At 37.2% G+C, this 288,358-nt stretch overlaps 2 protein-coding genes and 2 pseudogenes across 8 annotated transcripts; all 4 read left to right on the top strand.

The window, feature by feature from the left end:
- Positions 1-59,257: 59,257 nt before the first annotated feature.
- Positions 59,258-61,072, top strand: LOC122220769 (annotated as a pseudogene).
- A 17,413-nt stretch (positions 61,073-78,485) lies between these two features.
- AHI1 (Abelson helper integration site 1) lies at positions 78,486-282,141 on the top strand. Of its 7 annotated transcripts, none has more exons than XM_042939896.1 (27): positions 78,486-78,657; positions 83,026-83,093; positions 84,838-84,962; positions 91,652-92,292; positions 92,762-92,809; positions 95,033-95,214; positions 104,406-104,625; positions 105,784-105,976; positions 107,763-107,858; positions 112,466-112,651; positions 114,023-114,175; positions 118,910-119,042; positions 122,739-122,862; positions 129,507-129,736; positions 131,823-131,929; positions 134,821-134,939; positions 137,699-137,829; positions 139,721-139,861; positions 153,351-153,547; positions 157,248-157,274; positions 171,673-171,790; positions 199,611-199,666; positions 236,252-236,414; positions 240,062-240,162; positions 261,401-261,459; positions 277,226-277,328; positions 281,903-282,141. In XM_042939896.1, the coding sequence occupies exons 2-27, from the start codon at positions 83,084-83,086 to the stop codon at positions 281,936-281,938; spliced, it is 3,699 nt and encodes a 1,232-aa protein (XP_042795830.1). In that variant the 5' UTR covers positions 78,486-78,657; positions 83,026-83,083; the 3' UTR covers positions 281,939-282,141. The 7 variants fall into 7 exon arrangements, 6 of the variants coding, with proteins under 6 accessions (XP_042795830.1, XP_042795836.1, XP_042795832.1 ...); XM_042939898.1 differs by having other exon boundaries at positions 78,487-78,657; positions 281,933-282,141; XM_042939899.1 differs by having other exon boundaries at positions 78,487-78,657; positions 281,928-282,141.
- LOC122219266 (40S ribosomal protein S12-like) lies at positions 133,835-134,389 on the top strand (the record flags this gene model as incomplete). Its single annotated transcript, XM_042937453.1, has 1 exon — positions 133,835-134,389. A coding segment is annotated over one exon (477 nt), but the record flags the coding sequence as incomplete, so codon positions are not given.
- LOC122220408 lies at positions 227,630-230,592 on the top strand (annotated as a pseudogene).
- Positions 282,142-288,358: the final 6,217 nt, after the last annotated feature.

Raw genomic sequence — 288,358 nt, 5'->3', positions numbered from 1 at the left:
TTTGCTGCTGCCTGTATCCATTTCTTCCACCATGTGACTTTGCAATCCCTCCTATTGCCCAACTGGGCTTGCACTTTTATACTTTTAGCATCGCCACAAGAAAGACATGCTGAACTAGCCAACTGATAACAAAAAAATGGATGAGAAATACGTGGAACTCTAGCAGATATGAAAGACACATGGAGCAAAACTGCCCTAGGTAAACAATCCTAGGCAAGCCTCAGCTACACACAGGCACCAGCTGCATATAGAAACAAAAGCAAGCCTAGGAAAGATCATTCCAAGGCAGGCAATTTACAGCCAACCAAAAGATGTGTGAGTTTTGATACCAAATCATTGTTTTCTTAGCCATTGAATTGGGAATGTTGTTACACAAAAATGGCTAAATGATACAAAATGTCCTTTAATTTCATCTAATTTGGTTAACTTTTGTGTTTGGTGTTCCTTTATGTTTCTTCCTTTATGGTTTCTCTGCTCTTTGGTTAGGGTAGTTGCCTTTTCATTATTGATTTCTGTAAATGGTATATCTCATCTATTATATATGCCATAATATCTTCTTAGTTTATTATTCATCTTTTATATTCATATGCTGATTTTAGTGTATAAAAATTAAAAGTTCATGTACTTAAATCTATCTATATTTTCCTTAATTAATTTACCTTTGGTGACCTACTTGGAAAGATCTCTCCTCCTACATCAAGATTTAAAAATATTTACCTGTATTTTCTTTTGATACTTATATTGCTTCTATTTTTATAGTTAAATATTTATTGTGGTATAAAGCTATGAAATAGGGAATCTAACATCAATTTTTTAACAGACAGTTGTTCCAATACTATTTGCTGAATAATTTATTTTTATTCCTTCAATTTGAAATAACATGTGCATCATATACTATATTTTCCCAAAATGCTAGGGTTTCTTCTTAGTTGTTTTACTTCACTGATTTATTGATACATTTCTATTCAAGTGCCTAAGTGATTTGCTTTTTATCAGCTTTATACAATTTTAAATCTTGGTGACGAAATGCACATCTACTACTCTTCTTACCACACACAAAAAATTGTGTAGACCATTTTAGAAATGTATTATTCCAAGTCAATCTCAGAATCATTTACTGGAGTTTTCAAAAAAGTTTCATTTGGATCTAATTAATTCACAGAAAATGGCTATTGTATGATACTTAGTCTTCTCATTAAAATATAACATGTATTTTAAATTATTCAAGTATTATTAGATCTGTATCAACATTTTGGAGTTTATCATATTGGTCCTTTATATCTCCACTTAAATTTTTCCTTAGGTATTTTATATTTTTTGTTGCTGCTACAGAAGGATTCTTTTTCATTAGAATATGAATGGCCATTCCTTGTGTAAAAAAGATATTGATTTTGTAGCCAGTCATTTTATTAAACTGTTTCATTCAGTAAATTTCAATTGATTCTCTTGAGAAGACAACTACATAATCTTGGAGGTACTCCTCTAAAATGAACAACATTATAAATAGAAAGGATATATTTTTGTTTTAAAATACAGAATATTTCACACTGTATATACTCCTCAAAACTTCTTTGGAAATCAAAAGCAGAGATTAAATCAAGCATTTTCAGCATCTTCTTAGTTATAAATTTTCAAAGTTTTCTTCATGATTTTTTATCTATTCAAATTGACAAGATTTTCTACTTACAAAATATTTGAAACTTTGTTAACAAACTTTGCAAATCATTATAATTCTATTTTAGATATAAAACCTGCTGGTGTTGATCTTGAAGCCTTACAAATTCTGATCTCTTAGTCAAAAGCTTCTCTATATTCCAGTTAGGTCCTCCCTCTAGGTGCTAGTGGACAACTTTTGAAATTCAGATCTACTCAGCTGTCATCCCTAATATTAAAAAAAGGGACAGGTCCAGACTGCAGGAAGAATGTAAGTAAATGTGTAAAATATCTTCTAAGTAGTGTGTTTTATTTTATTCTAGTTGCTATTATAGCTTATAAATTAGGAAATACAATCGTGTGTGCACATATATATGTAAATAAATATTTATTTATTATTTATTTATGTTTGTATATATGTTTGTATAAAATTAATAAATTAAGTTTAAATTTAATATTAAAATTAATTAATTAATTAAAATTAATAAATTTAATATTAAAATATTAAATAAATATTTGTTATTTATTTATATGTGTATATATGTTTATATGTGTGTCTATAAATTTATTTATGTGTGTATATGTATATATATTACAAATAATATATGTATTATATGTATTATATTAATTAAATGTGTATATATTACAAATATATATGTATATATATTACAAATGTTATTTAATAAAATGCTAATAATTTCTGTCTGTAAAAGCTAAACTTTAAACCTTTATTAAACTGAATTTAAATAATGAAATAGAATAGAATGGAGGAGGCTGATTTCTACCATTTTTTGTAACATACAGACTTAGAAAGGTATTTCACCCTCACTATATATTGTCCATAATAGTAGCATTACAATTAAAAATAAGTGAGTGAGACATACAAATCTGAAATCCCTTTAGATAATCTGTGTGTTTCTGAAGAGTTCTATGGACAGAGAATTTCCAAAATTGAACAGCATGTTTCATTGATTCCAGAGCATAGTTTAAAACCTTTTTAGCCTATCTGAAATTAGAATGCATGTTGTAATAAGTGTTATATCATTGTTTAATCAGGAGCATTTCTTCTTATTATTATTATTTTAGTGACACATTACATACTTGTGTTATCTTACAATCAATGGTAATTAAGATTAGATGTACTATCACATTTGAACATTATAGAATAGCTCAGGAGTTTACATTACTATGTGACCATTTTATAAAGGATCTTTTCATAGAAAATAATCTGTCTCTAGTTCAGACTTTTTTAAGTCAGTGGATTAGAATGTTTTCAGGGTTATCAGCTCCTTTAAAAATTAATGGATAATTATGAGCAGCTACCCCTAAAATTATGCACATACCCAAAATCTCACCCAGTTTCATTAATTTAATACAATGACATAATGTAATGACCCCTAGAATAGTGGTTTTTTTACATCATCATTGGCTATAAACATTTAAAACTATTGAGATTCAGAAATTTCATCATTAATGATTTGCAGAAGATTCTAATACACAGTCAGGACTGACATTGCCTTCTAGCTCATCCAAACTCTAGATAATCTGTGGATTATCTGCATTAAAAAATTCCTGCATCCCACATTGTATACTATGAATCTGAATCTGTTCTAGGCATGGCCTCTGTATTAACAATTTTTAAAAGCTCTCTCTCCTTGCTATTCAAATTGTGGTCCACAGACTAGCAGCATCAACATCACCTGGGGGCTTATAAATGCAGAATCTCAGGCCTCATCCCAGAACTTCCTAATCAAAATCTGCATTTTAATAAGATCTCCAGATGATTCACATGCACGTAAGTTTTAAGAAGCAGGAGTCTATAAGAGTCCCATGTGCAACCAGGGTTAAGGATGACTACAATTAAGTAACACATCTTCCAGTTCTGTAATTTATTAACAGAAATTATTGTTTCTTAATAAGTTTTTTCTTTAAAAACAAGTCTTTTGCAGTTACAAAGAACAAAGATTCACTTTGCTCCCTAAAATAGAACTTACGATAAAAAAACAAAAGGAAGAAGAGGAAGTCCCAAAAAGGAGAACATCTTTCACTAAAATCTTAAATAAATATTAAAATATTAAAAGGAGATTTTGAGGTAGGAAACAACTTACTACATCCACTACGATACTCCGTTAATTAAATTTATCAGTAGAACTTTCTAAATATTCTTGAATTACCAGTATATTTATAGCTTGGATCACTTATCCTTGCTGAGTTATAACTGATGTGGTTTTTAGAGTGGTGGTGGCGGTCCAGAGCTGACAGACAAGAAAGAATTCTTGAGATATCTTTGGTGCAAAAAGATTGTATTAAAGCACAGGAACAGGACCTGTGGGCGGAAAGAGCTGCACTGGGGTTGTGAGGAGTAACTGAATATACACTATGGAGTTGGGGAAGGTAAAGGCAAAAGGGAGGTTTCCAAAAGGACTTTCAAACGCTAAAGACGACTCATAGGAGACTGGAGGCCTAGCTATGGTCAAGCTAAGGTTGTTTGCTCCTCTAGTAAGGCATTAAGGCATTAAGACAGTAGGGAGTTCCTGGAGAAATGTGATACTCTGCCTATCCCAAGTATTTGTCAAAGGGCTGCAGGTTATAAGGATATTTAATTTTATCTACCATTTCCTTCTTGCCTTTGTTCCCTACATCATTATGGAGGGGAGGGTGATGTTAGGGCCCCAGGAAACTGAGTCTATGGGTTTCTGGAGGGGGTGGGTGCAGGGTGTTAGCTTGTGCTTTGTCCTCAGGTTGCCTTTGGCTCCCTCATCACAATGACTCAATTAGCTTTCCCTTTTACCACCAGTTCCTATGAATTGAAGACCTATAGTGTAGGATCCTAGTGATCCTTTCTCCCATCAAAAATACCACAAAATGTTCTCAGCCTTTAGGAAAAAAGCACAGCTAAGAAATACTATAAAGAGGGGTGCCTGGGTGGCTCAGTCCGTTAAGCAGCCGACTTCGGCCCTGATCACGATCTCATGGTTTGTGAGTTTGAGCCCCACTTCGGAGTCTCTGCTAACAGCTCAGAGCCTGGAGCCTGCTTTGGATTCTGTGTCTCCTCTCTCTCTCTACCCCTCCCCTGCTCATGCTCTGTCTCTCTCTCTCAAAAATAAATAAACATTAAAAAAATTAAAAAAAGAAATACTATAAAGAGAGATAAGAGGAGCAGGCATAATCGAGAGACTATGTGTATGTATATGTTTTGTGTGTGTGTGTGTGTGTGTGTGTGTGTGTGTGTGTGTGTGTTGTTTGTTTTCTCCATTGGCTCAAGACTATTATTCTGTGCTAATGACCTCTGATTTTATTTTTAAGTTGTTTTGCTTACTTGTTCTTTGTTTAAATCATGGAAAGGCAAATTAAACTTACAAGATTACTTTGCTAAGACCAGAATTTTAGAGTTTTGCTTTGTTCTATATCTGGAAAGATAAACTGACCTATGACCTTTTGCACAATTTGTAACTCTCCAGAACCTGTAAGAAAACCACAGAAACAACCACACTTATGCACATCAGCACCAGAGTAAAAACCATGTGAGCAATAAGGTGGAAATAACAGGCTTGGGCCAGTGCTGTTGGAATGCAGTGTATTAAAAAACATCCAGAAGAGTGGCCCTCCAAATAAAGCCCCATGAACAACAAACAGCATTTAACTTGTGTGTTAGGTAGCATGTTTGCTCAGTAACATGTTCTAACAAGAAGCTGGGCTCTATGTCATCTTCATTGTATTCTTTCTCCTTCAGAGTTTTAATAGAAGGTTAACTACAAACTCGTAACTGATAATAGAATTACCCTATTAACTATCAAACTGGACACATTTATATTACTAAGCTTCTCCAGGTCACTCCTAGGCTAGTCTTTTGTTTGCTATGCAGGAATGCCAATTTTGTTATTTCTGCCGTCTTTGTGAATAGTTAATAAAAACCAGTGTTACCAAACAGTGTGTAGTTGATCCACTTATAAGGATGGAATTGGAACCTAACCAATAGTAGAGGGGATGCTAGGTAATCCCCTGGTTATGTTGCCTAGATAAAACAGTCTACTATTTGTACAATCTCCCTCTCGAATAGCCTACTTCTTAGTTCTTGACCGGCAGCTCTATCAGTTCCCCTGCCTGGGATGTTCTTTAACTGATTTTGCACCAGTGCTTCCTGCTGACCATTTGGGTCTTCCCTGACTGCTACCCCAAAGGAGCTCCAGGTCCCTCCCTATCAAAGAACTTTGCTTTATTTCCTTCAGAGGAAAAAATATATCACCATCTGATATATATAGCTTTAAATTTTAACTACTGTCTCATTTTCCCCATAAGAGTGTTTGCTCCAAAAGGGAAGGGACCTTTGATGATCTTGTGACCAAGTATATTGTTCCCAGAACCAAAAGAGAGCTTGACCTATTGAAGGCTTTCAATGAATATTCATTGAATAAAAGAATGAGCCATGATAGCCCTAGGAATCAACTACTATGAATATCTAATAATCTGATATGTCAAATATTAATATTAATCTACAATGAAAACACTGTGGCCAGGTAGAATAATTTATTTCAAAATCAAACCTGAGCATTTATAAAATCTATTATGTTAGATCTACTTAGAAAAGGTTTATTTATCTTGTATTATTCTTTTCCCTCTATTCCACACAGAAAGAAAGATATGCCTCAGCCCCAACTATTAAAACTTGACTTTGTGGTTTTTATTCCTCAGGCTGAGCCAAAGGGGAATACACAAATTAAAAATGCATAAGATATATTGTTGATGGCTTCCTTTGCTGTGAAAAACCTTTTTATTTTGATGTAGTCCCAATAGTTTATTTTTGCTTTTGTTTCCTTTGCTTGAGGAGACATATCTAGAAAGAAGTTGCTATGGCCAACGTCAAAGAAGTTACTACCTATATTCTCTCCTAGGAGTTTTATGGCTTCAGGTTTCACATTTAAGTCTTTAATCCATTTTGAGTTTATTTTTGTGTATGGTTTAAGAAAGTGGTCCAATTCCACTCTTTTGCATGTAGCTGTCCAGTTTTCCAGAACCATTTATTAAAAAGACTGTCTTTTCCCCAATGTATATTCTTCTTTACTTTGTCACAGAATAATTGATCATATAAATGTGGGTGTATCCCTGGAGTCGCTATTCTGCTCCATTGATCTACATATCTATACTGTTTTGATTACTATGGCTTTGAAGTATATCTTGAAATCTGGAATTGAAATACCTCCAGTTTTGTTCTTTCTCAAGATTGTTTTGGCTATTCAGGGTCTTCTGTGGTTCCATTCAAACTTTAGTATTCTTTGTTCTAGTTCTGTGAAAAATTCTGTTGGTATTTTGATAAGGATTGCTTTGTATCTGTAGATCTCTTTGGGTAGTATGGACATTTTAACAATTATCAGTTCTTATAATCTATAAGCATGGAATGTTTTCCATTTCTGTCATCTTCAATTTTTTTCATCAATGTTTTATATAGTTTTCAGAGTACAGATCTGTCACCTCTTTGGTTAAGTTTATTCCTAGATATTTTATTATTTTTGGTGCAATTGTAAATGGAATTGTTTTCTTAATTTGTCTTTCTTCTACTTAATTAGTAGGTATTAATGCTACTGATTTTCTGGATATTAATTTTGTATCCTGCAACTTTACTGAATTCATTTATGACTTCTAACTTTTTTTTTTGGTGGAATCCTTAGGGATTTTTTTTCTTTTATGTATAGTATCATGTCATCTGCAAATAGTGACAGTTTAACCTCTTTCTTACCAATATAGATGCCTCTTATTTATTTCTTTTTCCTGTCTGATTGTTATGGCTAAGGCTTCTAGTACTGCATTGAGCAAAACCGGTGAGAGTAGACATCTTTGTCTTCTCATCTTAGAGGAAAAGCTCTCAGTTTTTCACCATCGCATATGATGTTAGCTGTGAATAGACAGTTTTCCAAAGAAGACATACAGATGGCCAACAGGTACATGAAAAGGTGGTTAACATAACTACTTATCAGGGCAATGAAAATCAAAATCACCAAGTGATATCATCTTACACGTGTAAGGATGGCTATTATCAAAAAGGCAAGAGATAAGTGTGGGCAAGAATGTGAAGGAAAGGGAACCCTTATGCATTGTTGGTGGGAATGTAAATTGGCATAGCCACTACGGAAAAACAGTTTGGAGGTTCCTCAAAAATTAAAAGTAGGGGTGCCTGGGTGGCTCAGTCAGTTAAGAGTTTGACTTCATTCAGCTCAGGTCATGATCTCATGGTTTGTGAGTTCAAGCCCTGCGTTGGGCTCTGTGATGACAGCTCAGAGCTTACAGCCTGCTTCGGATTCTGTGCCTCCCTCTCTCTCTGCTCCTCCACCACTTGTACTCTGTCTGCCTCTCTCTCAAAAAGTAAATAAACATTAAAAAAATTAAAAGTAGAACTACCATATAACCCAACAATCCCACCTTCTGTACATAACCAAAGTAAATGAAATCACTGTCTCAAAAAGATATTTGCATCTGAATTTTTATTAATGCCCTAAACACAATAGCCAGGACACCAAAACAACCTAAGAACATGTCAATGGATAAAAGAATTAAAAATGGCATATATACACATATATATATATATATATATATATAGAGAGAGAGAGAGAGAGAGAGAGAGAGAGAGATGTGCCTATATATAATTCAGCTGTATATTTAAAAAAGGAGGAAATCTTGCCATTTGCAACAATATGAACTCTGAGGTCATTATGCTCAGCGAAAGAAACCAGACAAAGACAAATACTATATGACCTCACTTATATGTGGATCTAAAAAAAATTAAATATTAAAAATTGAACTCAGAAAAAAATGCAAGAGATGTTCCTACTTCTGCAAAATATTCATTGGTTTCCAAACAGACTTTCAAATGGAATTTTAAAAAGCATTCTCATATTTTGGGTGCTTACTTTATTGCCTTATAACCTTCTATAAATGTATCTATTTCCAAATTTAAGTGATATTTATTTGATTCCAAAAACAAATTTATTCACTGCACAACCTTTAAATCTAGATCTACACTTGTCAACTATTAAGAACCTCTGTGGAAGCATTTCATGCTGTGGAAGTGTGAAATGTAGTTTCCTCAGAGAGAAATGAACCTTGCTAAGATAGAATTCAATTAGCCTTCCTGCTCAGTCCAGGCATCCGAACCTGTCATTTAATACTTGGTGCTGTTCATATGACCCAGTTATCCACAAATATCAGTACCTGAAAATGTTCCATACCTTACTAATTTGCAAATAACAACAACAACAAAATCTATTACAAGATGCTGAATCTGCACTCTAACATTTTCTCTACTCAGCCATACTCCCAAAACTCTGAGGACTACGCTGTAGATTATGATGGGTTTCCAGTTGCTCTTCACAGAATATTTGATGATCACCTTTGGTGAGTTTGAAAAGACAGTCTACACAGTGATTAAGAATGCAGACTCTGGGGCGCCTGGGTGGCTCAGTTGGTTAAGCATCTGACTTAGTCTCAGGCCATGATCTCACAGTTTGTGAGTTCAAGCCCCGTGTTGGGCTCTGTGCTGACAGCTCAGAACCTGGAACCTGCTTCGGATTCTGTGTCTGCCCCTCTCTCTGCCCACTCATGCTCTGTCTCTCTCAAAACTAAATGCACACTAAAGATTAAAAAAAAAAAAGAATGCAGACTCTGGAGTCAGACATCTGGAGTCTGAATCCAGCCCTGCTAACAGTTTGCTGCAGGACTGTAAGTTTTCTGTGCTTCTGAACATCAGGTATCCAACAAATAAGGGAAATAACAGTACCTACCTCAAAGTGTTGTGAGAATCATACATACCAAGGCCTGTAAACTCTTCAGCACAATACCAGGCACATGCTCGAAAGAAAGAAATAATAACTGCTTTGTGGCCAATATTTTCCCAATTTGCAGCTTATCTTTTTAATCATACTGATTATATTGGTAATATACTGTAATCTTCATTTTGTGTCTTCCAAATCTGTACATATACTTCACAATTTCTCAGTCGTACTGGCCTCTAGATAACTATTAGTGCCAGCTGAGGGTTTAGTACTCATGTCATTTGGGTCCTTTCTGTGCATCCTACCCCTTGTTATTCTTGTCCCACTCTAATGCACTGTCTTGGGGTCTTTGTGCTCTTTCTCTCCATTTTAGTCTTTGAATGCTCACTTTCTGAATCATTAGATGGTGGGTCTGCATTAGCTGATTACAGGAGAAGGTTCTGAGTCCTGCCTATATGCTCTGCACCCAATAGCAGCACTAGCACTTCTCCATGATCAATCTGTCCTCTCACAGTGGACAGGCCCCTCTGCTTCATCCACTGCATGAACCTGGCTTTCCACATAACTGTGGAAATGGAAAGGGGGATTGGTAGAATGACACTTCTTTTGGTAGAAAGAGACATTTCCTGGTTGAAGTTAGAACTGACAATAGATTCTCCCTGCCCCCACTGCCCACAAAAGTGAATGTCATAACATTTCCTGCTCGACCTATTTAAGTATCTATCTGCCCACGATAACTTAGGATATTGCCATTGAACTGTCACTTGCTTAATGTCATGTGATTTATGTGATCACAGATTTGTTTACAAATAAGCATGGGCTCCTTCTACAACTACCGATGATATATATGGCCAAGAGGCAGGAATTCTGTTTCTCACTTTCAAGAGTTTGTAAAAAGACCAAGAATTCTCAGTTTCATAGTATGAAAGGGTATTATTTGCTGAGAATATGTCAACAAGACAAATTTAAGTGTTTTCATCAGTTATAATTTCTATTAGGATAAATTTAGTAATAACAATTATAGTGCAAGTTAATGCCATTCATGGATACAAAAGTAATACATATTTGTTGTAGAAAAATTTTACATATGTGAAGAAGTATATATAAGAAAATTTAAATAACCTGGGTTTCCTCTTTCCTCTTTCTTAGATCATGCTTCATCTGGACACTGTCAATACTTCTAATTATAAATTTGAATTGTCAAGCCACAAATTTGGGATTTTCTTCATTTTCTTAATTACTGAACTTATTTTCTGTCTTAAGCTTTTTCAGTGGTAGAAACATAATATTAGCCAAAACATGATACTCTTAGTTTATTCTAACTTTTTCCTTAGTGAAATTAGAATTTCCTTACCTATCTTCTTTTTTCTTTTTCAGGATTATAGTTTCATTCTAGAGGCCTATGTAAGAACAAGGCATCTGGAAGGATGTAGATGTGGTAGGTGTCTGTCACCTACCCAGTCACCATGCCCTGACAGATGCTGCATGCTTTTTACATGGCCATCACAGAAAACCACTACCAGCAATCAACCCTGAACTGCCCCCATCCAAAAGGAGAATAATTCTTAGAATATTTTTTCCCTAAAAAGAGTGTCTTAGTTTGAATTATTATGCCTGGAAAATAATAAAGGTACAGACTAAGATTAAGTGGAGTGAACCAGATTTCCATTTCAAGGGCTACAAGTGAAGAACCTGGAAGAATGAGACAAGGAAAGATAGAAAGCCAATACAGACTGGTGTTATCGAGATTAAGGCTGTGAACAGTGGCTCTTCAGAGAGAGAGAAACAGCCCCCAACAGACAGGATTGGCCTGGAACCATCAGCTAGACTTTGGTGAGACCTGACACTAACAGCTAGGTTCTCCTGTTGGGCAAGAATAATTTTACAGACCATCGACATCAGACAAGGCCAAGGCCACTCTGATTGCAATGGATTAGGACAAAAAAAATCACTTCATAATTATATCTAAAAACAGATAAAAGCATGAAATATTACCCTAACCATTAAAAATAACCAAGTATCTCCCTAACCTTGCTAATATGAGTGACTGCTATTTCTTTACCAGTTACAAATATAACCTCATTTTATTCCTTCCACTTATAGGTAAGATTTAAGATACCCAATCATAGAATTATCTTTGCTTCCAGATCACATCCAAACCTGAGCAAAACACCATTGTCTTCAACTCTCCCCCAAAATACCTAACACGGTTAACAATTTCTTAGTCCTTTCTAACTGCCTCTTACATAAATGTCCCACAGTTCCCTGTGTAGTACATTCTCTCTGTCTGCAACAAGCATTAACTCAACTTGTTCAACATCATATGTGTTCTTGGTGGTCTTTGGTTGTCGAGTATTGAGACACTCTATTATGCTAGTACCTCTTGATGAGTTTATAGAATGTATCATAAACTTGTCCAACAGAAGGAGAAAGGCAGAAGGAGCTGTGCATGAACTCAGACCAAGCAAGCTCCTGACAGCTTCCTTGGTGATGGGGGACCATTAAGCAGAAAGTGAAGTGAGCCAAATTTCAATCCCAGCTACCTCTCAAATCAAAAGTATGAGTCTCCTCCTCAATTCTCTTATCACTGCCTGCCATAGCATTCTGATCTTCCATAGGCACTTTAAGCAAAATCAGATTCCCTCCTACACAAGAATTGAGAGTTTGAGATGCTTGCACCGCAGTCTGGGTCAAATGGAGCTATTCTCTTGCTCAGATCTTACTCAAAACTACCAGCTTTTTAGGTCACACAGTTAATAAAATGGGCAGTACTCCAAAATGTGGAATAAATTGCCTCTAAAATTTAAACAGGCCCATTAAACATTGAAGAGTTCATTGTTGCAAAGATATCTATCTTTTCACACCCAAGACTCCTGGATTCAAAAAAACTTACTGAGATGTCAGACCCCTCTGTTGTCAGAAGTACATGTAATCTAAAGCACCTACCATACTGATATTATCATCAATGTAACGAATGTGTATGATGTCCTATGAAATGGCCAGAGCTCCCAGGAACTAATTGATTCAGTGGAAAACTAATACTTTTGGTATCTTCTATATTTTAACATAGAAAAAAGAAAACATTTATAAGATACCAATATGAAGACCATATATGGAGCAGTTGTTATAAATAGAGTAACTAGTTGATTAATCTGTCATCTTTCTCCAAGACAGCCATCTTTCATTCTGGCCAAACTACAGAATAAAATGGGAATGTGAGAAGAATCTCTATACTCAAAATCACTTATGATGGTACTAAGTCTCCGTGATTGTTTTTCACTTTCTATTTTGAGAAGAAGGGTAAACTTAACAAATTTTGTGTAAGATATGTATACTAAAAATTACAAACATCCTACAGAAAAATTAAATGATATTCATAAGTGGATAAGATATACATGTTTATAAATCCCAAAATTCAAATTGCCTAAATGTCAGCTCTACTCAAATTGATCTATAAATTCAAAGCAATCTCAATTGATATTCTAACAAGTGTTTTTGGTATAAACTTTAAAGCTGATTCTAAAGTTTATGTAGAAATGCAAAGGCTCTAGAATAGCCAGAAAAAAAAATTGAAGAACTTACACTAGCTGATCTCAAGACTTACTATAAAGCTATGGTAATCAAGAAAATGTGGTATAAAGAGAGGGGCACCTGGGTGGCTCAGTCGGTTGAGCGTCCAACTTTGGCTTAGGTCGTGATCCCGCAGCTTGCAGGTTCAAGCCCCATGTTGGGCTCTGTGCTGACAGCTTAGAGCCTGGACCCTGTTTCAGATTCTGTGTCTCCCTCTCTCTCTGCTCCTCCCCTGCTTGCACTCTGTCTCCCTCTCTCTCAAAAATAAATAAAGGTTAAAAAAATTTTTTTAAAAAGCAGACACATATAGATTAATGGAATAAAATAGCATCCACAAATAATATCCACATATCTATAGTTAATTGAGTTTCAACAATAGCGTCAAGATAATTCAATAGAGGGAAAAGATAATTTCAATAAATGATGCTAGAACAACTAGTATTTGTATGGAGAAACAAGGGGGTTTTAATCATCGCATCTTTTACAAAATTAACTCAAATAGATCACAGATGTTAACATAATGCTAAAACTACAAAATCCCTAATTATTAGGGAAACGTAAGTTAAAAACACAATGAGATATCACCCCATACGTATTAGAGTGGCTATTCCCAAAAGACAAGAAATAATAGGTGTCAGGGAGGATGTAAAGAAAACCCTCATACACTGTTGATGGGAAGGCAAGTCAGTGCACACTATGGGAAACAATGTAAGATTCCTCAGAAAATTAAGAATAGTTCTGCCATATAATCCAATTATTCCACTTCTGGGTATCTACCCAAAGGATAAGAAAGCACTAATTCGAAAATATACATGTACCCCTATGTTCCTTACAGCATTATTTACAATAGCCAAGATATTGAAACAACCTAAGTGCTCACCAACAGATAAATGGATAAAAAGGTTGTGGTGTATATATACATACATACATATATATATACGTATATATATATATATATATATATATATATATATATATACGTATATAGTACACACACACACACACACACATGCACACACAAATACTGGAGTACTACCCAGCCATAAGAAGAATGAAACCTTGCCATTTGTGACAACATAGATGGAGCTTCAGGATATTAGGCTAAGTGAATTAAGTCAGACAGAGAAAGACAAATACTATATGATTTCATTCACATGTGTAATCTAAATAAACAAAACAAATGGACAAGAAACACACAAAATCCCATAGATATAGAGGACAGTTTGATGCTTATCAGAGGGGAAGGGCAAAATGGGTGAAAGAGGTCAATTATATGGTCACAGATGGTAACTAGACTTTTGGTGGTGATTACTATGTAACACAAACAGGATACTGAATTATAATGCTGTATACTTGGAAGTTATATAATATTACATACTAATTTTATTCCAGTTTTAAAAAAAAAACTTCTTCAATGACTAAACTCTTTTTTAACTGGTAATATCAAGTGAATCTTTTTTATACTTAGGGTCGAACTGTAAAATGACAATCACTTTGGCAAATAGTTTGTAGTCTCCTAAAAAATAAATGTAATGAAATAGCAAACATGAGTCTGTTCTCTCTGAGAATAGTAAAATATAGTAAATTACTCACATTACATTCAAAGTAGCAAATTCATTTTTTTGCTCTTGAAATTGAGAAACAGAGAAAAAGAAGAGATTCAAACATATTTTCAAATATGAAAGTGATCACTACTAGAATTAGTGATAAAGCATACAGATGGCATCCAATTCAGGAGGCAATATAAAAAGCAAAGAAAATGTCCACTTAGCAACAGCAGCACACAGGCATGCACATAAACCAATATTCCCTAAAACTTAGAACACAAAAGTACTGGCATAAAAAAATAAAGCTTCATAAAACATAAAACAAAATGATGAAAGACTCAATACATTTGTTATAACAACAAATTAAAATTGCCTGAAAGTCAACTCAGAAAAAGGCGAACACTCCAGAATCATCTACAGAGCAGGATTCAAACTATTGTCCTTGGGAAAAATATGCCTAAATAAATCTATTAGAAATATTAGAAATGAAAAGATGAGAACAGCTAATTTTGCCAAGAATACAGTAAGTAAAAATGCAATATTGATTTCAGATAATATAAATTTTATGGTAAAATATATCAGATTAAAGGAAGAATGTCAACATTTATAAAGAGGTTTAATCAAAAACATAACAGTTATGAACCTTCTCACTGAAAAATTTAACATTTCTTGTTGTACAGGTCTACTGGTGACAAATTTTCTCAACTGTGTGTGTGTGTGTGTGTGTGTGTGTGTGTGTGTGAGACAGAGAGACAGAGAGACAGAGAGAGAAAAGATTTCATTTGCCTTCTTTTTGAAACAAACTGTCAATATTATAAAATTTGAAGTTTTTTCCTTTCAGAACATTAAGTTTACATTTTAGTTTGCATGGTTTCTGACAAAAAAATTGTGATAATTCTTCTCTTTGTCCCTGTACATTATTAGTCCTTTTTTCCTCTGATTTCCTTTTAAAATTTCTCTTTATATTCAAACTTGGAAACATAATTGGCCCTTTTTTGCTTAATATTTTTCTGTCCTCCCACTCACCTTCATCTAGCACTCCAATTACATGTATGTTAGACAGCTTGGTATCCCACAGGCAACTCTGTTCATTTGTTTCAGTCTTTTCTTCCTCTCTGTGCTCTTCATTTGGGACAGTTTCCGTGGCTGAGAGTTTGCTGATCTTTTCTACGCTAATCAGCCGATGACCCCATTCAACTGTATTTTCCATTTCCCTTATTGTACTTCTCAGCTCTAGAAGTTTCATTTGGGCTGTTTCTCTCTTCATCAGGTTCATGTTTTCCTCTACCTTCTGAACATATGGAGCACATTTATAATCATTGTTCTAACATCCTCATCTGCTAGTTTCATCATCTTTTAATTTCTGGGTCTATTTTCTAGGTCCATCTCTATTTTCATGTGATTATAATCACACTTTCTGCTTCTCTGCATGGCTGGTTAGTTTTGTGTTTGATGCCATTCACTGTGAGTTCTATGTTGTTCTTTGCTGGGTTTTGCTATATTCCTTTGAACAGCATGGGATTTTGTTCTGGCATGCAGTTAGGTTACTTGAAATGGGGTAAATCACTTTGAGGCTTAAAGCTGTTAAGTTTTATTAGGGTATGTTAAGAGCATCCATTAGCATAGAGCCGATTTATGCCCACAACTAAGCTGAAACTCTTTCGGCATCCTACCCAATGCCTTTTGTATAACAAATTATTTCCATTTGGATGGTGGAAACATGAACCAGCTAGTTTGAGCCCCAAAAATTGTTCAGCCTAGTCTCTTTGTACTGTGTTCCCCCTTCCCACATCAGATAGTTTCCTCTCCTGCATTATGGAGATCAGTATTCAACCAAAGACTTGTGGGAGGTCTCTCCATATCACCAGAGTTCTATCTCTGTGCTGCTCATTCCTCACTGGTACACTGTCCTACAAATTCTAGCTTAACTTGGCCTTTGTGGATTCAAACCTTTCTCTTCATCTTGGCAAGCCCCCCGGTCTCTGGTTGTACCCTCCACAAGCTAAGCAGTAAACTGATGCAATTGTAGACCTTACTTTGTTTCTTTTCTTTAGGAGACCACAGTCTTGTGTTCTCTTGTGTCCAATGTCTAAAATCCATTGTTTTATAAATACATTGCTTGGGTTTCTATTTGCTTTAAGCGACAAGTCCCTATTACTCCATCCTGGATGGAAGTAGAAGAAACACATAAAAAGCTTTAAAAATGTGTTCAAAAACATACTTGCGTTAATTTTATTTCAATGGTGAGATGCAGGAATGGTAACAGGTATAGTATTTGAAGGCCTGGGAAGAGAAATATATTGAGAAACAAAAGAATATATTATACTTGGTAAATCATCCCTTCAAACATCCCAGTGTCTAGCAAAAACATACAGGGTATGTTGAATCCAATTTAGTTTGAGAAAATGAGGATATTTCAAATTATTTTTTCCCTTTAGTCAAATGACATTTCCCCAAACTCTGAACACCTACTTATTAGAGAACTTTCTTTTTAAATCAAGAATAGCAACTAATTCAAAGAGACTTCAAATGAGCTATCCGACCTGATTAATTGTTCTCTTCCTAGAAGGAGAAAGACATTTTTAGGAAGTCACTTTTGTTCCATCTTCCTCATGGAATCAATGAACTGTTCCACCATGACAAAATGAAACTCGTTAACATAATATTGCTATGCCCTGTCCAGTTTCCAGTGTTCCTCTCATATTAAAATTGCTTTCTAAAAGCAATGCATAAGTTCTGACTTTTTAACTAGACTGCCAATTTCACACTTGTGAATTACCCAAATTTAGACCCCCAGAGACTTATAAGTGACTACATGTTCCCAAAGAGTCATTAAATTCACTAGCATTTTCTCATAGTAACTCATCTTTCTTGCCAAGCCCTTGATGAGTAATTCACTCTACTGCTCCATCTTTATATTTGTTCAAATATAAAAATTGCTTTGAGAGTGCTTAGCCCTATTGGTCTATTTGCCAAAATTGTGCCACAACTGAGGCCATAGCAGTAACCACTATGGGATGGCACTTACCCTCAAGGATGTATTGTTGCTTTTTAGTATGCTTTTAAATGTTCCATAGCATTTCACTTTTCCCACACAAGTCCCACATGTACAAGGTGGCCAATACAATTTGTTCCTCCAACTACAATCAATAGAAAAATATAAACAAAAGAAATCTTATCTCTCAAAAATAAAAGCTAGATGTGAATGTGAACAGAAAAACTGTATGAGTTACAAAAAAAGAAAACCCAGCAGAATGGAAATCTTAAATCATAGTTTTTTTCAAAACAAATTGAATACTGTAAATCTAATAGCATTGTGCAAGTAAATACCACTTGAGTGTGCTTCAATAAATGACTGAAGTTACTAACAAAGAAATAAACCATCAATAAAATAGCGTTTTAAAAAATGAGTTAAATGCAACCACCGTCACTCCTCCTTATAATTTTATGTAAGCTATTGCAATGATTATCACATTATTTCCTCAGAGTAAGTGCCCATGTTAACTTCAACTGAAGTGAAATATCCTAAATTATGAATTAGCAGTAATTTACTGGAAGAGTGTTAAAATCTTTGAAGATGTTGCTTTTTGAATATACAAGAAGGAAATTACATAAAAGGACAAGCTATTAATCCATCTTTCTAATTACAATAGAGAAATTAAGTTGGAGTTCAACGTCCAGACTTATCCTTGACAATTTGAATGGGCTTAAGTAGTTATGAAATAATTTATTTGCCCATGTTGTAAAAGCAGTAGTTCTCTGTCTCATTATAATGGTAAACCCAGTAGAGGCTCATTTGGCAAACATGCTTGCACTGTTGAGCCATTTTACTGACCTAAATTTTTGATTGTAAAGAAACTGGATTCTGAAGTGAGACTGTCTGCATCACTGACAAATTTACTTACTATGCTGAGAATGATGCTTAGTATGCAATTAGAGTCACTAAATATACATAAAATGAGTAAAGGAATGTACCGGGCAATTAACATACCATCTCTTTCCCATGTAATAGAGAGAATATTAACTAATTGTCAAAGTAAATGTGATAGATTATAAATATTACAAATAATTCTTGAAGAGAGTTTAATACAATGCCTGCCACTGTTAGTACTCACAAAATGGTTTCTAAAAACCCACTTATTATTGTTCAAATAACTAGTACCTACTAAATCCCATAGTCAACCTCTTTCTTTTCTCACTACTCTTTTTTACCAAATCCCCTTCACTCTAAGTAGACAGACTCGTTTCAAACTTCAAGTAGAAAATAGAGGCCATCATTAAATAGGAGGTAAGAGACCCAATATGGCCGGCTTGCCACCAAGTGGTTAGTTGGCTTCCTAAAATAATAATACTAGATCAGAAGCTCAGCATTGGTCTTCATTACTGACAAACTGGACATTCAGAGGCAGCAGTAAGTCCACAGGCCTTGGTAAATGGGAGACCTTCCTACTGGGTCCATGTATATCCCCCATCTCTTCCATCACGTTCCAGGGTGTTCATCTCCCTATCCTGTCAGTTCCAGGGTGACTGATCACAGAGACTATATAATATCAAATGGCCAAGTCATTTTGTCTACTTGGTTATTTAGTGCCTCTTCCATGGTATATGCTTTCTGGTAGACATTAACATCTGATAAAATGTCTTCCCTCCTTGTGAGGGACCACTTCCTTCAGCCTTTGTAGTCCTTCCTCTAAAGTCTGCCAATTCCATTCAACTCAAGTGATTGTTTTATCCAGGTTTCTAAGATCCACTCAAAAGTAAGTTGGTTCCATTGCCTCAGGTCCTTGCCAGGGTGTTAAATCCTACATCCCAGGAAAATACTTCCAGGTCAAAAAGGTTTTTTCAAACCAGTCTTACTACTGGGCCCTCTTGATTAAGTCTCATCAAAATCCAATTACAAGTGTATTCCTCTGGTTCCTGTCAGTACATGTTAAATAATTCTTGACACTCCTTTGGTGTGTTCTTTCTTTCCTCTCTTATCAGACTTAGCATAACCCCAGTGGGGATTTAGCTACCAGCTTCACAGCTAGGAGAGGGGGTGGGGAATTCCTGAAAGGGACACTTGTTGTCTCACAGGAGAGAGGCTTTTGCAGCATCTTCCAACAAGAAAAATAAATGGTCCTTGATAGGAAGAAGAGGACAATATCTATAAATTCTGAGAGTTTGGGGGACTTATAGAGCCAAAAATCTCTGGGAACATTCTCCCAGATGTTTCCATCCCATGCACTGGGGTCCCAGGACCTGCTTTGGCTGAGCATTTAAATGTCACTTAAGCAGCTCTGTAACTTTACAAATTCTTGTGTCTGTTCCTTGGCTGGGTATGTCCCTCCACTGAAGAAGATAAGGACTTATTAGTAATCTTCCAGAAAGTCCCTCTGGTGCTTAAAGTTAGCTCTTAACTATTTGTTAACCATCCCTCAGTTTTCTATTATCCCTTGTAGAACATCTATAGAACTTAGCAATTATCAGCCCTCTGGCTACTTGGTTCCCCAAATAATAAGTGAAATCTTAAATAATTAGGCCTCCAGCTATATCAGCACCCACATTCTTTTTAGGATGAGGTTCTCTTCACCATCTGGGCAAAGAGCAAGCCAGTCCCCAAATCCTATCTTAGTGCCTGTTTTCTCAGACCCCTCCCAGCTTCCCTGTGCCAATTTACGTCCTCCAAGAAGCAGGTGCCAAGATGAGATCAGACATGCAAGTATTAATTGGGGTTAATGTCTGTGGAGAATAAAGGGGGATGTAGCAGGATTAAGTAGGGATTAAGACTAGAATGCCAATCTGACACCTGTGAAAGAAGAGGGGGAAGGAAGGATTGTGTAAGAAATTCCCAGACCACAGCTCAGTTGTGAGAAAGTTTCAACCAGGCCAATAGGGTTGGGCAGTCCCAAGCAAAGGCTGCTGCTCATTTGTACTAGGACAGGAATAGGCCTGCCATGCTCAGTTATTGGCTGGGGGAAATCCAGGGGAAGCATGGCCTAAGCCTCCCACAGGACCAGCAACTGGAGGTGATCCCTATCCTCCCCATTGCTGACTCTCTCAAAGGATAGCTGACCAGTGCAGGTCTATGGCCACCACGGTATTTGAAGATAAGGACAGATGAGAGGATATCTGCATATTGAGCAAGGAGAAGGGATCTAGAGTTTGGTAATAAATTAATGATGAGTGTGCATAGACAACTAAACTTGACAAAAGGCAATTAGTAGAGAAAATGAAAAGTTGTACAAGAAAAGAAAGATCATAATTCACTATGGTTCAGTGGTGAGTGACACTTTAATGATCATAACAAGCATGTAATTTAACCAAGTAAAACGTACCAAAATGATTTAATCAAAAACTACATGGTAAGGTGGCAAGAGTGTGGACAGAGAAGTGGGGGGGGGGGGGGTAGTGTGTGTGGAAGAGACCAGAATTAATAACTTCTATATAGGAAGTCATGGGACAATTTTTAAAAGTAAAGACTCAAGAAATAACAGTGCAAGCAGTTTAATTAAAAATATTAAAGTAAATGATAGAAGTAACAACAAAAATGATTGAAAGTGGTGTCTCTAGGCAGCAGAAATCTGGTGGAAAGAGGTTTAGCAGAGGACTTCTGTTTTTCTTTTTAAGCCTATGGTATTGACTTTTTAAACTCTGTCAATGTTGAACTTTGATTAAAATATTAACATTAAATTTTAAAAGGCAAATAAAGACTGTCCAATAGTTAATTATAAATTCTAATGAATGATTTATGCAATTTTCAGATATTATGCTGTTGAAAAGTACATTAAAACTTCTACTTAGCTCATACTCACTAAAGGGACATACTTTTACTCTCATTTCATATTTCACTAGAAGTGTTTTAGTATGCAAAATTAAAAAGATCATCTACTGTGTCATTAGGAGATTTTAAAAGGAATGTTTTTAAGTCAGTCAGTGGGGAATTTTATGGGGTTTTTAGCTCGTTTTCTGATAATATACACTTGGCTTAAGATCCACATGTGTCAGCTGTTATCAGCTGCCTATGTGCGTCACTGAGTTCGCTTTGTGGTATTATCTGCAGCCAAAGGAAACACAGAGGAAATCATCACGGCAGCTCCACACATTTTAATCAGTTAAAGAAAAATCTGTTCCCCCACTGGTATTTTCACACATACCATCAGTAGCAAAGCCTACTATGTTATAGCAATAAAAAATGGAAAACAAAAAAATTGTATATGGATTCTGATAGCTGCTAATTCAGCCTCAAAAGCATAATTTATATAAAGTCAATAATTCTGAAAAACCCTCTAGTCCCAAAATTTGTATTGACATTTTCCACAACAGTGTCACTTGCATTTCTGCTTAGAGCTGTTTCCACAATCTTTCCTTCTTTCTCTCACACTTGATTCAGGGAAAGCCTCATCTTCCAGCAGGCAAAGTCAAATCCCCTCCCCCACACACAAAAAACAAGTCTTGTAAAAATCAATTTGGAATGGAAATTGTAAGCAATATCTATAATCATTTGTACCATGTATAAACTGCCCCATAACATGAGATGCTGGAATTGTTTATCTTCTATATCAAATTATTCCCAGATCTGAGCCCACACCCACCTAGGTAGGGAAGCAGCTAATCAAATATCAGTCATTAGTATTTACTTCCACACCCTTCAAGGGACTGTATGGAAGAAATGTGAAATTCTCAGGTTCTTACTTCATTGTGGTTGCCATTTTACTGTTTCTCCTTTGAGCACACATCCTACCATGGCACAATGATCCTTCCGCAACTTGGAGACCTGCTGATAGAATAGCCTACAGAGACTGACAAAGATATACCTTCTCAGTTCCTTCGGTGGGCATCACCTCAATCACAGGAACTCTGATGGCTGCCCACAAGCCTTCTAAGATTTTGCCTTAACAAATGCCTTCATGACAATCCTCCATGGGATCAGCAAGCTTCTATTTATTTTCCATTCTTTTTTCAATTAAGTCTTCTCTACCAGGGCAGAAAAGAAGCGGTGCATGGAGGAAGTTGCTCCACTAAATTATTAATACCTTGTCCTGCCACAGTTATTAAAATGTTTTCAGTTACTTGTCCAATTTTCCTTAAGGTAATGAAGAGTGAGTGTATAAATGCTTATTTTCATGCCTGAAATAATTATAGTAATTCCTTGCCAACCATGCTCTTGAAAAGCTCTGGATCTGGCAATAGTTTGTTGGCAATACTTTTTCATAGAAAATTAAAAGTTGGAAAGGGAAAAAAGAGCTCAAATAGCTATACTATATATACAGCTATATTATATATATTATATATTATATATGATACATAGAAGCAGAATAAATAAATATATATAATATATAAGAGTTCTGGAGAAAGAGGATAGTGATGGCTGCACAACAATGCAGATGTACTTAATGCCACTGAACTGTATAATTAAAAATGGTAAATTTTATTATGTGTATTTTACCACAATACCAAAAAGCACAGGGCCATGTATATAAAATTATATTGCATAAAATTATAGTAATCTCTTGCCAATATTATGATATTTAGGTATTTATGATATGATATATGATATTTATATATATGATATTTAGAAGCAGAATAAATAAAAGTCTGGAAGACCTCTTGTCAAAAAAAAAAATCACACTTATCATTAAAACCTGTTCTCAAAGAAAATCTTCCCTGAGCTCTTCTTTCAATTGTTCTACAACTATTGCTGTCTTGTGATCGATTTGTTGAAGGAGATGTACTCATAAGCCTGATTACCCAGTTAAAAGGATTGAAAACCATCACCTACTTGCTTGAAAATTAATGCCTTGCATTTGCATTCTTCCAATATATAAACCCAAAGGCCCTGCCCTACATAGGTATGAAGGCAATTGAAAGAAGAAATAGTTCATATACTATTGTGTATACACATACACATATGTGTATATATATCGTGTATACATATACACATGTGTATATATATGTGTATATACACATATACATATATATATGTATATATATATATGGCTTCACAACATTGGAGGTGCTGTAACTATAAAACTTATTTATTTTTCTGAATCAAATAATGCCTGACTATGACTTGCCACTTACCAAGGATGGCAATAATTTCTACATTACTTATCATTGGTGCTCCCCTATTCCTTTTTACAAAATGCATTTGCTCTTTAATAAGCTATCAAGATGATTAAGAAGTTTTATTTTCCTATACTAGTCTTCTATGCTTCTCTCCTTGTTGACGGGATAAATTTTAAAGGATAAATTTTCTCTCTGCACACGTGCATAAACCTACCAGGTCTGAAAGAGAAAAGAGAAATCTGAAGATTTAGTATTCTTTTGCTGCATAAGGACCATTGAAGCACTTGTTAAGATACTATTTTTTGGCTGCCATTCCTTGAGATTATGATCTAATGGGTCTGGGGCAGGGCCCAGAAATTTGTATTTCGTGCATTTATGAACTTTAATAAGTGATTTTGATAGAACCAGATTTGGGAACACATGTAAAGAACTGAACTAAACTGGGGTGCCTGGGTGGTTCAGTCAGTTAAGCATCCGACTCTCAATTTCCACTCAGGTCATGATCTCACAGAGCCAGAAGTGGGGCCACATCTGGCTCTGTGCTGACAGCATGGAGCCTACATGGGATTCCCTCTCTCCCATTCTCTCTGCCCCTCCCCCACTCATGCTGTCTCTCTCAAAATAAATAAATAAACTTAAAAAAAATATTTAAAAAAAAGAACTGAACTAAACTTACATATGTAAAAGATGTCAGACTTTTAAAATGTGTTATAAAATTTTAAATCACTATAAATTTTTTTTTTTTTTTTTTTTTTTTAATTTTTTTTTTTTTTTCAACGTTTATTTATTTTTGGGACAGAGAGAGACAGAGCATGAACGGGGGGAGGGACAGAGAGAGAGGGAGACACAGAATCGGAAACAGGCTCCAGGCTCTGAGCCATCAGCCCAGAGCCTGACGCGGGGCTCGAACTCACGGACCGTGAGATCGTGACCTGGCTGAAGTCGGACGCTTAACCGACTGCGCCACCCAGGCGCCCCTAAATCACTATAAATTAACCCTAGAGTTCCAAAAGCGGTGGTTGGCAAGAGATTACTATAATTTTATGCAATATAATTTTATATATATGGCCCTGTGCTTTTTGGTATTGTGGTAAAATACACATAACAAAATTTACCATTTTTAACTATACAGTTCGGTGGCATTAAGTACATCTGCACTGCTGTGCAGCCATCACCATCCTCTCTCTCCAGATCTCTTCATCTTCTCCAACTGCAACTCTGTACCTTAAACACTAACTCTCTGCCCCTACACACCCCTGCCCTTGGCAACTACCATTTTGCTTTCTGTATCTATGAATTTGACCACTCTCAGTACCTTATATAACTAGAATTATACAGTATTTTTCCTTTTGTGACTGGCGTATTGCACTCAGCATCATGTCCTTAAGCACATGTCTGACATGTGTTGTAGCACGTTAGAATTTCCTTCTTTTTTAAGGTAGGATAATATTCCATTGTATGTATATTGCACATTTTGTTTATCCATTCATCCATTGATAGACATTTGTGTTGCTTCCACCTTTTGGCTATTGTGAATAATACTGCTAATGAACATGAGTGTACAAATGTCTGCTCAGATCCTTGCTTTCAATTCTGTTAGATATATAGCCAAAAGTGGAGTTGCTGTAATTCTCGTGATACCTCTAATAAGACAGAGGAATGCCTGCATGTGTTTTAGCCTAAAATTTCTAAGATACCAATTTAATTGTGATTTTCTAAAGTGACAAATATAAGACTGGCCTCACATTTATTTCTGAATTTTATCTCTACTTGTTCTCTCCTTTCAGGTCTCCACATCTAAGTATGTTTTCATTGTTTTCCATCTTCAACATGCTCTTTCATGACAAGTTCACTATTCCCAGGACTTCAGTTATTTTCTCTTGCTCTTAGCTTCCAAGTTCACCATCAAGCACTGGACTATCTTCCCCAGTTCCTATTGCCTGCTGAGCTGTATCTTTGTGAATGAATAAGCTATCTACCAGGAGCCTGTTCCATTAGCCATTCTCTCTGTCTCCTGGTCCTCATCCTCTCTGGTTCTACCAGCTCTTTCCCCATAGGTTATAACCCTGCTTAAAGCAGAAAGTAAACTCCTTCAATCTCTAGAAACAAAAACACTCAAGCCCATGTCCCTGTTTGTGGTCCACCACACCTGTTTCAAATGCTGAACACAGGCATACGCATGCACCCCACACAGAGACTGGGTCTTTGCTCTAATTAATGCAAAGGATGGCATGTTCACCTTATACTTTGCCCCAGTTAGTAGACTCAGTAACCAGGGAAACAGTCCTAGTTTTCAACCAACACAGAAAATAAGAGGTCTTCCAGCTAAAGATTAAAAGCAAAAAGCAGGGCTATATTGTTTGGCCAATATTACTTAGACAACAAATGGGATTCCAAACCCCATTACTTCCCTTGCCACTGTGTACACACACATGCACACCCACTTACACGCACACATACACACACGTACACCCCTTTCATAGGTGGCAGCTGGTCGCAGACTTTCCTTCATGCCCACAGTACGGTAAGTCCCTGGCCAGGCTGCTCTGTCTTCCCCACTGTCAACTGCAGAAGCAGTTGAATCACTTGCTCTAATTGACCAATGGCCAAATGGCCTAAGGCTGTTTGAAGTCTTAGGCCTTCCAAGTACCAAAAATTATAAAAAGTGCTTCAAAAAAAAAAAAAAAAAACCTCCTGGAGTTTCCAAAGCCAGACTTTCAATTCAAAAGTTGCCTCCTTACCAGAGAGTGCTAAGAATCACTTGCCGGGTTTCCCATGCTGGAGAGCTGTGGCTGCCAGAGATCACAGGTAAGTTCAGATTAAGTGCACATGAAACCTAATCTTCCATTACCATGCACAAAACAGTGATTGTGGGGACAAAAGTAATACATTTTTTATTAAAGTGGCAGGTGATAGAGATTGTTTTTTCACTTCCAACAAACCCATAATAAAAAAATCAAACAGGCCAAACTTTAAAACCAAAATCCAAAAAGTCAGAGAAAAACTCTGGGTTTTTTAATAGAAATGTTTTCACACTCCACTCCACACCCAGTTAAAAAACTTTGACCTCACACTTGCCTTGCCTTTTACTGCTAAACACCACCAGGAAAGCCTTGGATCTCTTGCTCCATTGTCTCTAACCACAACTGAATTTCTACAACAGCACTGGACCTACTCTGCAAAGGCCATCAGTTTAAAACAAAACACAGAAAAGTACTATTAAATCCATGGAATTGGTTTCTTTATTTTGGTGGTGGTACAGTGAAACTGGCAAATTCAGACATTGTTAATTGCACTCTAAAAATGCATAATCATTTTTTTGAGCAATTTCGCTATATAAGTCAAGAACCACAGAAAATATTACACATTTTAACTTGGTTATTATGCTTCCTAAAAATATAATTAAAAACGGGTAAAAACCTGATTATTTATATATATATTTATAAATATACATTTATACTAGTGATATTTTAATAGAAAAATGGGGGACTATTCAACAAATGAGCACTATTTAAGCAAGTTACAGTACAAACAGACTGTTGCTATGTCTATCACAAATAATGTCAAAATATAGCGAACGTAAAAATGCACTTGATAGACTACTAAATACAGGTAAATATTGCTATGTAAAAATCTGCATAAGACAAAAGTCCATGAGGATGGATAGTAAAATTTACACAATGGTATGTTAAGGTAGTGGCCCTGTACTCTTCTTTATATCTCAATAGTTTGTAACATTTTGCATTATGTTTATAATAAAAATGTGCCTGGCATTTTGAAATGGTTAGCCTCATGTGGCCACAAAATGATTATTAAAAGTTTTACAATGATTATGAATACATGTCCTCTAATACTTAGTAATTTTAGTTTGTTTTTAATGCATATGGATTTTTTTTTCATTTGGAATTCATCTAAGATGATTCCAAACAACCTAAAAACCCAATGCATTTACTCCATTTAGTCTGCTATACCAGCTACCTTATATTGACCAAATGGATGTCTCAAACATGTGCAAATGTTAACAGATTTTCAAGCTCATTTGATTCCTATCCATATATCCTGACTGAGACCTGAAATTTATATCATTTTATCTCAGATACTAATGAAATTATTTTGACTGTGTAATTTTCAACAAGACCAAATGAGATCTTCACAAATTATATGGCTGTGATGCTTTTATCACTATATACATGCAAGAATAAGAACGAACCAGCAGTAGAAAACATGAAAAACAAAAGGAATCTAGAGCAGAGATGAAAGATTTGTTCCACTGATTATATTCTGGACAAAATAAATGCAAAATTCAAATTGGCTGAGAAGCACTTTTACTTATTTAAAGGTAAAAAGTTAGTACCATGTCAGAACAAATGCATGCAATGTGTCATTCCTGTTTGCAGATAATGCTAATGAAAGACGCATCCTGATCATAGTATTGTATAGGACCACATAAATAAAAATAAGAAAAAGTTATGTGTGGTGGCAATTTAGAAAGAAAGAGAAAAAGTTGCAACAGCAGTGAACTCCTCTTTATTGCCCACTCCTTCCCCATCTTTTGCCTGAACTAAAGAGTGAGGAACGTTCCTTGCAGACTGTCAGTGAGTTTCAGAGCTCTCCAGTTACCACATCTTTTGTAAATGAGTTGTCACTCTCAGAACAAAAAACAAGAAGAAAATGTTTGTGTTCAAAGCACAAACTCCACTACAGGTGGAGTTTTAGTAAGTTCCCATCTGTTTCCTCTTTGTCAGTGAAAAGCTTGGTTGAAACCAGTTTGCATGTCCCGGCCTCTATATGCCCTATCTGCCATTCCCACAATCACTGGATAACTAGACCACAGCCCAAAGGAGGACACGTCTTTTCCTTCCTCAGTGTCTTTTGAGCAGCAGTCAATTTAAATTATTTTATGAGTTTAATCAGCATGTTTTCAGATTTTATAATACTTAGTCTCATGGTTTGAATCTGAAATTTTTGTTGGTGGTGGATTCTAATATTTTTCCAAGAGCCAATTTAAATTTGTTGTCAAAAGCTTCCCATTACATTAAGTTGAAATTGATCAATGCACAGAATTGGAAGGAGCTTAACAGATATCAATTTGTAGGTAACAAACCTAAAATCCAAAGCAATCAAGCAACTGGCTTAAATTCTATAACCATAACACTACTTTATGTTACCTGTAATCCATATGTTCTGGACTGCAATCCTGAATTCTTTCATCTGTGCCACCTGCACCCTATTCTTACTCCACAGTGGTTTCTTTTTTTCCTTTTTTTTCTTTTCTTTTTTTTTTTTTTTTTTTTTTTTTTTTTTGAGAGAGAGAGGGAGACAGTGGGGGAGGGACAGAGGAAGAGAGAGAGAGAAAGAGAGAGAGACTCCTAAGCAGTCTCCGCGCTGAGTATGGAGCTCAATCCCACAACCCTGGGATATTGACCTGAGCTGAAATCAGAGTTGGACATTTAACCGATTGAGCCACCCAGGCACCCCCACAGTGGTTTCTTTTATAACTTACAATCATAGGATCTGAGAGTTTAAATTATATTTAGATTAATCAATTTGATCACATAAAATTGTTAGATTTCTGTGTAGCAAAGCTTAAAAAAATACAGACAAAATCAAAAGACAAAAGCAATTTAGAGAAATAACCCACAAAATGACAAAAGGTTAATCTCCTTAATTAATTAAGACTTCTTCAAGTCAATATGAAAAGACCAACAGAAAAATGAATAAAAGATTTAATTTAGCAACTTGTCATTATACTGGGAATTCCCTTTGCTGCTTTTCTATGATAAATCCCCTGTTCTCCAGATCCTCTTTCTTGATTTATTCCCTCATTTTCAAGTATCATATCCTCCAGTGGGTTTCTGAGAAAGGGTATAAATATTTTGAGAGGTAAATATTTTGAGACTGTGGAAGTCTGAAAATATGCTTATTCTATTACACATTTGATTGATGCATAAATTTCAGTGCTTGAAAAAATATACATACATAAATTGAAATAAATATTTTTATTTCACTCTTAATTACTATTAATGGGATGTGCTTGGTATTGGCAACTGCATACTTCTCAAACCTTAGAATCAGAGTGGACACTGTCACCCACAATTTCCTGTCTCACACTGATTTTCACAGAGTACTACATACTTTTAACTGCATCAACCCAGTTTTGCAAAAAAGATGTCATTACAAGGAATATAGCTCAGTCTAAAGTCAGACTTGTGAACTGCCTCAGTCTAGTACTTCATGATGTATCCAGGACATATCATTACCCCTGCGTCCACCTTAAAAATAAAACAGCCAGTTATATTACCAGCAAAATGGGTCTATTCACGCATAGCACAGGAATTGCAATTCATCACATACAAGGTATGACAAACCTGGAGAATAAAGAAGAATGTTACTTCACAGAAAAAAGGAGGAAATTCAGAGGGACTGCTTTGAATGAAAGTTCATTGGAGAAAAGTAAGAGTTCAGACAGTTTCTCATTGGCTGAGTTGTGGTATTTTCTTATTGGCTGACTTTGTTGCCAGAGAAGTAAACAAGGTAAATCTTTTTCTTTTGGGTCTGCAATTGATGGGGAGTGGTAGGGTGTGAGAGCTCCCCTTTCTGGCCTCCCAACTCCATTTTATATGAGTTTTCCTTTATTCGGTTCACAACTGCATTTTCCTTAAGAGTAAAAAAATTCCAGGGATACCCTGTGAGTTTGCTATAGTGTCCTAGAGAACTTTAGTGTATAGTTTGGGAACCTTGGGGCTAACCATTAGGGGAAAATAAAGTTAGATCCCTTTATTATATATTTACAGTATAAGTACACTTTTCTTTCTGTTTGTGTGTATATACACTAAATATACGTATTATGCCCTCACACACATACGTATATACACAAATGGGTACCATTTTTTCTGTGTATGTGTGTATATATGCTATATATAGCAACATATGTATGCTATATAAATTTAAATGCTTTAAAAATTATAAACTGATATACAACAAAATAATGATGATCTCTAAGTGGTGAAATTATAGGTGATTCTTACCTTCTTCTTTATGCTTCCTATGTTGTTTCATACTTCCTATGAGGTTCTATTTTATAACCAGAGAAAAGACTAAAGCTCCGTTCTGAACAAGAGAAATTAAACTAAAAACTAAAAACATAAATACAAGTTCTATCCAACTTCTTTTTCTTCTTTTCCTTTTCTTAAAGATTTAAAAAACAATTTCTTAAATTTATTTTGAGAGAGAGAGAGAAAGAGAGAGTGCAAGCGGGGAGCGGGTCAGAGAGATAGAGGGAGAGAGAGGATCCCAAGCAGGCTCCATGCCACCAATGCAGAGCCCAATGTGGGGCTTGATCCCACCAACTGTGAGATCATGACCTGAGCCAAAATCAAGAGTTGGACATTTAACCAACTGAGCCACCCAGGTGCCCCTATCCAGCTTGTTCTTTTAATGAAGAAAGTAAGTTTAGAACTCATTCAATGAAAGGATTTTCCTGTTGAGAATGCATGTAAACCATTGTAAATAATCAGAGAGATATTGGGGTGAAAGTAGTACCACTATTAATTGTTAATTGCTCAGGAGAAGAAACTTCCTCATTCATAAATCAGTCATAATACAAAAAAGGAGGAGAGACATGCATGGGGCTGAAGCAATAACACTCTAAAAAAGATAAGAAAGATATATGACCCCCCCAAAATAGACTTAAACCCACAACACACACCTCAGATATATTGCCACGAAGCTGGTGAAGACTTTGAATAGTCCTCCTGGGTATCAGTGAACTAAAAAGAAGACTATCACAAAAATGAACGACTATCACATTTGGAAGCAACAGAAAGGAGAATGGAGAAAACAAAATCCAGGTCATGAAGGGCAAGCTTGAGAACATGAGCAAAACCCAAAGAGTTTAAAAGGACTAGAGAGAAAATTAAAATGATAGACAACAAAGGAATTCAAATACATACTTATTTGGTGCCTCTGAAGAAGAAAACAGTAAGACACAAAAAAGTTTCAAAATATAATTCAAAAATCATTTTTTCAATACAGATTGGAATTCACCAATTCAAAGATGACATTATATTTCAGGAAATGAACATGCAACTAATCAAACTGGTGAAGTCTGTTTCCTGGTAAAGGTATTAAACTTCAAAAATAAAGAATCTATGAGGAGGTGTCTATGAGGAGTATAAATCCAGTAGGCTTCAATTTTCCCACGGCCACAATACAATGCTGAAAGATGATGGAGAAATGTGCTGTCATCAGGAAAAAGATCATGCACTCCAGAGATTTTTATAGTCAGAGTGTTTTGCAGGCACAAAGAGACCAACATCAGACATTGCAAACATGGATGAATTAGGAAATACAGTCCTATAAATACTTCTTAAAGAAACAAACTTTAGCCAATCAATGAAAGGAAGAAGAAGCTGTGGCAAAAGTTAACAGCCGTGAGCAATGAATGCATTTGAATGTAGAACTGAGATTGAACTACTGTGGCAATGGTGGTCACAGGTCAGCTCATGGACTTTACTGACCATGACAAGGTACAAAGGGGTATGGCCCATCCAGTAGGAAGGTTGGTGTGAGAGAGCATGAAGGCCCGGGGGGATGAACTGATAAACATTGCTTAACATACACGACTCATTTACAGTCTAAATAATACTCGGTGTATACTATTTTATTGTATAAAAGGACCCACTAATAATCAAAGAATGCACATCCTTTTAAAAAAATAAAAGGAAAGGTAAAAAAAGAATCAGACAGGATCTCATAATAAGACATGCTGTACTGAAAAGCAAAGTTTGAAACAAAGTGAGTAACTCAGTAAAGTTGAAAACAGAAGACTCAACAGACTTATCTGGCAAATATAAATGAAAAGAAAGCAGGGTCATGATAGCAGCATCAGACAATGTTGAATGCAAGTCAGAAGCACCACATGTAGCAAAGAAAGGCAGTACAATACACAATACAGACCTGACAGTCAGGAATATTTATGCACCAAGTAATAACACAATATTCTTAAAACAAGAACAAGAAACACAAATGACCTTATCAGTTAAGTTTCTTTGGCTACAAGCAACAAAAACCAATTGTAGCTAATACAAGATTAAAAAGAATATATTGAATCACATAGCTGAAGATTCCAGAGCTAGAATAGTTTCAGACAAACTTGATTAGGACCTCATCCTTAGGGACTTGCTTGATGGTTCCTCACATCCTCAGAGGCAGCAGAGGGGGTAGCCATCTTCCTCAAAAGCTCAAACTAAGGTCCAGATGTTTAATTCTGGGTTTTATGCTGAAATAGACACTGCAATCATGGGAATAGAATCATACACTGATAGTCTAGGTTAGGGTCAGCAAACTTTTTCTGTAGAGTCAGAGAGTAAATATTTTTGACTTTATAGGACACATTACCTCTGTCACAACCACTCACAACTATTCGGCCATTGTAGCACAAAAGTAGCCACATATAAATGAATGAGTATGGCAGCATTACCATAAAACTTTATTTATGAACACTGAATTTGAAATTTTGTATAATTTTCACATATCATGAAATATTATTCTTCTTTGGATTTCTTGCAACCATTTAATAACGTAAATACCATTCTTAGTGCACATTTTATAAAATGGGCAGCATGTAGGATTTGGCCCATGGGCAACAGTTTGCCAACCTCTGCTGTAGGGTATGCACAAGACTTGAGCACGTGGACTGAGAGTAAGGGAAAAGTCAGTCCCTCAAAGCAAATTAGGGTAGTGAGTGCTGAGCAACAAACACAATAAATGTCCACCCTGGTACCAGGATGCTTTATGATTTTAGACCCCAAGGGCTTAAAGGGGTGCTGCGCACTGAACTCAAATAACTCATCCTGATGCTAGAAGCATAACAAATTGCCCACCTCCAACTCCTAACCCCTTTCACCCACCACTAGAGTTGCCAGGAGGCAGTGCCCAAATGACTCTATTTCCTGTGGCATCAACAAGAAAAGCAAGTCACCAGTCAGGGTAGCTCTACACATTTGGAATATGGACCACACAGTCAGTGCCCGGTTCCCAGTGTTACTGACACCAACAAATCATATGGTTTGGGGGTAGCCCATATGTCCTTTCATTTATTCAACAAGGAGCTAGTTATTGTTCACCACCCATTCTTCTAGGCTCTTGGGAAAAAGAACAAAAAGAAGAGGAAAAAATGGGGAAAAAAAACTTGCTTTCCTAGATCTTATTAATTAATTAAAAATAAATAGAGAAAACAGAAAAATAAAACAGGGAAAAGAGGGAATGTTGGTGGTCGTTTTAAAAAATTTTTTAACGTTTTTTTTTCTTTTTTCATTTATTTTTGAGACAGGGAGAGACAGAGCATGAACAAGGGAGGGTCAGAGAAAGAGACACACAGAATCCAAAACAGGCTCCAGGCTCTGAGCTGTCAGCACAGAGCCTGACGTGGGGCTCGAACTCACAGACTGCAAGATTACAACCTGAGCAGAATTCAGTCGCTTAACCAACTGAGCCACCCAGGTGCCCCTGTTGGTGGCTGTTTTAAATAGGTGGTCAAGGAAAGTGTACCATAAAGATGACATTCTGGCAAAGATTTGAAAGAGAAAAGGGAGTGAGCTCTCCAAAAATCCAGGGAAATAGCATTTTAAGGAAAAACGCTACCAAGTTCAGGGGCAGGAGTGTGACTAGCCTTTAAGGAGATTAGGTTGCCTGGAGTTGTGTGAATGAGGAGGCAAGTAAGAGGAGATGAAGTCAGAAAATGGTAGGAGAGGGAACAGAAATCACAAAGGGCCTTGGAGGCCATGGTACCAACTTTGATTTTTACTCTGAGTAAAGGGTGCCATTGAGGGTTTTGAGTAGAGAAAACATGATTTGACTCACTCTGTTAAGTGATCATTTTGACTATTGTATTGAGAATAGAATCTTGAGGGGCAAAGGCAGAGGCAGAGAGACCAATGAAGAGGCTGCTGTCATAATCTAGGTGCCTCAGCCTCCACTCTCAAGCAAAGAACATTCCACCGGTTGGACTACAAAACTCTGGTCTTCAAGCAGGCAAGCCCAGCTTGTAACACAGTAAAGCATCACACAGCTTTGCAGAACAAAGGCAAGTACAGTTATAGCTCAGACACTCACTGCCCCAAGATGGCTCCTGTGTGAGTAGACATTATCGGGGGAGCCCTGGCTGACACCCCCTGGCATTGCACACAAAGAATTGAGAGAACAGTGCTGTCTGCGACCTATTGCATAATGTTACCTTCAACTTCTGCAAACCCACTTCTTTTATTCTAGAACATGTTCCTACTACACTTTGGTTCAAATGTCTACTGCTAGCCTTGTGTACATTCACTTAAGCTCCCCATTCAGATGCCTTTCTCACTGCTGGGACTGAGCAAGGTTATTCGCTTAAATCATATTTGTGTTAAGAGGTAGCAGAGATGCCACCAGTATACTCTCATCATGGATGAGTGTCCGCCTTCTTATCCAGTGTGCATACGCCTTCTTTGAGCTTAAATTCTCTGAACAAATACACGGACACCAACTTTAGGCTATTTTCTTTGACCTTGTAAGAGCTTTACACTCGGTGGAAAGAAAGGAAAAGACAGCACCACTGCCTCCAGCAGCATTTCCAAGGTGAAATATGACTAGCTCAGCAGCACCACCTTAATGGCTGCCCTGAAAAGTACATATCTGGGAGCCTGAAAGGGAAAGCTTTTACACCGCAAACACCCACATAATGCCAGAAAAGAGATCGGTTATCCTAGGGTTCCAAGATGTTCAAAGATGTTTGGTTACTCCTGAGGCTCACAAGATAATGGCAGAAAGTCAGCTTCAATTTCCCCTAAAGGGCAAAGGCTTGAATGATGCTTCACTTCCTTTGCAAACTTAGGGTCCCTGAAGTTCATGTATATTGCTGACCAGCTGCTCCTCTAACCCAAACTCACTCTGACCCTAAGCCTGTGGTTTTAAGATAAGCTACCTAATAGTATCAAGGGGGGAGAGGGCAAAAAATGCCAATACTTACGCTCCTTCCCCAGGCAGTTAACTCAGAATTTCAGTGAGTGAGGTTCAGACATCATTGGAGTGATTAAAATATGCAGACAGGATTGAGAACCTCACCTCTAGCCATCAAAACTAATGTTCCATTCCTTAAATTCGGGCCAAACTCATTCAGGAAAACCAAGGACAAAGCAACCTTTGTCCCTAAACCTAATTCAACGGAAAACTGGCCCCAAGCAAGGTCCATTCTCCCTGTGGGAAAAGGAGTTGTAAGCTACCAAAACTACGTTTGAAGTTCGGAGGTACTTACCTTTGCCTTTGCTCTGTAACACCGCAGCTAAGGCAAAGCTACAAATCCAGCAATCTCTGTCTGCTTCCCTGCCCCAGATAAAAACCTGGTTCCATTTCTCTATCTGCTTCTTGACAAGCTGCCTTGTTGCCTTGGAACACTCCCCTCTCTTCAGTGCACTTCACTCCATTCTCTTCTTTACCTGCCTAACTTTTGTTCAAGGCAATACACCTTCCTTGCTTATGAGAGAGATATGGTCTCCTGTTTGCTCCAAAGAATTCTCTGTTCCTTGCTATTATAGCACTTAGCACACTGTGTTATACTGCTTTTCATTAAGTCTAAGATACCATCAATTAGGAGATACATTATTTCACGGAACACTAAGGAACAAAACAAGCTGTCAATACAATTATAACAATGCTTTCTTATAACTTAGAATTTTCATTTCATACATATTGAAAGAATTCTTTTGGTGCAATTTTGAGATCTATCAAAGAGCCCAGGGTTTTGTGAGCACTTCTTATTTAACCTACTAATAGTCTCAATTTTTCCTCCATTGACTTGCCACAGAAAGTTAAGCAGTTGCTGTTCAAACCCAGCAAAAGTTTCCGATATTGGTTTTTGACACTTGAATGACAGCCCTGCATGATGAATGGATTGATCACATCAACTCCTTGTTTTAAAAAACTTCTTTCATCTTTTCAAAGGGATTTGGCGATTTCTCCTGCCTTCAGTTAAGTGCTTATCCTGTGATAGTGGTATTTCTCAGACTTTAATGTGCATATGAATCACCTGAAAATTTTCTTAAAATGCAGATTCTGACTTTGTAAATCTGGATCGGGCCTGAGATTCTAAATTTCTCACAAGTTCCCAGGTGATGCTGATGGTCTTTGTCTGGAGACCACACGTGTTATAGCAAAATGACAGACAATCAATCCTTTGCCTATATCTCAGTCACAACACCTTACACAATTTAAAAAACTTGTATTTTCCTTTCTTAGGATCCTTCAAGCATCTTATTAATTGGCAAGACAATAAGGAAGGGGGTCACCCCTCCAATGATAAATATTTTATTTTACTAATACCAAAAAGACACCCCACTGCACTGTTTCTAGCTTTTCTACCAAGGTTAGAACTTTTCAATCTAATGGTGAATTATAGTGTCATCTTTAAAAGCACTATAAAGGGTAATTAGCTCAACTCATGCTGTATCAACAATGTACATATCGGTGAAGGGAAGGCAATATGAACAGCTGTGATCCAGTTTGCACCCATACAAACCAAGACTACTTATGACTATCACCTTGCCAACAGCATTTGTAACATGCAACCTGATTTCAAAGATATAAAACTGTTAAAAAAACAATGCACGCCTTAGCATGGATGCAACTATATAGTGGTCCATATTCTTGTCCCTTTTTCTCAAATGTACTGTTACTTTTGTGTAAGAACTAGGAAAGCCTTTGTCCTAAGCACAGAATCCAATGTCAGGCATGAGGTAAAGTTCATGCAGTGCTGATGCAATCCTAATCCTCTCCTGACTGTGTCATTTCAGCTGGGCCAGGAGTTGGTGACTCACACTTATTTGTAACACACATATTTGAAATGTTCTCTAGCAGTGCCTACCTAGGGCTTACAGCTAGTAAATTGGGGACAACCAGTGCTAATCAGCTAACACTAGCCTAGGATGGAGAAATAGATAGCAGTGATACCAAAATGGCTTACTGTGTGATTCTTTGAGATTCTGATAACTATAATTTGCCTTTTCATATAGTAGGACTGGTTTACTCCTTCATTCCCACTCTCCTGACTAGCCTACATTTCATTTCTCCTTTTTTTGCTGAGTAATGACTCAAATCAAATAGAAATTCAGTGTCCTTATATTATTAGTCACTTGGGCCTTTTAGTTCATGAGCATCTCTGATACAAGAGTCTCCCACCTTCAAAAGAAAATGAACATGTTTAACATGTTAACATATTACAAAAGCATTTAATGAAACAGTATGTTCATTAACATGGAAGTTGAAAATATATATTAAATAAATATTGCTGAGGAAATCATGCAGAATCTCAGTAACTGTAGAAAATTAGATTTTCATGTTCTGATTTTTAGCTCCCAAACTATGAGGCATAAGATCACAATTCAAAAAAGAAAAGCCCTCCACCCAAAACATTCTCATTGGAGTAGAAATGGACATTTTATAGTCCAAAATGTGAGAATTTAAATAAAGTCCATACATTTTCAGACTTGAAAGGACCTTAGAAACCATCTTGTCTAAACCTCTTTATGTTGATAGGGTTGGGATCTTTACAGGTCTTTCCATCCTTACTATTCTAATATTCTTTGTAATTTTAATACTCTTTATTCATATGAAAGCATGAAAATGTTCAAACACTTGATTCATAACAATAAAACTTCTTTTTGTATATGTTTAAATCACAATATTTCAAGTTAAATATTCCCCATTTCAAGAAGAAAAGTGACAAAATAAGAGAAGGTTCTGTCTGTACCCTCTGCCCCTATGTAATAGAACTCATTAAAAAATGCAACTAGAGGGGCGCCTGGGTGGCTCAGTCAGTTAAGCGTCCGACTTCAGCTCAGGTCACGATCTTGCGGTCCGTGAGTTCGAGCCCCGCATCGGGCTCTGGGCTGATGGCTCAGAGCCTGGAGCCTGCTTCCGATTCTGTGTCTCCCTCTCTCTCTGCCCCTCCCCCGTTCATGCTCTGTCTCTCTCTGTCTCAAAAATAAATAAACGTTAAAAAAAAAATTAAAAAAAAAAATGCAACTAGTGACCCCAGCTAAGTAGACATACAGCCAATAATTTTACTGCACAAGGCTTCTAAAAGTAACACTATTTATTCTAAGATCTAGGGAGTGGAGAAATCAAATAACACTATTTTATGTTAAGGTAATATGTTTATAAGGGTTGGGGGAATGCTTCTAAGAGTGGGGGAAAATATCCTCAAATTTAAAACTAACTTTGGGGCGCCTGGTAGCTCAGTCGGTTAAGTGTCTGACTTGGCTCAGGTCATGATCTCGTGGTTTGTGGGTTTGAGCCCCATGTCAGGCTCTGTGCTGACAACTCAGCCTGGAGCATGCTTCGGATTCTGTGTCTCCCTCTCTCTCTGCCCCTCCCTGCTCATTCTCTCTCTCTCTCTCTCTCTCTCTCTCTCTCTCTCTCTCTCTCAAAAAATAAACATTTAAAAAAATTTTTAAAAACCTAACTTTTTCCTAATCCATAATTTCAAATTTCTTTTAATATTCATGTTTGCTATAGGGATGTCTGGGTGGCTCAGTCGGTTAAGCATCAGACTTTGGCTCAGGTCATGGTCTCACGGTTCATGGGTTCGAGCCCCGCGTCGGGCTCTGTGCTAACAGCTCAGAGCCTGGAGACAGCTTCAGATTCTGTGTCCCCGTCTCTCTCTGACCCTCCCCAACTCACACGTGCTAGTGCTCTCTCTCTCTCTTTCTCTCAAAAATAAATAAACAATAAAAAAATTAATATTCATGTTTGCTATAAAGAAAATTGAAGCTTTTCTTAAAGATTCTTCACAGAAATCTACTTACTTCTAAAAATCTTCCCAACAAGTAGTTAGATCTAGCAATTTTCCATCACTGAGAGTACTTCTAGTATTTCTTAATTCAATATTCCCCAAGCAGTTATTTATTGCAAGCAAGCCTCTTTTATTTTTTTTCTAATATTTATTTACTTTTTTTTTGAGAGAGTATGCACACACAATCAAGCAGATGAGGGGCAAAAAGAGAGAGACAGAGAGAATCCCAAGCAGGTTTCACACTCGGCACTGAGTCACATACAGGGTTTGATCTCAGGACTGTGAGATCATGACCTGAGCTGAAATCAAGAGTGGGACACTTGGGGCGCCTGGGTGGCTCAGTCGGTTAAGCGTCCGACTTCGGCTCAGGTCATGATCTCGTGGTCTGTGAGTTCAAGCCCCGCATTAGGCTCGGTGCTGACAGCTCAGAGCCTGGAGCCTGTTTCAGATTCTGTGTGTCTCTCTCTCCCTGACCCTCCCCTGTTCATGCTCTCTCTCTGTCTCAAAAATAAATAAATATTAAAAAAAATTTTTTTTTAAAAAAAGAGTGGGACACTTAATTGATGGAGCCACCCAGGCACCCTGTGCACAAGCCTCTTTTATATGATCTCTCTTCTATCATTCTGGTGTGTACAAGAATGTGGAATATAAACCAAAGGCCTAAAAGTGCTAATGTGTCTTTACGAGGGTCTAATTTATGGATAAAGGAGCTAAAGGAGCTTAGTTACTGAGGTTAGAAGGTGCCTGTGTTGTCTTTTCCTTTCTTCTCACATATAAATTATGTTAAGGAACCATTTTTCTAAAGTCCAAACTATGGATATCCTTATAATAGTTGGCCCATACAACAGATGGCTACAAATGTCCATAAATTGCTTTGGCCCTAACTAAGCCCTAATTCTGTTACTTACCTTCGTGTCTAGATGGAGTAGACTGACAGATCTGCCTACTGAGTAAGCAGAAAACCAGGGAACAAAATCTTTTTCAATTCTTTTGTGAGGCCAAAAAGTCATAAACTCATACTCCATAAAAAACTGGAGCTTTGGTGACCTCTTGTGGGGTAATTTATTAGTAGTTCATAATAAAGCAGTCCCAGAGTGGAATCTGAGACAAGTTTTCTTTGTAGGTCCTGTTGAGACCCAATAGGACCTGGAAATGCCCTGTTAATAACTGTATTCAGTTATATATTCAAGAGAGCTGATCTATATATAAATCACACACCAGGAGTGATTTAAATAAAGTATTAAGTATATTAAGACATCCTAGAATCTTCTACCCATTGGGTAGAAAGGAACCTTTCAACAGCCCATTCATTATTTGATGGTCCTCTACAAGGGATCTGATCACAAGGGAGTTTGAGAAGAGATTATGGATAATTAGAGCTAAACTACCAGGCATGAACTAATAGAAAAAATAAATTAAAGGAATCATCTTCATACTTAATAATTAACATTGATATGATTAGGCTTATTATAAGGTCACATAGCTGGCAACGAAGCATTGTAATTTTTAGCTCTACCCTACATCATTTATGTAGATTTGTATATTGCAATTTGGCGCCTAGTTAAAACTACAAAGAAATCCATAACATGTATTAACTGGTATGAATGAATGATTTTATAGAAAAAAATTTAACTGGATTTGCATTAAAAGAAATTTGTCTAGGGGTGCTTGGGTAGTTCAGTCGGTTAAGTGTCTGACTCTTGATTTCTGCTCATGTCATGGTCTCACAGTTCATGAGATCAAGTCCCATGTGGAGCTCTGCACTGACAGTGCAGACCATGCTTGGGATTCTCTCTGCCTCTCTCTCTCTCTCTGCCCCTTCTCTCTCTCTCTCAAAATAAATTTAAAAAAATAAATAAATTTTGTCAAAATTGGTCACCTTTGGGGGAATACATGTTCAGTAGGAAAAAATGCATCTTGATTGCTTGGGAATTTGTAGCAACATAAAGAGTGAACAGCAGAATAAGTAAGCTTGCTAAAAACATCAGAAAATAATGACTAAGAAAAACAGCCCCCTGTTTGGTTCTGTAGCATTAAAATAAAACATGCACATTTCATCAGTGCATCCCCTTATCACTTATATGATAAATCACTCCATTCATAGAGATCATTGTAACAAGGAGAAATAGGTTTCTGTGGCTCACTGCAATTAGAGATGCGTAATATTTACTAGTCACCTGGTCCAATGTCTACTAAAGTAAACCAGCATTCCTTCAACATCAAAGGTATGACAACTGGTGTTTGATGATTCCGGATACCTCATGAGTGACAACTGATGGAGAGGATAAACTCATTATCCCACACTTAGGAAAATATTAGAATATGACCCCCCAAAATATAATGCTGCACTTTGTTGTTGAATGAAAAGCAAAACAACTAAAAGTGAATTGAATTAAAACATCAAACAACCAGATCTAGGGTTGTGGTCATTGGAGCATAAGCACTTGGACTTTCAACACTGGCACTTCATCAGAATATATCTATTTTCCACATACTCTGGAATATCACTTTTCAGAATTCCCTCTTAAGAGTATTTCCTCAAGAATCAGATTTGTCTGTAAATTCTTGATTAAGAAATCTGAAATAAAGTTCCTTTTTAGTTTTTCCTTTTTAGTTTTTTTTTTAGTTTTTTCTCCTTGAAATCCAGTCAGATATCAGTCTTCAGACTCTGAATGTACTAAATGGAAATCTGAAATGTGAATATACTAGAAGATAGGTCAATAGAAATAAAGGTTGATGAACACACATTGAAAGACTAAGAACCAGGTTACCTAATATAGCTGTCTAGATGTTAACACGATTTCTTTTGTTTATAGTCAGTTCTAAAGCTGATTGTTTGAGGCGCTGGTGGCTCAGTCAGTTAAGCATCCAACTTCAGCTCAGGTCATGATCTCATAGTCTGTGAGCTTGAGCCCTGTATCTGGCTCTGTGCTGACAACTCAGAGCCTGAAGCCTGCTTCAGATTCTATGTCTCCCTCTCTCCCTGCCCCTCCCCTGCTCGTGCTCTCTCTCTCTCTCTCTTTCTCTCTCAAAAATAAATAAACATTTAAAAATTTACCAAAAATAAAGCAGATTGTTTGTTTGGGAGAGTGTGCCTTGATTACAAACCATTGGAAACTATACGTAAAATTAAATTTTCTATTTTACAAAAACTGTGTTTCAACCTTGCAAGTCCAGGTCTGTTAATAATTATAGCTAAGTTTTAGAATTAAAGTGTAAGAAAAATGACAACTGATACCACAGAAATTCAAAGAATCACAAGAGACTACTATAAACAACTATGAACAAACAAAATGGACAACTGAGAAGAAATGGAAAAATTCTTACAAACATACAATTTACCAAGACTGAATCAGGAATAAATAAAAAAAAAATCTGAATAGACCAATTACTAGTGAGAAGATTGAATCAGTAATCAAAATATCCCAACTAAGAAAAGCCCAGGACCAGATGGCTTCACTGGTGTATTTCACCAAATCATTTAGAGAAGAATTAATACCAATTCTTCTCAAACTCTTCCAAAAAGTAAAGAAGAGGGAATGCTCCCAAACTTATTTTACTAGGACAACATTATCCTGATACCAAAACCAGAAGAGGACACTAATAGAGAAAAAAACAAAACAAAACAAAACAACAAAAAAAACCACCCACAACTCTAAGCCAATATTCCTGATAAATGTAGAGACAAAAAAAATTCCCAATAAAATACTAGCAAACAGAATTCAGCAGCGCATTAAAAGAATCATTCACTATGATCAAGTGGAATTTATCCCTGAGATGCAAGGCTGGTTCAACATATGCAAATCAATGCGTTATATCATGTTAATAGAATGACAGAAAAGAATATGATCACCTCCGTAAATGCAGAAAAAGTATCTGTAAAATTCAACATCTACTCATGATAAAAACTCTTAACGGATTAGGCATAGAAGGAACACATCTCAACGTGAGGAAGTCCATATATGACAAGCCCACAGCTAACATCATATTCAATGGTGAAAGAATGAAAGTTTAGCCTCTAAGATCAGGAACAAGATAAGGGTGCCCACTATTGTTACTCCTATCTATCATAGTACTGGAAGTCTTAGCTAAGCAATTAAGCAAGCAAAAGAAAGAAAAGATACCAGAACTGGATAGGAGGAAGTAAAATTGTCTTTATTTGCAGATTATATGATTTTATGATATGATATAAAGAAAATCTTAAAGACTCAAACAAAAAACTGTTAGATCTAATCAATGATTTAGTAAAGTTGTAGAATACATAATATACAAAATCAGTACCATTTCTGTACACTACAACAAAATTTCTGAAGAAGAAATAAAGAAATTGATCCCATTTGTAATAGCATAAAAAATAATAAAATTTGAGGGAATAAATTTAACTAAGGAGGTGGAAGATCTGTACACTGCAAAGTACAAGACATTGGTGAAACAAACTGAGAAAGACACAAATGACAAGGTATTTTATATCTGTGGATTGGAAGAATTAATATTGTTAAAATGTCAACACTGCTAAAAGCTATCTATAGATTCAATTCAATCCTTATCAAGATTCCAATGGCATTTTTTACAAACGTAGAAAAAAAAACACTTCTAAAATTTATATGGAACCCCAAAAGATCCCCAAAATAGCCAAAGAAATAGTGAAAAAGAAGAACAAAGCAGGAGGTAAGAAACTTCCTAATTTCAAGCTATTGTCATCAAAGCAGTATGGTACTGGCATAAAAACAAACAGACCAGTAGACCAGAACTGAGAGCACAGAAATAAACCCAAGCATACATGGTCAATGAATATTTGACAAGGCCACCAAGAATGCTCAATGAAGACAAGACAGTCTCTTCAATAACTGGAGTTGGGATAATCGGATACTCACATGTAAAAGAATGAAACTGGACCCATATCTCACACTACTCACAAAAATTAATTCCAAAATGGACTAAATACAAATAGAAGACCTGAAACCATGAAACTCCCAGAAGAAAACATAAGAACAAAGCTCCTTGACATGGGTCTTCACCCCACCTCAAATACTCTGTTTTTTTTTTTTTTTTCAAATACTCTGTTTCTGTTCCCACGTTTTCTTCATAAGTCTCACTGTAGAGATGAATAATATTTTCTCATGTTAATGTAATCTCATTTGTTAATAATTTGTTTTATGGTTGTATGAGTTGTTTGTAATTTATTTGCTATTGAATGTAATGCTGTGATGCGCAATATAAAAGTTTTTGAAAGGCTTTATTTCCAACAGTTTGTGCTATATCTCTTTTGAAATAGTTCAGGAGCTCTCAGGAGCAAAAAAAAAAAAAAAAAAAAAAAAAAAAAAAAAGAAGATGGTACATTCCAAAGCGTTTTTACTCCAGTGAGTTTAATGAAAGGGCTGTTTACCAATACGTGGGCAGGATTAAATGTACCAAGAAGGGTAGGTTAAGTACATAGAGGCTGGCAAAAGTGAGACACCATTACCAAGGCTTTAAACCTGAAGTGCAAAGATAGAGAGACTGGTAAGAGGTGCAACTCTAGATACAGATTGACCAGTGATAAGCTGTGGTGGTAAAGGAACACAGCCACTGCTAGAACTATGATGAAATTGGGAAGGGTGGGATAAATACTCCTACCTTTCTCTCCTCTTGCTTTCTTATCTCCTGCCATGTGGCCAATTGGCTGAGCCCAGCTGGAAGCCAGGGAGGGGAAGTGGTGGTGGAGAGGGTCCCTAGTGAAACATTCTACAGGGGTCAGCCTCCTGGGGCGCAAGAAATATATCTCCATGGGGAGGTGGGATGGTAGACAGAAAATAGTGTAGAAGGCCTATATTTTATTAATTCAAAAATTGAAGAAATACAATATCCAAATATTTAAAATTCCAGTTGTTTCTAGCACTCTCTGCCCCCTTTCCTGCTTCATTCCACTCCATAGGACTTGTTACCCTTAAGCATATTTTGTAATGTAATACTTTATTTATTTTTCTCTCTCTCACATAAGAAATTAAGCTCCTTGAAGGCAATAGTTTTGCCTGTTTTCTCCACTGCTGTGACTTCATAATATATTTGTTGAATGAATGAATATATTAAAGGTACTTAGCAAACCAGAGAAGAAATCTTTATACAGGACTCTTTAAAAATATAAATAACTGGAGATAAGAGATTTACTCTGAATGTTTAATTTTGTAATGTGGTTTTTTTAAAGCAAAGAACTTATACTTAAACTATTTTCAAATATTCCATAATATCCATAATAAATAAAACAAAGGAACTTACATTTAATACAGCATATAAAAATATCTTTAATAATGCATACTTACTAACGTGCATTAGTAAAATAAATATAGTGCTTTCTTATTTAAAACTAATAACATTAGTATAATGCCATAAAGACTTAATGGCAAAAATAAATGCTTTATGCAAGTTAATTGCCCTTTAAAAAAATTTTTTTAATGTTTATTTATTCTCGGGAGAGAGACAGAGACAGAGTGTGAGTGGGGGAGGGTCAGAGAGAGAGAGGGAGACACAGAATCCGAAGCAGACTCCAGGCTCTGAGCTGTCAGCACAGAGCCTGACGCAGGGCTTGAACTCACTAACTGTGAGGTCATGACCTGAGCTGAAGTCGGACGCTTAACCGACTAAGCCACCCAGGCACCCCAAATTGTCCTTTAAAATGGCATATCTCTGAACTGAAAGTCAGAACACGTAAGCCATATATTTTTTTAATGTTTATTTTTGTTTTTGAAAGAGAAGAGTGAAAGTGAGCAGGGGGAGGGCAGAGAGAGAGGGAGACAGAGGATCAAAACTGGCTCTGCGCTGACAGCAGGGCTTGAACTCATGAACCATCAGATCATGACCTGACCGGAAGTCGGATGCCTAACTGACAGAGCCATCCACGTGCCCCCATGAGCCACATTTTTAATTGGTGCTCTTCTGTGTAAACTTAGAGCTGCTGTTTACTCATGTTCTTCATTAAGGTTAAAATTTTGAGGGACTAATAGTCCCAGCATGAAGCAGATGTGTAATGCATGTCCAGACCCGACTATGTGACAATCACTGTAGTAGAATAACTTATGGCAGATTGACATTAACTGATGTGTTTCTCACTTTACCCCCTATTCACACCCTATCCCAGAAACTAGAATTTAAGCTGTATAAGAATAAAGACCTTGTTTTTCTGGTTCACCACTGTATCTCCAGCTACTGCAAGAGAACTTGGCACAAAGTAGATGCTTAATAATAATTTTTGAATGAATGTTTGCACTCCTCAACAGCAAAGCTATATCAAGGAATTTATAAGACATTTTGTTTATAGCATAATAGCAACAGATAGTCTTTCCCTTCAATGGGCTTAACAAGGAAGATAAGACATCCTTGTGTAAAAGACACTTACAAAATGTTATTGGAGCAAAGGAAGTTTAGTCCGATTACCCAGCCCAGGATTCCCAACACCCACCTGGTAGCTATCTGTCCTTAGGCACAAACTTTTCTTTGCAATATCAGATTCAGTGACATTAAAATAAAGTATAATGGCACATACTTCATAGGACTCTTGGGAGAATTAAATGAAATAAAGTATATAATGAGCATAGCAAAAGTATCAACATATAGCAAGCACTCACTAAATGCTTATTGTTAGTGCTTACAGCTCCTACTAAAAAATTCTGTGATGTAATTAACTGTTATAAAGTTTGTTTTACATAAAGTTGAAAAAATATTTGCTGGTATCACCTCTGATAATTACAACCCATTCTCTTTCAACTAATTAGTTTTCTTGGACAAAGAGTAGCCTGCATCTGAACTTCATGGCACATGCCTCAACAAACAAGAAAATTATTCACAAATTAACATCACTAAATAAAAGTGATTATAGAGGAATGAGCAACTTTCTCAACTAACTTCTTATCCACAAAATCATGGGTAAAGCAGGGCATTTATTAAAAATGGAGAATTGTTAATGAAAGTAGGAACTGCTGCTAATCTGTGGCAGTTATCTTTAACCGTAAGAGTTTTAGTTCACTAATCTGTAAAAAGGTTTGTTGTGTAATACTATTTACCACTACTTGCTTCTGGCACTATTCAAGATATTTGCCTTCCTCCACAAGGTACCTATGTTTTGATCTGTAAAATATTATCTTTAACCACAAATGACGAGGTCAGAAAGTCTTACAGAGCAAAATACTGAAGAGAATATGTTGAAATAGTGAGAATTACATAAAACTTGGATCATTTATTAGTACTTGAGCAACAAGTACTAATTTTTCCTGGACAGTTAGTCCTGCAGGTTTTTAGGTTCACAGATGTATAAAATCAAAATAGTAATGATATTTCTAATTCAAACATGACACAGATATGCAAAATCATTAAAGAGACTTATCTGGAACATCCAACATTTCAATATGTTTTCTACTAATAAGTATTTCAAAACCAAAATCCCAAAGTCTTAATTGTTCAAGCATATAATTAAAATTCAACATTGGAAGCCTTCTGAAGGAAGTTTGTTAGTGACACAATTGGCCAAGCTTATATTTATACACACACAAAAATTCTGTCTCTGCATTTATCTCCTTAATAGTAAGGGTATTAGAAGATGTAAATATGTGTTACAGCTGCTAGAACTCTGGAACAGCATTGGAATCTGAAAAGTCAGTGCTGATTTATTCCACACAGCATTTGACAGAAATCGTACATTAAAAAGAAATAAAATATTATGAGATTTTTATTGCAAGTAAGGTTCACATATACTTTCATAGAAAAAGAGTGGGGAAAAGAGAGCATCTTTAAATGTCTTTAAGATTAATGCCAAGACACTCTGAATTGGCCATGTCACAGAATAGCAGAAGAATGTTTAAGTTAACTACCATCTTCACATACATGTGCTATAGTTTTTAGAGGAAGTTTTCACTTGGTCTATTTATTCAGACAGTATTATATGCCCAACAATAATCATGTTTATGTCTTCATCCTGTTTAAATCAGGTTTAAGCACACAGCTGCAATATGTTCAATTTTTAAGAAACAAAGTCAGTCCAGTTTCATGAGTTTGGGCTTTTTAGTCCATATTTGAATTTATTTTTCCTGGAAAGGAAAAATAGTTATAGCAGCACTTGGTGTGGTGCCATGAACATAGTGGAGGTTTAATAAATATTTATCACTGTTGAAGTTAAAAGGAACACCGATCTGCACTCTGCATGATATGTTGGAATAGGACCATACTGCTTGCAAAAGGCATAAACATTTGGTGCAGCATCTGAATCTTAGACAATTTTTGAAAATGATTCTTTTCCAGGTGGCCTAATCTACTACAGAAAGTATAAGATGTTACCTATAACTATGATTAAGAGTCATTAAAGTCTAAAGCACTTTAGAAAAGCAGACTCAACAGAATGCTGAAAAGTCCCACTCTTTGTGTTGTGATCTGATCGGTCTTGGCAGCAGATTCAGAAGAGAACCCCAGCTATAGACCTATAAGAGAGAGGGAGGTAAACCAAGTAGGGACAGGGCCAGCCTGATAATAGGACAATAAAATTCCCCCCAATTTCAGCTTCTAAGGGGACACACAAAACCTGAGTCCAGTCCAGCTTAATGTTGATAGTCATCATCTCAAATATGCCAGGTGAGAGCATGACACCAGAAATTGGTTAAATGGGAAGTGTTATTATCCAATAAATGACAGTTTTATGTTTGGAGTGGGAAGGGTTGTCTCGGTTATAAGAGGGCCTTAGTCAGTGGACTGCAGACAGCAGAACATTGGGATAGGATCCAGATCCCCCAGAGAGAGGGGGCTGGCAAGACCAGTCAGCTTTCCAAGCCCAGACAATTTGGCCAGGGTTCGGGGCTGGAATCCATTACCAGCAGAGAGTGAAGTCCAAACACAGAACAGAGGCAAGAGTCTACGTATACAGTAGGGTTAGAATTGGGACCAAGGAGCTTAACATTGGTGGCCACACAGTCGTTTATACAGGCTCACTCTACAGCAGGCTTGGGGCAATAGATAAGTTCCAGACACTGTTTATTGATAGGAATGAAACTCCTGACAGCCTGCCAAGCTTGAGTCTCATTTGAGTAACAATTTGATGGTGTTGTGTCTATAAGTTTATGTTAAGTCGTATCTGCTTCTTAGGCATGGGTATGCAAGAAATGTCAGTTTGAAGTAGTAGGTTTTTATTTTGGAATAAACTTAAATAAACCCAAACCTCTATTGACCATTCGCTTATATACTAGAATGTCAGTTCCACAAAAAGCATCATTGTTTCTCTGTTCACTGAAGCATGCCATATGCCTAGCTGGAACACAGCTAACATTCAATAGGTATTTGTCAAATTAAAGAATGAATTAGCCAAATATTAAACACCACACAAATGACCTGAAAGCTTCAACGTATGTCCTGAAGGAGACCCTTATCTCCTGTAGCAGCAGGGCTGAAATTGCTGAAAATCAAACACAGAACTTTAGACTGCAATTGACTGAATAACAATGCAAGTTGAACTCCCAGCTTCATGGAGTGTCTAGCATTAAAGCGAGGGTACTGGCTTGGGAAGGGATGGGATCCTGAAAGTTGGAATGTGGGAACACTTTGATGATGCTGGGGCTATTGAGCCCCTAAATTCTGATGAAACTTCTTTGCCGGTGGAAGCAGCCCCTCCACCCATAAAGAATGAGGCCTCTCTACCCCCAATAGAAGAGAACTCTTTACCCCTGAGGGGATTAATCCTGACTGAGAAAACTGTAATGGCCTCTGTTGAGGCAATTGTCATACAAGACAATGTTTAGTCTCCTCAGGACCAACCGCTACAATCTCTCTTTGCTTCTAGACCTATAACTTGACTCAAACCTCAGAAGGCCCCTAAAAGTAAGGTACAAGTACGACTCATAAGAGGTGTGCTACACTTCCCCCTCCCAAATATTTAAACTTTCTAATTTATACAAACAGAAATCTAGAGAACATGTATGGAAATGGACGTTGAGGGTGTGGGATAATAGAGAAAGGAACATAAAACTATATCAGGTTGAATTTATTAATTTCTCAGTAAGCAGAAATTCTGTATTGAATTATGCAGCTTGGGGAGTTAGAAAGGGCTTGAACAGTTTCTTTGGCTGGTTGGCTGAAACATGGACCAAATGGTGGCCCACAGTGAGCAAGTTGGAAATGCTGGACATGCCTAGTTTAATGTAGAAGAAGGGCCTCAAAGACTTATGGAGATTGGAATGGACTTGTCTTTTAAGACATACTCACTCACTCTGGGAGTGTCCAGAATATGTACCTTTCATCAAGACTGTAAGAAATAAATTTGTGAGGGAAGCCCCAGCATTCTTTTTTTTTAATTTTTAATGTTTATTTATTTTTGAGAGAGAGAGACAGAGTGTGAGTGGGGGAAGGGCAAAGACAGAGTAAGACACAAAATCCAAAGCAGGCTCCAGGCTCTGAGCTGTCAGCACAGAGCCTGACGCACAGCTCGAACTCACGAACCTTGAAATCATGACTTGAGCCAAAATCGGACGCTTAATCAACTGAGCCACCCAGGCACCCCCCAGCATCCTTGAAGAGCTTCGATCATTATTCTCTGGAGGCCAGACCTTACAGTGGGGACTGCAGTCCTTGAATTGGGAAACCTAAATGTAACGAGAGTAAATGGATCATGGTGTGGCAGGGGTGAAATGAGGGCATTCAACTACCAAAGGCAAGGTGGGCAGGGTTACCATAATAGCAGAGTGAAAGCAACAGTCACAACAGTCCGACTCATACAGACCTATGATACTGGCTAGCTGAACATGGTGTTCCTAGAAGTGAAATAAGCAGCACGTCTACTAAATTCTTACATGATCTGTATAAGCAAAAAAGTTCTAAGTTAAATGAAAAGTCTAACCTGAATCATAAAAACAGAGAGCCATGGCCTCTCCCAGACTTGAGCCAGTTTACGGACCCAGAACCCCTTGACTAAAGGGGAGGCCAAATCCCCTTGAGGAAGGGCCCCAGTACACTGCCAAAAATTTATACTATTAATCTTTCTCCCAGTCTTTCCCACAGGGACTTATGGCTCTTTACCAGAGGACCTGTACATTGGGGAAAAGAAAATAATCAGATCTCCCAGGGACTACTGGACACTGGCTCTGAACTGACACTAATTCCGAGAAATCCAAAATATCACTGTGGTCCCCAGCTAGAGTAAAGGCTTATAAAAGTCAATGGAGTTTGAGCCCAGGTCCACCTCACTGTAGGCCTATCAGTTCCATCAAACCCAGTGGGTCGACCAAAATGACCCATAGTTATTTTTCAGTTTTGGAACTCATAATTAGATTAGACAGACTTAACAGCTGGCAGAACTCCCACATTAGTTTTCTGACTTGCGGAGTTAGGGTTATTATGGTGAGAAAGCCAAGTGGAAGCCACTAGAACTGCCTTTACCTAGGAAAATAGTAAAACAAAAGCAATACACATTCCTAGAGGGATGGCAGAGATTAGTGCTACCATCAAAGATTTGAAAAATTGCAGAGATGATGGTTCCCACCACATCCCCATTCAACATGCCTATTTGGCTATACAAAAGACAGATGGATCTTAGAGAATAACAGTGGACTACTGTATGTTTAAGGATGTGGTGACTCCAGTTACAGCTACTATATCAGATGTGGTTTCATTGCTTGAGCAAATTAACACATCTCCTAGTACCTGATATCCAGCTATTGATCTTGCAAAAGCCTTTTTCTCCATCCCTGTCATTTAAAGCCCACTGGAAGCAGTTTGCTTTCAGTGGGCAAAGCCAGCAAGAGACCTTCACTGTTCTACCTCAGGAGTATATCAATTCTCTAGCCATGTCATAATTTAGTTCATAGAGATCTTGATCACCTTTCTCTCCACAAGATATCATACTGGTCTATTACACTGATGGCATTGAACTGATTGGATCTGGCAAGCAAGAAGTATCCTAACCTTGTTGGGAAGACATTTGTGTGTCAGTGGGTGAGAAATAAATAAAAAATTGTGAGGGGTCCAGTGGTGTGGGGCATGTCAAGATATCCCTTCCAACACGAAGGATAAGTTGCTGTATCCAGCACCCCCTCTCCAACCAGAAAAAAGGCACACCACTAAAAGGGCCTCTTTGTATTTTGGAGGTAACATATCCCTCATTTGGGTGTGCTACTCCAGACCATTTACCAAGTAACCTGTAAAGCTGCTAGTTTTGAGTGGGGCCCAGAATTTAAAGAGGCTTTGCAACATGTCCATGCAAGCTGCTCTGCTACTTGGGCCATATGATTTGGCAGGCAGATCCAAAGATGCTTGAAATATCAGTGGCAGACAGAAATCCTATTTAGAGCTTTTGGCGGACTCCTATAGGTAAATCACAGTGTAGGCTCTTGGATTTTGGGAAAAAGTCCTGCCATCTTCCACAGATAACTACTCTCCTTTTGAGACTTATACAGGGTCTTATTAGAAGCTGACTGCTTGGGGCGCCTGGGTGGCGCAGTCAGTTAAGCGTCCGACTTCAGCCAGGTCACGATCTCGCGGTCCGTGAGTTCGAGCCCCGAGTCAGGCTCTGGGCTGATGGCTCGGAGCCTGGAGCCTGTTTCCGATTCTGTGTCTCCCTCTCTCTGCCCCTCCCCCGTTCATGCTCTGTCTCTCTCTGTCCCAAAAATAAATTAAAAAAAACGTTGAAAAAAAAATTTAAAAAAAAAAAAAAAAGAAGCTGACTGCTTAATGGTTGGCCCACCAAGTTAGGAAGCAATCCCACTGCCCATCATGAGCTGGGTGCTATCTTACCCATCGAGCCATAGAGTTGGGCATACACAGCAGGACTCCATCATCAAATGGAACTGGTATATACATGGACTTCTAGAAGGTTGACCTGCCTATGGCCATTACTGAGTGTCCAACCTGTCAGCAGCAGAAACCAACACTGAGTCCCTAACATCACACTATTCCCTGAAGTAATCATCCATCTATCTGGTAGCAGGTTGATTCCACTGGATCCCTTCCATTATAGAAGGGACAGAGTTTTATTTTTAGTGGAATAGACACTCTGAATATTGATTTGCCTTCCTTTAATTCAATGTTTCTGCCAAAACTACCACTTAGACATATAGAATATCTTACGCACTGTCATGTATTCCATACAACATTGCTTCTGATAAAGGAATTCACTTCACAGCAAATGAGCTGTGGTCATGGGCGTGGGCTCACAGAATTTCCTGGTCTTACTGTGTTACGCATCATCCTTAAGCAACTGACTTGATAGACCAGTAGAATGGTCTTTTGAAGACTCAGCTATAGCACAAGCTAGATGCTAATACCTTGCAGGACTGGAACAAGGTTTTCCAGATGGCTGTGTATGATCTGAATCAATGTTCAATATATGGAATTATTTCTGCAATAACTGGAATTCATGGGTCCAGGAATCAAAGGATGGAAACAGGAGTAGCAGCACTCACTATTACTCTTAATGCCTCACTAGCAAAATTTTTGCTTCCTGTTCTTGCAACTTTCTGTCTGCTGGCTTAGAGGTCTTAGTTCCTAAGGAAGGAATGCTTTCACCCGGAGACACAACAATGATTCCATTGAACTAGAAGTTAAGCCTGCCACCTGACCACTTTGGACTCATTGTGTCTGAGTCAACAGGCAAAGAAGGGAGTTACTGTGCTGTCTTGGGTGACTGATTCTGACTGCTAATGGGAAATTGGACTGCTACTCTACAATGCAGAGCAGGAAGAGTATGTCTGAAATATATCTCTTAGTATTCCCATACTTTGTGATTAAGGTCACTAGAAGACTAAAAAAAAAAAAAAACAAAAAAAACAATCCAGGCAGAACTACTAATAGCCCAGACCCTTCAAGAATAAAGGTTTTGGTCACCTCATCAGGTAATCAACCATGACCAGCTAAGGTGCTTGATGAAGGCAGAGTGAATACAAAATGGGTAGTAAAAGAAGGTAGTGATAAATACTAGCTATGACCATGTAACCAGTTACAGAAATAAGCACTTAATTGTCATGAGTTTTTTCTTCTTATTTTTTTGTGAATATACTTACATGTATATTAGCTTATGTATATCTCTGTCTTATTTCCTCTCTTATTCCCCTGTTATGTAACATAAAATGTATTAACTTTGTATAATACTTAAGTATTGCTAATTTTACATCATAGTATTTAAGTTATAAGATATCAAGAAGAATAGCAAACATCACTCAAGGACTTTACCTCCTCTTCTAGAGAAGGGGCATTTTCAGTTGTATGCAAGATGGTTGTATGGTCCTAGATAAAATTATGACCTTGTTATTGTCTTCATTTGGAGAGTAATTATGGCTTAAAGAGATGCATATGGCTGACAAGTTGATAAGGGATCAATTGTAATGGTTAAGTTTAAGTGTCAACTTGACTGAGCCATGAGGTGCCCTGATATTTATTAAAAAAATTATTCTGGGTGTTTCTATGAAGTGTTTCTGGGTGTTTTTGGATGAGTTTAACATTTAAATAGAGAGACTGAGTAAAGTAGATTGCCCACTCTAATGTGGGTGGGTCTCATTCAACCCATCAAAGGCCTAAATAGAACTAAAAGGCTCAGTTGAGTAAGAGAGAATTCCTCCTGCCAGACTGCCATTGAGCTGGAACATCAGTGTTCTTCCATCAGACTCAAATTCAAACATCAACTCTTCTGGGTCTTGAGCTTGTCATGCTTCGGACTAGAACTACACCATTACCTCTTATGGTTCTTGGGCATTTAGACTCAAACTGGAACTGGAACTATACCATTAGCTCTCCTAGACCTCCAGCTTACTGACAGCAAATTTTTGAACTTGTTGGCCTCCATAATCACATGAGCTAATTCCTTATAAAAAATCAACAGAACATATATGTACTCAATTTATAATTTCATATATATCCCATCGATTCTGTTTCTCTGTAGCATCCTAATGCATGAAGTTTCAGGGTTGGTTAATTTAGTAGCACAGAAGTATTAAGGACCAGATTCTTGCCATCTTCTCATTCTGCCATCTTAATATCTTGCTTATCAGCTTATGCTGGTTCTTCTCATGGTGCATGTGACTGCAGCAGCTGTAGACCACTTCTTCATCCAGCTACATCCAGAGTCAGAATAATGTTAATGGTTTTTTAAAACATGTTTCTTTCTTAAAACAAGCCTTTCTGAGAAGTAACCAGCAGACATCCCCTCATCCAAAGATGAAATGAAAATTGGCCAGAAAGATGACATGCCTCTTCTTAATCCAGTCTCTGGAGAACAGAATCAAATTACAATGATTGGCTAAGAATAGTCAGATTTATCCTCTTGAAACAAAGGATCGGAGTCACTTTTCCCGAGCCAATGGCTACATAGCAGGTGAACAACTGGATAAGTTTTAACAGCAAGAAAGAAGAGGGAAATAAACTTGAAAGCAAACACCAGGATCTACTATAACTTTCCTACCCTAGGATAGCCCTCCATTTCCATGGAGATGGGAATCTGAATTTTCCTAATGGTTCTGAACCTCAAAATCAGATTTTCCCACTAAGTGACTACGAGCTGTAGGATAATAAGTGTTCACAGTGCAGATTTCTTCACTCACCTCCTCCCACCCCACCCCACGTGTAGGTGCCAAGAGCCCTCCTCAATAAACCTCTCATATACAAATCTCAGGGTCCGTTTTCTGGAGAATCCAGCCTTCTCAGGAGTAGACAACAGAGGGGACTGGGCTACAGTTGATGGGATATTCAGGTGTGCTCTACTAGTGGAGACTATGTTCTGATGTCTTCTCCAGAGCAGGAATTGTATCTGTGGTGAAATGCATTACAACTTCTGTAACTTCTGTTTGTCTTAATTCGTATATAAAAGTTCAAATTTAAGATCAAAATTTCTCCTAACCTAGCTACGGAGACAGATACATTTAAAAAAAAAAATAGTTGTCTAAAAAAGCACACAAGTAGATTTCTAAGGAAAAGCTTTAAGCAAAAGATTTGCAAATGTTATTCTTTTCTTCCTTTGTGCTGATATCTTTCATAAAAAGGCATGGCCACCTTTGCATAAATTGCTTTAAAAACAATGATCAAAGTATATTTGATTCATCTGTTCCCATCAGAAGGAAACATCATTACTAGGCAGTGTCTAGGATTTCATAACCCATTTGGAGATTTTTCAAAGGATCTCCCATAAACACCTATAAGATGCAAGGCACAGTCTTGGAGATACAGAAGGGAGTAGGATATATCGCCTTAAGGAGCTTATACCCTAGTGGAGTATAAAGAGAAGAGGAAAAATGTAATGTGATAAATGCATGAGGGGTGAGGGTATTATGAGATGACACATCATGTCATCTCATTCAGCCTACAGGATAGGAGAGGCTTATCAGAAGTAAGTCAGAAGTGCACCTAGCAGAAAATAGGCTTGTAAGGAGGAAGGGAATTCCTGGAAGAGAGGAAGATATGCATAGAACTACATGTAAGACCAAACAGGAATCATTCTAAAAATTGGAAGTATTACTACTATACTCCCAACACCCAGATCAGCGCCCAACAGATGCTGAATCCTCAATTAGTATTCGCTAAGTAGATGAGCGAATAAATGAAATAGTTGTACTCAGTTGATACATAAGAGTGTAAGGAAGGAAAGGGGTAAACATGATGTTGGAAGAGTACATGAAGAGTCTTCCTAATATGTCAACCTTATTCTGAAAGATATGGAAAACTTAAAAATTCAAGCATGGTGGCTATGAGCAGAGCCATTGACAGCCATGCACAGAATAGATTTAGAGGCACAACTGAGGTGGGGAGTTTAGTAAAGAGACCATCACAGAATCCAGGCAAGAAATAGTGGGGACTTAATAAAAAGCAACAGAAACAGAGAAATTGTAAAAATCTATGAATCGTGGGGATAGTTTCAAAGTAGTATGAACAAGTCTTGGGTAACATTTTGGATGTGGGTCTTTGGTGAGATACAAACACCATTTGCTTTGAAAAACCTTGGGAATTTTATTGGCCATTTAGAGTACACCACATAATGTGAGTTAGTCAGTTGTCCAAACTGAACCTATCTCTGAAAGAGAAACCTTCACAAAGTCATTATAATCCCCAATGGTACCATATCTTCTCTAGTTTTCTCTGTTCTAACCCCTTCCATTTCCATGGTAACCCATGTCATAAAGATAAAATAAAGAAATACTTCTGATATCTCTATTTTTCAGGGCTCTTGTTTTTCTTTGATGTTCAAAAAATTGTCCTTGACACCCAATTTTAATTACTCTGAAGAAATAACAAATCAACTAAACATTACCAAAGGGGGAAACATATATTTTGTACATTTCTCAATCTATATTCTTTTTCCAGGGTAGCTGCAGCTAAGCCCCAAACTAAGATATTTACAGAACTTAATCATGTTCGCAAGAATAATAAGCTGGAACATACAAAAGCAACAGGAAGGCCTTGCTGGCCACTCTGTATTGTGCCACCTTGAAGACATGATCACAGATAGTAAAAACAATGGGGGAGAGAAAAAATTAAAAGTTCTATTCTCCTCCAAGTTCACTCTAGCTGTTCTGTTTCAGTATTAGATCTTTTCATGATTAACACCAGCCTTCTAGAGTCAGTCTCCAAAATCTGCCAACTTAATTTTTTTATATTCCTACATGGTGTAATTCATCAATAAGCTTGAGATGCAGCAGGAGGGTACTAATTTCAAATATGGCATGACATGAGCTAGAATAAAGTATCATCATCATTATGTGAGTCACGTATCACCCACTTTTCTCACAGATAGGTTCACTGTAAGATGAAGAGTAAAGGAGGAAGAATAAAAATTTTTCAACCCTAGTCCCAAGGCTAATATCATATATGTTAACATTTTCATTCCATGTGTTAAAAATTTGTTAAGTGAAAAATTTAACAAGTGAAATTTATGTTAAATGAAATCTGGGGTATCAGGCACCAGGTGGCATTATCAAGCAAAAGTGTGTCACATCCATTCAAAGCAGTGAGATCTGCCCACAGAATAACGTTGAACCACATAGCATGTCTTTCTTGTGGCCTGCTTCCAGTTGCCTTGTCTGTCTTGCTGATTCCTATTATGTGGATCCCATTTGGGGTTTCTAGTGTCTTTTCTATTTGACCCTTGGCATCGCCCCTTCAATAACAGTAATTGTCTCTGAAATCTACCACATTGACACTTTCCCCTTACATTAAGCTTGAGGACACCAGCAGATCTCCAGGTTTGCCCCATGTCTGGTGTTGCTATAGCTTGTACAGTACATGCTTTTAGGACCCATCAGTGAGCCATGGAAAATATACACGTTAAGACTGGGCATTCAAAATTGGATTGTGATGAGGGTTACCCAATGTATAAATTTGCTAAAAATCATTAAACTGTACACTGGGAATAGGTGAATCTTCTGATCTGTAAATTACACCTCAGAAAAGCATAAAAGAAAAGGTTTGGTCAGATAATGAAAGTAGGTGGCACAAGTTTGGATCGACACTGAACCCAACAACAACAACAAGAGTAAATATAGACGGTGCTATCATCATGACAAGGACTGACCACACAGAAAATCAGCACATTGGGGCAAATCATAGGATCTGTTAGTTACATCAGTTCCCAGTTACGGGAAGATTGGAGAACTATTAAAAACCCTATTATTAAAAACCCTTGTTGTTGATGATGGTGATTCAGCAGAGTTAACATTGGGATCTCAATGCTTCCCAATTGCTGGGAAGGGCACTGCAGCAAGGAATTTGCGTTTGTCAATTGGGGCTTTAGTATGTAAACCAACACTGTTCAATGCAAGGACACAAAAAAATGATTTCTTACAAAGGTATGAGGTCATTTACAGAACCGAACAATAAAGCATTGGATAGAATATTGAAAGAAACAGGACAGGGCCAGCAGCCTCAGTTCAATGGTGAGACTGGGCCATGGTGCACATGTAAGGCCTCAGTTCCAGTACCTAAGGAAGTGCTCAGTGACCATGGGGCCCAACTCGTCCCAGGACTCAAAGGACATGAGTTTTGGTCGCTGGCGCCACCCTGCAGCACCACGTCCAGACCTTCATGTCCCCAGGCAGCAGTGGCCAGGGCAGAGCTGCCCGGAGCTGACCTCATAGCCCAGGCCCCAAGCCTGTGGTGATTTCCACCTGCGCTGCGTCCACCAGAAGCGCGCGTTCACGGACAGTGTTTCAGAGACGTGGGAAGCCGCCGCTGCAGCTGCAGCGCGCGTGCACGTCCGGGTTCCCGAACACAAACATCAAAATGGTGATCGCTGCCTGTCCAGCGAGAAGAGGGAGAGACAGGAGGCGCCGGGTTCCCCGTGAAACCCGAGCAGGCCCACATCTCGCCCCTGGCCATCGACATTCCAGACACCACGGCCCACTTCATCAGCCCCCTCGCCTCCGGCTGCGGGAACCACCAGTGCTGCAAACTGGCCCATCCAGCCCCTGGGGAGTACAAAACCTGCTGTGGAATCCCATCTGACTTCAATTTAATGGCCCACAACTCACAGACAGAAAACGAACAGGAAGCTTCTGGGTAGAGACAGCCTAAAGGCTGATACGAAGCCACCTTATTCCTGCACACAATCATACAAGTAATTACGATGTTTCCTGATAAACCACTCACCCTAAATGGAATGTATGTGCACATCACTAAAAAATTATCCATACTACAAGGGCAAGCAGAATTCAATACGCCACAATGTCTCTCTGAATTGTTATTGCATCAAAGTACCAGGTTCCCAGGAAGAACCAGGTAAAGGTTCCTTCTGGAGGATAGATCCTGCCTCCGAAAGCAAATTAGTTGAGTAGGTTTTTAGGAAAGGAGGTCTAGGGTCTTGCTTCAGAATCCCTCTGGGACTGCTCTCGGAAGTGCCCGGCCTCTCCCAACCCCGCTGGAGCCTGTCTGCTCACGTCAGTGGCGCTCAGACCACCCCCCACCCCCCAACCCCCCCCCACCCCCCACCTCCCAGGGGTCGAGAGAAGATTCAACAGCCCTGGAGCCCAAGCCTGGCGCCTCACAGCCCCTACGGGCCTTCGTCCAGGAGGGCACCAGGCTCGCCTCCGTCTAGTCCACCCATCTGAATGGCCCGTCACCTCCACCGTCGCAGCCCCGGTGACCACCTCCACCTCCCAGCAGCCTGCCACGCAGACGGTTCGCGCCATGCACTGGATCCCTGTGGTGCCAGTCACCAGCGAGGCCCGCCTGGCCCCAGCGAACGCGTACGCTGTCGCCAGGCAGGTGGCCAGTCACTCAGGTGGCCGTGCCGGCCCCTCCTAAGCAAGAGCCTCAAGACCTGTGTGAAGGCCACGAAGAAGGAAAAGTGAAAGTAGAACCTATTCCTGCGGTTAGCCGTGCCACACGAGGCGCCGCTAGCGGGATCATTCAGATGTGACAGGCCACCCCGGTTCAGACGGTCACCTCCAGGTCGGCACCAGCTACCAATAAAAACTGTAAAGCAAAACGGGACTCACGTGGTGCCAATCCGCGCCGCGGGGCACGGCCGGGCGTCGGAGGCAGTGGCGAGTGGTTGGAAGCGGCTGGCGACACACACGTCGGGGTCGGGGTCGGCGTCTCTGCCCACAGAGTGCGGGAACTGCGACCTGTCGGAATGGCTGCCGCAGAAGCGGGTCCCGACCGCAGGCGGCCAGAGCTTCGTCTCGCGGCGAGCATGGGAAAGCTGCAGGCCGCCATGCGGGAGGACGGCGTCCAAGTCTGGCCACTAGGAGAGCTTTTCTTACTTTACTGTCAACTCTGTGGTGCCAGAAGGGGACGCTGCCTCCCACCCACGTTGCCAGCGCATTCTCTCGGCAGGTAGAGGCCCCTGCGGTCTGACTTCTCCTCAGCGCTGGAAACAAAAATGCAGGCGGCCTTCAGTTAAAGACGGAAGTCACACCTGCACAAAGCCATACGCGGAAGGAAACCTCCTTCCGGCAGCGGGGTCCTTCCGAGAGGGCCCAAGGCTTGGGGCAAGCTGACCTGCCAGGGCGTCGCGGGGGCCACCTCGCCTCGCTCAGGGGACTTGTGGGCAGGGCACTGTGGGTAAGACAGTTTTTTGTTGTTCCCATGTGGAATTAGAATATTTCGACGTGTACTTTCTTTACCAAATGGGGGTGGGGAGGCGTTGACATTTCAAATCACTCCATTTCTACTCTGGAATCACACAGGACTTTTCGCGTGGATTTCGTTTGGGGAAAAGAAACTGCAGTTTTATTTCCAGCCTACGGATGATTTCCGTTTGTTTGTCCTGTTAAAGTTCAGATGGAACTGCTTGATAACATCTGCAAGTTTTCTGTGTTAGAGCAGGTGCCTCATGCATTTAATCCACCTCCATTTCAGTGTGTAAGGGTGGCCGTACAGACTGGACAGACAGATAACCTCTTGTTACATTGAGAAAAAAAAAAAACTGCTGGACTCACAGGAGCTGCACTTAACTGTTTTTCTTTCCTGCTCTTTTTTGTAGTTTCTTTGTGTTGATTTCTCCCCCGCCCCACCCTCCCCCCCCCCCCCGACTCCCCCAACACCGCCCAGGCATAATATTCCACTCTAAGTAGAACAAGTCTTCTAAGGAGTATGTAGGTTTCAAACAACAGAACTGTTACTACTTCGACTGGAAAAGAAAAGATTTGACATTTTACAACACACCCTTTTCGAAATGTCACAGATCTCTCCATGGCTTGTTCGCCATTCAGTGTCATCGGTTCCAGGCATCATCAAGTCCAACCACTTGTCTACCTCATGATGTTGCTGTTTGCCCTGCTCACAGGTAGCTGGAGCTCAGGTGGAACAGAAGCTGCGTGTTGACAGGAGGGTCTTGGAAAAAGTGCCCTGAAGTTAAGCGTTGAAAACATCTAAGTTGTTTTCTGATTTGTAATAGGAAATTCCCCACAGCCTTTCATAACTGATCCAGTCCTAGGACTGACTTCTCTCCTACAAAAATTAAAATCCAGAGCAAAGGAAACAAAGGTAAGAGAGTGAGCACTATGGCCCCCTCCCAGATTCAGTTCAGACTATCCCAGAAGAAAATCCACAGGCCTGCCCAGAGTGTTCCACAGGGTCAGGGCTGAGCAGCCCTGCAAATAGAAGGCTTTGGCCTTATTGTGAATTTCTAAATGCCATCATCATAACATTATTTATTTAAGTATAGTTATTTTGGTATTTAATTTTTTCTAAAGAGAGGGGAAAAAAACCTGTATTTTCCTGGTGGAATGAAAAGATTCAGAATGGTATGTAGTTAAGCAATTTAAAAAGATTTATGATTTACCTACAGACCAAATATGATAAATCTGTTCTATCTATGTATTGTGTGTCAAACAAAAGTATGGAACTGTCATAATGTTATTGCAGATAATGCATATTATAAACTACAAAATTACTGCAAAACAGATAATTCCAATAATCCAATAGTCAGGACTAATTTATAGTCTCTTTGGATTGCTGCCATCAGATTAATCATCAATAACTGTGTTACCCCATTCAAGATTTAATTTCCAGAGAGAGAGTTTATTGTCCTTACTTAGTTCAAGTGTCCCTGTGTCCATGTCTTGGCCTTAGATAAGGCAAAAGTAGGGCTTTTTCATTGACATCCCTTCCAAGACCACATATAATGGGAGAAGGATTATTTTCCACATGAAAATCTAAGTATTTTTACCAAAACAAGAAGGAAGAGGTGCTGGGTAGAAAACACACACATACACACACACACACACTCACTATATTAAGATATACTGTCAATAAAATTTGAAGTTCCTTTTCCAGATAGTCTGCCCTTTAAAAAAAGCAGCTGGGTTGAGATTAAGACAGTTTCAATACTTTCTCAGGAAAAGGACTAGAAAGAACATGGTAGAGCCTCAATTCTACAAAAGGACTGGAGTTACTATAAGAAAAACTAGAGACTGGGGATAAAGTAGGGTGATAAGGCTCACAGAAAGAAGAATCAAATGCAGGGAACCCAAGAGAAAATAAAGGAATAAGTATGACTCAGAGAGCAAGGCCGGAATGTGGCAATCACTCCTGGGCAGCAAGGGCACTCTGGGTATATTAGACCAGTGGTCAGCCCCGGTCAACCCCATTCACCCACTTCTGTCTTCCCTTGTTACTCTCTGCCTCCCAACTAAGCCCCACAGTGGGTTTAGGTCGGTTTGATCAGGTCTTTCTTTCATTAGGATTAGCTCAGTAATTAGAGATCAGTATCTATTGTAGAACCAAGTGTGTTTGTTCCAAGAAATTTTCAATTTCCCAAGAAATTTAATTTCTGAGAAGTATAGGTTAAAATAATCTAGTGGGAAAGGGGCTGTGAGTTTTTATGGCTTTGACATTTTCTAAGGAATCTCTACACCCATCATGGGGCTCAAACTCACAATCCCGAGATCAAGAGTTGCATGCTCCACGAACCGAATCAGTCAGGTGCCCCTGGCTTTGACATTTTCTGAGCGATGTTAAGAGAATGAAATTCAGTTAAAATATAGTTAGTATCTACTATGTGCAGAGCAGTATGATAAATACTGGACAAAAAAAGGTGGACAGCCATCATCATTGCTCTCAAGGTGCTTGCTATAGACTAGAATGCCTTTGTTCCCCCCAAATTCATGTGTTATATCCGATGTGATGGTATTTGGAGGGGGGGCTTTTGAAAGATGACTAGCTCATGAGGATGCAGCCCTCATGAATGGGGTTAGTGCCCTTATCAAAGAGGTTCCAGAGAGCTCTCTTGCCCTGTCTTCCATGTGTAGACACAGAGAGAAGATGTCAGTCTAAAAGGAAGAAGGCTTTCACCAGACACCAAATCTGCCAGCTTCTGAATCTTGGACTTCCCAACCTCTAGACCTGTGAGAAATGAATTTATGTTGTTTATAAATCACTCAGTCTCTGGTATTTTTGTATGGCAGTCAGAACAGACTAAGACAATACCTATCATACAGGAGGGGTATAGAAATACCAATGTTCATTGTATATATAAATGCAATCAATGTGTTTCAAAGGCATTGGAGCATGAATATCTACTCTACACTGGGGAATTGGGGGCCATGTGAAAGGAGAGGTGTCATTTGCAGGGAAATGGGACTTTGACAGATGGACAAAGTGGATGATAGTGTTCCAGCCAGAGAAAATAATATACAAAATTATGACTGATATGACATGTTTCTACTTTAAATATTGGAGAAACTGACATCTTCAAGAACTACATATAGTGTTTCTGGTCAGGGGATAGGAGAGTAATGGTGGGGCTGATATATGTGGCTCACTCTAGGCCATATATATCGAGTATTTGAGGCAAACCATTGAAAAATTCTGATCAGGGAAGTGAAATGCTAAAGAGCCTTGGAAAACTGTGAGGAGGATGGATTGAAGAAAGATGAGATGTTCTGCCCTAAGGGGCTTCTGTATCATCCAGGTAGAAGTAATGGGAGTAGATATGGAACGAATGGAATGGATCTTTAGTACATAAAATAAATAGCAATTGATATAATAAAGGTTAAGAGTTATAAAGCTCTATTTGTCAGGCACTAGCATTGTGTAATGACTAAAAATCCAGATTCTGGAACACAGTCTTCTAAATTCAAACATTGTATTTCCGTCTATTTAGTAGCCATCATGGGCAAAGTGCTCAGCTTTCCTGCACCTTAGTTTCCTTATCTGTAAACTACAACCTACTTAATGGAACTGCGACGATTAATTACTATATGAAAAATACTCCAGTGCCTGAAATACAGCAAGTATTCACAAATCTTAGGAATTATTATATCATTTTACATATGAGTAAACTGTAATATACTTAGATTAAGGTTAGATAACTAATGTAGGAAATGCGTTTCAAATTCATGTTTGTCTAGTTCTAGAGCATGAGCATATAACTTCTGGCATTACTTCAAGTTGTCTGACCATCAGACTATGCTCAGTGATAGAAGCTTGAAAAGGAAAAAAGGCTTCAGAAAACTAAATGATCTGTGTTTGATTTAAATGTTTTATTTAAACTTTGGATTTCCTATAGTTTCAGGTTTGGGAGTTGCATAATCTTTAGCTCCAACGGTTCACTAGAGATACTATCCTATTTTCTTTTAAGAGAAGGCTCTTTCTTCACTAATAGTCCTTGATGTTCCCAGTTACCATGATTTAAACTGGGGGTGGACAACAGACCTAGAGGCTGTGCTAAACCAATCAAATTCTCTTTCTTGAACATTTATACTGAGAAAATTGGTCCTGAATGATAACAAATCATGCATGCAACAGACAATTTAGGGGTATCTTGTTTCAGGTTAACGGGATTAAATCATAGGCAGAATATGGAAGAGTTTGAGTTACAGACTAAGAAATTCTGATTTTATCATACTAGCAGGGGAAAAATCACAAAAGATTTTGAGTAGGAGATTGCTTGTGAAAATAAATAAGAATATTGAATTTATAAGGTTATATAAAGTGAACTGAAAGTTAAAAAGGTCAAGTTTATTGGGAACATAGATTCTTAGTCTGCCTCAGACTAGTGACAGCTGTTATACAAAGTAATGGATAATGCAAAGGTTCTTCTGAGGAAGAATTTACAAGGCTTGGTAATGGATAAAATATAAAAGGTAAAGGAAAGAGAAGAATCAAAAGTTAAATAAAAGATTTTGAGATTAGAGTGTAAATTACCAAAAATACAGAATCTAAGAGGCAAAGATGTTTTTAAGGCATTGAATTAAAATTTTTAAAATGTTGAGTTTCAGGTAACGATAGACCATTTAAGTAAAAAATCTCTATATGGGTATTTGATATTAAAAGATTTCAGAGCTAGGAAGTATCTTAGAAATTATCACAGTCCAATTGTTTTATTGCTCAAGTGAGAAAACTGAGATCTATAAGGATAAATAATTTATCTAATATAACACAAGTAATTAATATAGAACTAGAACTCAAGCCTTTTGACCCCCAATCTTTTAATTGATTGGTTATAGCAGAAGATATATCAAAATGATAACATTGGAAGTCTACAGTGATACAATATGTTGAACTCATGAGATTTCTCAAAATTTATTTTGAGAAAAATAGAATGAGCAGGGCAGGGATAAAGAGAAAGGGAGAGAGAGAATCCCAAGCAGGTTCTGCACAATTAGCATGGAGCCAGACATAGGGCTCAAACTCACGAACCATGAGATCAGGACCTGAGTCAAACTCAAGAGTCAGATGCTTAACCAATTGAGTCACCCAGGTGCCTTGAAGTCATGAGATTCTTAAGGTAGAGAGATAGCAAACAATTTACAACATACATGCCAGCACCAATAAATTAGTAATAACTGCATGGATAAGTTGAAAGCAATTCTGGATCTGTGTCCAGGCTTATTGAGAAGGAATGATATGGCCATTAGTGATCCTGGCCAATAGCAAGATTGGAGAAGTGGGAAGCATATATGACACCTGCTGCCATTACTAGTCAGAAAGAATATTGCAGTCATAATCATGAGGAAGAACTGAAAATATTTGAAAAGGTAAAAGACCAGCAAAATTTCTTAATAGCTTTGCATCAAGTAATAACATCTCCTTTCTATTATTTGGTTCCTATCTTAAATACAGAGTGTTAGATAAACTGCTGAAGGCTTATTGGAAATATGAAATGTTTGAATATTTGGGAAGTCATGATGCAAGAAGTTGAAAAAGATTAAGAGGCAGAGAAAAAGAGGGAAACAGAGAGAGAAACAAACTATCAATTGAACTTTTTTAATAACTTGGTTTATTTGGTTTGTATATTCCCAGATTTAGCTTAATTTGTTTTATTCAGATACTACCTAGTAAAACTTCTTCTGAAATAAATTATATATGCTAAAGTCAAGATGTGAATTGACCACACACATATATCTCTTCCTCTTTTCAATAACCTAGAAAATGGTTATAAAGAAAACACACACCACCACACATACATATATATGTGTATACATACCTATAATATATGTGAGTATATACACAAACTCAATAAAGAGAACAGAAAGTAGACCATCAGCAGAAAAGAAATGCCATCAATTTCTTTTTTCTAATTTTTTATATGTTTATTCATTTTTGAGAGAGAGGGACACACAGAATATGAGTGGGGGAGGGACAGAGATAGAGGGAGACACAGAATCCAAAGCAGGCTCCAGGTTCCGAGCTGTCAGCACAGAGCCGGATGCGGGGCTTGAGCCCACAAACTGTGACATCATGACCTGAGCTGAAGTCAGACACTTAACCATCTGAGCCACCCAGGCGCCCCCCCTCCTTTTTTTATTGTGCTTTTTTTTTTTTTTTTGAACTGCTATCAATTCCTTAAAGTGAATAGCAGTTAGGAGAGTAGGATAGTGTTAGGAGAGTAGGATAGTGAGTTGAATGGTGGTCTCCCAAAATATATGTCCATGTCCTAATCCCCAGAACCTGTAAATGTTACTTATTTGGAAAAAGGATCTTTGCATGCAATTAAGGATCTTGTGATAAGGAGATAAGGAGATTCTTGATTTTCTAGCTAAGTCTTAAATCCAATGACAAAAGTCCTTATAAGAGGGAGATTACACAGACAGAAGAGAAAGCCCTGTGAAGATGGAAGCAGAGACTGGAATGATGTGGTTACAAGCCAAGGAGTGCCAACAGCCACCAGAAGCTGGACACCCCAAGCACAGATTCTCCCCAGAGCCTCTGGAGGGAGTGTGGCCCTGCCAACGCTTTAGTTTTGGAGTTCTGGCCTCCAGAGCTGTGAAATAAATTCTCGCTGTTTTAAGCTCCCTAGTGACTGTAAACTTGTTATAATAACTGCTGGAAATTAATGCAAGTGGCTTCTAAAGAAACTGGGAAATTTGGCCTTGCAGAAATAAAGAGAAGCTCAGAAAACACTAACTGGAAGCAAGGGATGGAATGTAGAGTTAAATGGGGGAATTAATTGAAAGTGAGTATAAATTGGGGCGCCTGGGTGGCTCAAACAGTTACCCGTCCAACTTCAGCTCAGGTCACGATTTTGCGTTTCGTGGGTTCGAGCCCCGTGTGGGGCTGTGTGCTGACAGCTCAGAGCCTGGAGCCTGCTTCAGATTCTGTGTCGTCCTCTCTTTCTGCCCCTCCCCACCTCTCCTTCAAAAATAAATATACATTAACAAAAAAAAGAAAAAAAAGAAAGTGAGTATAAGTTATAATTGTCCCTCATACTACTTCTCATCCCAATAAGCAGGATATGCAGAAGCCAGGTATTTACCACTCTAGCAGAAAAGGAAATAAAAGAAAAGGGAGGGATCCTTCTCAATAGAAACTGCACTGTCAAGAGAAGTGGGGCAGCTGACATGGCTGTTCCCCAACCAAACATCCTAAAGCAAGGTTAATCAGCTGGCAAGCCCAGCCTACAACCTTGGAGCTCTCAATCAGCTTTTCATTGTGTTATTTTTAATAAATAAAAAATAAGGAAGGAACCTCAAAATAAAGAAAGGCCAGAGATAAACAGGGAAATGGGGAGGAGAGAAGTATAGAAAAAGTTGAAATAATTCAAGGAACAGGAGAGAACCAGGAAAGGGAAGGCAGCCTATTTACTGAATAGACTCAGAGAAACATGCCAGTGAGTACTTTAGCGCCTCTCCGCTCCAATCTCATCCCTTTTTTCCATGGTAATACTGAAAGTGTGCTCTGCAGGTAACATTCAGCCTTGGCTCGCTGGCAGGATGCAGCCTCTGCCAATAGAGGGCACTGAGGAGCCACCACGAGGTCAGTGGAAGAGGAGGTATTGGCCCCCTTTCTTTTTCTTTCAGGGTCTAGCAGAGGTCCTGCCTTTGCTAACCTTAGCAGAAGGGTTGGGTGCTCCAGTGCTCCAACCACACCCACTGGTCAGTGTCTGAATCTCCCCCCTTCAGGGCCACTTCTTCGGAGATTCCAAGTTCCTTCCTTATTCTCTTTGCCCTCAACCTTGGGAGTAGTAGCTGTTCTCTGAAGTTACTACCTCTATATACCTTCGAGTTCCCTTTCACCCCTTTTGGTAAATACGTCTTTTACTTAGTTCACAGCTGTGGAATCGTATACAGTTTCTGGCCATGAGAGGCTCCATTTTCAAGTTCCATTTTTCCTTCCAACTGATGAACTTTCGAACTGAGCCATAGTGGTTGTTGTTATACAAGCTGTTGCTCATAAATCCAACAGAACAACTGCATTTGAGCCATAAAACCATTGATATGAACTTTCTGAGGACAGAAAAGTTAATTAATACTTATCAGGAATAGTTTTGTTTGATAGCACCAATAAAATAATTAATTAGATAGTAATCAAAAGCGGCTCAACTGGTCAGCACCAAATTAGCAGGTTGTGGGGTTTTTTTTTCCCCTCTTCTTTATCAAAATCATGTAATCATCCCTTCCTTCTCATAAAAACCCCTTACTTCCCCTGTATGAGCTGGACACTTTGGTTACTTCAGAATCTGTGCTCTGCGAACTGCAATTCTGAGACTCTCAAAAGGCCTGTGTTTTCACTTTTGCCTCCTTTTCTCAATGGACACAATGTACTTAGTTCACAGTTATTTGCTCTATTCAAAGTATCGGTGTGGTAATTTTTGTTCCCTGACCGGATCCTGACTAACACAATAGTCAAGACGAGTTTGAATCTTTAAAATCCTGTAAAACTAATGATTAGGTAAAACTCTCAGATTGCTAAAGTAAAATTTTCCGTAGATGCTTAGAGGATCAAATTGAGAAAATCTCCCAGAAAATAGAACTAGTTAAAAGATGGAAAATACTTGGAGGTGAGATGGAGGTGTGGAAAGGGGGGAGAGAGTAAAAGAAGGGTAAGGTTGCCAATATCTTTATCTTAAAAAGTAGAGTGACAAGAGATATGATATGTAGTTGACCAAAAATGAAGGGGTAAGTATATTACTTAAACTTAAAAAATAACCAGGGGAGAAATTAAATATAGTAATATCAACACTTGGTTAGTGCTTTAGGTGTATTTTGACCCATTTATCCTCATAATAATCCTCTGAGGAAGGACTATTATTATCCCCATTTTACAGATGAGGAAGAGGATTCAGAGGGACAGATTCACTTGCCTAAGTTCACACAGCTTGTAAGGGGCAGAAATGGGATTCCAGAGTGTGCTCTTCTCTACTGTAGTCTGCTGCCTCCTCACATGACTTTATTGGGAAAAGATGGGGAAGGAATATAGAAGGTGATACAAATGAGTTCATTCATCTCCTTTAGCAGTATATTAAGGCAATACTTAAAACTGATGAATTTAGCAATAATGTTAAGAGATACGGAGGTAAACATCAGAAGAAACAAAACCAGAAACTGTTTAAAGGGCTTTAAAAAAGATTTTTTTTTATGTTTTTATTTATTTTTGAGAGACAGGGCATGAGCGGGGGGGGGGGGGGGGGGGCAGAGAGAGAGGGAGACACAAAATCTGGAGCAGGCTCCAGGCTGTCAGTTCAGGGCCCAATGTGGAGCTGGAACTCACAAACTGTGAGATCGTGACCTGAGCTGAAGTCTGACAATCAACCAACTAAATCACCCAGGCGCCCCTGCTTAAGGGGATTTAGTAGTCCTCCTTTATCCAAGGAGAATACGTTCCAAGGCCCTCCTCCCACCCACACCCCCCCCCCCCCCGGGGATGCCTGAAGCTGCAGCTAGTACCAAACCCAGTATGTACTGTTTTTTCCTATACATACACACCTATGAAAAAGTTTAGGTTATAACTTAGGCACACTAAGAGATTAACAGCAGTAGTGAACAATAATATAGAACAATTATACTGTAATAAAAGCTATGTGACTGTGATCTCTCCAAATATTTATTGTACTGTACTCACCCTTTTTGTGATAATGTGAGATGATAAAATGCTTATGGGCAGAGATGACAGGAGGCAAATGACATTGTGACATAGAGCTAGGGTACTATTGACCTTCTGCTGATTCTCCTAAGGAGGATCATCTGCCTCCAAACCCTGGGTGCAGCGGGTAAATGAAACCCTGGATAGCAAAACTGCAGAGAAACGGGAATTGCGAATTACTGTACTCTTCGGACCAGCACTTGGAGAAGGAAGTGGTGAACCACTTCCTTGTCATTTTCCCCTTCTTTCTGTATTATTAATGTCTTCCGTTAATAATAATTTATTCTAAACATTTCAAAAGACATAAAATTATAAATTATCTCAGGTATGGAGAGAAAAAATGGGCTCACGAAGCTAAATTATACACCCAAATTACATATTTTTTAATTTGACATGCTGATTATACAAAGATAACCTTAAATGTGAAAACAAGTAAAGTCCCTTCTCACTCATGGTAGAAATATCTAACCTGAGTCCCTAGAGAAGAAGGCCTGGTAATTACTCATCATAAAGCTTGGGAAGCCTCTATTTTCACACTTTGTAAGAAACGTGAAGCTAGTTCTCAATCTAATAAACAGATATCATTTGAATGATAAGATGAAAATTTAAGCATTAATAGGCACAAGAGGCTTACAACACAGGAATAGGAATGAGTGTCTGACATGTACCTTTTGTCCAACCACAGGACCTCACATCATAGACAAAAGATGAGCTGTGTAGAGAGTGGTCTTGAGAGAGTGGATTCTTGGAAGTGTTGCTGGACAGACTTCTGATGGTACGGGCACCATTCTGTATACTATATTTATTAATCAAGAAACTACATTTTTCAGTCCAGGTGTCAAATATATCTTACTATTATAAATTCAAATTAGTAGATTAAACATCAGTAAATTAAATGGTTTGGATTACAAATGGATGCATAATAAGATGTAATAAGGCCAGGTCTTTAAACTGGGATCTTTCAGGCCCTGGTAATGACAAATGTTGATTTGCTGCCATCTAGTGTTCATTGCTTGAGAGACCTAAATTGAGCATTTGATGAATTTTTGTTGTTTTCCTTTATCTCTGCTGCAGTTCCTGTTATTCATGAGGCCTTATGAGACCTAAATCAAAACACTTTTCCTAACAAAACAATATTCATATATATAAAATAAATCTATAAATAGCTTTATACATTGTGGGAAGTTCCATGAATTCTGACCTAACCCACATCTACGGGCTCACCAAGTTTTATTAGCAAGTCTCTTCACAGAAAGTTTATAAAGAAAGCTCAATTATTTCAGTAATTAATCTAATCTAATTGCTGAATTTGAATGGCAATCACTATTACAAGGCAATCACTATTAACCCATACATACCCTGTAATATGTATTAAGAGTTGAGAGAGAAGGAATCCTTTTTTACCCAATATGTCAAAGAGATACTTGGCAGAAAAAAAAAAATTCTGAAAATCAGCTAGAAATGCCAACCAAATTGCCTCACTGAACTCTCTGAAAAGCAAAGGAAGTTTCTCAGAGGCCCAAAGAGAAAAAAAAGTGAAATAAAATGGTAAGCAGGAACTACTCACAGGTAATCCTACACTAGAGGTATTTGCTGATTCCCTAAATGTAGTCCCAGAGTGGATTGGCCTACCAAAACATAGAATATGAGCTCTTGTTCAGTGTGGGCATTAAGACCTTTGACTAAAACTGTGACCCTCAAGAGACTACACCAACAAAGGAAGACCAGGAGGCTGGTCTGGGCTAAAGTTTGAGTAGAAGAAAACTTTCCCTTCCAAATTATAAATATAGCCTCTCTTATGTGGGATTTGGGTTCAAATCAATATTAATCTGATTGGTTGTATATGGGGTATAATAAAATGAGAAAAGTCAAGAGTACTCCAAGGTGTTTGATGTTTAGCGTCAGTAACTAGAAAAAAAAAAATGGAGTTACCATTACACAAAATGGAGAAAGCCTCAAGGGAGGCATTGATATTCAAGTGGTGATTAGGAGTTTAGTAAGCGTGACATGTGCATTAGACATCTAAGTGGAGATATTCAGTATGCAGTTGGATGTATGAGTCTGAAGTTCAGGAGAGAGGAATGGGCTAGGGAGACATGTGTGGAAGTAGACTGTATGACCAGGGGACTATAGAGACTGGAAGAGATCACCAAGTGAGTACATGTGGATAGAGAAAAGGTTCAAGAGGTTAGTTCTGGGATATTCCAATACCAAGAGGTTAAGGAAATAAACAAAAACTAGCAAAAGAGACCTAGAAAAGAGGAAAAGTAGGAAAATGTGCAATCACCAGTTAGCAAATGAAGCGAGAGAAGTTAATGAATTCAAAATAATACCAAACATATATAAAATACTGAGGAATAAATTTAGTGATAATGTGAGACTCTTATATGAAAGCTCTTTTAATTCAAAAAAACCATTATATTTGGCATTCTTATTATAATTGATAAGGAAACACTGGAATAAAACTGATAGAGTATGAAGCCATTAAAATGAATGTATAGATGCATGTTACTGACATTTAAAAAAAGTCTTCTAGGATGGTGATACATGGTAAAGACTAAACAAGGCATCAGGACAAAGTTGATAGTATGAAGTTTTTTGTTTTTTTTTTTTTAAACTTAGTATATTTAGTATATACATGAAGGAAAGGAGTAAGGTATAAAAGACTATTACCAGTGATTATCATATGACAGGGTTTCAGTTTCTGCATTATAAATGTCTGGATGATTGTTTGAATTGTTACTATGAGTACACACAAACATTGTTAACAAGCTTAAAAATTTTAATGAAGTTTACATGGCATATACAATAGTATGGAAATGAAAGTATAACATAATGTTAATTCAAAAAACAGAAATAAGCATATTATATACAATATGACCAAAATTAAAATATGCATGGAAAGCAGACTGAAAACAAAATTGCCTTAAAAAGCTAACTGGGATTCTCTTTAAGAAGTAGTACAGAATATTTTTTCCTTTTTCTCTGTGGTTCTATGTCTTTCAAATTCTCTATGAGTTTTCCTACTTTTGTTTTGACTGCATATTACAAAAATTTCCAAACACACAAAGAAAAAGTATAATAAAATACCAGGTACCTACCAGCCAGCTTCAATGACCATCAAAATTTAGGTATATATGTGTTATCTTTCCCTTACCTGTTTTTTTTTTTCTGGAATATTTTAAAGCAAATTTTAGACATCTTGTCATTCTATTCTATTGACTTAAGAACAGCTTATTCTTACATAACTACACTGTCATTGTTTCCTTTATAAAGACATAAAAATTCCTTAATATCATCTCAAACTCAGCCCATACTGAAAAATCTCTGATTGCCTGAAACATCTTTATCTAGACAGTTTGTTCTGAATGAGAATCCAAACAGGTCCCATCTTTGCATTCCGTTGTACTTCCAGCACAATAACACCCGCAGTGTTGCAGGCTGAATTTTTGCCCCCAAAATGCATCCGTTGAAATCCTAAACCCTAGCACTTCAGAATGTCACTATATTTAGACATAGGATTTTTAAAGAAGTAATTACACTGAAATTAGGTCATTAGGGTGGGCCCTAATCCAATATAACTGATGTCCTTCTAAGAGAAGATTAGGACTCAGGTACAGAGGGAAGACTATGGGAAGACAAAAGGACGAGGTAGGAGAGAGTCCTCTGAAGAAACTAACCCTGCCAACATCTTGATCTTGGACTTCTAACCTCCAGAATTGTGAGGAAATAAATTTCTGTTGCTTAGGCCAACCAGTCTATGGTACTTTGTATGGTAGACCTAGCAATGCAGCACAGGCAGTAACGCCAACATCTCTTTTGATTGGTTAATGGATATTTTGTAGAGGGGATAAACATTTTGTCTATCAGCCATACTTAGGTCTTATTCAATAAATTTGCTATTTTATATTTATTTAAATGTTTTGAATACCCTAAATCTATTTCATGAATAGTTGGCCAATTTTATTATGAGCGCTACTACTCTTGATTGCTTGCCTCTCCTAGTACCAGTAGGTACTCAGTCTGGTACTCTGAGCTAAGGAGGGAAAGCAACATATCTGCTTTCTCCAGTTTGAATGGGGCTCATTTTTATATTTACTATATATTCAATTGCCTACTGGATATATCCCACTGAAACTATCTTTTCCTTTATACCTGCTCTTCCTGCCTTTCCACTGTTAATTAATTAGCCATTTTCCATCCAGTTACCTAAGCCAGAAATCTCAGTACCTTTACAACATTTTTTATTTTAAGATACTTTCAAACGTACAGAAAATATTGCAGGAATAGTACAAAGAACTTCTATCTTTGCCCAAATCTTCCAATTGTTGACATATTACATTTGCTTTATCCTTCTCTGTCTCTACACATACTCATATTTTACTTATATATACTTTTTTCTGAACCATTTGAGTAAGTTACAGATATGAAGCTTCATTCCTTTTAAATAATTCAGTGTGCATTTTCTAGAAACAAAGTATCTCCTATATTACCAGACTGTAGTCATCAAAATCAGGAAATTAACATTGTTAAAATACTATCTAGTCCACAGATCCCATTCAAATTTTGTCAATTGTCCCAATAATATCCTTACAGAAAAAGGATACAATACAGAATCTTATGTTCCACTTAGTTGTCATGCCTCTTCAGTCTCCTACAACCTGAAAAAGTTCTTTAGTTCTTTTGTCTTTCATGACCTTGACAAACTTTTGGATAGTAAAGACCTATGATTTTGTAAAATGTTCCTCAATTTGTGGTTGTCTGATCTTCCCTCACGATTAGATTCAGGTTGTACATTTTTGGCAGGAATATCACAAAAGTGTGTTCTAAGTGTCTTTACCAGGTGGCTTACAATGCTGATCTGTCCTATTACTGGGGATAGTAACGTTGGTCACCGGTGCCAGATTTCTGTACTGTCAAGTTCCTATTTTTCCCTTTGTAATTAGTATTTGGTCAGAAGATACTTTAAGACTATAATGTTCCTCTTAAAATTCTCACCCTCTGGTATTAGCATACATTGATGATTCTTGGCTGAATCAGTTTTTACTATAATAGTTGCCAAATGATGATATATCTACCTACATCATTCCTTCTACATTTATTAGTTGGCGATCAAAGATAAGAAAGGACGTTTCTTTATGCCCATTTAAAAATATTCATGTACTTATTTCAGTATAGACTCAAGTATTCCTATTTTATTCAGCAGATCATAATCTATTAATATTAAAGTGGTGCTCAGATTGCCCCAGATGTTGCTGATGGGGGGCTCCTTCAAGCTGGTTTCTGAGTCCCTTTCATATGTTCCATTATTCTGTAAAAACTCTTTAATTTCTGGTGTAAAAAAATTTTCCAGGCTCGTGTTATACTTCCCTTGCTCCTGTTCTGAATAAGCCATTTCCCCAAGAGGCTCTAGTTCCTTTAAATAGAGAATGGTGTTTAAAAACCAAGATCTAGGCACTATGTGCTCATTGCTTCTAAGGTATCATTGTTCCTTACGTCTCTTTAGCAGAGGGAGCTAGGGGAAAAAATAGCTAAGTGGATTCAAAGTATGGACAACATTTGGGGTGAGATGTGGGGGAGTAGGAGTTTACAAGAAGAGATTTTTCAGGGAGAGAAGACAATATGTGCAAGAATGGGGACATGAGAGTATGGATTGTTTTGCATGGTACACATGAATTCAATATTGCTGAAGCGTAACATTGAAAGAAGGCAATGAGAGAGGAAACTAGTCAGGCAAACAGAGTGTCTTATAGTTTAAGTTAAGCGACTACATTTTCTCCTCCAGATAGTCCTTGAAGAATTTTCAGGACAGTGGCATTATCACATTTATAATTTTAGTGAGATCATTCTGGTAGCAGTATGGAGGATGGCGATCTGGAATCAAAACTGGAGTCAGGGGACTGGTAAAGACGCCATCCCACAATAATCTCAGTGAGAAGTGATGAAGGCTGGCACAAAGCAGTGGGAGTCAGGATGGATAGGCTATACACTGGGAGTGTTAAAAAAGCAGAGAGGACATACTTTGGTGTAAGAGGCATTTAGGATGCTCTGCAGGTATTTGGAAAACTGGGAGGATAGTGGTGGTTGAAACCAAGATAGAAATCCAGAAAGGGTAATAGATTTTATTTACTTATTTATTTATTGGTGTTTATTTATTTTGAGAGAGACAGAGACGAATACGAGTGGGTGAGGGCAGAGAGAGAGGGAGACAGAATCTGAAGCAGGCTGCAGGCTCCAAGCTGTCAGCACAGAGCCTGATGTGGGCCTTGAACTCAAGAGCTGCGAGATCATGACCTGAGCCATAGTCGGAAGCTCAACCAACTGAGCCACCCAGGCGCCCCGAGGGTAATAGGTTTTCAATAGAAAGTTGAACAGTTCATTTTGAGATGCCTCAGATGGGAATTTTTTTCACTGCCTTCTCACAGCATTTGGGAGAAACAAATATGTGCTTTGTAGAGTGTGGTGGTTCTAATATAAATGGAAAAGCTGGCCTCCAAAGAAATATGCATAACACTCTCACTTTACAAACTAAGCAACAGGTTATAGCATAGAGCATGACTACAAACTGCAAAAAATTGAAGAGCCGGGGAGGGGCCTGACTAGTATTTTTCCATCCCTGGTGACCGGGAGCTAAAAATGGCGCCTCTGGCAGAAATTAGAAAGTGGGAGGGGGCACTTGGCGTGGAAAAAGAGGAGGGTTTTCTTTTTGTTCTGCTTTAAACACATGGCGACATAACACCGCGCCAGACGAATCATGGAAATTTGTTTCCTTAATATCTGGTCTGTAGCACAATTCTATTCTCCACGCTTAAAAGGATGTTTCATTTTGTGGGCGCGATCGCTAGGGCGGTGACGTGCCTGTTGCTTTCCTTCATTCACGCTTCTCGCCTTGGAGGGCTCCACGACTGCCTCCCTGTCTATCCCTGCCCCCTCTCGTTTTGCTCCAGCGATGGCTACGGTTTTGAGGGACAAAACGCTTTTTCAGGCGTGACGACCAAATGGGTTCAGACCCTTCCCTGGGCCCCTTAGGGCTTCTCCGCCGGGCATTTCTTTCTCTTCGGAGGGCCGCGGCCTCGCGCTTTCCGCACGGGCACGAGGAGTCCGGCGCGCGATCACCGGAGCGCGTGCCCGGCCGTAGTCTGAAGGCCCGCGGGCCGGCGCGCGCGCGCACCGCCTCCACAGGCGCCGCATTGCAGCAGCTCGGGGCCCCGGCGTAGGCGGCGCGGGGGCGGGGCCGCGGACCGGAGTCTAAGTTGGGCAGCGGTCCAGTCCCGGAGCTCGGGCCGCATCGGTTGTCGTGGGAACGGCGGCGTAGGCAGGCGCTGACGTCAGCAGGCGGCGCGCTGCCCGCACTGCGGCACCTAGTCGGCTCTCTAAGCCGGAGTGGCTGGCTGGTTGCTGGGTGGCTGCGGGGGCGTCCCGTGACTGCCCCGCCCCGCCCCGCCCGGCGCGGTAGGCAGCTTCGCACCGTCCCAGTGTCCGCCCGGGGGGAACGGGCCGTCGGCCGCTCTGAGCTCAGTTCTCTGTGAGTACGCTGCAGGCCTGCTGGTGGCGGGAGCCCGGGCCGGGCCCTGGGCCTGCCTCGGCCTTCTCCGGGGGCCGCGACTCGGGGGACTGCTTGAGTCCGAGAGCGCGGGGGCGGCACTGCGCCACCGCAGGCTGACCCGCCAAGTGCCGCGGAGCCTTGGGATGTAGTTTCTGATGAATACCTCTAAGTACTTTCCCGTTCCCTTCCCTGGGCTCCCATCCCGGGCCCGCCCAGTGTAGTGTCCTGATCCAGCGTGGAGGGAATACAATCTTTGGCTTTCCTACTCCGGATTCTGGCTTAAAAGCATTTAAGTCAGATGCGCACTAAGGATGTTTATTTCCTTTTAGGGTGTCTGTTTCCTTTTAGGGTGTCAGCTTGGTGCTGAGTCTCGAACCGGTGAAATGCCTTAATTACATCTGAGAAAAGGTGATCAGTGTGTTACGTTTATAAGAAAAGGGTCGTTTTGATATATATGTGAAAAGTACTCTCTTTAGAATCGCTACCAATGGTTGTGCTGCATTTCAGCATTACTGTGAGAACATCTACTCACTGGGGTATATGGCTTTCACGTTTTGAGAAAAGGATGCTAACAATTTTCTCACCTGTTGCTTTAACTATTGCTGTTACTGATTGGGCTTTCAGGAGGAAGATTGCTCGTTGTGAGAACTCTGGGAAGTTTTTAAAAAATATCTGAAAAATCCAAATACCAAACGTTTTTTAAAACCGTACTTGGTTTATTTGTTTATCTTGTTTATTTATGCAGGCTATCTTCATTTATTAGTTGAATTATGCATACAGGGTTTTTTTTTTTTTTGGATTCTTTTTTTTTTCCTGTGCTATGAAATTCAGTTAAAGGGTAAATTATTCAAGCCTCTGCTTCTTCTCCCCATGGTTTTTACACATGTATTGGCCAATAATCAAATGTTTAGAGAAAAGGAAATATGAGATGAAATGTACTGCATCTCATATATAAATAGCAAAATTTAGTATTTCTTAAAAGCTCCTATAAAGGGATTTGTGAGGGAGAAGCTTTAAAATAATGTTATATATGAGAGCCAGAGATACCATTTTAAATTTGTCCCTTAATTTTTGCCAGTGATGTTACTAATCAAATATTATTCATTCAAACACATTAATGTTTGGAGGTGATTATTTCTGTTATGTATATGCTATATTAAGTAATATTAGTGTCTATGCAACTATACATTGTACTACTGATAGTAAATAATGTGAACTTGTAATTCACTTGATGTATTTTATTTATGGCACAATTACTTTTAGTACTATAATAATAGACATAATTTTATTGAGCACCTACAGTGTGTCAGCCACTGTGCTGATCACTTTGCTTTTCACTATTTCCTTTTCTCCTTACAATAAAGTGGGTGCCATTTTAATTTCCTGGATCATAGAACGTTTTACCAAGGTGGAAATAAAGGGCTGAGGTAGAGAGGGAGGTATAAAGCTCAAAGCACTGTGGGATCACAGAGAAGTATTTAACTGCCCCTTTAGGTTAGAGAGCTCCCAGAAAAGACACCATTTGCATTTAGGGTTAAAGGATAGTTAGGAGTTTCCTAGACAAAAGAAGAAGGTCATTTCTTAGGAGAGAGAGGTGTACATGTAATGGTACAAAGGCAAGAAGGAGTTTGGCATGATTGAAGGCTTGTAAGTAGTTGCACACGGCTAGAGTTCAAAATGTGTATGGAAATGTGGCTGGAGAAAGAGAGGTTTAAAAAAAAAAAGGGGGGGGCAGGGAGTCATCTTATAAGTAGCCTTGAAACCCCGGTGGTAAGGACTTACTATTTTTTCCAGTGGGTGATTGGAATCTAGTGAAGAGATTTAAAAAAAAAATTTGTAATGTTTATTTTTTTTTAGAGAGAGACAGCACGAGTGGGGAAGGGGCAGAGAGAGAGGGAGACACAGAATCTGAAGCAGGCTCCAGGCTCTGAACTGTCAGCACAGATGCGGGGCCGAACTCACAAACCACGAGACCATGACCCGAGCTGAAGTTGGAGGCTCAACTGAGTGAGCCACCTAGGTGCCTCAGAATCTAGTGAAGATATTTAAACAGAAATGATGCCATCATATTTGTAGTTTAGAAAATTCCTCTGCTTGCGACGTGGAGGATGACTTATTTATTTATTTTTAAAAGGATAGGGTGATGGAAACATGGAAACAATCTTAAGGAAAAAAAGTAAAAACTTTCCACAGTCTTTTTGTCTCTCAAAGCTACTGCCTCATGTCACTGCCTTTGGGGGTGGGAGAAGACAGTTGGAAGCAGAATTATAGAAATAATTATCCACACGTTTCTATAGGTCTCACCTTCCATTCATCCCTCCACCTATGGCTGCCGGATTTCTGCCCATTCACAAACATTTTTGCAAACACGTGACTTCCAGACTGCAGATCCCGTGGACACTCTTCACAACCTGCTCAAATCTTCAGCCTGGCTCTCCTTGCTGGATTACTATATTCTGTTGCCTACCAAACAATCTGATTATACATACACAAACACAGATTTATATATACAGTGCTAATAGCTGTCATTTTCAAAGGGCTTGCCGTGTTCTAGGCATTGTGCTAAGTATTTTACATGCATATTCTTATTTCATTTTTACAAAAACCTTGTGAGTAATTTACAGTTATGATTCCCTTTCGAACGATTAGGAAGTTGAGGTCCAGAGATTAATTTACTGGCAGGTGGAACTGGGATTTGAATCTAGGGATCTGACAGTGGAGCCAGTGTTTGTAGCTGGTTAGTGCCCCAGCTCAACATGCCCCACCAAGCTCACCTGAGTGTTGTCCCGGTAGGAAATATCTGTTACAGTCATAACAGATGTTTATTAGTGCTTTTTTTTAAGGCATTGTTCTAAATCATCTAACCCTTACAACTACCTTTTGAATGTGCACCTTTAGATTGATTTTACAGATGAGGAAACAAACACCTAAGGTCACAATTAATTGTTTGTAAGACTAATCCCAAGACTTGGGTTTTAAAGTTCTCCGTTATGCTTGTACTGTATTCCAGTTAATAATACTACTAGCCTAATTATTCTACTTGCAGAAGCACGAGAATCATCCTTTACTCTTTGTTCTGCCTCTTCAGTCGTTTTTATTTTATCTTTCTGAAATGTCTAAAATACCATAAATTTTTTAAGGGAAAACAGATTAAGCTGAATATAAGTAAGCCTTTTCTTAATGACTCAAAGGCATATATATAGTTCAGCTGTTTTCCTACGTATTGAATGACCAGGGAATATATAAATATTAGGTTCTTATTTGGTTTATGTTTCAGTTACTGATGCACTTGCCTTTGCGTCTTCTCTTTTTTCTACCTTAGGGTAGATTGGAAAGTGGATGACCAAACTTATTAGATCTGTATCTACTAGAAAGAGTACATTCGGGCTCCCATCAGTAAAGTGTAAGAGTCTTTACTGTGTGGATTTAGTGACATCTATTTTGTCTGTGTACCAGATAGTTGTTATATTTAAACTGCATAATTAGGTGTATGTGTGTAGTCATTGTTTCCTTTTTAGCGTTTCTTCTCAGACTTTTCTGTCCAGAATACCCTTAATATTAGAGGAACACGAACATGGATCCCCAGGGATCTGGAGCCTCAACCAATAATTGCTGAGCCAATTCAAATTATATTTTTCTCTCTTTTTTTTTCCTTTAACAGTCTTCCACTTTATTCTTAAAAATGTGTGAATATTGTGCTGTAAGGTGGAAATTAATATGTTTTGGACACATACCTCCATCTTTGGAAATGCAGGAATATGTATACTGAGTTTATCCCTGGTTTTGATATGTAATAATACACACCCAGGTTTTTATTTGAGGAGAATGATATGAATGCTTGTGCTTAACCTTCTCTATTGTTGCAACATTTTCAGTGGCGGGTACAAAAAGGTTTAAATTCATTTTCTGTTAATATGGTACCCACAGTCATACTTTACCAATATAATAGTGTGTGCTCTTGGGAAAGTCCATTCTGGGGTGGAGTTTGGCTTCTTAAAAGTACATTGAAAAGCATATTTTTTACTTACAACACTTTTACTAAAAGTGCATTAATATACAAAGTATATATTTACTGCTTTCAAGATTCTTTTTAAATTTTTTGTTTCAAACATATAAATATTTTACCCAAATACGATCTAGTTTTCTTTACCTTTTTTCAGACCCTAAACTGATTTGAATGTATTTAAGTCATTTGCATAAGATTAAAGTAAGAGAAGAGAACTTAGCTTTATTGGTATAAATCTTATGAGATAGTAGATAAATCATGACATAATCTTGTATGAAGAATGTTTTGTAATTTTTATTTGCAAATTCCGTATTACAAGTAAATTCTCGTTGTTTTGACAGGATGCTTATCGAGTCAGGGCTTTCCGTTACAACCTGGTGCTCTCCATATAGCTGAGATATGCCCACTGGTAAGACTTTTACGAAATTTATATATGCAATACATGTTATTTATTTATTTATAAGTTGGGATTATTTAAAGCGATTCTTTAACCAATTAATGAATAAAGTCAATGTCATTAACCAATATTATATTTAGATATAGTTTGGTTTTCAATTTCTATCTAATGTTAATACGTTTTAAGGTTAGTATGTATTCAATGGATGGCATTTTGGGACTCCACTGGACAAGGTAGATAATCATTACAACATATGGTTGGTTTTTATTTATTGTCATTAAAATGGGCATTTTACTCTAGAGAGAGTATCAGCAAACTTTTTCCTAAAGGACAAGCTAGTAAATATTTTAGGTTTATTCTCTGCTATAGCTACTCACCTCTGCCACTGAAGCATGAAAGCATCCATAAGAATTCTTGACAGAGTGGCCAGCTGTGTTTCAATAAAACTTTATGTATAAAAATAGGGGACCTACCTGCAAGCCGTAATTTGCGAATACCTGCTCTGGGGTGATCATTCATTCATTCAGCATTTATTCAGCATTAAAACATATTTATTGATTACTCTGTGCTAGATCTCATGCTAGTACTAGGGACAGTAGTTAAAAACTACGTAGTTTAGGGGCCCCTGGGTGACTCAGTCGGTTAAGTATCCGACTCTTGATTTCAGCTCAGGTCATGATCTCACAGTTCATGAGATTGAACCCTGAGTTGGGACCAACATTGGGACCAGTGTCGGGCACAGCATTGGGCTCTGCTGACCATGCAGAGCCTGCTTGGGATTCTCTCTCTCCCTCTCTCTCTACCCCTCCTCAGCTCACATGTGCTCTCCCTCTCTTTCTCTCAAAATAAATAAGTATAAAAAAAGTTGCATATTATAGTAAGAAAGAGACAATACATTTACGTGTTTAGATATACAAATAATTATACAATTTCAAGCTGGATTAAGTGCTGTGAAGGAAAAGAACAGTCCGTTCTGTGAGGAACAGTGAAATTTAGATGAGGTCATCAGGAAATGTTCTTCTTTAGAGGGGACATTTAAACAGGCAGCTGCACCAGGTAGCTGAGAAGTTAGAGGAAGCTTGCACCAGGTGGAAGCAGCTTCACAAGGGAAGGCGCTTATTCTGGCGGAGGAATGAGAAGGGCAGTATGGTGAGAACATAGGGATCTAAGGGGCTGTTTCTCTTGATTTGAAGCTATCGAGGTTGACAAGCCAAGAAGTGAGAACCCTGGAGGGCACGCGAACTTACTGTGTCCTGCGTGAAGTGGGGAACTCGCACACAGAGTCCTAAAGCAAGGGAGTAACATGATCGGACTTACGTTTTAAAGGAAGAAACAACTTGCAACTTTTAGTGTTTGTCGAATTATTGACTAGGCAAGTGTTAACCATTTTCAGATAAATGATCTTTGACATAGGATTATTCTGATTTTACAGAAAATGAAGATGAAGTTTAGAGTTAAGTAACTTGGTTAAGACCACATAACTAACAGTGGTAGGTGTTACTGTGCATCATAAATAGAAAGTTAACCGAGTAAAGGAAACTTTTAGAGGGAGTAACAGGTGACAGGGATACAGGTGAGTGTGGTGACACCATAGCCAAAAGAAAAGTTTTTTAAGAAGAAAGGACTGGTCACTTCTTCTAAGGTAGCTAAAGAACTCAAGCAGTTGTCTAAAGACTGTGTTCTTTAACATAATAATAATGCAGATATGTGCTATAGTAATATTGTTCAGAAAATGATGAGTCTTTATCATTTGTAGTGGAGAGTGAAGCCAAACTGAAAACCAGAGTTCGCTTTGAGGAATTGCTTAAGACCCACCATGATGTTATACATGAACGAAAAAAACTGAAGAAAAAAACTGGCATATCTGGAGAAAAAATTGTAGTGAGTAATCAGTTATTTGGTAATGATGACTTATATTCTGCATGAAATTATGGCTCTCATAATAAAACTCTGAGAAACTTTGGAAATTAAAAACAGTAAAGCTATGTCATGGTCAATAACGTGTGGTAAAATAAAGTTTACAGTAAAATCCACATCACTCTTGGGGTACTGAGTTCAGTCTTGAGTGCTGTCCTATGAGAATAACGTAGACAGAGTGATGAGAGATTGGGCAAATCAGGTGCCCACACATATTACACATTTTTAAAGAAAATGAAGATTTTTAACCCAGCATTGTGAAGGACTTAGGGAGTAATTATCTTACTTCAGCTATTCAGTGGCTTATCTAGACTTACCCAGTCTAGATAATTTGATTCTACCCAGCAGAAGCAAGAGGAATCAGTGGAACCTTAAGACCGTAATTATCCTTTTGTACTTGAGGTGCACTTTCAAATGACAGAATTTTTTTGGCAGTACGTTTGAAGAGATTAAAAATGCAGAACTCAAATAGTACTAAACAAATCAACAAATGACTGCAACCTGATTCCAGGGTATTATAAAGTGTCTGTAATAGTATCCACAATTAATGTAATAGTCACTCTTTAAACCTGTCTAGCTACTTCACTCCCACCTTTTACTCCTTTGACCATAATCTGTTTTGTGCACGCGCACGTGCACACACACACACACACACACACACAAATAACTTCATGCATGTTCTGATAAATTGGTATATAGTGTTTCTTTGGCAGGAGTTTTAGAAGTTATATATATAACCTGTATTTTGTAGCAAATTTTGCCCTATTCTGAATTTTGTCATGTGCTCTCTTCATTCTAATATTCTCTTTGGCAGTTATCAGTGTAATAGTATATATTCTCAAGTGAAGCAAAAGTAAGTACTGACGTTGGCCAGAATCAGCTGCACACACATACGGGGTTCATAGTACACCTGCGTAGTACTGCACATCAGTTTAGAACTACTGACAGAATGGGGCAGGTTAGGTCTCCCGTAGTGGATGCTGCCCTTAGATAGAACGTGCTTCTTCTGGTGGTACCAGTATGTAGTTTGGTAGGGAACAGAGGCATGTGGAGGATGGAACATTGCTTATTGGGATATGCCCTTTCCTTGAGCAAGTTGGTATGTACTCAAAAAAAGCAGAAAGAACCCTGGAAACAACTGAGGATATTTTTATGGACTTAGTCAAAGTGAAACCTCATATTTTCTCTCACTATTAGAACTGGGCTTTGTGAGTATGAACCAAATGCTGTTTAGGCCTGGAATGCTCATTTAAGTGGACAGCCAGAAAATGGGCAGAAGGTACATCCATTTACCTATGGTCCAGTTTAGATATTGGGAACACACAAGGGTGAGGTGACTAAACATGACCTACCCAGCCTCTTTTAGTTCATAGGAGGCCATTTAAAATCTCTCTCTCTCTCTTTTTTTTTTTTTTCAGAGATGAGTATACTAGGAAAAAATACTCAGGAAGAGATTGTTCAGCTCAAAAGAAGGGGGGATATTCCTGGAGGACTTAGAGGGAAACAAAATGTTTTTGAAATGATTTATTTTAGGAGTAGAGGAAGAATATCTGCTTCTATTTACTAGATAGCAGTGCTTTTCTATCTTTCAAGCACTTCTAAACATTTTATGCATATCCACTCATTTTTAATACAAACAACAAAATTATGTGGTTTACCTCCATTTATAAATGAGGAAACTAGATCATAGAGGTTGAATAATTTGCCTAAATTTGCACAGTTAGTGGTAGAACCAGACAGAATTCACAGTCTTAACAGTCTGGCTGTGGAACCTCCTCTCCTAACCACAACCCAGTAGGATCTCTTTCACTAAGGTGCGAAGAGATGGGACCTCTTCACAACAAAAACAAGGAGTCTCATGTACAGAGCAGGATGACATGGGAAGGGAAGCTGGCTGAAATAAGAAAATGAAGCAAGGAAAACGCTGTAATAATTTGTAATAATGGCAGATTCACCTTATTTTTCAGCAGTCTATTAGGCCCTGTGATGAGAATTTTCCAAATGCTGTTTCTGATTCTCATGTTAATCATGGAACATAGGTATTGAGGCTCTTACTTTGCACGTGAGAGATTTTATAGACATGACAGATTTTATGGACATCTGAACAGAAAAACCACTCAACAAAGGTGTAAAGTGGTTTGCCAGGGCCATATAACCAAAAGTAGAATAAGTGAGATTTAAAACCACCACCTCCCATGTTCTTTCTTTAGTTGTTTTTTTTTTTTTAACTATATCTTAAGCCCAAAATAGTAGAATTGGTACCAATGAAAAATGTAGTTAGTGATGTGGAAGATAAATTTGAAGCATTCTTCCATGAGAAGAAGTGGCTAAAACACTTAAAATGAAAGAAATAAGTAGTGAGGACATATAGAACTATTGGTCCTACAAATAAACGTTCCTGGACATTTAATTTTTAAAATTTTTTATTCCAGAGAGAGAGGGAGAGCATGTGTGTGAGCGTGAACAGGAGAGAGAGGCAGAGGGTGAGAGAGAATCTTAAGCAGGCTCCATGCTGAGCATGGAGCCTGATGTGGGACTCAATCCCATGACCCTGGGATCATGACCTGAGCAGAAATCAAGAGCCAGATGCTCAACCAACTGAGCCACCTAGGCGACTCTAAACTTCCTATTTTTAAAAGTAGACTCTAAAATAGATGTTTTAAATGACAGGCATTTGACTTACAACATTGACAGATCAAAAACAATGACATAAAGTTTAAAAATAAAAATTTGCAGGGACGCCTGGGTGGCTCAGTCAGTTGAGTGTCTGACTGCATGGCCTCTAACCAGATCGATTAAGAAAAAGGGAAGACACAAGTTACCAATTAGGACTATAAGAGGGTATTCACTGTAGATGTTACAGACCTGAAAAGAATAACATAATATTTCAAATAATTTTATGACAATAAATTTAGCAGTTTAGATGAAATGCATAAATTACTTCAAGGACACAGACTACCAAAGCTGACTCAAAGAGGCATAGATAACTTGTATATTGAACACCTTTAAAAAATGAAATCTGTGGTTAAAAACCTGCCCATAAAGAAAACTACCTACTTTTCTCAGGTGTCCACATTGGTAAATTTTACCAAACATTTGAGGAGAAGTAATAATGATTCTGTACACACTGTTACAGACTATACAAAATGAGCAACTGTTTCTCTACTCTTTGGGCAGGCAATCATTAATTATCCTGATACACAAAGACATTACAAGAAAACTATACCAGTATCCCTTTTGAACATAGAGCAGACATACTCCATAAAATATTAGGAAACCAATCTTAAGTTATATGGAAAGGATAATACCCCATGACCAGATAAAGTTTGTCTCAAGAATACATCATTAACTCAGTATTGGAAAAATCAGTCAGTATAATTCATCACATTAAAAGATTAAATAAAAAACAATATGATTGTATAAATGCAGTAAAAGGATTTGACGGAATTCATCACCCGTTCTGTTAACTCTTAAACAAAAAGAATAGAGAATTTCCTTAACTTGATAAGGGGAATCTATAAAAACCTATAGCTGACATCATACTTAAAAGTAAAACATTGAAGGCTTTTACCCTGTTTGAGCTTATGTCACCATGAGTATTCATGATTGTTCTGGTGACCCTGACCAGTGCAATAATGCTATTTTAAAAGATGGCATAAAGATTGAAAAGGGAGTAAAAGTGTCTCTGTTTACAGGTGACAAAAACCTACAAAAAGTGCTACTAACTAGAACTATTAAGTGGGTTTATCAGAATATAAGGTCAAAGTTGGGGCACCTGAGTGGCTTGGTTAAGCATCTGACTTCAGCTCAGATCATGATCTGACAGTTCATGGGTTCGAGCCCCACGTCAGGCTCTGTGCTGACAGCCCAGAGCCTGGAGCCTGCTTCCAGTTCTGTGTCTCCCTCTCTCTCTGCCCCTCTCCTACTCACACTCTCTCTGTCTCTCAAAAATAAATACTAAAATAAATTTATCAAAAACTGTACAAGGCGTGTTATATCCTGATAACCCCCAAACTGCTAAAAACAAAGGTCAAATAGATACTCATGTTCATGCATCAGAAGAATCATTGTTGTCAAATAATAACTGACAGAATATTATTATCCACTCTCTGAAAGTTGATTTATTGATTCAATTCAATTTTATCAAAATGCGAGTAGGTGTTTTTTTTTTTTTTTAAGAATTGAAAAACTAATTTTAAAATTTACTTGTAAATTTAAGCAGTGGACTTAGAATAGCTAAAAACGATTTTTAAAAAGAAGAACAAAGTTGAAAGAATTTGACTGCCTGATTCAAAGCTCATTGTAAAGCTATAGTAACCAAGACAACCTGTTATTGTCATAAAGATAGACATATGATTCAGTGCAACAGTATAGAGTCTAGAAGTAGACCCATATGTGTATGGTTAATTGATTCTTGACAAAATTGCCAAGGTGTGCCAGAATTGCCAAGGAGTGAGAAAGATAACCTTTTCAAAAACTGGTGCTGGAACATATCTCCATATACAGTGTTATAAACTATGATCATATCATGTTCAGAAATTAAATAGAAGTGGAGCAAAGACCTAAGCATAAGAGCTAAAATTACATATGTTATAGAAGAAACAGGATAAAACCATTGTAACCTTGAGTTATGAATAGATTTTCTCAGCATACAAAAGCATGAACATAAAAGAAAAAAATATGAATCGGGTTTGTGAAAATTCAAGACATTGCTAAGAAAATGAAAACATATGCTATAGATGGAGAAAAGTATTTTCAACATACTGATAAATTATGTGTAGAACATTTCAAAACTCTTAGAACTCAATGATTTGAAAATAACCCAATGAAAATGGGCAAAAAAATTTTAACACTTAATCAAAGAAGAGATCACGTGTAAAGATTTTCAATACCATTGCTAATTAGGGAAATACAATTTAAAACAGTAATGATAGGGTACTCTGCTGACAGTGCAGGGCCTGCTTGGGATTCTCTCTTTCCCTCTCTCCTTGCCCCTCCCCTGCTTGCGCACTCTCTGTCAAAAAACAAACAAACAAACAAAAAACTTAAAATGTAAAACAATACTGAAATTCCATTACACACATATTTAAATAGCTAAAAAACAAAAATTGACAACGGTAAATGCTGATAAGGCCATTATGGAAATGGAACTCTTATGCATTTGAAACTGCAAAATGTTACAGCCACTTTGGGAAGCAGTTTGGCAAGTTATTTAATAAGTTAAACATCTAGGGGTGGCTGGGTGGCTCAGTTGGTTAAGCATCTGACTTTGGATCAGGTCATAATCTCACGGTTCATGAGATCAAGCCCCGAGTAGGGCTCTGTGCTTGTCAGAGCCTGGAGACTGCTTCGAATTCTGTGTCTCCCTTTCTCTCTGCCCCTCCCCCCTCAAAAATAAACATTAAAAAAAAAAAAAGTTAAACATCTACTTACTCTATATAGCACAGTAATTCTTGGGTGCTTATGCAAGAGAAACAAAAAACATGTAACAGTGCAAAACTGGAAATAACTCAAATGTTCATTAATTAGTATATAGAGAAACAAAATATAGTATAGATCCATGCAGTGAAATACTGCTGAGCAGTTAAAGGAATAAACTACTACAAATGCAACAACATGAATGAATTGCAAAGCTTTATGCTGAGTGAAGGAAACCAGTCACAAAAAGCTATATACTGTAAGATTCCATGTATGTATGGTGACAATTGTACCTACCTGAAGCATGCTGCATGTCCCTCTCTCTGTTCACCTGCTTGTCCTCTGGGTGAAAGTCACCATCTAACACAAATGGAGGTGGGGGACAGAGCTGTCCTTCCCAGCTCCTCAGTTGGTCATCCTCAGGTTTAATCCCCTCCTTCTGCTGATGTTACTTGATTCAGGGCTTATGTGGCTTCTCCAGAATCACCCTTCCACGGAGAAGTCTTTTCCTGCGGGTTGTGGTTTTTGTCTGCTAATTTCCTCAAAGATCTAATCCTTTCTATTTTTTATCCTTGGGAAATTTCTCAGAATATTTATTCTATTACTAGTAACATTTCTTTTTGATTTCTAGCCCTTTTCTAGTAAAAATATCTCTTATTTTAAGTAATTTTAATTAGAAAGATATATAGGCATGTATTTAGTCTGTCATTTGATTTAACTTGATAATATTTAATATTTAGCAGGATTTTCAGTGATGTATTTGAATCAGTTGTAGGGTGATTCTAGAGCTATAGACTTCTGACTTTAGAATGTAATTATGAAGCAAGATAAATGACCTGTGTTTTCTGTAGGGGGAATCTGAATTGCTTTAACTCTGTGCCTCTTTTAGCAATTTCTCAAATACTTTATAATTAAAGTATGCATCATTCTGCCAAAGAGAAAAAAAACATTTGAGGTTTGAGCAATTTATTCACTTCTGAAAAGTCATTAACTACTTTTTCTCCCTGTTAATTACCTCATTTATCTGAAGTTACTCTCAGAAATTACTAATTGAATGCTGAGAGAATAAACTAGGATAGTGCTAATGAGATGGTCTAGAATGGTATCAGTGTGTCCAAGTGAAAAATGAAATAACTTTCCCAAGATTACACATTGAACAACGATCATTGTGCTTTCTCTTTACATAACTGAACTGTGGTCGGCTGAAACTTTGTTATTGTGTCTTCTTTTCCCAGCTTGACGCTGTTAGAAGCAATCTTCAGAAAAGTAAAGAAACTAAAAGTGATGATGTAAGTGCCAGTAACACTAATAACCCAGAGAAGATCATGCCAGTCCCTAAAAACAAACTGCGGAATCTCCAGTCAGCCCCTGAAAATCCAGATGATGTCAGTGCAGAGGAAGACAAGCAAGGAAAGGCGAGTAAAAAGGTAAAAACAGCACTCCAGGTGACTGCACAAGGAATGGAACCGGCAACTCCCAGGAAGAAGGTGGATTCTGTGCATCGGAAAGCACAAACCAGGTCACAGCCAGGTGTTGCTCGTCAGAAAAGCGAGAAGGCAGGTGAAGAAAGAGAAAATAAGAATTTAGATGAGGAAGAAGAGCTGATGCAAGCATACCAACTTCAAGTAGCTGAAGAAATGGCAAAGGAGATTAAGAAGAAAATAAGAAAGAAACTCAAAGAGCAGCTGACTTACTTTCCTTCAGATACTTCACTGCATGATGGCAAATTGAACAGTGAGAAAAAAGATACTACATTACATGATGGCAAATTGAACAGTGAGAAAAAAGATACCTCATTGCATGATGGCAAATTGAACAGTGAAAAAAAAGTAAAGAAAAAGAAGAAAGTTCCAATCTCATCTAAAGCTGAGTCAAGGTACTTTGCATTGATAAATATGAAAGGTCCTCTTTAAAAAGCACTAGTGTTCTCAGCTTTTGAGTAATATCTGCAGTTATACTAAGGAAATTCTTAACCTTTCATGTGAACCCGTTGCCAGTACAATAATAACAGTTATGCTTTCCATAGCACCTTAGTATATGCTCAGTGCTTTATAAGAATTAACTCATTTATTCCTTGTGACAACCCTATGAGGAATAGTAATACTATCATTCTGTTTTCCAGATGAGGAAACTTGAAAGGGTGAAGTCACAGAACCAGTAGGAAGTTTAGCCAAAACCTTACCAGTCTTGTTCTGCAGTCTCTGACCCTTAACTACTTATCTATATCAGCTTATTTAATAACAGAAACCCAACTTCTCCCTCATTTTTGAGTTATGAATGCCTGTTCAGATATATGAATGTAGTGGTTTTTTCGTTATCATACAAGTAACATTTGCTTATTGTAGAGCATACCGACATAAAGAAGAAGCTAAAAGTAATCCAGCCATCCAGAGGTAATCATTATAAGAAATTTTGTATTCTAGTTTTTTTTCCTATATATGATACTTACACATATGTGTTTGCATGTACAGTGTGAGTTTCTGTGATCATACTTGTATTCTTATGTCTCTCTTTGGGGAAGACAAGATAAAAAATGTCTTTTAACTAATTACCTTCATTTTCTATAATCCACATTTACATAATCAACTTGAGGTGAGAACATTCTATATTTGATTATTCCCTGGCATTCAGGGACAGTTTGCCTTAGTGTCCTCACCTAAACATAATTCCCCTCTTACCAAAAGCTAGACAACCAGTGGTAACAAAGGGAAGGCAAATAGATTTGCTACATGAACACGTTACTATATGTATTGGTTATCTGTTGCTACATTAAAAAGCTACTCTAGGGGCTCCTGGGTGGCTCAGTCGGTTAAGCGTTCGACTTAGGCTCAGGTCATGATCTCATGGCTCATTAGTTTAAGCCCCGCTTTGGGCTCTGTGTTGACAGCTCAGAGCCTGGAGCCTGCTTTGGATTCTCTCTCTCTCTCTCTCTCTCTCTCTCTCTCTCTCTTTCTCTCTGCCCCTCCCCCGCTCATGCTTGTGTGTGCTCTCTCTCTCTCCCAAGGATAAACATTTAAAAAATTAAAAGAAAAAGCTACTCTAGAAGTTAGCAAAACAGCACTTACTGTCTCAAGTTTCTTTGGATCAAGAACCTGAGCCTGGCTTGACTGGGTGCCTCTGACTCAGGGTCTCTCATAGGCCACAATTAGGACGTCAGCTGGGGCTGCACTCATCTTAACGCTTGGCTGGGGGAACATGTGCCAGGTGACATCGTTGTTGGAAGGCTTGCGATATCCGTTTTTAAGTTTACTCGTGTGGTGCTTGGCAGGTCTCAGGTCCTGACTGACTTTTGGCCAGAGATATCAGTTCCTTGCCACATGGACCTCTCCATATGAGCTATTTGGAAAGGGAGATGGAGAGAAGTCATAGTCTTTGTGAAACCTGATTATGGTGTGGAAGTGACATCTATTACTTTTGTCCTATTTCGTCTATTAGAAGTGGGTCACTAGATTCAGCCCACAGTCAAGGGAAGGGGATTAGACAAAGATACTAATGGCAAGAGGTGAGGATCGAGAGCCAACTTAGAGCCTACCTGCCACAGTATACCACAAACCTTTCTTACAACTACCATGTCTGTTATGAACTGGTAAGCCATACTCACTATTAAATATTAGTTCATGAATTTTAAATAAAACCATGGGTTACATGACTGGCATGCAAAAGATAGCTCTCTTTAAATAAAAATACATGTATTTGGTGATGTGATAAAATGGCATGGCCTTCTGGAGTGATAGGCAGTTTTGAAATATTTTCCTAATCTTTTTATTTCTCAACGTGTTTTTTAAAAATATGACTATATATATTGCAGTCAGTTTTTTATTACTTAGATGCAGATTTTTTACTTGATAAATTACAAACTTTAATAGGCTGGTTTTTCTCCACAACTCAGTATGCTTTTAGGCTGCTACCCCTTACCATTTATTAGTTCATGTGATGCAGAACTTTAAAATTATTCATTTTAATAATAGCCTTCTGAAAATGTAGTGGCACACCAGCCACTGGAAAACACAAGCAATTAATCATTACCTAGAAGTCAAAAGTTGGGTATTTGAAGCCTCTTGAAAGCAGAACAAACTTAAAACATTTTTTTTTTGTTTTTAAATAATTTAAAAATTCCTTCATTAGTCGTTTACTTGGCAACAGGGTGAGGATCCTTTCAACAGTCAGTGGAAAAACAGAGCCCCTTGTCGGGCTCTGTGCTGACAGCTCGGAGCCTGGATCCTGCTTCGGATTCTGTGTCTCCCTCTCTCTCTGCCCCTCCACTACTCATACTTTGTCTCTCCTTCTCAAAAATAAACATTTTAAAAATTAAAAAAAAAAAGAAAGATCTATTGCTCATAAGCATACAAATTCATTTTTTTTCTGGGAGTTTACAGCTTAAGTTTAATTTGGCTCATGGGTATGTAACTCATTACCAAATATGAAATATTACCCATTGATACCTAATTTGACAGTTCACCATTTTAGTGCATAATAAAATACATGTATCCCCTTAGCAGGAAATAATACTGATTTTAGGATTATCCTTGACTCTGTTCATTGTTCACTTTGCTGCACCATTAAGAAGAAAGTGAAGAATGCATTTGTAACAGCTTGTACTTGGGTTGTATTTGCAGTACATTAACCATCTCTGATGACACAGTTGAAGGTGAACAAAAGAAGAAATCTCCAGTTAGAACAGTTACTTCAGATTCTCATCAAGATGGTAAAATAAGCTCAATGGAAGAAAATGGAGAAGACAGCATGCAAGAGAACACAAAATCCAAACCAAAAAAAAAGAAAAAGAAGGCCAGATCAGGTTTGTTATCCAAATTAAGTGAAAAAATGTGTGCCTTGATAAAAAGAATTTGATTCTAAAACTTTGAGTCCTTAAAACTAAAGAATATCTGGTTCCAAAGACTATAATTGAAAAAAATCCAATATAACATACAGTCGACCCTTGAACAACATGGGTTTGAACTGTGCAGGCTCATTTAAACAGATTTTTTTCGATAAGTACAGTACTGTAAATGTATTTTCTTTTCCTTGTGATTTCCTTGTAACATTTTCTTTTCTCTGTCTTTATTGTAATAAGAGTATATATATTCTTGCCAAATATGTGCAACATGTGAAATACGTGTTAATCGACTATTTATGTTATCATTAAGGCTTCTGGTCACCAATAGGGCATTAGTAAAGTTTTGGGGGGTCAGAGGTTAAACACAGGTTTGCAACTGCACAAGAGGTTGGCACCCCAACCCTGGCATTGTTCAAGAGGTAACTGTATTTGGCACTTGTTCTTGGGTTCATCTATATTAAAACATTGATTTATTTGTAACTGTGGGTCTCTGTGATGAGTTAATATTACTTGAGTCACCTCTAATTCTTAATTTAATTGAACCCTAGAATGACATTAACTTTGTAGTTCACTTTTGTGGCACAGAAGATTTCTTCTTTATACCATTGAGTTTTAGAACCCCTAAATAATTAAGACTCGTAGTTATTAAGAGCTATAAATGGTCACAGCCAATAAACATTTCAGATGTTAAGGCTGTATCCCTCCGTCAAACATTGTTGTCTTCCCATGTCCTCAGCCTAATTCAGCTTCTGTTCTTTCTTCCCACTTTTCCTTTCCCCCCACTTACTTTCTATTTTTCTCTTTACTCATTTCTTTCCTCTTATTTTTCTTTACTTGTTACTGCCTTTTTCCTACCTCTTATTTTTTTTTCCTTTTCAATTTCCATTTTATTGGCCAAAAAATGGGACCAAAATAGGCAATTTTTAAAAAATTTAATGTTTATTTTAGAGAGAGAGAGAGCAGGGGAACAGAGAGGGGACAGGGGATCTGAAGTGGGCTCTGCACTGACAGCAGGGAGCCCAACGTTGGGCTCCCTCTCAAGAACTGTGAGATCATGAAGATCTGAGCCCAAGTTGTATGCTCAACCTACTGAGCCACCCAAGTGCCCTCCAGAATAGGCAACTTTAGAATTTATGGTAGTTATTCATTGGATATGCAATTGATGATGCTTTGTGGTTCCCGTTACTACATTTTTAAAATGTTTGTTGCAGTGTGGTATACATATAGAAAAGTGTGCAGGTGTCGGGGACACTACTTAGTGAATTTTCACCAACTGAATGTGCCTATAAAATCACCATCCAAATCAAGAAACAACATCATTAGCACCCAGAAATCCCTTAAATGCCCCTCCCGTTCATTGCCCTTCAGGAGTACACATCATCTTGACATGTAACACAGTTTATTTTTGTCAATTTTTCTACTTTAAATAGAATCAGAAATACCGTGCTCTTTGTGTCTGGCTTCTTTCACTCAAAATTATTTTTGTGAGATTTATACTGTTGTTGCCCGTAGTGGAGCTTCTTCATTATCAGTTCTGCTTTTGCACCGTATATGTATCCACTGGGTGAATGTACCACAGTAATTTACCTGTTGTACTGATGGACATTTGAGTTGTTTCTAGTTTTAGGTGAGTACAGATAAAGCTATAATATTCTAGTCACATCTTCTGTCTGGGGAGCATAGATACACATTTTTCTTGGCCATCTTCTTAGGAGAGAGTCACTGTGTCATAGATTGTGTATATTTTTCACTTTAATAAATATTTGCCATTTTCCAGAGCTGGTTTAGTATTGATGATACTAGCAATATTTGAGAGCTCCCAGTGCTTCACATCTTCACTAACATAGTGTCAGTATTTTAAAATTGTAGGCATTCTTAATATATAGTGATATTTCGTTTTTACTTTAAACTTTTGTAACTAGTGAAGTTGAACAACTTCTTCATGTTTATTGTCTACTTGGATTTCTTTGTGAATTTGTTGAAGTCTTCTATGTGTGTTTTTTAAGAAATGGAATTGTCTGCCTTCTCTAATGTGAGAATATTTCATATAGCTAGATGACAGTCTTTTCTCAGATAGGAACACGTACGTACATACACACGTGCATAGTGCAGCTATCTTCCCACTCTGGCTTTTACTCTTCTATTACCGGTATTTTTTGAAAAGCAGAATTTGAAAATTTGATATAGCCCTATTTATCCACTTTGTTCCTTTGATGGCAAGTGCTTTCTGAGATTTGAGAAATATTTCCCAAGTCCTGAAGATGTTTTTGTATACATTATTTTCTGAAAGTTTTTTGTTTGCTTTTCGCATTTAGCTCTACAGTTCATCTGGAATTAATTTATTCTTGTGTGCGGTGAGAGGTGGTGGTTAAGACCCATTTTTTTCCCGTGTGAATGTATAATTGACCTAGTACCATTTATGGAAGAGAGCATTTTTTCCCCCTGTATTGCAGTGTCACCTTTATCATCAATAACATGACTATGTGAATGGATCAGTTTCCATTCTGTTACATTAGACTGTTTGTACCAATACAACTATGACTTAATTACCGTACCTTTATGATAGATCTTGCTGTTTAGTTGTGTAATTACTCCAGTAGTTTTTTCTTCTTCAGCATTACCTGGGCTATTCTTGGCCCTTTGAATCCGGATGAATTTTAGAAGCAGCTTCTCAATTCTCCCTCTTTTTTCCCCCACACCCACCATTATTTTGATCCAGAATTGAAAGATATTTATAGTTTAACAACTTTCTAGATCGATTTGACATCTTTACCAAGTATTAATTCTTGCCACTTATGAAATTGGTATGCCCCTCCATTTATTTACATCTCCAGTTTATCTTGGTAATATTGTAAGTTTCGGGAGAGTCTGTCTTTAGATTTATTCCTAGGTATTTGATGTTTCTTAATGCTGTCATAAATGACATTGTTTTTTAAATTTTTTCTGTTTGTTTGCTGCTGGTTGTGTGTGTGTGTGTGTGTGTGTGTGTGTGTGTGTGCGCGCGCGCATGTATACATGCTTCTAAATCTATGTAGATAGAAATAGAATTGATTTTTTAAAAATTAGCATTGTATCCAGTGTTTCTGCTAAATTAATTTAATTACTTCTACGACTGTATCCATAGCTTATTTTGAATTTTCTACATACACAGTCAATATCTTCTGTTAATAATGATTATTTCATTGCACTTTTTTTAGTCCTTGTATCTTACTCCTTTTTCTTGCCTTGATACGCTGGCTAGGACTTCCATTATAGTGTTAAATAGTAAGTGAAAATACCAGGTACCCTTTTCTTGTTTATCAGCCTTGGGGAAAAGCTTCCGTTAATTAATTCACCACTGAGTGTGGTGTTTGCTGTAGGTTTTTTTGTAAATACCCTGTATCAAGTTTATGAGTTATCTTCTATTCTAATTGGCTAATAGTTTTTTAAAATCATGAATAGATAGGGGCGCTTGGGTGGCTCAGTTGGTTAAGCGTCCAACTTCGGCTCAGGTCATGATCTCGCGGTCCGTGAGTTCGAGCCCCGCATTGGGCTCTGCTGACAGCTCAGAGCCTGGAGCCTGTTTTGGATTCTGTGTCTCCCTCTCTCTCTGACCCTCCCCGGTTCATGCTCTGTCTCTGTCTGTCTCAAAAATAAATAAACATTTAAAAAAAATTTAAATCATGAATAGATACTGAATTTTATCAGGTGCTTTTTCTGTATCTCTCAACTTGATCATATAGATTTTCACCATTTTTTTCTATTAATGTGATTAATTGTTATTTGAATATTAAGTCATCTATGTGTTCCTGGAAGAGGTCCTCTTTCTCTACTTTTTAATCTGTTACTGGATTTGAATAACTGATACTTTGTTTAGGATTTTTGTATCTGGGGTCCTGAGAGAGAATGGTTTGTACTTTTCCTTTCTTGAAATACTGAGAGTTTTTGATACCAAGGTTTTGGTGATCTCAAAAATAGTTGGGAAATGTTTCATCTTTTTCACTTCTCTAGAAATATTTGTATTAATTGGTGTTTTTTCCTTCCATAAATGTTTGGAGAATTTACTAATGAAGTCTTTTTGGTCAAGTTTTCTTTGTGGGAAGAATTTTACATCTGATGTAGTTTCTTTAATAAATATCACTCTTCATATTTTCTATTTCTTCTGTCAGGTTTGAGAGACTGTATTTCTTGAGAATTTTGTCTATTTAATCCAAATTTTCAAATTTTCTATGTCTACAGCGTCTGAAAGGGTGTCCCTTGATCTTGGTAATTCATTTTCTCGTGATATCTTAATAAGTCTCAGGATTTTCAAAGAATCACCCTTTAGCTTTGAATTTTATCTGTTGTACATTTGTGTACTATTTTGATTATTTTATTTATATTAGTTTTTTCATTCTGCTTTTATTTGCTATTTATTTCTAGCTTTGTAAGATAGATTTTAATAAGATTTTATGTGTATTTAAGACCTTAACTTTTCATCGAAGTATTACTTTAGTTGTATCCCACAAATTTTTGATGTATCTTCATTATCATTCAATAAAGACATTTTCTGATTTCCTTTTTAATTTCTCTTTCGATCGCCAGTTTTAGAAGTATATTGTCTAAGTCTCAGGCAGCAGGTTATCTTCTAGTTATCTTGTTTTCGTTTCTATCTGCCATTGTTTTCAGAGGACAAACTGTGAGTGATTTCAATCTTTTGAACTTATTGAGGCTTTCTTTATGACCAGCTTAGAGTCAATTTGATAGATATTCCATGTGCACTTGAGAAGAATGTGAATTCTGATGCCATGGGGCGCAGTGTTCTATGTATGTCAGTTAGATTGGGCTTATTGTGTCCAGCTCATTTTCCTGATTTTTTTTGTCCTGCTTATTCTATCATTTGTTAAGTGTTAAAATTCACACTGTAATTTTGGGTTTTTCTTTTTCTTTTTATTTCTGTTTTTTTCTTTATATTTTTTGAAATTATGTTATTGAATTTATGCATGTTTAGTGTCATTATATCTTCCTGTCAGATTGATACTTGCACGTTGTCTTAATCGTTGAGGCTGCTGTAACGAAATATCATAGACTGGATGGCTTAAACAATGAAGTTATTTGCACATTTCTGGAGGCTGGGAAGTTCAAGATGAAGGCGCCCACAAATTTGGTGTCTGGTGAGGACCCACTTCCTGGTTGTAGACTTTCATACATAGATGGCACTAATCCCATCCATGAGGGCTCCATGCTCATGACCTAATCACCTTCCAAACACTCCAACTCTTAGTACTGTCACATTGGAAGTTAGGATTTCAACATATGAATCTTGTGGGGACAGAACCATTCAGTCTATAAGAGCAATCATTATACAGTATCTTTTTTTATCTCTAATAATTTTTTTTTGCCTCAAAATCTACTTGTGTTTGAGTTTACATCATACAATTTTGCCCATCATCATTTCTCCATCATTACCCACAATACACTGCCAGGTGGTGCCAACTTGGTGAGGGAGGGGTAGCCTTCAGACCTATGCTTGGCCCATGGTCCCCAGGTCTAGATAGAGCTTGCCATTACTCTATTTCTCCTCCATGCCACCTCCTAGGTGTCCCACCTGTGCCTACTTTGCACCCCCCCTTTGCTTGGGCTATAGTGTCTCTTCATTTCCTTTTTGCCTTCACTTCTTTTCTTCCCCCACCCCAGAACATGTGGGGTCACAGCCCCCAGCCTGTGAGCATCTTGGGAACAGACCTTCAATAAAAGTGAAGGCAATTAAAAAAAAAACAAAAAGCCCCTTGTTTGCAATCTTTCTGTGTCTTTATATTTATTATCTCATTGTTTGCTTCTTGTATGATATACCTGTTTTATGTTCCTTTTCCTCCTTGTCTTCTTTTGAATTGTTCAAGTTATTTTAAAAATTTTCTTCTAGGGGCGCCTGGGTGGCTCAGTTGGTTAAGCGTCCAGTTTTGGCTCAGGTCATGATCTCATGGTTCGTGGATTCGAGCCCTGTGTCAGACTCTGTGCTGACAGCTTAGAGCCTGAAGCCTGCTTCAGATTCTGTGTCACCCTCTCTCTCTGCCCATCCCCTGCTCATGCTCTGTCTCTCTGTCAAAAACAAACATAAAAAAAAATTAGAAAAATTTTTCTTCTTATATTAACTTGTTAATTCTATATTCTTTTACAGTTTGTTACCCTCAAGAACATGAAGTTTATTCTTATTATAGTCTAATACAAATTAATTCCCTAACAAAATATGCTCCCCCAATACTGCTAGAACATTAGAATAATTTAATTCCATCCTAATTTTGCCAGGTGTTTTTTTTCTGCATCTCTCTCTCCTGCCTCATAGGTTTCTTATGCATTTTAGTTCTGCATGTATTTTAAACTTCACAGCTAATATATTGACCATTTTGTACTGCTGATCTTTATATTCACCCCCAAATTTACTTTTTCTTTAATCTCCATTTTTCCATTTTTCATCTGCTTGAGGAGTTCAGTTTAGTATTTCCCTTAGTACAGGCCTCCTAATCTCCTCAAATTTTATTGTGTTAAAATTCCTTTACTTTACCTTCATTTTTTTTTAAGTTTATTTATTTATTTTGAGTGAGTGAGAGAGAGAGAGCATGTGCAAGTAGATGAGGGGCAGAGAGAGAAGGAGAGACAATCTCAAGCAGGCTCTGTGCGATCAGCACAGAGCCCAGTGCAGGGCTTGAACTCACAAACCATGAGATCATGACCTGAGCCGAGGTGAAGAGTCCAATGCCTAACTGACTGAGCCACCCAGACACCCCACTTTACCTTCATCTTTGAAGCCTATTTGCTAGTATAGAATTTTAGGTTGCAGGTTTTTGGTTTTTTTTTAACACTTTAAAGAAATCATGCAGTTGTCTTCTGACTTCCATCATTTCTGTTTCCAGCAGCAGTCTTATTTACATCCCATTAGTGGGATTATTACTTTTTTTTCCCCTCTGACTCAGCTATAGATTTTCTTTTTCTATTTGATTTGAGTGTTTTATCACATTATACTTAAATATGGGTTTGTTGGAATTCACCCTGCTTAGAGTTTACTGGTAGATATTACTTAACAATTGTGGAAAATTCTTGGTCAGAATTTTTTAGAATATAGCTTCTTCACTATTCCCTCCTCTTTTTCTAGACTATAAGTTTATATATATAAATATAAGTGTATCTACATATTTATTATGTTTTTCCTCATATTCTTTTTAAATTTTTTCCATTATGCTCCAGTTTGAATATTGATATAGCTCTTTCTTCTGTTTCACTAATCATGTCTTTCTTTGTATCCAGTATGCTGTTAAACACATCTGTATATCCAGTTCTTAATTTCAGATGCTTTATTTTTCAGCACCAGAATGCCTGTTGGTTTTCTTAACGCATTCCAGTTCTCTGTAGAAAGTTTCTGTTTTTTAAAAATGTTTTTAATGCTTATTTATTTTTGAGAGAGGGAGAGAGAGACAGAGCATGAGAAGGAGAGGGGCAGAGAGAGAGGGAGACACAGAATCCAAAACAGGCTCTAGGCTCTGAGCTGTCAGCACAGAGCCTTACGTGGGGCTAGAACTCAGGAATCATGAGATTGTGACCTGAGCTGAAATAGGACACTTAACCAACTGAGCCACCCAGGTGCCCCAGGAAGTTTCCATTTTAACCCATCTTTCCCTTTATTTTCTTGAGCATATTAATCATAGTTATTTAAAGCTTTTGTGTGCTAACTCCAGTCTGGATCATCTGTGGGTCAGCTTCTGTTTTCTGTCTTTTCTCTTGGTTGTTGGTTATATAGTCTTGCCTCTTTTATGTCTAGTAACTTTTTATTATATGCTGGATATTGTGTGTGGAATACTAGAGGCTCCAGCTGATTTTATCTCCTATTAGAGTTTTCTCTTTACTCTCTTAGGCAGATAGGGTTGAAAACTGATTTTAATCCATCAGAAATTGAGCTAGGTCAACACTGGGTTTTAGTTTTGGTAGACTGTATTTTTGATTTGCCCCATTCCTCGGATGTGGCCTTCCAGGAGTTTTGAACTGAGAATCTGACAAATACTTATCTCCTCAGCCTGAAAGACTGTGGGAGGTTCAGTTTTGCCCTTCTGAGGTTTTCAGCCTAGTCCTTTAGCCTTCCACCCCATGCAGCTTCAAAATTTAGCAGATACCTTGAGGGGGAGACTGGCCATGTGAGGCCCCTCAAGTCTTCAGTTTTGTTACTCCGGCCCCACATGAATACCAGAATTTCTGCTGGCTTCTCTGTGCCCCCAGTCGGGGCCTTCTTCCAGGGGCCATGCCTGGATTCTCAACCTCTAGCTGCACCCAGAATTGGTAAGTGACCCCAAGTGAAAAGTGGCTATAGGTGGAAAATGACCATTCCCTCTAGGGCTTTATTTTGCCTGTTTTGTTTCAGGCCTCTTCCTCTGGTGGGTCATTGTTTCCTAGTACCACAAGACTGGGGAGATTTCGCTACCTCTTCAGTCTCTCAGTTCAGTTTTGCAGGGAAAAATTAGCCATGTGTTTGAGGCTCTTCAAATCTCCAGTATGATGGCTATAGCCCCATCAACCACTAAAAGTTTACTGCTACTCTTTTTCCCAGTGGTGACCTTTTGCGGGGCTAAACCCTGATCCTCAGCATACACCCTGAATCAACAAATGTCCCCAGAGACTAAAAGAGCTGTCAGTCCATCAGCTTATCACTGAATGATTCTCCTTCTCTGGAATTTTAGTCCATCTGCTATACATTGTCTCTGTACTGTTCTGATGCTTTTAAAAATAAGGTTTTTGTAATTCATTTGACTTTTTCAAGTTGCTGATGCCAGAAGCATTGACCTGCTTACCTCCTACCCAGAAGAAGAAATTACAGTTATAAATTAATTGAGTGATACATATTCTACTTAGAAAATACCTAAGTAAAATCACTTTTTTGCCTTTAGTTCTCATTATTTTCTTTTTGTGTTCTTGGTTCTTGTTAGGGAAAAAAAAAGAAAGATTCCTCACCCTATTTTAATGCATTCGTAAACATAATATTTTATCTTAGAGTGTAATCTGCTATTGTCTGGCTTTTTCTTTATTTTCCTTTGAAGTTACTTTGTTACAAAGACAAATAATCATGGATTGTAAAGATTAGGTTGCTATATTGTTGCTATATTGTTATGGGAACAATTAATTATAATGTAGATTTTCTTTCATGTATGTAGTTTCAGATGATAAAGAAGACACAGGTGGTGATGGTGTTCATGAAGTTACAAGCCGAGATAGTCCTGTCTATCCCAAATGTTTGCTTGATGATGATCTTGTCCTGGGAGTTTACATTCACCGAACTGATCGACTTAAATCTGATTTTATGATTTCTCACCCAGTGGTAAAAATTCATGTGATTGATGAGCATACTGGTCAATATGTCAAGAAAGATGATAGGTAATGTTTTTAATTGCACAGCCAACCCTTGAATTTGAAACTGTCTGCAGTAGAAGTCCTATTTTCTATCATTAGAGATAAAGATTTGCATTAGAGAAGAGTTTACTAGTTGTCGGTGTTCATCAACCATTGATACTGATCAGTATGTTTTATAGAAGAAATGGAGAACATATGTTAATTCAGTGATTATTTTTAAAAATTTTTTGTAACATTTATTTTTGGGAGACAGAGCGTGAGCTAGGGAGGGGCAGAGAGAGAGAGAGACACACACAGAATCCGAAGTGGGCTCCAGGCTCTGGGGTGTCAGCACAAGAGCCCATTGTGGGGCTCGAAATCACAAACTGCAAGATCATGACCTGAGTCAAAGTCAGATGCCCAACTGACTGAGCCAGCCAGGTGCCCCCAGGGATTGATTTTAAGTCGAGGGGAGTTGAGAGAGCTTCTCCCAAACTTCATGACTAATTTATGGCATGTAACTTGCAGTGTAAATCATTGCATGTTGCACTATAAGTGCTTTAATTGTCTAACTTCATGTTTTTCTTTTGAAGATAGTATGTTACCTGGGCCTCATGTGAGGGAAATGAATCTTGAATTTAATCTTTTTTCTAATATTACTTCTGTAGCTCATACCTGCTTGAAGCTTACAAATGAAAAGCACAGTAAAATAAATGATTATACTAGAATTCAAAAAAAGTCATTTGGTTCGAAAAATGACAGGGATGAGAAACATGAAGATTATCAAAAAAGTCACTTATTCACTTGTCTTAGGGCATACAAAAAAAATATGACATACCTCAAAAGGTTTGCAATCCTGTTGTACTCATTTTCTTATTTAAATGTAGTGTACTATTTTATCATAGACTCATTTAAGATTCTAAAGGAGTTACTTTATTGTAGCTCTGTATGCCGAACTCTTGCTTTATATTTCTGTAATAAAATGATTCACTGAAACCAATGAATAGCATATAAATACAAGATGATAGTAGGATACTACCACTTGTAAGTCTCATAAAATTTGTAATTTTCTCAGTGGACAACCAAAATAATTTTTCGTCATATATCACGACTATTTGTTATTTCTTTACCTCAAGCACTATATTTTTTTCTCTTCTCAAAATAATCTTAATTGTGTTATTGGACGTATCTGTTTTTGAACAGTGAATGGCCTGTTTCATCTTACTGTGAAAAAGAGAATGTGGATTACATTCTTCCTATTATGACCCAGCCATTTGATTTCAAACAGTTAAAATCAAGACTTCCAGAATGGGAAGAACAAATTATATTTCATGAAAACTTCCCCTATTTGCTTCGAGATTCTGATGAGAGCCCTAAAGTCATCTTGTTTTTTGAGGTATGATTGAATAGAGTGATTTAAACTATGTTTGGTTATTAATATTTTAATTGCATAAATATAAGCTGTTGTTTTTAGTAGTTTAATAATGCAACAAAGTAGTGTGAGGATTGAATCCCCAGGATTTAGTGTTTGTAATATGCTATGGAGATAACAAGTGAGAAATTCAAGTAATAGCAAGTTTCCTGAGCATTTCCTAGTGCAAGTAATTAGCCATTTGATTCACTCTATTATTTAATTCTTACAGCAACACCATGACTGTAAACTGAGGTGATGAATGTAATCTGTATCTATATAGTCCTCTTTCTTAATCCGTTTTATAAAATGTAAACTCATTTAACCATATCGGACTCTCTAAGAGTTTATACACTATCAAGGGCAATAAAGAGGAATAGAGATCGCTTAGCTAAGACAGTGTAATATATAACCAAGAGGAAGTAGAACTTCTTCGATGTGGAGGGTTAGTGCAGAGTCAGAGCAGTCAGGGAAAGTTTTATGGAATAGATGGCCTTTGAGTTGACTTGTTATTCTGATTTTTTTCCAGCAAAGAAATCAAGGTTCAGAGTGTAAAGGAAATATTTCCCCAAAGTTACTCCAATTTTAGGTGTAGGTAATTTGTTTTTGAAGGTGATTTAAACCTGAAATACACATTTCTCTTCTTCATGTCATCTCTCCATAAGCCCAGGGAAGTGGAGAAACCTCTCTTCCCATTTAAGCAAGATGCAGAATTTTAGCAGTGGAACAGCAAGATGTGACGAGCACCAATGACTGATTTTGTGGAATTACATGTTTTTCTGATCTTTAACTTTCATATGATCTATATATGTTTATTATATAAACACTATTTACATTCTGTGATTATGTTGTGTGATGTACACAAAGTTGTGATTTTTTTAAAAAGTGATGTAACTTGTATGTCAAGGAACTTTTTCTTTGTCATAGAAATTTGTCATTTGTTACAATGCTCACTCACATTTATTTTAGTAAGATTAGTAGATTTAAGAAAGATTGTTGGATTATGACATTTTTTGTTGCTTCTTAAGTTTTAACATAATGTTATTGTCAAAACTACTTTTTGACTTCAGCTTTTTAAGGGTTTATTGAGGACAATTTGGTATCTATTAGAAGTCTTTAAAATCATTTTTTAAGCAATCTGTAAAGACTTGTTATCTCAGCTGAGCTCTTGAAAAGTACCAGGTAGTTCTAAGTGATCATCTCTGACAAGTACCTAGAGCACGGATAGTGTCTGTGGCAGCTTGGGTCCACATCCATGAGTCTGAACATCCAGACAGAATGGAGATATGAAAGAAATCCTCTTGAGAGCCTGATGACAACATGTACCCAAAGAGAAAAATCCCCAACTTCAGGAAAGTGATCCAAGGAAGGACCCAGAGATCAGATCTCAGGTTTTTTAAACAATCTTTTGAAGTTGCTCTCAGACATTAATCAATCAATCAATCAATCAAAGCCTAAGAATTCTGTGCTTGGTGTATTTGTGCCTAGACTATATTTGAGATACTTAATATTTGGTCTTGGATGTGAAATAATTCTTAATAAATGATTTATTAATAAAAGATAAAAGTGGTCAAAAAAATGGACCCTCACTGACAGAATGAGTTAACTTAAAGGTGAATGAAATGAGATAAGAAATGCTTCTCTTCCATGTGAAGAAAACATCTGTGAAGTATACTAATTATTCTTTTAATTTCAATAATATTTTACTAGAAAATACTAAATTTCATGTAGGCTAGTATTCTCTGAAATAATTTTTTGTACCTATTTACAGATTCTTGATTTCTTAAGCATGGATGAAATTAAGAATAACTCTGAAATTCAAAGTCAAGAATGTGGCTTTCGGAAAATTGCCTGGGCATTTCTCAAGGTATGTTTTTCACCCATTTTAAATGCTTTAAAAATCATCTTCAAATCTGATTGGCTACATTTCCCCAAGTCACTTTGCTTTCATATAGGGAGTTGTGATGTGAGGCAAGATTGCAGTGGAGAAGAATTATTAATTCAAGCTTAGAGCATACTCATTCAGGTTCTTAAATATTCATTGAGCATGTAGTATGTGCCAGATACACTATTTGGTTCTGAGTATGTAGTATTGAAAAAGATACTGTCTGTGTGCCAGCAACTTTTCTAGTCAGTGAAAAAGAAGATAAACTCTTTGACCTTGTAGATTTCATTTTCTAGCAAGAAAAGGAGATATAAAATAATTGATTATACAATTTATCATTCCTTGCAATTTTTGTAAATACTGTGTGGAGGTCACAGAAAGGTTTCCTAAAGAAGAGAGGTTGAACCTGAGTATTAGCTAGATGGTGGCAGTGGGAGAGAGAGTTGTAGGTAGGTAGAAGGTACCATATATGCAGTGACCCTGATGTTGGGAGGAGCGGGATGTACTCAGATAACCAAAAGGCCGCTGATTTTGGAGGACAGAGACTGAGGGTGGAAATGGTGTCTGAAAAGATTGCTGACGTAGACAGAGTCTTGACTATGCAAGGTCTTTGAAGCCATTATAGGAACAGAAAGCCATTGTGGAATTCTAAAGAGCAATGGGAAGCCATTATAGGATTTTAAACAAAGGGGTAAAATAATTTGATTTATGTTTTCGAAAGATTACTTTGCTTGGTGGAGGATGATTTGAGAGGGTGCAGATATATGTACTGGAAGATTAAGGTTAAAAATTGTTAACAGTAATCTAGGTAGGAAATGATGGTGTCTTTTGAGTGTTTCAGCAGACATAAAAGACATGGATAGGTTGGTTTTTACAAAAGGGGAATTTTATAATTTTATATTTTATGTAATTTATATATATTATATATAAATTCATGTAAATTTATATATTATATATAAGTCATAATTTATATAATTTATAATTATAAGGTTAAAAATTCTTTTATTCCTGGTATCCTCTATTTCTGACTTCAAATATAAATGAGTTACAAAACATCTTGAAATTAACCTATTTTGTACACTTTATAAAACTTTTCCATTTTTGCATCCATCCATTCAATAAAGCTTTAAGTGTCTGTGAAATGCCAGGCACTCTGCTGAATACAGAGCATTCATAGATAAATTAGACATTGTCCTTACCCTCCAGTTCAGTTTCTGTATACACATATTACTTGGGCACCTGGGTGTCTCAGTTGGTTAAGTGTCCGCCTTCAGCTCAGGTCATGTCACGGTTTGTGGGTTTGAGCCCCACATGAGGCTCCGTGCTGACAGCTCAGAGCTGGAGCCTGCTTGAGATTCTGTGTCTCCCTGTCTCTCTGTCCCTCCCCTGCTTGTGCTCTGTCTCTTGGTCTCTCAGCAATAAATAAATGTTAAAAAAATTTTTTTAAAAACCATATTACTTATGTGATTATGTGCTATAGAGTGGATGGCGTGAAAACCCAGGTAAGGCACTTAATCCTCATTGGGGGTTATAGAGAGTCTTTAGAAGAGGTATAGTCTGACTGCCTGCTATAAGGCAGCCAGATTGGCTGTGGGAGGAAGTTATTCTAAAGTGGACTTAGGAATCAGTTGGTCCAATGCACCTTCTAAAATCACCCTTTTGTAACGTGTTAAAATTTTTTTATATCCCTCCCCCCCCCCCAAACTGATTTAGAGCGAAAAATAATGCAAAAGCCAAAACAAATAAAAAAAGGTTACTTTCACATAGTAAATACTGTCATTGTGTGGTCTTACTAGAAAGTACTTTCGTTCCTTTTATGCTAATTTTTGTGCAGAACTACAGTATTTACTACGAACTGCACTTGGGAAACAATAATGTCTCATAGCCTTTTCCCTTTAAATGTCACATAGGTTTTTATTTATCCATTTTATGCCATTGGCAGAAATGGCAAATCAGGAATTCTCTCCTCTCCACCCCCTATAAAGGGTAAAGTATTCTATGTATTTCCTGTATTATAACACTTATGTATTCCCTTCATTAGATTGTAAGTTTTTCAAAATCACCAGGAACTTCTTTTTGGCAAATTTGTTGAATATGCTTTAGTCCTTATTTTACCATATCTCTTTGCATTTGACATACTACTCTCTTGAAAATCTCTCTTGCATAATTACCACTAGCTCCCAGCCTATTAGTGGTACACAGAAAGTGTATGGTGAATGTCTATTGAGAAAATGAACAAATGTATGGAAACAGTGACTAGGAAAAATCCATCTTTGAAAGTAGCATGGATTAAGTTAAAATTTAAATGTGTTAATACCTATACCATTGGGTCCAGGAATGTCCTAGGATATTGTAAAGTTATACAGGGGTTCAAATAAACCCAAAGGACCCTTATCCAGATACAGATTCTCAGTTAAGGGTACTTTCAATTCATTTAGCACATATATATTACCATTCTTTTAAATTTAATAAAGCTTTATTTATCCAAGTTCTACTAATAGCAGGATGTTGGCTGGATTGTAGTCATTTACTCATGCTAATCATCATACTAGTGTAAACTAGATTGCCTGGTGGGTATTAAAACAACCTATAGGAAAGTTTGATTTAGAATCTGGGGAATAATATCTCCTTAAAATATTATTCCCTTATGATAAGCTTAAGACAGGAGTAGGATTTATGAAGGGAGTCTTGAGAGCTTACTATTTAATTACTGAACAACTCTATCACTCTATTGAAACTGTTGTTTACCCCTATATATCATAACATCAGCTCTCAGCTTAACGACCTCCATTGACTTTACATTCTTCCCTAGAAGGCTAGGGATGAGATAGGCTATATTTTTGTCAGCTCTGTTTCTTTATTGATGCTTCATTCCTGAACAGACTACAATCTGGATTTTGTTTCAGCTATGCAGACATCTCCAAATGAATCAGTGACTTCTATTTGCCACTTTATTGAGTGAACACTTTAGGTTTTTTTAATCACACCTATGTGTGTTTGATCCATCACTCTCTCGAACCTCTGTTTTCTTGGTTTCCTTCATTTTCCCTGTACTCATCCTTCAGTTTCTGGCATGGTCTTCCACTTACCTCTTTAATGTCACTCCTACTCATAGTTTCAGCTTTGATCTGCCTTTCTTAGACCCACTTTTCCTGCTTCTGCCTCACATTTCAGACATTTCAACTTGGATGACCCATAAATATCTAGACTCCTATAGTCTGAACATTCTACCTATATTCTTTACCCCTTCTGTATCTGCTACTTCAGTTGATAGTGTTGCCATCAGCCCAGTCTCCCACATTTACAGCCTTAGAGCTGCACTGTTCATTTTGGTAGCCACAAATCACGTGTGGCTATTAGAATTCAAATTAATTAACTAAAATTAAATATAATTAAAAATTGAGTTCCACAGTTGTGCTAGCCACACTTCAAGTGCTTGATAGCCATAGATGACTAGTGTATGTTGTATGGAGGACCACAAATGTAGAATAGTCCTATCATCACAGAAAGTTCTGTTGGACAGCACTACCTTTGAGTTTTTCTTGAATCTTCCCTTTTTCTCCTTTCCAAGTTGCAGCAGTCAGGAACAGCTACTCAGTATATTCCCTGCACCCAGTCCCTGTTCTCTTAGTTTGTCACCTTCATGTTCTGTCTGAACTGCTGCAAAAGCTCCAAACTGTTTCTACTCCTAATTTGTAGAGGACACAACGGCTAACAAAGACGTTTTCTGGGGCACCTGAGTGGCTCAATTGGTTCAGCGTCTGACTCTTGATTTTGGCTCAGGTCATGATCTCAGGGTTCATGAGATTGAGCCCTGTGTTGGGCTCTGCGCTGGCAGTGTGGAGCCTGCATGGGATTCTCTCCCCTGCTCAGGTTCTCTATCTCTGTCTCTCTCTCTCTCTCTCTCAAAACAAACAAACTTAAAAAAAAAAAAAAGAAAACAGACATCTTCAACTTAGAGTCATGGTCTGGTAAAAGAGGACCTATTTTGAGTTGGTAAGATTTTTATTTTTCTCATAAGCATCTCCATTTACTTAAGTATAAGTTGTTTTAATAAGTTTTTTTATTGAATAAACTTTTTTAAGAAGGTAGATTAAAATATTTTTTGATGTAATGAATGCCTTTATGTTAATTACTCTTTGAAAATGATTTTGACTTTTTGAAAATTAAAACATTAAAATGTTCCCATTAAAAAACTGATACAAACAAATGGAAAATTTGTTTCTGTGTTTAAATAATACACATTTTAATTTTATCATTGTTATTACAAACAAAGGTGTTTTGATCACCTCCTTTGTGCAAAGTAACATCTGGCACAGTAATGTAAGTGCTTTACCAACAGCCTGAATTTGTACATGCCAGATGGCTATCAAGAAAATATGTAAAAAGTTGTTTGGGTTACCTTTTGCTGAGATGATCTGGAATTGTGTTTAACCAATTCAGTATTCTTTGCTTTATATCTCTAAGGAATTTCATCATGCCATATTAATCTTTTTTTTTCTTCAATGAGTTTTTGACTTGTACTATTGCTTTACTGGATATATTTATTTTCAGTGAAAGTAATATTTTATATGAATTTTTATTTTAAGCTTCTCGGAGCCAATGGAAATGTAAACATCAATTCAAAACTTCGTTTGCAGCTGTATTACCCACCTACTAAGCCTCGATACCAATTAAATGTTGTTGAGGTTTTTGAATGGTGGTCAAAACACCCAAGAAATTGGTACCCATCAACATTGTACGTAACTGTAAGAGGACTGAAAGTTCCAGAATGTGTAAGTTAATAGCACATATAAATATATGTTCTCCATTGTTGAAATTAAATGGTAACATTTTCCATTTCTAGAAAGATAAGGTCTCTAAAATTATTTTAATTGATTTCTGGAATATAAAAGTACTTTCAACAGCTATGTATTAAGCCTATGCTAGCTTATATTTTAAAAGATACTTAAATGGCGGTGCCTGGGTGGCTCAGTCAGTTGAGCATGCAACACTTGATTTTGGCTGAAGTCATGATCTCAGGGTCATAGGATCAAACCCCACATTGGGCTCTGTGTTGGGTATGGAACCTGCTTAAGATCCTCTCTCTTCCTCTAGACCTCTCCCTCTTCCCCCTCCCCAGTTTGTGTGCCCTCTCTTGCTCTCTCTCTCTCTCAAAAAAAAAAAAAAAAAAAAAAAAAAAAAAAAAGACAAACGAATTTTTTAGTACTAAATAAAAGTTTCAGTGTTAGGAGAATTTTTAAAAATAATACTCGTTTTTAAAAATTAAACATAAAAAATGATATGAAGTAGGAGTTGACCAATATTTTCTGTAAAGGACCAAATAGTTAATATTTTAGACTTTGTAGGTCATATGGTTTTGGTGGAACTACTTTGTCTTTGTAGCGTAAAAGTAGGTACATAACACATATGTAGGCAATGCTAACAGATGGGTATGGATATGTTCCAGTAAAACTTTATTGACAAAAACAGCAAGCTAGATTTGGTCCAGGCATTTGCAGTACCATGATTTATAGGCACACTTTTCACGATATTATTCAAATAATCAGTAAATGTTTCTGCTGCTGTTTTCCATAGATTAAAACTATGAATGACTTTAGCAAAGAATTGGCTCTAAAACAAAATTTTTGTTTTTGTCTTATTTGCAATGAGACATTTCAGAACAGTTGGATATTTTGTAATTGATATTGTAAGTTGTGACCACAGGGTTGGTTTGCATTGATTTGAACGGAGTTAAGTCTCTTCTTAAGAAAAGCACAATTTAAAAACTTTAGGTCTTTAGGGTATCAGTTTTGCCATATTAAGGGGAGAGATACCATTGTATATCAGAGCTGTGAAATAACATCTGGTAGGTGTTGGTGAAGAGGCAAAAACAAAGGGATAGAATTATTAAAACCATTTCATGCAACCATCGGAATTGTTTTTTTCCTCCCAACTTCTAGGCTTTTTGGTTTTATAGAACTACAATTTCAAGTTCCCTTCATCTTATTTAGAATAATGTACATAAAAATAGAATGTTTTTCTGAATTACATTTTGAAAACATTTCCATATTGTTTGTTTCAATATTTAAAAAACCCTGTGTGCTAGAAAAGAGAAAAAGATTAAATCAATACTTAACATTTTCTCAACTTCTATACATATTTAGATAAAGCCGTCTTACCATTCTGTGGTGGCTCTTCAGGAGGAAAAAGGTAAACCAGTGCACTATGAACGACACCACGAGGCCAGTTCCTTAGATGCAGAACCTGGACTAGAAGATTCCAAGGAAGTGGTGAAGTGGAAACGACTACCTGGGCAGGTGAAGTGTTGAATTATTCTTGATTCATTTAGAGGTGTCCTTACTTACTTTTTTTTTTTTTTTTTAATTTTTTTTTTTTAACGTTTATTTATTTTTGAGACAGAGAGAGACAGAGCATGAACGGGGGAGGGTCAGAGAGAGAGGGAGACACAGAATCTGAAACAGGCTCCAGGCTCTGAGCAGTCAGCACAGAGCCCGACGCGGGGCTCAAACCCACAAGCTGTGAGATCATGACCTGAGCCGAAGTCGGACGCTCAACCGACTGAGCCACCCAGGCGCCCCGTCCTTACTTACTTTAAAAGCTCCAACAGTTCTGAGGGTAACTAGCTTGCTACTTAAAACTCTCAGATTATCCCTGTTTTTTTTTACCACAATCTTGTCTTTTCATTAATTCACTTGGCAACTAATAATAGAGAGTGCATATCATGTGCTTTATGAAAGCATTATCTTGGGGCTCCTGGGTGGCTTGGTTAAGCATCCAGCTTCAGCTCAGGTCATGATATTACTGTGAGTTCCAGCCCCAGGTCCGGCTCCTTGCTGTCAGCACAGAGCCCGCTTCAGATCTTCTGTTCCCCTTTCTCTCTGTCCTTCCCCCTGCTCCTGCTCATGCCCTCTCTCTCAAAAATAAATAAAAGCATTTTAAAAAAATAAAAATAAAAGCACTATCTTAGGTTCTTTGTTAGGGACCTGGGTTTTTTCTATCAGTTGGCTGGAGCTGTGATAAAGAAATACCACAGACTGCGGGGAGGGGGGGGGAGCTTAAACAACATAAGCTTACCTCCTCATAGTTCTGGAGGCTAAAGTCCCAGGGTTAAGGGTTGGTTTACTCTGAGGCCTTTCTCCTTGGCTGGCAAATGGCTGCCATCTTGCTGCCTTTTCATGGTCTTTTCTCTGTGTGTGTTCATCCATGGTGTCTTTTCTTCTTGTGAGGACAGTAGTCTTAGTAGTTTAGGACCCCACCCTAAGAAAAACAAACAAAACCTTATTTTAATGTAATCAACTCTTTAGAGATTTTTATCTCCAAATATTATTATTAGAATATAAATATTCTGAGTTACTAGAGTTAGGGTTTCAACTATGAATTTTGGGAGACACAGTTCAACCCATAACAGCAATAAAAGAACAGATTTCTGATGTTTATAAGAAGTAAATCTCATAATGGGTTTTCTTAGTAAAATGGATTTTATTAAAAAATGGATTTTTTAATGGGTTCATGAGATTTATTTTTTAATTCCCAGCTTCTTCTTGAATCACATTTTGATGGAGATATATATACATGCATATTTTTCTACCACAAGTTGAGTAATATTTAAGCTTTTATTAATGTTTTCCTTTCTGGTTAGCATATTTTACAGTAGCAAGAAACATTGTTGATACAGTTTTGCAGATCTCTTACTTATTTCCACAAAGAGTGGAGTGGTTCATTCTGTACATCTGAGACATTGCTAGGTGCAGTTTATCCAAAATCTTAATTTATCCAAACATTCAATATATATATAAGAATAATTACCTTCATAGACTTTTTTACTTTCTGTATTTTGCACCACATTTGACTTTCTTTTTGAGTCCCATTTCACAGATACATCTTAAAGTCATTTTAAAATACTTTGAATATGGAACGAGTGGGTGGTCAGTCAGTTGAGTATCTGTCTCTTGATTTTGGCTCAGGTCATGATCCCAGAGTCATGGGGTTGAGCCCCATATCAGGCTCCACACTGAATGTAGAGCCTGCTTGAGATTCTCATTCTCTCTCTCTCTCTCTCTCTCTCTCCCCCCCCTCTCTCTCCCTCTCTCTCTCTCCCTCTCTCCCTCTCTCTGTCTCCCTCTCCCTCTCCCTCTCCCTCTCTCCCTCCCTCCCTCCCTCCCTCCCTCCCTCTCCCCCTCCCTCCCTCCCTCCTTCTCCTCCTCCCTCTGCCCCTCTCCCTGGTTCACACTCTCTCTCTAAAGTAAAAAAAAAAATAAAATACTTTGAACATAATAATAATGATAGAGTAACATTAGACTGTGCTCTTGGAGACCTTCAACATTCGTTGGGGAAGCAGGAGACAGTTGCCGTGTTGTTCGCTGTCATGTGTACTGCAGACAAGTCTTGAGGAGAGGCAGTTCTGATGATAATTGCAGAGTGCGATTTGGGAACTGCTGGAAGTCCTGAGACCCTTTCAGGGCGTCTACAAAGTCACCTAATTTTCATAATAGAATTGTAATGATTCTGATTACTTCATAATGATTTAGTTTATCTTCTTCACTTTTGTTCTCCCTTAAGTATACACTGGAGTTTTCCAGAGACTAAGTGATACGTGATAGCACAAGAGAGTGACAGCAGAAGCAATTATGAACATTTGGCTGTCTTTTATTAAGCAAGGTATTAAAGAGTTTTTCAAAAGTGTGGAACAATTCATTTTATGTAGTTATTTTTCATAAAAGACTAACATCTTTATGTTGACATTTAATAGGTTAGCTATTTGTTATTTTTTTCAATGAATTAAGAAATGTTCTTTAAATTTCTCAATTGTAATTTCTAATATGATAAATATGGTTATATCCACATAGAAGTTTTTTGGGGTCTTCAAAATTCTTTAAAGACTCTGAAGCCATCCTGAAACTAAAACAATTTGAGAATTGCAGGTATGAAGAAGGTGAGCTGGAGTGGTGGAAGAAGGGTTCATTCCACAGGTTGGGGGAGCTTGAAATAGACTTTAAAGGCAGCCAAGTTAGGGGTGGGTGAAGAGGGACAGGGAAGGGTGTTTCAATATGGGGGCAAAGTTGTAAATAAATGGGAATGGACCTCTTGTATTCAGGCACTCAGAAATTTGGCAGGCTGGATTGGGCACCTGGGTTGCTCAGTTGGTTAAGCCTCTGACTCTTGATTTCTGCTCAGGTCATAATCTCGTAGTTCGTGGGTTTGAGCCCCACATCGGGCTCCGTGCTGACCAGAGCCTGCTTGGGCATCTTTCTCTCCCTATCTCTCTGCCCTTCCCCTGTGCTCTCTCTTCCTCTCTCTCTCAAAATAAGTAAATAAACATTTTTAAAAAAATGGCTGGCTGGAAACCAGAGTTTGCATAAGAGATAAAGTGGTATGATTGATTGGGCCCACGATGTAGAGTATCACTAATGGTAGCCCAATACTTGACTGTGTGGGATGTGAGAAGTAATGGAAAGTTTTTGGGTAGGAGACAAGCATAATAGTACTTCATAACCATATTTTAGAACAAATTAATTCTGGCATGGCATGTTGGAGATCTTGAGGTAGGATACATCAGAATGAGAGAGTTCCACTACAAGGCAGTTGTAGTCATTAATGTGTGAGGGGAAAAGGGTCTAACCTTGGGATAATGGTGACAAAAAGGAAAAATATGGGATGAATACAAGAGAAAGAACAAAAACCAGCATAATTTAATGACTGACAGGTAGGAAAGAAGGGAGAAGAGTCAAAGATGTGCAAGACCTTTATTATTAATTGTTCATTGAGTGCCTCTTCTAGTACAGTGCCAAACCCTGGTCATACAAAGAAGATTGTAGTAGCTTCAGTGATTTTACTTTGGTGGTGTGGCAGAGTTTTCCTCAGCCGCATCTACTGCCGGCAGCAAATGCTTATAAAACCTCCTGATTTTTCCTTCAATTTTTATCCTTTTTTATCACCCCTCCTTTTCTAAAATGTGCGGATGGAGAATGGAGGGCAAAGATGGGTAGCGTGGTGTCCACTACCTTGTTGACACCTAAGAAATGTCTGTTGAATATTCCACTTTCCTAGTCGCTGCTTGTAATGCTGCCTGCTAATAATGCTGCTGAATCTTGGTGCTACTTGTGACGTACCTGGTACCTGTCCAGAAGGCAGACTCTTGAGCTAATAGTCTTTGACTGGGCCCGGCAAGTTGCACTTGACCCTCTGAATAATCCTTATTAACTGTATGTAGAAATAATGGTTACTTACAGGTGCTGTGATGAACATATTAAAAGACATTTGTGAGGTAGTACCACGTTCGTAGCATATAGTAAGGGTCCGATATATGTTTAATTGAACTTTCAGAATAATAAGAACTAAGGCTCACGAAAGTTTGGAAGAAGTAGAACTAGGACAAATAAAAGTAGTATTTTCTACAGTAGATATTATACATGGAAAGTTTTGGGTTCGTCTGGTAATTCATAAAATTAACGAAGAAATTTTAATAAAATTAATGAAGAAGAAACCAACAAGAGGTGATTGATTACTTTGAAAGTACCTTTCGGAAGGCAGCCACAAATGATGATGATTTTAAGAGAGAAAAAGAGAGAAAATGAGCATTCATACATTCTGGGCTTAAGCTAGACCCTATAGGGCATTTATGGTCTCAGAATTAGTTGAGGTTCAGCAAATATCACTTATTAGGTGTCATGGAATAAAGATCTGATATGACATTTTTTTGTGCGTGGCTATATCTTTTGTGCAGTAGTGACAACTTTAGAGTACCAGATGATGGCATTATTGCTTCGTAGTTTAGGTGAATTAAGTGCTAGTACTCAATTTATTGAGTATAAATTGACTTTATTTTATGGAGAACTGATTCCCTCTTTAGGAAGTAAAATAATTTACTATAGTTTTCCATCATTCTGTTTACTTGCTTTTCTCTTTCTCTGCATCACAGTAGAGGGACTTAAAAAAAAAAAAAAAATAAAGCTCTACCACTTAGTAATTGAATCAACAACTAGCCTTCATATTTTAATGTTTCTTATTTTTCTTAATATGTGTTTTCTTAGGCTTGCCGTATTCCAAACAAGCACCTCTTCTCACTAAATGCAGGAGAACGAGGATGTTTTTGTCTTGCTTTCTCTCACAACGGAAGAATATTAGCAGCAGCCTGTGCTAGCAGGGACGGATATCCGATTATTTGTGAGTAATAATTCTGCCTGTTTAATCTGATTGAAGTCTATGTGGAAGACATTGTTTAGTTTTTAAAATTCATTGAAATCTTAATTTGAGTAATCCTCCAGTTTTTTAACAATAATTTTACAGCTTTCTATAAAATTTATGTTCAGGAGTAGAGAGAATGACCAAATGAAGGATGGTAAGTTTACTTTTAAAACATGCAGGAGGATTTTTGTAAGCATTTTCTATTTTAAAATAGAAACTTAGAAATGTGCAGGCATTAATAAATCTCATGAGGAATTCTAGTCCATTATGGTCAGTTGGTAACAGTGATAATTTAAATTATGAAAGCCTTTGAATTTCATATGCATTAGAAGGGTTACATCTGGCTCAGGAGTATCTAGAGAATGACTTCTCATTATGGTAGAGAAGTCAGCAGTGGCCCAAAACCCACTCTCAAATTGCTTCTAAAAAAAATATAGAAAACCTTGTTGGGGTGCCTGAATAGCTCCATCAGTCAAGCCTCCAACACTGGATTTTTGCTTAGGTCACGATCTTATGGTTCATGAGTTCAAGCCCTATGTTGGGCTCTGCGCTGACAGTGAAGAGCCTGCTTGGGATTCCCTCTTCCTTTTTTCTGGAGGTGCATGCTTGTGTTCATGCACTGTCTCTAACCCTCAAAAATAAACATTTAAAAAATATAGAAAAAAACATATTAAAATTTTCTGTAACAGTAGAGATCTTTTTTAAGTGAGCATCTCTTCTAGACTTAAAGGCATTAAGTACTTTCCCTTACTTTTTTTTCCTTTTTAAATATTTATTTATTTATTTTTGAGAGAGACAGAGCGAGTGAGGGAGGGGCAGAGAGGGAGATAGAGAATTCCAAGCAGGCTCCACATATCAGCAGAGACCCAGGTGGGGCTTGAACCCATGGACCACGAGATCATGACCTGAGCCAAAATCAAGAGTTGATGCTTAACCAACTGAGCCACTAGGTGCCCCTACTTTGCCTTATTTCTTGCATAATTATGAAAACCAGCTTCCTCAGCAGGAAGTAACCCACTCCCTATGGGCATCTGCCCAAAGCACTAGGTAGTGTTGAACTTCCCTCAGTCTCACACAGTTTATTTCTTAGCAGATTTATTCTTTCAGCAGGGACTTCTAATTGGCTTGATTAACATTTTTTAAATAAACATTAAATGTTAAATAAATAAATATTTTTTTTCATGAAATGTTAGTTTAAAAAAAAACAGATTTTTTTTGTGTAGTTTTATTATAGCCATGCTATTTTAAAAATTCATCAAAACCTATTCATGAAGGAGAAAAGATTCTTAGGAAACATACTCCAGAGTGTTAATAGTGATTTATTTCTTTCGGGCAGTGAAGGAATTATTTTCATTCTCATTTATGTTTTCAACATTTCAGTGACAAATGTTACTTTATGCTTAAAAACAACTTGTGCAAAATGCTATATAAATTTAGACGTACTTATTGCTTAAGTCTCAAAAAACAGAAGAAGAATTTGGTCTTTGGTTTTTGATTGTTTGGTTATGATGTGTCTGCTTGAAATTTATTTAGCTTGTTAGATGTGTGGATTAATGTCTTCACAAAATTGGGAAGTTTTCAGTCTTTCTTTCTTCACATTGTTCTATCTGCTCCTTTCTATTTTTTCTCTTCTGAGACTCGTCATCTCTTTGTTGGTACACTTGGTGGTGTCCCACACGTCCCTGCAGCTTTATTCTTTTATCTTCATTCTTTTTCTCTCTTTTCCTCAGACAGCATAATCTCAAATGACCTATCTTCAAGTTTGTTGATTTTTCTGCCAGTTCAGATTTGTTATTGAGCCCCTCTAGTGAATTGTTTATTTCCATTATTGTATTTTTCAACTCTAGAATTTTTTGGTTTTTTTATATATAATTTCTGTCCCTTTGTTGGTATTTTTTGGTGAAAATTATTCCTAATTTTTAAGGATAGTTTTCTTTATATCTTTGAGTATATTTGTAAAAGTGGGCTTAAAGTCTTTGTCTAGAAATACCAACATCTTGGCTTCCTCTTAGACAGTTTCTGTGGACTGCCTCATTTCTTTGTATGGCCATAGTTGACTGCTTGGTTTTTCATGTCTCCCTAATTTTGTGTTGAGAAGTAGATATTATTACAGTGTGGCTGTTCAGGAAATCAGATTCCTTTCCTTCCCCCTCCTCTCTACCCACCCACCCAGGATTTGTTGTTGTCTCTGAAGTCTCTGCTCACTTAACTTGGTGGTCAGCCACGGTTAGAGATTTTTAAATGTCTTGACTGAACAGATCACCCAGCCTTTGCCAAGGGGATCTGTGTGTGCATTGGGATGTACTCTTAACATGTTGTGGTAGGCAGTTTGCAACTCTGCCATAGCCTTCACTTTATGTTTGCACAGAGCCTCCTGAGGTCAGCCAGAGTGAGAGAGGGCCTAGAGTCTTTCACTCACATGTACATGTCCTGCTAGATTCCCAGGAGTTTGTTGGGTCTTTTTGAAGTCCCCTATGGACATCTCATTCTCAGTGTTTTCCTTTTAAGTTTTTTGCTCAGCCTCTTCTTAGCCTCAGTTGGCATCACTGCCTCAGACAGCTATGCCACTGATTATTTCAGCGTGTACCCTAGGGTTAGGGCTGTTCGCACAGAGCATGCTCTGAGCCCAGTTAAATAAAGCCAAGCCCTGAGAATGGAGACTTTCAGGGAACTGCTAGACTGTGTTAATAGTAGTAAGTCTTGGGGATGGGGATTTGGGGGAGCTTCATACCTCTTCTGCCCCATCCTGTGGCTGCTATGCTGCTGGCTTTAAGTTGTGAGGCTATTGATTTTTAAAGCTCCTTTGGAGCTTGGGGGAAGAGAATGGGAACACGGCAAGTCAAAACACCACGAAGCTCAGGTTCTTACCAAGATTCAGCTGTTTTTCTTAAATAAATGCTCCTCATATTGTTGCAAACCTTTGTTTAATTTCTAGAGTTCTGAAAAAGTTAATTTGGATAATTTTGGCAGTGTTCTCTTTGTTTTTATCAGGGAGCAGATATTCGGAAGTCCTTCTGTTGCTATTCCGGAAGTAATTCTGTTCTGCTTAGTACTTTAAAGGGGATTTGGTTTTACCACTAGGTGGAAGTAGAGACTTGCACACTTTGTTGTTCTAAATTCAGTCATTGTCTTGGAAGATTTTATTGTGAACCTAACTTACAGGAAAACCACAATGCCTTTTAATCAGATTGGGTCTTTGTTAATTCTCTTACTAAATCATTTTAGTATTAGAAATTTTTTCTGACAATAGCACAGTTCACATTTTTTCTTCAAAGAATTAAAATTCTGTTGGAATTTAATTTTCAGTAAATTAATGCTTTATTCATGAAAGCCCAAATTATAGAATCTTTGGAGTTGCAATTTAAATGTTATTTATTATTTGATTAATGATTGTCAAAGATTATTAGAAAAATTGCTTTGAAGTGATGAGAATAAATGTTAATTGGAGCATATTGTAAAATTTTGTATGTGGAAATTCTTGTGTCTAAAGGAAATGAAAAACTGTTTTTAAGTAGACTTTGAAATTTTTTATGCTAAAATATCTTTGGTGATAATATTCTTGGAGGCAGTGCTTACCTTATGTACATACAGATTATCGTCAACTATGTATTTATGTATTACTGGATTGAGAGTCTCTGTCCTGGAAACCTACTAATTTTTGAATATTTTCATTAGTATACGAAATTCCTTCTGGACGTTTCATGAGAGAATTGTGTGGCCACCTCAATATTATTTATGATCTTTGCTGGTCACATGACGATCGCTATCTCCTTACTGCCTCATCTGATGGCACCGCCAGGTTAGTATCCTTGAGAAGTACTTCTTCTGTACGTTGCTTGCCGTCAAGGAAAGTAACTAATGCATCAGCTATGTTTGGATGATCAAGTGACTATCAGAGATGCATCCTACAGACTGATTAGATGAGTCGTAGTGCAAAATTTTTTTCCTGAAGATGTTTTTGTTAAGTGTATTAGGTAATGTATAATACTTTTGGTCTCAGTGTCTTTCAGTGATCATTATATACACTGTTTGATTAATACTTTGACGTAAGGTTATTAAACAATTGATCTTTTCCCCAAAATATAAGCTCTTAATGGTAGGGGTCTGTCTCCACTGTTAGCTCTATGCAGGGGCCAGGCCATAGTGCTGCACTATACGTGGTACAGGGCCAGTAAGGTTTCCTCTGCTCTCCAAAAGTGTGGCATTTCTATGAAATTTTTCCTAGGACAAAAATGGCATAAAATGAAGAAGTAATTACTGTTAATGTATATGGAAAAGTTTTTGAGTGTTCCCAGACCTAAAAATAGCCTCTTGGACTTTTCTGATACCAAAGGACATGTCTTGCTAATGGATGCACACAATAAACTGGGATAAAGCGGAGATGCTCACAGATACAGTTCAGAGCTAGAGCAGCTCAATGTGGAGATGCTGAGTGTGGTTTCCAGGGAAGAGCTTGACGGTGCTACTCGCTGCTTGGGGTGTGTGCTGCCTCTGTAAGGGCTCACTGCAAAACAGATGCTGAACCCTAGTTTTGCTTTTCTCCTTTTTTCATCAAAGCAAAAATTCTCTTCAGCTGTCTTTGGGTTAGTGAAAACAAACCAAAAAGTACTAACACAGGTCTTAGGCAAAAGCAAAGTGGTATAATGCAGACTTTCGAAAAGCAGGGGAAACTTGTAAGTGAATATGCACCTCATGTTTTAAGAGTTTTCTAGATTGTCAGTATTTGCATTTTTCAGAATGTCAGTCATGAAATAATCTAACCCCTTCCAACCTAATAAGTATCACAGTAGCATTTTTAAAAACTACTTTGTGAAGTGCCATTGACACTGTTTTAGCTGCTTGCTCTACCTTGCGTGTAATAGAAATGTATTATTAGGCAGCTTTTCAGAATGCCTTTATAGATGTCATTTAATTTGATTCCAACAAATGTAGGTGGGTGCACATAAACATTTATTATTTCTTTTTTTTTCTTTTCTTTGGAATTGCAATGCACTTTCCAAACACCCTTCATTTTAATGGGACTCTGGCTGATAATCACTGAGGTTCTTTTTTTTTTTTTTTTTTTTTGCTATTTTTTTTTTTAATTTTATTTTTTATTTTTTAAACTTTACATCCAAATTAGTTAGCATACAGTGCAACAATGATTTCAGGAGTAGATTCCTTAGTGCCCCTTACCCATTTAGCCCATCCCCCCTCCCACAACCCCTCCAGTAACCCTCAGTTTGTTCTCCATATTTATGAGTCTCTTCTATTCTGTCCCCCTCCCTGTTTTTATATTATTTTTGTTTCCTTCCGTTATGTTCATCTGTTTTGTCTCTTAAAGTCCTCATATGAGTGAAGTCATATGATTTTTGTCTTTCTCTGAGTGACTAATTCCACTTAACATAATACCCTCCAGTTCCATCGACATAGTTGCAAATGGCAAGATTTCATTCTTTTTGATTGCCAAGTAATACTCCATTTTGTATATATACCACATCTTCTTTATCCATGCATCCATCGGTGGACATTTGGGCTCTTTCCATACTTTGGCTATTGTTGATAATGCTGCTATAAACATGGGGGTGCATGTGTCCCTTTGAAACAACACACCTGTATCCTGTGGATAAATGCCTAGCAGTGCAATTGCTGGGTCGTAGGGTAGTTCTGTTTTTTGTTTTTTGAGGAACCTCCATACTGTTTTCCAGAATGGCTGCACCAGCTTGCATTCCCAACACTTACTATTTCTATACACTAAGAAGCTGATACTTGGAGCAGTTCGCGATCCCCTCTGACTTCACTCTTCTGCTTCCTGCTTTTCTAACACACTTTGTAGCAGATACTCCTTGCGTCTGGATCCCTTCTTTTACTAGTCTTATCAGCTTCCTTTTTAATATAAGATGTCTAATTGATTAGGATGTTATCATTACCGTTTACTTTATATTTAAATGCAAAAGGTAGTAATTGGTGAGCATTGATTTCCTTCCCTGTGTAGCTGGGAACCTGCTATGCGTCCCTCCTTACGTTATCCTCCACAACCTGTGGTCTGCTTGTTTTCTCGGCATAGCCATTCTGTCTGATGCCAGGTTGTACTAGAGAACAGTTTATAACCCTGCCAAGGCCTGACTGGATTTGTAAGTCTTAAAATCACTTGAGCTCTCATCTCAGCTGCACAATCCTTTTCCTTATCAAAATTCAGCTGTTTCCCGTCATTTCTCTGGCGGCATATCCAGGCCTCATGGCACTTCAGGTTCTGTACACTGAGTCACATCTTCCCACTTTCATTAGCTGAATGCCTTCAGCTTACAGTGAAATTAAGCCAGACACGCACTTCCTGTATTTCCCTCTGGTTTTCCACCCAGTGTCTATCATGTACCCATCTTTATCTCTGTCTGCTGCCTTAACAAAAATGTGAATAAAGACACTTTTTCCGGCCACTCTTTGATCTATGCTTTTAATCTCAGTCCTTCAGTCTGCAGCTCTGTTTCCTACCTCTTGTCTCTTCACTATCTTCCTGTTTATTGACTTTGTCCTGTCATCCTAAAAATACGTTCACATCTTCTTATCTTAAGAAATCTTTTTCTCAACTCTTTCTCCTTTCCAGACTACCACATTATTTTTCTTTCTACACCATCAAGGGCATTCTATGCACATTGTCTTTACTTCAACCCAGTTAGTCTGGCTTTCACTCCCATTCTGCTAGATAAACCTTCTTCAAGAGGTCAGCAGTCACTTGCTGATTTTCAGATCCCAGGGCCAGTTTTGGTCCTTATACTGTTTGCTTTCACTGCAGTACTTAATTATTGACCAGTCTTCAAATATTCTCAGTTAATGGTTTCCTTGACAACCTCTTCTGTTTCCTTTTTATTGTGACTCTGGCCAGTTCTCATTTCCTGCCTCCTGTTCCTCCTCCTCTGCCTATCCTCTGTAGATGTTTATTCCTGGAATCCTCTTCTTGTCATCTTCCCTGGTTTGGGGTGCTCGACCTGGTCTCTCTCATCTTTCCCGGTTTGGAGTCTCAGTCATAGGCTGTGACTTCTAGCGCCCACTTTTTTCTGAATTGCACTTTCTGTTACATACTTCTGTCTGGACTGTCCAGTGGCACCTCAGATCCGACTTGCTGATAATCACAAAACTTTGCTTTCCTCTTTTAGTCCTCTTGTGGATTTTTTTAATGGCATCCTTATCCACCTTGTCTCCTGAGCCAGGAACCCAGGGAGCCTCGTTTGTTTTTTTACTTCCCACCATTCCTCCCCGCATCCAAGCAGCGCCACGGTCTGTCGGTTCACCCTTCTAAAAGGCTCACCATTCTGTCACACTCTTTCTGTCCTCACTGGTGTTACCATCATTCAGGCCCTTGCTATCTGCTCTTAAACTGTTGGTGCTGAACTTTCCCACTGTTCAGTCTTTTGTTCCTCCATCTTTCCAAAACCATCTTTCATAATGCCTTGATTTTCAGAAGTCTTTGATTACCACCACCCTTTTGAAAATGTTCCAGTTCCCGGGGCGCCTGGGTGGCTCAGTTGGTTGGACATCCAATTCTTGATTTCGGCTCAGGTCAGGTTGGTGGGATCGAGCCCCATGTCAGTCTCTGTACTGACAGCATGGAACCTGCTTGGGGTTCTCTCTCTCCCTCTCTCTCTGCCCCTCCCCTGCTCACATGAGGACATGCGAACACATTTTAAAAATTGTAAAAGAAAAAGGAAAGAAAGAAAGAAAGAAGGAAAGAAAGAAAGAAAGAAAGAAAGAAAGAAAGAAAGAAAGAAAAAGGAAGGAAGGAAGAAAGAAAGAAAGAAAAAGAAAGAAAGAAAGAAAGAAAGAAAGAAAGAAAGAAAGAAAGAAAGAAAAAGAAAATATTCCAGTTCCTTAGCATGGCATAACAAGCATGTTTCTCATTGACCCTACACCCTTGTCCTGTGCACTTGCTATATGCCCTCGGCCTCACCCACACAGTCTTTTGAAATGCCCTTAGTATCTTACCCTCTTTGAAATCCCTGTGCCCTGTAGCCTTGCCTCCTCTTCCTGTGCTTAAATGCCCTTTTCCTAGCCTTCCTGCCCAACTCAGTGACTCAGCAAACATTTAAGTGCCCTTTATGAGCCACCATGGGCTCATAGTCATCATTTAAAACTCAGCTCAGATTTAACCATTTCTTGAAGACTCTTGGATTTTTCCACACCGCACATAATATGTTGCAGTACAGTATACTTTTTTCTTTTTGTAGCTTTGAAATTTATACTGATTGAGAGCTCTTGGCATCATAAAAATAATGTGTAAGATTAACTGAGTGAAGAGAGAAACATTGTGACTAGAACCAAAAAGAGTGAGGTTTTTGAAAGCGGTAAGGACTACTAAAAATGAATAAGCTAATGTCAAAAGGAAAAGAATTAGAGTTGGTAATGCCAAGAGTGGCAGAGGGATGAGTTTCTCTGGCTGTTTCTTTCATCTTCCTGGGGATCCACACCACATGTTAGTGTCTCCTGAGTACAACTGTTTCCCACTGGATAGCTCTCTGCCATGTAAGTTTAACCAAAATCTTTAGCTGTCATCCAGATAATTTGTATTTTTCTCTAACCGGCAACTCCTAAAATAATCCAGTTTTTCCCATGTGTAATGGCTCCAGTTAGGCACATAGGTCCCTATGCCACCCTTAATCCCACATACTGTTTAACTTCATGTTTTTTCTTACCCAGTTGTAATAATTTTTTTTTTGTGCGCTCACCTAGTCATTACAAGTTTGAGTATCTCCTTGTTCTTTGTGATTAGCCTATTTTTCCCCCAGACTCATTAATATGTTTCTTTTGTTCTTGGATTCAACCATTGCTTGCTTGATGAAAGCCATCATTCACACCAGTTAGGTCTTCACATAAAAAGCTTCATTTTTATTTTAAAATTTTGTGTCTGGATTTTTTTTTTAATTTTTTTTAAACATTTATTTATTTTGAGAGACAGAGACAGAGCAGGAGCAGGGAAGGGGCAGGGAGAGAGAGGGAGGCACAGAATCCAAAGCAGGCTCCAGGGTCTGAGCTGTCAGCACTGAGCCAGATGTAGGTCTCAAACCCTTGAACTGTGAGATCATGACCTAAGCCAAAGTCAGACGCTTAACCGACTGAGCCACCCAAGTGCCCCCAAAAATGCTGTGTCTGTTTTAATTTAGCTGTTTTTAAGGTATGATTGCTTCATTTCTATCCGCTATATAGTATTTCAGATTATACCACTGACATTTTTTAGCAAGCAACTGAAGTTTTCATCTTTTAAACAATCTTCACAATATTAATCACAAATTAATGATTTTGTTCTTTAAGTACTCTATTTCATGCAGCATTCATTCATTGAAAGTATTGCTATGGTAAAAATGTTTATGCAGTGACATACATGCTTTATTTTTACTTGAAAACATGTTCTTTCACTTCCTTCATCATTAGTTTGGATTCCTAGTAATTGAAGATCATATCCTGTATTTGAAGCAGCTGCTGAAAAAATGCATAGAATGTTATTCTTAAATGGCAACCATATTTTTTCTTTCTCCAATAATTTTGAAAAGGACTTAATTTACTTTAGTTCTTAGGTAGTAATTAAAAGAATGAACTGTAAATCTCATTAAAAAATTAATATATTTTTCTAATTCTAGTAATTTAGTAAAAAAAAAACAGTGTTCTACACTCATTTAGTAGCTGTCTGTTGTTAGATTTTTCCAATTTTTACACATTGACTAGAATTGCAGAGTTTCTGACATAACAATTTTAACGCTTGAGATTTACTCTTTTGTCAAGACTGTAGCAGTGACAGTAACACTGCTTTTTAAAAATTGTCCATTATTTAGAGGAAGAGATAACGAGAGTGTTGAACATAAGTTGATTATTTAGTGTAAGGTAGTCTGTTTTCTATCAAAAATCATAATTATTTTAATCTTATGCAAGTATTCATACAGTTATTTCATTATGGCTTTTAAGTCTTTGAGATCATGTTCTTTATCTATGCTATGAAATTACATATATAAGGTTAATGGAGTATCTTGTTCTCTAAACCTCTACAGTGAGCACTTTGCAAAAGCAATATACACAACCTAAGTGGGGAATAATTAAAGCTCTCTCTAGATTTTATTTTTTGTGTGTAATGTACTAAATGCAGTATTTTACCAACTATACAGTGTGTATTTAATCAATGACAAAAGTAGGTATGTTTAAGAAAAACAGACCTATCCAAATATAATTTTTCATTTTACAGTATAGTTACAATTAGTAGACAAATTAATGTGGTTCATAATAACTAAGAAATAGCTTTGTCAAACTGTAAAGAACCCCAGCCATCAAATCTTTGATCATATTATTTTTGATTGTTAGGAAATTTAGTTTACCATTGGTTGTTATCATTGCTTACTTGAGTCCCATTGGCTGTGTTTTTAGAGAAAGTTTTAGAAACTTGTGCATTTCAGAAGCAATATATAACTTTTTATCCTTTTCCAGGATATGGAAAAATGAAATAAATAGTACCAGTACTTTCAGAGTTTTGCCTCATCCTTCTTTTGTTTACACGGCTAAATTCCATCCCGCTGTGAAAGAGGTGGTGGTTACAGGGTGCTATGATTCCGTGATACGGATATGGAAAGTTGATATGAGAGAGGATCCTGCCGTATTGATCCGACAGTTTGACACACACAGGAGTTTCATCAACTCTCTCTGTTTTGATGTTGAAGGTATGTCACAATATATTCCAAATGAAAGATAGTTGCATGAAGAATTTTTTTTAATTTTATTTCACCAAGATAATTTTTTAAGTTTGAGAGGGATTTTGTGTATTGATAATTGTACGTATTTGTATATATGTGCATTTTGCAGATCATGTGGTAGATGTAGGCACAGATTTAGCACTGACGGAGTTTTGTTTGTAATTTTAAGTTCATTAAATTCCTAAACATTTATATTCAACTAATATTTACTGTGAGAACCAGTCATATATCATATCTCATAAATATATTTCATTGGATTGGTGATTATCCCCTCAGTAGGTTTTTTTGTTTTTTGGTTTTTTTTTTTTAAGATTTATTTATTTATTTTGAGAGAGAAAAGTGTGAGTGGAAGAGGGGCAGGGAAAGAATCCCAAGCGGGCCCCACACTGTCAGTGCAGAGCCCAATGGGAGCTCAAACCCACAAACTGTGAGATCATGACCTGAGTGGAAGTCGGACACTTAACTGCGACTGAGCCACCAGGTGCCCCCTCAGTAGGTTTTTTTTTTTTTTAAGTGGCTTTTGAGTGAAAGGGTTAAAATGAGGAAGAACGGGAAATACCAAAAGAATATTAGATAGATAGTGGGAGAAACCTGTATTTTACAGTGTGTACTGAGCACCACTGCATTCAGCTAACAGTTAATAGGTATATGTTATAGAGTCATCTAAATGTATCTGAAGAAATTTTCAAGAAAAAAACATTTTCTATTATCGGCAATGCTTAAAATGTTTTCAGCTTTCTCGTATCATGAACATGATTTCTATGAATACGAATTTTATTTATATATGTGTGTGTGTATGTTTATATATATATATATGTATATATACACATATATATGTTTATATATGTGTATATATATATATAAAGCTTTGTTGCACTATTATTTTCTTAACATAAATTCCTAGATGTGAGGTTACTGAGTCAAACATTTCTAGAGTCCTTGCTATGTGGTTTAATGTTTTAAATACTTTACATGTGTAAACTAGTTTATTCCTCACAAAATCTGTATGATTATGGTATATACCTTCACAATATTTCAGACGCTGGATATACAGACTATAGCTATAATTAATTAGTATGGGATCCAGATCAAAATGACAATACTGCTAATATATTCATTTTAACTATAAGGATGTTAAAAAATTGGAACACATTTAGAAAAGTCAACCAAGGATAGAAAGGTGTCTGTAAACTTTGTCATAGTAGAAGTAACCCAGATTATGAAAAGAGGAAGGAATTTCTTCAAATATTTGACTAAGACCTCTATACATGAAACAAAGAAAGTCAGTCTGTGTTGCTTCCAGTAGGTAGAGATGGGACCAAAGCTGCAGAAGGCAGATATTCTTTGTTCAGAATTAGGAAGAACATTCTAGCGTACAGAGTAGTTCATCAGTTGAATAGCTGCTTTGTAAAATATTAAGTTCACAGTTGCTAGACAATTGTCTGTTCATTATGGTGTGGTAGACATTCCTGAGTGGGTGTGAAGTTGAATTCGATGGTCTCTGAGGTTCCATTCAACTATGAGAGGGTTTGACTCTAAGAATGTATGTTAAACTGAAGCACCTGTTACTTTTTATTTTATTCATTCCCTGATCATTTACTGAGTTTCTACTGGTATCAGGCACTTTGCTAAAAGTATGTATAAAATATAGGTGTTTTTCCAGGAATACAAAACAGATTATATAGGTTAATGAAAGTGAGCAATACAGACATATTGGATAATTCAAATAATTTGTTTGGCTTTATAATTTGAACCATATACAAATGCACTAAGATGCTCATTTCTTTTTGTATTCAAGTTCAAGTAAGTGACAAAGGGAAATAAGTCAAAAGTAATTCGGTAGAGTGAAGAATTCATTTAAAGATCATTGGGATTTGACTACAAATTGTGTTTTGGTTTTTGGCCTTTTTTTTTTTTTTTTTTTTCACTAAAACACCTTTTAATACCCCTCTGCTTCTTTGTTATACTGGGCTGTGTTTTACCCATTTCATATTATTTGTTTCTACCTGTGTGTAGCACTTATAAAAGAGTAATTTTACTTTTTTTTAAATAGGTCATCACATGTATTCAGGAGATTGCACAGGGGTGATTGTTGTTTGGAATACCTATGTCAGAGTTAATGATGTGCCACATTCAGTGCATCACTGGAGTGTAAATAAGGTATAAAATCATACTTCATATTTAGGGTTTAATTAAAGAAATTAGAAAAAATTGAACCACATGAATTTAAAAATATGATGTCAGGACACTCTGTTCTCTCTTCTCAAAAAAAAGTGAAGTTTTTCTCAGTCCCTGCAAGCTATCATTGATTAATTATCAAGTCTTCCTGATGGCTAATTGGTGATATAGCAACTTAGTGAAAATTTTCATTTTGGTCAGACTTCTCTTCCTTATTTTGAACCCTAATTTGTGATATGGCGTTCAGTGATCCACTACTGAAATTATGCTCAAATGAGGCATATGTTAATATTACCATCTCTAAGTCATAACTTCTGTTATCTGCTCTTCATATTCTTTCTTTTGACCCAGTAACATCACTCTAAAAACAACATGCTCAACATTTTAACAGTCGTGTCTTTCACAATGATGTAATCAAAATTAAGTAATTATGAGTGGGGTCTACTATTCAATCACTATAATTGCTTTCATTTAAACTTTGCTAAGTAGGCAGAAACAAACGAATAATCTTTCATTTTTGGAGTGTTTTTAAGGTGGCTGGTATATTAAGCAATTTTGTTGGTGCGTATTCGGTACTTTTTAGTTAAAAATACAAAGTGAATTCTTAAACTTGAGTTTTGTATAAGTTGATATAGTTTCTAATATGCTATAATTTATTCTTAAGTTTTTGTTCTTCTATAACAATTGTCCTCATTTGAAGTAAAGACGCTCTAAGTGAAAAAGAATTTTTATGAACTTTAGTTGAATCTATCAGATCTGTTTAAAAAACTGTCTATTCTATTTTTAGTCATTCTCATCTAGTCTCTCAGATTAATGATTGATGGCTTGGAATTCGTGTTGTAGATTAATTTCACACACTTTGAAAAGAACTTTCTAATTCTTATATACCTGAGGGATTGGCAAAACTCCAAAGTCGCCTATTCCAGTAATTTGCGTGTAGAATGCGAAGTCTATTATTTGTGTTAAATATCGTGTGTTTCTTTACCTCAGTATAGTAGCTAGCTAAAAGGCAAATTTATCTTCAAAATCGACAGCCTGGTAGTTACTTGAGACAGTCCAAAATAAAAAGTCAGGAAATGAACTGGAATGTCTTTCAGTAGCTAATGCCCTAGAACAAACTGTAGACTCTGATTTCTTATGTGGTTCTCTTCAGCCAGCAGTGAGACATGTGAGGTTATATTCAGCTGTCCCTTAAGATGAAGTGTCCGTGTGCTGTTGCACACACTCCTTGTTACAGGACACGGGCTTCAGAACTAGGGCATTTTTAGTTTGAAGATGAGTACGATAAAGAAAACTATAAAGGAAATCATTAACAGATACTACAAACGCTAGACCTGCTAGCACTTTTGTCAAATTCATGCCTAACATAACTTGTTAGACAGCTCTGTGTTTTTGATTTTGCACCTTTGCATCTGTGTAAATGTTTCTCAGACCCCCAACAGTGCATCGCCGACCCCAAGTTGTTGTAGTTCAATTAGTATAACCCCCATCTGTGCTGTCAGTGTTTGGCTCTTTTCTGTAACTTTTAAAAAGGAGCTAGCGGCGGGTCTCAGTGTCAGACAGCGATAGCGTGGGCTCAGCTGCTGCTCCCGAAACTGTAGCCCTCTGTACTCCAGCTGGTGCCATACCGCCCCTGAAGAGGAGACCCCTCTAGGAACTGGCGACAAAACATAATGTCGGAGCCTCGAAGGACATGAAGGCTAATTCCAAATTCTGCCTGCAGTTAAAGCAGACTTTCTGTTGACTCTGTGGACTTTAGTCTGAGCAGTTTTGCTTTAGTAATTCTTCCTTGTGAGGCTTATCCAGGCAGATTTTCCTTCAGTATGTATGTCTTTCTTGACATCATTAGCCAGGAGTCTTCCATGGCTGCCTTAAATAACTATAAAAAAAAAAAAAAAAAAAAAAATCCTGGAGGCTCAGGTGCACTTTAGATTTGGCTCCACCATAACCCACCACCACAGGGAGGAAGGCATTGCTGCTGGAGGTGTAACGGACGTTAATACTGCTTTACAAGAGGTGCTGGAGACCACCCTCATCCACGGTGGCCTAGCACGTGGAATTCGCGAAGCTGTCAAAGCCTTAGACAAGCATCAAGCCCGTCTTTGTCTGCATGCATCCAACTGGGATGAGCCTCTCTCTGTATGTCAAGTTGGTGGGGAGGCCCCTTGTGCTGAACACCAAATCAACCTCATTAAGGTTGATGACGACAGGAAACTGGGGGAATGGGTCGGCCTCTGTAAAATTAACAGGGAGGGAAAATCCTATAAAGTGGTTGGTTGCAGTTGTGTAGTGGTTAAGACTATCTGTGGCAGAGAGTCTCAGGCCAAGGATGTCATTGAGGAATACTTCAAATGCAAGAATTGAACAAATAAAAATCTTGGTTCTTGTTCCTTAAAAAAAAAAAAATCCCTAAAACTACAATCTAAATTAAATGAGCTCAGAATAAGATGCCAGTAACATACCTTTTTCAGGATAAAGTGAAAATAAGTACATGAAAAAATGATCTCATACTGAAATAGAATTTGAAAGTTAACTCCGTACTAACTTTTGAAGTTATAAAAATTAGAATCTTTCTTATATGATGGTAAGCAAGAAAATTCAATGTTAGAAGTTATGTTTTAAGAAGTGCTGTTTATTTGGGAATATACTACAATAATGCTAATTAAGTGTAGCCGTATATAACAGTCAAAAAATACATATTATCAGCTTTATTTTCAACCTTCATTGGGAATTCTTTGGCTAGCAATTTTAAAGGGCGCTTTAAATTATAATTGAAAATGACTTCTTCAAATTAGTTTTGTACTCTAAAAGAGGCTTCATATTCAGTAAACTGTTCAGTGCTAATATTTTATAATCTTTTTTAATCATTTCAGGAAATTAAAGAGAGTGAGTTTAAGGGGATTCCCATAAGTTATTTGGAGGTTCATCCCAATGGAAAACGCTTGTTAATCCATACCAAAGACAGTACTTTGAGAATTATGGATCTCCGAATGTAAGTATATTTCAGTATTGACAGATTAAGCACTCATAGAATAAGAAATGAATTAATTCATATTTATAAAATGCAGCTGTAGTTTTTAAATAGACAGTTTTCCCTCTAGAGGACATCTGACAGTGTCCGGAAGCATTTTTGAATGTTAGTATTTAGTGGATAGAGACCAGATAGTATATAGTGGATAGAGACCAGAAATACTGCTAAGCATCCTACAGTTTGTAAGACAGTGCCCCCACCTCACAACAAAGAGTTTTCTGGCTCAAATGTGAATAGTTCTGAAGTAGAAATATAGTCAGTTGCTCTTTGTTGTCACAATTAAAAAAAAAAAAGAAGAAACTTCTGCCTTAGATATCTTTTACTTTTATGATACTGGTATAGCGTAGTGCTCTGATATACTACCATAACAGAATGAGATGGCTTTTGATTAACATGTCCTTGTTTTTCTTATTCTGTTTTATTTCTAAATAAGGAAAGGAAGTATCCTTAATGTTAAAAGCAGAGAAGCGGGATTCTGGACAAACCAGCATGGTCTTCTGATGGTTCTTATTTGGTGTTAATAGTACTTGTAAAACAAACAAGAGAAGGCTAGTTCTGTTAGTTGTCACTATTGTATTTTGAAAGGAAAATGTGGTAGTCTACACTAGTTTATTCTGCAGTTATCTTTTAGGGCTAACTGTTAAGGCCTTCAGTGTTCATGTGGAGCTGTTCAGGGTACTGACATCAGTGCTATGAGAGAATGATTAGCAGAATTAGTTCATTAAGAGTTTATAATCTAGTTGAACTGCCTCCAAAATAACTCACAAAGCATTTAATGAGGCTAAATTGTGAGATCTTCTAGGATTGGAATCTGCTTATTCTTCTTACATACATAGTACCTATGTTATGCCTGGCTGATAGTAAGCACTTGATATGTATTTTTTTTTAATGAAGATAAATACATAATAAGAGGATTATATCCTTCATGGCAATAGTAAAGGTGATGATAGGTCTACTATAGCCTTCTATTAAAGGCTCTATGGAGAGGCTGGCCTTTGAGCTCGGTCTTGAAGGATGGATGGAATTTAGAGAAGATAGAAGTGTTGTCAGGAGGGTGGAAAACATGAAAAGCCTGGAATAAAATTCAGAGGTAGGTTAATAGAAGTTGTGTTCAAGGCAAGGTGGGTAAATCTGTAGAAGCATAAGTTTCTTGATAAGGAGTGCTGAGAGAGAATTTCTTTGGTTTTAAAGGTTACTCATTTATTTTGAGAGAGGGTGCACATGCATGCAGGGGAAGGGCAGAGAGAGAGCAAGAGAGAGAATCATAAACAGGAGAGCATCCTAAACAGAATTGTACAGAGCCCAACGCGGAGCTCGATCCCACAAATTGTGAGATCATGACCTGAGCCGAAACCAAGAGCCGGACACTGAGCCAACTGAGTCACCTAGGAGCCCTGAGAGTTTGAAGTAGAGATTAGAGCCAGATTTTAGAAGGTCAGGCCTTAGAAGTTTGGTTATTCTCTTTTTAAGTAGTATGTAGTATTCAGCGTAGAATCATGCTTGAGCTCTAGAGGCAAACTGCTTAGAGTCAAATACTGCCTTTTCCATCCCTGACTAACTGATTAACCATCCTGTGCCTCTCTTTTCCTCCTCATTCAAATAGGGGAAATAATATACCATATTTGTAAGGGTTTTGCGGGGAATAAATTAGTTTACACATGCAAAGTGCTTAAAACATTACACCGTATAGCAAGGACTCTAGAAATGTTTGACCCAGTAACCTCAGGTCTGGGAATTTATGTGAAAATAGTTATAAAGCAGGGAAAAAGTACAATTACACAAGCTTGTTCATAGAAATCATGTTCATGGTAGGAGAAAGCTGGGAATATTCTGTTGTCTCATAGTAGAAGATTTCTTAAGGTACGTTTAGACTTGATACAATACATACCTACTAAAATGATAATACCTAATTTATACACTCTGACACAGAGGGCCATTATTCATGAGTCATTGTTAAATCGGGGACAATTGTGTGTCTACCTGGCACATAGTGAGCACTAAGATAACGTTAGTTATTATTCACAAGCGAAAAAGTCTAGAAAGTTGTATACCATATTTAATAGATGATTTAATCATATTTTTATCTAATATTTCTGCAAGTGTCCCAAGTCTGCATTGTGTGATTTTAAAAATTTATCACATGGGGTGGTAAATGGGTGGCTCAGTCAGCTCAGGTCTTGATCTCACAGTTTGATTCATGCTATTGAGCCCTTTGTTGGGCTCTGGATTCTCTCTCTCCCTTTCTCTGCCCTCCCCTACTCGTGCACACTCTCTCTCTCAAAGTAAGTAAACTTTTTTTTTTTAATTTATTACCTGGAAAAAATATGAGTATAAAAATTTTGTACATTTTTCAGTAACCAACTCAAATGCTACTTCTATAATATAGGCTCTCTCTGCATAGCTAGAAATAATCACTTTTATCCAAATCTGCAAAGTACTCTTTTTGTTCTTTTATGGCACTTTCTGTATCCATTTTCTGTTTTACATGGATGCATTCCTTCTCTGTCCTGCTAAATTAGAAACTCCCTGACCTCCGGGACTATCTCTTTCTTTATTCTACATCCGTCATAAAATGTCTCCCATGTAACAGAGTCTCAAAAATCGTTAAATGCAGGTGAAGTATTTAAGAGAAAAGGGTTTGTTTGTTTGTTTGTTTTTTAACCACCAGTCTTTTCCATGGTTAAGACAGGTTATATGTGTGAAATCTTTTTTGTTTATAGATTAGCAGCAAGGAAATTTGTAGGTGCAGCAAATTATCGGGAAAAGATTCATAGCACTTTGACACCATGTGGGACTTTTCTCTTTGCTGGAAGTGAGGATGGTATAGTATACGTTTGGAACCCAGAAACAGGTAAGTATTTCATTTATCTTAAAAATATTTTTTAGTTTGTTTTTATTTTGAATAAGGGTGAAAACTACCATTTTCTGGAATAATTTTCAAGGAAATTCTGATTTCAGGTTCTCAATTATGTTTATCAAAATGGAAAATGGGAAAGCTGATAATGGAACTAAGCTGCAGTCTAAATTTGTATTAACATTCTGTTCTTTACTGTTTTGATATCTTTCACATTATAATTCAATGTTTATAATGAGATATTATCAATCTTAAGAGAAGTATTTTTTATTGTGGTTGATATACAATATTATATTAGTTTAAGCTGTATGACAAACATAATGATTCAACAGTTACATAATTACAAAATGCTTGCAGTGATCAGTGTAGTTACCATGTGTCATCATACAAAATTATTATATTATTGACTATATTCCCTATCCTATATTAAGAGAAGTATTTAATTAAGATTGTAATGCAAAATACAAAATATTTATAAGCTGAATTTGGAATATAAGTGAGTATACAAATGGCTACATATCTATAATATATTTTGTTGGAAACAAACATATTCCTGTCGAAGTTTTGATGTCTGAAACTTAATAGCAACTTACCCGGGGCGGGGCGCCTGGCTGGCTCTGTTGGTAGAGCATGGAACTCTTGACCTCACGGTTGTAAATTCAAGCCCTACATTGGGTGTAGAGATTACTTAAGAATAAAATCTTTAAAACAGAAAAGAAAAAAAAAACACCATTTACTTCAATTACTGTAATTAATTATTCATTTGTGCCTCACCTTTGCTTTTCAAAAGAAAAGCTAAAACCACATAAACATTTCTTAGCACTAAATTGAGAGATTTTATAAAATTTAAAATATCTTTAATCAGTAGTATTTGGTTCACTGTGCTTATTCTCTTAATTTTTTTTCCAAGTGTTTATTTAAATTCCAGATAGTCAACATGCAGCGTAATATTAGTTTTAGATGTAGAATTTAGTGATTCAGCATTTACACACAGCACCTGGTTCACATCACAAGTGCCCGTCCTTAATCCACAGTCTCTCCATCTTTTCTTTAACATGTTTGACTAGTCAGTTCACTTAGTGTTGTTTTTTTTTTCTTACCGTGTTTTGATACTTTAGGATTGGTTTGGAAGTGTTAAATCTCTTTTCTCCTTCAATAAGTAGATCTAGATTCTTTGCTTTGTGAGTTCTGTTTTTCATAGGTTCCTTAGGCCTCTACTGTAGGTCTCTTTTAGCCATTAATAATCAGATATATCTTTAAAGCAGGTGGTATCTCAGTCTCTGGGGAAAAAAAAATAGAAAAATTTATTCCCCACCAGATCTCCCTCAGCCAGACAGTATCTTCAGTTTTAGAGCCTGCAAGTTCCTTATGAGTTCTCCCTGAGTTCTTTGTTAGTTGGCATTTGCTCAGCTCTGTCAGATTTCAGGGTCAGATACTTCTCTACTAGTAAGTTCTTTGTTTTTATTTTGTGCCTGGAAAACCTCATTGAAGAGGTTGAAGAGGCAGAGTAGAAAAGGTCCAACAGGATGAAAAATAGATATAAGAGTTACTTGGGCGATTAAGTGTCCGACTTCAGCTCAGGTCATGATCTCACAGTTCGTGAGTTTGAGCCCTGCATTAGGCTCTGTGCTGATAGCTCAGGGCCTGGAGCCCACTTCAGATTCTGTGTCTCCCTCTGTCTCTGCCCCTCCCCCCGCCTCGCCAAAATAAATAAACATTTTTTTAAAACTTAAGAGTTACTCAACTATTTTTAAGTATTTGAAGTTCTCATGTAAATAATATGAGCTTTATTATTACATACTGTAACTATTTTAGTAAGTTGCAGAATAATCTTCTAATGAGAGATATTTGAGATAGTACAAATGATTGAATGTCTTTTCTTATTTAGGAGAACAAGTTGCGATGTATTCTGACCTGCCATTCAAATCACCCATTCGAGACATTTCTTATCACCCACTTGAAAATATGGTTGCATTTTGTGCGTTTGGGCAGAATGAGCCAATTCTTCTGTATATTTATGATTTCCATGGTAAGTTCACTGCTGATAAGTAAAGAATATTTCGAGGAAAGTTTACTTTTAGACTTGGAATCATAGAAAGGTAGTCATCACAAGTCAAATTCACCTAAAAATTATTTGAGAATGTATTAACTAAATTTCAAAGGTAAATAACATTTAGGAAATATGGATCTTTAATGTTTTCAGTTGAATATTTAATTTCTTATTCCATATTTCTGTTTTTCACCAGAGCACATAGTTGTAATAAGTTATAGTTTTAAGAATTTCTTAACCTAAAAGGAAGGCAAAAAAATCAAGTGTCAGTGAAACAAGATCTGGAATTGGAAATGTAATGTCTTTTTTTACTCTAAAATTACACTGCTCCGTCATTCTGAGAAAAAATAAATAAAGATTCTGGACACATTTTTCGGGAATAATATAGCATTCTTAGAATTATTTGGATTTATGCTGTATTTCATACATTTCCTTAATTTCTTTCCTGAAATTAGGATTTCATTGTTCTACATCGCATTGATAGTGCTGTCACTCCCAAAATTACAGTTCCATTTTCTTTATATATTAAATCTTGTTCAAAAATAAATGGTCTTTATTAGTTTCTGATTTGATTAGGATGTCATATATCATCATTCACTGTTTTTGCTAAGCTAGGATGGCTTACATACAATGTCATAAATGCATAAATGTGCAAATACATCCATTATAGGTAACATGAATGTGGGATTATTTGGCAAAGAGTTTTAAATGTAAATGAAATACAAGTGGTTACGTTTACTGTGTTCACGCAGATCACACAGAAATGTTAGCGTTAATTGGTTGTTAATGGTTGTGATAAGTGCTAAATTACTAAACAGTTAAGTTCTAAGCCTGAAATTGTTGATCACTGAATGGGTATTATTATTATTATGCTATTCCAGGCAAATTATATTAGAAAATAATTTGTAAAATTGAAATTTATTTTTAAAAATCTTACCAAGATGTAACCAGTTTCTCTAATGCATATTCAAATCTGGTGACTGGTGCAAACATGTATCCAGAGACAGGTCTTTCTCTGTGCCAACTCTAAATCTTCCTGTGAAAGAGAGTTACACCTAGGCACTTATTCTTAACCTGGGACTGTTGTACAGAAATCAGCAGCGCAGTTATTTCCTCAGAACCTTTAGAGGTTTCACAACAGTCTTCATTTAATTCCTAATGTGCTTTTTTTTAGGCTTTGGAAATTTTCACTACACATGCAAGTGAAAGTCCCACTCTTCTCTTTTTTTATTCAGTAATTTTTGGTCATGGATCAAGGGTTTCCATCAGATTAGCCCAGTGGGTTTGCCAGTTTGGTTTTGAGGCAGTAGGCACATAGACTAAGAAGTCCGTTCTAGAAATGTCAGTAGAAAGAGCAGAGTGCTTTTAGGAATTCAAAAACAGAGGTTTTAGGTTCCTTTCTGTTGCTGTAGTGACCTGGTGCAAGCCTCTTGCCTTCCTGAAGCTCCATTTCCTGATCTGGTAAGTGGTACCACTACTGTTTAATACCTGTGCCACCTAAGAGAGCCATTTGTGGGGAATCTGTGAGTCGGGCACTGGGAAAGTACTTCATATATGGAAAAGGACTATATTAAAACAAGGAAAAAGGTAAGATGGGTTGTTACCATGTTCATTTAACCCATATATACATGACTTTGTGGTACTTTAGGTTTTAATATGCTGGTAAGCACCTCTCTATGAAAGGGAATTGAAAAAAAGGGTTTTTTCCCCTTTCATTCATTCTATTGACAGCCTTTATTAGAGTATGCACCTTTTGGGGTCAGTTGTATTAGAAAATAAATCATGAAGTTAAGAACATCATGTTATACCTATACTATATTACTGTCAAAAGGAAGAAATTCAAAGTGTTTCAGAAATTAAAAAGTTCAGATAATACACATGGAATTTAAATTATTTTGTACCATGATTTTAGAACACAATTTTCAATATACTGATACATTTACAAACAAAACTCAAAATGTTTCAACACATTTTCCTAACTCTTTGTTGCTTATTTTTAAAATGAGGAAGCTTAGGAAGAAGTTACATAATCCTAGGCAGTCCAAGATTTAGCACAGTTCTTGTGAATGGTATATATTCATAAGAAAACAGAAAGTTGTTTTCGATCCAAAAATAAATTTTACTTATTAAATACAGGCCAGAATCATCAAGTGAAATAGTGTTTAGATTTTTTATTAAAACATATAGTATTTATTATTAATCTTTTACAGGTTTGCCTTATATTTTATTTATTTTTTAATACAGGAATATTTTGCCCAGACTTTCTTGTCTGAAAATACAGTTTACATGTATCTTTATATAAATGTTTTAATGGTATAAAATTTGAAAGATATAGAATAGTTACATGATTTTAAAATAGTATTTATCAGAGCTGCTCATTCGTTTAGACATTTTTCAAGGAAAATGGAGCAAACTCATTTTTTTTTATAAGTCGAATAAGCTGTGAATGAGACCACAATGGTAGCTAAATGTATCATCTGTCTTTCAGTTCTAGCAAAATCTGTGAAGAGTCAGCAAGCATCTTTCCCTGCTAAGCATATGTTCAGGTTGTGGTCTTTTGGGTCTTTCATTCTACTGACTTTTTGCTGTTTTTGGTAAGGAACACAATTTTTACTTTCAGAAGGCAGTTTTATTTGCCTGGTGTTGAAAGGGTTAATCATCTAGTAATACAAAATTTAGTCACAGAGTACCACAAATAATGTACTTTTAGGATTCCCATAATAACAGAGTACTAGTCAGAAGAAAACAGCTTCCACTGAATTAAATTTATGAACCTAGGCTCTAGCAGTTAATGTTCTGTTATTAATATCTGTCTACCTCCATCTCTAGGATCCTGTTCTACATGTAATGATAATCATAACTAGTACTTACAAAGCACTTTCTTTGTTCCTGGTACCGTTTTAAGCATTTTATATATATTTACTTCATTTTTCACAATAATCTTAAAAGATAGGTACTGTAATTATCCTCATTTTACATGAGCCAGGAGTTGAATCCAAAAAAACTACCCTTGGAGACCATGCTCTTATTTGCTACACTAACTTGCCTCTTTAGGAAATTTCCTGAAGTACTAGCTTTTGATTGTCTAATAAGCAGACTTTTTTTTTTTTTTTCTGCAGTATCATTTACTTTATGCCTCTTGAGTATGTGATTTTTTTATATTATCTGTACTTCGTAGGGAGCAGAGATGGAGGCTTATTCATCTTTTTATTACCAGTACCTAGCCTGAATACTAACACACAGTGAATATACATGTAGTATTTTAAGCAGGATCAAGTCTTAAATTGGTAAATTGTCAGCATTACTTGATAATCCCAGGTAATGAGCCTGACGTTCCACTAGGTGGCAATCTTTTCTCTGCAACAGATTAACTCTGGAGTACTTTTTAGTCATAGTGGCTTTCTGAGGAAAGACAAATCTTTATTGAGCATCTATTGTGTGTGCCAAGTTGAATAGGGCTATAAAATCCAAGAACCAGACTGAGATTACCATGCTCCTTTCCAGTCTTTTGTGCTTTCCAAGTTGTCGATTAAACCTCTGGAAGTATTTTAGTTAAACTGAACAACAATCTCTAGCATTGACACTAAATGTGATTTTATTTATAGGATTCATATTCATTAACAACCACCTACATTGTCATTGTTGATGGCTTTATTTTGCACACTGCAACATACTTTACCAGAGTTCAAGGCAATGTATACCTTTATGTTCCTATAAAAAATTTGTTGTATAAGTTGCTTATTGACCAAAAGTCCATGGTGTTTGCAATGCCTTATGTCTAACATAGTACCTGGTATATTACTGATGTGCAGTAAGTGTGTGAAATGAGAATTACAAATCCTATAGAATAGCATTTTTCCCTTAAATTTTATAAAAAACATAGAATGAGAGGCATGATCGGTGAGTAAATTGGGGGATAATAATAGTGGTAGTAGGAGCTAACATTTATCAAACATTGACTGTGTCCCCTACTCTTTTTTTTTTTAAGTGTATTTATTTATTTATTTTGAGAGAGACAGAGAGTACAAGCAGAGGAGGGGCAGAGAGAGAGGGGGACAGAGGATCTGAAGCGGGCTCCTTGCTGACAGCAAAGAGCCTGATGCAGGGCTTGAACTCATGGATCGTGAGATCATGGCCTGAGCCGAAGTCAGACGCTTAACCAACTGTGTCCCCTACTCTTATGAGCATATTACATACATCTTCCCATATAGTCCTCTCAAAACCCCACAAGGTAGATGCTATTATTATCCTCACTTTGCATATGATGAAACTGAGGCACAGGGAGAATGAAGTAATTTACATCAGGTCACACATTTGATAAATGTTAAGGTTTACCCAGCTAAGTCCAGAGCCCATAGTTTTAAAACGCCAATCTGCTTACTTCAGTCTTGGCATTTCCTGTTTCATGAAGTAACTTAGTTAAGAAGGTAGCCAGATATTCCTGTAATAAAATGTATTGTTTGTTTTTAATTTTAATATTTCGAAAAAGCCCTTAAGACTAAAAGGAACTTTGGTTACTTAGTATTATTAATAGTTCATTCCTTTACAAATGTTGGGGATGATTATAATGCATTAAGCAGTTGTATTCTCAGTATAGTCCAAAATATGAATTATCTTTATTATGTAGCATTAAATTTTAATGTAAATAATTTTGTAATATTTTTGCAACAAGCTAATATGTAGTTGAGGTAAATTTAATATGCATAGTTGTCTGTATAAATTTAATAGTGTTCTTAAAGTACTAATGATGAATGCCTGAAAACAAGCTCGGTTATTACAATTCTCATACTTGGATAAGGTTATGCAGTAACATTTATAACTGATGGTAGGTCCAAGTTTAAGTGTCTATTGTTAGCCTAGTAGGAGAATTAAGAGATAGAAATGCCATATTTGAAGATATGCTTAAACTACCTATTTCTTGGCTGTATCCTGAGGCGTCTATTTTAACATTCTGTGCAAAATGGATACTTTGATTTGGTTATGTCATTCATAGATTGAGGACATATGAAAAAGTAGCTTTGAGCATAAACCAGAGCTGTGAATTCCTCATTCAGGCATTTTTTTTATGTTTACATTGGTGCTTTTTAAAGTGCATCAAGAAGGAAGAATGGTACAGTGTGAAATAGCAGTGTGGTAGGAAAGGCTGGAGTAGGAGTGAGCTCACTGGAATTCTAGACAAAGTGCCATCACTTTCTGCTTGACCCTGGTCAAGTAATTTAGCATTTTTGTATCTGTTTTTTTTTTTTTTTCACTGTAAAATTAAAATACCTATCCTGTTTTATCAAATACCTCTCTTAGTGTTTTATCAAAGGCAAAAATGCAACTACAAAGCATGGTATAGAGCATTCGTATATTAAGAATTCATGAACCAGGCTGCAGTAGAGAAATCCTAGCCTTTTTCTGTAGCAATACACACATCACACACTTTAGTTGAATAGCATGACATATAGAAATTGATGGATAATGGAATAGGAAATCAACAGAAAGACAATAGCATGTACTTCAGGGGACCTGGAGATAGTTTATTATATTTTGGTGTTCACCCAACAGATTTGCTGAATGTCGGTAGATGCTCTCCCATTTGGTTGGCTATGAGACATGGATCTACTACATTTTCTTGTATAGCTTTTTGGACAGTTTCTTTTTTTTTTTTTTTTCAACGTTTATTTTTGAGAGACACAAGAGACAGAATGCGAGTGGGTTAGGGGCAGAGAGAGAGGGAGACACAGAATCTGAAGCAGGCTCCAGGCTCCGAGCTGTCAGCACAGAGCCCGATATGGGGCTCGAACTCATGAACTATGAGATCATGACCTGAGCCGAAGTTGGATGCTCAACTGACTGAGCCACCCAGGCGCCCCTGGACAGTTTCATTAGTAACACTTATAAGTTCTCTTTGACATATTAAATATTAAATATTAAATACAAAATTACTAATGGTCCTGAATACACCCAAGCTATTAGAATCAAAGTGTTACTCAATAGAACTTGTCTAGTGCATCCATACAGTTTCTTAAGATTAGCTGAAACAGGAACAAGTCGGGCCCAGTAAAGTACAATTAAAAAAAAACCATTATAAGCCCTTAAACATTCTTGTCCTGGCCCATTCAGACTGCTATAACAAAATACCAGAGACTACATGGCTTTGTAAACAACAGAAATTTATTTCTCACAATTCTGAATGCTGGGAAGTCCCAAGATCAAGGCATAGCAGACTCGATGTCTAGTGAGAGCTTACTTTCTGGTTCACAGACAGGATCCTCTAGCTGTAACCTCATGTGATAGAAGGGGTGAGGGAACTCTCTGAGACCTCATTTATAAGGGCACTAATCCCATTCATGAGGGCTCACCTCGCAAAGGCCCCACCTCCAAGTACCAGCACTTTGGGCATTAGAAAGAACTTCAACATGAGAATTTCAGGAGGACACAAACACTCAGACCACAGGAATTCCCTACACATTGCAGATGTTAGAGGAAGAGAAGGAGGGTGCTGCCTACCTGCTGAATGCTGGGAAACTAGAAAAGCAGACCTGCCAGCTTACAGTAATACTATATTTAGAAATCGTTCATCTATAAGTAAAGAAATTAGGTATCCTGTAAAATGACTATACCCATCAACAGAGCTGTGTAAAATAATAGGTCTTGAACAAAGGAATTAAGTGTTGAACCAAAAGGAAATCTTAATGTAGTATAAGAGAAAAAATATTTTGTTTTTTTAGGTGCACTTTGTTATAAAGTCAATAACATAAGTAAATATAGGTTTTAATAATAACAAACATGTATTCACTCTGAATGCAAAAGGCTCTGGATTAAAATATCTTATTTCCTCTGTTCTTCCTCCTATAAAGATAAAAATCTCCTGAGAAAACCACGTTATTTTTTATAATTGTTTAAGGTCAGAACGTACACAACAGCACTGAACTTGTATAAATCAAAATTTGATTATCAGTTATGAAAACATTTTATGAATTTAAGTGTGTACAATTTAAAATCCCCAATTATAGCCAATTGTAGGCAGGTTTAAAAGTAATTTGATGGGTATATCATTCCTTTAAGCAAATGTAGTTGCCACCTCTGTGTTCTTAGCACCTTGTGGGTCCCTCTGCTACACGACTGAGCACACAGTAGTACTTGTTGACCTCCAAGAGATTCAAGCCCCAAGACGGGCCTGTGTCTTTGCATTCCCAGAGCCTGCTCTCGTGCACTCCTAAAAAAGTGGTGGAAGGATGGAGATGAGACTTACAGTTTTGAGTTTTCTCAGGTTAAGTTAGTTTTAAATGTACAAAGTTAAATTAGCCAAAGAAGAGAAAATTACTAAGTGAAGAAATACAGGTATTTAATTGCAACATTGTACTCCAATCATGGCCTATGTGAAAATGGTATAGAAGCCTTTGAAATGTTAGAAGCATAGAGCTCAAGGGAATTTCAGAAAGCTTCCATTATGACCTATTTTACAGTGAAATAATCTGTACAGCGCTATACAAATAGGTGTATGTATTTGTGGAGGGTGAGGGAGGGGAAGAATGCAAAGACTTGTAAGTAGCTTCTGTTTCTAGTATCTGAGAAACTAGGTCTTTGAATATTTCTGCAGACTTCTGTTTTTATGACTGCCTTCACAGCACTAGAAGTGTTAAATATAAAGTATGATGTCCGTGTGACTCCTGGAAACCCAGTGAAATGTCTTTTGCATAGAAAACTCTCCTTAGACAACAGAAACAAATATTCATAATTGTTTGGGCTTTATTTTTGTTACCTGCATCTGTGTAGGCCATTGTAACCTTTTTGGAAAGGCATCTTTATACCACCAAAAATAAACAGGCAATGCTTTTTGTTATTTTTACTTGTTAAAAAACTCCTTTTTTAAAGAAAATATGATACATAATACTTAGTGTAGCATAATACTTAGGAAATACAGTTTGGCAAGAAGAATAAGATAAATATCAAAATCCTGCTATCCTGCATAACTGTTGCTTATATCAGCATTTATGTGCTTCTGTGCTCGATCACTCATAGCTTCAAGTTAAATCGTGGTGGGCTTATTAGGTAACTAGCAAGTACAGAAAAACAGAGAAATCAGAAAATGCCATTAAATACTTTAAGTCCAGCTCTACTTTCCACTCAACAACAACAACAAAAAACAATGAAATGTTAAAAGAACAGTTTTGAAAAGCAAATAAGGCAAAGATGGTGAAACATTATTTTTATCTGTTGATTCATTCATCCCTGGCTCATCTACTAGTGTTAAGCCTTCAGTTTCCAATTCCAAGAGCACTTTTCTTTCACCTCCTCAAAGTTTCTGTTGTTCTTTAAACAATCTGAATATTTGAGAGTAAATTTTCAGTGTTAGGAAGGGATGTTCAGAACGTCTACAGAAAAGTAGTGGGCAGACCCATGAAAATCTAAGTCTAGAAGCAGCTACGCTTTCATCTGCAAACAGTAGTTGGGTATTGAGGAAGGAGCATCCTCTGGGATGGTAGGTTGTAAGCAGGTCTTCTCCCTCAGTATTGTTCCCTGGTACTTTCATCATTAAGGTCTGCAGAAAGAGAGCACGCGTTAGAGTGTGTGCTGTATTTAGAATGTGTAAATGAAGTAGGGCATGAATACAGTGTTCAAGGCCCTAAAATTTTTTATATGTGCTATCTCAGATTCATGGTTGATGAAACCCCAAGACCGGTGACAAAACAAAACAAAACAAAACAAAACCACATGATTATTCTTTTGTATATCCATTATATTGCTTTATAAACTATTTTTCCTGCAATTAACATGTTAGTAATATTTCATCATGGCAGCTGTACTTCTGTACATAATTTTAGTTGCTGAATTCCCTTTCATTAAACAAATACACCATAATTTATTTAAAATATTATTGTACAATTCCACTGTTACATAGTTTTTCAATATTTTATTTTATTTTATTTTTTTTTAAACGTTTATTTATTTTTGAGACAGAGAGAAACAGAGCATGAACAGGGGAGGGTCAGAGAGAGAGGGAGACACAGAATCTGAAACAGGCTCCAGGCTCTGAGCTGTCAGCACAGAGCCCGACGCGGGGCTTGAACTCACGGACCGCGAGATCATGACCTGAGCCGAAGTTGGACGCCCAACCGACTGAGCCACCCAGGCGCCCCAGTTTTTCAATATTTTAAACACGACTTCAGTACTTGCCTGGTTACTCCATTTTGCTTCTTAGGAAAAAGGATCTTGAGGTGCAATGGGTCAGTTAAACAGGCCAAAAACAAACAAACAAACAAAAAATATCATTTTCTAATTTGCCTTTTTTTCCGTTATTCCTTCTTACTGGTGAGGCTGAATATTTCTTTTATTGGCCACATAGTTATTCTTTTGTGAATTTTCTGGGGTGGTCCTTTGCCCATTTTCTGTTAGATTATTCATTTTTAATTCATTTTATGGGGGCTCTTTGCATGTTAAGAATATTAACCCCTTTTATCACTAGTTTGTCATTTGCTTTTTTTTTGTATGAGCAACATTATTAAGGTACATTGAAATACAGTAAACTGCATATATTTAAAATGTACATTTTGATAAATCTAAACATATTTAAACATGTGTGAAACCATCATCTCAATCAAGATAATGAACATATCCATCATCTCTAAGTTACTTTGTGCTTCTTTGAAATTTCTCCCTACCACATCCTTCCCCATGGCAATCACTATGAGTTAATTTCCATTTTCTAGAATTATGTATAAGTGAGACTGTTTATACCATGTACTCTTTTTTGTCTGACTTCTTTCACCCATAATTACTTTGAGATTTATCTCTATTTTAGCTTTTATTAATAGTTTATCCTTCATCCTTACAATGAGTATTGTTTCATTTTATGATATATCACAGTCTGTCTGTTGATGGAAATGGGGGTTGTACCCAGTTTTTAGCTATTAGAAATAAAGCTGCTATGAACATTCATCTACAAGTCTTTGTCTGAACACATGCTTTCATTTCTCCTGAGTAAATTCCTAAGAGTAGGAAGACTGCATCTAATTGCAGATGTCTGTTTAACTTAAGAAGCTGCCAGACTGTTTTTAAAGTGGTTATGCCATTTAACCTTTCTCCCAGTAGTGTGTGTTTCAGTTATCTCCATACCCTTGCTAAATTTCAAGTGGTCAGTCTTTCTAATTTTAGCCCCCTCTGATACTGGTGTGCAGTGCTATTTCATGCTGGTTTTAATTTGCTTATCTTTAATGACTAATGTTGTTGAGCCACCTTTTCATGTACATATTTGCCATCCATTTATCTTCTTCAGTGAAGTGTCTGTTCATGTCTTTTGCCCGTTTTTTAGTTAGCTTATTTTCTGACTATGAAATTTTAAGTGTTATGTGTTCTCCATAAAAGTGGTGCTCTATTAGATACATGATTTGCAAATATTTCTCCCAGTCTTTGTCTTCTAATTCTCTTCTTAACAGTGTTGAAGAACAAATGTTTGCAATTTTGATGAAGTTCTAAATTACCAATTTTTTTTTTATATGGAGTTTTGGTTTTGTGTCTAAGAATCTTTGCCCAATCCAAGCTCACAAAAGTATCCTCCTGTGTGTTCTCTAGAGAAGTCTTACGGTTTTCGGTTTTAGATTCATTTTGAGTTATTTTCTGTACATGGTGTGAAGTATGTATCAAAGTTCATTTGCTCACATATGAATATCCATTTGTTCTAGCACTATTTATTCAAAAGAACCGGCTTTACACCATGTCCGTACATGCTGAGCTCTATTCTGTTGTCTTATCTATTTGTTTATCTTTGTGCCAAAAACAAAGTGTCTTGATTACTACACTTATTATAATAAGACTTGAAGTCAAGTTGTATAACTCCCCCCTTTTTTTTTCAGCTTGTTTTGACTCTTCTAGATCCTTTGTATTTCCATGTGAAGTTTAGAATTTGACAATTTCCCCAAAAGGGACCTGCTGGATTTTGAGTGAGATTACGTTGAATGCACAGATCATTTGGGGAGAATTGGCATTTTGACAGTATTGATTATTCAAATCATGAACATAATCTATCTCTTTATTTAGGTTCTTCTTCAGTTTTATCTCAGCACTGTTTTGTAGTTTTCAGTGTACATGTCTTTCCCATCTTTCATCAGATGCTTCCCAAAATATGTCATGTTTTTTATATCATTCTAAATGATATATATTTTTTAAATTTAAATTTCTGACTCTTTGTTACTTGTCTATAGAAATAATGCTGATCTTGTCTAAAGTTGATTGTTAGTTCTAATGACTTATGTTTTTAGATTCCAGTCAGATTTTTTACACAAATGTGGGGCCAGGACCTGAGAGTGAGAACCTCCATAAATTTCCTTTGTACTGCTTTACTTGCCTTACCATCATCTTAGCTCTGGATAGACGATTCTGTTTATAAAGCCAATTTCATTTCTTCCTTTTATACATTTTATCTACTTTTTGGTAGTTCAAAGCAGGAGGGAAAATCTGGTCCCTTTTACTCTTATTCTGGCCAGAGATGGAATTCTCTTACCTTTCCTATGCTTTTTTATTTTTATTATGATAGCCTTATTTTTTTAATTTTAATAGAGACTCTTTAAATGTTCACATAGAAAAATATGTCCATCTTTTATGTTGACAATTCTTAACATTTTCTGACTCATGCAGTCCTTTGACAAATAATCTGATAAAAGTTATGGATCTGATTTCCATAAATATTTACACATTCATATTTCTATATGTAACTTCAATAGTCCACAGAAACCCTGGAGGCTGGTCTATTGATTGATTCCCTGTTATGAATCTTGATTGTATCACTTTCTTCTCATGTTATGTTTAGAAAGTCCTTCTATTAAAAATTATATAATTAAGGAAATACTTTTTAAGTGATTACTGTATACTTTTCTCCTTTGTGTATACAGACAGGTACTTACAAATTTTTAGATTCCTTTATTTTAAATGATCAAATGAGATAGTGTATATAAACGCATTCTAAACACCATAAAGTACAGTATTAATGCTGTTGTCCTTGTCATCGTCATCATCAAAAACATTCACTCTTTTGGCCATCTATTCCAGTCTGGGGAGTTAAATCCAAAGAAAGAATTATTTCAAGAAATAATTTGAACTATGAAAAGTACTTGTTCATACATGGTCTGTAATGAGGGAAAACAAAACATTGTAAATATTTAGTAATAGGAGAATGCATAAATAAATAATAGTGCTTCATTGGATGAGATGTTGTAAAGCATTTAAAAGTGGTAATTACATAGTTATAAAAATACGAAAAATGTATTTAAATTGAAGAAAATTAAATTTTATTCACATTATGGTATCTTGTGTAAAGTGTCCATATGTATAAAGATTAAGAGGTGTATAGAAATATGAAAAGAGTTGTTTTGGGGAGATGGGTTTGCAAATAATTATTTTTATTGTTCTCTCCTTTCCTTTAATTCTATTCTTTTTTTTTTTAATTTTTTTTTCAACGTTTTTTATTTATTTTTGGGACAGAGAGAGACAGAGCATGAACGGGGGAGAGGCAGAGAGAGAGGGAGACACAGAATCGGAAACAGGCTCCAGGCTCCGAGCCATCAGCCCAGAGCCTGACGTAGGGCTCGAACTCACGGACCGCGAGATCGTGACCTGGCTGAAGTCGGACGCTTAACCGACTGCGCCACCCAGGCGCCCCTCCTTTAATTCTATTCTATTATACCTTTGATTTTTTAAAATATTTTTTTATGTTTATTTTTGAGAGCAAGAGAGACAATATGAGTGGGAGAGGGGCAGAGAGAAAGGGAGAAACAGAATCTGAAGCAGGCTCCAGGCTCTGAGCTGTCAGCACAGAGCCTGACGTGGAGCTCAAACTCACGGACCGCGAGATCATGGCCTGAAGTTGGCCACTCCACCGACTGACCCACCCAGGCTCCCTAATGCCTTTGATTTTTTATATTACGTTTTCTGTATACATATATTTAAAGTTAGGTTCCGGGGTGCCTGGGTGGCTCAGTTGGTTAGGTGTCTGACTTCGGCTCAGGTCATGATCTCGCGATTTGTGAGTTTGAGCCCCGCGTCGGGCTCTGTGCTGACAGCTCAGAACCTGGAACCTGCTTCGGATTCTGTGTCTCGCTCTCTCTCTGCCCCTCCCCTGCTCACGCTCTGTCTTTCTCTGTCTCTCTCTGTCTCAAAAATAAATAAAACATAAAAAAATTTAAAGTTAGGTTCCCATTCCAACATGTTTTTTACCACACCAAGAGATGGCCTTCAAGGCTGATTTATAATACTGCCTGACATAAATCATCTGTGAAATTATTATTTTTCCTTTTTCATGCTTTTATATTATTGAATAATTCCACAATTTCACATTTTGCCAGTCATGTTGTCTTATTATCACCCAGTTTTTAAAATGTATTATGTAGTTTCTGATCGTTGGTTTAATGCTACAGTCTCATGGCTTAATTATTTCATTGTGCTTTTGCTATGATAACTTGAACTAATTATGGATGTATTTTTTCAGTTGCCCAGCAAGAGGCTGAAATGTTCAAACGCTACAATGGGACATTTCCATTACCTGGAATACACCAAAGTCAAGATGCTTTATGCACCTGTCCTAAACTGCCTCATCAAGGCTCTTTTCAGATAGATGACTACGTCCACACTGACAATTCTTCAATGAAGATGCAGCAAGTGAAACAGAGACTCGATTCTGTCACAGTATGTCTGATGATTTTATGCAGTTGAGAAGTTGGAAATTTTAAAACCATTTTGATTCTATTTTACATTGCCATGCCTATAAGTATTAATTCAAAAAAGTAAGTAGGTTACTTAAAAATAGGTTTTCTAATGCTTTTTTGGTTGCCTTCTGGTATTTGTTCTAACATCACCCACTGCAGTAAACAGACTGATATGGGATAGATAACCTATCATGCTTTCCCGACTTGATATTTCTGTAAAGACCAGCCCAAGATCTCTTTTGCTGTTTAAAAATGGAAGTGCGTATGTGTGTGCATATGTACAACACACACAAACACAAAAGGCACCAACCTGGGAAATTATTCACGTAAAATATATTAAAGGTACAACCTCCTTAATATGCCAAAGTTTAAATAATAAAGAAAAATAGACTTGAACAAAGAAATGGATAAAATAAATAAGCAGGAACTTCCAAAAAGAATAGATACAGATGTTCCTGAAGCATATTTAAAAGGACTGTTATCTCACTACAAGAAAAGTGCTGTCAAAATCAGGAATGGCCATAAAACTGGAAAATAGGTCATGAAAATGCAGAGGAGGATGCTTAATTAAAAATAGAGTGCTTTTTATTCTGTTCATTATAAATTATTACATTAACTTTCTCAAAGATAACTAATAAAATGTATTGGGAAGCTTAGATATCCTTAAAAATTCTTAATGCTCTTTGAACATAATAGTTCCTTTAGTTAGAATTAGCCTGGAGCTCCTTGAAGACAGGGACTGTGCAGACTTGTTCCTTGTCGTGTTGTCACCTTTTGGCACAGTGCCTGGCACTTAATAAATATAATCCCTTTCTCTCCTCCATTGATAGGAATCTTCACCAGTTTTAAGCCAAACATATGAGGAACTATATTGAGACACCTTTAGTTATGACTATACTTACTTCCTCTCTACTTTTCTTTCTTTAGAAAATTGGAGTTTCAGGTATACCAGAATGCAGGTTTCGTTGGAATATAAGGGAAATATTTTTATTTTTATCAGTATAAATTTTAGAATATGTACTATAAATTAATAAATTTATTTCAAAGTTGTAATTCTGTGTATTTTACAATTTTAATTGAATAATGTATGATGTTCCAGATTTTAAAAGGAAGTATAAATAGATAAATGGAGTTTTAAAAACTAGAGAAAAATGTTTCTTCACTAGGGAAAAAAGTGTCCCTTGTGTAAAATCTTACATGGCAAAATGTCTTCACAGATTTAAGAGCAACTAACTCACTGATCAATAAAAAAACAAGTTTCCTACAATCTGTTGATCTTTACACTATAAAACTTAACGTGCTGGAATTACCTTAGCCTTGTAGCTTTTTTTTTGTCATCTTACATAGCTGTCCTCTTCAGATAAATGAAAGGACATAAGAACAAAAGAAAGTAGATGTAAAGGAAAAATCAGAAAAATATTTTTTGAGATATGAAATCAAAAGCAAGGGGGAAGTAGATTGATAATTTATTATAAGAGAAAAATTTCTTTCTCTTATTTATTTATTTCTTTTAAATTAGAGTATCTGTTTGCATTGGGATTGAGGTAGACCAAGGCTGCCTTTAGAAATGAAAACTTTGTATATAATGGCTGTGGTTTTTGAAAAGCCCTGTTTTTCCCATGTTGAAAGAATGCACCGAACTCTTTCAAATGTCATCTGCAATATATTTTCTTTTGGAATGTAGATAGTATGTTTGGGAATAAAAACAAAATGTCCTCTTTATTCCCTTGGCAGCTCTATTTTTATATTTTGCAAGCATTGACTGGATTGTTACCTTTTGTCACAAATCCTTTTTCTTGTTTCTTGTAATTTATTTTGGTAAAGCCCAATTTTTTGTTGTTAGGTTTTTAGTCCATTGAAGACTCTAACAGTGGTCTTCTATAGAGAAGTGTAATAGGGAAGACTTGATTACTTCTATATTATGAGGACTGTATTACTAGAGATACTTCTTTCTTTGTAACCACAGTAGGAATTTTTTTAATAAAATATAGTGCAAGCTTAGGGTATGATGTGTGTGTGTGTGTGTGTGTGTGTGTGTGAATTGCATAACCAATCCAGTTCAGCAGGTGTTTACTCATTAATGAATAAAGGAAACAAAAATAGATAATTCTCTGTTCTCCATAGCCTTACCATTTAGTCATTTAGCTCTTTCCTCTTTCCTTTAACAGAGTTGACTGTATTTGCAGCTACAGCAATACCTGAAAGGCATACTGCAGCCCAGATAGATCTCTTAGGTAGACAGTATGTTAAGAGCATTGCCAAAAGTCACTCTGTTTTTAAAATTTGGTCTTATCAGTGCATCCAAACTTGCTCAGAACCTGGGGTACCTACTGGGAGTAATCAGACTTACAAAAAGTTGATTTATTAAGTTAAAAAACTTACTTATAGGGAAAGGTATACCTTTCTAGCTGCCTGAACACTCAAGACCACTCTCACTTTTAAAAATTAATCTGAAGCCCAGGCTAATGATGACAGAGTTGATTATAAGCAGAGTCATAGGAGTAGGGATTAGATAGATTTAAAAATGTTTTATGCCAGCTTTGCAAAAAGGTTAGTTTTCTCTACCTTTTGGAAGATTTCACCTAATAATGATTGATGATAACTAACATCTATTTAATTATGAATGATGACTAACATCATGAATTCCTGTGCTGAGTGCTTTACTTGTTCATTGTATTTAATCCTCAAAACCATCCTATAGTGTGAGTGCTAGTATTATCCCCATTTTATGGAAAGTGAAGTTGAGGCTTACAGAGCTCAAGCAATATCACCAGTGTCGCACAGTTGGCAAGTGCTGGAACTGGGATTCAGTCCAGACAGAATCTCATGCTCCGGCAGTGTCATTTTCTCCTTTTAGTGATCAAATTACTGATACCCTTCAGACATAGTCTCTGTCCCTTAGAAATTTCCGGATAAAAAACTGATACTCCTCTTTTAGTTCTCTTTTTTCCTAAACTCCACATTCATCGTTAGCATTTTTCTCTGTTTCTCTTGTAGTCTGATGATACGTGCTGGCTGACCTTAATTGGACTTGGATATTTTTTGTGTCTCCATAGCAGCACATTTTCAAATCATTTATTATAATGTCGACTTTTACTAGTTTCTTTGTCAGAACTGATCTTCTTCTTCCCTTGTCCCATGAATTGTAGGTGGTTCCTTTCTGTAGCTCCTTCAATACTGATAACATACTTTGCCATTTAGTAGTGTTTGTTACTAGATTTCCTCAGAAGTAACTTATTAATATGGATATTATATTTATGGGCATTGTTATTTGTAGAGATAATTATATACAATAATTAATTATGGGTGCATCTTTGAGACATGTTAGTGCTCTGGTGTAGAATTTTGGCATTTACAAGTTTATTACTAGGTTTGTTTATGAAGTTTATTGAGGCCACACGGTTTTATTGAGGCAGACGTGCGTGGGCTCTCCATGCCTTTTGTTTCAGCAGGTTAGATTTACCAAGAACTCACTGAGTCTCTTTTTTTATTTCACACTCTTTCCAGCTCATTGGAAACAATGCAGAGTGACAGCTACAGGGTGATAGACAAAGAGGCTCTCCCAAATGTTGATTTTGGTTGTTAAAGGATTAATATCAGAATGTGTTGAAAAGAGTTGATAATTTTATTAAAATAAAATTATGAATATTTCCTTACTTGTTGTATTGTATTTCTTTTAGGAGGTGATACGAACCTGTACTGCAAAGGTAAGCAGTTTTTATCAGGAGGAAGATAACTTTAAGATCAGAGCTTTCATTGTGATGTACCAGAGAATTGAAATGTACCATTCGGAGTTTTTACTAGAACTTTTACAAAAGCTAGTCAGATGTGTATTTTCCTTATTTGGGCTCAAATCTATCAAAGAATTATATACGGGAATCTGAGACTTTAACAAATATCTTCATATTTTCGAAGATTTAAGAATATTAAGTAATTGGAATGTACTTTCAGTAAAGGACCAGCAAGATCATTTGATCCTCTGAGAAAAATATTATACGATACTTAATAGGTAAGAGACACCGGTACAGTTCCAGTGGATGTATGCTGAGTAAACTGTATAAGCCGTGAAATGCATGCAAGCTGCGCGTAAATAACAGTGATACACTGTGTGCTTATAATGCTCTTGATCATTTACTTATACCAGTGTCTCACACTTCTTTTTCCATTTAGCTGCATAGCAATCCTGACAGGCAAATTAGATATTATTGTTACTCCAATTTTAGAAAGGAGGAATCTGAGGCTTATTGAAGTTAAGTGATTTGCTCAAGACCCCAAAGTTAGTGGAAAAATAGTAGCATACCTTTTGATTATTAAACAGTTTCAACTAAATTGTATCTAAGATGCTTCCAACACAGCAGCTTTCTTCTTTTTACAAGCAAATCTATTTTATCTACAATCTCTAACTCCATTGTCAAGAAAATAAATTTTAATTTAAAAGAGTTGGAATGGCACCATATGTTTGTCTTTCCCTCTCCTCTGTCCACTTCCCAAATTCAGTTGAATAATTAGACGTTCATTGATTTATCAAATGTAATTATATCTATCACAGAGTAAAAGGGTGAGACATTCAGAAGGGAATTAGCATGGTGTTGGTATGTTCAAAGACTGCTTTGTGTCATATCAGTGCAGTGGAAGTATTTTTTTTATTCAGTAAACATATACTACCATGTGGCAGGCACTTGGAATACAGAAGTAGGTCCTAGGCTATTGCTTCTTTTCACATGAGGCATCTTATAGAGGAAACATGTGAGAAAACACTATACTTACCCCATCACTGAACTGTCCAGTATCAGTGAGGACCCATCACTTTTTTACCTAATTATCGCAAGTCAACAGGATATGGAATATAGACAAGGGGAAGGAAGATGAAGGGAAGAAGAGAACAAGCTATATTCTGACTTGGGCTGCAGATATTCAGGAAACTTGCTCCTGATAGCGGTGATTACTATAATGATTGTAGCTCCAAGATTACTACCTCTTCTTAAGTATACATAGTATATAAAACCAAAGTCGAAAAATAATTTTCTGGCTAGCAATTCACAGCTCTTTCTCTTTAACAAATAAATATATATACGCTTCTTTAGTTTAAAAAAATTTTTTTTAAATATTTTATTTATTTTTGAGACAGAGAGAGACAGAGCATGAGCAGGGGAGGGTCAGAGAGAGAGGGAGACACAGAATCTGAAGCAGGCTCCAGGCTCTGAGCTGTCAGCACAGAGCCCGATGCGGGGCTCGAACTCACGGACCGTGAGATCATGACCTGAGCTGAAGTCAGACGCTTAACCGACTGAGCCACCCAGGCGCCCCCCCCCCTTTTTTTTTTAATATATGCTTCTTTTGTAAAGCTCTCTGAATGTCCAAAAGTCAGGTGATCTGTACGTATTTGCCAAAGGCTGAGGAAACTGTCATCTGCTAATCTGGAACCTCTCTGCAGATGAAGGATCGTTATATTCATCTTTGTACCCCAAGTATTTCACAAAAGTAAAATAAATGCTCATTGAAAATATGATGATATATTTGGAAATTAAGTATTTGGAAAGATTAACCTTACTATTGTCTCTAGTTATTCTTTTTTGGTAAGTTTTATTGAGAGGTAATTCACATACCATCATAATTTGCCCTTTTGAAGTATATAGTTACTGGGTTTTACCTTACTCACAGGCTGTGCAAGCATCACTATTACCTGATTTTTAAACTTTTTTATTCCCTCCAAAAAGAAATCGTGTTTCTCTTAGCAGTCATTATTTCTATAGGTATATGCACATGCACACACACACACACACCCAAACTCCTGGCAACCACTAATGTACCTTCTGTCTCTATAGGTTTGCCTGTTCTGAACATTTTATATCAATTGAATCAAAGAATATGTGGTCATTTATAACTGGCTTCTTTCACTTAGAATAATGTTTTCACAGTTCCTCCGTTTGTAGCATGTTATCAATACTACTTTTTATTGCCAAATAAAATTCTGTTGTACAGATATATTACATTTTGTTTACCCATTCATCAGTTTATAGACTTTTGGATTGTTTCCATTTGGGGGCTATTATGAATAATGCTACTCCAATCATGTGTGTACCAGTTTTTGTTTAGGCGTATGTTTTCATTTCTTGAGACATATAGGAGTGGAATTGTTGGGTGATATGATAACTCTGCATTTAACATTTTGCACAACTACTAAACTTACCCAAAGTGGCTGCACCATTTTATTTTATTTTATTTTTTTTTTTTTACATTTTTTTTTTAATATATGAAATTTATTGTCAAATTGGTTTCCATAAAACACCCAGTGCTCATCCCAAAAGGTGCCCTCCTCAATACCCATCACCCACCCTTCCCTCCCTCCCACCCCCCATCAACCCTCAGTTTGTTCTCAGTTTTTAACAGTCTCTTATGCTTTGACTCTCTCCCACTTTAACCTCTTTTTTTTTTTTTTCCTTCCCCTCCCCCATGGGTTTCTGTTAAGTTTCTCAGGATTCACATAAGAGTGAAACCATATGGTATCTGTCTTTCTCTGTATGGCTTATTTCACTTAGCCTCACACTCTCCAGTTCCATCCACGTTGCCACAAAAGGCCATATTTCATTCTTTCTCATTGCCACGTAGTATTCCATTGTGTATATAAACCACAATTTCTTTATCCATTCATCAGTTGATGGACATTTAGGCTCTTTCCATAATTTGGCTATTGTTGAGAGTGCTGCTATAAACATTGGGGTACAAGTGCCCCTATGCATCAGTACTCCTGTATCCCTTGGATAAATTCCTAGCAGTGCTATTGCTGGGTCATAGGGTAGGTCTATTTTTAATTTTCTGAGGAAACTCCACACTGCTTTCCAGAGCAGCTGGCTGCACCATTTTAGAATCCTGTGTGGTAATTCTGTATTTAACATTTTGAGGAAATTGTATATTTAACACTTTTCCAAAGTGGCTGTGCCATTTTATATTCCCACCAGGAATGTGTAAGGGTTCCAGTTTCTCCTCATTCTTACCAACACTTGTTATTTTCTGTCTTTCTTAGGATAGCTATCCTAGTTGGTGAGAAGTGGTATCTCATTGTGGCTTTTGATTTGCATTTCCCTAATGACTAACGACATTGAGCATGTTTGATGTGCCATTTGTATATCTTGCTTAGAGAAGTGTCTGGTCAAATCATTTGCCTATTTAAAAAAAAATTGTCTTTTTAATATGCACTTTTTAAGAGTTCTGGATACAAGTCTCTTATCAGATAGATGATTTGCAAATGTTTTACCCCACTTTGTGAGTTGTCTTTCCACTTTCTTGATGATGGCCTTTAAAGCAAAAAGGTCTTAATTCTTGTGAAGTTCAGTTTATCTATTTTTTCTTCTGTCACTTTGCTTTTGGTATCATATCTAATAAACCATTGCCTAACCCGACACATCAAAGATGTACTTCTTCTTAAGATTTTAATATTTTTAACTCTAACACTTAGTCTGTGATTATTTTCTCTTTTTTTATGTGTATAAATGCTATGTGGAGGTATAACTTTATCCCATTGCATGTGGCCACCTAGTTGTCTCTGCACCAGTTGTTGAAAAGGCTGTTCGTGCCCCATTGAGTGGTCTGGGCGCCATTGTCAAAAGTCCTTAGTCTTAAAAGCAAAGTATATTTCTGCAGTTTCTCATTTGTTGCAACCAGGATAGTAAATTTTGCCAGGTATCTAAGTTTTTTCTTCCTTAAATCCCAGCCGAATTTTTATGTTGTTGAAGATTCATTCCTTTTTTCCATTGACATGCTTTAGTAAGTGTTGTGTGTGTGTGTGTGTGTGCACGCGCGCACACACACGCACATGTGTGCTTGTGTTAGAACAGTGAATAGGCACATTTTGTCATAGGAAGATAAATGGTAAAAAAAAAGGAAACAAGGTAATTTCAGACAATAAGTGACGTAACAATAAAAGTAGATTCCCGAGACAGAGAATGCCGGGGGAGTGGGGGACGGCTGCCCTCAAAGTGTGTTCATAAAAGGCCTCTCTGAGAGAAACATTTGACAAGGAGCTAGTCCTGTCCTGGAAAATCCTCATCTGGAAATATAACTGGCAGAAAGAAGAGCACTGTGTGTAAGTAGTAATCATGAGCAAGTAAGGAGAAACGGTGTTTCGTGACGAGGTTGGAGAGGTGATCAGGAGACCATGCATGCCTTTTAAAATGCCTGTAAGCATGGTAATGCAGGGGAGGAATGATTTCCCTTCTCTCCTAGGTTCTGTCCTTCTAGGTCTGATGGTTAAGTTGACATAAGAAAGGTTAATAAAAGAAAAAAATCTAATTATGCACATATGGGAGCCCCACAAAGATATGAGACTACAAGCTGCAGGCAATTGAGGCTTTTATAAACCATCCTTAGTGTAGGAAAGGGAGGGATAGGGATATAGGGCTCCAAAGTGGGAAGGCAGCCGTTCCCAGGAAAGTGAGAGGAGGGACTGTTAGGCGAACAAAGCCTGCCCTGCCACGTAGTTAAGTCCCTCCAGTGAAAAAGGTCTCTCTGGTCATAGCTCTCTTCCTAGTAAAGGCCTCCTTTTTAAAGTACATTTCCTGGGGCACCTGGATGGCTCAGTCGGTTAAGCATCTGACTTTGGCCCAGGTCATGATCTCACGGTTTGTGGGTTTGAGTCCCGCATTGGGCTCTGTGCTGACAGCTCAGAGCCTGGACCCTGCTTTGGATTCTGTGACTCCCTGTCTCTCTACTCCTCTCCCACTCATGCTCTGTCTCTCTCTCTCTCTCTCAAAAATAAAGAAACATTAAAAAAAATTTTTTAAGCACATTTCCCTCATTGAAGGGTAGCTTCTCTACCTGTTTTCAGAGCTTTTCCAGTGTCTGCAGTTTCTGAAAATAATCCTTATGCCAAAGAGGCATATTCGAGGGTGACATATTCTGCTAAACCTTCAGTAAAGAGTTAGGTGTTGTTTTAATCAGAGAAGCTGTGATGGAGGTATTAAGCTGGGGAGAATGTGAGAATAGATTTTAAAGGGAGTAAGTCTTCAAGCAGATCAGTTAGCTGACTTTCATGGTTGTCCATGAGGAGATGGTACCTGGACTAAGGATGGTGTTAAAAGATAAACTGACACCTATTAAAATTTTTTTAGAGTTTATTTGAGCAAAAATTGATTTGAATGGCACAGCGTCAAACTGGACATGGTTAGAAGTGCTCCACTGGCAGGAACTGAGGAAAGACTTTTTATAGAGAAAAGGCTGAAGCAAAGCAAGGAAATTAGAGATTGATGATAGTTTAAAGCCCAGTTGGCCATTTGTGATTGGTTGTCCTTAGGTTTCAACTTTGTAACCTGGAGGTATTTACAGGCTTAGGTTGGGCTTTGCTTCCATAGCCTGTAAGGCCAGGCGCCATGGCATTAGAGCTGCCTGAGACTCATCGCCTCCTGTTTAATTAATTTCACAGTGGCAATAATGAATTTGCAGGCAGTGGACAGATTCGCAATATATTTTGGAAGCAGATTCAACACAGCTCAGCGATGGATTGGATGTGGTGTAAGTGAAGGAAAGAGGGAAGATGGCTTCTGTGTTGCTGCTTGCAGCAATTGTACGGATGCTAGTAGAGCTTTGAATGAGGTGAGGAATGCTGGCGTGGAGGGAGCAGATTTTAGGAGCAGAGTTTTGGATGTGGACGTAGTTGTGTGGTAGGTGTTTGGACTTCTGAGTCTTGAGTTCAGGGAAGAAGTTAGGGCTAAAGCTACATTTATTTAAGCTGTGAGATTGGATAAGATCTCCCGGGGAGAGGTAGCTAAAGATCTGAGGCACGGGTCCAGGAGAAGTGTATGTCAGAGAAGCCTAGAGGAGAGTATTCCAAGGAAGAGAGGTGATAAACTATCACGTGTGACTGAGAGAATGAGCAAAATGAGGATAGAACATTGAGGATTGTATTTGGCTGGATGGTGTCCTTTGGTTACCTTGATGGAAACTGTTTGAGTAAGTGGCAGAGACAAACGCACAATTAAAGTGAGTTGAGGACAGAATAGAAGTCCATAAATTTTGACTGGGAAGCAGAGAAACAGGAGCTGAAGAGGAATCGTCCGTGGACAACATTAAAGCATATTTATTTGCTGATTGGAATAATTCAGCAGTGATGGAGAAGTGGGTACTGTACCACAGAAGTGGTCATGGCTGCCCTCAAGTCCTTGAAAAAGTGAGAGGGGATGTAATCCTGAATACTAGTGGAGGAGCTGGCCTTAAGAGAAGGGATTTTTCATCCCGTCTGATAGGCCAGTAGGTGGAAACTGGGTAGATGCTTGGATACAAATTTGATGATGGGAGGTTGTAAGAGTGCTCATCTGATTGCTCCAAGACAGGAAATGGTATTAGAAGTCTTGCATTGCTCTGAATTGTGATAGCCCTAAAATATCGGTGTATGAGTTTACAATTTATGGATTTCCTTGCTCTTTTCCTTGGCTTAGAGTTGGATTGAAGCACATCAGAAATGGTGTTGCCTGGAGTCTGTGTCCATTCAGCTCTGTGTTATTCCTCACAAACGGAACTAAATCTGTTTTTCTCCTGTTTCCGGACATAATTATGTCATACCTGGCATGTGTTAGAATTGGGCCTATTCTTCCTTAAATTATAATTCATATTGGCTGTCTTTTCCAGAATGAAATTATGAATTCCCTCAGAGAGAAACAACTCTCTTTCTGCCTTCTCCCGTTCGTTCGTTTGTTCCTTCCTTCCTTCCTTCCTTCCTTCCTTCTTCCCCCTCCTCCTTGTTCTCCCTCCCTTCTTTCCTTCTTTTTCAGCTTCACATAGTACTGCCTCCACCTCTAATCTTACATTTCTGAATCTCCACACTCCTCTGTGAGCTTCTCAAAGCTATTTGTTTTTTAAATTAGTAATATCACCTGTCCTAGATGAATATAAATGCAGCCAAGCTGAAGTTCATTGAATTATGTTTAGCAGAATAATGCTGTAAAGGTAAGGTCATAATTAAATTATAATCTAATATATCTTAGAACATAGTATTCACTAAAAAATAAAAAGGTTTAAAAAACGGAGAATCCAGAGATGATAATTTTTATAAATCTCCTAAAAAAAAGTTTGGATATTTTCATCATGAAGAGATAAAAATTAAGTTGAGATTTTAATAGAATAGTTGTTTACGCTTATTTGGAGAGTTTCTTTCCCAAAGATTTGTTTTTAATGCTTAAAATTATTCCTTTATGGCATTCCAAAACTCGAGAAAAGCAAATTAAGTGTTGTTATTTTGACAGTATTTGGGAGACTGGCCTGACTGTAGGAGTGGTACAGGCCAAAATAGGCCACTAAAAGAAATTATGTAATTTTATTCCTGAAAGTTTTAGAAAACAAGAAAAACCCCTTGTTTTAGGAAAAGCCAGTTTTCCTCCCATGTGTCTCCTTTACTCTCGCTCTGCCACCAACCTTCACAACACTTCTGGTACCAGATGGGCTGTGGTTTTTTTCCCACACCAAGCAGTTCTCTGCGATACAGGATGTCCTACACTATAACTCAGTTGTGACATTGTCCACCTGAGGATAGCAGCAGATCGGCAGATTCCACAGGTTTAAGGACTCAGTCCCACAAGACTTCACGTGCCACCACACCTCTGACATTTCAGGTGCCAGTGTGGGTCCACATTGTTACCTGTGTTTCTGACCAATCAGCTGTAAATTGGAGGGTCCCAGGCCAATTTTCCTCAGGTTCAGTTAATTCCCTGGAGCAGCTAAGAACTCAGAAAAACAATTTACTCATTACTGTTTGCCAGTTTATTATAAAAGGATGAAGGATACAGGTGAACATCCAGATGGAAGAGATGCAGAGGGCAAGGTGTGTGGGAAGGGCCTGGAGCTTTCATGATCTCTCAGGCGCAGCACTCCCAGCACGTCCACGTGATCACCAGCCTGGAAGCTATCTGAACCCCATACTCTTGGCGTTTTAATGGAGGTTTCTTCAGGTAGGCATGATCAGTTACAATTCCATTTCTAGCCCCTCTCCCCTCCCTGGAAAATGGAGGGGGTGGGGATGGGCTAAAAATTCCAAGCTTCTAATCATGGCTTGATCTTTCTGGAGACCAGCCCTCATCCCAGAGAACACCAAAAGTGACTTCATTAGAACAAAAGACATTTCTGTCTCCCAGGAAATTCCAGGGTATATAGGAGCTCAGTGTCTGGAACCAGAGTCAAAGACCAAGTATTAGAACAAAAGATCCTCCTAGTACTTTTATCACTTAGGAAATGACAGGAGCTCTGTGCCAGGAACTGCAGCCAGAAACCAATATTTTTTTTCTGTTACTTCACATACCTATTTCTAGATTTAAATTGAGTATTAAACCATGAAATTTAATGTATTTTTTACTTTCAAGGCTTTCATTCTACCAATTTTTATCATTAAAAGGTTACATTTGAGAAGTCTTGAACACAGTTACCACCTTAGCTTTGGGTAGGTTTTTAAACATGCACTGCTTTCACATTTATATTACTTCATTTGACTTCTGTGCAATTCTTATTAGTTTTATAGGCGTTATTTATTAAAGAAAGATGAACAAAAACTGGTTCTTACCCTCAGGAAGATTACAGTCAGGTGGATAGTAATTAACCAAATAATTAAGCACACCAAAGTGTTACCAGTGCTGTGATAATATAGTATGATAATAAGATATGAGACATGGTGGGGAGACAAGGGAGGGAGAGGTAAGTTCTCCTGGGAGAATCTGAAAGGCTTTTCACACATGATATAATACTCGAGCTAAAGCTTGAAAAAGGAGTTGGCATCCATCAGGAAAGTGGAGGCAAAAGGAAAGCCCCTTCCTGGAAATGGAACGGTATGAGCTAAGTGACAGGGACATGAAACAACTTGGCATGTCTGCAGAGTTATACACAGTTTGTCGTAGCCAACGTAGGAGAAGGAGTGATAAGGTTGAGGAACTAGGTAATTATTAGAATAGAAAGCTTTGTATGCCAGGATGAGAATTATGGACATTGTCTAGTGGAACAACTGATGATAGGTTTTAACCAGAAATGTTAGTCAGTAAAATTAGCATTTCAGAAAGATTATCTTGTTAGTAGTATAGAAGAAGAATTAGAGATACAGGAGATAGGGAGACAAAGCAGGAGACTATTGCAGTACTTTGCAAGCAGAGAAAAAGGCCTGAACCAGAGCCCTGACTGGAGACAAAGAGTGGGGTCAGATGTCCAAGCATCTAATTGACCTAGTGACCAACTCTGTGGAGTGCGAGATGTTCGTGTAGGATGATGTCCACCCTTGTGGCTGAGGCAACTAAGTGGATAGCAGTAGCTTTCCCTGAGAAAGTAAATAGTGGAGGGAGTTAGTTTAGCTTTGAACTTAACGTGTTTGGAAGAGTTTTGGATTTCAGAAATGTCGGCATAGAAGGCAGATGAAGTGATGAAAACAAATGTTACCGCCTAGGGTGACCTTGTGGTGTGAGGGAAGAAGAGGGCCCAGTGCGTCTAACAGGCAACCCTGATAAGCAGTGTTGGCAGGATAGCCCACAGAAAACAGTTTTCCAGAAACAGAGGAGAGTGACTGGCAGTGTTAGAGATCTCAGAGGCTTAAGTGAATCTGCTAAATCAGCCCAGTTGAAGTCTTGGGTGACTTTAACTTCAGATTTAGTCTTCTGGTAGAGAAAAGCTTCATTGTGCTTGGTTGAGATTGAATGGTTGAGTTATATGGATAGCAGTTATGTGCTATTTTTCATGGAGTTTGGCTTTCAGTGAAGCTTAAGGAAATTATGGAATCATTGTGAGAATTTTTCATTTTTTGCTATTTGTTTCTAGGCTGAAGTAGAAAGATCTATGCTTTTTTTCCTATAGGGAAACAGCCAGTGGAGAATTTGAACGTAGAATTTGGAAGAGCTTGAAGTATCCCCAAGGGAGAGGCACCAGGGTGGTTCAGTCAGTTAAGTGTCGGACTCTTGAGTTCAACTCAGGTCATGATCTCGAGGTTCTTAAGATCGAGCCCTGTGTTGGGCTCCACGCTGTTAGGGTGGATTGCGATTCTCTCTCCCTCTCTCTGCTACCACGCACGCACTCTCTCACTCTCTACCAAAATAAATAAACTTAAAAAAAAAAGGTATCCCCAAGGGAACAGATGGAGGGATTAATGTTCAACAGAGGGGCACTAGACGAAAAGAGGTGAAGGTGGATGTAAGAGCTGTATTCTTTGAGAGGTTTGAAAATGAGGGTTTCAGAGACTTGAAGACCAAATTTTCTCTGTGAAGTAAGGAAATACACTGAGAAAGGAGGTAAAGTTTGGAGAAAACCAAAGACATTGAGATAAATTGACTTTGACTAAGACATGTTGGATAAATGGTTTGAACTAGCACTACATCTTAATTTTTAAGCTTTGCATGGAGGAATCATATCAGTTATCTTTGAACTACCAGTGCTTGGTGTGTGTATATATATATATATATATATCAGAAGTTCAAAAAATCTTGATTAAATACTGCAAAATAAAACTTCGTTATGACTGATTCAAATTTGAATTCTGGTTTTAGTTCATGTAGCAGTGATGAACTGATTTGGGGGGAGACTTCCTGGCACCTTACCCTACTGTAGAAATTTCTCTTCTGCACGAACAGTGTTTCTTCCTGATCCCTCACTTTACTGTGGTAGCTTATATGGAAAATACCTAGGAACCTAGAGCTCATGTTTGAATTTCTCTTTATGACACCACAGGCTACTCATTTGTTAGGTTTTACTACCCTAGAAATCACAGGAACTTAAGCTGCTTTAGTTTATCATATGAGAATGTTAAGATACCTGACTGACTTCAGTTGCCTCGAGTCTCATTGTGGCTCAGGTTTTCTCTTTCACTTGTTCTTTAATACTGGGATTCTAATATTTATAACAGACATTCAGTTTGCAACAGAACATTTCCTGGGTATTGGGCTTTTTTTTTTTGCAACCAGAACTGTCTTCAAATGAAAGTATTATCTGCATTGTTGTTCCAGTGTAATGGAAAAAAATAGCCTTTTTAGAGGAAGGAGGGGACACATTTGCAAACATAAATGTATAGACCATATTATCATCTTTCAAGTTATAATTTAAAAGCAACTTGAAGTATCTCCACAACTTGAAATTTTAAAAACAATTCTACTTCATGTGTATGTACCATATAATCTAAAATCAGCTAAAATGATGAGGTCTGTAAATACATGTGAAAATGAGTGTTATGTATCTCCCAAAGGTTTCATAGTTTAGCTAATCACTAAACAAGAAACTAATTGTTAGCTTGTTCAGTGTTGTGCACTCAATTTGAGGTCAGGATAATGACTTTTTTAATATGAAAATTAACCTACTCCTAGAGAATTAGTATTTGCATATTTTGCCCAAAGCTGCTTACGTTCAGAGTTAAGCAAAAGCATTTTTGTGATTAACTTGGCCGAAGTTCAGGTGATATGTTTTCCTTTTTACTATTAAGAATTTCATTTAAGTTTTTATGTTTTTTAGTTCTCCCCAATTTGGAGGTATTAAACTGACTTTGGCAGACTGTGGTTTTTGCATGAAGCAAGCAGAAAAGTGTGTTGTGAAAAGAGGGTAGATTTGTGTAGGGTAGACTATCTTAGCCAACCTTTCTGTTGTTGTAAAACTATTAAGCAACTCTTTTCCACAGCATATATTTCAAAAATAGATATTGCTTCACTCTAGTTAATGGTTATTATTATTTTTCTCCCCTTAAGTAAAGTAGTGAATATGTATAGGCTAGCTTTGAAAATACTTGGAGTGCGAATTTCAAGTCACTATAATAGTTAACACCTATCCAAAGCCTTGAAATCTGCTGTATGTTGCTACTTACCACCTCATAGGTATTAGATAGTCCCTAAAGAAATGTGTTGAGAAAGAACAGAATTTTTAAAATGCCTAGGAAGAATATGTGAAGTCTCTGTTTAGCAGAGACATTGAAGTATCCTATTCTAGCTTCCCCGGTGTTCTTTTTGGTTTTAGCACAAGTAAATATTTGAAGAGGAAGACTAAAGAAGCCTGTAGTGTGCGTGTGTGTGTGTGTGTGTCTGTTTGCGTGCGTGCGTGCGCGTGTGTGTGTGTGTCCCCAGCATACACTTGTTCCTTTGGACCAGATTTCAAAATGCATTGTTTGACATGTAGGAAAAAACTTTATAAGAACACAGAAGTAAAACTGAAAATGATTCTAAAAAGAGAAGTGGATTAAATAGTTAAGTGATAAATATATATCATTGTGTATAATATTTCCATTTAAAAGCATAGCACTATGAAAAATTTACTGTATCATTATAATAAATTACATATTCCTAATTACTCTTACTTCTAGTGATGTTAATAATAATAACTAATATTTCTATAGCACTTTATATTTGTATAGCACTTTATGGCTTCCCTTTGCCAACATACTCTATTTCATATATTTTTTATTTAATATGTTATCCAGTGCTTTATGTTTTGCATACATAAATAGCACTTTATAATACCAATTCATCTTTATTGTTCCTCCAGCACATTCCCAATGAAGCATGCATACTATTTTTATCATCTTCACTTAAAGATGGAAATAAAACTCAAAAATGTGAGATGATTTCGTTGACACTTTAGGTATTGTATTGATGTAAATAGTCACCATTAATGTTGCTCAACGTTTCATCATGGCTCCTGATAGAATTTTTAAAGCTGGATAATTTTTAGCACTGATGCAGTATTTGACCCTATTTTGAAAAATATTTTTGTTTTTTATAAAATGACATCATAACAGTTTACAAACTTTAGAGCTATACTATTATATGGTATAATATATAATTTTTTTTACCAAATACGTAAAAGCCCTTTGCTTTAGGAGAAAAGTTTGATACACCATTTACTATCACTATTTGAAAGAGAAGCATTTACAAACATTATATGAATGATGAGTCGGATAAAGGACATGCAGGAACCACAATCTACTGCTATGTAGAACATCAAAAGGGAATTTTTTAATATTAGTACAGTAGTTGTCCTCTGATTATTTTTTAAAAAGAGCAAGGGAAGGCAACTATTTTCATATATTAGTATTTATATGCCATAAACTATCATTTAACAGTTTGGCAATTCACAGATTATATTTTACAATAAATTAGAAATTCAAACTTTAAAATTTTTCAGAATTAGATCACATTTTATCATGATTTCTGAAAATGAAGTCATTTCAAAAATAATAAAGGTATAATGATTTATTAATAACCAACAAGAGACTAGATCATTGCTGAAATTAATTATAAGTTGCAAGATAAATTTACTAATATACATTTAACACATTTGGTGACCTGTTCTTTATTTTCCTGCATAAGCTATTATTATCATGTACTTGTTACAGGTTTCATTTCTAGAAGACCATTGTATTCAGACAGTGGAAACTATTCCACTTGGCAGGTTAGGTTACAGCTGTGTTACCTGTGTCACCGTGATGTATGAAAACGTGAATATTAGAGGTGTTTTCTGTACAGTCTCTGAAAAGGAAGTACCTGCTATTTCACAGAATGTTAAAGAAGTGTGGCTGTGAAACATTCTCACTTTCTTAATTGAAAATTAAGGGGGCAGGTCATTTTTAATTTTTGCATGTCTTTGCATAACTTTTAAGACCACTCTGTTATTGGGGCGCCTGGGTGGCTCAGTCAGTTGAGCATCCGACTTCGGCTCAGGTCATGATCTCACAGTCTGTGAGTTCGAGCCCCACGTTGGGCTCTGTGCTGACAGCTAGGAGCCTGGAGCCTGCTTCAGATTCTGTGTCTCCCTCTCTCTCTCTGCCCCTGACCCACTTGCGTTCTGTCTCTGTCTGTCTCAAAAATAAGTAAACATTAAAAAAATTTTTTTAAATAAAAAAAAGACCACTCTGTTATTAATAATGTCAATTCCATGATAAGCACATTTGTTTTAGTAAGGCAGATTTACTTTATAGTTCTGCTTTCATTACCACTGTATTCCTTTCTTGATAAAAATTACTCTGTAAACTTTAAAAACTAAGCATATAAATCGTTACCACTTGTTTTGACCAACATGTGTCCTGGTTTGCATTGTAAGCAAACATTTCTCATCCAGTTTTTGCATCAGTAACCCAGGAAATTACACTTTGGTTCTGATTTGCCTTTCCTATTACAGGCCAACAAAAATCTCTCGTTTACTTCAATGCCAGCCTCCTCACAGCCGTCTAAGGTAAAGCAGTCAGACATGCTGGCCGCTCATCAGATTCTTCATCAGTTTGGTTTCACTCAGACCGGTGAGCCCCTTTTCTTATTTTGAGTACTCTTTTAAATGTTCAGATACGGTTTTTTTAGAAGATGCCATTTATTTCACTTGAGAACTGTAGCTCATAGCATTGTAATGGTCAGTTCTCATATTTGAGTTATGTTCTGGCATTTTTTTTTTCTTTAAAATCACTGAAGTTATTTCAAAAGCAAATTTGAACCTGGTAAATTTAATAGTAGATAGCTCTCAAAGCTCTATTTTGTTGAACAGAAAATAATTTTAAAGTAGCAAAACATGCATTTTAAACGTGTGATATTAAATCTGATTCAGTTTCCCTTGGATAAAAGAACCATAGTTGATGGATAATCCCATTTTATAATTTCAAGGAAAGCCAAGGTAGAATACATTTGGGAAGAAACAGGATATAGAAATCTACATAAGTCACTGAGTTGAAACGAACTGTACAGTTGCAAATTTTTAGGCGAATGTTTTAAATTTATTTGAATAATATTTTCAAAGGATGTCAACGAAAAAGCATCAAGGTGAGAAATGTGTATTTTGGGTAATTAAAGAGGACTATTTCTGTTTGTTGAGCTGTATGTTTTGACAGTGTATTTTCTATTGAATTCTTTTAGAAAGATGAGACAGCTGGGAATAACAAAATGATTATCTTTGACAAAGAGATTATAATAAGAAACTTGAGCTTGAAAAGATTCACATTATTTACAAATCCGGGGAGAATACTACTTTTCTACTTTAAAAGTATTTGGAGTTTACATATACAAGCTGTTTTAATATAGTTGCATTTTAATATTGCTGTATAAGTTACGCATTACAGTGTGAACATACTTAAATTAACAGTTCTTATATTCAGTCCTGGCTGTGCCTTTTATTACTCTTATTATATGAGAACTTTAAATCTTCATTTGAAAAGTGGAAGTGATGTTTACATTAGATATTGTTGAACTTCAAATCACATAGCACATATGAAAACACTTTGTAAGCATAGGTACCATATGAATATAACATACTTATTAACATGATGAATGTATATACACTAGCTGTGAAAATACTTTCAATTCTCATTGCAAATCACTATAATAATTAAGTTATCTCAAACCTTAGAAATTTTGAATTTCTAGTGTTTTAGATGTGTGCCAGAAGTTGGAACAATGGCATTAGTAATTTTTAGGCACAATAAAGGGCACACTATGTGCCACCCCTTTAGACTCTTAATCCCTACACCCTAAGTAGATACTTAGTTTGCCCTCAAATCAGGTCATTTTAATGACTAGGAAAGAAAGAACCTATCTCTACCACTTGATTCCTGTCATCCGGATGCTTCAGGATCAAATCTGGTTAAGTTAATATATTGATTAAAACTCATTCAAGTAGTGTCAGCCAACAAAGTGAAGATGATAGATGAAGAATTCTTCCCTTTTCTATAAAGGGAAAAATAGGGATAGATAGGAAGCCTTTTGAAATGGGAGAAGGATTGCCACTGAGACAAATAAAGGAAAAAGGAAAGCCAGATATGATAAAGGCCAGTCTTTCAGACTTCACCATTATGCATAGGATTTGGTCCATTTACCTTCAGCTTTCCATGGCCTTGAGTGTAGCATTTGTATCATGCATCTCTCTGTGTATACACTATCTTAGAAACATTACCATTAAACCATATGATAGATGGTAACACTGCTTCACTTGATTGTTTCAGTTATTAATATGCCTGACCTCATTTTAAGGCATAGCCTTCCTATAAAATTTGTTGAGGTATCAATGTATGGAAAAATTATAAAAGCAGAATATGGAATCCATTGCAAAATGGCCAAATTAATCCATTTCATTCATTCAGAAGTGTATCTTTGTGGGAAAAAAACTATGCAGTAGCAAACAGGTGAACTAGTTTCTACATCTGGCTCCATTTCTAAATGACTGTAGAATCCCAAGAAATTTTTTCAGGCCTCAGTTTTCTCATCCCTACAGATAAATGAGGGCTCTGAATTTAAAGATTTTCTGTCTTAAAAATTCTATGATGCTGTTCTGTATTCAAATGAGCCTTAAAAAAGGATAGTTAAGTGTTCCCCACTGTACAAAAAAACCATTAGAATCTAAAATATAAGACTATAAAAACAAATGTAGATAGAATGTTTAAAAATAAAAATCTTACTTGAAAACCTCTGTAAATATTCAAGTCATATCTGTAGACATTTGGCTTTGTACAGTATAAAGAAAAGCTCCTTAACACAGAGCTAATCAGGATGGACCCTCTAGCCCTCATGCTAGGAGGCTGAAGAACACAGGTTGGTTTGATTTACGTTCTATAGGAGTTTCTATGCTGGAAGGCTAGACTCCAAAGCAGGTTTATGGTCTGTAGTAATTTCTGTTAACTCTTATTCAGGGTAAGTTCTATGTAATGGAGACTGCTAGAAAAGTAACTTTTTCTTCTTTGATTTGCATTCCTCGGAGTTTCTAGAACAGTGCCTTTTTTCATTCTACAATCATTGTAAGTGGCTCCATTGTTGAAGATCCTTTCTTAAATGGACTAAATATTATAGTCTCCACTCTCAAGCAGCTTACAGTCTGATTGGAGACAGTAGTGAGTGTGGACCAAATTATGTCAGCATTGGATAGATTATAAAATCACAGTGTAAGCAAAGCAGGACTGGAATAGAGACGGACTGAGCAGCTAAGAGTTTTCTCAGATTTTTCTATGTCCAAATAGAATTTATGCCACAGACCCCGCCTTCCATCTCCACTTTCCCTCCTGCACACACACTGAGGCTTCCCAATCCCAGCGCTCCAGCCACATTCACCTAGTTGTTAGGTGAAACTAGGAGTAAATTTTTAGTCATCTTTTTTCCCACCACTTCCTACACCTCCACTCTTGTTTCTTAGCTTATTCTCCCTAAAGCAATGTGATTCTTTGAAAAATGAATTGGAAAAAAAAAATGAATTGGAGCATGTTACTTTCCTGCTTAAAGCTCTTAAATGGCTTCCTATCACAATTAGAATGATTCCCAGAGTTCCCACCCTGTCTTATGAAACCTTTCAGAATCATGCCCCTGTCTTCATGTTGGCCTCCTTAACAGCCGGGGGTTAAGGGACCATGCCAAGAGAGCCAAGAAGCGGGTAACCAGACCTTTGCTTTAAAGACAGCTTTGCTTGGCTAGGGGGGTTGACTCTTAGTTAGCTGGAAGAAATGCTCAGGTGAATGTACTTAAGAAGAACTGAGTCTGCGAAGGTAGGTGGGGGTCAATTTGTGTCCTACTGAAGAGTTCATATTTTATTTTCTAGGTAAAATAGAGCTGTCCAAAATGTGTTTTTAAAAAATACGTCTGGTAACTGAGTGAAGAATGGGTTAGACAGGAAAAAAGCTGGATACAACTCTTATGAGATCCTTATTTCAAGAAGTATTCATTAGGCTATTACTCTAGGTTCTTAGTTACAAAGGAATAAATCAGCTAATTCTATTAATCCTGTTAAAATTAAAACTATAAATCCCCCCAAAAAATCTCTTCCCGAGTAACTTTTATAAGAATGAAAATTTTATAATTTTGTCAATTACACTTTAATAAAGCTGGAGGGAACAGAACAAAAATGTAATCTTAACATTTTAGGTTAAACTGAAGGTTATAGCTCATCATGCCTCACCATGTGGAGGACATGTTATACTGCATCTCAAAACTGTCTCCATACTTCTTTAGTATATAATGAAGAAAATCTCTAAAACAATAAGAGTAACTTGTGTTTATAAAAAAAAATTATGAAGTGCTTTCATATACATTCTCATTTGATCTTCGATAAAACTTTCTTGGAAGTAGGGTAAACATTAAAATCATAGGGCATGAAATCCTTCTAGAGCATCTAGGACGTTAAAACTTTGGCTGCTCAGCCCTTTACAGTGAAAGGGAGAGGCAGAGAGGCTGGCTTGACAGAGTCCATGTAGCTGGTAGTGTCTTAAAACAGTATCTCCTCGCTCCTAGCTCCGTCCCTCTCATACTACCGTACCAAACTGCCTACTCCTAGAGGAAGGCACGAGTGTAGGAGGTGGAGTGGACTGCCTTCTTGATTCTGTCCGTGAGGCTGGCCCTGGAGCCACTCCTTCATTCCTGGTCCGTTGACCTCCCACTCTGCCACATGGTCCCTCTGGCTGCAGGTGTTCTCTTTTGTTACCAGCTTTGGAGGCCTGTAATCTGTAGAATAATAATCTGAACAGTACTAACTCAGTGCTAAAGCTGAGGTGAAATGAAGGTATTTCCTAAGGATTGACGAACTTTTACTTTGCTTTCTTTGACCTTTAAATATAATTCTGTGTTTGCTAGTTGTTAGATTTTTTTTTAAGGTTTAGTTTCAGTGATACTGTGGTATTTAAGTGTGCAGTCAAATCAACAGGTTCTCTGCAGAGAAATTTTGTTCTGTGATAGTTTGTCTCAATCCCAGATCCCATTCAACCATCTCAAGAGTACTTACTATGGAAGTAAATTTTAAAATGTGGATTATTTAGTAAAAAATAGAATTAATTACTGTTATGGGCAGCAGAAATTAGCAGGAAGTGGCTCATTCTACTGGCAGTGGGATAGGTGGTGTATCATCTTTTCATGTTTATATTTGAAGGGCAGCATGCTTCATTTTTATGTATTTAGTGTATCTTTTTTTAAGTGTACTTATCTTGAGATAGAGAGAGAATACAAGGTTATGTGGGGGAGGGACAGAGAGAGTGGGAGAGAAAGAATCTCAAGAAGCAGGCTCCACACTGTCAGCACAGAGCCTGATGTGGGGCTCAGACTCACGAACCATGAGATCATGACCCAAGGCAAAATCAAGAGTCGGATGCTCAACCTACTGAGCCACCCAGGCACCCCTTATTAGTGTATCTTTTCACAGCATTGCTTTAAGTTAAATTTATTTCATATTCAATAGGTAAGTTGAGTCATACAAAATAGGACATTTTTTAATGTGTTTATTAATATATCTCTTTTCATTGTAGACTTGGAGTTTGATAGGGAAGACCGTGTGACATGGTTTTTAAAAACAATCAATAATAGCTCTGTCTTGTCCATAATTTGGTTGCACTTTCCAATAGCCCATATAAACATATATTAAACTTTACAAACAACCATTTAATCTAAGTTTTTATCATATCCTAAACAGGCAAAGTATCTGATTTAGACATTATCATAAACTGATTCAGATGGCTTCAGTATTGGTTAAGAGATACCAAGTTAACTTTTGTGCATCTACATGTTTAATATTTGAAGAACTGGATTTTTTCCATTGATTTCGCATGCCTTTGACAAGTAGACACTTATTCCCTTGACCAGCTCTTAAAATTAGGAGCCACTTTCCAGTTAAAATTAATTTTTATTCTTTTCAAGATTTCAGTATTTCCTAAGGTTTTAATTATTTGCAGAAAAATGCAAAACTTATAATACCACTGAAATTTAAAATGAATCCTGGACCCTAGTTTCACCAGAGATTCTGTAATATCATTATATAACCCATCATAGAAGGTAGATTACATCCAAGTTGGAAACGTGACACTTGTATTTCAGAGGAAGGGAAAGAAAACATGTTGGCAAAAATCGAGAGTTACAATGACTCTGCGTAAACACAGCTGATGGTAGAAGGGGGTTTCCATTTTAAGGAAGGTAAAATGAGCTTCAAAGAACTCTCTCATGTTATCACAATTGGCAGTTTTCTCATAGTATTACTTAATGAACTTTAAAGTGTTAATTGAAAGCATGTTTTATTGAATTCTGATAACAGACTTCCAGAATTCCAAGATTGCGATTTGGGTGGTGGGACAGGTGACAGGAATGAATTTGCCATCACAGATAAAGATGTCTGCAGAATTAACTGATTTTCTATAGACACATGTCCTTAAATGTGCTTTATGGTACTAAAAAGAATCAAAAATATTTTTATTATGCAATGTTTTTTTAAATTTTTTTACGTTTATTTATTTTTGAAAGAGAGAGAGCAAGCACGAGTGGGGTAGGGGTAGAGAGAGGAGAGAGAATTCCAAGCAGGCTCCATGCTGTCAGTGAAGAGCCTGATGTGGGGCTCAAGATAACGAACTGTGAGATCATGACCTGAGCCGAAATTAAAGAGTTAGCTGCTTAACCGACTGGGCTCTCCAGGCACCCCTATTATGCAGTTTTTAAAAGCAAGAATTTGTTTTCCAAAACAACCAGTTTTCTAAATTCAGTACATGTACCTTATGGTGCAAAAAGCACTGCACTAGACCTAGGGTCAGAAGGCCAGGGGAGCTGGGCCCAAGCCCTAATTGTGCCACTGCCCAGCTGTTTTCTTGGGTAACTGCCTTTATCTCTCCAGGTGTATTGTGTCTGTTTTCTACTTCATTGTGAGGATCAGAAAAATATTATTAATACTTTGAAATCCATAAGAAGTTGTAAGAATAAACAATATGAGATTTTATAGGAGAGTCTTCTGATTTTTTTTTGTTTGTTTGTTTGGAATCATATAATCTGTATTGTGGCCAAAGGAATGGAGGAAATCTTATTTCAAGACATGTTTTAATAAAATGTGATAAGTGATGATTATAGAAAAAAAGAACACGTCAGAGAGGCAAATAATGGTTGTAGAATTTTTAGAAGCATGCCAAAAAAGACATTAAGATGAAGTAATTTTAAGAAGAAAGTTTTCAAACGAGCGTCTCAAACTTAAATAATCCACTGGAATCCACTTAACTTTGAAACTTTGGTTTTCCCCATAAGTACGAGTCAACACAAAACCCTGGAGGTGTGGGACTATGTTCATATTTGGATTTTTCTGGACACTGAGCAAATGACCTTGATTTCATGAATATTTTTTCTTTAACAAATCACTATTTTATATTTCCCTACCACAAAGAATGAGATTTTATTTGTTAGATTTTTTTTGTTGTTGCTTGTAATTGGAATATCTAACATTGATGTTTGATTGTTACATTAAAGAATTAAGGTGCCATTTTAGTAACCAATATCATTATTTTTACTAAGTAATTCTCCAGTGACCCAAGTCAAGCCCTTTGTTTTAAATTTTTTTTTTTAACATTTATTTTTGAGACAGAGACAGACAGAGCATGAACGGGGGAGGGTCAGAGAGAGAGAGGGAGACACAGAATCTGAAACAGGCTCCAGGCTCTGAGCTGTCAGCACAGAGTCCGAAGTGGGGCTCGAACTCGGACCGCGAGATCATGACCTGAGCTGAAGTCGGCCGCTTAACTGACTGAGCCACCCAGGCGCCCCAAGCCCTTTGTTAAAAGAATAAAACTTATCCTTACTTGTAATAGAAGCCCTTATACTTCCTCAGTAATAAATATCATTTGAATTAGTAAAGTGTTTCTAATTGTGTTGATAACAAAGTATAATCTATATATTTATCATTTCCTAATTTAAAAATCATTTTATCAACTCTAGTAAATACTAATATACTTAATGAATGGTTCTTCGTTCACATGGATATGCATTTCGTATTAATGTCCCCATTGAGTTACTAAATTTTTCCTAATACCCTCTGAAGAGAGAATATGAATGCAAACATTTCTCCTCATTTAAATCTGTTGATTTGAATGAGCTTAAATTTGTCCATTAGATGCTAGCCAATTATTTTCTAAGAAGCTACTTTATATGGTATTTATATTGTGTATATGGTTCCAACCTTATAATTTTAAACCTTTCCCCCCATGTGTTAAAAATAAAAAAACTTTAAGCTTTCCTTTTATTTTTTTAACTCACATTTGTGTGTGTGCGCGCATGCGCATGTGTTTTGTTTAAGAGCCTATTAAATTTAGTTGTTGAAGTATATTGTAGTACTTATCCAGTGGATTCACTTTAAAGGTGAAATAATTATATTAACATTCACTGAAAAATAAAAAGAAAGCAATTGAAAGCCACTAACTATAAGAAATTAAAATGAGATTCTACTGATTTAATAAATATGAGAACTACCTAATTTAATCCTAATGCAGCCAAAATACATGCCAGACCTTTGAATTTGCATTTTATAGATATTCTGATGTTTATCTTATACAAAATTTTCCAATTGATGTATTAAGAACCTTTTTTTTTTATATTTTGAAGATTTATAGAAGATACTTGTGTATAGCATCCTTTTTTAAAAGATCACATGTAAATTTGAGAGCTTAAGCAAAGTTAAATAGCTACTGTAGTATGGATGGCTCTGAAATATGAAATTCAGAAGATACTTAGCCTCAAGCTTGTGTAGCAAGATATATATAAACTAACCACTTTGGTCATATATGTGACACACATGTAATCATTGCTATGCATGAGCTTTCATTTCCTGAAAAAAGCTTCTGTATTTTATTCTCCTGCCTCATTTTGGATGACAGCATTACCATTTTTCCAGTAGAAACTGTGGACCCATCTTTGAGTCCTGTCCTTTGGCTAGTTAGTCTCAGAGCCCTCTCTTGATTCTGAATCTTTCTTAATTCACCAACTGTCCTTCTGATCTTTATGGTCTCTTTCTTGTCCTGTTTGTCCCTTTTTTTCTGGTGTCAGAGTTTTGTGGATGTCATTACGTCTTCCTAATTCTAAATAAAGTTCTTTTCTCTGAATTGATGTTTTTCTCCTGTGCTCAGTTTTTTCATCTGTTTATGTATCCTATGTTTTTGTTTCATGCCAGTGGTTTTTCCTTTGTTTCTGATGATCATTGGTGTTTGTCTTTTTTTTTATATGAAGGACTGGGTACAAATATGGTGTCCCTCTTCTGTGGTGTAAATAGCTCTATAATCTTGCTATTTTGTTCACTTTAGCAGAAAGTATTGAGGACTTTGTATGTATATGTGGCTAAGACATATTAACTGGCAGCTTATATTCAGGGTAAGCAAGCAAGATAAATGAGTCCACTTGTCAGGCTGTCACACTCATTGCCAGAATGAGAAGTAGGGCAACAGTATTCACTGTAGAAGTCTTCACTCTTCCCAAGTGGTATGTTCAATAATATTTTTAGGGACAATTCCACTGATTTATTTTTACTTTTTAATCTTTTTTTGTCTATGGTTAATGCTCGGCAGCATCCATTTTATGTGGGATCGATCTGCGGCCTGTTTAGGCTAAATATTTTATATATGAACCTTCAATTATTTCTCCTGAGTTTTGTTTTGCCCCCTACGAAATATGCTTTTTCTGTGTCCACAGGTCCTCAGTTTCACTGTCAGATAATTCTGTATCTACTGCAGCCCACCATAATGTTTTCAGATATTTCTAATCACTTTTCATCTTCTATAAATTTATTGAACTTTCTAACCTATTTTTTTTCAAGCTCACCAGTGACTTTCATGTTGCTCATACAAGTCGTCAATCCTGTTTATGTTACTTGACCTATAAGCAGCACTTGACACATTCGATCTCTTCTCAATATACTGGTTTCTGGGACACCACATTCTCCTTTTAACTTTTATCTCATTAGCCACTACCCTTCATTCTCTTTTTGCTAATTCTTCCTCTTTTCTTCCATGTCTTATCACATGGTTCCACTGCAATCTGATCCTCTTTTGTTTCCAGTATTTATGTTCATTTCCTTGGTGATCTCTTGACTAAATAAAACTTCTATACCAGTGTCTTATCTTCAGCCCAGACTGCTTTTCCAAACTGTAGATCTGCACAGTCCAGTACAGTAGCCTGTAACCTCATGTGGCCATTGAATACTTAAAATGTAGCTAGGGTGATTTGGGAACTGTTTTTTATTCTATTTTATTTCAATTTCAATTTAGATAGGCACATACAGGGGTGCCTAGGTGGCTCAGTCAGTTGGGCATCCACCTCTTGATTTCGGCTCAGGTCATGATCTCACAGTTTGTGAGTTCAAGCTGAACATTGGGCTTTGTGCTAACAGTGCATGAAGCCTGTTTGGTATTTTGTCTCCCTCTCTCTGTGCCCCTCCCCAGTTTGCTCTCTATATCTCTCTCAAAATAAATAAAAATAAACTTGAAATAAATAAATAAAATAAAATAAAATAAATAGACACATATGGCCAATGGCTGTTACGTCGGACAGTTCAGACTTACGAAATCTACTTCTATGTATATCTTCATTATCTGACACCAGACAAATCAGTGTTACGATATAAAAAATAGATTACCACTTTTTAAAATATACATAATTCTTTTAATATTAAGACCTCCTTGAATATAATGTTGAAAATTTTATGGTGTTTTATCATCAGGATTGTAGAAATGTTATTAATAAGCAGCACTGATATTAATTTGAATAGGGGGTCGACAGGTTTCTTACTCTTCATATTTAAATCAATACATGACATTCTGCTTGCACTTAGCCGAGAAGTCAGACACCCGAATTTAGATCCAGATTTTGTTAGTTATGCTATGACCTGCAGTAAGTTATTTCATCCTAGTGACTTGTCATTTGAAAATAGAGGATGGGAAAGTGTTTACTGCAAGTGAAAGTTTTTAAATACCAACCCATGCTTGACTTAAAATGCACTAGGAGTTATAGATAGTATCTTTATGACTATATTCAGAGCTATTTTAATCAATGAACTTTTTATTTTAAATTTACCTAACTTCCCACTAAATTTTAGAAAGAGAAATCACTATGTTCTTAGAATTAGACTTAGTGAATGTTGTGTGTTAAAATCCATATTCCTCTAGTACACTATATATTTTTTCAAAATACAATCTCTAGGCATACTGGTTAAAACATTTCCATGACAAAAGTGGTTTTTATCATGTAGTTCTAAAGTAGGAGAGCTGGAAATTTTCATCTTTATCAGAACATAATTTACATCATGATGAAAGTAGTGAATATTTCTGATTTACTGCTGTGCCTCCAGGGAAAAATGAAACTGTCAGTAATCAATTCACTCAAAAGTGAGGATTATTGAAAGAATTACAACTTTATATGGCTGCACCCGGCAAGGGGAAAAGGGCAGATTATAAAACAGATAAATTATTTTTGGCCAGGAGTAACTTTATTTTTTACATAGCTTGAGAATAAGACTACGTTTAATGTTATTTAACATCATAAGGTGCATTTTACTATATTTATAATCTCACACTGAAATTGACAGTTTTTCCATTTCTAAGGCAGTAAGGCATACAAAATGATATTATTATAGGGTATATTTTCATTTATGTAGGTTTTAAAGTAGATTTTTTCATAACTTTTTTTTCTGATAATAAACTTAAGGCATGGTTTTGAAGGGAAAATGAGTATTCCACAATTTTGACATCTTTCAATTGCTAGATACTATTTAGTTTTTCAGTATTCTAGTCAATATATGTATTTCAAGATGTTGACCACATCTCTGTTAAGGAAAAATATTTTTAATTCATGTTGAAAATAAAAAGTCAAATAATACTCCATGTTAATCCAGTTTACTCATTCCTTCCATTGATGTACCTGCACATATTTCACATCCCTTCATTTCAATCTTTATGTTCTGTGATTCTGTGAAAAGTGATGAAATTTAAAAACGAGTGATCATTTTTTATTTATGTATTTTGCTGAGGGTGGGCACTGCTTAGAACCAAGGAAGCAGTTCCCATGTTTACTCCCTTGGTCAAGGGGGGGGGGGGGGGAATGAAATACCATTTAAAGCGTAAAAATAATAATTTTTGTTTCCTTTGTAAATTCCAGCATCCCAGAGTAACTTTTTAAAAAATTAAGTCTATGACAAGACATAATTCAGTTTTTAAATATTTTAGTTTCTGTCTACCAAAGGCTCTAGAAATTTAGAGGAAGACTCTGGAATTTTGGAGGAAGAGGACTATTTAAGTTTTCATTCACTCTTACTCAGTTAGGTTATGCTTTATAAGACTATATTCAGAATAGTCCTAAGGTTTCTCTCAGACTAGCCTAAGTGCATACTTTTGAATTTTGTGGTTTAGTCAGTTTGGTCTGGATAGTGAACATTCTATGATATCATAGAATTTACTGGTAATGTTTTCTGGAAATGAATATCCATCACTTATTGAAAATGTCAACTAACGATGGAAATTAGGTTTAGGAACTGGTCCTTCTGGTAATGATAGAGATGTCTAGATAATGTTGATTTGTATTTTCCAGAATTTTAAATGTGTGTTTTCAGGAAGCTTTTTCCTTGAATGAAAAGTGAATGAAAATGTAAAGAATCACTCTTTGTGTTGTTCTTAGTCAGCAACTTGCCTCCAAGTCTGAGAGCAAGGTTGATGACAAATATGGCAACTTAAGAAATGACTAGATGGAGTGACTGGTCATATTTTAAAAATAATTTAAGAGGCTTTTACATTGTAAACGTTCAGTAAGTAAAAAGTAGAACATTGTCCTAATGTTCTAATTTCAGGCAATTTACTTTTTTTCTCAACTTTCTCCTCTGAAAAATATTCAACTATAATTTCATAAAGAGTAAAAATTGAGAATGTTTTTTGACTAGTATCCATCTTTTTGGTTTTTTTTTTTTAACTTTTATTTATTTCTGAGACAGAGAGAGACAGAGCATGAACGGGGGAGAGTCAGAGAGAGAGGGAGACTCAGAATCTGAAACAGGCCCAAGGCTCCGAGCAGTCAGCACAGAGCCCAATGTGGGGCTCGAACTCACAGACCGCGAGATCATGACCCGAGCCGAAGTCGGATGCTTAACCGACTGAGCCACCCAGGCGCCCCTAGTATCCATCTTTTTGAACAGAACCAGAAATACTGTATTTTAGTAGAAATACCCTAACAGAACCTGTTAGTTTAAAAAAATAAAAAACTTTTGTATACTTTATCAAAAATTAATTCATACAGTTCATCAACAGTTGTTTTTGGAGAACTTACTGTGTGACAGGGACTGTGCCAAACCCTGGGAGAACTGGAAGATAAAGGACTGCCCTCAAAGTCCTCAGAATAATGGGGTTAGGTTCAACAGCAGATAAGCATAAAACACTAAGGGAATACAGACATGAAACAGTCTGCTCAAACACATTATCCTTGTGAAATGCACTTAGTTTCATGGCTCTGCTTAGAATTGTGTGTCTTCTCTTCAATATAAAACAGTATTGTCTATTTAAAACTTCTCGCAACAGTAGTTTAGAACTAGGAATTTGAATTTTGATGCTGACCTTTTATAAGGCCAGTGTATCACAAGTCATGTAATAACCTCCATTACTGTACTATATCCTTCAAATCTGCCTCCTAAGGGTGTTCTGGGAATAAATGAGTGAATATTTATAAAACACTCCAGTTTCTTTTCTTTCCTATGAATATGTGTGAGTGACTGTGTGTGTGTGCGTGTGTGTGTGTGTGTGTGTGTGTGTGTGTGGTCTACACCTGACTTCTTTTTGAAAAGAGTCAAGTCACATCTCACAGCTACTAAGCTCTGTCGAAGCAGTGTAGCAGATGTTTTATTTTGGCCAATTCAGAGCCAACCAAATGTGAAGTGTTTTTATTTGGTGCAGGGATAGGGGTCTCTTGTGTTTCTTTTTTTCCTTATTTCCACTTGTGTAGTAACGTTATGAGGCTTGATACTTAATGTCTTCTCAGTCTTTTAATCTGTATATTTTCAAGTGATGATTTAACATTAACAACTAATGTTAAAGGCAGTTATAAATGCACAGTATAACAGGCAAATTAATTTACTTAATATTCATTAAACTTTTATAGGGAAAAAGTTGATATAGCAACATCTTTTTTTTTAATAACATCTCTTTGCCTTGAGTTATGGAAAATGTCTTCTAAATCATCATGCTTGTGTTTGGAATCTTAGCATATTACCTCTCCCTAGTACTTAAATTATTTGTTTTATAGATAGACCTGAAAATGTGACTTCTCACCTTCCTACATTCTCCATAGCATAACAGTGTAATAGATGAAAATACTTTTTCCATTAATTCTTTTCTCATTGTAACTTTTTTTTTGGAGTCTTTTGTTCTTAATTGTAAAGGATGCTTAATTCTTTCACATGCAGATACTGGGAATGCAGCATTCATTCCTACATTCAGTAAATACCCCATGGGTACTTACTTTATCCCAGGCACTATTATAGGTGGTATGTGAATGTGTAAGTGAACAAAACAGGTAAAAATCCATATCCTTGTTCAGCTTACCTTCCAGTGAGAGGAGACAGTAAGCAAATAAATACAGAATAAATAACAAGCAAAGGAGGGAAGGGGGCTAAAGTGAACTGGGAAGTGAGGTTATATTGCTGTTTTAAATAGGGTGGTCGAGAAAAAAAATGTCACAAGGAAGCTGACAGTTGAGCAACATTTTGAAGAAAGAAAGCCATGTCGTCTGGGAGAATAGCATCCCTAACCAAGGTCTCAAGTCAGAGATGTGTGTGGTGTGGTTCTTTTGAAGAACAAAGAGACCAGTATGGCTAGAGTAAAGGGAACGAGGGGAAAAGTAGAAGACGGTGAGGCCAGAGAGGTAGCAGGGGGCCATATTGCACAGAATCTTGTAAATGGAGTGCAGAACACTGCCTGTTCCCTGGTGCTGGCAGTATTCACAAGAGACATCTTTTTTTAGTTTCTTTTAATATTTATTTATTTTTGAGAGAGGGAGTGAGCACAGGTGAGGGAGAGAGAGGGACGCGGGACAGAGTATCTGAAGCGGGCTCCATTCTGACAGCAGAGAACCTGATGCAGGGCTCCAACTCACAAAGCAAACCATGAGATCGTGACCTGAGCTGAAGTAGGACGCTTAACCAACTGAGCCACACAGGCACCCGAGATATATTTTTAAATGGGAGAGGTACGTGGAATCTTACAGTTTGATACTCTCTAAATAAGAAAAATGAACAGAATGTACTGGAGTGTATATATGATGTAGTTACAAATCCTTAAGAGAAGGCACTATTTAATTGTTATCAGATGAGAAAACTAATAATCATAAAAGGTGTTAGTGCATTCCAGCTAGGAAAGTCAGTTAAAAGGTGATTTTTAATAATCGAGGTGGGAAAATGGGACTGAAGTAAGAAGATAAAGATGTTTAGGGGTGCCTGGGTGGCTCAGTGAGTTAAGTGTCCAACTTCAGCTCAGGTCTGATCTCACTATTCATGAGTTCGAACGCCACATCGGGCACTGTGCTGATAGGTCGAAGCCTGGAGCCTGCTTCAGATGATTTGCGTCTCCCTCTCTCTCTCTCTGACTCTCTCCCGCTCACACTCTGTGTGTGTGTCTCTCTCAAGAATAAACATTAAAAAAAAAATTTTTTTTTAAGAAAATAGAGATGTTTAAATCATTAAATGTTCGAGATTTGGAATGTGAGTGGTAAGGAATAGAGAATTTGAGGGTAACTATGACTTGTAATTTTGGTGAATAAGTAGATGGCAATCCATTAACAAAAATAGGGAGATCTCTAGAAATACTGGGGAAAAAGGTAATGAATTATGTTTCTGATATATTATTGAGTTTGTGATGCCTGGAAGACATTCAGAGCAAGGTATTAGTAGCTTGCTTATTCATTTGGACCGCATTTATTAAATATCCTTCTATGAGTCAGGCCCTGTCCTAGGAACTAGACTGCATACTTTGAAATGTGGGCTTGGAGGGGCACCTGGCTGGCTCAGTCGGTGGAGCGAGTGACTCTTGAACTCAGGGTTGTGGGTTCGAGTCCCACATTGGGTGTGGAGATTTCTTAAAAATAAAATCTTAAAAAATTTTTGAAATATGGGCTTGGAGCATAAGTAAAAATTAAGGAGTCAGTGGCCTATGTGTAGTCTTGATGTCCACAGGAGTTAATGAGATAAGCTGAAAGAGGCTATTAAATGAAAAGAGACCAAGAGACCAAGAGCCATTAGGATGATTCCGAAATAGATAGCTTGGATGTTCACTAACCAGAAGACAGAAAAGGAAAAAAATGAGGAAAGCAGGCAATTGCATGAAGCTTCTTTTGGTGCTGTATGTTTTTTTTTTTTTTAATTCTTCACTGCAATAATAAATTTGAAAGAAAAAAATGCCTGAATTATGATAGTTTACATTTTATCCTTTTTGTTGCTGTACTTGTGGTTTTCAAGATTCTGTAGTATGACTGCTAAAATATTATTAGTCGTAAAGACTTACAGATACTAAATTATATTTAAAGGATTTTACACACACAGAATTGTAGTATTTTGGCTTTGTCTATATAATAAATATGTGACATAATTATATTAGAAATATATCCTTACTATTCTCAGATTGAATATGTAGAAATATGCATGTCACAAAGGGTATGATTTGAACAGACCTTAACCTCCTGTTAAGAGTTTACTGAGGATGTTTGTCAGATACTAAAAATTGTATGCAGTTTTTGGTAGTAAATAACTACTGTAGAATTTTAAGTGTTGGTTAGGACAGTTAAATTATTTGGGCATCAGTTTACACGTTAGAGATATGCTAACATTATATTCTCAGTGGATCAGTGAATTTAATTTTTTATTCGTAGTTGGGAATAAATAGCACAGATTATTAAAGACTGAAGGATCTTCCCAACAGGTGTAAGGCTTAAACTGAAGCACAGAAAGACTATGATGGCAGGGCTGTAACCAAGAGCCGTATTGTCTGGTTGATGCCGTCCACACTGTAGAGTTACTCTCTTTTCCCTGCTTGCTTTGTACTTTTCCAGAAGCTTTACCAGTCTCAAATGTTAGGGACCCCTTACCCTCCTTTCCAGTGTTTTACCTACTCATTCGTGTTTACATACCCTTGATCATACCCTTGATGAGTAGGTCACTACCTATTTCCATAACTAACACAGGAAAAAGCCTACTGATTTGTGGTTTTGTGTATTCACTGTGCTTTACCTCTGTGGTCTGTGTAGATATCCAAACTTTGTAGACTCGGGGCCCTCAGCCTTTGACGTTTCTGAGTGTGGGACGGTTTTTTTCCTCTAATGTATGAAAAGTAAATTGTTCAAAGAATGTTCCCTTTCTGTAATCTGAAATATGTATCCAGTAAATAAAGGGCTTCCCATGCCATCCTGAAAAAGTCCAATATAAAAAATAAATGTTAACATTTTACTAGGCTAGATGAGGAAAAGTCATTTTAGGATTTGCATTTATTAAAAATTTATTTTAGATGAATATTTAGAAAAATATGGGATGACTGTACCAAAGGAGAATCTGCAGCCTGTTTTGCTGCAAGATGTTTTTAACTCTCATTTTCTGTATATGTGTTTTCAGTCATTCAACAGGCATTTATTAAATATGAACTGTGTGACACATGGAACTAAGCAAGTTTTCATAAACATAGCGAGTTTATGTTATGATAGAGGATTATACAGGCATGCTAAGGGAGGGAAGAGCTGGAGGGAGGTATATGAATCAGAGTGCGGTCTGAAGAAGAATATCACAGACCATTTCCTAGAGAACACAGTGTTTGACCTGAGCTTTAAAGGATGTCTAGGAAATAATTCAGCTTAGAAGGAGGTGTCAGAAATGGAGAAAGCTTAGGTACATTCTGCTTAAAGAGCAGCTGGGGGAATGGCAAGGGTGAATGACGGGGGATGGTTAGTGAGCCAGGCAGTAGCTACGTCCTGAATAGCTTTGTGTGCCATTTTTAGTTAAGCAGTTGAGTTAAACACTCGAGAAGCGTGATTTTTATCCTAAAGACTATGCTATAGAAGAAGAGGATAACAATTTTTCCTTAGAATAGCCACTCTGGCAGTGTGGGATGTCATTGGAAAGCCCAAGTCAGGGGGGTTGGTTAGGAATCTATTCCAGTTATCCAAATGAGGAGAAACAGTCCAAGTTAAGTAATGGGATAGAGAGGAGGGGGCAGGGTTTATATATATGTACATGGGTATGTATGCCATCTGAACCCACACACATGTATATGTATGTATGGGCATAGTTTTTAATAAAAATATTTTTATGGTATGATAAATTTAATTATTTTTTACCTCAGGTTGTATGAAGCAAGCCATTAAGGTTTCTAAAGCAGAACTCGTTATTAGACTATCTGACCCTTCATACAAATATTTAATTATAATGCTTACTTTAGTTCTACATGTATTTGAGGGCTATTGAAAAAATATACAAATATACGCTATTTTAAACATCAAAATAAACATTCTGATACTGTGTGTGTGTGTGTGTGTGTGTGTATGTATGTGTGTGTATATATATATATATATTTCAAACATACATAGTATGCCAGATGCAATTTGAAGTATTTTTTCCTATAGTTAACTAATTCTCCCATCAACCTATGAGATACATATTGTTTTCCCTGTACTGAATGAGGAAATGGAGACACAGAGTGGAGAAATAATTTGCCCAAGGTCACATAGCTAATCACTGCCAGAGCTGGTCTTCCGAAACATACAGAGTAGTTCCAGAGTCAGGATTATTATGGATAAATATTATTATTTAAATTGTCCTTTGAAATGTTTTTTTTCTAATTGCAAAGGAGCAAAAACTAATAATAGAGAATTATAGATAACTGATACCTCTGATTTGGGACAGGGATTTGCCATGAAAATTATTTCTCAATAAACAGATTTATTGAGTGAAGCTACCAATATGTAAACTATAAATACATATTGTAGTAGCTTTTTATTCATTTGTGCATTCATTTTGGAGCTTTTTCTTATTTTTAGGAAGACACTCCATTAAATTCAGAGTTGGGAGAAGTGTTTTCATTGACTGTTTTTAAATAATGCTGAGAAATTTTTTCAGTGAGAACCTTAGCCCTGTTTACTCTGCTTACGTGGAAGATTTAGCAATATTCAAAACCATTGACTATTTGCTTGCCTGCTGTATGATCATTACATGTCTAATAAGGGTCTATAGTCCTTTCCCCAAGTGTATTTTGAAGTTGTTTAATACCACAAAAAAGTTGGAAACAAGATAAAATAAAACCAAATTTGCACCATTTGCATCTTCCCTTCAAAACCTTCATTCAAATATCTGTTAAGAATAAGGATATTCTCGGGGCGCCTGGGTGGCTTGGTCGGTTAAGCGTCCGACTTCGGCTCAGGTCATGATCTCACGGTCCGTGAGTTCGAGCCCCGCGTCAGGCTGTGTGCTGACAGCTCAGAGCCTGAAGCCTGTTTCAGATTCTCTGTCTCCCTCTCTCTCTGCCCCTCCCCTGTTCATGCTCTGTCTCTCTCTGTCTCAAAAATAAATAAGCATTAAAAAATTAAAAAAAAAAAAAAAAAGAATAAGGATATTCTCTATATAATCATGGTACCATTATCACAAGGAAAATTAACAATGATTCTATAATATCAAATAAACAGTTCATATTCACATTTTCTTAATTATATCTAAAGTATCTTAAGCAGTGTTTTGTTTGCATGCTTATTTGTCCAGCATCCAATCCAGAGTCACACTTATATTGGTTGCTATGTCATTTTAGTCTCATTTAATCTCTGTTAATCTACTCCTTTGTTGTTGTTTTTCATGACATGGACTTTTTTGAAGAGTCTGACTGAGCCAGTTGTCCGGTAGAATATCCAGTGTTTTGTTTTTATCTATTTCACTGTGATTAGATTCAGGTTAAACTGTTTTGGCAAGAACACTATAATGTGTATTTTTCTGCATCACGTCAGAAGACATGGAATGTCAGGGTGTTCCATGACTTGTGTTGCTAAATTTAATCCTTGATTAACTTGGTGAACACTAGATCTCTCTGTTGTAAAGGTAAACTTTTCCCTTTGTAATTGCTGAGTGGGTATTCTGTGGGCTGATACTTTGAGACCATGTGAATACCCTGTTCCCCAACAGCCTTACTCAGCGGTTTCAGCAGCCACTGATGATCCTTACTTGAAATAACTATTAACAGTGGTTGGTTTCTAACATTATTATTGCTTCTACATTTATTGGCTGGTGTTCAGTCCAGAGGCGCATTTCCTTTTCTTCTTGCCTGTCTCTTTTGAGTATTGTGAATTTTTTTCATTCACTTTGTTATACTTCTTCACTGTCATTTTCTTTGTGTTGCTGAAACTGTTCCCTAATTTGGGAAAGAGGAGCCCCTTCATGTCCACTCCTGTGTCCTTTGATACGAACCAGGTAGCTCAGAGTACGTGCTGCTTGCAGTGTCCTAGGTTCATCCTGTATTTGCCCTGCCCCAAAGCTGGAATCAGCCAATTCTCCAAGGAGTCCTGGTACTAGTTTGTGGATAATGGAATTTAGAAACTAAAATTTGGGGCTGAGTACACTCATTGCTGTTGGGATATCATTGCTTCTAAGACTTTTTTTCACTGGACCTATCTAGGAAATCAAGTCTTAAAAGCTCAATGGATTCATACTGTGACTTCCAATTTAAATTTTAAATCACCCGTATTATATATTTGTATATTTTTGCTTTCCATAATAGGGAAACTTGTAATCTGTCAGTAATGTAGGTTGCAAATATTTTCTCCAAGTTTTATATTTGGCTTTTGATTTTGTAGCACAAAATTTGAAGAAAGCTTTTCTCACTGGGTTTGTAAAGAAATTCACTATGTATTTTCTTCTGATATTGGTATAGCTTCATTTTTAGCATTTAAATATGACCCATTAAGAATTTCTTTTCCTGGTGTATGGTGTGAGGTATGGATCAGTTCTTTTTCAAAACGTACATTGCATCCCAACACCATGTATTAAAAAGTATCTCTTCCTCTTCACATGTAATTTCCATATGTAATTGGATCCTTTTCTGAACATTTTAATATATTCTACTGGTCTACAGGTCTATTCATGTGTCATTACCACATTGTTTTAATTGCAGAGACTTTTTATAATATATATTGATCTTTAGTAGTGTTTATTTGCCCTCATTGCTCTTTTTATTCCCCAGGATTTTTCTAGGTGTTCTTGCATATACTTCTGTATGAATTTTAGAGTCAACTTGTACTGGGGCAAAAAACTTTTTTTATTGAAATCACACTAAATTCATATATTATGTTGGAGGGAATTGGCCTTTATATAATGTTACATGTTCTTGTTGCAGAATAAGGGGTGTCTGTTTGTTCAGGGCTACTTTTATGTCTTTTAGAAGTATTTTAACATTCATATTGTTTTGTACATTTCTTGTATTTATTCAGGTATTTTATCTTTTATTTTGCTCTTATAAATGAGGTATTCTTTGTCATATATCTTCTAACTAGTTTGAATATGTAAAGGATATTGATATATTGTGCTAACTTTCTGATGTATTGTTATTGATTATGTTACTTTTAGCAGTGATTCTTTTGAATTTTCTAGTTATAAAATTATATTATCTGAAAAACAGTTTTACTTCTTTTCTAGTTCTTATGAATGTTTGCAAGCTCTGCACAACTTTTACGTTAAATTTGCCTTGAAAGAACACTACCTTCTAAAACTATTTTACTGGAATGTAATACATTTTATTTCATTTTTTCCTAGTCAAAAGTAATCAAAGCATAATTCTTTCTGCCTTATATAGAGATTCATGATTTCCAAAACTCAAAAAGGATGCATAGTTATATTGTTACATGAAGTGAATGGCTCCTAAAAAGGGGTCATGAAAGGGAGAATCAGGGTTCTCTTGTCCCTAGCACAGTGCCTTGTGCTTAGTGGGTAGCCCATAAACATTTGGTGATGATACATAATATTGCTGTATATATATTCTGACTTTAGAATTTGGCACATATTCCTGCCTTTTTTGCTTTTGCAAGAAATTTCATTATCTTGTTTTTTTTTTCCTTTGATCGTGGTCTTGAGTTGAAGGTGTGTGGACTTTAGGGAAACTATAAAATATATAATTCCGCTGTTTGAGTCAGTCAAGTACAGTGGGGTAAATGTCATGCTCTAGTTTTCTACAAAATAAAATACCTAACCATCTCCCAAAAAGCGTAAAATGTTTTCCATTATCTTCTCTAGAATGTGTAATATCTGGAAAATTAGGAAAATTTTAAAGTAACACACTTTAGTTTTATAGTAAGTTTAGATACATTACCAAAGAAAGTAGTAAATTAATATTTTTGAAAGCAGTCCTAGAAGATTAACTCAAACATTCTGATAACTAATGCACACAGGTAAATATGTATTATAGCACATGAACTCAGTGGATATGGCATAGTTTCCATTTATTCATTTCAAGAGTTGAGGGTCTTCTGGGTTTTAAGCATTTGGACTAGGCACTGTAGATGCAAAGATGAATAAACTCAGGGCCTTGCCACAGGAGTCAAACACGCCAATGGGTCTGAAGGGTTTGTGACTCATACACATAGGTTTCAGTCATGGTACTGCTGCTCATTGGTTGTGTGACTTTGGGAATGCTACCCATCTTCCGATTTACTTTCTAGAAGCCACTACTGTTCCCTTCCTTTAAAATAGAGTTATCTTTGTTGCTTGTTAATTAATATCTTAAAATTCTTAATAGTTGAGTTTTGTTTGTTTCGTTACGTTTTAATTTAAATTTTTTTTTTTTAACGTTTATTTATTTTTGAGACAGAGAGAGACAGAGCATGAATGGGGGAGGGTCAGAGAGAGAGGGAGACACAGAATCCGTAACAGGCTCCAGGCTCTGAGCAGTCAGCACAGAGCCCGACGTTACGTTTTAATTTAAAAGACCCTCTCATTCTTCCTTTGTCATCAGTGGCACTACCAGTTCTAGAAAGTTATTTGGTCATGTTCAGGTTACTGAAACTCCTTATGAGAGTTGATAGTTTTCTTTGCATGCTCATGGTTTGTGGTCCCAACTATACTGATAGAGGTCTGAGCTATGGCAAAACACGAAAACACCCACCTGCTGAGGCACAGGGGTGAGCTCCTCCTCTCAAGTCTCATCAGTTGCAAGTTACAGTCCTGTCCCAGTGGCTGGGCCTGGAACCAGACTCCTCCAGCTGTGTAGGTCCCTTTGCATGTAGGCCCTTTTAGATCCACTGTGGTGCATAGGCTCTGCCAAGCTCTTGATACACTAAAAACATTAAACTGACAAATATAGCCAGTTACCCAGAGCATTTATTATAACTTCTGCAGGCTGAGAGACCTCAGTGAACTCTTTAAAAAAAACACTTTTTGCCTGTACCTTTGGAAGAGACCGGCTTTCCCTGCACATGTCCTTGCTTAGTACCAAGGAGAACAGAGCCCTCCCGCACCTGCCCCTACCCCCATTCCTGACACACTGGCATTGAGATACCAGGAAAAAAACTTGATCTTCTGATATACTCTGTAGGGTTTGCCATCCTGTTTGCTTTCATCCTTTAGGCCTCTAGAAAGAAACTAAGCTAAACTGTATGATTTCAAGTTTTAAAAGCATTAGACAAAGTGAAAAGAAGATGCTTCCTTAGAAGATTAAGTACATTAGTTATCATAAAGATAAAAATTTTGAAGGTAAAATAAAGTGAACTGCTAAATTTACAGAAGTAACAAAATTTCTCTGAGCAGTTGATAAAACTCTGCCCATTAAAGGGCTTATCAAGTCCCAAGAAAGGTTAATTATAGCCAAGACACAATTTGTTATACCCTAGTGAAATTTCTGATTTTCCAGATACAGGGAAAATTTCACAAGCCTGTACATAAAGGAACAGGTTCTTTACCTTAGGAAGAGAGTTGAATGTAAAAGTCTCGAAATCTGGCTGATAGTGGAATAACCTGTTCAGACAACTAAGATAAAGGATTTCTTATCCAAAAATCCATTACTCAGATTTAGAGGGAGGAACTGATCTTATTTTTAGATATTTAATAAGTAGATGTACTGAGATTAAAGCAACAGCCCAAGTCCAACCCAGGCTAACTCCTGATTTGAATACAAAGATCCACCCTTCACCATAGCTTTCAAGAAGAAGAAAGAGTGAGCCCTTTCTGGGGAAGCATGCTTTCTGTCTCATTCTCTACCAATTAATATCTAATAGGTCTAACCTTCAGTCAGAAATATGAAGCATGTGAATAAGCAGGAATAGGTGACCCATAATCAAGAAAAAGAACAATCAGTAGAAGGATTGGAATTTGTAGACAAGAACTTTGAAATAACTTTTATACATATGTTAAATAATTTTTGAAGAAACATGGGTATGATGAATAATTTCAGCAGAGAAATGGAAACCATAAAAAAAGAAATAAGTGGAAATTCTACATCTAAAGAGTATAATAGATAAAATGAAAAGTTCATTAAGTGAGCCTAATTGCTGATAGTATACATTGAAAGAAAGGATCCTTGAACTCAAGGACATAACAATAAAAATCACCCAAATCGAAGCACGGGGTAGGGGAGGGAAATACAGAGCATCAGACCTGTGTGACTACATCAAATCATCTAAACATGTATAAATGGAATTCCAGAAGGAAAATAGAGAAATAGGGTGAAGAACTAATAGGCCAAGAATTTTCCACCTCTAATAAAAGAAAATAACGTAGAAGATATAAAAAGCTTAGCAAACCCCAAGAATATATATAAATGAAACCTCACCTAGGTACATTTTAAATAAACTGAAGAAAATGAAACCTAAAGAAAAGATCACAAAAGCAGCCAAAGGAAAAAATGCATGACATTCAGAGAATAATAGTAAGAATTGATGGCTTTGTTCTCGTAAGAAACAATGGTATAAAATCAGCAAAGTGCTAAAAGACAATGGCTATTAACCTAGATTTCAATATCCAGCAAAATTAGCCTTCGTACATGAATGCCTGCTAAAGTCTTTACAGAAAAAAAAAAAAAAAACAAAAAACAGTCATCCACAGATTTACACCATGAGAGATTCAACAAAGAGTTCATCAGTCTAAAGGGAAATGATCTCAGATGAAAACTTGGATCTGCAGGAAGGAATGAAAACACTGGAAAGGATCAGTATATGTGTAAATATAAAAAGCTGATTTTTCATTCTTAAATACTACTGACTGTTTAAAACAGTATCCAGACAAAATGTTGTGGGGTTTATAACATGTGGAGGTAAAATATAACAATAGCATAAAGGGTGGAAGGGTAGATGGAGTAATACTGCTTTGAGATATTTATATTGTTAGTAAAGTATAAAATCATAATTCAGGGTACACTGTAATAAATTAGAGATATATATTGCAATCTCTAGCCACTAAAAAAAAAATAAAGATGTGTAGCCATTGGGGATATAAAATGGAATAGTCAAAGTATTTGATTATTTCAAGAGTATGGAGAAAAGAGAAAGGAACATAACTAGATGCAACAAAATAGCAAGATGGCAGACTTAAACACAGCCATATCAGTAATTGCATTAAATGTGAATAAACATCAAGAAGCAGAGATTGTCAGACTGGATAATCTAGTGGTAAATATCTGTTGACATACTGAGTTTTTTATTTGGTAGATTAATTTATTCAACAGATGTAATATTAAGTTCATTGTGAGGTATTTGGATTTTTAAAACCATAATAAGTTGGACCTTTTAACCGTATTACTGCATGATTAATATATTTAGTGAACAAAAATTTAATTTAGAATAAGTACAAACAAGTGTAGTTTCATTGTTTTAAATTGTTTCCCCAAAAGTTAAGTGCATTAGTTAGCCTCCAGAGAAACAGAACCAGTAGAATGTGTACATAGAGCGATTTATTTTGAGGAATTGGTTTACACGATTATGCAGGCCGGCTGGTACAAAACCTCCAAGGTCAGTTGATAGCCTGGAGACCCAGGGAAGAGTTATAGTTCAAGTCCAAAAGCAGTCTGTTGGCAAAATTTTTTCTCTTTCAGGGGAAGTCATTCTTTTTCTTAAGACCTTCGACCAACTGGATGAAACCCTCTCACATTATGGAGAGCAATCTCCTTTACTCAGAGCCTGTTGATTTAAGTGTTCATCTTATCTGAAACATACCTTCACAGAAACATCTGGAATGTTTGACCAGATATGCAGGACTGTGGCCTAGCCAAGCTGACACACAAAAATAACCAGCACAGCAATCTATTTATTAGGAGCTTTCACTTATTATCATACCTTAATGAAAGTGAAATAACATACAAATGGAGACTTTTTTGGTAAAATGTACTTAAAATAGTAAGCTGTTTGGGAACATTTTTTCTTAAGCTTATTTTGTGTATATTCATTACTGAAAGCTTGAACAAACGTGTATTAATTGTATTTCCAAATCGTATTATTTCAATTGGCAATCTAAATTTAAAACTAAGGTTATATCTTTGGATAACCCACTTTAAAAATTTTTAGTTTCCACCACCTACTTATCCTGAAATTGAAACTGTAAAATACGTAGCTGTTGTTTCTTTGTAATTGTATAAGCTGAAGATGTAGATTTAGTTTTTATTTTCAACATCTTGAAGTTACTTTCTTATTGGATAAGAACTTTAAAATTAGTAATCAGCCTAGGTCAGTTTTATAGCTGTCAGGTTACAATAGTGAGACCACACATGTAAGATTTTGCTAACTCTTGATTAAAAGCCTGTGTCATGCCAGACTGTTCTCAGTGGATGCAGCCAGAGAGGGTTGTGGGGAGTGTGGGCGCTGGGGAAGTGGGGATTTCACCATTTGTTCTATATTCTTCAGTATTACTAAAATCTACCAGTAAGAGTCAGCATTATCTGAACATTTTCTAATATGTTTACTTGGGGTTTTTAAAAATTTTTTATTCAAGACCAGTGTTACTCTATGAATAAAAAATGTCTTTGCATAAAAATTACTTTAAAGATTTTGTTATTATTCTTAAGACAAAACTTTTAATTTGCTCTGTAATATTTTTTCAAATACAGAGTATTTGTATTTCAAATTTGTATTTCAAATACTCTGTATATGAAAAAATACTCTAGTATTTCTATATACTAGATAGAGTATTTTTTTAAATGCTCTGTTTTACTCGAGTCTTGAGGTCAGAAATTATAATTTAGCCTTTATAATTCATCTTTTATCCCTGATACCAAATAGCCACTCAGTAAATATTAGTTGATTGTATAAAGTAGTATACTGCTTTATACTTCATTGGCTAATTATAGCTGAATTTTTAAAATGAAACCAAAAAAAATTTTTAATCGTGTTTCATGGTACTTTGTTCATTTTTAAATATTATTTCACAGTGATAAAAAGTGATTGTTTTATGATGCTCTCACATAATCCCTTATCATACTTGAAGAAGAATGAGTTAAATGACTGTAAATGGGAGGAGCTATTGTTTCGATCAGAAATTGTGCTAATTGCTCCTAACAATACTTGTAGTTCTTACTTCTAAGCAGCCTTGCATGTGAAAGCCTGTATCATTATTTGAAGGAACTAGAACTATTCTAATGTCCTAACTCACCTGTTGGTTTGCTGATGGACAGAGATTATAAAGTAAATGAGACCCACACCTGTGTTCATTTTTAACCTGAGCTAGACTTTGAACCAGTATCTTTATAGATGAGATGCAATGTGTTATATCCTTAAAAGCTGTTTATTACAAAGAAATGCAGGAGAGAACATTCGGAACAAAAAGATAAATCCACACATGATAAAAGGATTTTTCTCAAGTTTAGCAGTCAATATTATCATTTTAAAGGAGAGAATCAGGGGGAACTTTTTTTTTCAGACACTCCATGGTGATTGAATAAATAGAATATGACATAGTAGGAAGTCAAGTGATCAAAGAGAAATTCAAGTAGATTTATTTATTCTTTATGAGAAAATAAGGAAGTGATTCCTTTTATAGCCTTTGTGATATTTCTTTATGCAAACTTGATGACCTCAAGTCAGAAATAAAAATTTAATGGAAGAACTGCAGCAGAGTGGAGATAATGGTATAATTTTTGAGCCAAGAGCAGGATATGGACACATCTTAGACTATTGCTAAACACCTCTTGAATGGGAAAATTGGCTCAGCTCACTTTGAGTTGGGTCTCTTAGTTAGCTAAACTCTCCAACTGTTTCTGACCAAAGAATTCATGATAGAACTTTAAAGGATCCTGCCATTCAAATGAGACTTTTTTCCTTATGAGCTATAGGAGTCACCTCTTACTGAGATAAATGTTTTCACAATAAAATGGGTAGGTATAATCAAATATCTACCATCTTTTCTTTGCACAGGAATTATCAACATAGAAAGAAAGCCTTGTAACCATCATGTAGATACAGCACCAACGGTAAGACGGTCTATTTCTGCATTGTTAACACTGATAAGCTACAGAATGGTCCTGGTTATAGGACACAAAATGCCATTGTAGAAAAGTCTTGTGACCTCCCTTTTGCCAAAAATTGCATCCCTTCAAGAAAATTAACCTCATGTTTTCTAACTTAATGAGGAAAACATACTAACTTTTGCCAATATTTGGGAAACTAAGATATGGTATCATTTTTGCAGATACTTGTTTATGTTACTATTATAAATAGAATGATTTTTAATTTAAAAATATTTTAGATTTTTAATAAGTTAATATAAATCTTCACACATTTATTTACACTTTTTAAAATGAGTTTTATTTCGTGCACTAGCATCATTATTTAGAGTGAATATTTTTTAATAGTAAAAGCAGGCCATCGTGTTGCGTTTCTCTTATGAATCACTATGCTTTATTATTAGAGAAGTGAAAACTTTTATCCCCCTTCTATTACTACCAGACAACAAAAGGCATTTAACAATTATAATACCTATTTACTATGTTAAAGATAACCGTATAAGATAATGTAGAAGGAAAACAATTAAATTTCCCTTCTGTTCTCTAAATATAATATTTGAATGAAACATGTATCAGTGGCCAATTCCCACTTGAAAGATTCATAAAATAATACAGCCTAAAATATAGCTTACTCTTCACTGAGCATAATCTTGTTTCTCTTATCGTTCCTGTGTGTTAAGTCTTTTAGATACTCCATACAGTTCATCATTTCCTGTTAGAAAGATTTGGTAATGCCTTTTTTATGAAAATAAAGGCAATATTAAACTGTGTTTGAATTTTATTGATAATATTTTCCTCACTGGCAGGTTGCCTCCATTTTCCATTTGTAATAAATTCATATGATTGAGCCAGCCTGTTTGATAACTTACTGTGTGGGGCTCTGGAAAAGTGGTGTTTGAGGAATTAAGCACCACTGTAATCCTAAAAGTACTAGGCTATTGTGTGTGTTGCAGTTAAACTTCAGTAAGTAGTCATAACATGTACACTGTATTCTTTAATATTTAAAAAATGCAGACTAGCAATTATGGAAAATAATTTATTTTCTCTCAGGTGTAGGTCTTAAAAGTTGAGGTGTCTGAGGTGGGGTTTGAACCCTTTACTCCCTGAGGAGAAACTCCAGTTTTACCTTTTCTCCCGGTTGTGGGTCACTTCACTGGGGTGGGGGTTTATGGCAAGGTTGTATCTTAGGCTCTCCTACATGCTTCGATGTGGTTTTCTTCTTGTTTGCCTGTGGGGTAGTCCTCATTCAGCCAGCCTTTTGGTTTTTTAAGAGGAAATTGTTCCACATGTAGCTACAGACTTAGTGTGTCAGTGGGAGGAGGTAAGTTGAGGATCTTCCTGTGTTACCATCTTGAACTGGAACCCCTTAATGTATTTGAAAAAGATACTTACTGGATTATTTTACATACTTTTGAAATTCAGTTTATTCCTATAGGCTTTCCTACAGCACCTGTGTTTCCATTTCTGGTTTTGTTGGGGTTTTTTTTGGTACATTCTAGAACTCAGAAAAGTGTAACCTAACAGTTTTTTTGTTTTACTCTGTAGGCTGATTGTAGATTTCCATCTTAACTAAATGATGAAATAATAGAACTGACTTCTCATGAAATCATGAGAAATAATGGCATTAATGTTTACAGTAATGCCCTAACAGTCTCAGAATGACTCCAAAGAACCAAACAAAATCTAATACATAAGGGTTTAGGTATTGTTGGTCTTTTTTTTATGTTTTTTTCAGTTGGGTTATTAAATTATAGCTCCTAATATATTAATAACATTTCTGATCTATAAAGCTGTAAGTTTTAATATATTTGGTTTATACAGGCACACCCCAAACATGCATTGGTTCTCCAAGCCCTCACTTGAGCCAGGCTGCATTTTGGTATGTTTTTCTGAGCTCCTTCAGTCTCTTTACTACAAACTCCGTAGTTTACTAGTTTACTTAGTTTACTACTGCCCCCTCATTCCCAAAAAGTCCTCTACCTTGCTGACAGTTAACTTTGGCCTTTTGCCCATAACCTCTAAATAGAATCACAAGTCTGTTCATTACCCAGTGTCTTCTGGTCCCCAGGAGAGGAAAAGTCTGATTTTCATGGAAATAGTGTTACCTAATTTCCATCCTTTGTAGTGTGTGCCCTTCTTTTCCTTAAAGGGTTTAAGAGAAGAAAATATTTAGAGATAAAAGAAATAGGAAAAAGTCTGTCTGAAAACTTTAAGAAAGTAGAGTATTTGTAAGTTCAAACCTGGTACTACTCTAGCCCAAAAAGGAGAGATACTCTGGGGTCCTGAGAAAAGATAAGAAGGCGGTGGACCAGGGTTTTAGAATGGCTGAGGCCAGGTCCCTGAGTGACTTCCTGGACCTCGTTCCTAACCACCAGCCTCCAGGTCACCTCTCTGTTTGTTATCACCTCCACTTTCCTGTTGCTCCGAGAACCACCACAGATGGTTTGGGTCCCAGAGAGTGCTAGATGCTAATTACAGCAGTTCAGCAGGTGAGGGAAATGAGACTTTTTCAGGCCTCTGTCAAAAACTGTGTTTCTTGACATTCCAAATCGGAATGAACTTTTCAGTAAATCTGTGGTTATGGAGGAGAGTTTGATCCTATAGTGTTCTAATGCGATGCGGTGTTCTTTAAGTATAGGTTAGCCTGAAAACAAAACCACCTCTTTGTTGTGTTCTCTCCCACTCTCTTTTGAACTGTCTTGTTTCTTTTTGTTGTTGTTGTTCATTTAACACATGAGCTTTAATTTTTTTGTTTGGAATTTTTTTCTTTCTGACATTAAATAACACCCTGTGTGTTTTTGAGATGCCTTCAATAGAAGTAAAACAGAATATCCCCACATGGCATGATCTCCTCCTTCAAAGAGAATCAAACCTCACTACTCACTTTTTTTTTGCATTTTGAGCTCTTAATTTTGTTCGTATCCAACAGTATATTTTCAAGCTATTTTTTTCCAGAAATATAATGTGAGAGGTATATTATCTGAGTATCTGAGTCTGCGTATTTTAAAATATCTCAGTTGTCTTTGAATAAGAGTTTGCTAGGGTTTTTAATTATTTGGACATAAACTTTTCCCCTCAGAACATTATGGAAATTGATCCTCTTTTGCTTTCTGGTATTTAGTGTTTTGGGTGAGACATTGGACATCAGCCTAACAGTTCTTTTGTGAAGGTAGCCTGTTTTACCTACTCATGTATTCCAGATTTTCTTTTATTTTCTTATACCTGATGTCCTAGTTCAGATTTGATGGTTAAATGTGTGGCTTTCTTTTTGTCCTGAATGGTAGTCACTCAAACACTTTACTATTATAGGAAAAGCAAATAAGACATTAGACAGTCATGATATTAGATTACATGAAGATAATTAGATCATGCCACTTTAAGAACGAGTTGCTGTTAAGGATAATATCAGACTCAGATTAATCAGAGGTCATTGTCTGAACCCTGAAAGGCAGGTGTAAAAGTTAGTTAATAGTTAAGTAAGCACAGGCTTGAGTCTCATATTCACTTTAAATGAAGGACTCATTTGTAAATCAGAGAAAAATCACAACTAGCATAAGGAAGTCTCTGTAAATCTTTGGTCTTATTGAGATTATTACAAACCTGCCCATAACCTGCCATATGCATAGAACTTCCCATAGCTTTGTATGTTTTCTTTTGGAATTAAAACACGATAAGCCATGCTGAATATGTACAGAATTTTTAGTGATTTGAGAAGAATTGTTTTTGAATCTCTTCTAGCGAAAACTGGTATGTTAAAAATTCAGACATCAGCATGGCCTATTGAATTGATTGCTGATTTTTATAAAGCTCCTGCATTCCAAACCTGTAACACTAGTTAATACTACTCCTTTCTTCCTCTTTTATTCAGTGATCCCACAATCCGCATTAATGAGAACAAATTTTCTTTTAACAAATGGATTTTCTGGCAGTGTATATAATTACAGCTTGCATCAGCCACAACGGGTTGAAACAAAATCCAGGCTATCTCATTAAGATTATACCAGTTATGGGATACTTTTGCCATCCATCTAAATATTTCATTAATTATTAGAAATTAAAATATCCTAGTCTGATTAGAAATTTATTCATTCATTATTCTTCATTTTGTAAGTTGAATTTAACAAACTTTTAATTTATCCATTCTGCAGTTATACCTCTAGGTTTTCTCAGGGCTTGATTGACAAGTTTTTGACATGTAATGTTTCATCAGTAGTAAATTTTAATATGTTTTACAGTATTTTACTATTCTGGAAAAATATCTGAGATGTTCATGATGTTGCTTGCTGTTTGCACTAAACTTATTCGTAAAGGTGTTGATCTGAATCCTACAAATTAAAATTTATTCTGAGACTCTTTTGGATTCTATGATAATCTGTCTTTATTCTACAACATTTTTTTTTAAGTTTATTCTGACAGAAGGAAAGAGAGCATGAGTGGGGGAGGGGCACAGAGAGAGGGAGAGAGAGACTTCCAAGGCTCCACACTGTCAGTGCAGAACCTGAGGCAGGGCTCAGTCTCATGAGCCATGAGATCATGACCTGAGCTGAAACCAGGAGTTGGATGCTCAACAAACTGAGCCACCCGGGTGCCCCTCTGTGACACTTTAAGTTGTCTTTGTTGTTAGGTTTGTGTCATTGTTTAGCCCATTGTGTAAGTTCACAAGATTGCTATCTATTCTATTATTACACACAAGTATACTATGCCTTATACATATATTTATGTAAAATTTGTCTTTCACATTTTAACATAGTATTTGGGGCTGTGTATTTATGGATAAATACAGAAGTTCAAGTGAAGTGCTTCTTTTGATCTGAAGAAAGCACTTTCTTTTTTTCCAATCTGTAGAATTTTCCAGGAATTCATAGTATGCAAACTGGGGTGAATGTGCCCCTATAAAACTCATAAAATAAAACCATGGCCAATCTCTTCCTGTAGGTAATTGCAGGGTGGAGAGGGAACCGATAAACTATAAGCATTTATAACTTGTCATAAAAGAATCTGTTTCACTTATCAATAAAGTAGCAATTCAGAGTAGTCCTGTTGAAATTCGAATACAAATGCAAAATAGGTTTTCCTTTAAGATCACTTGTGAGTTGTCCATAATATAACAATTTTATTAAGTATTGTAGATGTTAGTTGTTTTTCCACATGTTGTAAATTATGATGCTTCGTGTAGATTTTTCCCATTAGCATACTCTTCTGACATTTACGTTTTTCTTAGACTTTTTTCCCTAATTCTCTTCTGACTTGATGATTTTTAGAGAATGTTAAATTTCAGGTAGCCAGAGGCCATGAACAAGTAGAAATGTTCAAAGAACTGAGAATATAGGCTTAGAACTCAGAAGAGAGGATGAGTTGGAAGGTCTAACTTTGCTGTGCTTCATAGAGCCAGACTCTACAGCTCTGAAGTCCAGACGGGACAAGCAGTAGTCAGAAGGCCCGGGCAGAAGTTGTGGGAAGTCCTTCTGTCATCATGGGCAGGGAGCAAGCAGATTCTTGACAACAGTCATTCAAAAACCCCATGCAGGAAGGAGGCACATATCCAGTCTCTATAACAAGCTGAGTCAGAAACCAGTCTCCTCTTACTCACCTTCCAAATCCATTCTCCACAGAACTATTTATCCAAAAGATAAGAATGGCCATGCATTTAGGATCCTGTGGTGCACCCCATATCCTACCAGTTGAAAACTAAGCTATTTAGCATGCCATTTGATGTCCTATTACTACTTTTCTAAACTTATTTCCAGCTTTTCCCCAATACCCTGCACTACTTGCAGTTCCCTAAATGTGTCTGGGCCTCTCACATTAAGTAACAGTATCAGAAGAGCGGGATGAAGGGGCGCCTGGGTGGCTCAGTCGGTCAAGCATCTGACTTCGGCTTAGGTCATGATCTCGCAGTTTGTGAGTTCGAGCCCTGCTTCGGGCTCTGTGCTGACAACTCGGGATGAAGAACGCTTGAGTTCAGAACCATATTACCTGGCTTCATGTCCCATTTGGCTACTTTTGCTGTACATGACTTTAGGCAAGCTTCTTTTGCTCTTTGTTCTTCAGTTTTCTCATCTGTAAGTAGGGATAATACCTACCTCAAGGATTATTATGAGGAATAAATGAGTTAAGATGCATTGCACCCCACTCAGTATATTTTTGTATACCAGATACTGAATATTATTTCATCACAAGAGATGGCCAGATATTGAGGACAAGAACATAGCACAAGCCTGAGAAGTAAAGCTAGGTCAGTAATCAAAGGGAGGACACCAGGGTCCCACCTAGGTCAGGGGCATCAGGGACAAGGGAATCTGATGAAGGTTGCCACAAAGCCTGCCTGTGTCTTGACCAACCTTCTTTGTTTTTCTGTGTTCATTTTTTAAAGTTTGCTTTAGTATGTATGTATTTACTACATATTCTGACTCAAAAGGAGTTGGTATAGAAGTCCAGTTACACCAGGACAACGGGCCTAAACTGGGACTATGTTGGGCAACCCTCCATGTGTTGGTATTCATCAGTCTGAAAGTCATGACAGCCAGAGTGATCTTTTTAAAATCTAAGTCATAATGGCTTACCCTCTGGCTTAACACTCTTCAGTAACTTCTCCTTATGTTTAGAATAAAACCCAGGGCCTGTAGGGCCTTGCATGATCTGGTCTCTATCTACGTCTCCAGCATTACCCTATGATACTCTCTGCTCTGAGTTCCTCAAACACAGCCAAGCTCTCTCCCACTCACCTGTAGACCTTTGAGCATTTGGTCTCTCTGCCAGGAATATACACACCTTTTGCGTAACAGCCTTTTTCTTTAGATCCCAGTAAATGTCAACTTTTCAAAGGACTTTCCTTTACCGCTCTATCTGAAGTAGATACTGCCCGATTAGTCTTTATTATTGTACCTTATTTTTTCCTTCTTAATACTTATCCCCATTTTTAATTTTTTATTTAGTTGTTTTCTTGTTTATCACCAGTCTTCCTCAATAGGATGTAAGTTCCATGAAAGCAGGGACCGTGTCTGTCGTACCATTGCTTATAGACTGTCATTAGATAACGCTTAGCTGAATACATGAAAATATGATGAAACTATAGGAATAAATAAGAGCAAAGAGACAGGCCGGACCTGAGGGATGTCCATATTCTAAAGGTTGGAAGAAGAAACTTCACAGAAGACGGATGAAATGAGAAGAATGTCAGAAGAGATCAGGAATAGTGTAGCATGTTGGAAGTCTGGGGAGGGTGGAAATGGAGGGAGTTTTGTTCTGTCATTCGTAGCCAGAAGCTTTGGGAGAGATGGGAACAGGGCCCTAGAAAGGAAGCTAGATGGTCACACTAGGAGGCATGAAGAACTGGATGAATTCAGGAAGCCTGTTACAAGAGGAGGATGGAAAATAGAATAGCAGTTGACTCAGCCTTCTGTGTTTGTCACTGACTTACTTCACAAAAGAAAGTAGCATTTAGCAAAAAGAGCTGTCATGAGATTAATCTATATAGAGTGCAAAGTAAATGTTCTTCCATGTTCTTCAAAAGTGAAAAATGAAATTTAGGTATTTATACAATAGTATTACATTCAAAATGAATATTTCTCAGAAGAAAAGGTCTAGCAATATAAATGGGGCAGGAGAAAGATGCAGACCAGATTTTAGCATTTGGCAGAGGAGTAGGGTAGGGCATTTGTAGCAAGGTCCATTGCCAAGGGACTTACTTATCTAGTTGGTAAAATTAGGTTGAAGAAGTTGATCTTTCAAGTCCATTTCTGGATCTAAAGTTCTGTGTATCTTTTTCAGCTGCCCTTACTGTTAGGAAAGAACATACTAAAGCATAAAAATTAAGCAAATCTCTGATAGTCATCTCTTGAGTGCACAATCATCATTTCTCTCCTTCAGCTCGTCCTCAGGATTCAGTTAGAATTCACTTCCTTATGTTATACACATGGCATTTATGTTCACCACGTCGTGTAACAAATGCCCATCACCATCATTGCTATTGGAAATTTTGTGCCACTTATGTGGTGGACACAGGCTAGCTGCCTTCAGTAGATCAAAAACTAAGTCCCTTCCTATAGGACTGAATCTCTCCACCTTCGTAAGCCCAGTACGTGGTGAAATGATGCCAAGCAATAGAATATGGTGTTCAGATATCTGTGCAAGTGAGCCAACAGATGGTTTAGACAGCATGTGTAGTAGAGTGGGGAAAAGGCACTGGCCAGGCTGCCTGATATTCTATTGAAGGAATGTCCCGCAATCTTTTTTTGCCCATTTTAAACTCTTTCACTATTTTTCCTAACACAGGAAATGGCACATCCGGTTACACAAATTGGTAGAACTTGAGGAATAGGCTAATCAAAACCATGACTCAAGAAGTCAAAAGAGCCTAAATATTTTTAAATAGCATATCTTAAGCATTTGAAAACAAAAATTAAAATCATTTTAGTTTCGACTCTAGGTGAGGTACTTTCTTAGGGAAGCCAACGAGATACCTAGAAGTATGAACACATGGTTCCCATAGGTCCTTACTCCAGAGGAATCATTTTGGTCCTTTTCCCCCTGCAAGCAGCAAAAAGAACAAGTGCTAGAGGGTGTCTGCTCCCTTACAGACTTAAACTGGGAAGACAGGAGCCAGAAGGCGGGAGCCCCGTTTAATGCCATACAGGGGAAGTGCTGGTATGCCCTGCCCAAATCACCTGCTTAACCCCCTAACCTGTTTTCTTTGTAGTACTTACTGTTGTCATAAGTAAGTACAGTCTGTCTTTCTGTGTGTTTCTGTGGTTTCAGTTAGCTTGTGTGCATTAATAAATAAATGGATAATGTCAGTATGAAAGCAGAGGAATTTTTTCTGCATATTTTAACTGTGAAAGCAATCAGAGGCCAGCTTTCTCAGTCTAATGGAAAGACCAAGCAATTTTTTTCTATTTATTTTGAAAGAGAGAATCCCAAGCAGGCTCTGTGTTGTCAGCGTGGAGCCGAACGTGGGGCTCAATTTCATGAACCATGCGATCATGACTTGAGCCTAAATCAGGAGTCAGACTCTTAACCGACTGAGCCACTCAGGCACCCCAAGACCGAGCAGTTTTTAAAAGCTAAAGTACCTTTTTGAGTGGCCATTTTAGTAGCTTTAGTAACTGCTAATACAAATGAAGAGGCAGCTAAGACATTTCTCCTAATTTCAAAAAAATTCACATTTGATTGATGAAGTCTAAAACCTGGGTTGGCTTTTTAATTTTGATGAACTGGTCTCTGTTGACAGTAAATCCTTTCAAGGACCTGCATTTCAGAAGAGGTCTCATGGATGCTGCTTACGGGCTGCAGTCTCAGGACGGACTGACAATAATGTTGAGTTCAAAGATTTAACACAAGCCAAGATTTAACGCCACATTAGTACATAGTTTAAGATTGTTACTGTGTCTGTCAGTGCCCTAGTTACAAAGCTCCATAGATTTTAAGTAGTCTGCAACAACCACATCTTTTCCACAAACCCTGTTATATTTAATTCACAAGTTTTACCCATTGTGAGGTCTTATAGCAGAAAAACATATAAAAAATAAAGGAATTTATCTCCATAGTAAAGTATGTAACACATCAAGAGAAGGAGTTTGGGTTTTATTTTTGTTTTTTGTTTTAACAACTCTACAATTTGGCATTTTATTTTATTTTTATTGAAGTGTAGTTAACACACAATGTTACACTAGTTTCAGGTGTACAATATTGTGATTCAACAACTCTGTAGTTATGCTGTGCTCTCAAGTGTGCCTACCATCTGTCACCATACATCACTATCACAATACCATTGACTATATTCCCTGTGCTGTACCTTTTGTCCCCGTGATTTATTCAGTACATAACTGGAAATCCATACCCCCCCCCCTTCATCCATTTTTCCTGTCTGCCCCTCTGACAAGCACCAGTTTGTTAAAAGAGTGATTTTGCATGTTCTTGTTCAGCACTACAATCTGAGTATAGTACATTGCACACATTATTACTACCTATTATTATATTACCGATACTCTTAATGATCCTGAATCTCCAAGAATTTTATCAGATTACTATCATTGGGAGCTTCAGTGGCTCAGTCAGTTGAGCATCTCTCTTGATTTTGGCTTAAGTCATAATCTCACGGTTTGTGAGACTGAGCTCCACATGAGGCTCTGCGCTGACCACGTGGAGCCTGCTTGGGATTCTCTCTCTCCCTCTCTGTCAGCCCCTCCGCTCATGCGCACATGTGCACGCAGTCTCGCTCAAAACAAACATTTTTTTTTTTTTGGCCAGGATCTACAAGAGGTTTATTTTTTTAATTTACTTTTTTATTTTTTTAAATTTTCATCCAAATTAGCTGCAACAGTGATTGCAGGAGTAGATTCTTTTACCCATTTAGCCCATCTCCCCTCCCACAACCCCTCCAGTAACCCTCAGTTTGTTCTCCATATTTATGAGTCTCTTCTGTTTTGTCCCCCTCCCTGTTTTTATATTATTTTTGTTTCCCTTCCCTTCTGTTCATCTGTTTTGTCTCTTAAAGTCCTCATATGAGTGAAGTCATATGATTTTTGTCTTTCTGTGACTAATTTCACTTAGCATAATACCCTCCAGTTCCAGCCACGTAGTTGCAAATGGCAAGATTTCATTCTTTTTGATTGCCGAGTAATACTCCATTGTATATATATACCACATCTTCTTTATCCATGCATCCATAGATGGACATTTGGGCTCTTTCCATACTTTGGCTATTGTTGATGGTGCTGCTATAAACATGGGGGTGCATGTGTCCCTTCGAAACAGCACACCTGTATCCCGTGGGTAAATGCCTAGTAGTACAATTGCTGGGTCATAGGGTAGTTCTATTTTTAGTTTTTTGAGGAACTTCCGTACTGTTTTCCAGAGTGGCTGCATCAGCTTGCATTGCCACCAACAATGCAAAAGAGATCCTCTTTCTCTGCATCCTCGCCAACATCTGTCATTGCCTGAGTTGTTCATGTTAGCCATTCTGTCAGGTGGAAGGTGGTATCTCATTGTGGTTTTGATTTGTATTTCCCTGGTGATGAGTGATGTTGAGCATTTTTTCATGTGTCTGTTGGCCATCTGGATGTCTTCTTTGGAGAAGTGTCTATTCACGTCTTTTGCCCATTTCTTCACTGGATTATTTGTTTTTTGGGTGTTGAGTTTGATAAGTTCTTTATAGATTTTGGATACTAACCTTTTATCTGATATGTCATTTGCAAATATCTTGTCCCATTCTGTCAGTTGCCTTTTAGTTTTGCCGATTGTTTCCTTCGCTGTGCAGAAGCTTTTTATTTATTTTGTGAGGTCACAATAGTTCATTTTTGTTTTTGTTTCCCTTGCCTCTGGAGACGTGTTGAGTAAGAAGTTGCTGCAGCCAAGATCAAAGACGTTTTTGCCTGCTTTCTCCTCGAGGATTTTGATGGCTTTCTGTCTTACATTGAGGTCTTTCATCCATTTTGAGTTTATTTTTGTGTATGGTATGAGAAAGTGGTCCAGGTTCATTCTTCTGCATGTCACTGTCCAGTTTTCCCAGCACCGCTTGCTGAAGAGACTGTCTTTATTCCATTGGATATTCTTTCCTGCTTCGTCAAAGATTAGTTGGCCATACGTTTATGGGACCATTTCTGGGTTCTCTATTCTGTTCCATTGATCTGAGTGTCTGTTCTTGTGCCAGTACCATACTGTCTTGATGATTACAGCTTTGTAGTATAGCTTGAAGCCTGGGAAAAACAAACTTTTTAAAAAATTATTTATTAATGTTTATTGTGAACATTAATGATATACATATATTGAATACTTACTGTGTTACCAGTGTTTCTTTATATCTACTCTCTCTCCATCTGTATAATTCTCAGGTAGGTATCATTATTCCCACTTTATAAATTAGGAAACTGAGGCACTGAATAGTGGAGAGGTTCACCCAGCATCACAGATAGTAAATACAGAGCCAGGAAAGTCTTTTCCTTGTTAACGTGTTACCGAGAAGCCTCAGAGTTTTTGCACCAAGACTTTTCAATAGACTACAAGACTACATTATTTCTTTTTTTTTTTTTTTTAACGTTTATTTATTTTTGAGACAGAGAGAGACACAGCATGAACGGGGGAGGGGCAGAGAGAGAGGGAGACACAGAATCGGAAGCAAGCTCCAGGCTCTGAGCCATCAGCCCGGAGCCCGACGCAGGGCTCGAACTCGCGGACCACGAGATCGTGACCTGAGCTGAAGTCGGACGCTTAACCGACTGATCCACCCAGGCGCCCCAGACTACATTATTTCTTAATAATGGGATATTGTGATAACAAGTGTTGAGGCATTTCTAGTCTCTACACATTTGTAGTTATTTAGCATCAACATATGAGAAAGATGTGTCACTGAGAAAGACAAAATCTTTTTACTTGTGGATGCATTGTTTCCTGATAAGCAAAATCTGGTTCTACCTTGTAAGCATTGTGTTTTCATTAATTACCCAAGTTTGTGCTTTACTACAAATAGTTAGTATCTTGGCTTCTAGACCATGGTAGACTAAATCAGGTTCTCTTTCTTTTTTTTTTTTTTTTTTTTTTTTTTTTTTTTAAGTTTATTTACTTATTTTGAGAGAGAGAAAGTGCACGGGAGGGGCAGAGAGAGAGGAAGAGAGAAAGAATCCCAAGCAGGGTCCACAGGTCAGTGAGGAGCCCAGGGTGGGGCTCAGACTCACAAAACGCGAGATTATGATCTGAGCCAAAATCGAGATGGACGCTTATCTGACTGAGCCACCCAGGCGCCCCAGATTCCTCTTCTGTAAATGCAGCTCTTAAGATGCTTGGAGCATCTATTTTATCTTGACCTTCTCTTTTTTAGGTTAAGAATACCCATTTTCTTCTATTCATCTTACTCTATGCTGATTCCATTCCAGTTTGTTTACATTCTTTGGAAAACTGATATCCAGCAGTGAACTTAATATTCCAATTGCAGTGAAAAATATAGTGATTACCATTGGTTTCTGTAATCTGGATATTGTGTTTGATATTGAATTGTGACCTACCATAACTCCTTAAAGTTTTAAGCTTGTGCTGTCAAAACGTATTTCCCATTATTTACAGATCTGTGCCTCAGCATCCTCTTATCTAGAATGGAGTTAATAATAGTACCTTCCTCATTAGTGTTGTTCTGTTGTTTTAAGTACTGAGTACAGTGTCCAGCACACAATGATCTTTCAGATATTAGCTTAATACCATTTAACCCTAAGTGTATAGTTATTCATCCTTGTTGAATTTCATCAATTCATTTTGGGCTCAGTATCCAGCCTGTCAAAATTCTTTTGAATTCTGAATTTTTTTCTCAGGTATGATAATAGCTCTTCCCCAAACTCTTTAACACTGACAGATTTAATAATACCGCTTACTAATTGTGTTTATGCAAAACATTAGAAAAATATTGAACAGTGAACAAAATAAAAATAACAATTTATATATGGGCAATTTTGTTAGGGGGATGTTATTATTTCAAAGAAATTTCAGTCTTAATTGCATTATGTGCTTTAGCAAAGCATTTACTTGCCTGTCATTTAAAATAAGATTTGGTAAAAATAAATTGAATGAATGAATGAATGAATGAATAAATAAATAAAACAAGATTTGGTGATTACTTGAAATTTTCCTTACAATCAGTATAAAATTTGATTCTTTAAGGAAGTGTTAATATAGTCCATTGCAGAAACTAAAACTTGACTCGATCATGCCATCAAATGAAGGAAGCAATCATTTAGAAAAGAAAAAACTCAACGTTCATCATCCCGGAATATTAGTTTCCATTTTGGGAGAAATGTAATCAAAAGTCCTCCAGCTAGTGCTCTGTTTTTTTCTGCCCAGATGGACATGTGGCATCTGGCACTATTAATGTTCCACAGATCCTTTTTTTTGTCTTGGTAAAAACATGCATGTTCCTCTTCCTGGATGTTCTTTATGCTGCCATTATCTCAGGATCCCCAGAGATCCATCTTTGGCAGAAATAGCACAGCATTCAGTAATGCAGACACCTCCTGGTATAACCGCATAATTGGGTCACAGATTGGTTTGATGCATAAAGATTAAGTGAGATAAATCCCTGGAGGAAATGAAACTTCTTGTTCTGTGTTTTGAATGAAACTTCATGAAGTTTTCTTGTCACCATAGCTCTGCCTGGTGTGATATTTTATGGCAACATTAGCCGACTTCTCTGAGGGCCTTTTCTGGATTCAGAGCTTATTTGCCAAGCCTAGAAATAAAATTTTGTTTCTTGGAAATGGGGTTGGTGTTAGTAGATCTGTTTGGTTTAGAAAATATGGCCATGTTCATAGGTGTGGGTATTCTACAGAAATATTTTGCTATAAAACACCATTGCTCCATGATACCTTCAATAACTTTAGGGGTTATATAGTAATTATACCTAACATTTATTAGGCACTTACTGTTTGTCAAGCACTGTGCCAAGTGTTATTTCATTTGAATAAGTTGTTTCATTTGAATATCATAACAGTTGTATAAAATAAAAATGTCACTATTATCATCGTTTGCCAGTGGGGGAACTGAGACACAAAAGGTCTTTAAGCTTCTTCTAGAAATATTTAAATTGAATATGTTAATGAATTATGGTAGATGAACCAAAAATATTAACTCCCTTAAAAGCAGAATCAGCCAATGTGAATAAACCATTACATTCTAATGTTACTCAGTGGCACAAGGCAGATTCTGTGGAAATTGGGAACAGTTCTGGTAATGTTGACAGCAGTTAGCACTTATAAAAACAATTTGTGGTTTTAAGAGCCTGGCTTTATACTGTATATTGTCTCCTCTGATCTTTGTGTCATCACTGTAACTTGTAACAAGATTGGGCAGAGGTGGTCATGAAGGGCAGCTAAGCACTACAGGAAAGGCTGACCACAGTAACAGCTAAAAAGGGTCATGAGGCCCTGGATTTGGGGGGGGGGGGTGTACCACCAAATACAATTCTTCCCTCCTAATAAATCTAACATGGAAGTTATCTAAGAAAGCCAATTTCAAAAAATATTTTGGAAAATATCCCATCTACCCACCAAGAAGTTTTAATCAGATATGATTTGAGGTTAGTGGATAGAGTCTTAGTAGATTTCCTGGAAATAATTCAATTTTAATAGCAGTGGGTGAGTTAAAGTCATATAAGTGGCAGAGAGTAATCTGGATGTGAGAAGGGGATCTTGGGGTTTAGTGGGAAGAAAGGGGCCCAGAAGCTGTGGTTTATCGAGTGCACTGGCATAGTCACCTGTGACCTTGAGAAAGGAAATTACAAACACCTGCTGCACTTCAAACTATGCTACCCACATGCCACAGACAGCTGTTTGAAGAAGTGGAGTGAAGGAATGAGAAGGTAATTGTGACTATTACCCAAGAATGAGGTGATTGGGCTTATCCCTTCTTCCCTGGGACTTACTTGCAAAGCTCACTGTGTACACACAAGTTTCAGTTGATATGGAATGATTCCTCAGTGGATATTTCTGGTCTTACTCTTTACTTTCTCCATTCTAATAGAAAAATCTTTATAATACGTACTTAGGCTGTTAACAGTTGTTAACTCAAAGAACCTAATTATTTTATTGAGTACAGCTCAATAAAATTCCTGTCTTCCCCAGGACTTTCATTGGGACTTTAATCTACATTTTTTTTTTGACGTTTATTTTTTTTTTTTGAGACAGAGAGAGACAGAGCATGAACAGGGGAGGAGCAGAGAGAGAGGGAGACACAGAATTTGAAACAGGCTCCAGGCTCTGAGCTGTCAGCACAGAGCCCGACGTGGGGCTTGAACTCACGGACCGTGAGATCATGACCTGAGCTGAAGTCGGACGCTTAACCGACCAAGCCACCCAGGCGCCTCATTGGGACTTTAATTTTCTGTCCCAGGTGCTACCAGCTGTTTAGTTTTTACCAAAAATCCTTGGTAATATACATATTAAGCTTACTTATCTCTCTTAGGTCTCACGTGCATTTTTTTCTCTTCTATTAGATTTCCACAGTCTAACCTCTCTTGTTCATTTCCAAAGCCAGAATCAAGCCTCTCCCCTCTGTTGTGAAGAACTGTGGTTTCCATCTCTATATTTTTGCTTGCATCTGTTGTTTTATTCATCATAACCAGCTTCACCTCCCATAACCACAATTTCTATGCTCTCTTTTTATTTTTATTTATTTTTAATTTTTTTAATGTTTACTTGTTTTTGAGAGGGAGAGAGAGAGACAGAGCACAGAGGGGCAGAGGGGAAAAGAATCACAGAATGCGAAGCATGTCCAGGCTCTGAGCTGTCAGCACTGAGCCTAATGCGGGGCTCCAGCTCACAGACCGCGAGATCATGACCTGAGCCGAAGTCAGACACTTAACTGACTGAGCCACCCAGGCGCCCCTAAGATCACAGATTTATTTGGGTATAATTCACATAGCATAAAATTTACCCTGTTAAAGTCTATAATTCAGTGGGGTTTAGTATATTCACAGGGTTTTACAACCATCTCCACTCTCCAATTTTAAAATGTATCTGTTACCTCAAAAAGAAATCCTGTGCTCATTAGTAACCACCCCCCTTGCTTCCTTCTCTCTCTAGCCTCTGGCAAATACTAATCTACTTTCTGTCTCTATGTATTTGCCTATTCTTGACATTTTATATAAATATATAAATTTTATATATATATAAGTCATATCACTTATGACTTATTGTGTCTGACTTCTTTCACTTAGCATGATTGCAGAGTTCATGTTGTAGCATGCATTAGAATTTCATTCCTTTTTATGGCTGAATAATATTCTATTATATGGATATACCACTCTTTATCCATTAATCTATCGACCGTTTTGGGGTTGCTTCCATTTTTAGCTATTATAAACATTCAAGTGCAGGTCTTTGTATGAACATGTTTTCAGTTCTCTCGGACATATATTTAGCAGTGGAATTGCTGTGTCATATGGTAACTCTATGTTTAACATTTTTGGGGAACTGCCCAAATGTTCTCCAAAGTGTCTAAACCTTTAAAATCCCACCAGCCATGTACAAGGGTTTAAATTTCCCCACATCCTCACTAACACTTGTTATTGTCCTTTTTATTATATCCATTGTAGTGGTTGAGTAGTATCTTCTGACTTTGATTTGTGTTTCCTTAGTGACTAATGATAGAGCATCTTTTGAATTGATGTAAGTGTATCGTCTCTGGAAAAGTCTATTCACATCCTTTGCCTATTTCCTAATTGGCAAATTGCAATTATATTTTACTATATTACAAATTAGAAGTATTTTTAAGTGAATATGTTATGCATATGTATATGTATATATTGGATTAAAAGCTTATTGTGCCAAATGTAGAAATGAATTGTTTTTAGAAATCGAGTTTAAGTTAGCAACTTTATATTTAATTTGAAAAATAGGACCACATTTATACCCTTGGGCATCCTACAGAAGTACTTTCTTACAAAATCCCTCTGTGATAACTCAAAGAACTTTAGGAGTTAAATAATAATAGTTCTACCTAACACTTACTGAGTACTTACCACGAGCCAGGCATATGATGTATAAATGTAAACATATTATATAAACATCAATTGCATATTATATAAATTATATATAAATATAAACATGATGTAAATATATTTGTATTACTTATGTCTAATTAGGTTTATTTTTTTATTATTGACTTTAAGAGTTTTTTTTATATATTCTGGATACAAGTCTTTTACCAAATATATGATTTTAGATATTTCTTGCATTCTTTAGGTTGTCTTTCTCTTGTGTCCTTTGAATCACAATATTTTTTTAAAAATTTTTATGAAGTCCATTTATCTACTCTCTGCTTTAGTCACTTGTGCTTTTGATGTCATATCTAAGAAACCACTGTCTGATCCAGGGTCACAAAGAATGACTCCAGTTTTCTTATACATCTAGTTCTACCTTTAGTTCTGGAATCTATTTTGAGTTAATTTTTACGTATGGTGTGATTTAGGAATGCAACTTTATTTTTTTGGCATGTGGGTTGTCCAGTTTTAGCAGCACCATTTATTGAAAAGACTAGTCCTTTGGCATGCCAGGGTGGCTCGGTCGGTTAAGCCTCTGACTTTGGTTCAGGTCATGATCTAATGGTTTGTGAGGTCAGGCGCCATATCAGGCTCACTGCTGTCAGCGTGGAGCCCACTTCGGATCCTCTGTCCCCTTCTCTCTCTCAACAAATAAAATAAACATTTTAAAAAAAGAAAGAAAAGACTATTCCTGGGCACCTGGGTGGTTCAGTAGGTTAAACTTCAGACTCTTGATTTCGTCTCAGGTCTTGATCTCACAATCGTGAGACTGGGCTCCAGGCTGGGCATGGAACCTGCTTAAGATTCTCTTTCTCTGGCCTTCCCTTGCTCACACACTCTCTCTCAGAAAAACGTAAAAAGAGAAGAAGAAAAGAAAAAAAAAAGAATATTCCTCTCCCATTTAATGGTCTTGGCACCCTCGTCAAAAATCTCTTGACCATGAATGCAAGGACTTATATCTCTGCTCTTTGATTGTATTGTTTTGTTCCGTATGCCTGTCTTAAATCAGTAATCTACTGTTTTAATTACTATAACTTTGTAGTAAGTTTTAAAATCAGGGCATGTCCTCTGACTTTATTCTTCTTCTAGATTGTTTTGGCAATACTAGGTTTATTGTGTACAGTCACCTTCTCAGTTTCTACAAATTTTTTGATAGGGATTTTATTGAATCTGTAGATCAAAATTGAAGAGTATTTTAATCTTACTAGTAGTATTAAGTCTTCCAATCTAGTAACATGGATCTTTCAGTTTATTTAAATACTGTTTAATTTCTTAATGGTTATTTTTGAGGGAGACAGAGCATGGGCAGGGGAGAGGCAGAAAGAGAGGAGGACAGAGGATCCAAAGTGGGCTCTGCTCTGACTGCAGGGAGCCCAATGTGGGTCTCAAACTCACAAACCCACAAACCGTGAGATCATGACCTGAGCCAAAGTTGGACGCTTAACCAACTGAGTCACCCAGGTGCCCCAGATAGTCTTTAACTTCTTTCAGTGGTATTTTGTGGCTTTCAGTGTAAAACTCTTAGACTTCTACTTGAAGTACTTCATTCTTTTTGATGCTGTTGCAAATGGAATTGGTTTTGTATTCAGATTATTCATTCCTCGGCTTATATCATAGCAATATACTTGATTTTTTTATATTGATCTTGTATTCTGTAACCTTGCTGAATTTATTGTTCTAAAAGATGTTGGGGGGAGCGAATTATAGATTCCTTGAGATTATCTATATGAGATCATGTCATCTGCTAATACAGAAAGTTTTATTTCTTCCTTTCCATCTGAATGCCTTTTTATTCCTTGCCTAATTATTCTAGCTAGCATCTCTGGTGCAGTGTTGAAGTGGCAAGAGTGGATATCTTTGTCTTATTCCTAATCTTTGGGGGGAAGCTTTCAGTCTTTGACCATTAAGTGTGTTGTAAGTAGTGTGTTTTTTGCACATAGCCTTTATCAGGTTGAGGAAGTTTTCTTGTGTTCTTAATTTGTTGAGTGTTTTATCAGGGAAGGCTGTTGGACTTTGTTAAATGCTTTTCCAGTATCTATTGAGATAATTGTGTGGGTTTTGTCCTTAACACTATTAATAAGGTCTTTTACATTGACTGATTTTCATGTTAAACAGACCTGTCATTCCTAGGATAAATTTCATTTGGTCATGGTATATAATACTTTTTACATGTGGATTCTGTTCACTGGTATTTTATTCATGCTTTTACATAAATATTCATAAGAGATCTTTGTAGTTTTCTTGTCTAGTTTTGGGATCACAGTAATACTGTCTCTATAGAATGAGTTGGAAAGTGTTGATTTCTCTTTTATTTTTTTGTGAAAGTTTGCAAAAGTTTGATGTTATTTTGTTTTTAAACATTTGGTACAATTCACCAATGATACATACTGTTTGGGGGCTTTTCTTTGTGGGAAGTTTTTTGATTGCTACTTCAGTCTCTTTACTCTTACAGGTCTATTCAGATTTTCTTTTTCTTGTTCAGTCAATGTTGTGTCTTTATAGGAATTTATTCCTTTCATCTAGGCTATTTAATTTGTTAGCATACAGTTGATAATAGCACTCCCTTAGGATCCTTTTTATTTATCTAAGGCTAGTACTGCTATTTCTCTTTCATATTTGATTTTATTTTTGAATGTTACCTCCAACCCATGGTGAACCTAGTTAAAGTTTTGTTAATTTTCGTGGTCTTTCAAAGAACTAATTTTAGTTTTATTAATTTTCTTTTTTCTTTTTTCCATTTGTTATTTCATTTACTTCCATGCTAGTGTTTATATTATTCCCTTCCTTCTATTTATTCTGCGTTTAGTTTTATTTTTTTAAATATAAGATTAGCTGTTGATTTAATATCTCTCTTCTCAACAAAAGCATTTATAGCTACAAAATTTCCTCAGACCACTGCTTTTGCTGCATTCATAGATTTTTGGCACATTATGTTTACCTTTTCATGTATCTTTTCCTAATTTCTTTGGTGATGTCTTTTTGACCCATTGATTATTAAGAAGTGTGTTGTTTGATTTCCACACATCTGTGAATTTCCCAAATTGTTCCTGTAACTGATTTCTATTTTCATTTCATTGTGGTTATAGAACATACTTTCTATTATTTCAGGGTTTTTTTGTAAAGGCTAGGGGCGCCTGGGTGGTTTGGCCGGTTAAGCATCCAACTTCAGCTCAGGTCATGATCTCACTGTTTGTGAGTTCAAGCCCTGCATTGGGCTCTGTGCTGACAGCTCAAAGCCTGGAGCCTGCTTTGGGTTCGTATCTCCCTCTCTCTCTGCTCCTCCCCCGCTCATGCTCTGTCTCTCTCTCTCTCTCAAAAATATACATGAAAAAAATTAAAAACTTAAAAAAAATAATAAAGGCTTATTTTGGGGTGTAGCATATTGTATCCTAGAGAATGTTCTGTGTGCTCATAAGAAAAATAAGTACTCTGCTTTTGTTGGGTGCAGCATTCTATAAATGTCTGTTAGATCTAATTGGTTTGTAGTTTTGATCAAGTCATCTGTTTCTGGGTTGACACTGGGCCTAATTCTATTCACTATTAAAAGTGGGGTGTTGAAGTCTCCAGCTTCAGTTGTTGTTGAACTATTTCATCTTTTAGTTCTATCAGTTTGGCATCATGTACTTAGAGGCTATATGAGGTGCATACATACTTATACTTACTTATGTCTTTCTGATTCACTTTTTATCATTAAAATATTCTTGTCTCTACTGACAGTTTTTGTTTTAAATTCTATTTTGTCTGATATCAGAGATCTGATATGCAGCTCTCTTTTGTTTGTGTGGTGTATTTTTTTTCATACCCTTTTTTTTTTTTTGTCTTTAAACCTAAAATATTTCTCTGATAGCATACAGTTGAATCATTTCTTTCCATTCTGGTAATCTCTATTTTCTGTTTGGAGCATTTAATTTATTTACCTTTAAAATAATTATTGATGAGGGTAGAATTAAGTCTACGATGTGGTTTTCTTTATGTCTGACATATCTTTTTGTTCCTTTATTCCTTTATTGCTCACTGTTTTGGGTTAAATTAATATTCTTTACTATACAATTTTAATTCCCTTTTTCTTTTTGTATATATATTCTGTGAGTTGTTTTCTTAGTGGTTACACTGAGAAGTACAGTTAACATTTTGACTTAAAACAATGTAGTTTGGATTAGCTTCATTTAAGTAGTATGTAAAAACTTTAATACAGCTCTTTATCTTTTTGTCTCCTTTGTGCTACTATTATATAGATTCCATCTTTATACACTGTAAACTCATCAACACATTTTTGTAATTATTTCCTTAAGAAGTTGTCTTTCAAATCAAATGGAGAAGTTACAAAAAAAGTCTTTTTATATTTACCTATGTAGTTACTTTTTCTGCTGCTCTTTATTTCTTCATGTAGATTTGCGTTACTGTCAAATGACTTTTTGTTTCAACCTGAAGAACCTCCATTAGTTTTTCTTGAAGAGTGGATCTGCTAGTAATGATCTCTATTATCATTTATTTGGGAATATGTTAATTGCTGCATATTGAATAGTTTTGCTGCATATTGAATGATAGGTAGAGTCTTTCAACACAAAATGTTGAAAACATATTCCTACTAACTTTTGACCTCCAAGTTTTCTGATGAGAAGTCTGTTGTTAGTCTTACTGAGAATCCTTTCTACATGATATGTTTTTCTGTTGCTATTTTCAAGATTCTTGTCTTTGGTTTCAGCGATTTGATTATGATATTCCTAGATCTGGAGCTTTTTGAGTTTATCCTGTTGGGGTTTGTTTAGCTTCTTGGATGTACAGATTAATGTTTTTCATCAAAATTGGGGACGTTAGGGCCATTATGTATTCAAATATTTTTTCTCCCTTTTCTCTCCTTCTGTGACTCCTATTATGCATATGATAGTACAGTTGGTGGTATCCCGTAGATCTCTGAGGCTCTGACATTTTTCTTCTTTTTTCTTTCTGTTCCTCAAACTAGATAATTCCAAAATACTTATCTTAGAAGTTCACTGACTCTTTCCCCTACTAGTTCAAATTTCTTGAGCACCTCTAGTTAATATTGTGCTTTTCAACTCCAGAATTTTTATTTTATTAATAATTTCTATTTTTCAATGACATTTTATTTTCTTATTTTTTAAATTTTTAAATGTTTATTTATTTTTAAGAGAGAGACAGAGACAGAGTACAAGCATGGGAGGGGAAGAGAGAGAGGGAGACACAGAACCTGAGGCAGTCTCCAGGCTCTGAGCTGTCGGCACAGAGCCCAATGCAGGGCTCGAACTCAGACCAGGAAATCATGACCTGAGCCGAAGTCAGACACTTAACCAACTGAGCCACCCAGGTGCCCCCATTGACATTTTCTGTTTGCTGTAATTCTTACACTTTCTTTCTCTCTCTCTACATATATATATATACACATATATATATATGTATATGTGTATATATATATATGTAACATATATATGTAATATATTTATTTTATATGTTGTATATGTATGTAATGTGTATATGTATATGTAATATATATGTATGTATATGTGTATATGTATGTTATATATACATATATTTATTTTATATGTGTATATATGTATCTTTATTTTATATATGTATATGTATGTCTTTATTATATATATATCTTTATAAACATATGTATATGTATATATATATCTTTATAAACATATATGTATGTGTGTATATATATATATATATATATATTAAATCTAATGTCTATTCCTCAGGGATAGTTTCTCTTAACTTCGATTCCTGTGTAGAGTTATACTTTACTGTCTCCTTATATTTATCATAATTTTTGGTTGATAACTGGACATTTGAAATGATATAATGTGGCAGACCTGGAAATTAGATTCTCTATACCCACTCCGTATGATTTGTCATTTTTTGTTATTGTTACTATTTTAGTTGGTGACTTTCCTGAAGTAATTATATAAAGTCTATATTTTTTTGGTTTTTTGATCACTGAAATGTCTGTTTGGTTAGCTTAGTAGTCAACTAATGGTTGGACAGAAATTTCCTTAAATGCCTGGAACCAAGTTCTGCACCCTTTTCCAAGGGGCTCTGTGTGTGTTGGGACTTGTTTTCATTGCTTCAATATGCTTTTTATAACTCTGTCTTAGTTAGATTTTACTTCCTGTTTGCACAGAGGTCAACCAGAGATGAAAATTAGAGCCTTCTCTGGTCTTTCTTAGGCATACACACAGTCCTGCACATATGCATGGCCTTCTAGATTTCCAGGAATATGTGGGAGCTTTTCAGAGTATCCTGTAGACATATCATTTCCCAGTGTTGCCTTTTAATTTTTGGCCAGCCCCTTACTTTTCCTAACTCATATCATCATCTGAGTTGCCACTGATGGTTTTTGATAAATATCCTCAGGATACAGCTATTCACTTCTGGCTCTGAGTCACATCAAATAAAGATGAGCCCAGAGAATGAAACTTTACAGACTTTTCAGGGGCTGCTATATAGGTCATATAATGACCCTTCTCTGGATATAGGGCTTTGGAGGCACTCTGAACCCATTTTGCCCTATCTGGTGACTGCTAGCCTCATGGTTTTCAGTTACCATTGTTGTGAGTCTGTTTTTGAGGCTGCCATAGAGCTGGTAAGAGAGTGATGGGAACAGGACAGGTTAAAATTCCTCAAAGTTTGCAGTTTTTGCCAAGATTCAACTCTGTGTGTGTGTGTGTGTGTGTGTGTGCGCGCGCGCGTGCACGTGTGCGGACGCGCGTGAGAGAGAGGGAGAGAGAATACATGCTTTTTGAATTGTTGCAACCCTTTGGCTAATTTTCATACTTATTAAAAAGTTGGTTTTGACCATTTTTGCCAGTGTGCTTGCCTTTATGGAAGAGCCGGTTTTCATTACTCCCTGTTCCAAAAGTGCTTCCCCTTTACTTATTTGTTCTAAGGTTAAAATTTTCCATTTCCATCTTAAAAATTCCATTTGCTGATTCATATTTTTCTATTTGAAATGTTAAGTTTCATATTCCTTAAGTGTGTACATCTCCATACATAACACAGAATTATATACTAACATAGGGACATTTTCCATTAAGCTTTTTCATCATCTTTCTGTTATTCTTCTTCCCCACCAAACCACATGTTCACATGAATGTACATGAGCTTTTTCTGGCATATTTGGATTGACATTAGAATTGGAAATAGGGAAGCATCGTGTTTAAGTAAGATGAGCAGTGAATTATTGATGTGTAGCTATCAGCAACCTAAAAAACTTTTCTTTACATTTAAACTTATTACCCAAGATCCTTTTGCAAAGTTTTTCCTAATTAACTCTGCCTGTAGCATTTCAGTAATTCCCTCCACCCTTAAATATAAAGTGCAGTAATCAGATGGGCACATATGTTAATATACATAAAAAGCTGTGACCTTGGCCCAGTGATGGTTTCCCACATAACTTCCCAGTTTGGTGTCATCCATTAATTGTGAATAAGAAGCTAATATGAAGAAAATGCTTTGATGATCTTCTTTAGGTGCCTTCTTTAATAGAAATGCCAAGTGTTTAATACCCTCCTTTCAGCATATTCTTAAGGAAAGTCACAGTCAATGAACCAAGCAGCTTCACATTTACTTGGTTCCATGACGGCCTCTAACTTCAAAATTAAATCTGTAAATTTAGTGACTAAAAGCATAGGCTTAGGAGAAAAGCAGACCTGTATGCACAGATACACACACACACACACACACACACACACACACACAGAATATGCTTGTATACTCTTTGTGCTTAGCACATCCCTGGCATATAGTAAACATTAAATAAATGGTAGATACATATATTTCTAGATATAACTACACGAATACACACATACCTATAGCATCACAAATTATTAAATACCAGTATATGTATATTGATTGAGAAAAGACTCAAACAGATTCATACACTTGTTTTAGAATTAGTAAATGTAAAACGTTGGTTGATTAAAACTAAAACATCTAAATGAGATGTGTTTATATCAAATATCTCATAAAACAGATTATTGTAAATTTATTAACTTCTTCTAAACTTTAAAAATAAAGATTTTTTAGTGTACAGTATTTGAAACTATATTTTTCTTAATTTTATGCTAAGCATTTTCAGGTCAAGAACTGTAGGCTGCATTTCTCTGTATTTCCTATACTGTGTGTATGGCCTTCTATATAGCACACACTTGAGATATTTATTACATGAATGAGATCTTAATTAATTCATCTTTTTAGAAATTGTTTATAATCTGTTAATAAATTTAACACATGTTTTTAGGAGTGCTTTTTTAAAAATTTTTTTTAACGTTTATTTATTTTTGAGACAGAGAGACAGAGCATGAACAGGGGAGGGGCAGAGAGAGAGGGAGACACAGAATCTGAAACAGGCTCCAGGCTCTGAGCTGTCAGCACAGAGCCCAACGTGGGGCTCAAACTTACGGAGCGTGAGATCAAGGAGTGCTTTTAAGTAGATCTCAAAAGTTTCTGTAATAGATTGTCTTGAAATATTAAGGACTACAACTGTTTGCACTTAGAATTGGTGCTCAGGAAATCCTGAAGATGTCGTTAAGCACCAAAAAGAGATTTAAATTTCATTCTCAAAAGACTTGTCTTCAGACCTTATGTTATTTTTAAGTAACAGGTGTTTTATGACTATTATGCATACTTAAGCAGAGAGGCATAAACCTGTACCTCACTCTAAAAGAAAACAATGGAAATTATTGCTTATTTCGACATTGGAGTCCCTACTAAGTGCCTTTTCAAGTTTAGAGAGGGTTTTTCCAAAGTAGTTTTACAGCAATACAGGTCTGTCTGTTTGAAGACCCTTTTATAACTTATTTTTCTATTTATGTTTATTTTTAAGTTCTTTAACATTTATGTAGTTATGTACTTTTGAAATTTTTTTACTACCTCTCACAACCCTATGGCTATGGAAAGACCTGGCTAGGTAAGTATCATCTACAGGTAGGTAAAACCAGGTAATAAATACAATACAGTTAAAAAGAATATTCATTTATCATAAGGGATATATTTCTATATATAATCTCTATGAATTTCTGCTTTAAACTATAGAGTTTAAAATTTATAACTGCTAAAACTGTGTTTATAAATTGTGAGTAATATGTTATTTGCAAATACTTGAATTTATTCTTGTTTAAATATATTGTTTGCATCTAGCTCTTAATAATTTTTTATTTACTCATAGCTTATGGTTTATTATAAGAATTTAAAGAAATGTATTATACTTTCAGGAGTAATTCATAACTTAGGGAACCTGGGTGGCTCAGTTAAGCATCCAACTCTTGATTTCAGCTCAGGTCATGATCTCACAGTTTGTGGGTTCCAGCCCCACATCAGGCTCTGTGCTGACAGCATGGAGCCTGCTTCAGATTCTTTCTCTCCCTCTCTCTCTCTGCCCCCTCCCTGCTCATGCACATGTGCACACTCTCTCTCTCTCTCAAAAGAAATTAAAAAAAAAAAGAAATTCATAAATAATTATTTTAGAATTTAATATGAGCACACACCCTGGTACTGTGTATTAACAACTTAAAAATAGATAAACAGAAGAGTAACTTGTACAAGTATTAAAAGTAGCCCTTTTTCTGAAAAGGCCTACCAGACCAAAAACAATAAAATATCCAGTAAAACAGAAGCTCTCTGGGGCACCTGGGTGGCTCAGTCGGTTAAGCATCAGACTTCAGCTCAGGTCATGATCTCTTGGCTTGTGGGTTCAAGCCCCGCATCAGATCCTGTGCTGACAGCTCAGAACCTGGAGCCTGTTTCAGATTCTGTGTCTCCACCTCTCTCTGCCTCTGGTCCACTTGCGCGCTCTGTCTCAAAAATAAACAAGCATTTAAAAAAAAATTAAAAAACAAAACAAAACAAAAACAGAAGCTCTCTTAGAGCAGGGATTGTTGTCTGTATTGTTCACTGCTATCTCCCCAGCCTGTCAGAATAGCTCAGGCACGGTAGGTACCTCATAATTGTTGCTCAATGAACAGATTCTATTTTTCAGTTCTGCTTGTTTTCCTGTTTTAAAGATCTCACTAATCCTTAAGAGGTTGTAGGGAAACTGAAGGAATGTTTGCCCTGACTCCTGGTTGCAGTTTGATCATGTGCTTATTGATAAAATGACGGAGTAGATGTTAAATTACTCAGATCTAGAGCTAGTCAGCATTTCAGTGAGACAAGAGGAAAACTAAGCAAGATAAGTAAAACTAATAGGAAAGGAAGAACAGGTTTACTTTTTCTTTTTTTAAAGTTTTGCCGGTAACACTTTGTTTCAAGATTTGGCTTTATATTTTATGCTTCTTACCCATTCAGTTGCATACTTTATATGTGCAAAAAAGAAATGTGCATGTTTTATAAAGTAGATCATTGAAATAAAATACTAACTAAACTTTTAAGTATGTTAGAGTCACCTGGAAGGCTTGTTAAAACACAGATTGTTGGGCCCATCCCCAGAATAAATGATTTTAGTTGCTCTGGAATGGGGTCTAAGAATTTGCATTTTTAACAAATTTCCAGGTAATGTTGCTGCTGCTGGTCTGGAGAGCACACCATAAAAACCCTAATTTAAATCAATGATTCATAATTCTCTTTTTGCTATCCCTTCCAAGAAAGAAAAATTACACTGCCATTTTTTTTCACTAACAACAACAACAACAAAATCTGTACTCCAGTCTATAAAATAGCCTGCATCATTCTCTTGATTTTTTTAGGAGATAACCAATAAAAGGTTACATTTGAGCTCCTTCTCAAATGAAGCACTAATGATTCAGTGTAACAAAATGTGTGAATTACGATTTCTAACAGGAAAAGTTATAAGTGATACCAATCATCAAATAAAATGAGTGGCTTTATGTGTGAAGTCCAAAGGTCAAGTCATTCCTATTTGTCAAAGAAGTAGTAATTTCTAAATGGTAATTCAGAAGAAATGCTGTATTGTTGTTCTTTATTCAGTACCAGGAGGCTTTTCCGGTGTAGTGTTGTAGCAGTTAAACAAGCTTTTCCAATTTATGGATGATCACAAATAATATAGCCACACTATTATCCAACAAATTACTATTTTGAATTTACCTTGAAATTTGTGAATGTTATTTTTTTGGAATAGTTAACTGAGTACATGTTATGATAGAATTTTGAAAGCTCAAGGGTATACCACATAGCATCTGGTCCAGACCTGTTCATTTACAGCCATCCAGTCTGAGTGTTTTATGGTACATTTCAGCCTTGGAGGCCCAAACAGGACTGGTAACTAAACATGTTAATTCCTAGTTTGGTATTCTTTCCATTACCCTAGTTACTTTACCAGAAGATATTTAGAATTTAGTATTTTCAAATATTTGTTTGATAAAGTGTTTAAGGTTCACATATACTAACATTATATAGCAGGATAGGAACAGATAGTTTGTCTGGCACAGAGACAATAAACTTTGTGCAATTATTTACTTTTTTTAATCTCTGTTTTCTTAATTTATTATTATCCAGATAAGATCAGTTAAAAATAATAGGACCTTGGTTTCTTTTTTTATAAACATCTGTGGGGTATCTTACATAGTACTTACGAAAATAATCATAAGAGACCATATATCTTCCTACCACATGATGCTTGAAATGGGCTGTATGCTTTTTATTCCTCTCATGAAATAAAATACAGTCCCAGTGTCACTTAGTAAAGTAGTCATTGGAATATTCAGTAATGTATTTCTGTGCGATTTAGAATTTTTTGTTAAATTTGGTTTTCTACTAGCATTTTTTAATCTGCTCTTTTTTTCTATTTTAGTAATAAAGACCAAATATTCTGTAATTGACATCATTGAGGAGTGAGACTTTCTTAAATCTTATTTTACTTGTTAAATGGTTGCTGGGGGCAGTGGGTGGGTATAGCCATGGCAGGAAAGGGGGGCCCACCCAGAGGCTGATGCTCAAGGGCATGGCGGTTGGCAAGACATACCTACTCATGAGCTGTGCCACCGACGCCTTCCTGGAGGAGTTGTGCCCACCATCTGCAGTGCAGTCAGCTACAGGGCGGAGGGCAAGCACCCCATCCTGAGACTCTGTGATACAGCAGAACAGGAAGATAGTCATCAGACAGGAACACTATGGTCATCTGAGGCCTGTATCTTATGCAGTGCCTGATGTCTTCCTTATATGCTTCTCTGTGACCTTATTTCGAAATGTGAAAGAGGAGTGGGCATCAGAACTTAGGGAACACACACTAAATGTGCCTCGTTTATTAGGAACTCAGACTGATCTTCAAGGTGAGCCCCAAAACTTTAACAAAACTGAATAATATGAAAGAAAATCTTGTTTATATATAGAACAAGGACAGAAACTAGCAAGAGACAGGGGCCACCATGTGGAAAGTTCAACTTTAACCCAGAAGGGGTTGAAGACAGTGTTTGATGAGGCTGTTGTAGCCATTATAATTCCAGAGAAAAACACTGTGCGAAAAAAAAAAAAAAAGGATCAGGGTATATAAACTGCTGTTTGATTACATGAGAAGTTTCTTCATTGGCCAAGGAAACAGTTTCTTTCTTTCAGAAATCATTTGAAATACTACAGCTGTACCCAGACTTCTTATAACTTCTTGTAAAAAAAAAAAAAAAAAAAAAAAAAAGCATTTTACAGCTTGAGAGAAGAGGGTGGGGGAACCCTGTTGCCAATTCTACAAAATTAAGAATGTTTCCTCAATGTCCAAGAAGCAGAAAACAGCATTTGAAACACAATCTATTATAAATATTTCAGCTGGAAGGCACAGTCTCTCAGGGGTTTGCTAGTTTAAAAAGCTACAGACCCATCATGTTGTAAGTACATAAAACCCAGTACATTTACACGTAAATGGAACTGCCTGGCTGAGACATACTCATTTCTGCACCGTCCTTATGGAGTCTGCAGAAAGAAGTATCTTCTCCCTTTGCTCCAGTTAATTGTTCTTGCATGTAAGTTGCTGTACCAGTATACCCAGAGTGATAAATCCAAGGCCAGCCACGTAGCCAGAGCTCACTTTAAGCATCTCCTGTATACGTGAGGAGAAAATATGTAAAATCAAAAAAGAACAATGTTTTATCATTTGAAACACAAGTGTAACCTGAATATATCTATATTAAAGCTTAATGCACTTTCTTAAAGAATGCCAAATGTGTAATAAAGTCGTAAGTGCATTTACCTTGAGCACTAAAACTGTACACATTTTAGTTGATGTGCCTTAAATTGTAACAAGGCTTCTGGCAAAAAAAAATAATAAACCTGAGATGTTACTTTTCGTTTCACTTTATGTTAATTGGTCATAATCCTGCCAATAACCATAAGGAGGACTTTTAATAGTCTTTGGCTGAGGGGCGCCTGGGTGGCTCATTTGGTTAAGCATCTGACTTTGGTTCAGGCCATGATCTCATGGTTTGTAAGTTCAAGCCCTGCATTGGACTCTGCACTGACAGTACGGAGCCTGTTTGGGATTCTCTTTCTCTCCTTCTCTCTACCTTTCCCCAACTCGCTCTCACTCTCTCTCTCAAAATAAATAAAAACTTTTTAAAATAAGTCTTTGGCTGAGTACTAATGTGTCTGTGCTTGGGGTAAAACTCCATAAGGAAAGGACCATCAGAAATTAGCTACACAACAGAATGGGAACAATTCACATTCCTGACAGCCATAATGGCAAAACCTCCTAAAGTGTGGGGCATAGAGGAAAATTAGCAGGAAGCAGTGGGGGTTATTGAGCCCTAGACTAAAATCCTCATGAATCTGTTCTAACAAAACTTAAAATCAAACCTGAAAAGGGTCACACTATTCTCAATGACTACACACCAGTAAAAGATCCAATTCTCTTTAAAGGAATACAAGAAAATCCAGCATTCACCAAAGTAAAATTCACATGTATTAGTTCCCTAGGGCTGTAGTAACAAATTACCACAAACACAGTGTGGCTTAAAACAACGAAAGTTTATTCTTTTACTATTTCTAGAGGCCAGGAGTCTGAAATCAAGTTAAGCAAGGAGAAAGCGGAGGGAATGTGGTAGGATTCAGGTCCACGTTGTCTGCAGCCTGGCACAAAGAAGTTCCCGATGATTGTAGACCCAGCTGAAGCGGTCCTAAAGGAGAAAGTACTCAAGTTTATGAGTTTATTCAGCATAACTTTGCTTGTTGAATGACTTGGGACCATTATTAATATTGATTTTTAGATTATATTATAATTGAAGTTGCAAGAAACATCTGCTGCTCAGCAATACTGGTTAATGTTCCCTCCGTACACTGGTTTTGAGAGCCACTGAGAACTCTTCAGAGACAACTACAATAAAAATTTCTCAGAAGATAATACAAAGAGGAATTCACCTCAGTGTCTTACAACAGCCTGGCAGACCCTGCTTACCAAGAAATAGTCTCTGACGAGCACTGCTTTGAAAACTAAAAAAGGAATGTCAGGAAAAAAAATAAATAAAAGCTTACCCTGGCACTCCCATCATGACTGCACCCAAGTAGTTTGGCCAGTTTGAAAAGAAGGAACTCTGTTTCAAGTATGTGAATTACGGACAAAATGTGATCGAGTGAGTTTTGTTTAAAAAAAAAAATCTCATTTCCCAGACCTGCCATTACCAACATGGGCACATGAACGAATTTTTTTTTTTTTAATAATTTTTTGAAGTTTATTTATTTATTTTGAGAGAGAGAGTGAGAGTGAGAGTGGTGGAGGGGCAGAAAGAGAAGGAAGGAGAGAAAAAGGAAATGAGAGAGAATCCCGAGCAGGCTAGCTGCTGTCAGTGCAGAGCCAGATGTGGGGCTCGATCTCAGGAACCGTGAGATCATGACCTGAGCCGAAACAAGAGTCGAACGCTTAACCGACTGAGCCACCCAGGCGCCCCATGAACGAATTTTTTAAACTTCTTTTGCAGAAATATTTCATAACTGCTCTGTCAGCTCAAAGATACTGCTGAGGGTGTTGTGTCGTTCCTACATGCTCCAGCACTGTGTGCAAAGCAGTGGTGCCTTATAGAAGACACTCGTCACAAGAATGGTCGAGAAAATTTCCTGTGACAAGACCTACCAAAATAAAGAGGAAAGTAGACACGGTGTTAAGTTAAAAGAAACCTCCTGATGGGATTGCGTCTCTCAACTTTTTTATGGAGCTTTACGCTACCCTAAAATAGTGAGATAATAACAAAGTGTAATTGGAGATGGGGGAGACAATTGATGCAGAATCCACTGCAAATTTTAAAAAGCAGAGAAGTTTATTGTGTATACAAAGATGCTCAGAAGAGAGTAAGTGATCCTCAGATGAGAAGATGACATACTGGATAAAAACACACACTGTAGCGTAAGCAGACTATATAGATTAGATAGCAGAATATAAGCCATGTGGCTTTAGTCCTGTACCTTCAGTACGATGAAGGAATGGCCGTAACTCCACTGCCAGGATGTGGACTGTTGGCATGTGCAGCACACGGATTCCTCACTATATAGCGGTTTTTCGCTTAAGTGTCAGTAATGGTATAATGGTGACATGCTCCAAAGACGGTTTCTTTGCTTTGAGGGATGTAGCCTCCCTAATGATGTTGGTGATGGAGTTTGGTGACGAGGCCATCGTTTCTACACTAGGAGATAAAATAATAGTGTTGAACACCGTACTGTAAGCTGGTAAGGCTCTAAAATGGGTAGAATTAAGTTGTCCATTTGCGGTGCCATGGCAGGTAGTAGTGAGTGATTCATCTGACACCATCAGGTTGTAGAACTGGGTCAATCTGCCAGGACTGCTGTAACAAAGTACCAATAAACTAAGGGCTTAAAAAATTTTTGCTCACAGTTCTAGAAATTGGAAGTCCAGAATCAAGTAGCCAGCTGGGTTGGTTTCTCCTGAGACCTCCCTCCTTGACTTGCAGACAGCTGCTTTCTCACTGTGTCCTCATATGTCCTTTTTCTCTGTGCATGCATGTTCCTGCTGTTTCTTCCTCTTTTTTATAAGGACAGCAGTCCTGTTGGATTAGGGCCCCACCCATATGACTTTATTTAACCTTAATTACCTCCATAAGGCCTTATCTCCAAGTACAGTCACATGGTAGTTAGGGCTCCAACCTATGAATTTGGGGGGCATACAGTTCAGTCCATAACAGGGTCAAAGAGGGTGGAACATAACTTACAAAGACTGGAGGGCTGTGTAACACTAGTGTTCTATAGGGGCACCTGAGTGGCTCAGCCGGTTGGGCATCAGACTCTTAATTTAGGCTCAGGTCATGATTTCCCAGTCATGGGATCAAGCCCCACATTGGACTCTGCACTGACAGCCAGAACCTGCTTGGAATTCTCTCTTTCTCACCCTCTCCCTCTCTGTCTCTGTCTCTGTCTCTCAAGATAAATAAACATTAAAAAAAAAAAAAGTGTGCAATATTTGTGTAAGGAGGATAATCAGTGGATACTTTAACAGGCAAGTTGAAATGTAGGATCTTAGAGGTCTTTTGGACCCCTGTACCTCTGAAGAGGCTCTTATCAAATACCATAGTGGAGAATTCAGGAAAGGTTTTCTGGCTCTAGGTTGATGGATTCCAGATTGTCAGTAATCCACCCAAGGACCCATGCCTGATACGGGATTTTATAAATGATTCTCTTGCCTGAGCCAAATCGCTCCTGCCCTTCTTCCGAGCAGCCAGCTCTGGCTCCTGATAAATAAGCACACACCAACCTCATCCTTCCATAAGATTCACCCACGTTGTGCTATGTCGGTGCACCAGTGCCAGGGTGAGGAGCCCACTGTTTTCTGCGGCTGGAAATCAGGTGTCGTGAAAGAGCAGGCCTGCAGGTGACCCAGGTCTTGATTCTCTCTGCAGAGCCAGCCACTTACATGGTGCCACCCAGAACTGCGTCTGCTCTTTCCTGAGGTTTGGGGAACTCTGTCCCTCGTCCCTTCTTCTCTCTGCTGCTTCCTCGTGTGTTTGATTCCAGACAAAGACGTCCTATAAATGTATTTAGTTTTGGAGAAAAAAAAAAAAGTAACTCCTTATAGTTTACTTTAGACAAGCTACTAAAGTTCTCGGTACATAAAATCCCTGTTATAAAATTGAAATGAGAATTCATACCATCACAGGATTGTCTAAGAACATATGTAAGCAGCTAGAATTGTACCTAGACCGTGGCAGGCATGCAGAACATTTTTATTAGCTTTCTTCTTCTGTGACAGTGCCAGGTAGAAGAATAAAGGAGAAAAGGTTTGGAGAAGACAGAAGGAAGGAAGAGTTAAAAGTTTCACTTTTACAGGACGCCTGGGTGGCTCAGTCGGTTAAGCATCTGGCCTCGGCTCAGGTTGTGATCTCACGGTCTGTGAGTTCGAGCCCTGCATGGGGCTCTGTGCTGACAGCTCGGAGCCTAGAGCTTGCTTTGGATTCTGTGTCTCCCTCTCTGTCTGCCCCTCCCCTGCTCTCTTTCTCTCTCTCTCTCTCAAAAGTAAATAAACATTAAAAAAAAATTTTTTTAAGTTCCACTTTTACATAAATAGTTTGGCATCAGTACACTAAAAGTTATAAAAGATTTGTAAACTTGAAACCACATCCTGTGTAGCATATTGTTTATTACAGACTGTGCTAAGCAGTACAATAGGAATGGCATTTGTACCATTTGAATTAAATTATTTTTACTGCCCTTATACCATATAGTGACAGCAGGTAAGTCCACATTTATCCATTAAAATATCCTGGTTAATGTGTTAATAAATATTGTAAACTAAAAGGCACCACAAAGAGATTTGTAAACTGTTACGGAATCTCCTGCTTAAAACCCTTCTCTCTTCCCATGGCCTCTATTATGAGCATGAGCTCCTACAATGTGCATGATCTAGCCCCTACTTGTCCCTGTACCCTCTTTCCCCCACCTGGCTAGTTAGGCTCTTGCCGCTAATTCAGGCTCCCACCATATTGAATATTTTGGGTTTCTCTTCCCTGGACTCACACAAGCAATACAGTCTGCCCAAGACATGCTTTCTGTCTCTTCACCTGGTTAATTCCTGATTATCCTTTATTCTCCTGGAGAGCCAAAATGAGGTAGCCCTTCTAGAAAGGGTCCTATTTATTATTGTATATTTAGCCCCTAGCCTAGTAGCAGGTGCATTAGGATTTCAGTAAACACTTGTTAAGTGAATGAATCAGTATGTAACCTAAATGCACAAAGGATTGTAATGATAATTTTCCATTACTTATATAGTTGTATAACCTGTTAATTTTCAGATGCCATTTAAGTAGGAAAAGGAGTCGTTTCTTCTTTAGTGTACATATTATGTTCTGTGTTACACAATGCATGACATATAACATGGATTGAGATCTGCCTCATCCCTATAACTGCTCTAAGGGATTTGTTAAGTTTCTGTGCAAGCCATTCATTTTTATTGGGTTTTTTAAAAATAAAAAGATCGAATACAGTGACTACCGTACAGTATAGGAAAGAGTATTCTTGTAGAAAGACTTTTCTTCTTAAATTTGTATCTGGTGAAAATAACTTTATTAAGAGTATTTTTAAAGTAATCAAAAGACTTAGTTTGATATAAAATACCAAAAAAGCATGTGTTCACGGGAAAATATATTTTTAAAAGAGACATTAACAGTGATCAAGTGATCACAATGAAGTTATGTAATCAGGCTGTTTCATTACGTTTTGTTGTTTGTAAAATTGTTGACGTTCTGAGGAATTTTTTTTCAGTTACATCTGCTTAGCACAGAGCATGGGATCCAAAGGGAGTATAAGACAATTCTAAGAGAGTTAATGGTGTGTGAGCCTTCTTTTTATTTGCTTCACAAGTAATTCACTTAAAAAAAAATTAACATCTGCTATTTTGAAGCTAATCTTAGTGTATTGAATGCTCTTAACCATTTCTCAATCCCGCAGTCTTTTATCTTGCTTCTCCTGCTGTGTTCCCACCACCCCTGATCCCATTAGCAAACCTTGAGACAGCCTCAGACTTACCAAAGTACTGCTTTGGTTTCAGCTGCTCTTCTGCAAGAGGAAGTGAATGTTGGGGGTTTTCTCTGTGGTACAGTTGTGATAAAGCTGTGGTGGTCTTATCTCTCTCGTAGGTAGTGGCTCTTTATGACTACACAGCAAATCGATCAGATGAACTAAGCATCCATCGCGGAGACATTATCCGAGTGTTTTTCAAAGATAATGAGGACTGGTGGTATGGCAGCAGAGGAAAGGGACAGGAGGGTTATTTCCCAGCTAATCATGTGGCTAGTGAAAGTAAGTTTTATGCTCCCTTCCTGGCTTACTAATATGGTATAACTGATAGTCCAAGATTTTATCATCTGCTACCCTTTACTCTCTCTGTAACTTTTGCATACGTTTACCAATGGGTATTGCTTTTCATTCTCTTGATGCAAAAAATAAAAATAAAAAGGTGGCACTGATGCACTAGAAAGCTACTACATTCCGAGATTGGAATATTTCCTTCATGGACTTAGCCCAGGGGACCTGCCTCTCTAGCTACCAACATTCTTCAGCCCTACGTGCCGGCCACCTGCTTCATACACTCATGTCGGCTCATCTCTTGCCGCAGCGACTTCTCAGTTGACAGGCCCTGTGAGAACCAGTCTCTTTTTTACTCTGTATACCTCAGTCCTGGCTGGTACCTGCTAGAACAGAACCACATCAGGTTGTTTCATTCTCGGGTGAATTAAATCCCCATTTGTGAGAGGCAAAGGAAATGAGCTGGAGAAGAAGTTCTAAATAGGAGTTTGTGAGAGCTGTAGATGTCCTAGCAGGCATTGGAGAGGTACAAATAGAACTAATACAGAGAGCCTGAAGATAAAACAGTTTAAAGACTGAAGAAAGGAGAGAAGTGGGAGCAGTGCTTCTTGAGAAGAATGCTTCTTATCAGCAGTTCACTGGATGGGTTGGTGCAAAAGCACAATACTCAGGGGTCAGGGAAACTGACTTTTAATCCTTGCTTGACAGCTAATATCAATATGCCTCAGTTTCCTCCTATAAAATGAGGAAGTTCAGCTCCGTCACCTGTAAGCCTCCTTCCAGAAACACTAAAATTGTATAGTTCTGGTTTAAAATGTAGTACAGGCAGCCTTGAGAGCACACTTTTTTGAATCATTACTGTTAAGTCCTTTGTTTCTGCAAAAAAGAAAATATTATAAGTAACAGTTTGACTTTCAGGCTAGTCTGCAAAACCCCATTTAACCCAAACTGGCTGAACAAAATACTGTTGATTCCTAATGTAAGTTCTGAATTTTGAGAGCAAAAGAGACGAAGGAAAAGAGGAAGAATCGTTTCTTCCATGAGAACTGGGTGCTAGGCTAGGCGCAGATGAATTTACTTCTCTTTCACCCCCTCTCATTACCGTGTCTGCACCCTGGTACTTCCCAGGGCCCCCTTCCCCAGTCTCCAGAGCTCCTGGTCTCTGCAGCTCTTTCCCTCAGCTAATCTGCTGCTTTCAGCAAAGTCCTCCCCTCAAAAGTGCGAAGTGTCTCAAAAATTACCCACTTCTCTCCCTCATAACAAATTCTTAATTTCCTCCATGCCACTGTTGTAATTCTTCTCTGAGCAATAAATGATTGATAGGTCTTAAAAATGCTTTTAATATTCAAAAGAGGATGCACAGTGGAGAAAAATTAAGAGTGCAGAAAGAAGAAATTTCGGGACAGGTTAATTCCCAGTCACTTTCATAAGCTCAGTACTTGTAACTTGCAGATCGGTTCAGATGTCCCAGTTCTTCCTTCCCTTTCCCAGTGATGGCTTTCCCTCTAGATCAACAGCCCCAGTCTGGCAGGAGTAACTCCCATTTTCAAGTCAAGAGAGCTGCCGGCCCAATGACAGTCACTCTGCAGTATGTCTGTAATTTTAACGGGGTATTATAATCCACTGTTTCTTCTAGACAAAGTGGAAACATTCAAACTATTTTTTTTTTTTACTTGACAGTATAAAAAGATGGTGTATTTATTTCCATGCAGGATGGTATTAGATGTTTTAACTTTAGAGTAGTTATTTTGTTTAGAACAGTTAGTTTGTAGAAATAACCTCTTAGGCTTATGAATCTTGAGAGGCTATAGGTATGTGATCTACAGTGGGTTAAAAATCCATGAAAATTGGTTTCTGTTCCATAATAACCAAAGTGAGACTTCTGAAGCATACTGCAGTGGTGGTTGATGGCTGCATGCAGAAATTAATTCCATGTTCCAAGGAGTGACCATCCTTCGACTGCCATAATTCCTTATTGTATCCCAGGGTAATTGGTATTTGCTTTTGGCCTCAGTCACTGCTTCTTGAAAAAGCCTTTTATACAGAACACACAAAAAATTCTCAGAAAACCCGAGAATATAATGATTGAATTTCCATCAGGGGTTATCTTCTTTTCCCCTTTATCCTACTTTATACCTGAATTTAACAAAAACGCACCTGCTCAGTTTTAACACTAGAGAATAAAGACCATCAGCGGCATATCCCACTCTAAAAATAGTAGGAGAAATTGTCCTTTATCTTCATCTGAAGCCCAATATGCAAAGCAAATGCTCTAAGGGAGTGTATATATGTGAACAGACTCTGTACCAACCGTTCAGTTGAAAGCCATGTCCTCTAGGAGAACACAATAGAAGTACCCCATTATTATAAAGAACTTACTCCTTTTGTATCTTAAGCCACTGGAAAGAAAAACATGAACAGCTTCACTTAATGACATCTAACATCCTTTCCAATGAGAGATAAAGAAGCCTAATAATAAAATCAACCCATACACAAAGCCAATTAATATATCTTATAATTTAAGGATTTCAATCAGGTATATTTTACCAATGTCTCTCAATTCAGAGTTGCCCAGGATTTTCATTTAACTGAAACATGTTTTCTGTTTAGTCCTTTAAAATTCCCACATTGATCCTGAGAAACTTAACAGAAGACCGTGAGGGAGGGGAAGGAAAAAAAAGAGAGAGGGAGGGAGCTAAACCATAAGAGACTCTTAAAAACTGAGAACAAACTGAGGGTTGATGGGGGATGGGAGAGAGGGGAGGGTGGGTGATAGGTATTGAAGAGGGCACCTGTTGGGATGAGCACTGGGTATTGTATAGAAAACAACTTGACAATAAATTTCCAAATAAATAAATAAATAAATAAATAAATAAATAAATAAATAAATAATAAAATTCCCACATAAGCTTTTCAGAGTCAACACTGTATGTAAATAGATTATATAAATTATAATCTTAGACTATCAGAACCTTAGACTCAGACTGTGAACAGATTCAATATTGTATATAGCCCTAGCCCCATGCTCATTTATTTCATACCGTCTTCCCAAATTATTCTTTCTCCTTACCTCTGCCTGCAAAATCCTACCTATTCTTCAGAGTCTGACATACCTACCACTTCTTGCGTTGAGCATTTGCCATCCACATCAGAACTTGTCTTTATTGTCTCTCTTTTGAATAATGATATATTCTGTTTTATGTTACAATGGTGAACACGTCTGTCCCTGACCAGATTGTAGGCTCCTTGAGAGCAAAGGCTGTCTTTTGATCCTCTTCCAACTCCTCTACCAGTACCTAGCGGGTAACCTTGCCTGTAGCAGGTTCCTGGTAAATGTGAGTTGAGAGAAAATGAGATAAGCATCTGCATGACCACATAAGAAGTGAAAATGACACCTTCTATGTTTTTCAAATCCTGCTGATCAAAACTTTCCAATCATAAATTATGTTCTTTTGATAACTACTGTGTGCAACTATGAATTGACTATAATATTAAGTTCCAGGTAGCTTATTGGCTTATTGTTACACCAAGGAAGTGACTATCAATACCTTTAGTTTCATATCTGCCCCCCCCCACTGTTTCCCCCACCCCTGGCGTCAGTGCTCCTCAATTTGTGACGTGAATTCCTCGTTCAATTCCAGCACTGTATCAAGAGCTGCCTCCAGAGATAAAGGAGCGATCCCCTCCTTTAACCACAAAGGAGAAAACCAAACTGGAAAAACCTTCTTCAGCTCTTCAAAAGGTAAATGTTTTCAAGAATATGGATTGCATATGAACTGTAATTTTTGCTCTCTGGATAAAATACAGCTTTATTTTTCATGCTTATATACTTCATTGCTTTCATTATGGTTTCTTTTAATATTGGCACCTACGTTATGAAATATATAAGGCAAATATTATTATCATTATTATCATAATATTAGTAGCCATAATAGCCATTTTCCAGATAAGGAAACTGAGGAGGCTCAGAGGGATGAAAATAGACCCCAGGTCACAGCCCAGGTGGTGGGGCAAGGACCCCAAGTGGAACCTGTGACTTTAAGTGTGATGCTGTTTCTGTGTTGATGCTGTGCTGACCCTGTCACCCACCTGCCTGAGGGTACACAGTTAGGCTAGAGGTCTTAGAGCCCACAGAATAAACATGTTCTATTTTCCTGGAGCATTCCTTTGACTTGCTAGGAATTCAGAATGTTTTAAGCTAAAAAGAAAATGGATAGGGGCACCTGGGTGGCTCAGTCGGTTGAGTGACCGACTTCGGCTCAGGTCATGATCTCACGGTTTGTGAGTTTGAGCCCCACCTTGGGCTCTGTGCTGACAGCTCAGAGCCTGGAACCCGCTTCGGATTCTGTGTCTCCCTCTCTCTCTGTCCCTCCCCTGCTCATGCTCTGTCTCTGTCTCAGAAATAAATAAATATTTAAAAAAATTAAAAAATTTAAAAAAAGAAAAAAAGAAAATGGATATATTAGAGAAATGTCATGTTTTTTAGCCTGTGCCATCTGATCCCCCGGGGATATCAGTCTGTTCTTTTGATGTTAGTATTACTTCGATAGAAAAGTTTAATAAGCAGTGTACCATCATATATATTACTTATTAAACCTAAAACTTTATTTCTTGACTCCTTAAACTGACATATATTTTTTGTACAAATACCATGTCATGATAGGGTTATTGTTGTTTTTTCCTGATAGAGTTTTTTGACAGTTGAACCTGTCCATGTGTCATTTAGTCATTCAGCCTGTGTTTATTGAGTGCTTATTTCCATGCTGGGCATTCTTTTCGTCCTCATGGAAACAGGATTGAGTAGGCAAAGCATATGCCCGTCAGGAGCCTGCAGGCTGGTGGGTGAGACACCAGCGGACTAGGGCAATTCCAGCGGACAATGGTGGGAACTATCATGAAGCTATGTGCACAGTGCCTTGGGAACACACAGGAAGAAACCCTCTGAATGTGCCCTGGGAGTCCAGGAAGAGTTCTCAGACAGGATCATTCTTGAGCTGAGGCTTATACAATGAAAAAGTATATGCTAGTTAGATGATCTTAGAAAAAACATCTAGCAGAGGGAACAACTTGAGAAAACTGTGGTACGCTATGGTTATGTTTGAGGAACATGGGGTCTGATGGGGAGAAGGAGAGGAGAAATGCAAGAGCCAGGCCACGGAGAGCTTAGTGTGCCTGCTAAGATGCTTACATTGTAAATGCATCAGACAGAGGGGATCCCCTTAGAGGAGGTAATCCAGGGAGTGACATGGACAGATTTGTCTGTTAAAAATACATTCTAGTGGCAACACAGTGGTTGGATCAGAGATACCTAAGACCTGGGTCAGGGAAATTCATTAGGAAACCACTGAAACAAAATATAAAAGCCTGAACTAGTGGGGAAACAGGGAGGATGTAAGGTATCATTGATAGGATTTTTTGATTGAATATGATTAGGGAAGTTGGAAATCTAGGATTGTGCTAAGGCCCTGGCTTATTATACAACTGATTGGAGGGTAGTACCATGGAAATAATAAAAGAATGAGGAATAGTTGGGGGCGTAGAGACTGACAGTGGTAACGAGGAGCCTGTGATGAATTCAGTTTTAGAGATCTTGATTTGTTAGTGGTGTCTGTAGTGCTCCCAGGTGGAAATAGTCCCTAGGAAGTCAGACATGCAGGATTGGAATTTGAGAGAAGGTAGGGGTTCAGATCACGTGGGGAGGAGTTAGTGTATGCATTGTATTCTATCAGAAGAGTAGAAGCTTGTAATGAAGGAGAAAGCCCGGGGGGGGGGGGGGGGGGGGTGGCGGGGGAGGGGGGGATGTTGTAGAGTTTTGAGAGAAAAGCCAGGGACAGAATCCCAAGTGAACACTGGTATTTAAGGGAGAATCTGAGAAAGAGGAGACATTAAGAAAGAATAATCGAGTGGAAGGAAGGAACCAGAAAAAAAGAAGTGCCCTGGAAACCAGGAGAGAAGAAAGGTTCAAGGAGGGTATGGTCAGCAATGTCAGAAACAGCCAGTCAGTTCGGCAGTGGAAGCATTTGGTAATCCGGAAGCCCTGGCACCTGTACAGAAGTATCAGTGATTGACAACTAGTATGGCCGGGATTGAAGAGTAGAATGGGGCCTCAGCAAGGGAACTCATAGAGGTCATTCCCAGAGCTTCACCTGAAAGGAAAAAAAGATTCCCACTGTGTCTGGAGGGCGACACGCTTCCACAAGTGACTGTGTAAATACTGGAGTGACGTGTCAAACTATATACTAAGGAGACAAAAGCAATGGGCAGGTTTAGGTTGCAAATAGATAAAGAAAGCACACATAGATCTTGGAGGAAGCAGGAGGTTTTTATCAGAAAGACAGGTTGATAGATTAGCCTTGGCTTAGAGCAGTGGTTCTCAACCTAAGGTGATTTGGCCTCCCGGGAGGCATTTGGCAGGCATTTGGTCTGGAAATATTTTTACAAATACATGCATAGAGGGGGATACTGTTGTCATAGATACTGCTAAACATCTAGAATGTACAGGACAACTCCCCCACCACCAAAGGATCATCTGGCCAAAAATATCAGCAAGGCTGAACTTAGAGCAGTGCCCCTCTGAGACAGGTAAATGTCAGTGAAGATACAAATAAGTTGGTAGGGTGGAAGTCCAGAAATTAAGGTTGGCATTATGTTCTCCACCACAGAAAAGAGGTCCACTTCAAAAGTGAGGGCCAAAGGAGTTAGGAAGAATAGTGACCCTTAGAATGCCTGTAAAGAGAGCAGGCATGAGAGCTCATCTGAGACGTCTAGAGAGGTTCCTGAGTGGTGCTGAGAGCTGCTGTTTGTGTCCTCTGAAAATGTAGGTGGCCTAATTCTGTGTAGTTGGATTTTTTCCTTCAGTTGTGTTCAGCATGCGGGCCATAGCAGTGGAGGAGGCATATTTGGTTCGATACGTAACCAGGGCAGTTGTGATAAAGCACGAGAGGATAAGAGACTTGATAGTGTTGTTAAGAGAGTCACCAGAGTGACAGACACACCGTGGGGGATCTGCCAGATTGAAAAGGATGTGGAATCAGGAGAAGACTGGCCCACTTAGGAAGCAGGGTTCTCTGCAAGGTTGCGGTAAGCCATGCCTGCCCACGTGGAGGCAGAGTGTCAGACCCTAAAGGAGGTGACAAGCTGGGGACGCCTGGCTGGCTCATTTGGTGGAGGATGCCACTCTTGACTTGGGTTTATGAGTTTGAGCCCCACATTGGGTATAGAGATTACTTAAAAATAAAGTCTTTAAGGGGCACCTGGATGGCTCAGTCAGTTAAGCGTCCAACTTTGGCTCAGGTCATGATCTCGCAGTCCGGGAGTTCGAGCCCCACGTCAGGCTCTGTGCTGACAGCCTGGAGCCTGCTTCGGATACGGTGTCTCCCTCTCTCTCTGCTCTTCCGCAGCGTGCTCTCTCTCTCTCTCTCTCTCTCTCCTCTCTCTCTCTCAAAAATAAACATTAAAAATATATAGTAATAAAATAAAATAAAATCTTAAAAAAAAAAAAAAGTTGGAACTATGCCCTGTAAGCCCACAGACTCTTTTGCTTACTTGATATTTCAGATGTCAGGCAACTGAGGTTATAATAAATTCACAGAGCACGTATAAGAGCTGAAGTGAATAGAAGGACACATTGTAAAAATTGAGTTGGTCAAGGAACTGGACCCAGAGTGGTGAATAGGTTGTTCTCTTGGACTTTAAAATTCTATAATGGTTACAAGAGTTGGGATAAAGGGGACACTGGTGACCCAAGAGCTGATGTCCTTGATTCTTACATTAGAACAGATGTCTCACTCTTGGCTTCACATTGAAATCACCTAAGAAATTAAAAAAAAATAAACATCGATACCTGTCCCCACACCCAGAATGTGATTTAATTGCTCTGGAGTGGGATCTCAGCATGGGTAGATTTCAGAAGCTTTCCAGATTATTTCGATGTGCAGCCAACATTGAGAACCATTGTGTTAGAGTAACCACAAGGTCTGAGGCAACAACTACAAAGACAAATAGGGAGTGGTGTAGTCAGGTGTCAAGGCATCCAAGGAAGAGTGTTTTGAAGGTATAAGCCTTTGGGGCACATGGCTGCCTCAGTTGGTAAAGCATGAAACTCTTATCCTGTGAGTTCGAGCCCCAAATTGAGTGTAGAGATTACTTTAAAAAAAAAAGTATTGGGGCGCCTGGATGGCTCAGTCGGTTGAGCGACCGACTTCGGCTCAGGTCATGATCTCACAGTCTGTGAGTTCGAGCCCCGTGTCGGGCTCTGTGCTGACAGCTCGGAGCCTGTGGAGCCTGCTTCCGATTCTGTGTCTCCCTCTCTCTCTGACCCTCCCCCGTTCATGCTCTGTCTCAAAAATAAATAAACGTTAAAAAAAATTCAAAAAAAAAAGTATTAATAGCCTAAAATTAACAACAGAGAGTTAAGAGGGGGCATGTGTTAACTCCAGGCCCCTGGGATTCATGGTTGGGTTATATAAGAATGAACAGCCTGTGCTACAAAGAACTGAAAAAAAAATGTTTCTAGGTAAAGTACCAGTTTCAAATACAGCAAGGACATATGACAGTGGTCACCTGTGACAGTATGGGGACAACAAGGGATACAGTTCAAAGGGTCGGTAAGGTATTTGAGCAAATGCTACATGTGCAATATTATCCATTGTTTGTAAATGAGCACCAGGGTTAAGAATTTAGGAAGATACTAATGTACATTTACAACCTAAAGACATTTTATGCAAAAAAGCATTTATAACATCAGCACAGGGAGTCATTGTAATAGCTCACAATATTCGTAGAGATGCTATGAAAGGCATAACCTTTACTTCTAGTGACTTCCTGGTATCCCTGACTCCACATCATGCTGACCTTTGAAATTGGGGTTACTCAACCCCCACGTCTGTGTGCAGTAGCCTTGAACTAATTCTGCTCTTACTGGCTGCCTGGGATGTTGGTATTGCCCTTACCTCTTCCTGATGCACCTGTGTTCCTATGGATACAGACCTCTTAACCTGCTTCTCAGAGTCCCCAGTTCTCACCTCTGCCCCTACTTCTCCACTTAGAATAACTCACTTCATCAAAAAATATTGTGTGCTTTTTCCTTTCACAGACTGATGTCCATGATTCATGTATATCTTTGTATTTATAATCCAGCAGAGTAATTCTTCAGATATCCGTCTTGACCCTTGAGGTCTGCCTCAGGCTAATCCCACTACCGCCCAAAGTCTAGTTCTAACAGACCTCAAGGACCTTGCAGACATGCAAAGTAAAACATTTAAAAACATAAAAATAGGTAAAGCAAGGAAGTTGCAGAGGATAAGACTCCATGTGGGCAAGAGAGGAGAAGAGTCTTCATGTTGAGAGGGAACTCAAATGGCCTTTAACGTTTAAGATGCATAGATTTCTTTGGTTGAAGAACATCATTTTATCTGCTCAGACTGGATTCTTGTGTTAGAATAGAGTCCTACATGTTTTTTCTCCTAGGAATATAACAGGTATATAGGTAGATAATGTTTTACTTTCCCTCTCTGAGAAGGTATCAGGAATGATATACGCTTATGTAAAAGAAGAAACAGTAATGTTGTCCCAGGTAATCAAAATGCTTTGGGTACACTTTGAGTCATGATGCAGATGGCCAGCCCTTGAGAAATGTGTAACCAGGCTTCCTTAGCACCTGGCATAGTTGCCTTTCTTCAGTTGAGTCCTTTATCAGAATATATATGGTTTGATTTTATCAAGATCCTGCCACAAATTCTATCAGATGTTTAATTTCATGTGCAAGTTTTATATTTATTATCATATAGAAGATATGTTTAAAAAGAAGAACATGAAAAGTAGTTCTGATAAGTGCTTAGAATTGGGGAGGGGAGGGTCCTAAGTTCATAGAATTACAGAATTGATGACATGGAAGGAACCTTAGAGATCATCCACGGTGATTCTAGTCAATTCCTTCATTTTACAGATAAGGAAATCAAGATCCAGAAAGGTTGTAAGAGTTTTGTTCAGAATGACTCCTAATTAGGAGCTCGGACTTCATGTTCTCAGGCTAGTGCCCCTTTGTCCCCACCACCTAGTCAACAGCACAGACAGCTGTTACCTGCACAGCTAGCCACGTTTCGTGTCACATTGGTTTTTACATTCCTGTTTTGTTTGCTTCATGGGGCCCATCTCCACGTGGAAGTTTTTAGAATTGTATTCTCTGTACTTTTTAAGGAAAAAAGGAAACCACCTCAGTAGTTTTCTTTCTTCTTGAACTTATCTCTATTCAAACTATGGAATAAGAAGTAAAATTATACCTTTTAATAGCTTGGCAGCTGCTGAATCCTGTAAGTCCTTCCAAGTGGAACACACCTGTTCTGTTGCTGAAAGCCCCGGGTACATTCCAGCATTTCATCTGGTTCACTGCAGTGTCAGTGGGTGATGGCAGCATTTGGCTCTCCCAGGGCAGGAGGCGGGCACAGGGCTTGAGGTGGTGACTCTCCATGATAGGCCAGAGAGTCCCAGACAGATCAGCCATTACCTATACCACAGGAGAGCGAGAGGAGGAGAATGTTTTCCTCAGGCTCACTCCAGAACATTTTTATCAGGATGTGCTGTGAATGTGCATCTAATAGAAGGAAGAATATTGGTGCTATCAGGGAGGAAAAAACTGAGAAGCTTGGGGAAAAAAATAGTGCTGACAACCTTGGTTTATTTGTGTTTGTATTTTAGACCTTATTGTTTTCTTAGGCTCTCTGTTTTTACTAGCCTAATTATTAACCTATGTCATCCATTTATTTGGGGAGAAAAGTTGCTGTTAAAATTCCTGTTTTTAAATTTTTTTAATAACTTTAAGTTGTCTGACTGTAAAAGTAGTATATGCTCATAGTTTTAAAAATTTAACCAATAAAGAATAGTGTAAGTGAAAAATAAAACCCCTCTGTCTGGCTAATATTTGTGTTCATTCCAACAGTTTCCTCCATATCCTGTTAAAAATGTTGTCTGCACATATGAGCATGCATATCTTTATTCATGTCTGTTCTTCTTTTCAATGAAACTAGGATCATACTTAATATTCTGATTTTTTTTCCCATCAGTATATCCTGGACATCTTTCCTTATTAGCACAGATACTTCTGACTCTTTTTTAAGTTTCAAGGTACTGAAATGCCCAGTTTTCTTTTTTTTTTTTTTAGTTCCTAAAATGCCCCCTTTTTTTAGATTTCAGAAAACGCTTATTTTTTTGCTAAGAATGAAACCCAAAGCAGAGAAGCATCTTCTACTTTATGAATGTTTCAACATTGATACAACCAAGTATGTTTTTGTGCAAATTCCAGGTGTATAGTAATAATTATGTATAGGAATGTCAGATTATTTTTGTGAGTATAAAGAAATTACTGTGATGTTTTTGTCTTTCTCTAAAAACTCATTAAAAGAATAATATTAGTTTTGCTATTTCAAGGTAATTCTAAAAATATCCGTTATAGCTCAGCTTCTCCCATGAGGAGAAGAGTGTTTTAATTCTGTTCAGTATTTTACTGAGCATCTGGAATTAGTGAGAGTAGGCTGGGTTTATTCAAAAGTGCTGACCCCTAAACCAAAGTGCATGATACTCCAGTTTTATTCAGGAACAACTCTCTTCTTGTCTAGTCCAAAGCAAAACAGAAAACCCAAGAGCATCAGGTAACTCCATAGTAGTACCTCTTCCAGCCAAGCATACAATGCACACAAAATCTTAAATTGATAATTCTGTCAACCTCTTAGAAAAACAGTAGGCAGTATATTAGCTGCCTTCAGTGTACATGTGTCTGTCTTCATCTACGGAATCTCTAATTTTCATTTACCCTCTTCATCCCAAAAGAAGACAGTTCATTAAGCCGGAATTAACTGGGCTATATGTCACTATTTTCAAAAATCACTTCCTATAGAAAAGAAAAATTTCCATTTACTGGTCCTTGTACCAGGAGTGCATCTGAATTATTTTTAACCACAGAAATAATATGATTTTATTATGTTTAATCCAACAACATGTTTATAATAGGCACTGGTTATTTTTGGTATGTTGAAGCAGATTTTTCAGATATCCAGAAGTTAATTAATGTATGCTAAATCATTGAAAATACAATCATAATATTGCCTCCTTCCTATTGCTAAAGAATAGTATCAATTTATGTCTTTTTTTAACTTTAGTAATTTGGTTTATCAAACAAAATACAGTTGATTTGTCCCTAATTTGTTATTTTAAGTAGGTAGAAAATTAATTTGTGTTTGGATCTGTTTTAAAATTTCAGGAATGTTTAGTTTTCTTCCTTCATCTGAAGAGCATGAAATCAAAATCTTAACTTACAAGTAAATCTAAAACCAGAGTACTTATCTGTGTCCTGTGAAGAATCTTGGTGCAGACGATACAGATGTGTATTTTTCTTTATAATTTGTTTCAATACCTTATAACTATTTTGAGAAAAATATTAACTTCAAAAACCATTGACTACAACTGAAAATTTTCTATTAGCCTAGAGAGAGAGCAAAGAAAGTAAGTGGACCCTGATGATGTGACAGCAAAGCAAGTATGAGTCACCTCACGCCCACAGACTCTGCTTTTTCAAAAGTAATGTTCCTAAATGTTCTACACGGAGAAACTCTAAAAGCCTCCGAGATCTCTCTTACCCTGAAAGGAAACCGTATGGCCTTGACCTTCTTAAAGGTCTGGTGACCAGTTTCTCTACTCACTCTCCTTTTTACACCTTTGCCTCAGCCAGCGTGTTTGACACGCTTTGCCTTGTCTCTTCCCCTCAGCCCCTCAGCTGTGTTGCTTGCTATTGGGGCAGAGTCCCCCTCTGTGTTTCCAGGAGTCTCTTAACCCCGGCAGAGTGAGACACCGCTGACAGCCTGTCTTCTCAGCTTATCTAGCCTGGGTCCAGGACCTCCATCATTGCCAGTGGTTCCAAAATTAAAGGGGCTGTGAGAGAATCCCCCTGTAGCCTCCACCCCAAAACTTAGTTTGGGGAATGTGTCATATCCTTGATGTCTTCTTAACTCCCGTTACTTAAAATTTACACAAAATTACATAAGGGCAAGTTTGTTTTCCAGTTTAGCAACCCACTGATGATTCACCTGACTTGAGTCTCTGAGCCCATCCTCTATCACGTTTCGGTTTCTTATGTAGAGCTTCCATTGAAAACCCAGTTTAGAGAATAATATAAATTCAAGAAAGATTTCATAATTGTTCCAAGAAGCCATTGGTAAGAATTTGTAGGACATTCCCTCATGACTCTGAGAAGGCAGATGTAGCATTCAATCTTTGAATGGATGAGTATACATTAAAAATATAAAATAAGTGATATTGTACTCGGTCAAACCAATGTTTTACTTGGCCCATTACTCACTCTTACTATGACAGTAAGTGTTGTTTGATAGAATAATATGGTATTTCCTTTTGCTTTTCACGATGGTATCGGTAACATCCATCTAATAATCTGTCACCGATCTAAAATGTGTAAGTTGTTGGGGTGCCTGGGTGGCTCAGTCAGTTAAGCATCAGAGTCTTGATTTCAGCTCAGGTTATGATCTCACAGTTTGTGAGTTCGATCCCCACGTCAGGCTCTGCACTGACAGTGTGGAGCCTGCTTGGGATTCTCTCTCTGTCCATCTCTCTCTCTCTGTCTCTCTCTCTCTCTTCCCCTCCCCCCTCACTCTCTCAAAATAAATAAATAAATACTTATTTTAATAAAATTAATAAAATATGTAAGATCTTGTTGGGAGAACTTGCCACCAGTCATTCCAGGTTGTAAATTGTCCTTTAGATACTGGCAGAATTGATTAATATCAGTCACCCTGTCTTCTGACTCAACAACAGCATGTCCTTTTTTTCTGAAGTTCTCTGATACTCTGACTTTGCTGTCCTCTTGTGTTTTGTCAAGTACTCCATGGTTTCTCAAACTTGGCACACTGGCATTTGGGGCCAGATAATTCTTTGTTTGAGGGAATGTGTATTGTAGGATGTTTAGCGGCATCCCTGGCCTCTGTCCACCCATTCACTAGATGCCATAAACACTAATCTCTCCAGTTGTGACAATCAAAAATGCCTCCCAGACATTGCCAAATTTCCGCTGCGACACAAAATTATCCCCTCCAGTTGAGAACTACTCTATTGTAATAAAAATATACATATATAATATATAATATTGTGACATACATATGTGTGTTTTTCCTTCAATTACAATTCTTCTTATTGTAAGGTCCTGTTAAGGAAATTTTGCCTTCATTTTTCCATTCTTGGCAAGCTATACGCATATACACTATATGGAGTTATAGACTATCCTACTTATAAATAATAGCTTCACATAAAGATGTATCCAGCTATGGTGAGGCTCAACATGAAAAGTATATATAAAATGCCTCACTTAAATTTAGATAGCTCTTGACTACCATTTATTTCCTTTGCCTTAGAAATTAACTATATGCTCATGTTCTTGTTATTACGCAGCAGCCCCAATAATGCCATAATGATCTCTAATTTTAACACGGTTCTCCTTTAGTTGGCAAAGGAAAGAAACTTTTTTTATTTAAAAGTCTCTTTTATCTGCACAAACCCTGCATATAATACAATACACTGAAACGGTTTTTCTTTTATCACTCTTTTACAGAACTTTTTTGTGCTAAATGAGCCTTGTTTGTTTGTTTGTTTGGTTGGTTTTTTACCCCTATTTATGCTTCCCCATTACCGTGGATGTGTTGAAGTAGCGACCTCAGTTACACACTTCTGTGTCTTACAAAGAACATAGAATGCTTGATAGACCTCCCAAAGGTTGACGTCTCCTTTGTAAGAAAGTGTTCTCTGCCCAAGTGATGCCATCTTGGAGCGACTGACTAAAAGCAGTATCATTCCCAAGATTACAGTAGAAAACATGCCTAGGCCGAGATCATGAGGCTATATATTGTCCTGTCCTGAAACTCACTGGCAGGTATAAGTGTAAATTACATTTCATATTGCACTTCCCCATTTGAGCAGTCTTGTAGTATGGTCATAATTTTTTATTTTTTTTAAAGTTTTTATTTGTTTATTTTGAGAGAATGTGCATGTGTGCACGCGTGCACGCACAAGTCGGGGAGGGGCAGAGAGAGAATTCCAGACAGGCCCCGTGCTGTCAGTGTGGAGCCTAATACTGGGCTTGATCTCACAAACCATGAGATGGTGACCTGATCCAAAACCAAGAGCCAGACCCTTAACCAGTTGAGCCATTCAGGCTTCCCTGGGTCACATTGTTTATCACAACTTTTGTAATTAACCACAAATGCCATGTATAATTATTTCATTTGTTATAGCTAATAAATTTTACATTATAAATATTGTTAAAACAAAAGCATGATTTGTGCTCGGGTATAATGGATATAAACCTACTAAAATGATGTAAAGAGCAAAGTTAAAAGGAACATCACTGAACAATTTTGTTCAAACTAATATAGATACGTACGTATCCATATGCATATGTACACATACTGAAATGAAGAAGAATAAGGAATCATTCATTTAGATTGGAGTGCAGACAGACTGGCCAGAACCTCCACTTGGTCAGAGAAGTCTTTTTCCCCCATAATCTCATGGCGTATTGTTGGTCTCTTACTACATTTGTCACCTGCTACCTCAGTGCCAAATTATTTGTACATACGTTTTCCCTTACTAAATTATGAGACACAGCCTCGCCGTTTCTGTTTAATATTGTTTATCAGGAGGGCAATTGAAATTCTTGATGGGTAGGGCTGGTAAGAATCGAGATTCAAGCCGGAAGAAGGGAAAAAAACAAGGGAGGAGATCACATAATCCATGCTTATTGGTTACTAAGCTATATTCACTAAGCTTCAGACACCAAATCAAAAATTAGTCCTTAGTTCTCCTACCCCAACAAATTGCCATTTTGATTTATGCCAGATTAATAGTTATCAAAGTGCTAGGCCTCAGAATCACCTGGGGCACTTGTGTAAAAATCCTGGTGCCAGATCCTACCCTAAACATGCTAATCTTTGGGAGATACTCCTTTATATTTCTGAAAGCCTCCCTGGGAGACACAAGAGTTACGGAATTTTGCTAGCAAATGTTCTTCCAGCCTTATTGGAGGAATAACATATGTGCTTCAGATCCCTTGATCTCTGGATATATAAACTTCAAGTTGACCTGACGCATTACAGCAGCCTGTAAAGCATTACACATAGCTGTGTGAAACCAATGGGAATCAACTTCCCAGTTGTTCCTTTCAAAGCCCCGCATCTTAGTACTTTACATAGAGAATATTCTCAATGAATTATTATGATTTGACTGGGACAGAGCTCCCAAAAACTTCATAGATATGTCAGGAGTAAGAGAAGGTAGCAACAAAGAACAGTAAAATAGTAATTTTGTAGATACACAGAAGCCATACCGAAAAATATAGAGCGGATTCTCATTGTTCATAGTAGTTATGGTCTCTGAATTCACCATGAACACTGAAATGGTGAATGAATACTGAACCAGTGTTCCAGGGAAAATACCGGATTAGGGTCCTGTGAGCCTCTGGCCACCACATTTTCATCAGCCAACCAATACATAACCTAGTTTTGTGTGTGTTTCTGTGTAAAGACACCTTATTTAATATATATATTGTTGAGTCATTAAAATTGGACTCCTATCCAACAGTACTATAGCTTGTGCCTGAGCACAGATCATCTGACATATGTATTTCATCTAAGGCACATCAGCCTTCTTGCATTTAGTCATACTAGACAACATTTCAACATGCTGCTTAGGGATCATTTTTAAACAGCAGAATCACCAAGCCAAACACAAAAATGTGGAAAACATAGCAGTAAATAGACCACAAAAAGGATGCTCGTTTACAGTATAAGAGCTGAAATAAGGCAGAACATTTGAAACATGCCAAAGCTTTAGAAGTTTCTAGTGTTTCAGCCCCAAGTGGGATTGTGTGCATCAGGCAGCTCAAATTTTTCACCACCCTGCACGTGCACACGTATTCAAATGACTATAAAAACACTGCAGGTATTGATCTGGGATTACAAGTGAACTGTAGTGAGGAGGTGAATTCGCAAATAGGCAATCCATAAATAATGATCAGTTGTATGTTGAAACTCTCCTAAAAGTACATAGTTGTTCCATAAAACCCATTAAGTCTTTATACTAAAGATGAAGAAGAAGGTCAGGCAAAGGAAGCTGGTTTAAAAGAAAAAAAAATACAACCTGCTACTTCTAGCATGACTCATGTGTCTGACTTTTTTCTTCTATTTCTTTCTTCCTCTCTGGATGGAAATAAAAAGTCCAAATGTTCCTTGAAGGCAGGGACTATGTTCAGAATTGAATCCCCAGCATCTAATACAAAGCAGGTATCCAGTGAATGTTTACTGAGTGATGGAAAGGTCAGACAGACAAATAGGAGCACCTGTGCTGAGATGTTTGTGAATCTTCCACGTCAGACCTGACCCCCGTCAGAGACCGCAGTGATGGTGCTCATGCTCACACAGCAGATGTTCAGCAGTGGATAGAGGGCTGGGTGCGATGGACTTCATAAAACAGGTCTCCATGAGTCTCTCCAATTTCCTTCCTTAATCTCCCATCTCTAGCGAATAGTTCAGTCCCAGATGAGGAGGGGGATGACCCAAATGATTCTTTAGTTTGCAGGAATTTAAAAAGAGAGAGAGAGGGTGGCATTCTGATGTTTCCTGCCTCCCCGGTCATCTGCAGTCATTTTTCATTCTCCCCAAATCAGGTTACTCTAGACCAGCCAGAAATAAAGTCCTGGAAGGCGCAATTATTTAGCAGTTGAATGCCAGATACATACAGTATTTGGAGTGTGTGACTTAGCATTACTACTCTTACCGGTCCCTAGGTCTGGGGGTAAACTGACTGTTCATTTTAGCATTGCTGAGGAAAGTCATGTAATTGTCTTGCTGTCTCTGCGTCATGGTTGTGATTCCCAGACTCAGTGAGGCCCATGGTCTGGATCATCTTTTTCATTCTTCCTGACTGACTCCCTGCCCCGTTCTGTCTGTGCTGTGTCACAGAGATGTTCACATCCCTCCAGCCCCATCCTCTTACTCCAAGCTGACTTTGAAGAGAAGTCCCCCAACATGAATTTTCTCCACTTCTCATCTCTACGGTCTCTGTATTTCTGTAATTTCACCTTCCCTCTCCAGCTGCTTTCAGATAAAAAAGGAAGCCCCCTTCTTTCTACAGCTGACGCCTCCACTGGTGGTTCTGGTCATTTCCCTTCCACGTTCTTCTAGCTCCTACTGCATCCGTGACCCCCATCCTTGCTCCACGACTCCTGTGGCATCTTATTATTTACTCATTTAACACATGCATATTGAATGCCTGCTGTTTTTCCAGGCACTGCAGTGGGATGTTGTCTGGATAGCGTAATGGCAAATTAGACAGAAATTGCCCTTCCAGCTTTTATAGGAGTTATAGTCTAGGGGCACCTGGGTGGCTCAGTTGGTTAAGCATCTGACTTCAGCTCAGGTCATGATCTCAAGGTTCGTGGGTACAAACCCCACATCGGGCTCTGTGCTGACAGCTCAGGGCCTGGAGCCTGCTTCTGATTCTGTGTCTCCCTCTCTCTGTCTCTGCCCCTCTCCTCACATGCTCTGTCTGTCTCCCTCAAAAATAAATATTTTTAAAAAAATTTTTTTTAACGTTTATTTGTTTTTGAGACAGAGCATGAACGGGGGAGGGGCAGAGAGAGAGGGAGACACAGAACCGGAAGCAGGCTCCAGGCTCTGAACTGTCAACACGGGCTCGAACTCACAGACCGTGAGATCGTGACCTGAGCTGAAGTCGTATGCTTAACCAACTGAACCACCCAGGCGCCCCTCAAAAATAAATATTAAAAAAAAAAAAAAAAAAGAGGGCCAGGTAGGCGGGAGGATACATTTGAGGCACTGGCAACCACATGTGCAAAAGCCCTGAAGTGGCTAGAAATACTCAACAGAAAAATTTTAAAGCCAGCTAGCTGGTCACAGGGGGAAAGGACAAGGAATGAAATGCAGAGTAGAAGGAAGGACCAAACCCAGCAAATAACAGACCATGTAAAGAAATACTCCATACCCGCAATGTCCTGGGTCATTAACACTACCGTCTCTCTGCTGTTTCTCTCTTTCCTTTCAGCGCTGAACTTACTACTACTTTTTCATCTGGCTTCACCAGCCACTATATTTCAAGCCTTGTCTGAGACGTACACTGCTGCATCTTTTTTGTTGTTGTTTTTTATTTTTCTCTCACATATTTTTGTCTAGGTTATCACTTCTAGCCCCATAGTTTTGGATATTACTTTGGTATTCTCAGATGTATCAAACTCTACATCTATAACTCTGGCTCCTATCCTGAATCCCCCACGTGTATTTCTAACTGCCTCCTAGAAGTTTTTATATAGATATCATTCTGGAATCTCTGGTCATGCCCATCATCTGCCCTCACCTTCAGGGAGTTCCCTCTTGAAAGAGCTGGCAGATGTCAGACATTTGGGAGTTTTGCTGCACAAGAGTTCAGTAGACTGCTGTACAAAATGCAAGAAGAACAAATAGAAATGATTCCTGACCTAAGCTTCGTGAGGTCAGGAAAAGCTTTCCAGAGGAATTGATTTCTAAATTGAGTTTTATGGAAGGAAGGCATTCCTGGCAGACTGAACAGATACATACTAAGGCCTGGTACACTTGGGCCACACAAGTATTTCATCAGGTCTAGAGGTTGGGATGCAAAGTTAAAAACAGAAAGAGCTGGGGCACCTAGGTGGCTCAGTTGGTCAAGTGTCCAACTTTGGCTCAGGTCATGATCTCGCAGTTCGTGGGTTTGAGCCCCACACGGTTCTGTGCTGACAGTTCAGAGCTTGGTGCCTGCTTCAGATTCTGTGTCTCCCTCTTTCTCCCTCTTTCTCCCTCTGCCCTTCCCCCACTCATGCTCGCTTGCGCTGTCTCTCTCTCTCTCTCTCTCTCTCTTTATGTCTCTCTCTCTCTGTCTCTCAAAAATAAACATCAAAAAAACCTTTTAAATATATTTTAAAAAAAGAGCTGAATCTGAACAAGGAGACAGGATTTAAGAAGGTCCCTATGGCATGTTAAGAAGCTGCATTTTAGGGATGCCCAGGTGGCTCAGTCCGTTAAGCGCCTGACTCTTGATTTTGGCTCAGGCCATGATCTCATGGTTCATGAGTTCGAGCCCCGCATCGGGTTCTCACTGACAGTGTGTAGCCTACTTGGGATTCTCTCTCTCTGCCTCTTTTTCTGCCCGTCCCCCCGCTCATGCTGTCTCTTTCAAAATAAATAAATAAACTTAAAAAAAAAAAAAGAAAAAAAGCTGCATCTTATCCTGGAGGTAGTAGGGAGTCACCAAAGGATTATGTAATTGTTTGTTTCAAAAGTGCATTCTAGAAGCTCTGAAAAAAATGCAATACTGAAGGAACTATGACCAGGAGAAGCTGTTGTAATAATCCACGCCAAATACAATGAGAAACTAGGATTTGGTGAACTAAATCCATGTGAAGGTTAAGGAGAAACCTGGGTTTCTAGTTTGAACACCCCAGTGTATAAGAGTAGAAGAACTTCATCTGAGACTCCACGAAATTGGCGGCATCTATGCAACAGTCACTTACAGATATCTTGCAGACATCTATGGAACTCAGGAGAGATTTGCTGAAAACTCAGACTTGCAGGTAGTTCTGATGAAAATTTACAGATCCAAGTGTGTTTTTGGAAAAAACTGCTGTGTTTACAAAATTTGCTGAAAACTAGCTATTGCCAAGTCATTTTGGAGAAAACTTAAGATCTGGATCTGGTTTAATGGTATTGATTTGGAAGTCATTTGCTAAACATACTGGTTAAGTCCATGAGATCAGAGATTTTGTAAAGAATGGAAAGGACAAAGGGTAGAAGGTTAAGGGATGCCAGTTTTGGTCAAGAGTGAACTTAAGAAAGAGCATGGGAAGGATGTTGCTGTGAAATAGCAGATCTCCTGAGATCTCTTAAGGTCTAGCTAAATGCTCCTTCCTCTGTGAATCCCTCTCAAAAACTTCCAGTTACGATTCAAGGCTTCTGTTCCTTTATTTCTGCACATTTCCTTTTTATCGTCATCGTAATGTTTATTCCTCTCTGCCTTGTTGGTTGTATGTAAAGCTTTCCCCATTAGGTCATGAATTCCTATAGCCTCCTCAGCTTTGTACCCCCAGGACATCTAGCACAGTGCCTGGCTCAGAGTGGGGTTTCATAAATACCTGTTGTTGTTTCTAACTGGCACAGTTAGTACCCAAAACTACAAATCACGAACCAAAACGAAAACCTTCACTTTGTGTTTTTATATACTTCCAGAAACCGCATCTTAATGCACGGGACTATTTTGTCCTCAAGGCATTATAATTCATTATCATTATCATTATAATTCAGCATCAAATACAATTCACATAACGAATAATAAATTCTAAAAATCAAAGAATCAAGGGAATATATAAAATCGTAAAATTGTGCTCCTGGAAACAGAATTTTAGCAACAGAGGAAATCTGGAAGAACTTGTTTAGTCCTGTGGTCTATAAACTCTCCTCTGTAGAACCCTGTTCTTTAGGGCTCTGGGGAGTAGAGCTGGGAAGACAGGGTTTGCCAGGCCACCAAACCTAACTTCACCTAGACTAATTCCACGTTTAAGTGTCTCTATATGAGGCGTCCAAGCAAAACTGTCTTTGAAAAATAGTTTTGTTGTTAAATCAGTTTGAAAAACCAGAATTGTAGCCTTTGGGCGACTTCTGTAGCCTTGGCGAGTCTGGGCCCCCATTTCCTCATCTGTAAAATACGCGAATGGTGCTGTGATAGATCACGCTTTTATTCGGAGCCCCTTCTGTTCATTTTCAAGTAAAAAACAGACCCCAAGAGAAGGGAAATGGCTTCTACTCAGGCCACATGGAAAGCTAATGACAGAGCCACGACTACAATTTAGCCACCAGCTCTAGTTGTTGTTTTCCTCTCTCTTTTTAAAAAATTTCTACCAAGTGGGTATAAATAAATAGTAGATATTAATTATATGAGAAAGAAGATATCAGAAGGTATTATAAACGCATAAATATAGAGCTGTATGATACCATAAATTTGCCTTACTTAAAGCTCACCTGTGTGCTACCTACAACAGACCTTGATTGAACATTTACCTAATTTTACATTCATTCTTCAAGTTTACAGAAATACTTGGATGAGTTGTTTGCATGGCCCATTTCTCTTACAAAGCTATTTATGAGTTGTTTTCTTCTTGGTAAATCTCCCGTTTGATCGGTGGAGGCACTTAGAATCATTTCGTTAATCATTCCTTTCATGTTTAAGTCTCACTGCATCTAATTTTAAAAGCCTCACTAAGAAGCTGTGAGGGTTTGGGAAGCAGGAGCCCCTGGATTCTGGTCTTTTCATTCATCTCCTTTGCTTTGCTCATCTTCCTCTCCTCATCCCCTCCTCTCCAAATCAAGGGTACCGTGAAGAGGAGATGAAGTCACAAAACAACTTGAGAGGTGTGTGTGAACAGGAGGGAAAGAAGGGCAGTCGTGCTCCCTGGCCTTGTGGATGATGGGGGGTGCTGTGGGCTGGTGGTATCACAGCCGTGGGGGCTTTTTTGTTAAACAAGGAAATGAAGCAAAACAGCTCACAGAGATACCTTCTTCCTCCTCCTTCTTGCCTCCATGAGTAACTACCCATATGGCGTGCTGCTGCTGAGACCAAGGAATGAGTGAGTAAAGGTGTTTAGAAGTGGAATATTGGTCCTAATTAAATAAGTGTCCTTTAATAAGTGTTAAAACTTTGTAATGTGGATACTCTATTAACTTGGGATTCATAAGATTTGAACACAATTTAAGCCACCTTTGCAACATGAAGAAGGGCTTAAATGTGCCAGTTACTGTAATACAGTAATACAGCAGGAAAGATGGCAGGGACAGTGTTAAATCTACTTAAGACAAACCTTCTGCATCCATTTCACATGATGAACAGACTATTAAAAGCAGGTTTGGTAAGACCTACACATGACAATATGTTGTTACTCATATGTCAGGGTCATGATAAATAACTAAAAATAACATTGACTTAACAGTGATATACAATTCAGTCTTATCTCTCTTCTCTCAACCTCTGAAGTAGGTTCAAATTCTGATCAGAGCTGTTACAACGAGGGGTTTTTTTAATCCAGACTGTTACAAAGTTGCATACATTATGTATATAGAATATATACACACATTATATACATATACATACATACGTATACATATGGTAAGATGCTGGGCTTGCCATGAGCAAAGAGATAGAAGTAATACTTAGACCAAGTAAAAAATAAAATCAATTTGATTGCTGTCTTTGGAATTTATTTCATAAGACTGGGAGAAAAACGAAATATATTCCGTTATAATTGACACTTTCTGAGTTTAGATTTTGGTGGTTTTCTTTGCTTCTTGTGCTATTGGGTTCAGGGCAGGTAGACTGTTCTGCAATCTGAATTAGTCCATGAATTTGAGTTTTTCATGTGATTGTACTTTTTGTCCCAAACACATTTTAAGTAAGTCAGATCATCTTCACCAGTAGGGAAAAATCAGGGTGTTCTTGGTGCTTTGGTTGTTCTGTGAAATTGAGTCACTTGCTACAAGATCCACCTTTCACCACTAAGTCTTCTTGTTCTTTTATGTTTTTATTATATGCTTGATTTAAAGCTATGCAGATAGCAATAATACTACATAATACAATATCGTCTTGAAATCTTTATGATTAATAATACTTGTCTTAAAATATCCAATGACTTCACTCATATGAGGACTTTAGGATACAAAACAGATGAACATTAGGGAAGGGAGGCAAAAATAATCTAAAAACAGGGAGGGGGACAAAACATAAGAGACTCTTAAATATAGAGAACAAACAGAGGGTTACTGGAGGAGTTGTGGGGGGGGTGCTAAATGGGTAAGGGGCACTAAGGAATCTACTCCTGAAATCACTGTTGCACTATATGCTAACTAATTTGGATGTAAATTAAAAAATAAACATTATTAATTAAAAAGAAAAAAACAATACTTGTTTTAAGATACTCAAGTGCCAAATCTTGCTAAAGAATGATCTTACAGAATCTGATTGTGAGGGACAAAATCTAAAAAGCAAAACAATCTTCAGGAAAGATAAGACTGGGAAAACAGTAGTTACTCAAACAACTTCAGACTGAAACAACTTAAGGACTGTGCTCCTTTTCTTTGATTTCATCTTGGTTTTTGTTTCCTGCAGTTTTTTTTTTTAATTAAATAATTAGGTGGCTATAGTATATCTTTGATTTGTATATGGCTCAAAACTTAGTAACTGTATATTTTCTATGTGAATTTTAAATGGATTCTTTCCATAACATGTAATTACCTCTTTAAAAAAAATATTTGTAGTCAATTTTATAGCAATGTTGGGTAGATTTATAAAATACTGTCTCATATCAAGCTCCATTTTCCCACAGTATACCTTCATTTGGACTTAATGCTGGAATTCTGGAGGAACCATCAAACATAACAATATAATCTGGCACCACTGAAAGTACTTTTAGTTTGTTTTCTTCACAAAGGTGCCGTTAATAAAATATGTACCGAACAAATTTTGTAGAAGGTTGGGTTTTCAGATCCAAAATTTTAGATAGAATTCCATGAGTGTCATCACTATGAAAATATAAAGTATGCCAAAAGGATGAGGAACGAAGGATACGATGTTGAAAGATACATTTAGAACCTAAGTGATATGCCATATGGTGTTTCTAGATTAGTTTACACTGATTCGTATCTGACCTTTTTTTTGCCACATACCTGAAAACTGACATGCGTACAGAGTGCTCAGATGATCTGGAGAACTTTCTCCTTGGTTGTCCATAGGAGTGAAAACATTATGCTGATAGACATTTATGTTCAGAACAAACATGCTCTCTCCTCATTCAGCAAGTTGCTACTATTACCTGCGTTGTGCTGAGTTTGTACTTACTGTTTGTTCTTCTTTTGCAGCGGTCAGTCATTAAGGACAAGTCCCAAGATTTCAGGCTGGGCTCAGAGTCTGTGACACAGTAAGCAACTTTTCCTTCTAAATACTTGCAGCGCTAAACAAGTATTGTTTATTTTTTTAAGGACAGTTTCTCCATTTCTCTTTTTATGACATTACACCAAAAGTTAAATTTCAGGGGCACCTGGGTCGCTCAGTCGGTTGAACATCCAACTCTTGATTTTGGCTCTGGTCATGATCCCAGGTTTGTGGGATGGAACGCCGTGTTGGGCTCTGCGCTGAACGTGGAGCCTGCTTAAGATTCTCTCTCTCCCTGGGGTGGCTGGGTGGCTAAGTCAATTAAGAGTCCCGTTCTTGGTTTCAGCTTGGGTCATGATCTCGTGGTTTGTGGGTTCAAATTCCACATCGGGCTCCACGCTGACAATGCAGAGCCTGTCTGGAAATCTCTCTCTCCCTCTCTCTTTCAAACTCTCTCTGCACCCCCTCTCAAAATAAATAAATAAACAAAAAAAAAAAAAAAAAAAAAGGAAAAGATTCTCTCTCTCTTCTCCCTCCCTCGTCTCTCTCAAAAAAAAAATCTCAAACTTTAAAAAAAGAAAGTTAAATTTCAGATAATTGATTTTTTAAGAGTTGAGCTGGCTTGAGAATATTTTATTTTGATTTTTTTAGTGTTTATGTACTTTTGAGAGAGAGAGAGAGAGCAGGGGAGGGGCAGAGAGAGAGGGAGACACAGAATCCAAAGCAGGCTCCAGGCTCTGAGCTGTCAGCACAGAGCCTGACGTGGGGCTTGAACTCATGCAATATCATGACCTGAGCCGAAGTCAGACACTAAACCGACTGAGCCACCCAGGCGCCCGTAAGAATATCTTAATGGTTGGACTTTGAGAATGTATTATAACTAAGTTATAAGAAATAATATTAAATAAAATTAAAATATCATACCAAATTTTTGTTTTTTGGAACCATTTTGTCATTTATTTTTGTTTGAGTTACATTTTAAAATAACATTAACTGAAAACACGTAGATGATGTGTGGTTTAAAAAAATTATGAAATACCTATTTGAGACATTAAAGAAACAAAGTAATACCCATAACAATATCATTGTGTATTTTCTTCAAATGCGTAATATATTTAAGCAATTCGTTTTGAGGTGTTTGTTATAAAAGATCACTAGGAAGTTTCTGTAGTTTCATTTGGTACTTGCTGCATCATTTAATACATAAATGAAAATCCCTTTTACCTCAAAAAACTTATATCAAAAATCTTCCTATTTCTCATTTTTTTTTATCACTGCAGATCATTTTGTACCTAACTTTCAGCCCAAACTTCATATTCACACAATCACTAGCAAACTATCCCAAGAGAGTAACAGCCTCGAACAGCCTAGATAATCTGTCGTGCCCTCCTGTTCATCCACCACCAACCATACCCACATACGCATAGGAGTACATGCTTACACACACACGCACCCGGATGATCCTAGCTGAATTTCCTTCAGGAAGATGTTTGTTCAGGTTAACCCTGCTACTGATGTTGACATTTTGGAGAATAATATGTCTGTTTCACTTCAAAAATTCTGAAGGAGATGACAGTCTAATTTATAGGAATTATCAAATAAAACCATGCATTATTTCACAAGATAATGTTTTATTCTACAGATGAAAGACAAACATAATTTAAATGGTGTTTTAAAGAGTCACAGAATCATGACCTAGAAGATTCCTTAGAAATTCTCTATCCCCTCTGTTTTCTAGTCAAGAAAACTAAGGGGAAAGGCCTTGCATAAATTTCCCAGGGCACTTCTGGGTCAGTACACAGACCAGGAGCCAAGATCCCCAGACTGCTGGGCTGTTTGTTTGTCTGTTTGTTTTAAATTATATTTAGTGTTGTCAGGCTTCCCGGTAAAATGCCATTTTGTTGGAAGCTTTAAAATCTTTTAAAGAGAAAATCTGATGATGATATAACTATATATAGCCCTGTATCACTTCAGAGCACAGCCACTCACATGGATCACATTTGGTTCTCACTATCTCCCTGCAGACCAGTATCCTGACCCCTGCCTTAGATCTTAGAGGCTGTGACTTGTCTCAAGTCACTGTGGTTACTAAATGTCAGACCCAGGACCAGAACACAGGTCCTCTGTTTCCTAATCTGCTTTTCTTTCCAGGCTTTCCCGCTGCCTCCTGTATGAAACACACATCCGAGGTCTTTCTGATCTTCATTCTGGTTACATCTGCCAGGAAAGTTTTCAGTTCCATTCTCTAAAACACTGGAATTTTATATAATAGTTGATGATACAGTCATTGACCCTAAAGAGTTTATACTCAATGACAGATCACACATATAAAAAATACACGAACAGTAAGGACAAACTGTTTCAACAACCAAAAAATATCATAATATTTAGGGGCGCCTGCGTGGCCCAGTCAGTTAAGCATCCAGCTTCGGCTCAGGTCATGATCTAGCGGTTCGTGAGTTTGAGCCCCACATCAGGCTCTGGGCTGACAGAGCCTGAACCTGCTTCAGATTCTGTGTGTGTGTCTCTCTCTGCTTCTCCCCTGCTCATGCTCTGTCTCTCACTCTGTCTCTCTCTCTCTCTGTCTCTCTCAAAAATAAAAATAAAAAAATTTTTTAAATACCATATTTAATACATTATGGCAACAGTGCTCTTGGTGTTTTTGAACATGTTTTATAAAAAATTTTCAAACTTGGGGCGCCTGGGTGGCGCAGTCGGTTAAGCGTCCGACTTCAGCCAGGTCACGATCTTGCGGTCCGTGAGTTCGAGTCCCGCGTCAGGCTCTGGGCTGATGGCTCGGAGCCTGGAGCCTGGTTCCGATTCTGTGTCTCCCTCTCTCTCTGCCCCTCCCCCGTTCATGCTCTGTCTCTCTCTGTCCCAAAAATAAATAAAAAACGTTGAAAAAAAATTTTTTTTTTAAATTTTCAAACTTGTATCTAATATGCAAATGAGAGTCTGTAGTCACTGACTGCATTGGATGCCTATTCTCCGGTGATACACAGATCCACACCATGCTCTCCAGGTTAGAATTTTTTAAAAACCTCGCAAAACATCCCAGCTCCTAAAGACTGTCAGGGTAGCTTGACTTCTCCTTTTGAGCATAGAACACTTACAAAGCTTCTGAAAATAAATTTTCATGAGAAGTTCAGATATGTCTAAATGCTCAAGTTCATCTGCAGCTTTTTGGGCTTTCCCTATACTAGTAGTTTCTTAGAAGTAGGGATGAATTAAGATACATTTCTAATGACCTGAAAGCTGTAGGCAAGTGGAAGATGGAAATATTATAGCCCCATATGTACAAAGTCATTTCTTTATTTCTTTAATTTACCTAAATGAGTCCATTGTACCCAAGTAAATGGACACTAATTTTTTTTATTATTATTTTAGAGAGAGAGAGCACAAGTTGGGGGGGGGGAAGCAGAGAGAGAGAATCTTAAGTAGGCTCCATGCTTAGCATGGAGCCTGACACAGGGCTTGATCTCACACGATCTCGTGATCATGACCTGAGCCAGAATCAAGAGTTGGACATTTAATCGACTGAGCCACTCAGGCGCCCCTGAAGGCTAATTGTTTTGTTTCTTTCAGTCTTGCCATTCAGTTTGCAACTTATTTAGTTGGTTGACCAGAATATATAAATAAGCCACATAGGACTACCTCTTACTACTTCCACTTGAATTTCTTATCTTCTTTATTCTTTCTTATTTTTATTTTTTTTAGAAATGTCAATCACTTCTGTGCAAGTAATGTTTACACATTTTAGTAAAGCTGTACTCCCTTCTTAAGGTATCAAGAAGAAACCCCAATAGGTTAATTTAACCAAAGCATTTTCTTAAAAGTCTGGAACTTACACCTTTTGTACCTCATGCCCCTATGATGTTATTATCTACTGCCTGAGAGTTGGTAATGAAGTTTCTATTAATATGTGAAAATTCTTAATAAGTAGTATCCGGTATTCCCTAGTCATTAATCTGTTTTAACTTGAGTTTGTTGGGTTTTTTTTTAAAGATAGAATGTTTTATTTCATTAACAGCTTTGATCAGAGAAAAGTTAATTCAGATAGTAATATTAAAGTCCTTTATTTATGAACACTCAGATGGGAACTGAATGAATGAAATCTCTTCTTAATATAATGAAGGCTTTAAGAGTTAATTCTAAGTATCCTGTCACTCTTCCACTATATATTTATTCCAGTTTTATAATAGTCCTATTCCAGACTCCAGTTTCCTTTTCACGAGAAGGAAGTGGTTTACCTTTTTTCCTTAAAATACCTGTTGCTTGCAACCTTTTGTTTTTTTTAGTTCTTGCTTTGTCCATTTTTCAGCCTTTTTTTTTTTTTTTACCACCACCCCCCACCCGACCTCCACTTTGTGAAATCAGACCCAGCCATTGTGAGGTGTGTGACGTCACAATGTTCTTTATATATTTTAAATATGTTCTTCTGCAGATACATAATTTGCAGATATTCTCTCCCAGCCTCTGTTTTCCCTTTTCATTCTCTTTTAACAGTGGCTTTCAAAGAACAAGCTTTATTTTGATGACGTTTATCAGTTTTTTCTTTTATGAATCATGCTTTATACTGTCTAAGCATCCTTTGCCTAAAGTCACAGAAGTTTTCTCCTACGTCTTCATGTGAAAGTTTTATATTTTCAGGTTTTGTATTTAAGTGTATGATCTGTTTTGTGTTAATTTTTATATATGGCATGAGGTTTGGATCAGATAATCTATTTTGGTTTGTTTGCATTTGCATATTCTAGTTGTTCCAGCCCCATTTGTTGAAAAAACAATCCTGCCTCAGATGAATGGCCTTTTTGCATTTTTGTGAAAATCAGTTGTCAGTATCTTTGTGCATTTGTTCCTGGACTCAGTTCTGATCCATTGATCTGGTTTTCTGTCTTTAATCAGTAATACACTGTCTTGATTACTAGAAATTTATAATAAAACTGGAAGTCTTGGAAGTAGGTATTATTGGTCCTCCAACTTTGTCCTTTTTCAATGTCAGTTTAGTTATTCAAGGTCTTTTTTATGTGCACATGATTTTTAGAATAAGCTTCTTCTACAGTAGAGCCTACTGGATTCCAATCGGCATTGCCTTGAATCCACAGACCAGTTTGGAGAGAATTGACAGGTTAACAATATTCAGTAATCTGACTCATTAACATATTTCTTCATTTATTTAGGTCTTTGTTAATTTCTCTCAGCACTGTTTTTTAGTTTTCAGGGTGTAAGTCCTACAGATGTTTGACCCATTTATTCCTGAGTATTTCGTATGTAAATGATATTTATAATTGTTTGTTGCTCATTTATAGAAATACTACTGACTGTCGGATGTTGAACTTGCATTATGCCATCTTACTAAAATGTCTTTTGGGTTTTAGTAGCTTTTTAGTATATTTTACTAGATTCTCTACATAGACAATCAAGCAAATAAAAACCAGTTTAATTCCTTCCTTTCCAAACCAGATGCCTTTTTTTTTTTTTTTTTTTTTTTTTTTTGCCTTATTGCAAAGGCTAAACCTCCAGTATAATGTTACAAGGTTGAATAGAAATGATGAGAGTAGATAGCGTTATCTTCTTCATGATTTTATGGGTAATGAGTGGGAAAGCATTCAGTCTTTCACCATTAAATATGATATTATCATAGGTTTTTTTTTATAAATGTCCTTTATCAGGTAGATTCCTTCATTTCCTGGTTTGCTGAGAGTTTGTATCAGTAATGGATGTTGGATTTTTGTCAAATGCTCTTTCTGTGTCTATTCAGATAATCATGATTTTTCTTTATTAATGTGTTCATATGGTAGATTACATTGATTTTCAAATATTGAACTAACGATTCATTCTTAGGATAAACCCTATTTAGTCATGGTATGTTATCATTTTTATAAATTGGTGAACTTGATTTTCTAAAATTTAATTTAGAGTTTTTCGCATTTTGTTCATGAAAAATATGGGTCTTTGGTTTTCTTGTAATGTTTTAGTCTGGTTTGGTATTAGGGTAAGCTGGCTTCATGGAATGAGTTAAGAAGAATTTCTAGTTCTTCTGTTCTCTGGAAGAGTCTGTAGATTTGGTATTTTTTCTTTTGTAATTTTCATTTCTTCATTGATACTCTCTGTGTAGTGACATAATTTCCTTTAGTTCTTTGAACATATTTACAATAATAGATTTCAAGTCTTTGTCTAGAAAGTTCAATGTATAGACTTCCTAAGGGACAGTTTCTGGTGATTATTTTTTTCCCTTTGTATGGACCATCCTTTCTTGGTTTTTTTGTATGTCTTTGTAATCTTTTGTTGAAAACTGGACATTTTAAAGACTATAATGTGACAACTCTTAAGAATTGGATTCTTCCCTTCCCTGGGGTTTGTTGTTGATGCTACTTATTATAGTTGTTATTTGTTAAATAACTTCTCTGAACAAATTTCTACAACTCTATAATTACAATGTTTGGCCACTGAAGTCTCTGCTTGGTTAGACTAGTGATCAGCTAATTGGACAAAGATTTTCTTGAACACCTGGAACCAGTAAGTCTCTCAGTCTTGCTAAGGGGTCTCTTGGGGTATTGAGCACACCTTCGATATTTAGCCAAGTAGTTGACAACTCTGTGTTAGTTTTCCTTCCTATTAGCACAGAGCATTAAGATCACCCAGAAGTGAAGGTGTAAAGCCTTCTTAGGTCTCTGCTGTGCATGCTCACAACCCTACATGTGTGAGACCTTCTAGACTCTCCGAATAGTGTCAGGACTTGGGAAAACTCGTGTGGACATCTTACTTCCCCAACTTTTCCTTTTCACCTTTTTTAGTTAGTCTGTTGTTTGGCTTCTATTATCCATCACTCAGGCAGCCATGAAGCTAACTGTAATTGTTTTAACAAGTGCCTCCCAGGGAAAAGGCCAGCTCTGAGATAAGTCAAGTACTGACAGCCTTATAAGTGGTATCTTCCAAGGAACCACCAGACAGATCAAGTAAAATAGTTCTTTAGAAATGAGGCTTTGAAAGAGCTCCATCCCTGTTCTGTTCCTTCCAGTAGCTGCCGGGCTGCTGGCTTTCGCCATAAATTGTAGGCTCTTCTTCAAGGCCACCACAGAGCTACAGTGGGGGATGGGACTAGGTCAAGTTAAAATGCCACAGAGCTCTCTGCTTTTACCAAGGTTCAACCATTTTTCTTGAATAAACATTCCCCAGTTGCCACAAGCTTTTGACTAATTTCTAGAAATCTGAAAATGCTGATTCTGACCATTTTTGCCAGTTTTCTCTTAGCTTATTTGGAGAAGAGAATATTCAGAAGTTCTTAGCTCCACCACTTTCATGGCCATCATTTTATTTCTTCTTCAAATGTTGGATAAATTTACAGGTAAAGCTGTCTGGCCCTGGAATGTTCTTTTTTGGAAGATTTTTAACTACAAATTCTATTTATTCAGTAGAATTAGAGCTCTCAAGGTTATCTGTTTCTTCTTATGTAAACCTTGATAGTTTGTTTCTTTCAAGGAATTTGTCCATTTCACTCAAGTGATTTAATTGGTTGATATAATGTGGTTCATAATATTCCCTCATCTTTTCAGTAGTAATAGGATCTGTAGTAATAGGATCAGTAGTAATAGGATCTGTAGTTGCAGCCCCCTAATCCCTGCTATTGGTAATTTATTTTTTTAAGGCAGCGAGCAATCTCAGCCTAAATATTTCTTTTTTTTCAATCAGCCTTGCTAATAATGGTTTATCAATTTTGATCTCAAAGAATCAAATTTTTGTTTCATTGATTTCTCCTTATTGTTTCTCTATTTTCTCCTTCATTGGTATCTACTCTGGTTTTTATTTGGCTTATTTGGGGGTTAATTTGTCCTTTTTCAAAATTTTTAAAGTGGAAACTGTGGACGATTTAATACCTTTCTTCTCTCCTGATATAAACATTTAGTGCCATAAATTTCCCACTAAGCCCTGCTTGAATGGCATTCCACAAATTTTGATATATTGTGGTTTCATTTTCATTTCTTTCAAAAACACTTTTTTAATTTTTCTTCAGATTTATTCTTTGATCCTGGGTTACTTGGAAATGGGTCATTTCATTCCCAATATTTAGGGAGTTTCCCAGATATCATTCTGTTATTGATTTCTAATTCCATTGTGGTCAAAGAACATATTCTGAATGATCCAAATCTTTTTAAATTTATTGAGAATTATTTTGTGATTCTTAATATGGTCTCTCTTGGTAAAAGTTTTTAGTGCCCTTGAAAAGAATGTGTAGTCAATAGATGTAGAAGAAGCACTTGACAAAATACAGCGTCCTTTCTTAATAAAAACCCTCAAGAAAGTCCGGATAGAAGGAACATACCTTAACATCATAAAAGCCAAATATGTAAAACCCATGACTAATATCATCCTAAATGGGGAAAAACTGAGATCTTCCCCCTGAAATCAGGAACATGACAAGAATGCCCACTCTCACCACTGTTTTTGAATGTAGTGTTGGATGTCCTAGCTTCATCAATCAGACAGCAAAATGAAATAAAAGGCATCCAAATTAGCAAAGAAGAAGTCAAAATTTCACTTTTCACAGATGACATGATACTATACATGGAAAGCCTGAAAGACTCCACCAAAGATCTGCTAGAACTAACGCATGAATTCAGCAAAGTCATAGGATACAAAATCAGTGTACAGAAATCGGTTGCATTTCTGTACACCAGTAATGAAGCAGCAGAAAGAGAAATCAAGAAATTGATCCCATTTACAATTGCACCAAAAACCATAAAATACCTAGGAGTAAAACTAACCAAAGCTGTAAAAGATCTGTATGCTGAAAACTATAGAAAACTTACAAAGGAAATTGAAGACACAAAGAAATGGAAAAATATTCCATGCTCATGGATTGGAAGAACAAATACTGTTAAAATGTCAGTACTACCCAAAGCAATCTACACATTCAGTGAAATCTGTACCAAAATTGCACCAGCATTCTTTTCAAAGCCAGAACAAACAATCCTAAAATTTATATGGAACCATAAAAGACCCTGAATAGCCAAAGTAATGTTGAAAAAGAAAGCCAAAGCAGGAGGCATCAGAATCCCAGACTTTAGCCTCTACTCCAAAGTTGTAATCATCAAGACAGTATGGTATGGGCACAAAAACAGACACATAGACCAATGGAATAGAATAGAGAACCCAGAATTGGACCCACAAATGTTATGGCCATCTAATCTTTGTCAAAGCAGGCAAGAGTATCCAATGGAAAAAAGACAGTCTCTTTAGCAAATGATGCTGGGAGAACTGGACAGCAACATGCAGAAGAATGAAACTGGACCACTTTCTTACACCATACACGAAAATAAACTCAAAATGGATGAAAGACCTAAATGTGAGACAGGAAACCATCAAAACCTAGAGGAGAATACAGGCAACAACCTCTTTTACCTCTGCCACAGCAATTTCTTGCTTGACACGTCTCCGAAGGCAAGGGAAATAAAAGCAAAAATGAACTATTGGGACCTCATCAAGATAAAAAGCTTCTGCATGGTGAGGAAACAATCAACAAAACTGAAAGGCAACCGACGGAATGGGAAAAGATATTTGCAAATGAGATATCAGATAAAGGGTTAGTATCCAAAGTCTATATAGAACTTACGAAACTCGACACCTAGAAAACAAATAATTCCGTGAAGAAATGGGCAGAAGACATGAATAGACACTTTTCCAAAGAAGACATCCAGATGGCCAACAGACACATGGGAAGATGCTCAACATCACTCATCATCAGGGAAATACAAGTCAAAACCACGTTAAGATACCACCTCACACCAGTCAGAGTGACTAAAATTAACTCAGGAAACAACAGAAGCTAGTGAGGATGTGGAGAAATGGGAACCCTCTTGCACTGTTGGTGGGAATGCAAACTGGTGCAGCCACTCTGGAAAACAGTGTGGAGGTTCCTCAAAAAATTAAAAATAGAACTACCCTATGACCCAGCAACAGCACTACTGGCATTTATCCAACAAAAGATACAGAGTGCTGATTCATAGGGGTACATGTACTCCAATGTTTATAGCAACGCTTTCAACAATAGCCAAATTATGGAAAGAGCCTAAATGTCCATCAACTGATGAATGGTTAAAGGACATGTGGTTTATATATACAATGGAATACTACTTGGCAATGAAAAAGAATGAAATCTGCCATTTGCAGCAATGTGGATGGAACTGGAGGGTATTTATGCTAAGTGAAATAAAACAGAGAAAGACGGATATCATGTTTTCACTCATGGAACTTGAGAAACTTAACAGAAACCCATGGGGGAAGGGAAGGGGAAAAAAATAGTTACAGAGAGGGAGGGAGGCAAACCATAAGTGATTCTTAAATACAGAGAACAAACTAAGGGCTGATGGGGCGGGGGTGGGTGAGGGAGAGGGGAAAATGGGTGCTGGGCATTGAGGAGGGCACTTGTTGGGATGAGCACTGGGTGTTGTATAAAAGCGATGAGTCACCCCCAAAACCAAGAGCACACTGTATACATTGTATGTTAGCCAACTTGACAATAAATTATACTAAAAAAAAGAAAAGAAAAAAAGAAAAGACTGAGTATCATGCACTTGTCTACCTGAAGTGTTCTTTTATAAATAAATTCGATCACATGGGCTAATAAGTGTTGTTTATGTCTGGGATAGCCTTACTGATTTTCTATCTATTCTATTAATTATTGAGAGTTGGGTATTGGAAGTCTTCAACTAATATTGTGGGCTTGTTTTTTAATTCTTGTAGCTCTGTTAGGTTTTGTGTCATGTATTTTGAAGCTCTGTATTAGGTGCCCATATGTTTAGGATTGTTACATTTTTTTGGAGGTAAGTGACTTTATTTCTGGTCCTATTCTTTGTTCTGAAATCTACTTTAATTAATATTAGAAAAGTCACTCCAGCCTTCTGTTAATAAGTGTTGGAATGATATATGTGTTTTTATACTTTAAATATAAAAATGCAAATAGGTTGAAAATTAAAGTATGCTTCTTATAGGCAGCATACAGCTGAATTCATGCTCTTTTTACCCAATATGACCATTTCTGCCTATTAATTAGGATAATTAAGCAAACATTTATATTTAATACGATTATTAACATGGAGAAGTTTTAGTCTATTATACTGTTTTTTGTTTTCTATTTCTCTCAATTCTCTCATTTTTCAACTTTTTCAGCTTTCTTTTAAATTATGTTTTATCTATTTTATCTTTCTTTGTTAGCTTATTACCCATAATGCTGTGCTTTCCTCTTTTAGTGATTTTTTTTTTTAGGGTTTAGCGCTTTAAAATGGTGTTTTTCCATTTCTTCCTTCCTGACCTTCATGCTTCTGTAGTCACACACTTTATTTATATTAGTTATAACCCCTTCATTATGTTATTAATTTTGTGAACTGTCATCTTTGGAAGAGATTGAATAAGAAAACCTTAATATTTGCCTATTTTGTTTTCATTTTTCAGTATTTTTTAATTTCTTTGTGTAGATCCGTATTTTCACCTGGTACCGTTTTCCTTTACACCCAGAGATCTCCCTTCAACATCTCTTGTAATGTTGGTTAGCTAAAAATGAGTGCCTTTACTTTTCACATGTCTGAAAAGGACTAGTTCATCTTTTATTTTGAAAGCTGTTTTTATTTGGCATACAATTCTGTGTTGAAAGATCGGCACTTTTTTTCTGGTACTTTAAAAATACTGCTCCATTGGAGCCAAACCATAAGTGACTCTTAAAAACTGAGAATAAACTGAGGGTTGATGGTGGGTGGGACGGAGGGGAAAGTGGGTGATGGGCATTAAGGAGGGCACCTGTTGGGGGGGCACTGGGTGTGGTATGGAAAACAATTTGACAATAAATTTCATATCAAAAGAAAAAAAATTCAGCTCCATTGCCTTCTCACCTGGCAGTTTTTTCCAATAGGAAATAGACTCATGCTTCTCTGTGTTCCTCCGTACAGAGCATGGTTTCCCCTATGTTGGCTACTTGTGAGATTTCTCTCTATCACTGGTTTTGAGCAATTTGATTATGATGTGCCTTGTAATTTTCTTTACGTTTCTTGTGCTGGAGGTTAGTTGGATCTTTTAGGTTTATGTTTTCATCAAATTTGGAACATCTGGGCCATTTTTTCTTCTTAGTTTTGTTTTTGTTGTTTCCTGCCTCCATCTGTTTCTCTCATCTTTGAGGATTCCAATTACACATACATTAGGCCCACATGGGCCGCATGTCCCATGCTCCCTGATGCCTTTTTTTTTAGTTGTATTTTTTTTTCAATGTGTTTCACCTTTTCTATTGCTGTGGCTTCTATTTAATTTCTATTAATAGTTTCTGTTGCTGTGTCTTCAAGTTATCTGATCTTTTCTCTGCCGTGTCTCATCTGACTTTAATCCCTTCCAGTATATTTCTCACCTCAGGCCTTTTAGTTTTCATCTCTAGAAATTCACAGTGGGTCTTACAGATATCATCCTTGGGTCTACTTAACCTTTTGAGCAAGTGGAATATAGTTATAATAACTGTTTTGATGTTTTTTCTAACATTGTTTTAATGAGAATTCTAACATCTGAGTCTGTTCTAAGTTTCAGTTTTTTGATCATCATCATGGGTTGTATTTTTCTATTTCTTTGCCCACCCCCTAATACACTTGTATTGGATGCCACACATTGAAATCTTTACCTTTTGGTTACTAGATATTTCTGTATTTCTATAAATATTCTTAAGCTCTGTTCTAGAATATAGTTAAGCTACTTCAGAACAGTTTGATCTTCTCGGGTCTTGCTTTTTAAGGTTTGTTAGGGGGGACCAGAGCCATTCATTATTCCTCAGTATGGACACAAATCCCTCTGGGTACTCTGTGCCGCCCCTTCTGAGTTGTGAGGTCTTCCAGCCTGGATGGTAGGCACAGGCACTGTTCTGGCCTCAGGAAATGTCCTCAGATGCATGAGTTCACCAGCTCTTCTGGATACTTGAAGGGAACCCTTTGCAGATGTTCACATTCTCTCACTGTGAAGCTTTCTCCTCTCTGACACTCTGTGAACTCTAGCCATCTCCGTCTCCTCAGGCCCTCAGCTGTCAGGGAATCCACCAGGACTCATGCAGGCCTCATCTCCCTGTGCCATAGCCTGGAAACTCAAGGCGGTGAGCTGGGTGACCATAGGGCTCATCTCATTTGTTCTCTGTCTCTTGGGTACCAGTGTCCTTTGTTGCCAGTGATTCATTGTCTTGAAAACTATTGTTTCATATATTTTATCCAGTTTATTGTGGGGTTTTTTGGTGGTGGTGGTTTTAGGCAAGCAGTATATCCAGTCCCTGCCTCCCCATCTTGGCTGCAAACAAAAGTCCAGATGTTGTATCCATTTTCAAGGTAATTTTCTGTTAGATTGTATATAGATTATGAGAGAAAAAGTGAAGAGGATCACACAGTCTGATTTTCCTACAGTGGTCAGTAAAAGCCAAAGATATAAAATAGTATGTAAGTCCTAAAGACCATATTGAGGCAGGGTGAAAAAAAAGAGAAGGACCTAGAAATCAGGACATCGGGAGCTAAAGTGTGAAAGTGCCTGGGGTACCCTGAGGCCAGGAGATACTCTGTGGCCAGAGCAGAGGTCAAAAACTAGGGCCTGCCAGCAAGATGCAGTCCTAGTATCTTTGGTTGGATCCACTGTGTGTGTGTATGTATGTGTGTGTAATTTTCAGTGGCTAAATGCAAAAAAAAAAAAAATTTCACGTAAATGCAGACTTTGTACTTCTCTTGAAATTAATCTGATGTTCTGGACCACAGTTCCATGAGCTGAGCTGAGGAAGCAGATTGCCTCTCCTGTGTGGGTCATCCACTCTCCAGTTCACTGTATTACCCCTAGCTTGCTTCTCTCATTCACCGCATTACCCACCATAGCCTCCACAGACACCTGAGTTTCTACTTTAATGCCCGAGAATAGGTTCCCTGGAGAGAAATTGCAAAAATTATCAGTGCTTACAGACTGGGTCGCTTAAGCAACAAATTTTTTTTCACAGTACGAGAGGCTGGAAGTTCAAAATCAAGGTTGCAGCGGGGTCAGTTTTTGGTGAAACCTCTCTTCCCAGCTTGTAGGTGGCCACCTTCTTGCTGTGTCCTTACATGGCCTTTCCTCTATGCATGTGTTGGAAAGAGCTCTGTGGTGTCTCTTCCTCTTCTAATAAGAACTACCAATTCTGGTCTGTAGATTAGAGTCTCACCCTTATGACCTCATTTAATCTTAATTAACCTCCTTAAAGATCCTTGCTTCCATTTTGGAATTAGGACTTCAGCCTGTGATTTTTTTTTAATTTTTCTAATGTTTATTTATATTTGAGACAGAGCGTGAGCAGGGGAGGGGCAGAGAGAAAGGAAGACAGAATCTGAAGCAGGCTTCAGGCTCTGAACTGTCAGCACAGAGCCCGACATGGGGCTCAAACTCACAAACTGTGAGATCATGACCTGAGCCAGAGTTGGACATTTAACCGACTAAGCCACCCGGGCACCCCTTCAGCCTGTGATTTTGAGAGAAGATGGTTTAGTTTGTAGTAATCTGTATTCAATCCTATTTATTTACTTGATTTTGAAATTCTTGCATCTGGATCAAACTCTTCCACCATTCCCAGACATGGTAGAAAGGAGACACTGTCTTCCACTCTTTAAATTTCCCTTTTTTCATTGTTTTTGTATTTTCTTTTCTCCTAACACTATTTACTCTGCACTCATTCACAAAGTATTTGTTTTATATTTTACTCTTACTGTTGAACCATTTGAAAAGCTGCATTCCACATCCCACAGATCAGAATATCACAGTGTTGGTTTTTTTGCTTGTTTGTTTGTTTGTTTTTAGTGTAGTTGACACGCAGTGTTTCATTAGTTCCAGGTGTACAACTTAGTGATTCAGGAAGTCTTTTCATTATACTGTGCTTACCACAAGGTAGCTCCCATCTCTCGCCACACAACACTATTATAGTCTCATTGACTGTATTCCCTGTGCTGTACCCTTTATTCTCCCGACTCTTCATTCCGTAACTGGAAACCTGAATCTCCCACTCCCCTTCACCATTTTGCCCATCCCCCACTCCCATCCACTCTGTCAACCATCAGTTCTCTGTATTTGTAGGTCTGATTCAGCTGTTTGTTTGTTTATTCACTTGTTTTTTTATATTCCACATGTAAGTGAAATCATCTGTCTTTGTCTGACTTATTTTAATTAGCATAATACCCTCTAGGTCCATCCATGTTGTCACAAATAAAAATACCATGTTCTTTTTTATTGCTGAATAATGTCCCATTGGGTAGATACACCACATCCTCTTTATCCATTCATCTGTCAGTGGACACTTGGGTGGCTTCAATATCTTGGCTATTGTAAATAATGTAAATAAGAGGTATATATCTCTTCAAATTAATGTTTTCGCTTTCTTTGGGTAAATACCCAGTAGTGGAATTCTTGGATCATATCACAGCTTTCTTATGCAAAAATTTCCTTCACCCCTTTCTTTGTCATTAAGGAATCTCATGTTATTTTTACACATACACACGTTTTTTCCATCTAGTTTGATAAGAAAATATTCTGGCTTTTCCTGGGCATCTAATATTTTTCTAAGAGAAGTTAAATTTATTTTATTCTGTCCCTTCATCATAATAGAGAAGGAATCCTACCAGCTAAAGATTCATGTCTCTACATTATTTTGAGCATCTCCCTAATGTTTTTCTCTCAGATCCATCCATTGATCTCCCCTTTCTGTTCCCACTGCTCCTGCCCTAAATCAGAGCCTCATGTGGGCTATGGCAGCAGTCTTCTTACGGGCTCCTGTTTCTCATCTTTCCCTCCCGTAGTTCTGAAGTGGGCAAAGCGCAGAGCCGTGAGGACCGAGGACACACAATGGATATGCAGGGGAAGAAGAATGAGCAAACCAGTCAAAAGGTCACCCTAATAGAGGTAAGAGGAAAGCCAGGAGAAAGTTGTAGCATAGAGTCAGCAGGGAAAGATTTAGGGAAGGCCTGGTCCGCCATCACAAATGCCAAATAAGTCATGGAGATGAAAAGTACAGGATAGGAAATAGAGTCCATAATATTGTGATACCATTTTTGGTAACAGGTGGCGACTACACTTATGATCATTGAATAACGGACAGCGTTGTTGAATCAATGTGTTGTACACCTGAAACTAATATAACATTTTATGTTAATTATACTGCTATTAAAAATAAATAAACGATGACGAATGCCAAAGGGAGGAGAAGTAAAATAAGGACTTAAAAGTGCCCTTTCAGGATTTCCTGTCAAGAGGCCATTTATGACCTCCAAGAAGATAGTTTTGATGAGAGTCCTTGAATCAGACCGTCTCCAGTGCAGAGGGAAAAAATAATCAGAAGAGACTGCTTTTCCCAGAAGCTGTACTTCGAAGGAAAGAAAAGGCTGGGCAATAACCAGTAGAAAACACAGGATTTAGAGATCTTTGTAGAGAGGGGAATGAGGAGAAGAGTTACAAACTGAAAGGAAAGAGCCCCAGGGGAGGAGCCATTCAAGATAAAGGACAGGTGAATAATCCCTGGAGACCAGAGGAAATACACAGATTAGAATTTGAAACAAGGCAGGGTCACTTTTGTACTGAGATAGGCCAGTGAGACAAGTGTGTTTGAATGATGGTGTTTTCTTGTGGGGGATGGAATGTAGGAAGGTCAGGAAGACCTTTCTGAAGAAGAGGCCTCTGTTTTCTCAGTTAGGCAGTGGTGACATTTGTCTGCTAAACGTGAAATGTGTCCACTTTTGTGAAGTTGTCACTTAAAGGAAACCAGATTCAGAATTTTCATAAGTATTTTTAGATTTTAATTATAAAAAACTTAAATCTCCTTATACCAAAAGCATATAGATGAGTAGTTATACAATCATGGGTTAAGAAATGACTTTTTATCCTTGATAACAGAATCAGAAAACATTTTAAAACAAAGTTTAATAATAAGAACTTCAAAATGATTTAAAGCAAAATCTAGAAACATATAATAACCCAGGATGAGGAAGAACTTCACGAGATATGTGACAGATAAAGAATTAATACCCTTAACATATTTTTTAAAAACTCTTAAAAATCAACAAAGAAAAGAAAAATTGGCAAAGGGCCTTCAGAGGACATTCTTAAAGAAAATGAATATATGAAAAGTGTCTCCCTTCCAGTGATCAAATAACAAAAATTAGTAACTGATACAGTATTTTTCCCCTCACAAAATGGCAACAAGTTTCAAACTTATAAAACCGATGGGGGCACTGAGTTTCCTCATACACTGCTGGTAATTGTATAAGATTCATCCATTCCCTGTGGGGGATAGCTTGGTGATACTTCTTTTTTTTTTTAACTTGTCAAACTGTTCATGTCCTTTGATTTGACAGTTTTAGTTTTAGGAATCTATTATAGGAAAATAGTCAAGTATACATGGGCAGAATCAGTTAAAAGGCTGTTCCTTCAAGCAGTGTTTTAAAAATAGGAAGAAAGAATTAAATTTCTATGAATATAGAGTTGATTAAATTATAAAACATTTCTATAAGGGAATACCATGTGATACTATTTGTTACATTATTGAAGTATTTTCATAGACACGGAAAGATGTTTGAGTAGAAGAAAGACGGTTATGAAGTCGTTTGTATACAACATACTCAGTTGACTCTTGAACAACGCAGGGGTTAGGAGCACCAGTCCCTGCTTTATGCAGTCAAAATCCATGTATAACTTTGGTTCCCCCAAACAATAACAGCCTACTGTTGACCAGAATACTGATAACATAAATAGTCACTTAACACATATTTTGTATGTTACACGTATCACATAGTGTTCTCTTACAATATAGTAAGCTGGAGAAACAAAAACGTTACTAAGAAAATCATACAGAAGAGAAAATACATTTATATTACTGTACTAATCAATATCGTAAGTTCACATCGTGTTTACAAGATGAATCATCTGTCTGTACCTACATCATTATTGTCTTATATGATATAAAACACTGTAGGTGTAATATGTATTACTAATACTGACATCAAAAATGAAAAGGTAATGTAAAAATCCATATTTATTTAAACATATAACATTCATGCATTGATAACAGATGCAGCAATATGATTACTTTATGGTAGCCTAGTGTAATCATTGTAATTGCTTCACAGTCACCTGGCCTATACAGTAATGAATGAGTTGTTATGGCCTATAGTACTGTAGTTCTCTTCCTTATACCAGTTGGAAACACTGTTACATTTTTTTAAAAACAACTCGTGTGATGAAAGGCTGATACGCAGTTTCTCTGATTAGGAGAGAGAGAGAGAGAAGCATGCTGTACTGTAATATAATTGTTTGAAAACAGAGTTTTAAACAGGAATAAAACTAACACATTATTAATTTTGTTACATAGCACTGCCTATATAGTCTGTCCACTTCCATACAAGTGTTGCACATAATGTTCTACACAGTGAATACTTAAGCGATGATGATGATGATGATGACGACGACGAGGACAGTTAATTAGATTTTCACGCAGGGTTAGTTGGTTAAGCGTCTGACTTCGGCTTAGGTCATGATCTCGCAGTTTGTGAGTTCGAGCCCTGCTTCGGGCTCTGTGCTGACAACTCGGGATGAAGAACACTTGAGTTCAGAACCATATTACCTGGCTTCATGTCCCATTTGCTACTTTTGCTGTACATGACTTTAGACAAGCTTCTTTTGCTCTTTGTTCTTCAGTTTTCTCATCTGTAAGTAGGGACAATACCTACGTCAAGGATTATTATGAGGAATAAATGAGTTAAGATGCATTGCACCCCACTTAGCCTGGTTCACTTCTCTTAAAGATGTTATCTGCACGGCCTGCTTCACTGTGTCTCTGGAGGGTTCCCTCTCCAGAGGGTCCTCTGGCTTCTCTGTTTACTTCTCATTGTGCCATCTCCACCTGATGAATGTCACTTGTCCTACATCCTCTGCACGTGCAGGATGCAGCCCACTCACTTCCAGCTGCTCTTCTCTCCCTTCCCTTTTCTGTTTTTCTTCTTTGTTTTTGTTACCACTTTTATAAACTCCTCCTCTGACTCTGTTTTGCCTCGTTATTCTTCTAAGATGCTTTTACCTTCCTCATGGCCCCTTGCAGATGTTTATAGGGTTTCTCAGGCCCTGGTGCCCAGCATCCATTTGAGCCTTTACTACTTTCTTTTCCATTTTTGTTGGGCCCTGGGCCCTAATTTGGGACAAGTTTTGTGTGCTTCCCATGTATACACACAGGGACAGAATGAATGACACCCTTTTCTGGCCCCAAGTGAGATTGTACCTTGGCACACCACCTCTGTACCCTTTTACACTCTACTTCAGTTGCTTTCGTGAGCCTCACTTGGAACATTTTTGGACTTGTACATTTAATGCCACCTTATCTGTGCTAGCTCTGCTGAACAGATTTGAAGTCCGGAAACGGACTGACAAAGGATTTTCTTTCCCCTTGTGTGTAAATGTCTTTCATCAAAAAAAGATAGCAAAAAAGATAGTTTATTTATTTAAGATTGAGCCTGCCCCTAAAAGCACAGATGTTGCCTAAGCCTCCTGTGCTACCAGGGAAGGGGCTTAGGAAATGGTTACCGTGCCCTTTCGTGCCACAATGACCTAGCCTCTACTTTTCCCAGGAGCGCTTGGTAGAATTGATCGCCACCTTAGCCACATTGCCATCACTCTCAGGTGGCATCTGCCTTCTGAGAGCAATCAAGCATGAAGCGCTTTCTGCTCAGAGGAAGGACAGCAACATGTTTATCTACTTTCAGATACTCACCACTGGCACATGAATAATTGCAGTAAAGGGTGTCCGGTTCAACACGACTAGCTTATCTCCCCCTAGTTTTTGTGTCCTTCCTGCATGTTCTCTAAGAAGGTCCTTGTTTCATCCACGTATTGGTTCTTGATTTTCATTAGTGACATAATTTGATTTATTTCAAAGCTGCATCTAAATGCATAATTAACCATCACTACCTTTGTTAAAAATGACCCACACCATTTTTTGGTTTTATGCGAAAAAATGTAATAGTTAACCCACTTTGTGAAAATAGACCTAATCATTGACTAAATGAAAGAATGCTATTTAATAAGATGGTCTATATCCTTCCCATTTACTAACCTTGGAGCATCATCCATGACATTTTTTCCTCCAATGAACGAAGAGCTTTCCGAATTCTGATTGCCTGCTCTTAATTTCTGGAAGTTACTCCAGGTTTGGAGTGCTTAGGGTCTGTATTTGAGAAGTGTGCTTCTTTTTCACTTGTCAGTGCTGGAGCAGGCCTTACACAACCACTAACGGTGCCAAAAGTGTTAGCAGTGTGTTCGAGAAGCACATTAGGAGATAGGGGATTAGTACTTTGGTCTTTCTTGGGTGTGTGTGTGTGTGTGTGTGTGTGTGTGTGTGTGTGTGTGTTACGCAATGTGCTTATTACCCACGTTGTTGCCAGGGCACACCGAGATTTGGTTGTGGCCAAAAGACATTGTCTAAGTTCATTTAGTACATTTTGTGTACTTTTCTCCTAGTAAAGAGTTGAAGAATGAAGAGACAACCAAATACACAGAAATGAAATGACAAATTAAACCAAACGGAATTTCTCTTCAGAGTGAAGAACTTCCAGATACTAAGGAAGAAAGTAAGGCCCCACTACTCCTTGTCCTTATGAAAGAATCTAGAAAAATCAGAAGCGAGATATGAGTAGAAAAATAAATGGGGCCTTTTGACCTTAATTATTTTAAATCATTGTGACTGTTGTTGATCCGAGTATTGGTCCTTATGTGTGTTAGTTATTGCATCAGAATTACATTACCACCGTTGGAAAACCAATAAAGAAAAAAACATAATTGCCACTCAGCCGAGATGAAGGAAAAGTGTTTGCACTGTCAGGATGTCCATCAAGCAGTCATTTAATATTCTTACATCTGTATTGTGATTGTATGTGTGATGTTATGTTCAGATTATGAAATATATGCTTTTGAAATTTAACTTTATTTAAGAGGGAAGCAGCTTCAGAATGTGTATTCAAAATGGTCCCAGTAAGAAAGACATTAAAAGGGAACAAATTTGTTAGTTTTGAATGACTCATACATGTAACTTGATACATACAAACTAAAAATGGCTTTTGGCAGCAGTGTTTCAAATTACTTTTTAAAAAGAGCATTTCATATTTAAGCATATAAGTAATTTGTAGACTTAACGTTGTTTAATATTTATTTTAGTCTTAACATTTATTCTTAAATTATTACATTGCATTATTTATTTCTTGAGTTCCAGAACAATGGTATCATCACCATGTGACTATATATATATATATATTTTGTGTGTGTGTGTGTGTGTGTGTGTGTGTGTGTGTGTGTGTGACTATATAAAGTGTGATGTTATAATAGAAAAGTTCATTTCTTTGGGTTTTTTTCTTGACTCTTCTCCTTTCTCAACTATGTGATTATAAGTCTGTCAGTAAATATGTAATCCCACACAGGTCAAAACTAATCAAACCCAGAAAACTTATTTACCAAATTAGACAATTGATTCCATTAAAGTCAGAAGTGAGAAAAACAGTGTTGAGCATTGAGGTGTAAATTTTGCCCAGATGTATACCCAATATAAAATATCTTCTAGTAAAAATGTATGTGGCTCTTATCCCTGCACATGTTGTTGAGGCATGAAAATTGGTAAACATTCCCCTGCTGTGTAGAACTTAAAAGGGGGGAGCATTTTTGAAGGTGGTGAGTGGCATCAAGGCCAGCCAAAGCCCTCAGCGATCAGCACAGAAGTCTGTTCGGGTGGCACAGAGCCCCCAGTGTCCTGAGTGCACACATCTGTGCCTTCACGTACAGCCCGGCCCAAGCAGCTTGAGTCACCCTTGTAGAAGCTTGTTCTTTCTGACTTGTGAATGCACTTGATAATTAAAAAATAAAAATATGCATCTCTGCAGTTTCAGCGCATTGTTTTGAGATGCGTACTGATTCTCTGATTTCAGTTTTAATCACAAAGAATTTCAACAAGTTGCAGGAAGATTTTAAATCAAGACAAATGAAATATGTCAAGGGAGCTAAACATCTGCTGAGATCTCAATGTTCATATGAAAAATAAAGGGTTATTTTTATATCGCAACTACTGAAGACAAAAATAACAATTGAGGCAAAACCAGGAAAAGTTGGTTTTACTCAAAGCCCAGTCCTTCTCTCTTTTGTGCTGTTGACAAATGAGACTCCAGTTATGTCCACAAATAGATTAATAAAACATCTTTACCATTCTCTCAAACATGAGATGGGGTGGGGGCGATCATAAAAGTGCCCTCCAAATAGAAGTCCAAATTATAGTCAAGTAAAGGAATCGGACACAAGAATCTATTTGAAGATTCTAATACTGCACATTTTCTTAGTAACAAATGAGTTTTCTTTGTTTATCTTCATTCTGAAATCACTGAATTGTGTCCCATTTTATGAAGTCTCTTTTCTCCAAACAAGTAACATTTTGACACTATCTTTCTCTAGATCTAAATAATACTTTTAAGCCGTTCTTACAAATTTATTTCCCAATTGATTCTACTCTATCTTGAACATTAAACTTTCTTCAATATCAAAACTATTGAGTGGATAAGATTTGCAAAGCTAGTACAACAGTCAAGTTTTTAAAGGTTTAAGACATGAAATATTTTACACCATGATGCAAATAAATGTTTAAAATGCACATTTTAAATGAAATCAGTGTTTTTAAGTGACTAATACTTGGTACTTTTAAAACCTTATGTAAGGCTTCTTTCCAGAAAAGCAAATACTTGACCTTAATTTTAGTTTTAAGTTACAGGGAAGTCTTATTGCAAAAAGACGTTTTCACTTTAGGAAGCTCAACAAGAGTATATCTGGGAAATAATTTACCATGTCATAGCTTTATATGACATGTCACTTTAATTGTATATTTAACTCACAAATATTTTTGAGAGTTAGAGTTCTAGGACCTTTGAATTCAAGACCTTCAACTTTTTTTTTACGGGTTTTATTTTTAAGCAATCTCTGCATCCAACATGGGGCTCCAACTTACAACTCCAAGATCAAGAGTCACGTGCTCTACCGACTGAGCCAGCCAGGTGCCCCAAGACTTTACACTTTTACATGTATTTAAATGATTTCCATCGAAGAGCCGTATCTGTTAAGTAAATTATGAGAACATTTTTCAACAGTCCGACTTTTTTAAGCTATGTATTTGTTGATTTCTGCTTCATTGAACTCATGAACAGAAAATATTCCCCAAATCTTCACCTTATGTATATGACCTCATTTACTCTTCATATCAAACCAATGAGGTAGGTAGACTATTACCTGCCCTACAAATAAGGAAACCAAGATTTTGAAGGTTAAGTAATTTGTCCAAGTGCACGTGACCAGTGACGTCAGCACTAGTTGTAAATGGAGATTGTCAGACTCCACTGGGAGGTCTCGGAAGGGCTGGATCTCAGTTGCTGTATAGAGTAAATGCCAGTAAATGCTTATTGTTGGAGACTCCAGCACAAGCTAGAAGAAAGAAGCAGTTTGGATGTACCCACAACCACACTCAGACTAGAAGCATCTAATATGTCTTTAATGCAACAGACACCCAAAAAATAAAATAAAATATGTCTGAGTTAACAAAAAATTTTTAGCTGATAACTTTGTTTATCCCATAATTATTTTGATAAATCTTTACTCCATACTACAGTTCTTATATTTTCTTAAGAAAGATTCTGTGGAATCAAACTAATACATGTACAGTAAGATATTATTCAAGAAACAGAAAGGCTCCATTCCAGTCATATAAAAGATAATAAAAACATCAAGAGTCATGTCAATCAAAAGGCCCTGTTGACTGGAGAACTCAATCTATGGATGGACCCAATTATCTGCAGGAGAATTGATGTCAGCATCATTTAGGGTTAACAATGGACCAACTAGGCAGAAGCAGACAGCTACTCTCTGTAGAGACCCAGAAAGCAAACTTCATAATGAGGCGCTTCATTCATCATACCCTTCTGCTCCAATTATTAAAGTGAATAGGAAATACTTTAAGTTAAGGCGGGAACTGGATAGCATAAAAACATTTGTTTTGTAAACACAAAGAATGCTTTTTTTCTAATGATCTTCTTCAAATCTACATCAAGCATATGTTCTCAGCACACTGTTTTCTAAAGTTGCTCTCTGACACCTGAAACTCATTCTGATTATGGACGAATTATTTGTGTTATCTCAACGAGGGAGGCTAAGACTGCTAAGAATCTACAATTTTAATTCCTGTTTTCAATCTAAAAAGTGGAGGGAGGGTCATAAGTGCATATATAACCACAATACACGTCCCACCTCTGTCACCGATGTAAAAATGGCCCAAATATATATACTGCAGTGTCATTTCTACAAGTATTGAGTGAACAATCTAATTTAACTACTTCCAGTTCAGTTTTCCTTCATTCATCATTTGATCCTTGTCAAGAATTGTGAAAGAATATGGTGGAAGAAAATGTAGGAATGGTTTGCTTGTACAGTGTTTATGTAAGTAAACTTCTGTATTGTCAATCATTTAAAATCGCTTGGAATAGAATGGAAATGATTTGCTCAGTTGAAGATAAGGAAGAGATAAAGTACAAAAGGAGGAAAGAGCAAGAAGGTGAGGAAAATAACTGCTGCCAGAGCAAAAACTAACTGAAGCTTGAGAAAAGCAGTCATGAGACAAAAGGAAGGTTCCCTGGAGAAAAGTGTGGTAGCTTCAGTTCAGTTTTTAAAGTGTTTTCAACTGACAATCAGTAGTTAACTTTTTTTTTTCCTATTAAATGTGCTCACAGGGCCATTTTATATAAATGCCCCATGTAATTTTTTCTGAGCTGCAGTTCTTCAATTTAAAGTAAATGGAAGGTTTGGTTAAGCATAGTAATGTTTTTAACCATCCCTGCCTGTTCTGCTGAAGTTAATGTTCAGAAGTATCCGCAGATGCTACTTTTAGCAACTAAATATTTCCATGGTGGTAAAGAAATGTCAGTAAAATCTATGTACTTTAAGAACATCAAATTCTTATTATACTTATCATGTGTGCAGGCAGAGTACATAATAAACTCGTCTATAGCAGCTGTAAATTTCTGAGGATTTATCTAACCACAAATACATTGAAATGGGGAAATGGGGCTATATTAAACCATGCAAGATGCTGCTGGAGCTTTGCCATTTCTGCAACATCCTGTAATTAATTTATCATGACAGGTCTGGCAAACTGAAACATCCAATACACTTGCGACAGACTGTTATACCATAGTTGTTGGAGATCCTGCAGCCACATAAAGTGAAGGTAGATTTTTCTTTCAAACATGAATATAGTACTATTGTATTTAGGATGCCCTATAGCCAAGGACAGACTTGTCAATTTTGAATTTCAAAATAGAAGAACATCTAGAATATAGAACAGATCCTGGGCTGAGATAATGAGTTTAGTCTGTTCTCTGCATTTTGTGGTCTTTTTCCTGAAGATGAATGGCCCTGGGTAGGAGACTGTACAGTCTGGTCAGCCCTTCCCGTGCATGGGTGCCTGCTGCTGGTTATGATGGGTTTCTCTCCTGGGAGGTTTGAAGGTCACTTCCCTCTTGGTAGTCTCTGGGACACATCCTCTTCCTGAAAAGAAGACACAAGACCACTTCTTCCATCTGGGTGTCCTCCTTTTCTGAAAGCCACAATCCCACCATTTTGTAAACTTAGAGCACAGATAAATTCAGACATTATTCCTGCTCCAATCCCCCCTCCAATCCAGAGAAAGAAAATAATGTAATAATGGTTTTGTGGGGGGTTTTGCCAAAATAGATTTTCCTATAAAACAGTGAGTTCTGGGATTGCCTGGCTGGCTCAATCAGTAGAGCATGTGACTCTTGATCTCAGGGTCGTGAGTTCAAGCCCCCCATTGGGTGTAGAGGTTACTTTTTAAAAAGGTAATAAAAATTATATATAAAATCTTTTAAAAAGCAGTGAGTTGTTTGGCAGTTCCTATCAGTGTGAAAGAACGATCCGTCTTTACTTGATGTGTCATTTGATAAAGGTGTTATAGTGGTTGATGTTAAGAGTGGATCTTAGTAAATAAGGCTCCTCCTTACTGGAGGAGTAGAGAGACACCACGTCTAAAAAATAAATCTACATTGATTCCATGTCCACAACCTTCCTCGTCCATGTTTTTTACAAGGTCAGAGTTCCTCCGATCACAAACAAGAGGTCCCAAGGAGGTCTTCCTTGAATCTGGAAATCTCAGAGGTGATAGGTCCCAGGTGGTAGAAGGTAAAATGGAAGCTGCTCAAGGGAAACAGGTGAGAAGCCAGGCAAAGGTTGTGGTTCCAGCCCAGTCACCAAACATTATGCTCCTTGTATTTTCTCTAGTTCTTGCCTTTCTCTTGGTCCTTACTACTGAAAATGGATCCTATCTCAGAGAGCCTGAGAAGTTTGTTGCTTGGGCTCAAGTTTAAAAACAACAACAAACCATGCATTCCCCCAAACAGAATAATCTGAGGGAAGGTGAACAAGAGGGAATGTAGGAAAGCTTTTGCACCCTTCTGCCCCCCCCCCAACCCCTGAAAAGCTCCCTTCAGAGCTCTACTGTGTAAAATTTTGGAAATGGGATGGACAGTATGTGTCCAAAAAATAAAACAAAGACCCTTCTTTTACACACCCCTGTTAGGTAACTTGTCCAGAATCACAGAAACCAAGGGCAGTACCCTGCCTTCTGCTGATTGCCCTCCTCTTACTGCTGCCTACTTGGTAACATTCTTACTTCACTTAAAGCTGAATGACTAAATCCTAATTCTTTTTTTTTTTTTTTAAATTTTTTTTTTCAACGTTTATTTATTTTTGGGACAGAAAGAGACAGAGCATGAACGGGGGAGGGACAGAGAGAGAGGGAGACACAGAATCGGAAACAGGCTCCAGGCTCCGAGCCATCAGCCCAGAGCCTGACGCGG

The sequence above is a fragment of the Panthera leo genome, chromosome B2 (assembly GCF_018350215.1).
Source record: "Panthera leo isolate Ple1 chromosome B2, P.leo_Ple1_pat1.1, whole genome shotgun sequence".
In the NCBI taxonomy this organism is placed as follows: domain Eukaryota; kingdom Metazoa; phylum Chordata; class Mammalia; order Carnivora; family Felidae; genus Panthera; species Panthera leo.
The sequence above is the reverse complement of the archived record's forward strand: the minus strand, read 5'-3'. Positions and strand labels throughout refer to the sequence as shown.

What these genes read in the sequence shown, in the direction of transcription:
- AHI1 (XM_042939896.1), top strand. An exon ending in TATGTCAAGAAAGATGATAG is followed by an intron (nt 104,626 to 105,783) that starts GTAATGTTTTTA and finishes GTTTTTGAACAG; the next exon opens with TGAATGGCCTGTTTCATCTT. An exon ending in TCTCTGTTTTGATGTTGAAG is followed by an intron (nt 129,737 to 131,822) that starts GTATGTCACAAT and finishes TTTTTTAAATAG; the next exon opens with GTCATCACATGTATTCAGGA.